The sequence below is a fragment of the Colletotrichum chrysophilum genome (assembly GCF_026319265.1).
Source record: "Colletotrichum chrysophilum strain AFK26 chromosome Unknown scaffold_30, whole genome shotgun sequence".
Taxonomy (NCBI): Eukaryota; Fungi; Ascomycota; class Sordariomycetes; order Glomerellales; family Glomerellaceae; genus Colletotrichum; species Colletotrichum chrysophilum.
Window position 1 is genome coordinate 1 of NW_026517317.1, and position 272,486 is coordinate 272,486.

Consider the following 272,486-nt stretch of genomic DNA (forward strand, 5'->3'; position numbering starts at 1 on the left):
CCTAGTGAGGCCGAAAGCTGCATAGTGGTTGCAACTTTACCTCGTTGATAGTTAATTGAAATTGGTGGTGTTGTTGCGATAGCATTATTTTTTGGTGTTTCGCATGGGGGGGTGTTTCGGAAGTGGGTACGTTGACTTATAACCAACACCAAGACACACATACACAATGCACTTAGCCGCCCTGTTGCTTTTTCTGCTCCCTTATTGCTTTTATGTTGTTGCAGCGCAAACTAGCGCAACTACAGAAAGCGAAGAGAATCGTTATGAGAAAGAGATCAAATGCTATGGACTCCCCTACGGGGTTACAGGCTTCATCTCGCACCTTTTGACATATTACACCGCCATCATGGTGGCCTGTGGGAAAACTCCGCTTCTGCCATGGCGCGAACTAGATCAAGGGCCGCAAAACATCTTTCTTGGTATCGCCAAATTGATTCTGACAACAGTGACATCGATCGCCAGCATTGCTACCTGCGTTCATACTTGGTTCGTACCATCAATATTCAAATCTGCCTATTATTCAGTACACGATGTAACTGACGCTTCATCAACACAGGGAGTTTGCCGCGCTGGCATCTATGAAGCTGTCTCTATCCCTGACCTACGGCCTCATCAGCATTTTCCACGCCAAACAGATATCTCTACTTTACCTACCTGGTGCGATCGCAGGCCTCACAGGATCGTTTTCTATCGCAGCATCGACAATGTCCGAGCCAGCTATGAAGCTTGTCACTGGTCTCTTTTGGGGCTTGGCCGGCATGACTTCCGCCACCATCATCCTCGCCGGCTGCACATGGGGGCGAGGGCAATATACTCCAGCGGCAGTCTTAGTGTGTGTAATGGCCTATGGGGCGTTGTACTCTGACTGGGTGCTGGTGATTGTTGCAAACGCTGGGGAGTCTGGTTATCCGCATCGATCGCCAACGTGGGAGAAGGTCTTATGGGTCTTTTACTTCATTGGAAAGAGACTGGCGCTCTTCATGACTTGAGCAGATGGGCAAAACGACCTACTTTTCAAGTCTTCAACGGAGATAGCATTAAGTTGCATCGCATTTAGAGGCGAATAGACGAATCTAATGTTCAATGGACTCTTTGCCCCTTAGCCTGAAAACCAATAGGTTAACAACGAAAGATAGCACGACTAGTTATGAGGCACCTACTGCTTTTGTAGTGGTGTGTGTTGCACATTATTCTTGTACTTCTTACCACTTCTGGTTCTTCGTTTCTACATGATTATGCGTCTCAAACTCTTCATTAGATCATGATTTGAATACCATTTACGTGAAACTAAGCAGTCCCATCTCGGTTAAGCAATGGGTGTTTCTGGCTTAGAGAATAGGTATGTAATAATTCCATTTTCATGTCTGTACAAGCTATGCGTTCTGCCGATCTCCGCCGTTTACCCCTCGTACCTTAGCCTTGGCTCGGATACGCCGCACGCGCGGAGTAACCCGGCCTCCTTGAGTCGTCTTGCCCAATCGGCAACAAAACCAAATGGTGTCTACACCATGTTGAGATGGAATTCTCCATGGACGCTGTATATCAGTGGGCGATCCTCCGAAATCCCGATAAATGTTCTCCGAATCGGGCCAAATGATCGCGAACAAAACCTACATACTCGTTTAGCCGGTCCTTTCCCGTAAGTGACTGGTGGGAAAACAGTTGGAAGAATGGCCATAAAAAGAACTTCTTTCATATACCCATTGAGGTAAAGCCGAGGTCGGGGAAATGTCCACGAGAAGCGTCGTCATGAGCACTTGCCGCACCAATGGTAGTCGCATGATACAATTGACACCGTTACCTATGTAAGGAACTCCGCATTGCTCGGAAGAGACGATACGTAGTGCCTTGCTTAGATTTTGAGCGATGAAGATCAATACTTAAGACCCCATCCCCATCTGACAGCATAGGCAGAATGATACATCGAAGCATCGCCAGATGTGGACTTATGTATGTGTGTACTCGGACTGTTTCCAGGAGACGCATGTTCTTCGAAGCTGAAAACTCACACCGCATTTCTTGCTTCGTTACTAGCTTTTTTAATGTCAGGTTGTAATGCTGTCATTCCAAGTCATCAGAGTCTCAATACCACTTTCAATAATCCTGTCTTTCCAGGATGGCACGCTGATCCTAGCTGTGTCTTCGTCCCTGAGCGAAACAACACCACATTTTGCGTCACCTCATCCTTCTTGAACTTCCCAGGTCTTCCTGTCTACGCTAGCAAAAATCTGCTTCACTGGGAGCATGTCAGCAACGCCTTTAACCGGGCAGGGCAGATCCAAGGCCACGCTTCCATGAATGGCAATCCGCGCGGCGGCATCTGGGCCCCGACCATTCGATACCAGGGTGGCAAATTTTACATCGTTGTCACTTACGCGACTTACCGGAGCCCAGAGAAAAGGTCCACAACCTCCTTTTCCACACCGAAGACCCCTACAGCGATGCGTCTTGGAGTATTCCCCTACTCATCACCAATCCAGGGGGAAGCAACCACATTGACCCGGATCTTTTCTGGGAGGATGGCACTGCCTACATGGCCACTGGCTGGGGCAGGATCTTCCTCTCCGTCATAGATGTCAATACTGGCAACGCGAGCGACAAGGTAGAAATATGGAAGGGCACTGGTGGCAACAATCCTGAGGCACCGCATATCTACAAGAAAGACGGCTTCTTTTACCTTCTTATCGCAGAAGGCGGTGCTGGTCTCGGCCACAGCGCTACCATCGCACGATCTCCAGACCTCTATGGGCCATATGAGAGCTATCTGGGAATCCCGTTCTCACCAATAGAGGATCGGGCGAGCTCTTTCAATCAGTCGGACATGCAGACCTGTTTCGAGATGTTGACGACAACTGGTGGGCTGTTGCGCTGGCAACACGGTCAGGTCCGGAGCTCGAGAACTATCCTATGGGTCGAGAAACCGTGCTTACGGCCGTGACTTGGGAGAATGACTCTTGGCCAGTATTCGATCCTGTGCGCGGCACCATGCATGGTCCTCTGCCAAGAACTACGGCATCACCTCACAAGAGACTTCTAATCGATACCGGAGACGAGGTCAACTTCAACCCAGGGACTTCTTTACCGCATCATTTCGTTCATTTTAGGTCTAAGGTCGAGGAAAAGTACACCATTATCAATAGCTCACTACGACTATTGCCATCTCGAAGCAATCTGACGGGGAGCACAGATCACTTCGATCCTGAAGATGGCGTAACGTTTGTCGGCCTAAAACAGACAGCCACCAAGTTCAGCTTTTCGGTCGATCTGTCATTCGTGCCCAAGAACTTTGGAGATGAGGCGGGAATCTCGATCTTCCACAGTCAACAACAGCACATTGACTTGAGTGTCGTGCTGCTTGAAGATTCCGATAACCCACAGCTTCGGATGGCGGCAACCACATATGGCCGGCCAAGCGCTCCAGTCCCTGAGACAGTACTGCAATCAGTGCCCAGGGCTTGGGTTACTTGTCCTATCCGACTATCAGTTGAGGCACTTGACACAAATGATTACAAGTTCGTGGCGTCTTCAACTTGCAACCGAGTAAATGCAAGCATAGACATGGGCATGGTCAGTTCGGACGTGACCAGTGGGGGATTTCTCGGTGCGTATTCATAATTGCTTCAAAATCTGTGGTGTAATCTGGGCGATTCCTTTGCTGATAGCAAAAATGTGACAGGCAGCTTGATCGGAGTAAGGTAGATGTGGACGAATATGTACCAGTCTAAAGATTCTACCTTAGCGTACTTGCCCTCGTAGCAAATTAATTCCAGGTCATATGCTTTCATCCTTCTCATCTGAAGTGGCTAGATAGAAACTTGGAGACCTCATCATTCTCCATGGCTTTAGCACAGTCTAACACCGATTCCCCGCTAGAGTTTCGTGACTCAAGACACTCTCTCTTTGAACGCACTGCTTGGATATGAGACAAGCATAGCTTTACCTGCTCGAGGGTTCCATTTCTAGCAACGGCGTGAAGCGGTGTCTCTCCATCATCATCGGCTAAATCGGGTAGCGCCCCATGATGTAGAAGGACTCGGAAAGCATCCGTTGACGCATGATGCTTGCGGCGATACATTCCCTCCCTTTGATTGAAGAGACAGTAAAGAGCTGTTCTACCTTGAGGCCCTGGGCGGTTCGGGTTTGCGCCTTTCTCCAGGAGTCCAATCACAGCACCGATGCAGTCCTTGTACGAGGCGGCGATGTTGATGAGGGGCTCATTGGAAAGGTAGTCTTCCGCATTCGGATTTCCACCGGCATCGATGAGTCGACAAACCAGTCGTTGCTGACAAAGATGTTCCTCGACGGTCGGGGGTCGCTTTGTTGGGTTCTCGGCCAGTATCATTCTTCTTGAAACCGACTTGCAAAGCGCATCTTGGACCACCCTAGGCTCGAATGAAGCCTTCGCCAGTAACAACGCCACGGTATCATCGCACCAAGCCGATGCTGCATCGAGTAGCGCCCGGTCCATCTCATCCTGCCAACCATCCCAGACTTCAAGAAAGTAAGCCATCACATCTGTTTGGCCGTTTCGAGCTGCTACGCGCAGACAAGTGAGCTGACCAGGCCTGAAATTTCTAGTCGGCAAGAATCGTCCCTTGGGACCAACTTGCTCCCAAAAGAAGCGGGCCATCGCAAGTGTACCGTACTGTGCCGCGGCAAATAGTGGTGTGAATCCAGGGTCTTGAGTCTGCCTCACCGTCACGCTGACGCCTGAATCGATCATCATCCGGAATGCCACATCATCTCTTTTCGAGATTGCATAATGCAAAGCCCAGCCTATGACATGATCTGGATCGACCTCAGGACTCCAGTTCTTTAGAATCTTTGCCAAGTACTCCCTGTCTCCTGGTTTGTTTCCATGGCTGAGATAGGGCTCCACGACATTATAATAATTGATTTGTCGAGAGCTCAGCGGGGTCTCCATGGCGATTGTTTGATTTTGGTAAAGTTCGAATCGGTTGGTGGAGGATGGAGAAAGGTACAAAAAACGGTGGCAGAAGCAGGATAAACAAGGCGACACCCCTGTCAGTCTTGTTAATAAGTTTGCCACCATGATTGAGGCCAAAATCGAGGTCAAATTCCAGTCTAAGAACATGAATCAATTGTTTCAATTGCATACAAATCCCGATAAATGCATCATTTTACCATCAAACTCGTAAATTGCCATGGATGTTTTAAGGGCAATCCCATGCTGTGTCGTCACACTCTTGCGGCTTAAATTGTCAAGTCTGTCGGAATATGCCTACGGAAGACTTCAACACTGTGCATTGTATTTGTGTTTTAGTGAATATGGTCCTATTAGCTCTGTTATAATAACTCATATGTTTCCCATCCTGACAAGGAGATCATCATGGTACTTGGGAGAGCTTTTACAACCGAGCTCGAGCGAGAACATGCTGAATTGGTGTGTCTTATTATTTGTGGCAGGTTTGAGCCACCGTCTGACGACTATTAGAGGGCCGGTGTGGATTTCTCAGGTCGAAACTTTCTTGACTGGTATCGAGAAGGTTCAATCTCAGTTATGGGATTGCGCGGCGCAGAATGAAGATACCAACTAAGGAGTCCTTCATTACATAGAAAGAATATTCCTCTGTAGAAGTTGGCCATATTTCGCGATGTCAGGAAGTCATATAGATGCCGTCTTTATTACTCGGAGACGAAGTCAGTTCACGTGAGCTAGCCTGTCAAGAGTTGTGGTGCAAGATTTGTCATGGATAGGTTCTTGTCATGCTTGATCAAACATCCACCCTAATTAAGTGTTAGGATTTCAGTCAGCTTATTACCAAAAATGCGAGTGCAATCTTCTGTGTGCAAACTACTATTTTCGGGTTTGAATGAGTCGTAAAGAGGCCTAGCATTGCTGAGCACTGCTGACGTAGATGCTGCACAAGATGGAATTCGTGAGCAAAAGCCGCTCCCGCTTCACCGGCTTCATCTGGTTTCGGACTTTCTAGTTGCACAAACTGCAGTTGTTCACCTGACGAGCTAGAAGCTTTTCCCGCATCTTCCGTAAAAAAGCAAACAGAGGCAGAGCAGACTCATCTGATGCTCGTTTGCTCCTTCGTTTTCACTCCTTGTTTGAGATGAGATGAAAAGGACAGTGAATCACAATTTGACAGAGATTTCAACGTAATTAATTGTCGTGATGCGGCTTCCGCCTTTAAAGCACTCAACTTGGCATTTATTAACCACTTTTACCTTTACCAAAATTCACATCCTGACTAGCTCATCGGCAACAACTACGGCAAAACAACTAAGATTTTCAGCACCAGCATCGAAGCACCACAGTAAGAACGCAAAATGCATTCTCATCGCCGCAATCGTCACCCTCAACTATCTTCTCCGACCTCAAATCCTTTCTTGACCTCAGCTCGTCGCTCGCCCTCTCCGTCTACCTTGTCTCCCCCTCTCAGATCCCCTCTGAGACCTCCTCGCCAGCTCAACCCTCTCTTTTCAGACGACATGCCAGAACTTGCCTTGTCTTACTCGCCGACACGCGAATCTCTGTTCCTCGTCGGCCACCCCCCATATGAGTCGTACTTTCCATCCCCGCAACATCACAACGGCTTTCGCGGTCTCTCCTCCCCGGACAGCGGCTCAACGACCCCAGTCTCTGACAGACAGGGGGAAAGATCTCACAGCACAGACGTACGACCAAGCACTGAAGACCGCCATACGCTTTCTTCTACTCCACAAGAAATTTTTGAGATGCAAGACAACTGGGTTCACATTCCTACTCCTCCCTCGACGACCCCGAGACAGTGTCGTCGCGATATCCAATCCTCCGAGACTCAAAGAATGCCTTGTCCTGACGGCCAGCATCGCTACGTGCCGCAGCTTGTGGGAATCTTCGACATCGACATCCCTGACCAACACGTCTCCGATTTGACAATCGCTGACATACAACAGCACATCTCACACCTGATCGCGGAAGAGCCGAGACCTCGCGCGTCCGCGCCATCCCCACCTGCCTCCGCTCCGCGTCCCTACCGCCGGCCGGGCAGTGCTAGTCTCCGCAGACAATACACGGACTTACCTGAGGGACAAGATGTCGAGATGCCTCGTCTTTCACGAATGCCTCCAAACGAAGCCTCCTTGAGGTGCAGGTGTGAGGAGTGCACGTGTCCTCGAGATGCCGACTTTTACGGGGACATGCTGACGGAGGAACAGAGGAGGTTCTGCGGGTACTGCCGAGCGTATCATGGTGGTCAGGCCTATCCTTTCTACTAACGGTCAAATTGGAATTGCCTCCAAATACATTCAAGCGTTAGATCATGTTTCCGTCCAGTGTCTTTCATAGAGTCGTGCTCGAAGTAGTTTAGAATTGCAGTTTGTTCTTACACCTAGTGATCGTCACATCATGGTGATGCATCTGTGTGAAATACTTGCGGTTCTATACATGTTTATCTTACATGGAGCCTATCTGTAGCTCTTTGGTATCTATACATATTAGTATCTTCCATTTTTCCTCTTGCCCGGCGCCTTAAAACTTTCTCGTCGACTCGTTCCTGGCATCATACCATTTCCCCTGTCCCCACCGCCGTTGACGTCAACCGTGAAATACGCATCCCCCCTCTCAAGACTATCCTCCGATCTATTATCCAGTTCTCTTCTGCTATCCCTCTTGGACTCTTCAATAGTAATCTCCACGTTCTTGCTGATCCCTCCAGATGTTGGCATTGGTGGGATATTCCGCGGCTGATTCAGATGCTCCTCACTCCCTGTTCCGGTGATCTCGGTGATTGGGTACTGGCTGAACGGCTGTCGTCCCTTTTTGCGGTTCTTGCTATCCGGTACGTCGTCGAGCTTGATGCTTCCGGGTTGAGGCAAATTGGGTCCTTTTGAGCCGTACTTGTTGTTCGTGTTGCTGAGAGGTAGGGTGCTGACGACTGTGCCAAAAATGGGGCTAAACCACCTGCGGATGAGGGGAAAGATCATGGGAACGTTGGTAGTGACAACCGCGACGAAAGTCTCGCGAACGGCCCACGATCCTGCTTGTGAAGCGCCATTGACGGGGTCCTGAGAAAGTATTAGGTTGGCCCAACCATGGAGAATGTAACTGTAGCCTACCGATATAATGAGGACGCAGCGCAAGATTCCTGCCATCGTCACAAAGATTCCTCCCGAAAATAGTACAATCAGTCCCAGCTTCTTCCTCAGGGGCAACTTTGAGAACCACAGCATCGGGATCGGGATGCTCATAAGATATAGATCGGTCAAAACGTTCAAGACGACGGTGACGAGAATGTTGACCTTGGAAATCGCAGGTTGACATGTATCTGGCGGCAAGTAAGCAAGTGCATCTCCTGACGTTACTTTCGTACTTACTCCCTGGGTCGGGGTAGATTTGCCAATTCTTGTGCGTCGGAAAGCAGCTGAAGATTATTGAGAAGAACACCGTGAGCCATGTAATCACAATCAGTGCGAAACCTCCGTAGATTCGCTTTTGGAAGTTGTGAAGTCCTTCCTGCACCTCTGTCAGCTTCGTGGCCGTAACCGCGTGTCTCGAGAGTTGAACGCACCGTAAGGCGAAGGAAAAAGGTGCACATTGCGGCTTTCGCGGGCCAGAGCACCAAACAGCTGTACGTGATCCATCCCGCAATTTGTGTTTTTGACCCGTTGACTCTTCACAGCTGTGTCAGCTAGAGATGCCATCTTCGAGGAGGCCCAGTATTCGTACCTTATCCTGTACTCTTCGCTATTGGGATCTAGATTTCTCCTCTGTTCGTCCGTCATGCCATTGTTGGCAAGCCCTTGCCAGTATGCTCCGACGCTATATGCGAGAGCAGTCTCGGCTGAATATGTGCACTACAGGCCATGAGTGTCAGTTGGACTAGCGTGCAGCTTTTGGGAAGAAACTCACTGCAACAAGAAGCATCAGGTAGTCATCCGCCTGCAGATGCTTTATGCCGACGGCGCTAATTCGCGCATACGTCCGCAAAGCGATGACTCCAAGCCCCACGCCCAGAAGCGCAAACGCCTCTGTAGCAAAGTCGTCGGACATGCTGTGTTCATGACACCAGAGACCTTTGGCGCACGAGGTTTGGGGTGAGCAGGTCCCCAATTTAGTCACATGGCAGCCCGAGCATGCCGGGTGTATATACCATTGAGCGAGCCCCTCGGAAGCCTGATAACAAAAGCGCGCACTGGCGCAGCCGTGCAGATCGATGTCACTTTGGGGTGTCAATGTGTGTCAGGGCGAGCGATCAGGGGTGCAGATACGTGAACTCCAGAAATACCACATCAGGGCCCCCGTGTTAATGTGCGGGACACTATGAACCAATGGCAGGGTGGACGGCAAGTGGGAATAGATAGGAAACGGGGTCCAATTTACTTCTGGTTCCTGGACCATGGTTACATGGCTTGAAAATTGCTTTATAACCGGCACAAGAATCTTCTTTTGCTCGTCGCTCGACGTTGGGGCTGACTGAAGCTTCCCAAAAGGTCGAGAAAGGGACCTTGGTCACCCGCTTCTGACACTTGCATATCCCCATCACCGATTGCGGCGCATTTCTTGCGTCAATGTCAGCGATGTGATGTGTTTTTCAGGCCACCGTAGGATTCGGCATTGGCCAGTCAGCCTCATATCCCGACATATGCCCAGCCGCCGACCAGGTCGCAAATTCTACGGATATGCTGTGCCATCGTTATGCCAGCAGGGTCGAAAAATGTGGCATATGGGGACGACTGGCACGGACGTTGACCTTGATATGCGCACATGCGGCTGTCACACGGCGCACAAGGCGAGGGGGATTCAATCTTGGCTTTTGTCAAGCCATCGCCTCGAGTACATGCAGTATTGCATAGACGGACATCCCATGTTCTAGAGCTAGCTAGCGGCTCGATGTAGGCTGGGGGGAGACAGAAGGCCTCCTGTTCGGGAAGCCCCGCAAACTGTCAGGAACAGGAAGACAATCCGTCATTGCGACATCCTAATAATAAGTCTCGGCCGAAGCGTTCATCCTCAGGGGAACGAAAATTTTCATCGGAGCTAGAGCCCGAAGGGCCACCTGCTAACTCACCTACACATGGCTGTTGTCTACACAAAAGGGGCATTGTGCCGCTCTCGGCTCTCCTCAAGCTTCAACAAGAAACTGAGGTGTTGACTTGGCATGTGGCTGTGAGCAAGAGGCGCGATCCGCGCTCAAAAGCGGATGAAACCTGAAGACAACGCGGAAGAAATGAGGAGTTGCTTCATGTTGCTCGGAGATGAGCATAAGTGTGTATACCAGTGTGGCTTGAAAACAATCTTTGCTCCAGCTCGAGGTCCCTTCTTCTCCATTCCAGGAGCATCTTGTATGTCGTTTTCATAATAGCGGAGAAGGCCATTGGGCCGTCTCTGAGGAGTTGTTGGTTGGGATTACGTGTGAATATCCTGCTTCGGTCACCGAGGTCCCATCCGCGCAGATGTACTGTCCATGTTCAGGCATGCCAGACGGTGCCCTGTCTTTGTGATGCTATGGAAGAGCCTATGAAAGAGCCATCGTTCAGGAGCTTCGGATATGTAGTTTCTCAGTTGTCGTTATTAAAATGGGGCCGTGGAGCTCAGTTACGGAAGTTCCGTTCCGTTTCGGCACGAGCACGCTGAAGGATTTGCGGGGACAAAATCTGCGTGCCGTTAAAGAACGCTGAAGAACGCCCCAACATGCGATCTGGGTTTCCGGGTTTTCTTGTGTAACCAACCACATTGTGAGAACATGAAAACGAATTCCTGAACTGAAATTCAGTAAGCAAGCGCCTATTTTCACGACCATCACGAAGACTCGACCAGAGACAGCGAGAGCCTGACGATTCTCTCGAGATCCTTCGCTCCACAGCAGCGAGTCAATGCCCCTGTAACCCCCCGGTTACCCACGGTTCTCGATCACTCTCCCCCGGGGAAGGGATCCGGACGTGATGGAAGCCCGTGCTCGTCTCCAAGCTCCACGAAACCCCTCTTGAACAACATTACGAGAGCAATTCATCTTCAGCTTCAGTCTCTGGCAGTTGGGGTCTTTCTTGGTCGTTCTGGAGCCCAACATGGTCACATTTCCTCATAAAGCACGAGGCCGCAAAGAATCTTAAGCCCAGGCCCGTCTAGGCCGGGAAAGTCTCCGCAGAGGCCCTGTCCTAGAGTGGACATGACTAGGGACTCGACATTGGCCCATCTGTCGACAAATCATTGTCCATCGCTCAACTTCGACCGTTGCAGTGTCGCAGCAGGCTGTACCAACACAATATGGATTGAGCTTTCAGGAAGGATGAGGTACCCTACCTAATTCTCTCATGGTTCCACAGCTTCAGGGCAGCCCTCGGTGCTCCGTCCCGATGTCTTTCTGCGCTTCTTTCTCTTCCGAGCTGAATCCAATTGCAGCCTTGAAGGCTCTGCTCATTTTTGCTCCGTGCTCGCCTCTCGATTGAGGAGGATCTGGAACGTTGGTACCGACAAGAAGCAGAAATACACGTCACCTTGACCCGTCAATCACAATGGAGACTCTCGACTTCGCGGTCATTGGAGCCGGTAGGTCAACCAAATTCATTTGCCAATGCTTGCGATCTGACCTAAAAAGGTTGGTACGGTCTGGCTGCGGCCAAGACTCACCATCAGCTTCACCCGCAAAACACGCTGGCCGTCTTTGACCAGTCTTTGACTGTCGGCGGCGTGTGGGCTGAGCACCGTCTCTACCCGGGTCTGAAGAGCAACAACATGCTCGGAACCTATGAGTACCCCGACTTCCCCATGGACCCGGAGACCTTCGGCGTTCTTCCGGGGCAGCACATCCCCGGAAAGGTCCTGCATGATTACCTCACCAAGTACGCGCAGAACTTCGGCATATTTGATAAGATCCGGTTCCAGCACAAGATCCTTTCAGCTGAGCACCAGGATACCGGCGGCTGGGTCTTGACAATCCTGAATGGGGAGGAGGGCAAGGAGTTCCAGGTCTTCGCAAAGAAACTCGTCGTCGCCACTGGCTTGACCTCACAAGCCTTTCTGCCCGACTTCGAGGGTCAAGAAACCTTTGGCGTACCAATCTTCCACGGCAAAGACTTCCTCCAGCATGCGGATACTCTCAAGACATCCAAGCGCGTCACAGTCTTTGGCGGTACCAAGTCAGCCTGGGATGCCGTTTACGCATACGCTAGCAAGGACATCGCCGTAAATTGGGTGATCAGAGGTAGTCTCTGCCCTTCTTGCTTACTTTGGATCCCATGACTGATGACTTATAGAATCTGGACACGGCCCCGTATGGATGGCGCCGCCCTATGTGACCCCTCTTAAGAAGTGGCTTGAGAAGCTTGTCCACACCCGCGCGTTGACCTGGTTCAGCCCCTGCGCCTGGGGTGAGGCTGACGGCTATGACAAGACGCGATACTTCTATCATAGCACTGCCATTGGCCGAGGTATCGTCAACAACTTCTGGAACGTCCTCGGCAACGACGTGATCACCCTTAACAAATACGACTCTCACCCAGAGTTGAAGAAGCTGAAACCCTGGTGTGAAGCCAAGCACGTCGCTTCAAGTCTGTCAATTCTCAACTATGAGACTGACTTCTTCGATCTCATCCGCGATGGCAAGGTCCAGATTCATATTGCCGACATCATCAAGCTGTCTCCGAGAGGCGTTCATCTGTCTAATGGTTTGGAGCTGGAGTCGGACGCACTCTGCTGCGCGACCGGCTGGAAGCAGTTCCAGCCCATCAAGTTCCTCCCAGCGGGCATTGAGAAGGACCTCGGAATCCCGCACGCCCCTACTCCCGACAGCTTCCCATCAGCTGAGATGCTACAAAAGGTCGACAAGGAGATTTTCAGCACATGGCCCGCTCTTCAGGACCAGCCGACCGGAAACAAGAAACTGAAGCCGCTGGTCGAAAATGGAGGCGTGTCAACCAAGGAGGCGGTCAACCCCTTCACGCGACTGACGCCATACGCTCTCTACCGCTTCGTGGCACCTCCTTCGAAGAAGTTTCTCCAGCATCGCGACATCGCATTTGCCGGTGTCCTGATGCACATCACTGCCGCCATCATCGCCAACACGCAAGCGCTCTGGATCGATGCCTTCTTCCACGACAAGCTCCCTGTCGTGCGCGAGGCCATCTCCGACCCTAAGGCAATGGAGAAGCTGCAGTATGAGACTGCGCTACACAACCGCTTCTGCAAGTGGAGGTATCCCGCCGGCCACGGCGACACGTTCCCAGACTTCGTCTTCGATGCGATACCTTATGTCGACAGACTCGTTACGGACTTGGAGCTGAATAAGTACAGAAAGAACGGCATGATAGCCGAAGCTTCAGAACCATATGGCCCGGAGGACTATAAGACTCTGGCTGCGGAGTGGGCGGAGAAGTCAGCTGCTTAAACTGAGAAAATAGAACGGAGCTCTAGAGAAGGCTCGAACATACCTGGAGACCTCGTATTAAGGGGTACGTTGAGGAAGTTTCGAGCCCACCCACCCAGTAGGGTGTTTCTCAGTAGGGGAAAAATAATAAGGGGTATAAATGGCATTTATACCCAAATGCTCGCTCGCCCTGAGATCAATAATGCCATTTTGATACTGTAATCGCTATTCTATGATGTCTCAACTCGTGTCCAAGGGGATGACCTAGTATGTGTTACCCAACTGCGTGTCTGCCCAGTCGTTCTCAAACCTCTGCCATCCACCATATTCCGGCTCGCTTCCCATGTACAGCTGGTGAACGACCATATCATAGTATCCATCTCTGGGTGTCTTTCCACCGCACACATTGCCTCCCATCGCCACATTCAACAAGATGGTCATGTCCCTCATAGGTCGCGTCCCTGGAGGGATATCCCCCTTCATCACCGGTCTTCCATCAATGTACCAAATCATCCTGCCCTGCCCAGGCTGCCCACCAGGCTGCACCCAAGCCAAGTCGTACCTCACGGGTCGGTACTGCATATCCGGGATCTTGGTTCCAAGAACACGGTGCTTATCCGGCTCGTGGTGCTGTCCCCAGTGAAGGCACGAGTGGTTCTCGCAGTCGCCGTTCCAGGTCTCTGCGATGTCAACCTCGCCATCCGTGGGCCATGCGAACGGCTCCTGCGGAAGAAGCCAGAAAGCAGGCCAGATGCCCTTAGCACATGGTGAAAGAATGACCGCAGTCAAGACACCCTGGTCCCGCGCCAGCGTCTGTCTGCTAACAAGGCGAGCAGACGTGTACTTCTGCTCGGGGTTAGGGCAGCTGTTGTTGGCGACGGCTCGGAGCACGAGTTTTCCATCCGGAGTGCTGTCAGATAATGTCAGTCAATCGAACTTCAGCTCAGATCGGGCGGTAGAACTCACTGGAAGGCGTTCTGCTGCTCGGCGGTGTAGTGCTGCAGCTCCTGATTACCCCAACCGTCCGGTCCATTGCCAATCTTCGCATCCCAATCCTGAGTCACGGGCACATCGGGTCTAAACTGGGGCTGCCAGTAAACATGTCCAGGCTGTCCTCCCATCGGCTGCTGCTGCGGTGGCGGCGCATATTGTTGTTGCTGTTGCTGCTGCTGTTGAGGGGGCGGGGCCTGAGATTGTTGAGAGTTTTGCGATCCCGGCTCCGCAATCAGCTGCTCGACCTCATTCTTGAGGCGTTTCAGATGATCTTTCCAGCCCATGGTTTCGAATCGAAAATTGCAACCTCAGTTGTCGCGATGAAAGCGAAAAGCGACTTTGGCGGTCAGGGGAAATTTTTGTATATCAGGAGAGGGGTCCTCAATGAGGCGATGCCGGCAACCGACTTGGTGTGACGTCACCTGACCGCGTGGGTCGTGGCTGAGCTGAATCGCCAAGCAGAATGTTTGGTGTTTGTATTTTCTTATCTACGCGTAGTACACGGAGTATTGGAGCCACGTCTTTCCATACGAGATTGCTGTTGGGTGAGTCACGGTAGCCAAACTTGAGCTGGCAATTTTGAGGAAATTTGGCTTGTCAAACGGCTTGCTTGGTATTGGTTGTGCGTTTAGGATGACCGACGCAAAGGTAACGGCAACCCCGTGAACCTGACTCGCTTGACTGCAACACTGGCGGTTATGGTCCAGAAGCTAAAACTCTCACAGGTCTTCCAAGCGCGCTCGTAAGGCGGCGACTGGCAATCCTCAGCTCACACTGAGTGTGAGTATTGGCGCTTGTGATTGAGATCAATCTTCTTATCGAGCGGAATGGGCACCAATAAGCGCCAAAAACACACATATTCCTAGCTAATGACGCAGTGACAAATTCATCCGCGTGATATGCTGTCTTGACAGCTTTGTCCATTAATCAACATCGTGAGGTGGCTCTCGCAGTGAGTGGGTCAACATTGTGAGCAGCGACATCGCCAAGCCCAAGACGTCGTGAGCAGGAATTGGCTTGTTCAAGTTGGAGGAGCTCCATGTAAGCATATGAATATCTCATGAATGAAAGACAGGCACGAGAATGTGTCGTGTTCATACATGATATGCGGATATAGTGGTGTTAATTCTTCACGACTTCATTCAATCAAGAAATAAGTCGCCAACCTTAAGTCCGTGCGCCATCGCCTCGGTCTCCAAGCAAATGAAAACGCGGGTTTCCTGGAACCATATCATGGCGATAACTCTTGGCTGTTGTCTGGCGTTCAACACGGAATTTTGCTATATGGGTTGAGAAACAAACGACATAAGCGACGGTTCAGACGACGACAGAGGCGATAATAAGATTAATGGTAAGGATCTGTTGGAATATAGGTACACGATTGTGCATTTACAAAGAAGTCGTGATAATGTAGTAGCCAGGCTCCGGGACTTTAGCCCCTGTAATCACGACATTGAGGACTTTGAGGTGACACTCGGCAAAATCGAAAAGAATTGACTAATACGCTATCGCTGATGATCATTTGTAAGTATAACCACCGTCAATGACGAATTGTTGGCCAGTCGCGAAAGAGCAACGCATGCTGAAAAGATACGCTTCGGCTGTTTGCTGTACTGTGCCCACCTCCTTAACCAGTTGGTTCTGGACAAAGCCGGCTATAGCTTCGTCGGGGAGCTTCTCCAGCATGGGAGTCCGAATGGCACCAGGAGAAACGTTGTTGACCCGAATCGGAGCAAGGTCTACTGCGAGCGCCCTCGTGAGTGTCTCAACTGCACCGCACCATCCGATGCTCTTAGACAGCCCGCGGAATGGCTTGCTTCCGTGTATGCCGGAGGTCAGGGTGATGGATGAGCTGGAAGCCCCTTTGAGATAAATGGCCGGGTTGACTGTCACCAGCTTTCCCACTAGCAGTGGGCCGAGGTAGAGCACCGTCCAAGAGGCATAGGCGTTCGCAGCCGTTACGGCGGAGAGGGGCTCGAAGTCAAACGCGTCTCCCGCCGTGTAAGCTATGTGTTCAAGGGGCCAGCCCAGTTCGGCGACGGCGGTCTTGAGCACCTACTCCAGGTTGGCCTCAATCGTGTCCACCTGGGCCAGGTCGGCCGCTATTCCAAACACGTTGGCGCCCGGGTACGTTAATTGGAACTCGGTCACGGTGGCGGATATTTTGGATGGATTCGAAGAAGAAACAAACACGTTTGCTCCGGCGGCCAATGCTGCAGACGCGACGCCCTTGCCTATGCCCGCTGATCCTCCAATGATAAGTACTCGGGCGCCCTTGATGGCGTCAACATGACACTGACCGCCGCTATTGTTGCCCTGAGACATGATGTGAAATGAGATAGTGTTGGTTCAGACGCAGGTTTCTGGTGCGGTGGAGATGATGGGAGACGAGGCATGAATGATGTGCTTACCGCTGTGATGCTGTAATATGGTGAATTGAGATCAGCTGCTACTTTATGCATTTCATTCGGAAATATCACCGCTATCATGAGTCACGCCGGGGAAGAGATGCGTCCGGGAACGGGGTTAGTGAGCTGTTGTTCGGATCACTTTGCAGACTGTTCAAGAAGACATGTGTCTTAACTCCGGTCACTAGGCTTTAAGGACTTGCTAACATCAGAGCCAATGAAGATGCAATTTCTGCGGCGCATACATGCGGACTGATCGATCGCTGGTGTTTTTATCCAGTATTTGTACTTGAGCGGCTTCTATTTACTATTGTAATCATCGATGCAGTTTGCTATTTACATCGATCGCTTGGCAGACATCGAAGTCATGGCTTGAAGCCTAGCTGACAAACGTAGTCGACATGAGAAACATGAGAAAAGCCAAACCGAATGATCTGCCCATTTTCTGAAGGTACTTCGACGAGTACTAACCCCCTACAATCTTACACACAGTACGCGTCAAAATGAGATACGGGGTTCTGTGTGGTAGTCGTTCCGTTGACCGTGACCTGCTTCCCATCCTGCTGGAGACCGCCACCAGGGATGTACACCCTGTCACCAACCGCAGCGGCCTGGGTTCCGTGGCGAGGAGTCTTTATAGGCTGCAGTTCTGCCCACTGCTGCGTCTCGACGTCGTAGACCTCGGTCTGGTTGAAGACGCCAGTGACAGAATCCACATTGCCCTCGCCACCAAAAGCGTAGAACTTGCCGCCCACCGCACCCCCATTCAGACCCCCACGGGCTGTCGGCATGTGTCCGAGACTCGTCTGCCAGCCGGAAGTCATGTTGCTCAAATCAAGGGAGAAGACGGTATCTCGGTGATTCAGCTGACCATAGCGTCTTCCGCCGACGACGTAGAACGTATCACCGATCACCGCGCCGGAGGAGTGCTGGCGGCTTTCTGGTAACTCGGCCGCGGCCATTGGGAGTCTTTGCCAGCTGTTGGAGGTGGTGTTGAAAGCGATCACACTGTTGACGGCGTCTTGGTAGCCTGTCATGAGCACAGTCATGCCTCCGGCGAGAATGATCAGGTCATCGTAAACCCCGACAACAGAGCTCCCCTTCTCGGTGCCGTTGGGCATCGGAGGAAGCTCACTCCAGACGTCGGTGGCAACATCGTAGACATAAGAAGACTTTGAAGCCACCCAGTTCATCGTCAAGCCAGGGGTGGTGGGTCCCACGACCAGCCCACCGAGAAGATAAACCTTGTCATCTACGGCTGCGATGTTGGGGTGGTTGACTTTGTAAGGTGCAGGCGATGCAGTTCGCCAGGTGTCGGAGGCGATGTCGTAGAGCTGGAAGAGGTCGGTTGTTTCGGTGCCGTTACTCGTAGGAACGATTCCGCCGAGAATGGCAATGGATGCGTTGCCGATAGCGGTCGTTCCGTGTTCCTGACGAGCCGACGGGGTGGAGGCTAGATTCACCCACTGTCCAGACTCGCATAATGGTTTAGCCGCGGCGACACTGGCCATGAAAACGACGACATTCTCAAGAACTCGGCGATACATGTTGGTGGTTGCAACTTGCAAGTAGAGAAAATTTAAAGAGTGTTGGTGAAAAGGAGCGTGATTGTATTCTCAAAACTGGCACTGCTGTCTCATTGAAAAAGAAGAGCTCAATATCAAGATTTGTTCCTCGTTTTTATACCACGAATATTTCCTTCCTACGGCCCAGAGATCTGCAGAGCACTCACGAACATGAGTCCATCTGCTCAATGCAACGGATAACGTTCAATGTCCCATTGATTTCATCATGACCCATCGCCTATAGTCGAGCTGCAAGTTTCAAGCTTTCGTTAGCCAGGACATTGACTGGGGAATGAAGTGTCGATCCTCTCTCTGCTTTGGCGGCGACTCCGCCTACCATGTCGCTACACAGCAATCCAACAGCGGTTCATCCATCTAGCATCTTGAAGGATCTATGAGTGATTAGATTATTTACCTGCCTAAAGTGTAAGCGGCGCCGCCTTATGGCGAGGCAAGCTCCTCTCTACTCGAAACCAATTAATCACGATACTGGCCTAATACGATGAAGATTATAGCGTGCCACCCGTGACGCGTCATGTCTCCTGACCGTGCGTGAACAAAGATACCATCCCCTGGCCCTTCAAGCCTCGGTACTGGTAGCCAGATGGGTCCATTCGGCTGCTACCGTCCCTTTTTGTGCTCGTCACTGGATCTTTACGGAGCTATCCTTCGGATGGCAGCGGAGAGCGTGTGGGTAGAATAAACATAAGCATTGACACATGGCATTGGGAATGGGGTCCTGTGGGTATTCTTTCAGGTGTGTCGTCCATGAGCGTTGGGACGGCCGCCACAAACATATCACAGTGGGCTCAAACGGAGCTGCCTTCCCGAATGAATCAGCGAAGTAGAGACTAGGACTTTCGCATTATACACAGAAGATTCGACACTGCGTACCTTGGTGTGAAAGGCGATTTGAGCACAAACGATTCCCAGTCTCTGTCATGCCTGGGGCAGCTACAGTATTTAAGACTGTGTGTTTAATGCAGACGAACGGCATTTTATGAAGCCGTATTTTGGCGTACCTAGGTAATGCTCGGAAGCTAAAAGAGGACCTTCCAACAGGCCTACAGGGGCACCGGAGATCATGGCTTTCGGCAGAGAATGGCTCGGATCCGACAGAAATGGGTAGTTACCAGACCCGCGTGGAGGCCGACCCCATCACGGCTAACGGTGACTGTAACGAAAAAGCTTAGCTCCAATAAGAGTTTTTTCCAACTCCGCCGACGGTACGCGGTACGCGGCTAGAGACTGTACGGGATTACAAGGATCTCTACAGGATACGCTAAAATTAGTCAACCTTAGTCAGTTGTCGACCGAGGCTTGAGCTGTTTAATGTTATCAGATCGAAACCTGGACCCGCATCGGTCTCCACGCCGCTCATATCCATGCTGCTGGCGGAATGAAGGCGGCGGGGTGGGGCCGCAGTGACGGACTTCTCCTTATCCTGTATCACCAAGATGACTGTCTAGACTAGGGATGCGTCTCGGTGATATCGGTCGGGATGGCTTTTTTGTAGCTCCTTGAAGCTTTGAGTCGGACGAAGAGAGTCTGATGTGGAGGGAAAGCGAGAGGGAACGGAGAAAATTAGACAAAAATATTCAGCCGTGAGTGTGACTGGTAAGGGAGGCAAGCATATAAAATGCTGAAAGAAAGCCTCAGACATTGAATTGTCGTACCACCCTCACGCCACTCTTCTCTCTTGGAATCGTTGTCATTCGTTACAAAAATCATGGCTCCTCCCTCTACTACGTTTCTGCTGCTCAGCTCTCTGGCTGCTTTGGCCACGGCGGCTTCGTTGCCTGCCTCCAATTCAAGCCTTACCAGAGGTGCTGTGAAGGAATTTCCAGAGTGTACCACTCTGCATGAGAGAAAGTCTTGGTATATTACTAGGCTCTTCAGATTGGCAAACCCCCAGCTAACACAGATGTTAGGACCGCCATGACCGATGTCGAGAAAAAGGCTTACATCGACGCTGAGCTTTGCCTCCAGAGCAAAGCCCCGAAGCTGGGCGTGGAGGGCTCTCAGAATCTTTGGGATGATCTGATGTACGCCCACATCTATCAAGCCAACGTCATCCACAACGACGGCCCCTTTTTGCCCTGGCACAGACTTTACAGTACGTAATTACATATTTTGTGAAGAATTTTTGACTAACGCCACTGCAGTGCGTGTTCACGAGGTCTACCTTCAGACTGAGTGTGGTTATGAGGGAGGCCAACCGTACTGGAACGAGCTCGAGGACGCCGAAGCTGGTTTCTTGAACCAGTCTACCGTCTTCGATGCGGAAACTGGATTTGGAAGCTTCAAGAATGGCGAAAATGGCTGCGTTGCCGACGGACCTTTCGTCAACCTGACGATGCACCTGAACCAGACGAGCAACAACGCCAACTTCTGCCTCACCCGCGACTTGGACCAGGACAGCTTCTACCAGGCCAACAGCACCTACGTCAACGAGTGCATGGCGATCGACACCTACGTCGACTCTTGGAACTGCTGGGGCACCGCCCCTCATCTTGCCGGCCACATGGGCGTCGGCGGCACGGTAAGTCCCACTCGACTACGCTCTGCTCATCCCACCGACAGAAACTGACTTTCTGGATTGTAGATGCTGGACGTTGTTTCCAGCCCTGGTGACCCGCTCTTCTTCCTCCACCACACGAACCTCGACCGTCTCTGGTGGGAGTGGCAGTCCGTCAACTTGACTGCGCGTCTCAACGAGATTGGCGGACCTGTCGTCGCTTCTGATGCATTCCTGGAGATGTCCAACCTTGAATATCCCGGTGCTGACCTCCTTGATTACAACGGCGAGAACGGCGGCAACGTGACCACCATGGCGCACAACCTTTGGACCGCGGGCCTGCTGCCCAACATCACCATTGCGGATCTCATGGATGTCCGTGGTCCCATCAGCTGCGCCATCTATGTTTAGATGCAGCAGTGAGTGCTTCTGAATCAATCACTTGATCGTTCGGTTTGACTTGGACGAGAATTGACAATAGTACGAGGCCGAATTTTATGGGAACAAGTGCCGAGAATCTACCATTTTCGCTGTAGTTGTCGTGATCTTGGTAATTTTGGATTCTTGGGGTCATTCGATTTCCATGTACATAGTTCAACACTGTAACAAATTCAACTTTACTTTTGGTGAGGAAAGTTCTGTATTCATTGAAGCTAGTGTGATCCATGTTGTTCTTTTGGCAGAACCCAGGCTGCATGATGAGTGGCCCTGATGTTGAAAATTAGGCAGCAGTGGCACGCTACCGTTTCAACCAGCGGCATCCATCCACCTCCTACTTCTTATCAAGACCCGAGATTCCATCTCAATACATCTGAGGTAAAATTTTACTGTTTTTATTTTTGAGCTTTTTCACATATCAACATGGAGCAATCTGCTGCGCGGCCTGGGGTGACTTCTCCGCGTCGAACGAGACAGAGGGCCAAGTTGGCAGCAGCGGCAGCATCCTCAAGCAACGCGGGGAACGAGACGAGACTTTCTATCTCAGCAACAGAAGAAAATTCAAAGTCAGGAAGCTCTGTTATTCGTACGCTTCCCGGAAACCTCGGCAGCGGCCTCAAACCCAAAGATCCCTCAAAACAAGACCTCCGACTTCTTCTGAAAAAGCGCCGGCTGCTGCTAGAAAATCAGATCGTGATTCCGGAAGACATGCAGATGAAGGGGTTGTCGTCTTCAGTGACTGCAACTCTCGTTTTCGCTCAAGAGGAAGCCGGTACCGCAGTCTGCATCTCCCCGGACGGCGTCCTCCTCACGTGCTCTCACTGCATAGCCGAAACCGCCGACGACTTTGATGCGACGCAGAGCCACTGGCTCCTCTTTGCCTCTGGCCGCGTAGTGGAAGCAAAGCCTCTGGCATGGAATGCCAAACGCGATTTGGCTCTCTTGAAAATCGTAGCGGCCCAGGAACCCCCATCAATCTCATCCGCATCTCCGGCTGCCAGTCAATTTCCCTTCATCACAACGGCCGTCTCCACTCCACCTCTGAAGTCCCGGCTCATATGCGTGGGACACCCAGGAATTGAAGATTTTGAAGCTTCAGAGCCGGGCGTCAAGACGGGATATGACGTCCTCCACCTCAGCACCGGGACTTTTAGGGGCTGCGCCGAGGGTCAGGATGTGCAGGATAATTCAGAGATTGGGGCGTTGATGCATACTTGCTGGACCTATTGGGGACATTCAGGGGCTCCTCTCATCGACAGAAAGTCTGGGAAGTTGATTGGTCTGCATTCCTCGTGGGACGATGAGACGGGCATGCGGAGGGGCGTTGCGTTGGAAGCTATTCAGGGGTTCTTGGCAGCGAACCAAAATCTGGCCGAAAGTCTCCAAAGAGATTGATTTCTCAAGGAATCACTATTTAGTCCCGAATTCAATCTCAACTCAGATCAAAACCTGGCGGCGACCCACTTCTTCCATCTGTTGTCTTTCAGAGGAAAGAGCGCAGGTGAGAGGGAAGCGACGTTCCTGCCTCAGATGAACGACTTCAACATCCCACCCACCCCTCCTGCCTGTTGTCAACAGTCTGCCCTCGCACCTTTTCTCTAGCCCAAAGATCGAGAGGAAAACTTCTTCCCGTTTTCAAAACTCCTTGCCCTCTCCACCACAACCCATATCCAACTCAACAACCAGGACAAGGGCCTCCATCTATAACAACACCAACTCGCGCCGAAGCTTCAAATACCTTCGTTATTCCAAAATCGTTCGTAACTATTTTTCTCACAGCAAGACAACACAGCCATTGTTCTTTGCCCAGTCTGAAGGAGATCCAGTGTGAATTGCTGTTTGAAAACCCAGCGCGCGCCTCTCACAACACCCACTCTCAAAGACCGACGCGTAAGTCATCAAAGCCGTCCTGGCAAACACAATGGGAGCGCGTTACTGACAGACATAGCTGCGCACTCATACTCATCCTCGTCCGGGTCTCAACCATCTGCCTACCCGGCCAACCGCTACGATGGCTCCCATCCCTCTCCCCACCTCCCATGTGGCTCCTCTCTCTGTCGAACCCTCCCACAAGTCAACCCCTCTCCTCGAAGCCTGGGTCCTATCCGACTCTAGCGCAATCGCAAGCATCGGCAAGGGCTTCCTCATCGGATCCCTCATCGGCTTCATCATAGCCTGTGCTCTCTGCTTCTGGTATCCCTGCATTCACTTCTACTACGCCCTACCCGGCGAAGACTACCACAGCTTCCACATGCCCGACTATCGCAACTTCCGCCTGCGCCTCCGGCCTCGCGGTGGCTTCCGCGACTTCGCCCGCCGCAGGCTGCGTCTCTTCTTCCTGGGCCGCGAGGAGCGGACCATCGGCTCGCGCACCGACGACGAGGAAATTGTTGACCTCGAAGCCGGTAACAATATCCCCCTTCAGCAGGGCGTGAACCAAGGCCTGCGCTCCGAGTCTACCGCCCAGCAGAACGACCGACCGGTGTTCCAGGGATTGTTCATGTTCAACCACCCGACCATCCCCGAGCCCATCTCTCCCCAGACCAGCGCCACTCCAGAGATCACCATCACCCCTCCTCCTCCCGTCGTTGCCGCCCGCCCCCGCGACATCGCCTATGAGAACGCCCAGAACGCCCGCGTGCGCCAGCAGACCATCGACAGCATCACCTGCCCCCGCGAGCGCGCCCTCCAGCAGGAGTTCGAGAGCAACCTCCGCGAGATCGAGCGCCGCACCGAACAGTCCCCGGCCACGATGCCGCCCATCGGCCCCAACGGCCACTTCACGCCTCGCCATAGCATGGACGCCATCCATCCTCAGCAGAGCGAGGAGACCAGCGGCGGCGCCCCCTTCTGGGGTTGGCTCCGCTTCCCCCGCGTCCGCTCTGAGTGAACCCTGCCCGGAAGAGGCCACAAGAACGACGGCGAGTGAGAATGCATGCGATCATATGATTTACGAGATCAACGACGAGACGACGCCCCACCTCAAGGGTACGATACCGACGGCAAGAAAGCACAGGATGAAAATCGGGGATGGAAAGGATTGGATGGAGACTTGGGTTCCGGATGGCGGGGATATGGGACCAACATTGCGTGTAGGAATAGAGGAAACCCCACATCCAGACGAAGGAGACGGCGCATTTTGTTCTTGGGACAAGACGAGAGATGGATACAAAGGCCACGGATCTGGGATTGCCGCGCAAAAAGCTGCAGGAATCAAGCAGTATCATGTCAGATAAAAACTCGATACTCGAGAAAGTTTGCTTTTCCTAGGACACTCACCTGCTTCGTCGAGGTGCCCAAACTTCTCTATCTCCGCACATTACATTATCGGCAGGAGCCAAGAACAGTAAAAAGGGGGACATGTACTTTCCAAAAACAGAAAGAAATCTGTTTAAAACCTAATAAACCGTCCAACTCGAGCAAGCACCCCGGGAAAAACTCCGCGTGCTTCGTTTGACAATCGAGTGCTGAAAAGGGTATCTAAATCCATACATCTTGCCGCCAATCTCATAAGGTAAGGAACGAAAACTCGTACCAAAACAAAACCAAAAAAACCCTTCGTGACGAAGACTTGCGTCTGAGACGGCAAACTACTTAGAGCTGAGCAATAAAAATAATAAGAAAGCCAATACTGATGTCCGTATCCCATACTCAATCATCACCCCAAGTTTTCCAAACGAGAAGTTGCTGTTTTCCGACGAAGACGCGTCGTGCCCTTTTGCCAAAGTGCAATTTTTGAACCCCGCTTTTGCTTTTTTGTCTTCCGTTGCCCAATTTTGTGTAGTGTATATCGTCATCCCTCCTTGGGGGGGGGGGGGGGGGGGGGGTCATCAATACTTTTGTAGCCCTGTCTGGGTTCAGGGGTATGACGGCGCGCCGTTCGTGCCGTCCATGACGTTGAAGTTATCCATGGCCATGTACTCAAGGAGGTCGAGGCCTCCGACGTTGACGCCCTCGGCCGTCATGGCCACGGCGGTGTTGTCCATGTTCTGGAAAAAGGCAGGGCCCGTGGGCAGGTACCACATCTCGTTGCTGGGGTTGCTCCAGTCTGTCGAGTCGAAGAGGTTGTCCATGCCGGTCGTGGAGCCTGCTGTGTTGTTGGTGTTGTTCGTATTCGTGTTGTTGCTGGTGTTTTCGGGGTGAGGCGCCGGTGTGGAGGGACCCAGAACAGAGGCGGCGCCAGACGGGTAGGGAAAGTTGCCTGTGGTGAGGTCGAAGGGTGTTGCGGATATGGCATTCGGGTCTTCTGCTTGTCTATTAGTCAATGAAGTCAACTGGGAAGCGTGCCAATTCTTACCGTGCGGGTTGAGTCCATTCCGTAGTTTCGTTGCGTGGTTGGACCAAGTCTGGCCATTGACACCGTTAGCCACCTGCCCATCCGCAGCGCCGGTACCATCAGTGATGCCATGGGGATCCGGGCTTCTTCCATCCGCGGATGCATGACCTAGAGTAGGCGCCTGGATGAACCGGTTGCGAAGACGACGGGTTAAAGACTCGAGCAAGTCGGCAAAGCGAATGCCTAAATGGACATCGTCGACGACGCAGTTCCGGAGAGCTTCGACGGTCTGGTCCATCAAATCAATACTCATCTTGACATCCGACCGCGGCGCACCGAGGGCAAAGGTCTTGAGCAAGAACATGGCGCCGCTGATGATGCGGAAGTACGTCCGCACGGGAGCGTGCTTGAGGTACTCTCCTGGGAGAAGCCCCTCCACCACGGTTCTGAGAAGGTTGCGACTACCGCTGATGACTTCTTTGATGTATTCCTGGTCAGTCGCACCAAAGCCACCCAATTGGCCCAGAGGCAGCTTTCCAAAGTAGTTCTGAGTCTGAGGCGATAGTTGCGCGGCGCTCCCTGCGTTATGATTGCCGTGCGCGCCGTGTCCGGCGTGCGCAGTATTTCCAGCATTATTGGTGCACCGCTCAACGACTGCCTGCAAAGACAGCGAGTTGACATAGATGCGTACATACTCGTACTCGATGGTTAGGATGTGTCTGATGTACGGCGGCAGCCTGTACCGCTCAAACTCCTTCCACCAATCCTGCAGGAGAGGCTGGAAATCCTTCAGAAGCTCGGTATACTTGCCGCTCTGGATGATGTCGGTCGTGTGCTTCCTTGACCTGAAGAACTTTTCATTGCCGATGTGCATGGCATTGCTGATACCGGCCCAGCAGTGGATGATCTGATCGTCAAGCTCCAGGTCCGGAATGTAGTTGAAGGCATTGGACAGGGAGGACGGGTTGGTACCGGGTGTTGTGCCTTCAGTCGATGTCGGCCGTCGACGGGTCACGGCGGGATCGCTCTTGCGGAGGACCTCTGGAACCATGCTCGTCCAGCCGAGGCGGCCGGCCAATTGAGTCAAGTAGATCAACAGCAGCCGCTTAATGCGGTTTGCGCGCTGCCTATAGGTTTCCTCCTCATATTCAGGGCGGGTGATTGCGCCGTCACGAAGCAGCTCATCAATGTCGTCAAACACTCCGAGCTCATATGCGAGACCCATCGCGGTGCTGAGAAGCATCCAGCACATTCTGTCACTCCTCCACGCAGGTTCGAGCCAGCTGTCAAGCCTCCGGCCGCCAATATTGGCCGAAGGCCGCTGGTTTCCGTTCTCATCGGTGCTGATCAAATCACTACCCTCATATGATGGGAGCATGAGCTCGTCGATGGCCTCGGCAGGAGGAAAGTGGAGCGCGCGGGGGTGCCACTCCGTCAAGATCATAAGAGATTCGACAGTTCCCAGCGTCCGTAGACTTCCCTTCCTCATTCCACGCCAAGGTGCCGTGCTGCTGGTTTGATCCTCTATGACGGATGAAGCTCCAGCCATCGCCGCCGTAAATCCACCGCCGAAAGCCTCCTGGCCCCAAAGACACCTCTCAATCATCCCTCGCAGATAGGTCCAGAGCTGTTCATGGATTGCATGAGACCGGCAATGTCCACCAGTTCCCGGGATCTTTCGATATCTCGACGAAATGGTAAGCAGGGTGATTGTGAGAATCGGCTCCTCCGTGAGAAGAGTAAGATGCGACGCAGGGTTTCGGAATGTCGGCGGCGAGATGGGTGTCAGCGGGGAAAGATATTCGTAATAGCTGCTGTGGTCAGTACCATGTCACGTCTTAGGTAACATGGGGACGTACTAGTCAATGTAATCAATGGCCTCCTGCGCAGAGAACCAGCCAGCCCTGACGAATCTAAACCTTCCCCAAGCCTTGATGGCATCTTGGTATCCAGGTTCCCCAGAGAGATCCCGCTTCGTCAGCTCGGGATCGATGATTGGTGGCTCCGGCTTGTTCGACACAGAGGGACGGCCGGCGCTCGCAGGCTTCATGGTCGCGCCCGGGGTCACAATCATGGGCTGCGGGGGCAAGGCCGGTATAGATGCGACACTCTCGTGGCGCTTGTGGTTCGTCACAGGGCTGTGAGCCGGGAGAGGGTAAGCAGCCGCGTCTTGGGACTGGCGGAGCTGGACTGACCTATCCGTGGCCGCCTTATACAGCAGGTCCAAAGCATCGTGGGGTCCGTATACACCGGGGCGCATGAGGTCCTGGGCCTCCGCGTTCTCGAGATGGGCGTTGGGCTCGTCCTCGAAGGTGCCAAACTCTGCGCGGCGCGTGCTATCGGCCTGGCTGACGGTGCTCGGGGTTACAGCGCCGCGCGAACCGGAGGGGATACCGGGGTCGGTCGGTCGACGGAGGGGTTGGTTTCGGCCGATGGAACCGCCGGGGGTCAAGGGAACTTCGCTATAGAGTCGGCGGTCGATGGCGACAGGGGGACTGTCTTCGACGTGGAGACGCTTACGGCCATTGCGGATGGTGTATTCGTCGATGTCTTCAGGTTCGTCGGCACCATCTTCCGTCTTGCGCTTTCGTCGGGTCGCGCTGAAGTAGCATTCTTTGCTCTCGCGTCGGCATCGCACGCAAGGCGGATCGTGGGGGTTGTCGACGCTTCCCAAGTCGCAACGGACCTTTCTACGGCGACACGGGATACAGGCCTGGTAAACGCGTTTGTGTTGGGGTGCAGCAGGCTGGGAGGCAGCGGTTGCTGTCGGCGCGGATGGGGCAGCAGCGGCGGCGTTTGTTGAAGGAGCAGAAGATACAGTCGGGCTCAGGCTGGATGCTGTCTGGGCTGGGTATTGGGCCATGATGGGCCGAACAGCGGTGCTGCACTCGTGGGTCGATGGCACGACTGGATTGTCTGCTTGAGGATTGACTCGGTCGGTTTGCAACGGGATTATGGAGGGGGGAATAAACACTGAAGCGGCTTGGGGTGGGAAGCCGCAAAAAAACGGCGGGCCCTGGGTTTTGTCGGCAACCTTTGGCTGGGAGGTGGGACCTCTGCGACCTCAACGTCGGCCTGTGACTGGTGCTTTGCCTTAGCTCTCAGAAAGTGGGTGCGGGGTTGGCAAGGTGGAAAATACGTACAGATGTAGGGTACTTTGCAGGCCCGGTATCCGTACTGGAAAAGAAGGTTCCTTGAAGCTCTCCTCCCAGCTAAAATAAGCTGGGCAGGTGGAATTCTCGGCGTTGATTGCTAACCTACCTGATAAGGCAGCCGGTACGTACCGTCAGGCCCTCTGCCTTACCTTAAACACCGACACCGACGGGAGACGGGGACACCACAGACTCTCGACATCGAGAGGTGGTAGGCTGCGATCCCTCGTCTGGTATTCGCGGAGACGATTTCCCAAACACGGGGCGTATGGGTACTCGTGCGCTGCACCTCACGCACTGCTGGGACAAGATCCCGCAACGAGAGCGAGGGTGATGATTGAGGTTTGTTGGACTTCAGAGGCCCCCCAAGAACCCCCAGGGATGTTTGCCCGGCTGGCTGCTGACTCCGTGGGCGACTTGTTGCTTGGGGTTTGATTCAGGGTAAGACAACACGGTATCGAAAAGATAACGGCCGTCGTCAACGAAGGCGGAATAAGTAACGTTTGCTGCGCTCTGATTGGTGGACGCCGAGGATACCCAATTCAAAGATTGGCAATAAATGGCAGGTGTAACAACAAACGGGCAGAAGACCACGGGAGAAATCAAAGGCGCAATCTACAGATTACGATGCAATTGAGATGTAGGAAGAGAGATTTGCATCACCAGACACCAACGGCTTGGCTGATAGCCCCGGGGGTCGATGATGCATTGGCCACAGCAGCTGGGGAACACACGAGACACGCAACAGCCTCTAACGTTCAATTCAATACATAATGGCTTACCGTCTAGACGACGCGTTATGTAAAAGGTTCCCCAAAGTACCCGGGCCCTTGTGTGCGGCATCGTATTCCTGCCTTCCCGATCTTGCCTGGCTGGCGCCCGTTTCCCCCGCCTCAAGGACCAACCCCAGCAGCACCGTAACACGACGCCCGGCGCCGCGCCAAAGAGGTAGGTCGGGTTCCAGACTCTAGTCCTTCTCGTCTCGGCCCCCTCGGTGTAAGGTAAGGCAAAGGTGAGGTCACCTGAATCACTTGCCATGCGCAAAGCAAAGGCAAGGTATGGTAACAAACTGCATACGAATGGAATATTGATATAGAGTAGTTAGGAAGGAATCGGAAACCACAAAAGGTATGGTAACAAAGCAAACTTGCCCAGCCATCCGCCGCCCGCCCCGCCTCAGATCGGAGAACCTGGAGTAACAAACCTGGAGAGAAATCCTGGGGATTTGGAGAAGCCCAGGGGAGCCCGGGCCAACCGGCAAACAGTACACCCAGCGTACAGATGGCATACCTCACATACAATTACGAATCACCTGCACTCCTAACAAAAATTCCGTCCTCTTGAGGCACTTGAGAAACTTAAAACCCCCAATCCCTTCAAGTTGCGCCCATCCTCCTGTTCGCTCTGGATGCTCCGGGTGCTCTGGCCGCCATCCCTGCATCGCACCAGTGCGAGCTTCTGCTGTGTTGTCAACCCGCCCAAGCTTCACCCCGCGCCGCCACCTGCGGCAGCTCGAGGTCACGTTGACCACTGGGCGCAGCTGGTCACGTTCACCGTCCAAAAGAGATCCGAGCTTTGGATGCTGCCTTTTACTTTACCTGCCAGTCCTCTTAGTGCCGACAAGTCGTTGCAGATCTGAACATGCCTAGCTCGTCCCAAATCGAACCCCCGTATCGGAGATCTGGGCAATGACACATGGGACTTGGGATATTGCCAAGATAGTGACCGACGTAGCCCCAAAGAAAGATGAATATTCTGCCCTTCATCTCTACACTCGAGCTGGTTACGGGGCGAATGAAACTCCATGCAGGTACCGGCAAGCCGTTTTATCTGCCCCGTGGTTTGCTTTCGGAACGCCAGCTTGTCTCTCGGCGCCAAAGGAGACTCTGGTGACGACACATTGACGTCCTCACTCTAGGATGTATATAATAGATCGTGGCTGACCACTAACTTCTCGAATGGCCTTGCTGATTTACTTCTTGAATATGCAATTGCATCATGTCATTATAGGGACAGCTCAGCTTTGCTGGACAAGACATGTCAGCCTCCGACAGGCCATGTCAATGTTCAACGACGAGTCAGAGTACGATGGTTGTAGTCCTTAGCTGACAATGAGACGTCAGTGCAACTAACACGGGGAGGGCTCACAGCAAGCACCAAGATCGCAGGTAAAGCCATTTGATAGCTAGATGTACAGATAACCTACAATAAGCACCCTTCCCTATTGGGCCGGCTCATTGCCTTATGCTTGCTAACCCCTGTTTCTGAACTCCTGATAACCTCTGCCTAGAGACATCTTGCAATGCCGCCCCGTGTATGAGCCATCGACACAATCGCAAGTCGCTCACTTTGAGACAGTTGAAGTAGCCAAGCTTATTATCAACTGCGTCACCGTACCTAGGCCTTCTTTGCCTTGGCGGCCGTGTCAGTCTGCTCCACCTCCGTAGGTAAAGGTGCAGGAGGAGCATCGCGGGCGATCTCCGGAGACTCAGTTTTTTCTTCAATGGGTCCGGGCTCTTCCTCGAGCGTCCCATCTAACGTCGTGGGCTTGAAGTCCCCATTGTCAATGGACGCCGGATCATGTCCGCGTCCACTGTTGCTCGCCGACACGCCAATGGCAGGCGTTCCACCATCCGCAATCTTCTTCTTCGTCTCTGAAACGATCTTCTCGGCCTCGCTGACCTTGGCCGCAGTCGTCGGAGGTCGCTCCACGCCAATGGAGCTTTCCTTGTCGTTTTGGCTCTCTAACAGCGCAGCCTTGTCCAAACGTACAATCATACAAGACAAATTATCGGTACTAAAACGATTCAACGCATGGTCGACGAGAAGCTTCGAAGCCTCAACCGGGTCCTCTATATTGCGAACGAGATCAACCGCTTCTTGGTCAGAGCAAACATCCCAAAGCTATTGGTGCGTCAGTAATGTCCAGAAAGCATGGCGTTAAGGAGGAACTTACTCCATCACATGCTATTATGATAAACTCGTCACTCTCAGGCTGAATAACGGTCTCGGTTGTGTACGGGTGCCCGGTGACAAGATCCTTCATATAGGTGTCGCCAAGGGCTCTCGTGACAGCCAGCACGCCATTGACGCGGTTGTTGAGTATCAGACCGCCAGCGTTAGCTATACGTTTACCCTCATTCTCATCACTACCCTTGTGATCGTATGACAAACGCAAGGCTTTGCCAGAGCGGCAGAGGATGATGCGCGCGTCTCCGACGTTGGCCGTGTAAAGAACGCGCTGGCGGCTAGCTGAGCTCTTCAACTTGGCGTGTGCAGCCTCCGGGCTGTTTGCAGAGGCGGCCTTATCGCCGGTGGGCTCCTCTGAGTTTGACTTGACAGCCTTGGTGGCCGCTGCGGTGGCCGGCGCAATGGCCTGAGAACCAGTCGCAGATCGATCACTTGGTACTCTGTCCTCCCAACGCAACACAGCGACAGCAGCGGTGCATCCACTGTTCTTAAGAGGGAGCTTTTCCAACTGCGCATCGACTGAAGTGAAGGTTTGGTCGAGTAGCTCTGGGATGGGGCCGTTGGGGTTCTTCCGGATGGTGTCTTCCAAGATGATGTGCAACTTCTTTCCACACCAGTCTGCCGCAAAAGTTCCTGCGTGACCATCGAAGATGGCAAAGTATCCGTTATCCGTCTCGACCATGTCCTGAGAAGCATCCTTGTCATCGGCAGCATCACTCTTTTTACTGTCGAGAACAGGAGCCGGGGTGTAGAGGAAGTTGTACAGGAAAGCGTGGGTATCCTCCATCGTCCGGCGGCACTTCTTGTTCCTATCTTCCCAGACGCCGACACGGAAGGTGGAGCGCGGTCCGGGAATAGACTCTCCGGCCGAGTTGTTGTGCTGACCCTGGGGGACGACGAGTGCGGGGTCCTGCTTGCCCAGCTTCTGCAAAGGAGTCTGCGTGCTCACATCCGAGTTGGATCGGCCAACCTGAGAGAAATTCAATGTGTTCTTGGCGTGAGCCAGCAGACCGGCAGCCTTGCTCGAGACGCCGCTAGCCCGGCGTTTCTTATCGGCGGCTCCATCGGTCTGACGTCCCGGGGGACTGCTGTTACCACTCCTCTTGTCTCCGCTAACAACCTGATCGGTAGCCTTGGGCTGAGCCTTCTCGGAGTCGGGCGAGGGCGACTTGCGATCTTCCTTGGAGTCGCTCTCCGCCTTGGGCGCTGAACTTGAGCCGCCGCCGAACATTCTAGTCAGCAGACCACTCCCCTGGTTGGAGAGGCTGCGACGCTTGCTTCCTGCCAGTTTAAAAAGCCTTAAAAGGATTCAAGGGTACCGTCCCGGGCGCGCGATCAGTTGAGTACAATAGGATGGCAGGGAGTTTGTACGTTCGTCGTCGGTGTATATTGTCGCCGGGAAAAGCGTCGTGAGGCCAGGATATCTGCGAGAGGGACAGGCGGTGTTAGCTTTAGAGTTGTGAGCAAGCAATGTTCGTCGGATTCATGGAGGGGCAAAGTGGTCCGAGGCCGACCGGGAGCTAGGAAGTAAGTCGGGTCCGAGCTAGATGCAGATGAAGCGTCGGGTAGGAGAAGCAAGGGAAGAGCAATGTAGAGGAGCTAGATCTTTAAGCAGCAAAGCGATATCGCCACACAAGCGCCGGCTGGCCGCAATAGAGTGGGATATCAAGACAGAAGATGGACGGGGTAGGGCTGCGAAAGGCTTCTTGAAGAGTGCGCGCAAAAGGACGATGCGGGATAGAGAGGCGGGAACATGCAGAATGCCAATGTCAGGAGCGTGATGTCTCTGTGTATAGATGGTGCTCCAGGGTTGATAGGTGACGTAGGCTCATTGATATTCGGAAGGGGGGGGGATCAAGATGGGAAGCACCAGTACTCACAAAAGTGACGTACCCACCGAGACGGAAGAGCGGGAGGACGTCGTTGGTAGGTGGTAGAAGAGCGAGAAAGAGACGGCTCGGGGGAGATCTGGAGGCGCAGTTTGCCAGCGGGATGGCAAAGGCTGCGATGTCGTCTGGGAGAAGAGCGGGTTGGTCAGGTTTGAAGTGAGATGAGGTGAAGGGAAGTTCGGAGACAAGGTTGTGGTGAGGCAGCAAATGCGGATGCGAATGTTGCGGCGCTGGGCTGGGCCGGACTTGGGCGGGCGCTGCGTTACGCTGTGGCTCTCCGCAGTGGGCAGCAGTGGCAGAGGAGGGGGAGGGGATGTTTGGTTGGAGGGGAAAGGGCCAGGAAGAGCGACGTGGACCGGGTAAGGTACGAATATCCGTACCTAGGTACCTTACCACCTTACGCAGGTGTGGTCGTGGACGTCCACCTGAGAAAGAGAAAGGCGGGAACCACGATTCGCAGGGTCGCTTTATTAGCGGCGCTTACCTTGACTCCGTTACGGGGAGGGGCCCTTCCAATCCCTGCGACTTAACACCTGGATTGCTGGACCGACTGCTGGGTCGTTGTCGGGGTCAAAGGTGTTTCTGCAATGCGCTGCTGAGATACCTTTACGCTCTGTCGTGGATTCGACCCAAACGAAGGGGCTTAGGCGGGCGGCATCTAAATCTCGGCCAAGAAACGTACGGGCACACGGGGGCGTTTAAACTGTCGTGGAGTGTCTGATGTCCGGTACGCGGTTTGGGACTCCCGGGACGAGGAAGGGAACCTTGGAGGGGGAATGGATGGGATGAGATGGATTAAGAGAAACCACACTAGCCCGTCCGCCCTTTCTTCTGCCCTCGCGTCTTTCCTTCTTTTTGCTTAGGTAAAACCAGTGGAAGACCACCCGTGCGTGGGCTGGACCTGCCCTGACGCCCTGACGGGTCTGGAAGGGAAGCGCGAGATGGCCGAGTGATCTCACTCTGAGACCCAATGCTGCAAACCGGCTAGTCGAGCTGGGCCTTTCCTATGCCGATCACCAGCCCCAGAGTCCCGGGCCCGATCTCTTTCTTTCTCACGATGGAGGCTACCGGCCGCTACCCAACGTTTCTTTTTGTTGTTGCCCATCATGGACCCGCCAAAGAGCTTGAGGTTGAAAAGTCGGCGAACCTAGGTATTCTACGACGAACGCATGGATGGGTTTCTCACATTGCATGAACCGTTCAAGAACACCTCAAACTCGATTTCCCCTTCTGGCACCGCCCGTCAGTCGGGATCCTGCCGTGTAAGAGACTCAAAGCACCTTCCTACGCCGAACCGGATTTCCTTGCCTGCTCCCACGAACCCGTCGCTTTCATCCATTGCTGCTAAGGCCACGATGAGGCCCCTCTTGTGAAGCTTAGATTGGGTTGCTAAGCAGCTTGGGCCTTGTCTGCCTCTGGGCTGACAGAGTGGTGTTGAGTTTTTGGTCAAAGGAAAACTAAATTAGCACGTTTACCCAACAGCCGCCCACAGCGTCGGTTACTAAGGCAAGGGACAGCTGCAGTGGAGGCTATTCCCATGACACCGCATACGCTCTTCAGCACATCGCCTTTCGCGTCGTCTGCTGGACGTCTATACTCAGCTCCCACGGCAGTGTTGGCATGACAGCTCAGCTTCGGAACCCTGGACAGGAGCGGGGAAGGTTCAGGTACGTTAGGCAGGTACCCTACCCTACCTTGCCCTGTTGTTGATATTCTTGCCATTTTTACCCTCACGGACGCCAGCAAACAACCTGCCCGAGAATTTGGGGTCCAAGTTGGGGTCCGGTTCGCTGGGTCGTTCTGGGCTGAGAGATCCGACAAAAGAAGCCAGGCCCACATTTGCGAAAGCGACAGCGTCATGCTGACTCGGGGGAATCCTGCCGACATGGCATTCTGCAAATCGTGTCTGTTGTCTGTTCATCATGTGTGCCTGGACCATCTGGCTTGGTGTCCACTTGGGATTTGTTTATTGTCGTGGCATCCAACTGCCACCGGATGCCCTTGAGGTCCCCGGCATAAACTTTCAGCGTGGATGGCTCAAGTGTCACACATCACGGAGAGGAGGCACGATGACAGAGTATCTTCGATTATGGCAGATCTACTTCAAAATAGTAGGTAGTGAGTGCGGTGGCAACGCATGTCCACCCCAGGCAGAACTGCATGGTGTGGTCTAATCCCCAAAGCAGCAGCTCGGTTTACTCGCCCCGATGGCAGGTATTCGTGGGAAACGCAGTCATCTTGGCGGGGCACCTGAATTGCTGTGGACAAATGACGCAATGTTCCGATGCAACCTGCCGAATGCCAGCGCAGAGCATGCCCACCGACACAATTTCATGGTTGCTGCATGAAAAAAGAGACGCCGCTTAATGGAAAAGAAAATAAGTGCGCCTCCCCTTATCCTAGGGACTCCGTACCGTATGTGACAAAACAAACTAGCTGCCCAGGATCCCTCATCGTCCGTCGTTGCTGTCCGCAAAATATCGTGACCGCTTCATTGATTGTTACTATGGCTACCGCCTGAGGCTGTCGAGACGGGCCTGGAGGTCGTCGTCGCCGGGATCCGCACCTCCACCTCCTCCGCCGACTGCTTGAGCAATCCTGCTCTCCGGCACCGCCGCGGTTTGCATCCCGGACGGTGTTTCGCCGAGCTGCAAGGGCCGTTGTTAGCCTACCGTAGTCCGTCCCGAAGTCGGCATCCATGCTTACCGCTGATGTCAAGTCAACCCCGATCTCTTCCAGAACTTGCTCCACAACCTCCTCGCCCTCCTCCTCGGCGCCGACGTCCATGGCATCATCAATGGCGTCGTCCATCATCTCCTGTCTTTGGTCCATAATGTCGTTCTCGCGCTCAAATTCCATGGCGATGCGCTGGAGGGCGGGGAGGTTCATCGATCGGTTCATGCTGCCCAGGGCCACGGTTGCGCCCTTCATGGCTTGCATCATCTGCTCGTTGGTGCGATAGGTCTGTCGCGAGTTTACAGTCAGTCAATCGTCCTGAGAAGCCCATCTGGGTATCGTACCTGCAGCCTAAGCGAGATCTTTTGCAGCTGGCTGCGCATTCCATAGAACTTCTCGATGTACCTGTTGATGGCATCCGTCAGCACTCTTGTCAATTGTCAAGTTGATGCGTAACCGACCTCCTTGTGCGGACAAGATCCTTCGCCTGGATCTTGCAAGCACCCATCTGTCCCTTCTGAGCGCTTTGCTTGATCTGGGTGATCAACTGCTTTTCTTGCTTCTCAAGCTTGACTCGAATCTGGTCCAGCTCGCGGATAGCCTTGTCCAGCATGCGTTGGTTCTTGCGCAGACGCTCCGCGGGCGTCATGCGCTTGCCGAACATGTACTCCAGAATCTGTTGTCGCACGATTAGCACCTGGGCCGTGGCGGGGAAGAGGCACACGACATACGTTCATGGTGGAGGTTGGGAACCGTTTCAGCCAAACGAAGAGTAACTGTGTCGAAGGTGCACCTACGCAGCCGTCCGATAGACGATGGATCGGTCGCTTGTTTCGTTTGGAGGTTGTCGTCGGGAAAGTTGATAGAGATTCAGGTTGCCTGGCAGGCACTCACGTAACGGGCAACGGAACGAGGTCAAGTCAGAGGCAGGTAAGGCAGGTACGTACAATAGCTTGGCACGGCGTAACGTAGGCGAGCCCATGTGCCAGCCTTCCAGGGATTCCAAGAAACATGGGTGATTACGCTGTGACAGGCGCCCAGCCAGTCCAAGGGCGCCACACAGGTGCCCGCGTTCTGGAGAGGCCGTTGATTAGATAAGGCTGTTTTTGTCGGCCGCGGTATTTTCCCGGGTGGCTCGACTGGACTGGACGTGACGGGACGGAACAAGAACTCGAGCCAATGGGTGGTGCGCCGCGACCAACAGGGTGGAGGAAATTTGCCGCTCCGCCCAAAATCATGCGCTGGGAATTCTTCGTCGGTGACGAGCTTCCCTAAAAACAATTCGCGGGTGGTAAAACTTCCACCGCCACTTTCCACACATACTCGATCCTTTCCACCCCTCACATATACCACGCCCTCGACCATGCTCTTACCACCCTCAACCGACCGAAAATGAGCCAAGATTATTTCTCGAAGAAGGGCAAGGCCCCTATGGACCAAGAGGTCGACAGAGACGATTCCGACAGCACGCCGCAGCATCCGTCATCCGGCAGACATCACTACATGACTGTAGGCTCTGGCTCCACTTCTGTCCACGCCGCCCAACTCCAAAACCTCCTCGACAACGATTCCGGCTATGGAGGCAGCATCGCTAATGGCGAGGCTCTGTCCGCCGCGGACCGTCATATCCCAACTGCCGCCAATGGTCACCTTTCTGAAGCTGACCGCCGTTCTCAGGCCGGTGCCATTCACCAGCTGTGGTATAACGCCCACCGGGTGACACTCGGCCGCTCGATCAATAAGGTTATCGAGCTGTTGAAGGAGCTGCAGGAGATGAACGTCTCATGGCCCGCACATTACCCCTCCGTCACCCGGGCGGAGAAGTCTTCTCGGCCGGCCATGGGCCACGCATTCTCGACTGCCGGCGACGTCCATGGATCTGCTTCCTCGGTTCCCACCTCTCCGAGGTCGCCTCCCTCAATTCGACGATCTCTGACCTCGGTCGAAAGCGCTGAATCGAGCCGGGCACAGGACACGCGGCCCGCGGAGGAACCCCGCCTCGTTACACCGCAGATCGCCCAAGATTTCTCGGTTTTGAAGCTGGATCTGAAGTTGGGGTCTCTTCACCAAGCGGAGCTCGTGCATTCTCTGGAGAAGGGCTCCATTGCCTCGCTCTTGGACGGCAAGATCAGCTCGAGCATTCGACACCTCCTCAACCTACGCGAACGAATCGAAGATACGTCAAGTAAGGTCCTGGTCACGGGAGATCTCAACGCTGGAAAGTCAACATTTTGCAACGCACTTCTGCGGAGGAAGATTTTGCCCGAGGACCAGCAGCCGTGCACAGCCATCTTTTGCGAGGTATTGGACGCTAGGGAGAACGGCGGTCTCGAGGAGGTTCATGCTGTCCATAAGGATGCGACGTACGATCGACACGACGAGAGCTCATACGACGTCTACAAATTGTCACAGTTGGAGGACATTGTCATCGAGAACGACAAGTACACTCAGTGCAAGGTCTACGTCAAGGATGCGCGGACTATTGACGAGTCGCTGCTCAACAACGGCGTGGTGGATATTGCGCTGATCGATGCTCCTGGACTGAACTCGGACACAACCAAGACAACCGCTGTTTTTGCCCGGCAGGAGGAGATTGACGTCGTCGTGTTCGTGGTTTCTGCAGCAAACCACTTCACGATGACTGCCAAGGAGTTCATCTGGGCCGCCGCCGCAGAGAAGGCGTATCTCTTCATTGTGGTGAATGGCTACGACAATATCAGAGACAAGAATAGGTGCCAGAAGATGATTCTGGACCAGGTCCACGGACTCAGCCCGAGGACGCACAAGGAGTCTTCGGAACTGGTTCACTTTGTGTCCAGTAACGCTGTGCCTACAGCTGGTCCCTCCGGGAGTGGAGGCGGGGGCGGAGGCGGTGATGACCCCGGCGACGACCCCAAGGGTAAGGGCAAGGATCTTGACAAGATCCGCGACTTTGAGAATTTGGAACAGTCGCTTCGCAGATTCGTTCTGGAGAAGCGTGCCAGGTCGAAGCTGGCACCTGCGAAGACGTACTTGCTGAACATTCTGAACGATGTCAACGTTTTGGCGAACGTCAACACGGAGGTCGCCCAGTCTGAGCTGGACCGTGTTACCAACGAACTCAGAGAGCTCGAGCCTCAGCTGGAGTCCAGCAGGAAGGCAAAGGCCCAGGTTGGCGACCAGATTGAGAAAATCACCGAGGACACATGCAAGGCCGTCTACGACTACACGAGGTTGACGCTCAACTCTGCTATTGAACATTCTGGGGACAACAACCACGGTGTTCCGTATCGGGGCCTGTTCAGCGCCTTCGACTATGCCGAAGAACTGAAGGATGCCATGATGTCCTACATCCAGGAGGCCGTCGCCCACTGCGAGGAGCACGCCAAAGCCAAGACTGTCGGCGGCGTCAATGCCATCAAGCAGCTTGGTATCATGCACCTGGGCGATGACTACCAAAACCTGGTTTTCCGCCCCGACGTCATGTTCAAGCGGAAGAGAGACTCCATGGCGCGCCAGGTCGATGTACCGACGGAGCTATTGGACTTTGTCGACTGGAACACCATCATTCAGAAGCAGGAGAAGGTCGCAGGTACCGGCATGGCCCTCACCATTGCAGGAGCGTTGGTTCCTCGCATGATTGGCGGCAACGGATGGTTGGACCACGCCTTGAGTGCGGCGAAGATCCTCGGCAACGACAACTTGCGAAAGCTCATCATCCCGGGCATCATCGCAGCTGGTAAGTTGACACGATATTTGAACACCCACAGACGGACAGCTAACAAGTCTAATAGCCTTCGCCGCCGCGTACTACATCCTCAACCAAATTCCCAACTCCCTGCCCCATCGTCTTGCGACCAAGATCGCTGCTCAGCTGGAGGCCGTGGACTACGTCCACAGCAACTCCAACCGTATTTCGTCCTCGGTCCGCAAGGTCTTGCGCTACCCCGCCGACAACCTCCGCGTCGGTCTCGAGCAGTCCGTCAAGGATCTCGGGCAGCGCCGCGAGGAGACTCTGAAGGTGCGACAGGAGAGCGAGGTTGCGCTCAAGTACTTTGGCAACCTCTACCGCAACAGCGGGCAGCAGAGAGCAGTGGTGCAGGGCGTCGACCTCGACGCTCCTCCCCCGGGCGCTGCTGCGGCTGGCCTTCACTGAAAACGATTCGTTGAAATCTCTCAACTCATCCCTTGATTGTGGCTCGATACCTAACGACAGCATGGAACGGCGTTCATATTTTCGGTGGTTGATGAACTGGGGCTCTCCTCGATCGAACCCCCCCTACCCAGGGGGTTCTTGTACGCACCTATACCTGACTTATTCCCCCTTTTGTGTTTTGATGAAATCGGTGTGTTGGAGAGTGGATGGAGCTGATGGGCAAAAGATATATCACATACGTAGAGGCCTGAGAAAAGAAAAAAAATCCGACCCTAATCCGCTCAATCATCATGTTGAAAACCTGAGTTTATATCACCTGTTTGACGCTTGTATTGAGCCTCACCACCAACATCATACATTCGTGTCCAGGCCCACCTCCCTTTCGGCCGCGAAGCCGAACGTGGTTCACAGGAAACGTCCAAAGCACAGGACGACAGTTCCGAGAGCGAGGTTGCGAACAGCGCCCAGCCAGGCCCGAGCTCAAGGACGCAATCTCGGAGAGAGCCCAGGGCTTACGTATCCCGTTAGCTACCGAGAGCCGGACTGGACGGACCCCATCGACCGGAGGAGGGAAGCTCACATTAGCGCGGGTCCGGGCCCCTCCCCGCCCCCTATCTGTCTTGCCTCTCGCTTCGGTCTCTCTCTCTCGTTCTCCTACTCACGTCTCTGCGAATCTTTCCTAGCTCGGCGTGCGACGTCCTCAGATTCGCAGCCCAATCTTTCGAAACATTTGAAGGCGGTTTCCACCGTCAGTGTGGGTGTCACATCTAGTGATACTGGGAGTGTTCTAGATAATCCCGCTTTCCCGGTGTGGGTTCCTGTCGATTTTGATTGATTTGATGGGGCACGCCGGCGCCCCGCCCGTTGAAGAATTTAGATGAACCTCTTTCTCTTTTGTCTTCCATCTATTTGCCGCATGCCTGCTCGTAGGGTTTTTCGGGGGAGTTTCTCATTATGCAAGTAATATGCTGCGGATAAGCCGCGCTAGGTTTTATGATGGGACCTTGTGGTGGTGACATGTTGTGTTCCTTGTTTCCTGTGTGTGTTGCTTGTTTCTACCGTCTGGAGATGTTGGTGGCGGCAAGCTTCCTGGACTTCTTGGACATGAAGGTCCGCTTGGACCTCCTTCTTCCTCTCTTCGTTCTTTGCGTGAACAGAAGGAATCTGAATAACTCTTTTTTGGAGGTTGAGCTTCCTGATATGCGGCTACTGCAAGCTGCACGAAGGGAACAAGGGAAGGACCGATTTAGTGGGTTTTTGTATGCAATGCATGCAAGCTGCAGAACACTTTATCTGAGCTCTTGCTTGTGGAAACATGCGGTTGGGATTGGGACGACCTTCCTGCTCAGGCCGTTTGATACAAGCACTGCATTGCTTGCTTTCCGGCCGAAGAACAGGCTTCAGTTCCTGACGGGCGACCGACCGACCGTACAAGGCATACTGCGATGCCGATCCGTATTTGATTAGGGGGGGATTGCACTGCAGCAAACATCAGATCCAACCCAAGACATTGTTCGAGACACGCGATGTCCGTCTACCGGTTTCTGGGCTGTGGGGAAAGATGCTAGCTAGTATTGGGATTGAACGAATTATTTCGGAAGGGCAATCTGGGCTAGGGAGATCGGTGGACACGGAGCACGTGCGGGCTATGGATAGTGTATTTTACGAAGCGTGGCATTTTTGTCTTTTTGATTTGTTTGGCGGAGTTCAGAACGGCCTTGCCTGGATATCATTCGTGTTGGTATGAAAGAGGAGACGGCCGACAGATGAGGGGTCAAAGCGTCGGGGAGGGGGAGGATGGGTGGTGTGAGAGGAGGGAGGGAAACAATGATTGCGGGCAGAGGGTTCAGGTTTTTTTGGCGCTGCGCGGTCATTACGATGATTAAGGAGAACGACGCTTCATCCTGAACTGACGTGACGCCTTGTGTTGGTTCTTAGGCATGAGGATGATGACAAGAGTTTAGTTAGGTGGCGGTTGGTTGGTTGGTTGGTTGGTTGTGGCTTTCCTGTCAAACACCGTCCCCCTCCACGGACGGAACCGGCAGGGTGGTATTCGTTCATGACGACGATGACCAACACCACCACCACCACCACCACCACCACCACCACCACCCTGTCAGTGTCAAGCAAACTCAGAGTTTCTGGCAAAAAGAAGGAAAAAAGTTCAAGGGTCGATAGTTCCCGGGTTCCCACGCAACGGGAGCGACACGGAGATCAGCCCGCTGGGATGAACTCTGCCAATCCCCTATTTTTGTGATGTCCTGCGGGGTGCTATTTCTGACATGAGTTCTGGTCTTGCACTGCGATTTTCCTTGGGGAAGTTCAATCTTAAGTAATGTGTGTAAACGACGAACAATCTCCTGCGCGCGCCCAACGGGGATTGCAAGAGAGGTAGAAAGAGTCATGCACCTGGCGACGAATTGTCATTAATGCGATTGAAAGTCGAATCGTCGATTGGGCTCCTGGTTCTAGCAAGACCCGGGCTGGATGATGGCAGCAGAAACCCATTCGTCGCATGTTGGTGGGAGGATGCGTCGAAAGCAGTTTCATTAAGCACTTCTTTTAATATAGACGGCGACGTTATTATTGTCTTTGCCCCCATTGAAAGGCAGGCAGGCCGGGACTCCGGCGCGTGCAGGATTGGGACGTTTCAAGCTTTCCCGTCCCCCTGGATCGTTTTGCCAGGTTGTGCTCGTCAACCCGTCACCGACGAGTTGTGTTGCCTTTTGCTCCCTGACTCTCGCGGCCTCTCGAAGATGGGATTCCACTGACAAATGGCGTCGTCGAATGTGCCCTTTGAGGCATGGTAGCGTCTCGCAAGCCTTTTCGTTAGCGGGAACGGTGGCGTTGCCAACGGGAAAGGGGGCAGACGGGTGGCATGCAGGAGAGGAGAATGCTGCTGGAGCTAAGAAGAAACGGCTTCGTCCATCGGTCGTGGTCTTTTTCGAGCTTGCATCTCTGAATGGCCGGTTCAGGATGGAATTGGATGTTCTTAGGAGGAGAAGACTGGAAGTAGTGCACCGGAGTCTGGCCCCATGGAAGGCGAGGTGCCCCGTGCTCTTTTCCTACCTGCCCTGGCCTGTAAGGTAGCCCAGGGCAGGTACCTATGGGATGATGGTCCGTCCTCCGGGGAGGTGCAGCGCAGTAAGGTACGAATAGGTAGGTAGGCAGGCACTTGCAGGTAGAAAGCACCGTCCACCATCCACTACGGCCCCCGGCGGAGGACGGTTGACGAGCTCAGGAATGATTACAAGCCAATAGCGACCCTCCACTGGCCTCGCCTCCGGGGGCGCCACCCTTGAATTGCTCTCCCTAACCCCCGAAAGGGAGAAGACCCAGGGGGGAGCGGGCAGCAAGAGGACCACCCGCCGAGGACCAACACGGCGAGGTGGGCGTCGATGGGCGGACATGAAATTGGAGAGTGACATTTTGCCATCTTTTTCGTCTCCCTCAGTGTCACTCACCACTAATCCTTAATCGCTAACTGTGCGCGTTGCTACCTTGCCGTGTTGGAGCTATCCCAACCTGTGTCCGTTGACAGCTCTTTTTCCCCCTCGCTCTTTCTCTCTTTTTTTTTCTCTCCTGCCACTGCCCAACTCTGCGTCGCGAGGTACAGCAGCAGCCACCTCATTCCCTCGTCTCATCCTGTCTGCGTTGGACAACGCCCCCTTGACATTACTACATTGACGTACCTTACCTCACCATACCGTCCTTCTTTATTCTCTTCTCTCCCCTTCGTTTTGGGCCCTTGATGGCTCTCTTCCCCCTTCAGAGTACCTTTTGCCTAGTTTAGTCGCTGACGGATCCAATTTCTTCTTTACTCTTTGCTTCCTTAGTGCTCTGTCGCAGCCCTGTCTGTCATTGGAGCCGTAATTTACCATTCACTTCTCTCTTCTCTTCCTACCCATCTTACCTGGGCCTAGCTGTGTACATCCAATTGTGTTATCCGCTCTCCAGCAGCACTATTCATAGCTGCGCGGATAGACAGACAGATACATACACTAGCCGTCTGGAGGATATCTCGTTCTATCCCTCCCGTTCTCTTCTCTGTCCAGCACAGCACAGCACCCGCAGCACGCGCTCCAACCCTGCGTGCGTGCCATCTGCGCAACGCAGGTCCATCACATCCCCATCCCGCGCGTCAACCGCACTCTTCCTGCCACACCCCCCGAGGTCCGGCATTGACAAACACGACCAGCCTCTCCCACACCCAGCACGGCATTCCAGCTAGACCGGTCCAAGATCAGACCCCCCTTCCCTCCAAGTCGGATTCGGCCTCCACACCGGCTCTCTGTCTGTCTGCCGCAACCCTCTCCTACCCCCCGAAAAAAAAGAGACCGACCAAATCCCTCTTCTCAACCCCTCGTCGCCAAAAAAGAAACGACCAGGCCAGGACCACACAAACACCTCTCTGTGTCTTCACATTTTGTGCTTCACAGAGCTCAGGTTTGTGCCCATGTGCGGCTCGCCCATGCTCCTTGGCCTGTCCTACATGTTGCCGCCGCCTTTGCCGCTGCTTCTGCCGCGCCTGCAATCGCCCTCCTTCTCAGCCTTACCCCTGAAAATCGCAACCGCCATCGGTCAGGTCTGCCTTTGCTAAGCGACGACGACCCCCTTCCGAACCACTTTTTTGTTCTTCCTCCCAGCAGAGAAGTCCAGAATCCAGAATCCACACCCCGAGCTCGCCCTGCGTTGCGCTGCGCTCTCGTCCCCTGGGGTTCACCGGCCCAGCTCCCTCAGCTCCTCACTTCCGGTCGCGAAACCCTTCACCGGCCGCGCAATCCACCGCCGACTGCCCACGAACGAACCCCTCCGATCCGAAGCCCACCGCGCATTACCGTAGGCCGGCGAGGCCACCGAAGGGAGGATGTCACTCAATGGCCTGGACGACCCCAAGGTCAAGGAGGCCCACGACGCCGCCGTTGCGGAACCCGGAGGATGGTATGATGATCCCCTCCCCTCCCTTTCCAGTCTTTCCTCCCGCCTTCCCCACCATCATAGACAGAACCACAAGTTGAAATCTCCCTTCGTATGCTGGGGAACACCGCGACTTGGCGCATCGCGCAACGTGCTGCGCGCCGATGGTGCCTCTCCTCGTGGATAACCGTGGTCCCGTGTCTTTCCTCCGTCCCATTGTCACGCGCGCGTAGTTCTACGTAGGCTAAAACTGTTGCGCCAAACATAGGTTTCTCCTCAAGTATGCGAGTCGCGATGATGTCGAACTACTCGGTCGCGGGAACGGTGGCATCGTGGAGATCCGGAACAACATAGCTCAGTACGAAGACGAGAACGAGGACCACTCACCCTTGTTTGGCTTTCTGAGGTACAGGCGTCGGAACGTAATCATTAAATATCTTCCCGAAGATTGCTCTCGACTTGTTCAAGGTAGGTTCTGCCTCTTGTCTCTGAGCGTCTGCACAGCGGCGCATTACGTTGCCGGATGGCGCCTTCTATTTTCTAGGGAGAGGAAGCTGACTCGGCCTGTCTTCTGACTACTTGTAGCGCGTGTGACTGTTCACTTCAACGCCGTATGCGAGCGTTTTGCACCGTATAACACGACCTTTTCGATTGCTACCGCGAAGGAGCTCAAGGACACCAAGCTATCCGCCGCGTGCTCCCTGCACGCTGCATCTGGCTCGACTTCGTCCTCTACAAGCTCCCTGCGACGGAGACGGTTGATGGAAATCGCGGAGGAAGAAGAGGAAGAACAGAGAGCTAGCAAAAGAAGATCAGTCGGTGACGGTCTGCCGGAAACCCCCGGAGAAGAGACCGCCGAGGCACCGAAGTCACCAATCCCAGAAGATTCGCCGGTGAAGTTGAATACGGACCTGGCAAACTTGCCCGAGGAAAGCAAGTTCTCCGAGACCCTGGAGCCGCCAGAATTTGTCGGAGCCAGACCGTCCTCCCCCACAAAATCAATCGACGAAGGCCGGCGCATGTCATCACAGTCCTCACGGCCCGAACTGTACAGCTCGTCCTCGTACACCAGCACATTCGGCAAACCCAGAGTTAAGCTTGCACCGCGGCCTTCACTCGACGTCGCCGGCCATCCGCGCACCGCAGCTGTGGGGGCAGCTTTTAGACCAATTTCGCAATTACCGTCCGGCTTCAAGTTATTCTCCAAGGGCGCCAAAAAGGGAAAGACCAAGGAAAATACTCTGGACCCTTCCGAAGCAACCCACCTTGACGAAACAACCGAAATCTCCTTGGCCGCCACCGCAACACCCCTACCCGACGGGGATCCCATTTCCCAGGTTGACGAACCCGTTAGACCACACACGAGCTCGGGACCAGGAGCCCGACCCACCACAAGCTCGGGCGCCTCAATTAAATCAGCCATGCCGGCCCTCACCACCGCCGCCGCTGCTACCAAGCAGACTATGACGCCCGAAAAGGCGCGTCTGATGAAGGCTATGAAACTGCGGGAAAAGAAGAAGAAACTCAGCATCCAACCCACTTCTGTTCCTGTCGCCGACGTCGATGTCGACGTCGACTCTGCCCCGACCGAGGAAAACGTCACTGAAGAAGACAAGGCGGAGCCTACTGAACACGTCGAGGAGCTAGCCGAGCAGACCCTTGCTACCGAGGCCGACGGCGGCGAGGGCGAAGGAGAGAGACGACTCTCAGTTTCCAAGGCGGACTCCGGCATCGTTGTCGACGCGTCCTCCGTATCTGTTCACACCGACGTCGCTTCTGAAATCACCCAGAGCGACTCGCATCCTGCCTCTCCCATCATTGCTTCCTCCGAGCCTGACCACTCGACCAAGGCGTCATCGCTATCCGAGTCTACTGACGAGACGGTGAAGGAGACGGAGGAGGATCTCCAAGAGCCTGAAGCAGAGCCGGTTGATGACGAAGCCGTCGCGGACGAGACCCCCAAACCAATCGAGCCCCTGCCCGAGCTGGTTGAAGAACCCGAGACCGCCGCCATCGAAGATACCCAGCCCGAGACCGATGTCCCTGAATCAAGGGAGCCTGAGCGATCACTCCCGACCGATAACGAAGTGAAGCCTGTCGAGCAGGTGGAGGCGGCCGAGCCCGAGAAACAAGATACGCCCGTTGTTGAGCAGACCCCGGAGGTCGCCCAGGTTGAGGAGCAGCTTCCCGAGGAGGTGCCAGAGACTGAGAAGTCCGAGGTCCAGCCTGCATCTGAGCAGGTTGAAGCTGAACTTCAGCCCGAACCAAAGAAGATCGAGGTCGAGGTGCCCAAGGCTCCCCTCACGTTGCCCGTCTCCAAGTTCTCCACGAGCCCAACGCAAGAGAAGGCTTCCTCGCCGAAGCAATCGCCCAAGGAGGACGTGAAGCAGGAGATTCAGACCGCCTCTCCGCCAAAGGAAGAGACGCCAAAGTCACCGCTGTCACCTCAATCCCCGAGCCTGAGGGTTCCCAGATCCAAGTTCTCGACACAAGACCTAAGAGCTGCTGCGACCGAGGTTCCCATGATCGTGTCACCGGAAGAGGTTCCTGAGGAGCCTCTTCAGGCCACTGCGGAGGAGCATGGCGAGAATGACGTCCAGTCAGCCGAGGCTGAGAAGCGGCACTCTCTCGTCGACCCCATCCGCACTGATCTCGACGAGTCTGAGAAGAAGGATGACGGCAACATCTCCGACGACGAGGATCTCATGAATGAACTCGACTCTGCTACCGTCGAGCACGCCCAGCCGGTAACCGTCTCGAAGTCACCCATCACACCAGTTTTCCCCAGTCCTCCACAGCCCGCCAGCAGGCCCACCTCTCGTGGTGTCGTACGCACCATCTCGAACCCCATACGCGGCAACCTTCTCACCCCTGCTGATGTGGCGGCCCAGGACCAGAACAGGAGATCCATCTCTTCTGGCGCCGCTTTTCTGCACAAGATCACGCAGCAGCAAAATCAGAACCTCGCTCCCAAGCAACCTGGCAAGATTGGGTCTAGCATCTCTCAGCGGATCAAGGCCTTGGAGAAGCTCTCTGCGAACGCACCTGGCGTCGTGGAGACCGCCGACTCAAAGTCACCGAGACCGTCTTCTGCATTCTTCTCCGTCAAGAGGGGAAGCGTCAGAGAGCCTCCTTCTCGATCACCATCGGTCATGGAACGCACAAACTCTCTCAGGGTGCCCAGTCCAGCGCCTTCATCAATTATGGAGGACACAAGAGATTCATCCCCCGAAAGTGCCAAAACCCGTGGGAGATCCGGATCTATGGCCAACAGGCTTTCAATGTTCGAGGTCCCCGGCGCACAGCCGCCCAGAGGACGGCCTGAATCTATCTCTGTCACGGCACGGATCATCCGCGATCCCAGCCAAGTAGGCAGGGTCCCGGAGCCGCCTAAGGATCCTTCTGAGTTCGGCCGCCTTGAGCTTAGGGAGTCTCCGTTGGTCGTCGATCACCAGAAGGCCGAGCCCGAGCCTCCTATGCCCCCGCCCGAGCTGGCGAAGGTTGAGGTTTCCAAGGAGACGATTCAGGAGAGGAGACTTTCTAAGGAAAAGCGCCGCTCCCAGTCCATCGACCCCGCAGAGTTGGATGAGCCCCCTCGCCGTTCCTCCCTCAGCATCATGAAGGATTTCATCAAGGACCGCCGCAAATCCGTTACTTCGCCGTCCGCCGAGGTCCTCAGCGCTCCTCCTCCCATGTCTCCGTCCAAGTCCCCTACGAGGCCCCCTTCCACTCACCAGAACTCCGGAGGTTTCACCCGTCGTCTGTCTATCAGCAGCCGTCGCTCCTCCATTAGCAAGGAGAACCTCGCCAGCGGAGCCATGTCGCCTTCCATGTTCACCGAGGGCAGCGGCTCCGGCGACGACAGCAAGTCTACTACCAGCGACAAGAAGAAGAGCCGTGCCAGCCGATTCATGCGCCGCCTGTCCTCCTCGCTCAGCAGCGCGGGTCGTAGTAAGACAATGACTCCCACTGCCATCTCCCCCACCGTGCAGGAGGAGGACACGCTTGAGGTCACCCGCCTCCAGCAGCCCACCCTTGAGGCCTTCATGGGCGATGTCAACGTCCAGTTCCCCGACAACCTGCTCTGGAAGCGTCGCAGCCTTTGCCTAGACTCCCAGGGCTTTCTGATCCTTAACGCCGTCGCTGGCTCTGCTTCCACCGCCGCCAAGGACAGGCCTTCTACTGGTGTCGGCATCAAGAGATACCATCTCTCCGAGTTCCGCACGCCTTATATCCCCGATGTCGAGCTGCAAGAGCTGCCCAACAGTGTTGTCCTTGACTTCGTTGAGGGCTCCGGCCTGCAGGTTGCGTGCGAAGATCGCGCCGGACAGTTGAATGTCCTGCACAGTAAGTTGCCATCACTCCCATGTCGAAGATAATGAGCTGACCCTTCCCAGTTCTCCAGGACGCGCATCAGAGCCACAGCTCCTTTGGCCAGTAAGCTGCCATGACTTGGGATCTTTCCTACAGACACCAACTTCTTCATCAACCCATTCTACTATACCCACACACTTCCATTCTCACCAAAATCACCAATCACGCCAACCCGCCGCTTTTCTTTGTCCACATCCCTTCTTCACCCTCTCGCCTTACGACGACCTCAGGCTCGACATGCATTGCTCTCGCCTCGTCACTTATTACCGACACCACCATGCCAGCCAGCACCCAAGACCGTGCTGGCAGCTGGACTACCCGACTACGCCTCCGACACACCTCTTCCCTAACTTACAGGGCACTAATTGCATGTCGCATGGCCCGACGCCCACTACACGTATTACTTGCGTTTTTTTCTTCCTTTTCTTCAGTATCGCACTTTTTTGCACTTCGTTTCAGTCAGGAAATGATACCACCCCGCAAGGGGACCGTTCAGGTTGGAGAGAGAGAAGCATTTGGAGACGCGCTTTGGCTTGTTTGGAAATGCCTATCCAACAGAGCTCAAATCCGGCTTTTCATATGCGAGAGAGATATGGCTTCTTGCTTTTTTCCTTCTTTTCTTTAAGAGATGTAGAAAAAATTGGGGGAGGCGATGCAGATACAGACCGGAGGGGAAAGAGAAAGACGGCCTCATTTTTTCGGCGCGTTAATACCCACAGATTACGCACGCCTGTGTTGGAGAATTCTGAAATGTACATACTAGAAGATACTACCATGTTTCCCCGTCAAAGGGGGAGGATGGGACTTGGAACAGGCTGGCCTCCGTGGGGGCTATCAAGATGCTTATATCTGACTTGGCTTTCGATCTTGATGTGATGCCATGTAATGTGATTTGGAGCTAGCACGTTTGCTTGTGGGTAGCGAGATATTGCTTTCAGTGATGACGCGGAAGCTGGACACACCATGGCCATAACGGTCAAGCTGATACTGGATTTGGGCGTCATCGGTGGCGGCGGAAGGGAAGGTTGGTTCATCAGGCATGTAAAAGCATGTTGTTGTATGTCTGTCGTTACTATAAATGCAAGCCAGTACACGCCCAGTTCCGTCTTGTTCACCAAACAATACCGGGGTCTTCCCATGCCTATTGGGCTCCGCGGTCTAGGAGCAGCAAACAATGGTAGCCAACTCCCATGACCTACCTGCCCTTTCACCCGAGATCCCTGAGATTCGTTCCTGAGCAGTCTGAAGCGAAATACGTGTCGAATACTCCAAGTTGAATACATCGCAGACTGAAGAGGAAAACAGAAATGACGGCGGGCATTTGGGGGTTCATGGTTGGGACTAAACAACTCGATGGAGCACATAAATCGAAGCAGCTGGACTGGAGCGAAGTCTTCCCAGCCTGAGGGCATTCTCCTGGCTCTAAGAACGACACCCGGGTGCAGACAAGTCTATTTTTGCAGAATTTTCTCTTGACGGGAAACAAAGCCGTTTTGATAGACCTCGGACATGGGCGTCCTTCAGAGAACCTGTCGTTAGTAAAAAAGCAGGAGGGGATGTCGAAGACCAAACCAGCAATAAAACTTCAGGCTTGATTGTCGTCGAGACTTGGTGTCAATGGCAAAGAGGATAGGACGTGCTCTGTTCCCAACACTACAAAGTTATGACCTTTTCGGACATGGACGAAATGCATTTATGCTCTCCGGATACGCTGGAGATAGAGATGGTGGAGAGTGGCGGCTGAGGTGATGCCAAGTCAATCACTGCGATTGTCGCCCTTGAGTTATTATCGTTCCAAGGAATGAACGGATCGCTAGTTCAGATAGCAAGCTTGGAACGCAAGTGGTCTATGCGCGTCCGAATTGCTTACGCTGATCTGGTGAGATAGCTTGGTAGCACTTATGTTCTTTGACTCCAACCGTAGGAGATGAGCATGGATACGGTCGAAGAGTGTTGCCATCATCCATGGACTGCACATTCGCCTCGGACATTCGAAAAGACCTTGATTTTATACATTATCTTGACTTTGTATAATGTCCCAGCGGAACGTGAGTGCTCCCAAGTACTCGGTTGAATATCTGACCATGTAAGGCGAGACGCAATTCCACATGACGCTTCCAGTGTTTGGGCATCACCGGCAGTCAACGACAGTCGAAGCATATGTGGAAACACCGTTGTATAATCTTTCTTCGTAAGCAGGATACAACGGAGGCGAGAGACGGCGATGGACCCGTAGATATTGGGGCGGCTGTCAGGACGACTGCGGGAGGCGTTGGTATTCTGGACAGCTGGACGCGATTGGGGGGTTCTCTGAGGGTTTGAGACCTCCGGAGACAGCGTTTCGTTCATTGTGCTGAGGGTTTCGTTTGACTGGGAGCCTGTCGCCTTTTTATTTGGACCGCTTCGGATTGGCATAAGAGTTTATGCGTGGGCAATGGGTGTCTCTTGTCTTGACGGTTCTGCCCACTTTCTATGCATTGAGATTGCGATTCTCAGACCATGTCACAGTCAATGCTGCATTTCGCAAATATAAATACTGCGCCGGCACTGACGATCAAACAGGACCTTTTCTTCAATAGAAGCCGACTTCCTCGTTATACTTTCCCCCGCGCCAGAGGCCGAGTACGGAGAGAAACACTTGTGATGTCAGAAACTGTCCATACGCGCGCATACCCATACTAGTTCAGTTTTTAATCAAGCTGAAACTCATTTCTTCGGACAAATACTTGGAAAGTAACAGAGGGACGAGACAAAAGCACAGGTCGAGACAGGTTGTCCATGTTATCAGTGTTGTTCCGAGTTGCGGCGTCGTCGCAAAGCCGACTCTCTTATAGAAATCCAAAAGCGAACAAAATAGGAGAGTATTATTTGAAGAGTTCAGAAATATGCCACAACACGTAAAGTTATAAGTACCAGCTGCTTCTGAAGATGCCCACTCTGATGGCAACAGCCCAATGATGACTGCCAGTCTATTCTAGACAAACTAGACACTTCCGAAGAGACAAATGGCAGGATATGTTCATGGGTTGAAACCGTAGATCGTGCAGCACTTACAAGTGTGCAGCGCTAGTATACACAGGCGAGAACGACGATGACGATTGACAGCGTCCTGTCGCGAGATCGCACGAGCTTGTTCTTCCAACTATCTCAAGCTGAGATTCGAGTGTGAAGAAGACATTGTTTGACAATTTCACGCGACGAAGTCACAAGTTGCACATCATTGTTTCTGATGCCCCTCTTCTAGCCGAGGGGAAATGCTCTTATACCTGGGGGACACAGTGACAAAATTGATTGTCAATCCTGAAATCGACAGATCTTGAGCACTATAAACATCACCTTGAAGAAACGCGAGCTCATTCGACTGCCAGATGGGATATGTGCGCGACTTCAGTCTGTCGTTTTCGCAGACAGACGTTACCATCAGGGAGCGTTCCAACACTACCAAGGAGGTATGTTGATTATTTCAGCAACTTCGAGTCATACTTTCCATGATAATGATGAGAAAATCAGAAAATAAACCGAACACTTTCAGGAAAGACTAGAAGAATGGTGGACGGCGAAGACCGGTTGAAGGTGTGACTTTGTTCAATGCCTCAATACAACCGACACGTTTCACCCGTCTCAAACATGGGCAAGAGAAACTGCAGCTCATCACAGCCCTTGAGTCTCTTTCTAATTCTTGGACAGATTTTCTAGTTGAGGAGTCCGATTTCAATCTATACCAGATATCATGGGGGTGATGGTCGGGTTCCGAAAACAGACATGTGGTCGAAGCTAACTCAGACTATGTTGCTGCCTTGGAGTTATAAAAACTTCACCAAAGGTCTCGGACATAACATCCCAAGCACACAATAGGAAAGAACTGGTGTCGCAATGAGCCTGGTCATTCATTTCTAGGTTCTCGCCCATCAAGAGGAGAGGCGCTCGTATAATTATGTAGGATGCCACCGCTGTCAAACCAGGCATTTCGCTCGTTCTCAGAGCTCTATTCAAGTGTAAAAAAAAACACCCAAGAGATCTTAGGTTGAATAAGCGTCTGGCAATTACCAAGGATGGTGAGGGTTCTAGGGTTCTGAGACTCACGACACAGCGAATTTCGACTTATGTTACATGGAAGAGACTGTCACTGGTAGGCCGACTTTGCGAAGATCCTTCGCTCCCCAATCTACACACAGAACCATCTTGTCCTCGTATCCTCCAACCTTGGTCTCTCCTGGACTTTCACTTTAAACCCGCCTGATGAAAGCAGGGCCCTCGAAGTACGTCTGACTTACCGTGCAGCTGCGGGAAGGGTTTACGGGGCGCTTGAGCTCACCGGTTCATGGATCGTAGCAAGACTAACCATTCTATATTAATCGTACTTGTCGTTATCTTAGGACTAGCCAATGGTCTGGGGACGGTGCGTTCGAACTTCATTAACATTCCTGACGTAGATGGTCGGTTCTACCACCAGCAGTTGGAAGACTCCAGAGTTCATCTGGACTGTGTCCTATCGCGCCGAATACACGTAGACAATACTGCCAAGGAAACGACGAAGAAGCGCTCCAGAAGTGAGCAAATTCAACTTTTGGAACTACGTGTACCAGTGCCAGAGAGTCTGTTTCTCTGATGCAAGATAGCATCGGAGCACCCAATCTCGCGACATTTGTTGGGAGCGGTACCACTCTAGACATGGCGATCTAATTTCCTGAATGAAGAAGCGCAGCTGCTAATGCATTAAATAGTCTAGTTCCCCTAGAGCTGTGAATGCCTGAAGGACGACCCAGGTCTTCCTACCGGGACCACGAATTGGTTGACGCTGTGGCTTCTGCTTCGCAGAGCTCTCGACTTGACATTGCGCCAAGTGCCGATCAACCCACACACGATCGAGCTCCTTCATCATCTACCAGATATAAATACACCGATACCTGAGATTAACTTAATCTCCATGAGACAAAATCATCTCCAATACATCCATTCTGAGATCTGGCGCATGCCATTAGATCATGCTTCGGGACCATGCGCGGGCATGTTTCGGCCTTGCTGGCCGTGTCAACTAACCATTTCTTGATTGAGACGCATGCCGTCCTTTGACAATATGAAAGAGGAAAGAATACACTGGAACGAGCAGAGACGCCTAACAGAGATAAGTGGGGTACGCAATTCTAATGGTCTACCAGATGAGCAGCAGCTCCCTCAACACCGTCGTACGAAGCTTCGCGCTGGCTATCACGCAAAGAAGATTCCGACTGCCACCCGACTTATCGCGTTGCCGTATGTATTAAACCAAAGACGTCCCTTATCTATCCTTGAAGCCTCGTTCGGCGCGAAGCCCACAGCGTCAATACCGAGGAACCGCAAAACGGTATGGCGCGAAAGTGTCTCAAGCAGCCAGTCGATCCGTAGCGCTGGAATCGTCACACGAGGAAACAGCCCCATCCGAAGAACGAGTGGCTCAGCGTGTCACAAGGAACAGGCAGATATCAACGGTCAACGACTGGTTACGAGAGCACGCGGCAACAACTCAATATGATTACACTGAGGACAGGCTGGATCCTCCATCGACTAGGGGAAATCACGAACAAATCTAGCCCATAGACCATCGTTGCTCACGTTCGTAGCTTCGTCTCCCTTTCCCACCAAATACAAGAGCAATACCATTTTTCGCATGCAACTCGAGACCCGCGGATACTTTTTAGGGGTGGGCATACACACAAACAAAACAGAAGATCAGGCGCGGAGAAAAACAAAAGCAGACCAACAGAAGCATTGAAAAGCCGAAAACGCCCAGCCAAATGCCATTGGGATAGCGTGAGGGGAAAGAGAAGGAGAAAAAATGACAAAAAAGGCTATTGCCCACATCCACACCATCTCTTCCCATCGCCCGAATCGATCGACTCATACGCCTTCGATTAATCGGTGAACTGAGCCCGCGTGGGTAGGAAATCGGTGAGTGACGGCGAGCGGGGTATCTAGCTGACGAGGCCCTTCTTGCTCTGTGTTACGGGCACAACGTCGCGGTCAGCGGCCAGTTCTTCTTTACCCATCACAATTTTTTCTTCCTCCTTGTCCAATCACTTGCCGCAAGCGCGGTGTCGCATGCCACCAAGACCATCCATACACTCGAGGAATCATTCCAACAAAAGCCTGAATCCCGTCTAAGGTATGCGGACGAGTGAGCGACGTACCAGGTAATCCCAAAGCTGCTTGGTCATCGAGTCCGACATGGTGTACAAGTCAATCGAAAACTCGCCCGCTAGAATCAACGTCAGTCCACGGGTCTCGCGTCACACTATGTAGAAAAAGCCGAATCCGCGGCACGCCCAATCTCCAACGCAAGGAAAACTGACCAGCCATGAGATTCGTAGTAGGGGAAGCAGGCATAAGCTCACCATCAACATCGCTCTTGATGTATGTGTCCGCGGTCTTGTTGTCGTTAATAATCTGGATGACGCGGAGCAAGTCGTCCTCCTCAAGCTTCTCGAGAGCCTGTGCGATCTTCTCGTAGTCGTACTTCTGGCTGCCCTTCTTGCCAGCACCGCCCTTCTTCTTCAGGCGATCGTCGTCCGACGGGAGAGGACCCGTCTCGCGCAGGATCTGCTGAAGCGCCTGAGATGGGTTCTTGAAGGAGACGGTGTGTACGGCCTCGTAGCGGTTCTTGGCGAAGTTCAGGTCGTGCTGGATGGACTGCTTGGACTTCTCCGTGATGTAACAATCGATCGTCATGTCGAATTCACCCCATCCTTCGTTCTCGCACTTGAAAGGGGCCTTGTTGAAGGCTGGAAGAAAGCAGGGTCAGCGAGATTGCTGAGATGTAGGGAACGCGCAAACGCGTCGGGTTGCCACGTACTCTGTGTTGGGTTCTCGAACGAAGGGTGAAGGTTGTAGACGACCTTCTGGAAGCAGTCGGCCGGGTGGTCCTCGCCGTCCTCGCCGATGACGTACAGAACGATATTCCATTTTCGCATGGGGAAATCCTCGACCGGAGAGGGCTTGTCGCTATAGGGCAAACTCGATGTTAGCTTTCCAACTCGTACCGGCAAGGAAGGAGCTTCTCGGGCGCGACTTACATGATGTTTTGCTCGGTGACGAGCTTGACTTTTCGCTGTGTCATCGAGTTAGTCGTGAGAATCGGGCTTTCGGCGGCCTTGGAAGGCGCCTTCTTCCTGCCATTAAGCTTCTTCTGGGCCATGGCAGCGGTTGTGATGCTGCCCAGATGGAGGCAGAGTTTGTGGCGACAGAAGAGAAGGAATTGGCGATGGAAGAGTACAGGATCGACTACGGGACTATTATAGTAGAGGAAGGAAGGACTAGGAGGAGGAACATCGTGGGGGTGGCAGGGAGCGCAAGCTGTCGAGTGCCGCGCAGTGAATAGGGATTGATCATGATGCTGTCGGGCCTACTCGCGACAAGACGCGCCAACAGGGCAAAGCTAGAAGAACAGCTGTTCTTACCTCTACAATCATTATGGGCAACTGGCGAAGCGCTAATCGTACTTGTAGCTGTATGTGGTGTTTGAGCGGGGTTTGAACGTGCGGCGGGAGGCAGAGTTGGGTGTGTGAAGTTCACCAGATTGGGATTTGGAGGTTTGGGAACTGGAAGGCTGAGAGCCGACGCTCGGGCCACACATGCACCCCCCAGGGTGTGTGGCTGGCTGGAATCCTCACCGCGCAACGTGAACCGTGACCGTGAACCGTGTTGCGGGGAAGCAAGGACTTTAATTGAATGCTCATACAACATCCTTTTTGAATGCCATCAAAGACAAAGCAGCTGTAGCACAGATGATTTCTATGTTGCACAATGTCATCCGCTTCAGGAGGGTTGCTTTGCCCAGGTGCTCAGATCATCACCACACACGCAAGCACAAAGCTCTCTCAAAAATGGGGTGAAGGGGGTATGATTTTGCCTGTCTATTTACTGCCAGCGCATCTAATCAAATGGGGAGGGACTTGATTCTTTGTTGATTTGTGCTGTGTAATGTCTTCTTCCTAAGCCTTGATGCTATTCTTCCACCGCTCGACTGCTTGAAAACAAACACCACTCGGTGCAGGTTTTGTTGCACTCTCCAACTATTCATGATCCTGCCTGCCTCTTATCGCATGGGGTGTGTAAAAACAATGGTGCGGGGATCGTGATTCTTTTTGTGGTGGGCAGTTCGCTCCCCTTGGGCTCATGGCCCAAACAGACCGACTCTCCATCCTCGTCTTCATGCAGGCATCATGGGGATATCAGTAAGTCTCTTTAAGACTCCTCGACGGCAGGGGCAGGGGCATCAGAGCCCTCAGCAGCCTTGTTGAAAAGCTCCTCGTTGTCCTTCTGGGCCTTGAGGAAGGCGTCCTTGAAAAGGTTGGCGTCTTTTCGTGGTCAGCATCCCGTATCAAAACCTGGCGGAAAATCATAGACGTACTCTCAGAGTTGGCAAAGCGAATGGCCAGGGTGACGGCCTCGGCCTCACCCTCGCTGACATCGGCGGCGGCGTTCCAGACCCAGCTGCGGTCAGAGCCGACGTTGGGGGAAAGCTTCATCTCAGGGACGACTGCTAAGGGTCAGCGGCTGCGATCGAAGAAAAAGGTAGTTGATGAAACGCACTGTAGTGGTTGGCGCAGACCTTGAGAGTCTTGTCACGGCGCATGACGAGACGGGTCTTGCCGTTCTCCTTGTGCTTCAACAGACGAACATCACCAGTACCACGCTCCTTCCACTCAGTCGTCTCCTTGACGAACTTGAACAACTTGGCGCGCATCTTGAAGAGCTGCTCCTCAGCCTCCTCGTTGGTGGCAGTCTCAACCTTCTCGGTCAGCTTGATGACGGGCTCGAAGTGGACATCCTCGGACTCAGGAGCCTCCTCCTCCTACGAAGAAAGGTCAGTATGAGGTTGTTTCGAGCAGCGAATGAAAGCCATAGATGGGGTTCAGGTGTACCTCGCCCTTCCCAGCAGCGGCGGCATCGCGCTGAGCCTTGGCGCTGCCGGAGTTGTCGCCGCGGTCCTCATCCTCCTTCTTCTCCTTCTTGGCGCCACCTCCGAACATGGAAAAGACGGAAGAGGAGGTAACGGGCTTCTCAGCCTCACCAGTGGTCTGCGACGCGAACCGAGTGTTAGCCATCCGGAGTATTCAAGTGTTATCGCAGGTCGACGGCGAACGACTGGGAGCAATCGCATCGCATGTTGGGGTAAGGGGGGCGGTGAGCTTTAGCTCTTGTAGCAGAGACGAGCGATCATCGGCGCGCATGCGACAAAGGGGCGTCGTACCTCGGTGGGCTTGGTCTCCTCGGTCTTGGGCTCGGTAGCTTCGGCGGCAGACATTCTGGCGGTTCGTGGAGAAATAATGTGCGGGAGAGGTGACGATGTTTGGGCCTGTAGACGGGGGTGGAAACATTAGCATATGAAAACTTCACCTGCGCCGGTCTGCCCCTCCTTGACTCAGAGCGGGAGCATCGCAGGCTCGTCATCAAGCCCAAGGGATACAAACTGCAGGGGATCAGGGCTAAGGGCATCAAACTTACCAGGGCTAGTAGCGGTATGTTCTGCAGCAAGCAAAGCGGTAAAGGGGGGAAGCAAAAAGATGAATTTGTTTCTTCAGTGGTATGGTGAAGTTGGGTGGGTTGAACAAAATGAGGAAAGACAGCCCCTCATTCAAAAGTCAACAACAAGAGGGGTGTCGGGCGGGCCTGCCCTTGCTGTTTAGGTGCCCAGGCGCCTGTCATCCTGCTGCTTCAAGGTACCCCACCAGCAAAATCATCGCGGGGTGTACTTCCCGGTGCTGACCTACGTAGTGGGGTCCTACCTAAGCCAAAGCCCAAAGCTGCTACTGCGCGTCCAATCAGCAAGCCCGCTTTCTTCGCCACCGGGGACTCCTTGAATTCGACGAGAGAATGTCGACGCTATCTCGACCGTCGGCCGGGCCTATCCGCACTATTGAATGGAATAATCTGCCTGTTGATTACTACGGTTTCTGCCTGCCATTGTTCTTATGGAATCCTTTCCTTGTTCCAGTCACGGATAAACAGAAATCATGACACTTGTGCTGCCATTCTGCGACCAACCAAGCGAAAACCGATTTCTACGCGAGCTTTTCAACTGATCGACACATGGGACAAAGTTGAGACGACAGGAAACTTCACAAACTTCACTCCTCTTGCCATTCTGAAACTTTTTCAACTGTTCCATTTCGCAGAAGCCTGCTAGTACACTACTCTATCGACCTCACTCTTCTCATGAATCCCAGCAACCGCCTGCCTACCTACCTGCGCTTCAGACACATTGGCGATGGATATTTGGAGGTAAGAGCGGAAAGTGATAATAAACATTTCAGGCCGAATAAAGCAAAGATAATCCAGGCCCTGAGGTAATAACATGCCAATAACTCCGGTTCAGTCCGTTCCGTCCCGTGTCCTGTCCTTAGCCGGCGTTCCTAGGTATCCCATGTTCATGCTCATAACCATCAATTAGATCTGCTGTTTGCATTGCTGCGTCCAACGGGAGAAGCCTGATTGACATCTAGCCTCGAGACGCTCCCTCTTCCGACGCGCTCGCATTTCCAAATTCTCTCTTTCCAAGCGCTCTTTGCTGGCAGTCTCAGCTGCAGCCTTCTTGTCAGACATGTACTTCTTGGCTTTGGCGAGATAGGTGTTGTGCTTGTCCGTCTGGTGAGTAATCTTGAGCCAAAGGAGCCATGACTGGATTTGGGCATGTTTGTGCTTGATGTCTACCCAATCCAGGGTGTCCTGCGCTTGGCGAGACTCCCGAACTTGCTGCCAGCTCTCAGTCAAGTATGCAGGGTTCCATGAGGTCTTGAGGTAGTTTGCAGTCTTTGAGGCATCCTCGCCAATTCGGGCGGACACTTCTCTAAGGTCCTCCACAACCGAGTTCTTCAGGGATGCCAGTGTGGCAGCCTGCTCTGCGCCGCGCTGAGCAGCGCTGTAAATGCCGGCAGCGACGGACTTTCCAAAGCCAAGGCACTCCTCGAATGCTGACTTGCCAAAGTCAACGAAGAAGGTCTCGTTGACCTTGGGCTTCCGTGTGGTATTGACGGCGACGGTCACTACGCCATATGCTTCCTTCCTTGGGATCTCGATGATGATGCCCTCATCGGTGGATGAGAACTTGGTCTTAACGGATCTTTCGCCCTTGAGAACATCGATGCTGATGGAATCCTTGGCAAGCCATGAAGTCTTGGTACCCGAGGGAATCCTGACCAGAATCTCGTTGCGGCTGTGCTTGTCTGCTGAACAGACATAGTTCTTTGGAGACTCGGGGAACTTGTCAGCGAAGAAGTCGGCAAGCTCAGCAAATGGTGCAATAGCCGTGCTCCCCTGCGAAGTCTTTGCCTGCGGAACTCTGATCGTTGTTGTTGAGGTGAGGTTGATGGTAATGGTGGAAGTGGATACCGACACTGGAGTAGGAGACACGACAGGGGTAGGGACAGCAGAAGTCGAAACTGCCGGTACGGTTGCGGACGAGCCGGACAGGTGCCAGTTGCCAAGGAGCAGGGCCGTGATGAGGATGACAGAAAGGCCGGAATACTGCGCAACTGACCAGAGGTCGAGGTCTTCTGACTTTGAGACCACATACTGGCGAGCACGGCGGAGCTGCTTCAGTGATTGCGCGTAGAGCTCGGAGCATGCTCCTGTCTGACGCTCATCCTCGGTCTTGTAGAGGCCAGTCAGATAGGCAAGGTTGCGGTTCATCTGACGGGCATCAATCTCTTTGAAAGACTTGAGGTCAATTGGCAGCCTGACAGGGGTAATATCTCGATCAGAGAACTCCACACATCGATGGGGGCCGTGTTGGTTGATCTTGTCGCTCCAGTCCTCGGTGGGCTGCTCCTCAAAAAGCTCGGTGCTCGAAATGAACACATGAGGAATTGCATGTCGCTGCACAAACCCCCAAGTTACCGCGCGAGCCTGGCGAACAGCCTCATCGTCGTTCTCCGTGACAAAGAAGACGGCCAGATGGGGAACGGTCCAGTGCGGTGTGATGACGGCACCGCCAGAGGCAAACTCTGAATGGAACGTCCGGTTATTGTCGACAGTGATTGAGTAAACTTGCTCTCCCTGATAGACCGTTTCCATGGCGGCCGTGCAGGTCTTCACCTGCAGGTCCTTGGAGGAAGGATCACATGTATCGCCGGTGATATCATCCTCTTGCGGCGAGGGAGAAGCCGCTAAGGCCGAGGTGAGCTTGTCAGTGATGTCGTTCTTAGCCGAAGGGTCGCCCTGATATAAGATCCGAAGAGGGCCCTTGTTGAGCAGATATGACTGAGCCATGACCTGAATAACAGAAACAGAGCAAAGAGGGTTCGGCTCTTGGAAATAGTGTGTGACATGGTTGTGGGTGATGTTCTCTGTGTTGGGGGCGCTGGAAATACTCTGACGCTCCAGGGGAGGCGTAGGCACCCGAGAAGACGGATTCATGAGGCTCTGCTCCGCGTACTGAATCGAGGAAGCTCTTGATCGATCCTCGGCAGCATCGTCCTCATTATCCGAATCCATGTCAGAGCGACTGGCAGTGTCATCGGTACGCTCGATGCCGTCGAGACTATGGACATCATCAGGTCGAGCGTAGTCGAAGGAGCTCAGAGACTCAGCCTCAGTCTCAACCTCAGTTCCTCTATCATCCTGGCTCTCAAGATCGTCGTCTGTATTGATGAACTCGAAGGAAGACTCGGCCAAGTGGTCGTCGTCGGTTGCGTCGGAGGGGTTCATGATGTCGGGCTCGCTAGAAGAGATCCAGCTAGCTAGATGGCGGTTGCCTTGTGGGCGGGGGAAGCGCAGAGTCAACTCGGAGGAGGACAGCGTCGTAGAGCTTGCAGGATCGGATGTGGTGTCGACGTCTCGGAGGGGATCGCCGGCGTGCTGCTCTTCCATAACGAAGATGCAAAGAGTCAGTTTTACTGGTATCCCGTCATGCCTCGAAAAGTCGAGCGTTCGTTCGTAATAGTGAGGTCTGGAAGTCGGCGAGAGTGCGCGGTGGGAGTTGTGTGGTAGGGGTGGTGGAGGATGGAGGGGTAAATGCGGGAGAGATGTGGATGGTGTCAAGTGACGGACGGGCTGACGCAGCACGAATGTCGGGGGCGTTTCTAGACGAAAAGGACGTCTGGAAAGCTGAAAACTTTGACGAGCGTCGTTGAGTATGTGTAGAGAAGGAAAAGAAGAGAAATTAACTAACTCTGGGGTGGCTTTGGAGAAGTGAAGTTGTCCTAGGTTTAACGTGTGAATGGGTTGTCGTCAATCAAGGTAGGTGCTGCCTGCCTTACCGAGATTCTGAGGGGCGGCGCTGCGTGTTGCCTGCCTTACGGTACCTAGTTAGCCCAGCCAGCCAGTAGACCATCAGGTCGCTTTAGGTAGGTAGGCGGGGTGGGGATTTGGGAGGAAGGGATAGGGATGGGATGAGATGTGAGAGCGGTCGGTTTATCGGAGCGCAGGTGTCGGTGACTTCCAAACGTCACGCGGATGCCGCTATCTGGACGTAGGAGCATAGATAAGAGGTGAGGTATTCGATACTAACCAGGGCAGGGGTTGGCGCCGTCAAAGCGTCCTGGGCCGGGCTGGGCTGCTTGTCTTGCGGTGAAAAGTGGTCGCTAGAACCTATTATTTTTCAGGAAGGAGAGGATGCGTTGTGGAAGGAAGAAGAGAGGCAAGAGCAGACGGAGAAGCTGAAAATGTATGTGTGGAAAGAAGGTGCAGTGGTCGGCGCCTGCAAAGGTGGATGTGGACATGGATAGGTAGGTAGGTGGCAGATGCGCAATTACTGGAAGGGACGGGAAGGTGTGGAGAGAAATAGGCATGGAGAGACATGTAGGCGCACCATCAAAGACCAGGGAAAGGCGACCAGTAGGGCGGCACGATCAGGCAAAAGGGAAGGAAAGAGGCAGGCTATGGCGGAATACGCGGGCAGGTGCTACCACAAGGAAATGGAACTGTCTGCCTTCCATTTCTTTGCTTGCCGTGGTCGCTTCTTTTCATCTGGAGATGTATGCGAATGCACACTTGACACTCGAGATAATGCACCGACCAGCATCGCTGACTTGCGCCTACCTTTTGGTGCCCCTTCCTGCCTCGAAATGAGTCTTACATCTGCCCGCCGCCTACCATGTGGTTTGGGTGGTGGGGGCGGGGTTCTTTTGCCAAAAGTCAAGTCGCCAGATATGCTCCTTCATTCCGCTCTGCAGGACATGCCCATGGGTATTTGAGCCCTTTTGACGCGGAGAACCTGCACCGCTACGTCTCTCATGTTCAAATGGAATGTCACTGTCAACTGGGCCGCCCACTTGGCCGGCATCATCGCGCCTCTTATCGATAACGGACAGGGGCATTTGGAGGGGAAAGCCAGCTCCAAATGCACCATTACGACCCGATATAGTGGGGCCATCCACCATCACCCCGCCTGGAACCGCTCATTAGCACCAACCTACCTTACCAATCTGAGGCAAATAGGTATCGTGACCCGGAGAGGGATCCGCACCTCTCCCGACATCACCTCTTGGCCGTGAACGAGGCACGCCAGATGTCGTGATTGCTCTGTTCTTCGCGAAGGAGCTTTCGCACGAGAGAGGAGTCACTTGTTGAGCTGCGAAAGCAGACAACGCCCGTTTTCGCCCGTCCACAGACCCGCCTGTCAGCCATCGTCGTCTGCCGCTTCAGGCTCAAAATCCCGCCGACCCCTCGAGCTGAGGCAAGGTACCAACCTAAAGTTCAGGTCATCCAATGTGAACGGCGCAAGTCACCATGGGCCGCCAATGCTCGGCCACCCAGCTCGCCACGTAAGGCATTACGGATCCCTCAAATGTGCAGAATAAGCAAACGAGCCGATACAAAAGGTGCAAGAGTCAGTGCCATTCGCCGGTCTGCAAGCTGGTAAGCACAGAGCGGCTTCCAATTCAATATTTCAAATGTCTCACCTGCCGCCGTCATCCTGTTTCTGATCGAGGCTACGAGTCCTGCGACATGTCTGGGGTTCAGGGCCGAGGTCTTGACTCATGTGGCTTGACCACATCGGCGTGTGGCGGTGCGCCTCCGACTTCTTCCCGCATGTAAGTGGAGCTCATACACGAACTTCACAAGCAAGGTCGTTGTCATTGTTACTAACATGAACTTGAATATATGGCCGGCCGATGTGTTCACAAACAGAGTAGTCTCGTGCTTGGAAATTTCCGACAAATCTTCGTACCGCTACCTTGCACGTGTTTACCCACTGACGATGGCAACATTTGACTTCGACCTCCACTCTTCCAAATGATGTGGTCAAACAGAGAGCTTACAGCGTTGGGTGCGTAGCATTTGAAAGCTGCAGGAACAACCTCCAGAATGTGGAAAAGCCAGCTGCGGCGCAACGTACGAACTGAAGCGAGAGGTCTTCTGCAGTTCCACCGTCCATGGCTGTTGTGTATGAGAGTCGAAGGAAGTTTCTTTTGAGCATATGATGGCAGCGCATCACATTGCGCCTGAAGCCCTGAAACTTATAGACCAACTACGGAGAATACTCCGAGCGCGAATAACTGACGATATGGGACAGTGCAGAAGGGCGGCGGCATGACAACCCAGAACGCGAGGACGAAAGCAAGGACGATTGCCATCAAGGCGTATCGTGCCCACGTGGTCGACCTGCTCGTGCAGAGTTCGGATTGCAACACGGTCTGTAACTTCCCTATCCGAGCCTGTCCCCAAAGCTCACATTCTGACAACACGAGATAGTCCGCGCGACACCTCGATGTTCGAGATGCCCAACTAGAAGAAGCTCGATAAGTGCCGCTTGCCAATCAGCCATTCCTGGCATCATCAAAGAGCCAACACGACCACGCTGAGATCAGTCAACGCGTTGCCGTGCTCCAGCCTTCAAAGACCGAGATGCTCGACGACAAGAGTCCAAGAGTTGTGCGCTCCATCCCCAATCGCGGCTAGTCGTTGGGAAAAGAATCGTCCCCGGGCTTCCAGAATCAAACGGGCCGACGAAAAGGTACGCGAAAAAGCCAGAACGCGCCATCACGAGAGCACCGCGGAGTGGCCTGATGGAGGGTCTCTACTGCTGCACTAAACCACACAGACCGTGCCATCAATACGACGATGGGGTACAATCGCACACAAAATACCAACCCCGATTGAAGGTGAGCGGAGCCTTGCAACACCCGAGACGCTCGCAAACAACGGGGTAAGTGATCTCAAGATCTCGCCCCCTCCGTGCGGCCGGAACAGCTACCCGAGATCAAAAGAAAACGAGTGAATCAATCCTGCTATTTCCGTAGCCAGAAACTCGAACCGAGTGGGCAACTGGTAAGCTTGCGTGTGATTCACCCTGATGGTGGAACACTCAGACCCTCCCTGGCTCGGCAGATCATACAGACTAGTTCCATCTTTAGCCCCCAAAAAGACAAGGGGCCAAAAAAGATCAAACAATTAAACCAGATAAAAAAGAATCTCTCCATCTCCAATCTGGGTAATCTCCAATTTGCTGGCTCTAAAAAGAAACCGAGTTCCCTGTCCTTGCCCGGCGCGCGGAAAAGCCCTTGCTAGCTCCCAGCCTTGCCAAACGGCCGACCTCTTTTGCTCAAATTTCACCGAGGCTGTCGTGAGATTACACGTCCGAATGGGGGCAAGTTGATCAGAGAACGACCTGACCCCAGTGGACGAAACTTTCTGAAAAGAGAGGATAGAAAAGATTTGACTCAGGCGGCACGCGCTCCCAGCCGAACAGGCACACGGATCTCCAAAGACATGGTCCCAAAGAGAGCATATCATCCGCGCCCTTCATTTGCCGTAATGACCAGAATAAGTCAATATGCCACATCAAGCCCCCCAAAAACAAAATCACCGCTGCGGTTCCTAGCCCGCGCTAGCTTGTGATACGAAACGTCAGTTTGCCTTGCTAGACTCTCAAGTCAGCGCCTCTGTGAACCTAATCCTTCCGTCGCCTTACCTGGGCCGAAAGTGGCATAGAACTCGCTCTGGCAGGATCAGAGACGTGAGCAATGCTGGAGCAATGGGAGCGAAGATGAAGAAATGAAGTCGCCGTGGGACTTGTATTCTACAAAGTATCGTCTCGAATCCAAATGTACAATGCTGCGCGGAGATGATGCATGTCCTCTTCGTTTTTTCTTCCCAAATTCCCCAAAGTCCCACCCGCCAAAAGAAACCGTGTCCCAGCCGAGGTATTTCCCGTACGGTTACCACAGAAAACTTTTTTTCCTCCGCCTCTGATATTAGAACGTGCAGGGGGCATGGTCCGTCACCGAGAGACATCTCTCCCAAAAACTCCGTTTTTGCTCTCTGCCACAATGGAAAAAATGATGAAGCAGTGGAGAGAGAAGCAACCGCCTAGAAAAGCAATGAAGAAATGGACATAAAAGGGGACCGTGATGCTCGCGAATATGTGGGCGCGCTGCAAAAATGGGGGGTATCGTAGCATAGAGAGAAGACGTGAAGATGTTGTGAGTTGTTGCCTCGTTATGTGCCTCGTTGGCCAGCCACCGCAGGGGGAGAGCTCATAGGATGCTGTGCTTTTCAAAGAGCCGTGCCAGGGTGTCAGTGCCGAACGCCTCATCATCAGGGATCATCTCAATGATGCCCGTCAGGTTGGCAAACATGTCACCCTGGTTGCGGTAGGCCAGGATGGAGGGCACAGCAGCGTTGTCGAACTCGATGTCGAGGTAGTGAACCTTGACGAAGTGTATTGTTGAGTGCTGGGAGACAAGGGGCATCATTGCGTGCTCTATCGTTGCTGATACATCGCACTAGGCTGGGTGTTAGAACCTGTCTGAACATGCTCAGGAATACTTTGAAGCTTACCTCGGGGTCGTATACAAAGACGACAACCACGGTGTCCCGCGCAACCTTCTCAATAGCGTCCAGGTAACCCAGAGCGTCGACCTCGTCCATGCGGCCATAGATGCGGACACTGGGACTTGTCCTCCGGTTTCTGACAACCTTGCTGGACTCGCTCTCAAGTTCTCTCCTTCTGCTCTCGCGCCATTGCGCCAAGAAGCTCTCCTCATCTTCCGAGTTGCTGTTGTTTCCATCGTCGGTGCCGCTCTCGCTCTTGCGCGAAGACTGGGATTGCGAAATGCCATCGAGGCCAAAGATGGAGCGGCGCACAGTGGTGCGAGCACGGCTCATGAAGGAGGTCTTGCGGGCGTTCTCGTAGTTGCGGGCATCGGCGATGACGCCCTTGACTCCGGTGGTACGGCCGGCATCGAAGCTGGCGGGAGGCAGCTTCAGGTCGGAGCCGGTCTGGCCTAGGGTTGGAATGCGCATGGCGGCGTCGATCTGGGAGTTGCGGAAGACGTCCTCTTCGTCGAGGTCAAGGCTGTCGCGGTCGTTGCTGCGGTCCTCTGGGTGTACTCTGCTGGTATCGCGAGACTGGGCAGCTAGCAGGGCGTTGAATTCTTCTTGGGCTGGGGTAGGGTTCGACATCGTGGACTTTTGAAAGGGTCGTGGCCGGGTGAGGAAGCTCGGTTTATGTATGGGATGACGGACGGACGAGCGGGCGGGCGTGTGGTAAGAGAAGAGGAGGTGGTAGGGGGTGGTTGTCAAGGTCCAAGGAGGAGTAAACAAGCAAGCAGGCAAGCAGGTAGTGTGAAGGTGCCAATCGTGCGACCTTGGAGCTTGGAAGGGTGTGCCCGGTTGCTTCTGTCAGGGCGGCTAGTAGAGGGCAAAGCCGGAAGAGAGGTAGAGCCAGGAATGTGAATGGACGGTAGGGTAGGGTGAAGGGTGGTTGAGCTTTGGTTTTGGAGGGGGAAGAGCGAGGAGGGAGGGCTGCGAGAGGCGTGGTTTCTGGATTCTTGTGGGAGAGAAGTGGGCGTGGGAGCATGAGGAGACGAAGGACGGATCGGAAGGATGGTGGTCCTTCGATGGTTTTTCTCGAAGCAGTGGAGACGCGACCAGGGGTCAACCCTTGCAGTTGGCCACGATGCGGTGAAAGCCGGGCTCCAACGACGGGCTGTCGTGGTGACTGATGCTGGTGCAGCGAGTGGTGCAGCGGTGCAATGGTGGTGGTGGACTGGTGGTGGTGCTGCTGGCTGGCTGGGCTGGATTTGGACAGGGGCCCGAGTGTCGAGGATCGAGGGTCGAGGGCGAAGCCCCTGGGGTGCGTCAGGCTGTTTCAGAAGGGGTGGAGGCGCGTGGTCGCGAACAGGGGAGACTGGGCGGGAATTGTGGAATGGTGGATGAATCGTTGGGCGAGAGTGGTGAGATGTTAGATGTGGTCGCGGAAAGGAAATCTAGTCCGTCCTGTTAAGACGAGGATGTCTGGCTCTCGTGGTGCATCTCGTCGTTTGCGGGCGCAATTGTCGACGCTGGAACGAGCACCGCAACGCACCACAGCACAGCGGCACGACCGGCTAGTTTCTTCCACCTGGCAGTTACTCAACCAAGACACTCAACCCAGACAGACACATGAAATGCCGAGCGAGATGTGCAGGTGACGGGTCTCGCGCATAAGTGATCGGAGCAAGATAGATTTCGGGACGAGGAGATAAAAAACGGGGGAGGGCTGAGAGAAATGTCCGGGCCCGGGCCCAGGACAGGGAAACCACGGAACGGCGATGACCGTTATTTTGCTGCTGAATCTGATGGAACCTGACCTGCCCTGTTGTCGTCGTCGAATCCGTTTTCCCTTTTGCATCGCCTCGCTCTCTGGCAAGGGCAAAGACGAACTCGGAAGGAGGGCAAATTGCATACGACAGCCAACGGTCATGCACGCGTCTACCTGTGGATCTTGCCCTTTTCCCCCTCTCCTTTCTTTCGTCCTTCGTGATGCACAACAGTGAGTGGTTGAAGGAGTAGGTGCCTGACCGCGCAGGACGCCAACGCAGGAATCAGATCAGAATCAGACTCTTGTCATCATATCGTGCTGATGCTTCTCGTTGGCGAGGCAGGTTGCAAAGTGAAGTGACAGGGCCTGCAGAATCAGCAGCTGCACACCCTCTCGGGCCTTAGTCGTGGTTTCGCCTCTTCCGCTCGCGTGGCCCTGCCGGGATCACAGGGCTTGTCTTGGCTTCTCCCGTCGTCAGGGGCTGCTGGTCTGGGGCCAACCGACCGCTGTCTGCCGATTTCCCCTCCGCCCTTTTCTTCTTCATCCCCTACCCAGGCCCAGGCAAAACCTCGTGCATGTCCAATCACTGCAGCCAGATACCCGTAGGGTCAAGTGCCGTACAGATTCCAAGGCCCGGGACCTTGCAGATGGGCACCGCATTCTGCATGCTTGCTGAGGAGCCGCCTTTGATGCAGAGTATCGTTTTTCTTCTTTTTTCCCCCAAGATACCAAACGGCAAGCAACTTACATGAACCAACTCGTTGCCTTGAGGTCGTTTGGCCAGGATACACAAAGGGTCGTCGTCGCCACAAGAGCAACAGACGCCGACAGCTCCTGTTTGCCCGTGTGTTGGCCTGATGTTCGTATAACCCGACCAACCAGGGCAGAATAAGCTGAAGGTAGGCTCAATTGACTTTGAGCTTTTCTCCTTTTGCTTTTGGGGTGGCAGCTGCGTCAGTTTCTACCATCTTACGTGCTTATGTCTGTTTCGTATTACGGCGTACTTGCTTCCAACTGATTTCACCTCACCTTCTGCCTTTCCATTGTTTACTTTACCTTCCATGTTACTTCAATTCCTTCCTGCCTTCCGTCTGTTTAGAGGTTCCTTCCACAACCCGAAATGCTACCTTACGTATGCATATTGTCCAGTATACATCACCCATAACCATACCTGGAAGGTTGGTCCTGCTGCGTCACCTCTCCTTTCCTCACATAAAGCATTTAATTTACATTCGCACTTGCACTTTGCACTTGCATTTGCGCATCCCCTGCCTCTGGCCTAGTGTCCTATTTCGGTTAGTGACTCACGAGGCGCCCTCCTCCCTCCCTCCGCCTCTCCGTTGGGCCCGGCCATGGCATCCACGCCAGTGCGGGAGGACCCTGCATCATTCGCTGGTGTCTCCCCAAATGGCAACAACAATAGGCCGTTACTATTGTTCTTTCCCAGCAGGCCGCTGCGACATCTGTGGCTGCCCGGCAGTGACGTCCGCACCTTCCGTTTGTGTACCAAACTCCAGATTGCCCTGGAGGGACCTGTCCCTGTTCGCGGCGCTGGGCCAAGACGACGCCTCGGGTGCTTGCACAAGGTGTTGCAAGTCTAAACAACGACACTTCAGGTCTAGGTCTCGGGTTACACCACAATCGTGCATTCGAATCTGAGAACACAAATTCATGTTTCCCAGCTCGATATCCCGTGACACCTGCATCGAATCTTCTACGCATCATGGAAGTCCCGGCCTTATTGCTGGAGCGAGAGCGAAAGCTGGGGCTGGAACACCAACGGCTTCTGTTGCGTCCCCATCTGGCCTCATGCCTTTCGTCAGACAACAACACACGGATGGCCGAATCACCGACTACATCCCTCAATGGAACCACTTCATCGATCGATCCTGGGGAACTCACGACATTCTCCGACCCCACGATGTCCTCCCCTGCTGCACCTCAAGTCGCGGATCGCCCGAGCCGCAACGCTTCACATCGACTGGGAAGATGCTTTACCGCTGCCGGGTGTCAGATCACGACACCAAGTCTCGTGGCGTACCGGCATCATCGATCCTCCACCACCCTGTTTGCCAAACAACAAGGCCCCCGAAACATGGCACAGCGGTCTCATCATCAGCTCCAGAAATCTCTGACAATGACATGCGCTTACCGTCATAATTAGCCCGGTTTGATCATCCGAAAGTCACCGTTGGTGTGTTTGCTTCTCCAGCCATGGCTATGGAGGACACGGCCAAGCCGTCGTGTGACCGCCTTAGTCGGTGCTCTGTCAATGCGGCCAAGTGTGTAAAGACGACAGGCAGACATTTTGCCCATCGTCCATCGCCAATCCGGGGTATGATCGTAACGCGCCCGCCTGCTTCAAGTAATTCCTCAACTGCCTAACTGCTTCCTCAAGTGCAGAAGCCGACTGTGTCAGCTGTCGTCCAAAGCGTTCCTTGAGCGTCGTTCGCCGTTGTAAGGCGGCACTCTCAGACGTACCACTATCTCGGTTTTCGATCGGCGTCCTCACCAAAACCTTTCTGGCATCGTTCGCGAAGTTCTCATGACTATCATCGAATTTTGACACGAGATTTACACAAACATGGCCACCGTCATGCGACGTATTCTCGTGCAAAGTTGTCTCCCAACCATTCGCATGGACAAACGACGTCGTCTACTCCACGGGCATTCACAATGCGAGTCACTCTCTCCACCCCCGGGTACGCCCTTTCATGCCCCCTTACGATTATTCACCGTCGGTAGACGCAGCCGGTGCCGAGAGCCACAACACAACACATCACCGCTTCACGTGGGGCTGAGTCATCGTCTGAACACGAAGAGAAGCACGACTCGCTCACTGCAGGCCTCCACAACTCATACTTTCCAGAGTCGTATCTAGCAGTCCCGACTAAAGGCTGCCAAGTCCAGATGCGCACTCGAAACGGACCTTGGACGAAGTATCCGCCAGCTCCATAGGCGGGGGCTCGTGTGAATAGTTACCGACTACATTTTGGGATACACCATCCCACGGTTCATGACTCCGTTTCACTCCCACGAACCCACCATGACAGAAACGATGTAAACGAAACTTTCAAGGACGAAGGACAAAATAGAGAAAGAAAGCTACGTGGAACAAGTCATGGGAAACCTTGGCCGGACTACGGACTACTCAAATTCCCTTGGCAAATATGCATCGTCGCGATTTGATCGGTTGCTATCGTGAGAAGCAATCGAATGCAAACACACCGCCATCACAACTCTCTTTGCCGTTCATTCGTGTGGCACGTCCGTCCGTCTACGGGATGTGCTTAGTGCGCTCTCGCACGACTGCAGTCTGCATATCGTGATTTGCGTCGGCACTATGCCGCTGCACTCTCATATCCCAAGTCCAACCGCAGAGTCTATAATACCGCTCGAGGAGCCCTGCATGCCCCCGAACGTCTTGATCCATCCAACATTGAGAGGCGGTAAAGATCATGTTCGCATTCCACGCGCCACGTGTGTTGGCAAGATACATACTTCTGTCAAGCACGTTTCTATATCACCATCGCTATGCGGCATACCGGATCGAAGGAAGATTTATGCTGCTCTGCGTCCGCTATGCAAGATGACAGCACAAACTGACGATAATACGTCGCGCAACGTCTCAGCCAACCTATCATCCAACGAAGCCTCGTGGCTGCCAGGGTCAGTGCAGTGGTAGGTGCATCAAGCTTCACAACCGTAACCCAAACCTGCGGCGCCAGCCACGAAGTCTTCCCCCCCTTTTAGCTGTGCTAACTTGCTTAGGTCTTGAACCGCGTCAAAGCTTAGCCAGACAACATGCAACAACCTGCAACCACACGGCCGATCCCTTGCGATCCATTAGAGCGCCGCTACTTAAATAGCACTGGGACCTGATTATCGATTGCCTGCGTCTGGCTGCCGTTGTCTGTGATCCGGAGAAAACCTTCCTAACCCATCATAGCAACCTTCGAGAAGGTGCAAGACTGGGGGTTCGAGCCGCATGGAAGAAGTCAATCATCACATCGCCGCATCGCACGCGAAGCCATACCACCAAGCCGAGCCTCATTGCCGTTTCCCAATTGGACCACCCAGCGAGGAACGAGCCTGACTCAAGAACCCCGTCTTCCTTCCCACCCTCACCCATCTTCTCAGGCCACAATGCACGCTTCCCTCCCCTCCTGCCGACGGAATCGGGAAAACCAAACGCAGAGCGGCAACCCTAAGACGAACGGTAACGCGCAAACCAAAGTCCAAATGGCCTGTTCTTCACGTGGTCTGTGAATTTCGGTTGGCTTCACGTGGCAAAGGCGGCAGGAAGAGACGAACCTCACGCCATGGCCCGTCCACCCTCCTCTGGCCATGCATACAAATCGCACAATCTTCAATGGGGTTTGGAAAAGAAGATTTTGGATTTACCGTTTCCTTACTGCCGCTGGCATCTCCGCCGTCCAACCACCAACCACGTCAGCCGTTCCTAGCCCTTACCCTCGTGGCGGGCACACCAGCCCGGCTGGACTTTCCGGATCATTTTTCCCTCCCATCGTATCCTTTCCCCCGGTTCATTCATGATTTGACGACTCTTCCCCAGCCATCGCCAATGAAAGCATTCGACTAACAAGGTGGGATCAAGACCAAAAGTCATCCTCTTCTGCGTCTGAAGGTTGGCAACAACCCCAAAGATCGCCTTTTGGGAAAATCTTCCCGACCAGACACTACCGCGAACTTAGAGAAGCACCGGCGAGACGTACACTCATGCGACCACTATCAACTTCAGACGCTGCGTTGGCTTTTTTTTCTTTTCTTTTCACTCTTCCCTCTGCCCGTTCTAGCCCTCCTTCACAACTAGCAATTGGTTCGCTACTTGTCCATCATCCTCTTGCCCGTGCTGCTGCTTATCTGCGTTCGTTTATTGATTCATGTGCCGGCTCTATGCATCCGATGTAATTGTTGGCTGGAAATCGCCAGCCAGCTCTCAAGGACAGGGGGCGTGTGCCGCGCGTTAAGCCGAAAAGTCCAAGTCGCGTGCTCGCATGCTTTTTTGGGGCCGTCTTTGGAGTACCGTCTTTGGTGAAGGTTGAGTGTGACATCCGGCCTTCGATGGTCATCCTGGATGCAGCAAGACGCCGCACCGATGCCGGAATCCATCTCTTCGTGGTTCCCACCCCACACCGGCCTGCTTTGACGATCCGAATCTCACGCTGTGGTGATGTTGACGATTAAATCGACTGGCCCGTAGCTTCCAGCACCAGTCGAGAATTGGTTGTGATAGTTGTGGCGGTCTCGTGGTCCTCGTCTCGCCGGCTCCTGTGTCTGATTAGCTGGGATTGGATGACAGATCAACTGCCAGGCGCAGTACACCATGTCACATCAAAAACAATGTAGCCGTCAATAGGCTTGAACAGAGGATGAACGAGCATTGAGCGCGAACTATAGTACAGGCAGTAAGTAGGTATAAGAGGGAAGGCTTGAGGCAGGCGTCCACGCAGGAAAACAACTTCATCACCTCCATCCTCCGTTCCACGCATTTCTCGTTCCGTAAGCGGCCGTCGTCCCTTCTCTCTCCTTTTCGGTTTTCTCCGTGTTTTCGCCCATCCAAACAAGCAAGCCCCCTCGGTAGGGAAGCTCCAAAAGGGATCGACATCCGTTTACACACGAAACCAACTCCCCTTCCCTTCCGACGTGTATAGGAAAATGACAGCTCGCCGCCACAAACAAACCACCCAGCCGTCTCCCTCAAAGCCTGTTTTCACTCCTTTCTTCTACGAGGCGGACCAGCTCCACCTCTACTAAGCTTCGGCTTCGCGTCGCGTGGCGGTTACACTTGGCGCTTTCGTCTATCAGACCAATACCACCGGAGAATCGAGGAAATATGACGAAAGGAAAGGCGGGATCGAGAGATGCGACGCGTATTTTTGTGGGTGAACGCAACGGCGACGAGAGAATTATCGGACTGGAGAAAATCCTGTTGTCGGTGGTATAGAAAACTCCTGCTGCAACAAAAAAGAAGAGTGCAGCCCTATCCGCCATGAGCCGTCGTGGGAGAAAGGTCGATGTCGGAATCGTGTGCTTTGCTTGTCTATGCGTGTAGGGTTGGATTTTGGTGGGGGTATCAAAATGCCTCGATTCCGTTCCCTCCTTGGCGATCCTGTCGTATCCGGATCCGGTAGCAGACGTTGTGGGAGATGTGAAGCATACATGACTCGGGAAAGGCCACATGTGGGAGAACCAACAATGTGTTACAACCGCCCAATCTAACAATCAGGTGCTAGAATGAGGCCAAAAAAAACTATGGTGCAAAAGAATCGAGGACGATGGGTGATGGCTGGCGCATGGCAAAGGAAAAAAAAAGAGACCCTGTATAGTTCCTACAGCCGCCCATGCCGGTAAACGGGCGGCTCCAGCTGGATTTGGTAGACGATGAAAAGTGAGCTTTGGTATGAGCAGGTGTTTCGTGACTTCGTCCTGAATGCGCCAGTACTCGCGGATTAGAAAAAGGCGGCATCAGGGTTTCGAAAATTAAGTAGGCCAAATAACCACTCGACAGAAGATTAAAATGGTTTCGCGCGTACTGGAACCGGTATATCCAGACAGGACTTCGTCATTGTCGGGTTCGGGTGGTTGATTTAGTATGCCCAGATTTTCAGCTAGGGAAAACAGTCAGTACGGTCGTGTCGATAGGCGTGTAGGGAACAACATACGAGAGAATCCCAGGATCCTGTGCACAGGCTGATGCCGTCGTTGCTAACGCCCAAGCAGCTGACTCTGTTCTCGTGGCCGACGAGCGAGCCAACCTTTTCACCGCGTGTTACGTCCCAAACCTGCCCAAAAATTAGTAATCGGTCCTTGATGCTGAAAGTGCGTTCGGAATTCAGGAGCATACCTTGCACTCAAAGTCGTCATAGCCAGCAAACAACAACCGCCCAGAAACCGAGGTCGCCACGGAGGTGATGCCGCACAGGATAGATTCCGACTGTCAATCGAGTTAGCGGTCTGTAGTGCCAATCAGACGAGATGCTGCTGGCGGTACTTACGCCGTAAAGGTTCAATTCTCGGTCGGCACGAATGTCGAAAAGTCGGCAGGTCGCGTCGTCGGAGCCGGTAACGAAGGAGTGGCCGTCGGGGAAGAACTGGATGGCGTTGATGTCGGACTCGTGGCCAGCGAATGTCTGGACGGCCTTGCCGGCACGGATATCCCACAGCTTAGCAAAGGCGTCGCAAGCACCGGAAATGAATGTGTTGGAGTTGGTCGGGTTGAGGCTGATGCTCATGACATCGCCGAGATGGTCGGCGAATTCGATGACCTTTTGACCCGTTTCGATATCCCACTTCATGCAAGTCATATCACCTGATGAGGTAAGGATACTCCGATCGTTGATGAATCGACAGCAAGATAGGTATCCGGCATGGCCAGACAACTCCCTCGCGACGCGCGTAGGACCCTCTCTCTGTTGGTTGAGGTTGTAGATGGAGCAAATGTTGTCGAGACCACCGCAAGCCACGTAGTTACCGCTGGGGGCGTAGGCGCAGGTCATGACCCAGGAGGAGCGTAGGGGAATCGCGTGGACCTTGTTCGTCGTGTAGGCATCCCAGATGATGAGCTTTCCGTCTTGCGAAGCGGAGACGAGATGTCTTCTGTCGGTCGACCAGTGCATGGCGTAAATCTTGGCCAAGTGACCCTTGAGCGTGCGCTTTGCCTTCATCAGCTGGTTCTTGGGGATCGGCTCGTGGGCCTGCTGGGCAACGGTGCGGACTGTTATTCAGAGGACGAATTGTCAGCATCTTCACGACGGGTGGTCGGGGGGCAATTAAGACGACGGGGAGGGGGCTTTGTGATCGGTGGTCGTCGCCGCCGTCGTCGATTGAATGAATGATTGATTGAACTCACGAGTTGTGTCGGCGAGCTCATCCTTCTTCCGCTTGATCCTATCCTTGAGTGTCTCAGCCTCGCGTCGCGCTTGCTGGATGCGCGCCTGCATCGCCTCGGGCGACACATCGTTTTGGCTTTGAGAGTTCATCGTCGTGGACTATCGGCCTCGATCAATGGGATGGCGGGAGAGAGGGACGGCTGCTGATGAGAGGAGAGGGCGACGGTGATGTCGGAGGGTGGTGTGGTGGTTGGTGGACGAGGAGGACGGACGGGTCGGAAAGGAGGAGGTGGTGTCGGTCGACTGTCGTTGGATGAGGGTTGAGGGTTGGAATTGAAATTGAGCGGGAGCCGGTGGAGAGGGAGGAAAGAGAGGTGTGTGGTGGTTGTCCAGTTCCAGATGGAAGGGGAATGCAAGCTCCAGGGGGGGTTGCTTTGCGCGGACCAGTAAAACAGCAGGGTCGAAAGGAAATGATGGCCGTCTGGGGGGTGTTGAATTAAGAGCGAGCAGCAGGAGAGAGCGAGAGTGGTCGCAGGTACCTGCCGTGTCTGCGAGAAGGTGGCCTGGTGGGTGGTACCTGGCTGGGGAGGGGCCTTATGCAGAAAACCCAGTAGTCGGGTGGACAAGACAGGGCAGGAGTAGTGTGCAGGAGGCAGGAACAGGAACAGGAGAGAGATGGGCAGCAGAGCTGGATGGATGGATGGATGGATGCTGGGCCGGGTGCTGGGTGCTGGGTGCTGCTTGGTTACCTTACGTGGTAGCGTAAGGTGGGCGTGGGCAGCAGTAGCAGTAGCAGCGGCAGCGGCAGTGGCAGCAGGAGCAGCAGCAGTCGGGTAAGGTGAGGGAAGGAAGGGGAAGCGGCAGTGGCAGGCTGGCAGCAGTCGCAGTCGCAGTTGCAGTCGGAAGGAGCAACGCAACACTAACAGCAAAGGTGGTGGCACTAACGAGAACAGCGCAATCGGAAAGGCGCGAGGTGCTAAGGAAAAGGCAAGGAAGGCACGGCTGGACTGGGCTGGGCTGGCTGACTGATGGGACACCGACTGACTGCTGGGCTGGGGGAGAAGAAGGATTGGTTGGTTGGCCGAAGGGGAGAGAGAGAAAGAATGGAGTCGACGGGACAGAATAGACAGGGAATGAGGGACAGGGCAGGGTAGGGAAGAAAGGATGGAGCCAGGACCAGAGGGGGGGAGAGACCAAGGGCCGGGGCGGACGCCGTGTCGAGCGAGCGAGGTGGGTCCCTTCTTTCCTTCACTCGGGCGCGCTGCAGCTTCTTTCTCTCTTTCCTTCAGAGCTCTCGCTTGATCGTCTTCTTTTCTTCTGTCCTATTCCCCTTCCCCTGGCGTATATCTTCGTTGCGCTTGCTGGGTAAGGTGGTATGGACCTGAACCCGGACAAGGCTGTGATTGGGGGTGACCTGATTTCGTGGCCGGGGCACAATGGGCGGGGGAGGAAAGGAGGTCGCCTGGTGCCCTTCTTCTCTCGGGCTGCTCTTGGTGATGCTAGGTGGAGAGAACCCGTACGCAGCGATCGGTCGACCCTGGAGCAGGTATCTATCCTACAAACGGGGACGGCAGCTGGAGCAGCTGCAGACTGTAGTAGGTATTCGTACCTAAGGTACCTAGTGCAGTCGTTCTGATAGTGGGTGGGCGGGAGGCCTGCTAAGAGAATCTGGCTGCTAGCGACTGGGAAGCGTCTCCCGGGTGTGCTAGGTAAGTCAAGGTAGTGAGCCCTGGCGTTGGGAGGTCAGATGAAGTTGCTACACCTGCATGGAAAGTGTGTGGAACGCAGCGATGGCGCAGCAAGAACAATTCGAAGACGCCCAAGAGGAGGACTGTGAGAGGGACTGAGCGCGATTGACGACACTGCTGCGAGACTGGCGCAGACGCAAATGCAAGTGCAGATGGAGGCAATCGCCGGCTTGGACAATGGAAGCAGCGCAGCCCCCAAGACAGGCGGACCAGGTACGAAGTCAAGTACATACGAGACGGATATGTAATTAGCGGGCTGCAAGGCCCGAATGACGGCGAAGGGGCCGACGGTGTGTGACCACGCGGTCAAGACAGACAGACAGGCAGGCAGGCAGGCAGGCGGCAAAAGGGCATCAAATGAACTGGCAGAACACTCTTGGGGCTCAGAGACTCAGGAACCCAAGAGACTCTCAGGGACAGCAGACGGACAAGTCGGTGACGGCAGCTAACAGAGAGCCCCGTCACCAGTCCCAGTTCTTTGTCCCGAGGATATGACGAGACGCGGCCAAGTACCGGGGGAAGCAACCCAAAAAGGGGAGAGTGGACGCGGGATCGACTTACCTAGCAATAATAAGAGTTACGGTACCGCCGTAATCATAGGTATCTGAGCGGACAAGACCGCGCGCCCAAAGGAGGCGATGTCGCAAACTTGCCGAATGCCAGCTGCGTCGTCTTTGATCAAAGGGTCCTATTTGTCTTTTCCGCCTCTTTTCCAGGGTCCTCTTCTTGTGTTTCCCACAAAGTCCGCAGCGCGCCGAGGACGTCCCACGAGGGAAACGGACGCGGTAATTCAATGGGCGGCCGGTCAGGATCTGGACTGGGCTGGGCTGGGTTTTGGCTGGCGGGATTGCGTTGCGTTGCGTTCTCTCTTCAAAGAAGAGCCGACCCGAGTTGGACGCTGGTCGGCCGGGAAGGGTTTCCAGTCCGCTGTAGACGGGGGAGCCACAGCCAGGGCAGCTCACGTCGACCAATTGGTGGCACAGCAGCCGTAGCTTGAGCAGCAAGAGCAGAATGGACGACGCCGCCGCGGGCAGTAGAGTCGGACCTGGCTTGGTACGGTACACGGCAGCGCCAGGTTCCTCGAACTAGCCCGAGGTACGCTATGTGCGCCGCCAGGTTTGAGTGTGTGAGTGTGAGTGTGGGTGTGTGTGGGAGGAGCGTGTGGGTGTGCCAGTGGTGTTGGACCTGGTACAGGTAAGGTAGTGTTGGCGTAATATCCGTGGTGTAGTCCAGCCTTCGAGTCCAAGGCCAGAACGCAACAGTATTGGACGTAGCCCGCGAGAGCGGCTTCGTAAGTGGTAAATTGGAGTAACGTATTTGGCCGCCGTTGTAATATAGCTGATGGCAGTGTCCTGCGAATCCGAGCTTCTGTTCACGAGCAACTGTGCCCGAGTCTGCGTTCAATATCGGGGTGAGGCCTGGGAGAGTGAGCGTGAGAGCGTCTGTGAATTGAATGTCGTTCTGAGGTGAGGGTCGGACCGGGTGCAGGCGAGGAAACAGCTTGGAGGTGGGGCTTGGGCTGCAGTATTATTTTATTTCCCTGCACCTGCGCTGCTTGAGCGGTATCCGTCGAGTGTCCTGTCCTGGTGGGAAAAAAGGTGGGAAACTGTGGATTCTGGAACCAGACGTGCGTGCGCGCGGCCAGAAACTGAGCAGGACCCCGGGCCTGGGGGAGGCAGGTGCCAGGAACCGTCAGGTACAAGCAATCTCGAAATTAACACCATGGTACGTACCTAATATCTCGTCTTCTTCAAGAGAAAGAGACTCCCCAGTCCAGTCTCCCATTCGCACTCGCCCACACTGAAATGGCGGAAGGAAAGGGGCCCTTCCTCCGGAGAGAAGAGCCACTTTGGAGACTAACGCCAGGGCCGATTGCGACTTTGTGTCCGCCGCCTTTACTGCGTAAGGTAGTCGCCTGTTCGCCAACCGGGGAACAAAAAAACCACCACCACCACCTTCTCAAAGTCTACCTTGGTTGGAGTTCCGCCGGCCTCGAAAAATAGAGGTCCCTCGTAAAATGATTTAACCCACCTCCATCTGCCTCCAACCCGACGCTCAAGCTCTTACTTCATGACAGCATTTTGCCCGCCAACAAGAGAGAGACATCCAAGGTTGGTCTCGCACTCCGCCTCGTCCCATCTTTCTGCCTTCCTATGCACTGCTACCTTATGTCGGAGATGGTGGGAGGAGGGGGCGGGCGAAAAGCAAAAGAACGAGGACCAGCAACTTGAGCCAGCAAGGGCAGCTTTTGCCTTTCTTTGCTGGACGTGTGATCAATTAGGCGATCTCGCGTCAGGATCGGAAATTTAGCATACGACATGTCCTGCGCAACCAGCACCACCCACCTGCAATGATTCGTCGCCTGCAGTCCACATTGCTACCTATCCGTATCTGTGCTCTGCTCCTATCCGTTTAGAGCCACGGCTGGTGGAGAGCCAGATCGCGACGCCCGCATCCGCATCTTCACCTTGTCTTCCGGTGCGGTGCGATGCGATGCAATGCGATTCGAGGCGAGACATGCGATGTGATGCTGTCGCCTTTACAAATACAGCCTCAGATGGCAGGACAACCTGAACCAGGTGGGTTCTTCGCTAGACGCGGACAAGGTCATGGAGGGAAGCGCTTGTCGGGCGACGAAGAAGCAGGGTCCAGTCCGGTACGCTGAGGAACCTCGAAACTGAAGCGGAGCCCAAGACCACCATCGTCAGTTGCTTGCTTGCTTGCTGTGCCTGCTGCCGGCAGAGCACCTGTATCAATGGTTGGAGAGGAGAGGAGAGGGAGTGCAATACCTCTACCTCTAGCAGGGAAAGGGTTTGGGACATCTGAGGCTCGGACTTGGGGTCGGCTGAAATGATAAATATCTGACCTATCCCGTCCTGCTTCACAACAGATGCACATACAGGACACCAGAAGCGATGACCACGACGCTGTCACCGACTGACACTGCGCCTCATCTTTCAGTTTGCGCCTGGGGCGAAGTTGGAAGAAGCTCCCGTCCCCGTTGGTGCCTGTCCATGGCCTAGCTACAGCGCACAGGGACTCTGACAGAGATATTGAGTTTTCCAAGTCTCCCTCACCCTGTCTTGTGATGTGTCTGTTGGCTGTATGTGATGCATCATTGCCAGGAGCAGACCAAGATACGCCTTTCAGATTCAAGTTTGACAGAACTCTTGGTGCGGATGCCAGTCTTAACCTAGGAGGCGTCCTAGGGAGAGGCGGACGGTTTTGGACCGCAGACAGGGTACTTGTACATGAGTCCGAACCAACATGGGAAGGCGGCACAGTGCAACATCTCGCATGCACTCCGAGAGAGTGGTGAGGATGAAGCATCATTGGCCTGTCCGCAAAACATTACCTCTAACTGATATCCGTCCTTACCTGCACTAGCATCGCAGGGGCCCAGGTAAGGCAGGAGCCGCCGCACCGGCACCCTCCTCCATCTTCAAGGCTTGCTTGGCAAAAGGCAAGAACAAGGACTGGTTGGAGGAGACGTAAACTGTCACACGGAACACTCTCCATCTCCCGATGAGAAAGCGGCACGGGAAAGACGGATAGATGGTGATGTCTATCGGGTCTTGAAAAGGCTCAGCGAGAGGAGAAGCTCCTTTTTTGGCTTTTATCTGTACGAGTAGACCGCACCCTGATACTCAGATACCGTTAAACGATAATTCGCAGCTTCATCGTGGACTTTGTAAGGAAGCGTTGCACGAATGGTGCTCCGTGAGGTACCGTCAGGTACCTCACTCTGGAGTGTACGAATAGACGTGGTGGATGCCTTCAGTGCACAGACCATCCTTTAGAGAGAACTGAAATTTTCAGAGGGACAACTCTGCACATTGCGGGTCCCCTTTTCTGCATTACAGCAGTGAGTGGCATAAAGTAGATTGGATGCATGCACTAGTCCCTGTGGAGTGCCTCTCAGGTACCGACCCGACCTCACCTCAGTTGTGTGCGCCGAACCATGTCCCCCTCTCCCCTCCCGCCCCTCAATGCTCAGTGCAAGTGTGTCGGGTCCCGTTCTTGCCTTCCCCCGGCCAGCTCCACTTGAGCACTCGCTGCTTCATGGTCTGTGCTTCAGTGGTCCCGTCTCCAGGTCTGTCTCTCAAGACCGCCTTTGCCTCATTTTCGTTGATCAGACTTCCAGCCGGGACTTCATCATCAGAATGTGCCTGCGTCCTGGCTTGGCAGCCAGCCAGACGACACCTCCGCCGTCTTCACGTCGCATATTGCGGTCATGTCATCCGCACCTCCAGGCCGCGGAGCTGAAAACCGACAAAAAGAAACTTTTGGAATCCAAATTCCACCATCATTCTTGCTACGCATACGTCTCACCTCATGTTGCTTGCGTGCGAATGGCCCGGCACTGGCAATCCGATAGAACAGAACATCCCATCAACCTGGACCTCGATGCGACGCCCGCTCTGCTGCCCTTGACTTCCCATCGAAAAGGATCAGCAATCACAAACCCAACGTTTCTGCGAATACCAGCCTGTCGTCCACACGCAGCAAGCAGTCGGGTTGCTAGATAAGCACGCCAAACCCAAGACTGAAGCCTCCCACGCCATGCTACCTAATTCATGGCCATCCTGTGGACGGTGGCCAAAAGAGAGCAGCCAACAACAACTGGCATGACGTCTCGTCTTCGTCTTGATGGTGTTGATGCCAACGTCCGTCTGGTTGCCAAACTTTTCGGCGGACCAACCGAGAAACCTTGGCCAAAAATGGTGACCTGGGCGATCAAATCCCCCTGCCTAGCAAGGACGAGGGCGATGGCCAGGACGAGCTCATGGCCCAAGTGCAAACCAAGTTCGACTTGACGGCCGCCTAGCAAATAAGCAAGCAGGCAAACATATGGGCAAACAAAAAAGAGTTCTCGAGTAGTGACATCCACGAGCTTCACTGCCGCTGCACAAGGACGGGAAACGACCAGGACGAGACTGGACACGCGCCCCCGCTAGCCAATGTCAGCCAGGGTCCGGCATCGAGCCACTGGTCATTGGGCGAACTACCCATCTCGATACACATTCAGAACACCCACCTCAGACCATCCAACCCTACATCTTGTTTGCCTTTCCGCCATACGCAGCTTTCATCATCCCATTTGCCCGATTTCATCTCAAGCCTTGCCCTATCCCACTATCTGCGGAGATGGCCCCCGAAGTATCCAAACATCTTGAATCCAACCACACAGTCATCCGCCAAACACTTTCACAGTACAAATAAAGTCCGACGGCTCAATTTACAACGCCGAAGGCTTTGTGTGCCAGGATCGAGGTTGTCAGTCTGATGTCTCATGTCAGGTCAGGCTTGCTTCTTTCACGAATGTGTACGCAGACATGATGTGGCGGACGGTCCAAGCTCTTTAGCTCCCTCCCCAGCCGGTGCCCTCACAAGCCCCAAGCTTCCATCATTGCTTCTTCCTCCAGTCTACAAGTCAGACTTGCATGCGTCGGGCTTCGCTGGGCTCACTACCCATGCCGATGATGGCATCTTTGTCGAGAGGCCAGCCACGAAAGGAACTGTATTCGGCGCTGGCGGCTTCACGACCCTTTCTTCCACTTCGCCACCTAGACGATTAACCCACCGACATGCATGACGGTTGGACAGCCCTTAGCTTCGGCGAGCGGCAGCGGCAGCGGCAGCGGCAGAAGCTACGATATCAATGGCAAAAGAGCATGCCTATGCCCCCGCGGCCACCCGAAACTTGTCCTCGTCACGGCGTAATCGGCACTCGCATCTTGAAAGGCACATACAGAGGCATTCCCAGAATACTCGGCGTCGGCGCCCGTCGGCAGCGAAATGGCTGCATCAATTGGAGGAGTATCACATCTACAATTCGTCTGAAGAGAGCGCACAATGACACAAAGAGACCTTGCCACACGCCAATACTTCAGACAAAATGATATGTGTCGATGCAATCATGCGACATGGACCTCCCCTTCCCTTCCCAAGATATCGGTCATTCGGTGCCCGACCTTGCCATTCGGTGCCGTTCCGCGCCCAGAGTTCCATGGGAACACCGTCGCTGTCGCTTCCCGTTGCCCTTCAACTTTGGACAATGGCTACACCAGTACCTCTCACGAACTTGCGTGTAAGCTTGTGGCATGCCACGGCTCCTTGTGTCGCATAGGAAACCTCTGGCTCCCGATGTTTGTTCGCGTCACTCAAGGGCGTTGTTCCGACAGTTCGAGCAAGACTACGCCGTCCCAATGAAGACGCAGACGACAGTATCACTACCACGAAGCAATATTATGCGACATGGCGAATCCAGGGATCAACACCCTGGTCCGGCCATATCTACTTCGTACCAGCTAGCAAGCGGAACAAACCTGCCTGCTGGGGCAAGGCCTGCGAGAGCCTGATGGAGGATGGCGCAGGCCGTACGCTAATACAACTACATGCCTCTGCCGACGAAGGACGAGGTCCAAATCAACGAGCGGCGATTAGTCAAGCCCACACTGTGTCGCAAGCCGGCAGCCCAATGTGCAGCTAAAAGTAATCCCAGGCCGAAAATGGGTTGGCTAGTCCCCGTCAATGCACAATGGCGCTTGCTGGCATGGCGTCTGGATCTCGGTACATCTTGCTTACTCCCGACGCAGGGGGGGGAAGAGGACGAAAAAGGGATATCTGTTGTGCACTTGCGTCTGCCACTGCCACGACTGCAGTGTGAATCTTTCATCCACCGGTAGCGAATAACGTCACTGCCGAACAAGTCAGTTGTCCTTCAACTATATCTCAACCATGTTCATCAGCTCCGAGTCGGAGATTTCACCCCAAACTCCGCACTCTCCTTGGGGCGAGAACTTACGTGATGACAGACCTGTTGGTCATTGCGTAATGCCCGATGGGAGAAAGCAGACGGAAATTTTGCCCGGTGACTGGGCAGACAATCCAAGTAGATTGCAAACTACTTGGCTGTCAACCGTCATCAACAACGACGCATATCTGTATCCCGCCTACCTTGCGGGAAGCGCACGGTCTCCAGAGATTATTGTCCACACGGGATTGCGGATTTGAATCCGCTCGCTGCTTGGTTTATGTCGTCTACCAACTACTGCATTGATTGATAGCACTCACCATCGTCATTGCCCCTTCACTTCCTCCAACCCAACCCCCTCTTTACTACTCGGGATGCTTTTGACTACCGCTCGCCTCATGTTTATCGTTTCACATTCTGATATGGGAACATCCCTTGAGGATCGAGGTCTTGGTAGCCTCTCGGGAGACACATTGACCATCACGGACCTCGTTTGGGTGCGTGTGTCGTCTCAACGACGGAACGGAGACGAATATCATCACAACCCCATTACCATTAAGATAATGTCGGCACACTTCAATGTTCCCTGCAGGACGTCGGCGGCTTGCGCCAAATCAACGCGCCAGCCCGTTGCCATGTTGCTATGCCTCGACCAACCCCTCTTTCACAGGGCCGAGGCAGTATTAAGACGATACACACTCCCGCCAAGGGAGCACACACGAAGCCTCAAGGCTGCAGCAGGCGAGACACCTGCCCGTTTCTTAGCCCTACCGCCAGATCAGTCAAGGTCTGGGGCACGTCTGCAGCAAGAGTACAGGGCGAGGGACCCTCCTGGCAGCTTGGCACGTCCTTGTCTGTTGGGCAAACGCTTGATCCAACTTAGCGGGAACCATCTACCGTTCGCCATCAACCAGATCTCCCAACCAGAGTTTTTGGGATACGCTAACTAGCCCAAACCCTCTGCAACCCTTCTGCAGAAAGGGTGGCGACTGTCCCCAATGTGGATGTTGTATCCGGAAAAGCCGCGTTTCCTGTATACGTGCCATATCACAGCCAGCGTCCGCGACCTCGAGACCGGAGAAGCATGTCACTATCACAATAATGCTCCTAGGAAAAGTCAACCTCTCGGCATCAGAGGATCGGGTGTCCTTGTTTATTTTTAGTGACTTGCCCGATTCGGCGATACGATCTCGCTTTGACTTGCAGCGATATACCCTCGAAAGCCATTCAGTTAGCATCCAGTCGTGGTGCACGTTTACATAGGCAGACATCTGCACAAGGATATCTTTGAAATCAATCCAAAATCCTCGGCTGAACTCGCACAACCGTACACGCAAGACGGCTAATCGGCACATTATCTCAAAGCAACGTGCCATTGATCTATTGCGACGACTGGGCCAGATACATACAATGTCTGTTTGTGTTAATCACTTGATCACTGTCAGCTAGCCTCCAAAAGCAGCGGGGAAATTCAATCGCCAGTCATCTGCTACTTTGCCCGTCACCTCCTCCTTCGACAGATGTTTGGGATCTTCGCTCGTTGACTTTTTCTTGTTACTTCGACGCCACGAGCTTTCTGCCTGAGCAGCGCCGAATCTAATCTCTCCAAAGACGAGACGGTTCTAAGTACGTATAAGCCAGTTTAGCGGGAACCCCCGATATGGGACACGGCCGAGGCCCCGACCCCGCTCGCGTGGGGCCGTAAAGTCTCCCCGCCGGACTCGGGACCGGAGTGTTCGACGTTCCCGCTATTTTCCCGGGAACGAGGAGTCCAAACGATAACTCAAAAGTCTCCACGTTGAAGTTACGTGGCCGAAGAGGTAGTCTGTATGTGCAGATCAACCGCCGGAGGAAGCCGACTTGAATCTTGATCTTATCTTCTATTTGACAATTGTATAGGCATGCTTTCGTCATCAATCGTTCACCACATGACGTCTTGAAGGCGCTGCTTCTCAGCGTCTCCGCCAAAGATGGAGTCAATGCCCCGTCGGGCGAGTGCGCAAACCTCATCTCGAGACAGGTTGAAATGCTCAGCCACCAGCCTGTACTCGTTCGATAACGGGCTGCCAAAAACACCCACATCATCTGTCTGTTTACAACGTTAGCAAAAACATTTCTTTTCATCCACACACACGAGCCCCGTCTTTGCGAGCCCGCATTCAGGGTAAAAGAACAGCAGCAGGAACTTACGCCCAGCGAAATCACGCTCCTCTCGACACCCCACCACTCCCCGAAATGGTGCCCCTCAAAGCCGCCCGTGACCATCCCGGCGTGGACGTTACAGCTGAGGCACAGCTCCAGCCCAATCTTCTTCGCCGTGATCTCCTTCTTCACGTCCTCCCCGAGGTGTATAACATGCCCCAACCTTCCGGGCTCCCACGACAGGATCTCCGCCAGCTCGTCGGGGTGTCCGGAGCACTCCGCCTCGCCGAAGTGGATCGTGAGCCCCAAGCCCAGCCGCTTGGCCTCCGCGAAGGCGCCGCGGAAGATTGAGATGTTGTCCTGCCCGTCCACGCCGTGGCACCGCGCCGCGGGGTCGCCGCAGAGGTCTACGCCGACGACGCCCTGATCGCGAAACTGCGCCGCGAGACGCACCGTCTCGTCCGCCTGCGCGGGCGTGTGCCGTCTGTCGACGGAGAGGATCAGACGCGTGCGCATGGTCTCCGGGCCGGGGTGCGCCGCCTCGAACTCGGCTATCGCTGAGAGGATCGTGGAGACGTAGACTGACGGCGGCTGCGGCGTTGGGGACGGGAGGGAGCGGGGCGTGGTTCGCAGCTCTAAGTACGTCACACCGTCTGCGTGAAAATCCTTCAATACAGAGAGAGTTGCCGTGCGGAGGGTTTCTGGGGTTGTGATGAGGTTGTAGATGTATGATGAGAAGAGGGGAAAGAACCTAGATACACAGTCAGTGAGGCTCATCGACGGAGGACCGGTTGGGTAAGTTACGTTGTCAGGTTGTAGTCGTGTTTATCCTCCGGCATGACAACGAGGGGATCTTCCAGGTCGGTCTCCCCGGCCGCCTTCTTCACGGCCCATATCTCGTGGAGCGTGTGACGGCTTACACTGCCCGTCAGATGGGCATGGAGCTGGGTAAGTACGTGTTAGTCCGCATCGCCAAGATGAACGGGGTAGGGTAAGCTTGATGTTACTACCTCGATCTTGGGAAGTGCTCTAAAGTCCATATCTGCTGCAGTCTTGGAGCTCGGCATGTTTACGTTCACGGCGCGTCGTCGTAAATGCGCGCGACTTATCCGCAACGCAGCGAACGCCTCCGGTGTAGAAGATTGTCTGTGCGACTTCCGACTATGCCCCACTGGTCACACACAACCCTGCTGTCCGATAAGAGTCTGAGCACCGGCTACTAGATCAGAACCAGGCGGCGTCGCTGACGGTCTTGTCTTTTTTCCTCTTGTATGAAAAGAATTGGCGTATGGCGTGAGGTGTGAGAATTGTGAGGGCTTTTTCTTACTTGGGATCCGGAGAAGTTGAAGATTGTGGATCATGGTGGTTCCGAGGCGAAAGAGTCACGGAGCGGGCCGATGGGGCCGATCCCGGAGGTTTTGCATGGGATGTTCGGAAAAGGGTAGGTAGGCGGACCGGGGTCCTGGTGGTTGTCTGTGCTTCGTCGAGTCTTGAGTTAATGCCGTTGCTGACAACTCGTTGGGCGAATTTTGATGCGAGTACGTGTGTAGTACGATATTTGCATATCATCCCTGCATCATTGAGCCTCAAGTGAGAGATTGGTAGGCCAAAGACGTCTCGTATCTAGATCGCTTGAAGGAAATGATTGGACGTCGTGACGGCCGCTATATTTGATATAAATACATCGCCTTGGTGAAGTTTCCGACTTTTCTTCTGCACAATTCGGAACTTGTCGATGTGTATTGGTTCTAAATCATGGCTTCGTCTTGGTCTGCAAAGCGAAGCAGGTAGGACCAACGAGGCGTGCGCAGTAGGAAAGCTGCAAGATAGCGAATCGTATCTGTTCGTCGGTGGTAGTTTGCCTCGTTATCCAAGTATAACTAACGTATCCTTCGGCGACGAACACCTCACGTGGAAGATTGCAGTTCCTGATGTGGTCCCGATCTCTGGCCACCGCGTAACTCGAAGAATGACGTCGAAGTAGTTTGATAACAGTGAAACCAGCTGGCGAAGCTAATCAAAGATTCGCCTTACCAGAAGCGTTTCAGTGTTTCATGAAAAGGTGATTATATATAGTTGGGACCTTCCTCCACGAGACAACCTTTCACGATCTTGATGCCCACCGTTAACCAGCCCAAGATCAATGCTCGCCTTGCGTGGGTATAAAGTTGATCCCACAGCTCAAGACTTGGTCTCGGCAATCCAAGTGAGGCCTGGAATATGGCGAAGGATATCTTCGAGTTCCGTCTTCCGTTATTCTGCAATACTCACGCGGGCGGCCAAAGACTGCGAAGTGTTCGACGGGATCCTCAACGCTGGCCACAGGTGCCCAATGCCCCCATCACCTCGCTGTCCTTCTCCGTCTACGGCGTATTGGGGGTGTTTACCCTTGTCTTGACTGTCACAGGTTTCGACTCAGAAATTAGGCAGAATCCCCTGCCACCATTGGGACTTGCAAAAGGACGCTTCTTCGAACGGTTCCTAGACTAGTTATATTGTGCTGTTCAACCGGCTCGTCGCCATCCATGTCTGAGGAGTTTATAAGCAAGGCAACTTAACAAGTCCCCGCTTACGAAGTCATCAACAGCAGCTACTGACCAGGATGGCACAACAGTTTAATAACGTCACATCATCAGGGAACCATGTGGGTATTAGAATTGGTCATGATTGCAATCGGCCTTTTCCCCAAATCGTGGCCCTTCATGAACGTCCTATAGTACACGCAAAAGGGCAGGGAAAAACCCCTTCCTGCCACCCCATCCATGACCGCAATGCATGCAAAAGTTCTGTTGGGTGTTGAGAGTGTGTGTTGTTGGTGTGAGAGAGTTTTCGGTGTCTGATGTACAGTGTTTGTGTTGTTCGACAGGCGCAGAGATTAAAAATGAAAATCCGCGAGTTCGTGTCCGAGTAGGAGCGGGTGGTAATCGTAAAGATCCCGGCGTAGCGCAGTCGTTCCTCTCGTTTTCCCCAGCCAGCCAGACCCTTCCGTGTGGAAGTATCAGGCCCGGGAAATTCTCTTTTCCTTCCCGTAAGGTATTCGTAACAGCGTCCCTTCCTTTTTTTTATTGTTGGTTTTCTGTTTTTTTACAGCGCAGGCTTCGCCTCGGCGCGGTCAAGGTGGGCACCAAGCATGTCAGCGGTGCTTTGCTCGCCGTCCTTGCCGTCGCCGCCGGCGGTCAGGAGCTCGCCGCCAGCCTCGCGCATGCGAAACTCGCGCTCCATGCCCTCAATCTGCTGGTCCTCAGCCCAGCAGGTGGCCAGAGGAACACCGATCATGAGGGCGGTGGCGCAGACGACCCAGACGGTACGGGAGCCGTAGTACCACGTGTTCTGGACGGCGCTGACGCCGAAGTTGACCTTGCTCTGCACCCAGCCGCGGGTGGTCGGGGGGATCATGTCCTTGAGAGCGTACAGGCGCTCGGCGAGGCTCTCGTCGGTAGGGTCGAAGTCGCTGTCGGCGGAGATTTCGGAGTCTAGCGGGGTGGGTTAGCGGGATTGTGACGTAGTGGGCAGGCCGACTCGAGGGCGAAAAAAAAAAGTGTCCCGCAAAGTCAGCATCTACGGACGGCGCAAAACATACCGGTGTCAGTGAAGTCGGCATCGTCCTCGATGGGCCCGGCCTGGGCGCCCTGGAAGTGCTCGTCCTCGACCTCGGTGAGTTGGACCATTTTGGCGGTTGCTGTGTGTTTCTGCGACGAAAAATTGGATGCGCTAGAGTCGGCCGCGCGGATCTCGAGGATGCGATCGCGGATGTGTCCCGGGGGCGTATGGAGACGAAAGTCGAAGCCGACGGGGTAGGAAGCGAGGAGACCGAGCTTCTGGAGTCGTACTAGGTTCGCTTGCTGCTGGTGACCTTGGCGGAGGGCCTTTTTCCAACCGAGGATCGAGAGCAGACGCTGGGTGTCGCAATCGAATTCGTTGGCGAGGAAGTAGTCGTCGAGGGAGCGGAGGAGGTCGGCGTCGTTGGGTGGGTGAGCTTGAAGTTGGCCAAGTAGAGGTTCAGCAAAGCTGCTAGAGATAGCATTGGTTGGACCCATCATGAGAATTTTTGGTAGCTAGCGTAATTGGGGATGGTCCGTGCGTGGTACACAGGAAGAAGGTTTCGCCGGGTATGACGTTGGTTTTTTGGTGATACTGCGCACAGACCACCTTTGTCCAGGTGCCTTCCTCTAGTGTGGTCCATCACTTCCTTCCCTTTTCTCCCTCGTATTCATCACATCAAAGTCATGGTTAACAGTCAGCTCATTTGAGTAGGCAGAAAGAACACTTATTGAATAACGTGTCAACATTTGACGAAGTACTCAAGCAATCTGATTCCTCACTGCGAGACCATCATTTGGCCGATGTAAGTCAAGAAAGACAGGCGAGTGGCCCTATATAAGCGGTCGAGGGAAGAGGCAGGCGCTGCAGTAAGTTGCCCGTCGGCTCTCTCACGATGAACGTCGTTCGAGGTTACAAGTTCTTGATACTTAAACATCCCATGTTCACACTGTCCTCCAAAAATGCCAACGAACAGTGATCCGCTTTGCTCGTGTGTAGTTGAAATCCCAGTTGATCACGGTTTCGAGGCTCCTTCACAGCGTCCATGGCTACGAAACGCTTTTTCTCAGGACAAGGTAGATAATGGCTTTCTGGCTCATCTCCAGCATCCTGCGAGTAATACCAAAGAACACGCCTGGCTGGTGATACCCATCTCGCTGACTTCACGACCGCTGCATGCCATGGAGGAGTTCATAGTCGAGACGTGAGACTTTCTCAAAATTCTACCCACAGACAACATTGAGGAACATTGTCTAGAGTCTTCTGCGCCATCTTTTATAGACGCGGTGATGTCGGACTCATGAGCGTCAGAACGTGATAGGCGAGGTGGCGTAAGGGTTGTAGGTCATCGGCATATAAATACTTCCTAATACCATCAGCGGAACAACAAAAGGGCAGCGAGACAACAGTCTTCCGCCAGTCGTTGAGCAACTTCTCTTTCCCCGACTGATGCCATTCATAGCAGTTCGTCCATAGGCAAGTTCCCCTGTCGAAGCAACGAGGCTCGCCTTAGAGACTTTCCCGTCCACCATCTCCAGTCATGTTGAAGTATTCCACATGAATATGAACCCGGTACATGACATGGATCATGTTACAGTCACTCTGGCTTCCTTTGGACACCTCGACTGGATTATAGAGGTAGGTGTGATTAGAATACCAATGCCACAAGAGCAGAATTCAGGGCAACATTTTGCTCTAGTAAGAAGTGGTATAGTGGCGTGACGGACCTGACTTAAATACACAGACGGAACTATCCTACGCGACGATGCAGTTTGCTTGCAGACATCGACGTTCTCTACTGGCCAAGTATCTCAGCAAGTTGACGTCCATCTTTACCTGCGTGACACGCCAGATCGGAGAAGCATGTCACCAGCCCCATTCGCACACAACGGCACAGTTTCTTCAGCTGATTGCAAATGCTCATCATGAATTCGTAACTCTATGCATCCAGCTAAGCCCATGGTATATCCCTCCAAAGAAACCCAGAAATGCCTACGCGTGACAATGAGACCCCCTTCAAACGCCTTACATACACATGAAATGCCATATGCTATCTCCCCACGTGCCACCACGCTTTAGAAATGCACACTCCGCTTCTTAGCAATCTTCGACTTCCTCTCCTCCTCGGCCCGGTCCCGATGGAAGAAGTTGCTGACGCTAGCAGCCGTGTTCCCGTACGGACCCTGGAGCAGGCCCGAAACCAGGTTCGGCAGTTTACCCCGGCCGCCCTGCTGCTGCTGCGGTGGTGCCTGCTGCTGCTGTTGTTGTTGGGGCGGCGCCGCCGACGACATTGCCGGTGTCGGCGCAAAGTGCACCTGCGGAGGCCGGTAAGCGCTCGTCCCCGGCTGACCCTGGTTATATGGCCCCGCGCTGGACGGCCTCGGCGGCTGCGCGGGCGATACGTGCCACGAGCCCCCTGAGCTTCCCGGGGGAGGCTGGTGCCGCGGCGACAGGCCTGGCCCTGGGCCCGGGGCGGCGGGCGGGACGCCGTACAGTCTCCTCAGCCGCTCCGTCTCCCTCTCGATCTCGGCCTCCTTGCGCCGGCGCTCCTTGTCCTCTTTCTCGAGCATCTTGGTGATGCGCTTCGCTTCTTCCGCGTCTCGGCGCTCGCGCTCGCGGGCCTGGCGCTGCTCCTCGGCCACCATGGCTTGCAGGCGCTTCGTCTCGTTATCGATCTCCCACTGCTGGCGGGCGTTTGCACGCGGGGGCCCGTTGTTCATGGGCCGTGCTGCCGGCGGTGAGGCGGGCTTGTTGCCGATCGCACCGGACATGGAGGCCACGGGGGCCATAGGGGCGGGCTGCGGTGGCGGGGGTTTGGAGTTCTTTCTGCGGCCTGAGATTGGAGGCGGGACTGCGGTGAGGTTGAAGACGTTTTGCCTGGGGTTGAGAAAGAGGTCGCGCAGGACCTCGGCGCCAAGCAGGAGGACGACGTCCAGACCCTTGCGATCCTCGACGTCTACCCGCTGGAGGTTGGGCTCGTAGATTGTCACGGCGCTCTCGTTCTTCTTGTCCTTGTACATGGCGACGGTGATGTCCGGCTCCTTGCTCTTCTTGCCGGCCACGCTCTTGCCGACCATGTAGCACGTCATGTCCTTACTCAACCTCCCGTCGCGCTTCCAGCGGAAGACGACCTTGGGCACGGTGTCGCTGACGGGAGGGTCGTCGGAGGAGCGGTCGATCATGCTCGCGCTGGGCTCGCGGAATGTTTGCTCGGGCATCTCAAACTCCCAGCTGTCGCTCTTGCCCCAACTGCCGGCCTTCGTCTTGATAACCACCTGCGAGTCCGGGTTATACAGCTGTAGGGTGACCTGGTCTGGGAGGATGGGCTGCGGCGGTGCGGGCTGGCCGCCCTGGGCGCGGACCTCCGCTGTGGAGAGTGTTGGCTGTGTCCATTCCGGCTCGACGAGGACCTCGGCGTAGATGATCTGCTGGGAGGCGATGTCGGTAAGGGCAGAGGCGTACTTGTTGCGAGCAACGGGGTTTGCAGGGTCGGCGCGCTTGAGCAGGTAGTGCGGCGTGAGTTCAGATCCCTGGTGGGTGAAGTAGAGGACTGTGTTGGAGGGGTTGTCCGAGGAGGGGCGAAAGTGGAAGGTCGGGAGGTTTTCGTCGAGCATGGTTGCGGGATTGACAGCCGACGGCTCGCGAAAAATCAAAACAGGTTGGCTCGATGCTGGATTTGTAACGCTTGCCAAAAAAGAAAGCTTCTTTCCCGTGGGTTTGAACGTTCGAGAAGGGTGGGTTGGCTAGATAAAGAGACGGCCAGGCCTCGGATCAGGCTGCCGTTGACTAGGGCGGCGAGGGTAGGGTGTGCGAGGTCAAGTGGGCTGAGTCTCAGTCCTTGTCCCGTCACCCGTCCGCCTTGGCTATATGATGAATCAAAGACACTGTCACCGCCCAGAGAAACACCGGTCAAGGAAACGGAGCTAAGCGCCCACCCACGTGAATCGAGGCAGAGGGAGCGCAACCTTCCGGAAGGATCGCGGCAAGCTGTAGGAACGAGCTGATGGAATGGCTTTCAGACGAGATGCTTGGGAAAGGTGAGTAAAAAGAGAGAGGCTGAAGAGTATATACGCAAGACAGGGTCCCGCCGTCGAGAGAAAGGTTGAAGCCTGGTTAGTGTTGATTAGAAAAGGGAGCGTCTGCAGGATTGGCGGTTCAACCTTGCCTAGGTAGTAAGGTAGGACTTGAGCCTGCGCACAGCGCCCCTCATTCAGCAAGCACGTCGTAGCAAGTAGAGCGGCGTGCAGTGCATGCTGTGTTACGTACGTCAACATGCCCCGCCCTTGCCCGTCCAGCAGTCTCCAGTGTCTTTACATCCAGCTGCAAGCCTCAGTGGTGACCCCACATATTCTCCGGCTCCGCCACAGCCGTCCAGGTGCCCCTTCTATCTCACTGGCGCTGCCCAATCCCCCGTGGAAAAATTCCCCTGCTCGGAGTCCTTCGGCCTGTGATTCGTCCGCTCGCCGGCAGCGGGAACAGCACTGCAATTCGTGCTGTGCGGCTGTGCAGTCGAGTGGGAACGTGAAGAATGGAAGCCAGAAGGCCCGAGTACCCACAAACTGTTTTGGAACTGCGAAGGAACCATCGTTCCCGAAACGCGTGGCCAATGGCCGTCCATCGGTTCCGTACTCTTCCAGCGCCTGTCTCTGTATATCCCGCGGATGAGCTTAGCTGACAGGGCGGCGGCCCGCGGGTGTGAACGATGAGCGGCGGTGGGCTGTGTACTTGGTGATGCGTAAGCTGCTGCAATTTAGAGGATCATGGGCTGGGCGGAATCCGCCTTGGCGGTCGTCGCCGCGTCATTGGCGCCTTTGCCCATTTTGAGTATTGATTAGGAGGAATCAAGCTTGATCCGACTGCTTGCCCTGTGGCTTTCTTTTTGGTTTAAGCACCGGCAATGCGGCGTGAAGTCTGCAGCAGTGTAAGTCGACGGATTTGAGGCTAGTAAATAATCGTGGCTGAAGACTGAGCATTGTAAATGAGGCCGGAAAGCCATCTCACACGTCGAGCAAATATCTGCCGATGCAGAAGCCCGGCCACGATGGCGAAGAAACTTCATCATCCCCGAGCCTGGCCATTCTTGGCTGCATATTCAATTACGACGTTGAAAGAATCAGTGTTTCCATAAAAAGAAACAAACCAAGTCGTTCGTCGACCTGATCGCCCAACAAATCAGCATCGCAGGTGCCTGACGATCTCAGTCCGCGAACGAAATCGTCTACGCCTCCAACCCGTCAACAATATTCGCACTAACAGTCAACAACGCAAGGCCAATCATGTTCAAGTATTGTTAACATTGTTGTACTTTTTGGATTACTCTCACCGCTCCTCTCCGTGCGTATCTCTTCTGCTCTCGACTATCTGTACATGTGCAGCTGAAAGCCACGGGTTGTCGTACGTCAAACTCCGCAAGGCCCCCCAAGCGCCAGGCTTGAAGAGGAGGCAGTGCAGCGAGTCTTCTGAATACAGTTCATGTTTGAATTTATACTACCGCCTCTTTCGGTGGCCTGTTCATGTGTGATACGATGATGATGATAAATGTTATTACAACACCCCCTCGCTTGCCTTCTCATTTTGACATCCTGCCGCGCTGCGCCGTCCTTGGGTATGAAAACAAAGAAAAGTGACTGTTGGTCCTGTGTCACGTCTGGCTACGACGCATTGGAATTCAGATCGGGCCGTCGGGGTACTTCTCCGTCAGGCATCATCATGGTAAATTGAGGTTCGGGGGGCAGGCCGTTCTGTCCCGTCCCGGCCGGAAGTCCGGGTACGGGAGGAACATCTTCGTCGGTTTCTGGCCGTGCCTGCGCTCTCTTGATGCGACCTGTTTGCTGGTTGACCCAGCTGTTAACAGATCGGAATCTTGGTGGCAAGTCTTCGCTCGTCTCGGTGTATACAGTGTCACGGTTGCTCTTACTCATCCACGAGAACCGACCGGTTTGACTCTGCCTGATTGGGGGTGGTGGTTGCAGTGCCATGCCAGGTACCACAATATCCCCGTCACCAAAACCGGACGAAATCGAAGACAGCTCACTCGCCCGGTTGACTTGTCGTCTGTTGGGATCATAAGCGTCTGATGGTTGACGAGCCAATTCTGATTGATTGAAGAAGGCTCCAGCTCCCATACCCGAGCGAAGGGTCATGTTAGGATCGGTGGGGGTGCCGTATTGTCCAATGATGTGTGTCAAGGACTGGCTGGGCGCGTGACTGATGAGCGTGCCCGTTTGTGTGTTGTATGTGCCAACGCCGGTGTTGAAAGTGTCGACCTGGCTGGTGTAGGTGCCCGTTTGGCTGTTGAAGGTGCCTTGTCCGTTCATAATGGGTTGGTTGGCCCGCATCTGAATCGTGCCTGACGGGCTCATGGTCATCGGGCTGCCCCTGTTATCGGCCGGTGACATGTACTGGCCACCATATGCAGACGCTGAGCCGGGGCCAAAGTTGCCGATCGGCTTTCCAGAGTAGACGTCCGTGTTCAATCGCAGGGTTCCTCTAGGCCCAACTCCCTTCTCGTACTGAGGCGGCTGGCTCCGGCCGTCCAGGTTTTCCCATCCGCCACCCACTGAACGATTCCTGAAGAAGGGAATCTTGGATCCGAAACCGGGGGTGTCGCCACGGTAGGCAGACTCTCTGTCCCTCTTCCTTCGTGCTGCCCTCTTAAATGTCCTCCACACGATCCAGCAGAGGAAACTCGCAAAAATGAAAGACCCTACTCAAGTTAGCGACCAACGGCCTTATTTGGCACCAAAGAACATACCGATAGAACCGACCGCGATCAAAGCGTGCTCGGTTTCCGGGTTCATACGTGGCGGTCTGCCGTCGTCCTTATCCCGGCTTCCAGTCTGCCCAGGAAGAGCTGAGATGGTCTCCGCCGGAATCACTGCTGATGCTAATGTGGCAGTAACTGTGGGCGTTGGATGTCCATCAATACCCTTCCTGGGCGCAGACGGTTCGAGGGATGGCAGAGGCGGCAGACCAGTAGTCGGGGGCGGAGCAGAAGGTGTTGGGGCTGAAGGCGTGGGATACTTTGGCTTCTTGGGCGTAGGCTATCATGGTCAGTCATGTTCTCACATCTGAATGCTGGAGTGAACCACTCACAGGATCCATGGATGGCATCATGGTCGAGATCAACGTGACAGTACGTGCTGGGGCCGTGACTGTCATCGTCGCTGGGGGTGGTCCTGGCTGAGGCTCCTCAGGAGGCGGTGGTGGCGGCGGGTCGGGCTCTGCTGGTGCCAAAACAGGCGGTGGTAGTGGTGATTGTGGTGGTGGTGGTGGAGGCTCTTCAGGCTCGGGGGGACGCTGTACAGGAATCTCAGGGTGAGCTGCTGGAGTTTCGAAGGCGGGAGGGACTGATGCCGCTGGAGCCGCTCGGGGAGGAGGGTTGGGTACCGTGGACGCAGGCGGCAGAGATGAAGGTGTAGCCTTGGGAGGCGCTGATACTCGCAATGGAGGCGCTGATACCTGGGGCAACTGAATAGCCGGAGGAAATGAAGCCACTGGACGGGCTGATACTGCCGGTGCGGGCCGGAGAGTTGCCACGGGCAGTGGCGTGCCGTTCTGAAGGTTATTCGATGGCCTGAGACTCGCCTTTGGTGTATCCGGGCTTGACGGTTGCTCCTGTTGTTGTTGGGGAGGAGGGTTCTTGAGTTTCTGTTTCCTCTTCGGATTATCGCTGTCGCTGTCTGATCGTGCCTCTACCCTGTCGGCGAATTCGTGCCCAGGGCCAACTGCCCTCTTCCAAATACCACCTGCGGCCCGTCGGACTTGCGTTGCGTACTCATCGTCGGATTCCTCGTCGCGTTCCGTAAACAGAGAGGGTATCTTGATGTTGGCGGGGCGGGCGGCTCTCCGGGAAGGCTTCGAGCCCTGCTGGACTGCGTGGGGAGCCATGCCCTTCTCCTCGATCATCCTATCCTTCCAATCCGGACCGAAGAAAGTCGCCGAAATGTTCCCTTTTGTCAATCGGTTCCGACCATGGCCCTCAGTTTACGAAATTCGGTGTTGATATTCGGCGATAAAAGTTGGATGATGGTTCGAGACGGTGCGGTGAAGAACTATCGTTGCGAGTGAGACGTCGAGTCGAGTGCGAGATGAAAACACGGATAGTAAAAAAGATACAAAGACGAAGTAGACAATTGCCAGCAAAGGGGTCTAGAAGAATCGAAAGGAATAAGGCCGGCCTTGGTATGTGAAGAATGGAAAAAGTGATGAACACTAAACAAGTGGCGGAGGTATTGGCAGTAGAGGGAGAAGAGGGAGAAGGGAGGGAAGAAGAGAAGCCAGCCGAGAGAGAGGCGACAGTATGTATCAGATTGGGTCGATCATCTATCCACCATTCGCGGGGAGACCCATGCTGCATGACAGATGCCCCCCGAGATGCTTCAGGGATAGATCCAGACACCCCGGGCGGGCACCAGCACTGACTAGGACTGGCGCAGGAACTGGCACGCGAAAGCCGATGGGTGCGGCGCCCTAGTGGGTGGTCCGTGGATCGTAAGTCAGCGGTCACTCGCGTGGTGGTTTTGTCATGCCGTACACCTGTTGCGTTGCTGGTGCTGCTGCACCGCAGTGCGGTATTCGTAGGGGGCCTGCTGAGAAGGAGATGCGACCAGACGGTCATTCGTCACTCATTGGTGCTTTGCTCTGCGGGTTCCTGGATTCCTTCTCCCCGTACGTGTCCAGGCGTGAGGTTAAAGCCTCCTTGATTCTGCTCGCTCAGACTGGTCTTGGTCTGGTTGTTCTTGGCAGGCCGAACACGATTGCGCAGCTTCTGTGTGTAGTGAGCGAGTGCATTGTGCGCAAGACCAGATGATGGCATCTCGAGTAACAAAAATCTCGCACCAGACGTGCGCGAAAGGCAGGTATTGCAGCAGCAGCGGCACAGAGCCCCAAGCAGAAGCAGAACCGGCTTGAGGAGGTCGAGGAAGGTCCACCCCTCCCCCTTCTGCCCCTGCCTCCTGCGGTAGCCGGACAGGCCTTTTCGTCTAACCCGTATCCATTCCCCTGGCGTCTCTGGACAGGGACCCCGGAGATGGAGGCTCCAGAGCATGGCACGTAGCATGGATGGTGGAAGGTGTCTGGAATGGGAGATGGTGGTTTCCTGTAGCGAGTTGGACCAGTGCGCAACGAGGACAGACGAGCAGCAGAAGCTTGTAAGGGTCAATCATTGCCTGCTTGAGGCTTCAGCAGGCCACTGAAGCTGGGCCGGCGGTGGACGGAGACGCAGAACGCTGAGGGCCAGGGGCGAGGACGAGACGGTATGGGGGTAGCTTCATCCTCATACCGGTGGGGGAGAACGGGCGGCGGGCGAAGAGGAGGCGAGAATACGGCAGTCGGGATGCTGGTGTCAAGGACACCCCCAGTGAGCGCAGTGTGACCGTGGTGAAGATCGCGGCGGGGGGTCCATTTCTTCAGTATCTTCCGTAGCAGACGGCAGCAGAGATTCCCTCGCTGAGAGCCTGAGAGAGGGCGAGAGAGAGACAGAGAACGAGAGAAGTTTGTGTGTGCGAGCGCGTGTGTGTGCCGTGTGAGGTGTGGTGTGGTGGAGAGGTGAGACATCGAGTCGGCCAGTCTGGTGTCGATGCTGCGGTTTCGAAGAACCGAATCGGGACGAAGTGGGAACAACGGCATGTGTGGCCGCTAGCAGGTGGCGGCATGAACATTGCGGAGAGCATGTTAGTGCAGACAGCGGCGGCCGGCATTTGAGGGGTCTTTTGGGTGCAGTGCTGCGACGACACTTGCAGGGGGCCATGCGTCTCAGCGTGGGAAAGAGCGGGTTTCAGGACAGGGGAGGGCCTGTTGCCTTTGCCCTTGCAGAGTGACAGTTTGGGACTAGCCTCTTTCGGGAGAGACACAGCTAACAACGGTTAGGTTCCTGCTCCTAACTTCCTGTTCCTCTTCCTGTTCCTGGTGCGGTGGCTGCCGGGAGAGCGTCCGACGGCGGCGGCACGCCCTGACGCCCAGGGCACTGACGGTCCAGTGTCTCTCGCTTGCCCCCCACTGCGCTGCGGGCTGCGCATCCAGTGCTGGAACACCGCTGAGGCGTTGCGCCCAAAGTGCTGCAGCTGCAGCCCGCGGACACGTCGATGGCCTTCTAGATGCCGTTTCCTTTCTCAGTAAGGTAAGGTACGGATATCATCTATCTCATGTTTGGTGACAACATCTGGCCCCGTCACGTTAACGACAACAAGTCAGGCCGGGAGTCTAGACACGATAATACTGGAGCCTCAAGCCAGGGGCTGTTGGATAGCAGCAGCAACAGCCCCATACGCAGTGGGATATCCGAAAAGCACCTCACCCTCAAGTCCAGGTGCATCTCAGACACCTCGAGCACGGTGCTCTCGTCCGGTATGGGCAGTCCATACACCCTCTTAACCCGTCCTGGCATCTCATTCGTGACTTTCGGCAGCGTTGGGGGCATCAAGGTACGTTCCGACGGCTGAAGCTCAAAGTCACGTTGACGAGCACGTCAGAAGTCAGGTCGTCCCTCACCTCGTTAGGCACCGACATGGTTGACATGGGCAGCCAGAGCATCATACAATTCAACCGAAAGGCATCTACCTGTCCTGCAGTCACGAGGCATGGTGGTAAGGCATACTCGAACGAGAAGGAGAAGGAGCTGCTGCAAGACATCACGTCTGGGTCCCTGTCGCCTGACTGCAGGAGCTGAACTGAAAACTCGCCCTCCACCCTTCCGACTGCCGTCATGCCGAAATCGACGGTTGGTTCCATCCTCCAATCCAGTCGAACCGTTCTGCCCTCTTACCCCTGAGAAAGAAAGCTAGAAACCCTGAACTGCCAGCTTGAACGCTATCGTCATCCGTATTATCCTAAAGATGGTGGTGGTTGTCGGATTCACATCACATTCGCCAGCTTGCCTCCCCGTCCAGGGTCGTCGACGAGGAGAGGCGGGTGAGGCTCTTCAACGTTCATGCTAACGCAGTAGCAACTGCCGCTATTGGCTTGGGCCCCCCTGTCATTCCTCCGAGCTGCCAGATCTGGCCGACGGAAACGTCCATCGCTGGGCAAAACGCCCAGATTTTAGTTTGGTCGCTGTGTCCCCCCTTTCAATTCAATTTCTCCTAGCCGCGAGCTAGTTGGACATCCAATTCCTTCTGGAATTAGAGTAACCGCAGAAAGCAAACAAACACAAAAGCATGGTGCTTTCCGAATTGTTCGCTTTTCCCATCGATACTTTCGATAATTAGCCGCTGCTCGTTCCCGCTTTGCGACTTGTCAGTCAGTCGTACCAAGTCAGTTAGAATACGGAATACACTCAGTTCAAACCTGCTCGCCTCGTTCCAGCCCCTGAAAGACTAGCGGCCCCGGTCAATGGTCAACCGGCCTCCGACTAACGACGGGCGAGCGACTGACGAGCAACTCACAAACTCGACCGAACCCAAACCTCCAGGCTCCTGTCCCCAATACCACTGCTACGCGGCCGAGTCGGCCACTTTCGCTATTGGTCTCGGCCTATGCTATACCCCCTCTCTCGCGCGCCAGACAAGCAAGGCCCTGAGCCGCACGGCCTCCTCCAAGTCTCCAACCCCCAAAACCTGACTCTCGTCACACTCTTCGCACACTTTTGCCGTCCTAACCGGCGGGCTCCCAAGACCCGTCATCGCCCCGTGTTCATGTGTCCCACGCTCTTTCTCTCTCTCACACGTTGTCTTCATCTCATCCTCGACCTCAACCATCACAAATTCTCCACACCCCTCCCATTCCCCCTTCCCTTCCTGGCTGCAACATCTCGCAAAAGTTGTCGCACCCAAGGAGGCAAATAAGCTCCCATCTTGGCATCTGGAAACCTGCACAGGCGATCTGAGCAACCCGCAACTCCGCCGCTCATTGGCTACTGTCTCCCTTCGTTCAGGACTTCAGACAGAAGCTTGATCACCGCGCCAGCCTTGGCCGTCATAGCCGGAAGTGTTGGAGAACAAAGTTCCGTTCAACGTGAGCTTCTCGGCGAGTGAAGCGAAAGCAGTAAGAGAGAGGGGAACTCAGTCCTGTTCCTGCTCTGTGCCCTCACAGTTATCTATGTCTAATTCTCTGAACCATCTTGCTGGGTGCTTTAACCGACATTCTACAGCCTGCATATCTGCAGCGTAATTGCATCGTGAAGCCATGGCGGCGGGCTTGGCGATATATATGAACCCGTACCAAGAGACCGGAAAACTTTGATGCGCCCAGGAAAGCCTTCCAATATATTGAATCAATATGCTCTGTTTGGGCCACTGTCGCGATGCCTTTTCCCGCGGCCGCATGCGCAGCGATGCGTCCCAAGCCGGGATCAACGCTCGCTTGACAAATCTTCCGCGGCTTGGCTACCAACCAGCACAGTACATCATCCGCCAAGCTCACGATCAACTACCAAGAACGCGGGAGGGCATCTTCCCACCCACCGCATGGGTGCAGATAGGCGAAATGGATGATGGAATGCGTGCACAACAAAGAATGGTCGTAATGCCACGAAACACCGGTGTTCTGGACTTTTCGGACGTGGACTTTTCGGACCCACGACCCGCGAGGCCGCCTGCGTTGACGTCCAGTCCCTCCCACCCCCGATGCGTGATCCCGGGAACTTATGAGGGGCCTTTTAAGAGACACATTCAACTTGACGAACTAGTTGGATTCACCATCGACATTTAGAGTGGCTCTTGACAGCGGGCGGGCTGGATGGGAAAGAGCTTCCCATGTGGGCACCATGTTTCCGCCACGACGCTCCCGTCGTCGCCGCCCGCGCGCGCCCATCTGCCGGCATAATCAAATTGCGGGCATAGCTTCTTTCTCGAGCAGCCGCACTGGGGCACTATCATGCAGCGTAAAGCAATGTGAATGACGGATGAGCTGAGAATTGGCCCATTCTCGCCTTCGGAATTCTGAGGCAAGCGGGTAATTCTGAGGATGTCTGGCGATTGGGGGAAGAGGGGTTCGACATGATCAAGGTGAAGCCTGGACGGAAGTCGGCACTGCTGGATGACGAAAAAACGTTTGATGCCCTTCGTAAACTTCTCACCTCTTCCTCCTCTGCCCCCTTCTTCACACCGGCCGCGGGCTGCGATCAAACGCGGCGGTTGGCTGGCCGCTTCATCTGCTTTGCTCCGTCTGGATGGGATTCTGTTGCTTGCTTAGGGGAGGCGGCCTTTCTGGGATGGATGGAAGGTCTTGGCTCCACTTTCTCTCCTGCGTGAGAGGCTCGTAGTCAGACACGACCCTGTTTCACATTTTCCACAACATCTCCCTCTACGGTCTACGGGCGTCGGTGGGGGTGTTACCCTCCATCCACTGCGGCTACTGCTGGGCTCTCTCTGGCCGGGTTGAGTTTGCTGCGTTTCACAGTCTACTCGGAGGCCCGGCTTCGGGGGTGGGCGAAAGAGTGTAGGCACAAGTGTTGAACACGAGAAATCTCGCGGCCCCGTTTCGTTTACAAGGCCACGCTAGTACGCCCAGCTTCTTCGATCTCTTGGTACTGCGGGAGTAGGAGGGGACCTGCAGTTCGCGACAGTGAGGCTTGGCCCAAGGAAACTTTTCCCAAAAGGCGCCTGTTGCCGATGGAGCTGGTGTTGAGCCTCTGCCGCACCAGACCCGTGTGGTCGGGTTTACCCCGAGCATGTGCTTGGGTTTCCTCCTCATCGGGGGAAACCCGTGATGGCATCGGTAAGTCAATGATGATGCCTATATTCCTGTCCTTCTTTTCCAGTCTGATCTCCGGATGACGGGCGGCGTCATGATGCCTTCAGAAGACACACGGATGCGAGTTTCGCCAAGTGTGCGTGCCAAGCAGGTTGCTTCGCACGACTGAAGGTTGGGTTTTAGTGCGCGCGAGGAAGGGAGGGTGTGAAAGGGAAATCGCGCGACGGCGCGATGGGAAGCCGAGGCAGCTGCAAGGTCGAAAACATCAGACCGAGGCCACCCACTGCGCAGCCACATGTCTGGAGTTATGGTGAACCGGTCTGAGGGTGCTTGTTGCTGCTGCTGATGATGAGATTTGGCCCTGGGACGGACGTAGAGACCGTGACTGGGCAGTTGACGCAGTTTGATGACGGCCATGAATTGAGGGAAGGCCAGGGCTGTCTTTTGTACGAAAATGCGAGCCGGGCAGGGAAGCCAAAGTTTAATTGATGATTTGTGTCTCGCAAACTCCGAATTCGTTATCACCGACGGTGCCGACGGCCTCGGCGACGCTTTCGGGGAGAAGGAGGAATGTGGAACCCTACGGCCCGCTCAGGGCAGGTAACACCCCGGAGGCGGTGCCTCGAGACGAGGCACCGGACTGGGGCAGCCAGAGGTGGCAGCGGTGCGAGACGCGGCGGAGGGAGACATCGAAGGAGGGGCAATTTCGGCCGGAGGGGAATGCACGTCTGCTCCATCCTCGGGGCATCGGCAAGTCATCGGAATATGGGAGGGGCCCCAAATTCGGGCAAGTGACTCCAAGCCCTGCCCAAAGTATCCGTAGCGCCGTAGGGTCATCTTCATCTCCAAGAGCTGCGAGCCAAGGCGAGATCCATGATTCCACAAGCCCGAGATATGGTGGTCGCCTTTCGGAGGTGTTCGGAGAAGCGGCATAGGCCAGCGTTCTCTAGTCGCATATCTGGCCGGCTAAAGTGGCAGGCGGCTAGGTTATCTCATGGGAGTTTGCGGGATCTGAGGTGTCTTCACAAGCCATTGAGTTTCCGGAGGGAGGGAATGGCAGGTGATATTCATATGATTGATGTTTTGGCGTTGCATGTGCGCAAATGAAAGTCTCGAAAGTAAATCAGCAGCAGCAGCAGCGACGGGCGGCTCTGCAATGGAGTGGCTGGCGACAGAGATGAGGGTGGGGCCGCGTGAGCGGTATTAGTGACGATTGTGTGTAACGTAAAGTAATGATTACCTTAGGTATGTGTCGTGACAACAGCAGGGCCGCCGGGCGAGCATATGCGCGGAAAAAGAGCGCAATGGAGATTCTGGGTCATCTGGGGTTAGTGTGTTCTATCACGACATCAGTCTTATTTTAGATTCCCGGTGAATGGCCCATTTGTACTCTGTGGAATTGCAGAGGATGCGGCGGACAGAGCGGCCCGTAGAAAGAAAAAAGTCAGTCGGACAAAACGCCGGGTTTCGGCCGGGGCTGGCGGCGGCGTCCGCTGGCGAATTGCTTTGCGCGGGGCTTCCTCTCTTAGACTCACTCACCTCAGCGTCGCTGCGTCCTTGGCAGTGAATGGAATTGCTGATGCTGGATCAGGGTGAGTGAACCCCGATGGCCCACCGAAAAAAAACCACTATCCACATCGCGATGACTCTGATAGAGGAAAAAACAAGCGCTCCATTGGGGGAAGAGAGAGACGTCTGGGACGCGGCTGCAGTGTGCTGTGCGCGGGAATACTCCCCGCCAACGACGGGATCCAAGGTGCCTGAGGTGCCCTGTATCCACGCAGTGGTTCCCCTGTAATTCGGCCAAGACCTTCCTTCTTGTCAGCGACAGCGCAGTCGGCCACAGACTTCCGCGCCCAGTCGGCCCAATCAGAGCCCCTCGTTTGCGTCCAAGCTTCCGTCGATACCAGCAGCGGAGCGCGCTATCTCTGACCTCACCCCCGTAGCATCTGAAATTTTCTGCAAGCTGCGAAAAAAATACCGCCGACTTGGGAGGGTCCAGCCGCCAGCTAAATCTCTCTTGCCAGGTGCGTCACACACACCAACGCACACAACCTGGGAAGCCGGTCATCCTTATCGTTGCCCTTCCCCTCCGGCATCGTTCTGTTTTTCTTTCCTTCCCTTCCCTTCCCCTTCTCTTCCATTGCATCGTCGCCTTCCTCACCCACTCCTCATTCCCCAAACGGTCACCGGGGACCTCCCTCCCATCGACAATTGAAGCAATGGCTTCGTCCGCCAGAGCCATGAGCTCCCTTCGCGCGGCCGCCCAGCTCGCCCCGAGAGCTCCGCGCAATGCTGCCAGCGCCGGTCGCAGAACCCTCACCACCGCCACGAGAACGGGCCTGCGCACCGTCGCCGCGAGGCCAGCTGCTGCAGCTGTTTCCAGGACCGTCGCGCGCCAGTTCCGCAGAGAGTACGCCGATGCCGCTCCTAAGAGGCCCGGCAAGATTCGCAAGACCTTCAGATGGGTCTGGCGCCTGACCTACCTCTCGACTCTCGGTCTCTTCGCCTACGTCGGATATGAAGTCTACGAGGACAGGCACTTTGAGGACCAGGTCGAGTTTGACCCCACAAAGAAGACTCTGGTTATCCTGGGTACATTCACTCGGCCCGCTCCTGTTATTGCGACATTTTGATATTGACTCTGCTCGCCAGGCACTGGCTGGGGATCTGTCTCCATGCTCAAGAAGCTCGACACGGAAAACTACAACGTCGTTGTCATCTCGCCCAGAAACTACTTCCTCTTCACTCCTCTGCTCCCCTCATGCACGACCGGCACCATTGAGCACCGCTCCATCATGGAGCCTATCCGAACCATCCTCCGCCATAAGAAGGCCGCCGTCAAGTTCTACGAAGCCGAGGCCACCTCTATCGACCCCGTCAAGAAGGTTGTCAAGGTCGTGGATAACTCGGAAATTAAGGGCTCCATGTCCGAGACCCAGGTCTCCTACGACATGCTGGTTGTCGGTGTCGGAGCTGAGAACGCCACTTTCGGTATCCCGGGTGTGCGCGAGAACTCTTGCTTCCTGAAGGAGATTGGTGACGCCCAGGCTATTCGCAAGAAGATCATGGACTGTGTCGAGACCGCCGCCTTCAAGGACCAGTCCGCCGAGGACATCAGCCGTCTCATGCACATGGTTGTTGTCGGTGGTGGACCCACCGGTGTCGAGTTCGCCGGTGAGCTTCAAGACTTCTTCGAGGAGGACATCAAGCGTCTGGTCCCCGAGATCGCCGACCGCTTCAAGGTCACCCTGATCGAGGCCCTCCCCAACGTCCTGCCGTCTTTCTCCAAGCAGCTTATTGAGTACACGGAGAAGACCTTTGAGGAGGAGAAGATCGACATCCTGACCAAGACCATGGTCAAGAAGGTCACCAACGAGACCGTTGAGGCCGTGGCCACTGGCCCTGACGGAAAGCAGCAGACTCTCACCATCCCCTACGGTCTCCTCGTCTGGGCTACTGGTAACGCTGTCCGCCCCATCGTCCGCGACCTCATTTCCAAGATCCCCGCTCAGAAGGACTCCCGCCGCGGTCTGGCCGTGAACGAGTACCTCGTTGTCCAGGGCGCCCGTGACATCTGGGCCATTGGTGACTGTGCCGTTGCTGGCTACGCCCCTACTGCCCAGGTCGCTGCTCAGGAGGGCAACTTCCTGGCCAAGCTCTTCAACAACATGGCCAGGACAGAGTCTCTGGAGGCCCGCGTTCAGGAGCTCAGCGCGAACCTGAACGTTAAGCCCGGCAACGCTGCCGAGGTCGCCAAGGAGATTGAGGCCCACGAGCGCCAGCTCCGTCGCATCAAGGACATCAAGCCCTTCCACTACTCTCACCAGGGTTCTCTGGCCTACATCGGCAGCGAGAAGGCTGTTGCCGATGTCAGCTGGTGGAACGGCAACATTGCTAGCGGTGGTAGCATGACCTACCTCTTCTGGCGCTCCGCTTACCTTTCCATGTGCTTCAGCAGTAAGTTCCCATCATAACTTCCCTGGTCGAGATTGAAAAAGACTAACAACGCTCAGCTCGCAACCGTCTCCTGGTCATCAACGACTGGCTGAAGTCCAAGGTCTTTGGCCGTGACATTTCCCGAGAATAAGTACGAGGATCAGTTAGGTCGTTCTAGGCGTTTACGATTGTTTACTGCCTCATTTGGCACTGGGACTTGAAACTTATTCATTTTCTTTGTTTTCTGTGTAACTGTCTCTCTTCGCTTCTTTTGTGTATGGTGCCGGAGCGAAACGATAGATCGATCGGCTTAATGGCTGGCGCGGAACGATAGACTGGGTAGACTGGACACACACGATCATCCCCCCAAGAAGGGGGGGAAACATATGACTACCCTGTATGAGTTGTCGCAATAACACCTGTACAATGCTGCCCCCAAGAGTTCTCGGTAACGCTCGATGAGTGCGAATTGAATAATGACCACACAAACATGGATCTAGCTCGTGAGCTCGACGTCAATTCGGAAACTGGCGGCGCCTCAACTCCACCGTGGTCCTGTAAGTGAGTAAGAGCCTCGGCATGTTGCCAGCGTAGACGCCGAGGTATCTCCAGCCCGTTGTCGCCTCGGCCCCTACGGAGCTTCTCGGAATCCCAAAATGCAATCCGCAGCACAGCATCAGGATGGACGTCCCGCTGCTGTGCCTTGGCATATATATGACGAGCAGGGACACTCGTACTTTCGACGGCCGGGCATCTGGTCCACTGACGCACTTGCCGGGTAAGGTGCCGTTGAGCAGCGGGACGGCCCGAAGCTCATGCAGTGCCGAAGACTGTTGAGACGGGACGCCGGAAGGAGCCCTCTGCTCTGGGACGGATCCCTGCCTTAGAGAACTTGCTCGATCCGAGAGCTCGGGTCAGTGATGACTGGGGTTAGTGGTAGCATCAGGCGCAGCATGATTTGGTCGGGCTCGCATGTGGCAGCTACCGGAGGGGGATGATTGACACGATGGGGGGCCCTTGCGTGGGCTGCCTTCGTTTCTGGGTTTTCATTCTGGTGGGTTGGTTAACTTAAGACACTTTGATGCTCTGAATCTGCTTTTGTAATACCTATGTCGTGCCATCCTCGAGACAAGGTTGTAATTATCTGCATGCGGTTGTTACTCAGAGATGCGGACCAAGTTTGGTACGAGCAGCGATATAAAGAAGTGGTTCCTCTTGGTCCTCCCGTATTGATGCAATTACGTTAGTTGTTATTGGCTCTCGGCCCTGCCTTCGTCGTTTACTCTCTCTCATGTCCTGCCTCTGTGCTTTCTTCACGGTCACTATCACACTCGGTGTTCTCGCCGCCCAATTCCGGCGCGCAGCAGGCAAGGCAAGACATGACGAGCATGCCAACATGAGAAAGAAAAAGAAAATAGATGATATATTTCTATGAGAACAGTTTTAAACTGTCTAGAACTAAAACCACACCGGCTTGAAAGATATGAAGAGCCCGTTGAAGAATCTCTTTACGGGTGCATGGCTGATAATTTCCGAGAATGGCATATGTAGTAGGCCAGCATTTTTGGTGAGAGACTACAAGCCTGAAGAGACGACGAGGGCCCAGAATTTTTGCCGTAGGACTGAAGGTGATATTCTGTCGTCGTATGACTTGATTTTTGGACCATTGGCCATCAACGTAGAAATCATTCGAGCCTCTTCTGTTTTGTTGCCATCCTTTTTTTGTTGTTCTTTCAAATTGACGATTACGTATGAACTTGATCGCAAACTTAATGGACCCTTCAAAATCCTCTCAAAACTTGGCAAAAGTTTGAATCTTCCGCTCATTATATGTCATGTCACATCCAAAGATCGTCTCGGCCTGTCGGTCAACCCGGGTCGCCTAAACCTCGTGGGCAAACGGCGAGCCACCGACAAAACAAACCGGCGCGGAATGTCGTTCGCAACGGGCGGGGCAGCGGAGCCTAGCGGAGCTGCCCACCGCCGGACGTGCCCACGCACTCGCACTGGGGGGGCAGTTGGCAGATGCTCCCAATCCGGATACAGATCCCCCAATTGCCCAAGCGGGATTTGGCTTCCGGTTCTCTGGGGCCAGGAAGCCCCGCAAAAGTTCAGACCCGGAGATTTGCCGGCCAAATGAGAGGGCGTCAACACCGCGCCGGTGACTCGGCCCAGCTCAACCGCCTGCATAAATCTTCTGCCGCTCACACGGTTTACCGGCGGATCGACCTACCTAAAGTTGACCTCGTGGTTTTTCTTTGCTTTTCGTTCTTGGGTCGGTCGGGCGCGCGATCCGTTTGACTCATGTCAGCTACCCGAGTTGCATCACCGCTCCGCCTACAGAGAAATGTATTCCGTGCTAGGGGTGTGAGAAATCCCAGCTGGTGACTCCCGTAAGCTGGGGAAACCGGGGTGCAGGAGGAGGAGCTTTTCGCAGAGCCGCCTGGACATAGCCCACATGCTCGCATGTTTTACATACACCCGTTCAGATAGATCCAATTGCGTACATGGTTTGCTAGATTTTCTCCCCCCTGTCGGTCCTACGTCAACTTATCATATAAAATCTGCCTCCCCCCTCGCTTCCCCCATTCCTTCCAGGAGGAGCTTGGTCCAGTCTCAACCTATTGACGCAAGAATCCGAGCCAGACTCTTGGCCAACTTCCCATTGAACTCAGTTCCCCTCGACCGTGCCCCCGTGCCATCGTCGGCATTGAAAAAATGGCGGCCACATCGTCAACCTCGACCGTCCAGCTGCAACAGCTGAACCGTCCTCCCACCCCCAAGAACGCCACGCTACTCAACTCCGAAGGCCACAGCCTGGGCTCGAATGAGGACGTCACCGGCGGTCTCCCGGCGCCGACGACAACGGCCACCGTCACCCAGAAATGGAACTATCCCAGGGCCAACGCGAACAGGGTGCTCTCGTGCTTCTGGAGTCTCTTCGTCTCGGGCGCAAATGACGCCGCCTACGGTGTAAGTCACCTCTCGTCTCTCATCTCACAGCTCAAACCACTGACACACACTCCCAGGCCTTGATCCCCTACGTGAGTGCTCACTCTAATCTCATCTTCATCTCACTAAGCTCAGCCTAACCTCCGCCAACAGCTCGAATCATACTACAACCTCTCCTACGTCGTCGTCTCGCTGGTCTTCCTCTCCCCCTTTGTGGGCTACGTCCTCTCCGCCCTGCTCAACAACTGGATCCACCTCAAGGTCGGCCAGCGCGGCATCGCCGTCATCGCTTCCTCATGCCACATCGCCGCCTACGTCGTCATCTCCCAGCACCCGCCCTACCCGGCCCTCGTCGTCGTCTACATCCTCGCGGGCTTCGGCAACGGCATCTCCGACGCCGCCTGGAACGCCTACATCGGCAACATGGACCGCGCCAACGAGGTCCTCGGCTTCCTGCACGCCTTCTACGGCGCCGGCGGCGTCCTGAGCCCGCTCATCGCCACGACCATGATCGACAAGGGGAAGCTCGGCTGGTGGACGTTCTACTACGTCCTGGTACGTGTCACTCTCTCTGTCTCTGTCCCCCCCAACGCTAATAATCGCACACAGCTCGGCATGGCCGTCATCGAGCTCGTCTGGTGCACCTCCGCCTTCTGGACCCAAACCGGCGCCGTCTACCGCGAGACCATCGCCCAGGCAAACGCCGCCTCCCCGACCGGCAGCGGCAACAGCACCATGCGCGCCGCCCTCTTCAAGCGCCCCTACGCCCGCGTCTCCTGGCTCTGCGCCGTCTTTCTCCTCGCCTACGTCGGCGTCGAGGTCTCCCTCGGCGGCTGGATCGTGCAGTTCATGATCCAGGTCCGCAAGGCCAACCCCTTCGACTCGGGCATGACCTCCGTCGGCTTCTGGCTCGGCATCACCCTCGGCCGCGCCCTGCTCGGCTTCGTCACCCCCAAGCTCGGCGTCAAGCTCGCCGTCGCCATCTACATCCCCGTCGCCATGGGGCTGGAGCTGCTCTTCTGGCTCGTCCCGCAGTTTTACGTGTCCGCCGTCGCGGTCGCGCTGCAGGGCTTCTTCCTGGGTCCGTTCTTCCCGGCTGTCGTGGTCGCGGCGACGAAACTGCTGCCGCGGCACCTGCATGTGAGCACCATCGGGTTCGCGGCGGCGTTTGGCGGGAGCGGCGCGGCGATTCTGCCGTTTGCGGTCGGTGTGTTGGCGCAGGCGAAGGGTGTGCAGGTCTTGCAGCCCATTATCCTAGCGTGTTTGGGGGTCATGCTTGGGCTGTGGCTTTGCCTGCCTAGGATTGGGCATAAGGAGGAATAAGAGAGAAGGAGATGATGGAGGAGAGGTGGTGCAGTATGTTGGACTAGTGTCACGATGTGTCCGGTCTAACAACAATTTCACATCAAACAGAGAATTTTAGCAATACCAAATCATCTCGATTGACTTGTTCGGACGAGGACCGTCTTGCTACACCAATGTGCTATTTACGTCCTTCCGTGCCTGTCCATTGTTCATCATTACCAACCTGCAACATGCCTGCTCAAAGCCAAAACCCCAAGCCAGAGAATTTCATCCTTCTCGATCAAATCTGGAACACCTGGTTCAGGTCGCGACGCGGCTCCTCGGCCGAGTTCTTCTCCGTCGCATCGGCAGTGCGGCGAAGAGCACGGGTGCGCATCTCCTCCGAGTCCTTCATGATGTTGTCAGTCGCACTGCGAACGCTGAGGCGGCTGTTCTTCTTGGCTCGGTAGACATCCTTTGCAACCTCCCATCGGTCCACGTCGGCTTTCTTCTCATTAGCTTGCTTGAGGGCGGCCTCGAGGGCGGCGATCTGAACGTCCTTGGCGGCGTTCTTGTCCTGGAGCTCCTTGACCTTGAGCGTACCGTTGGCGTCGTCCTCGACCGCAGACCGGTTCGCGGCTTCCTGCAGCTGGTGGAGTTGAGAAGCGTAATCAGCGGCACGAGCTGTCTCGGCCTCAAGCTTGTTCTCGACAGTGCGGACGTGCTCCTCAACGCCCTTCTTCGCATTGGCGACCTTCTCGAGCATCTTCTCAATAATGCGCACGTACTCCACAGTCTCCTTCTGCTCGGCGACCTCGTTCTTGAGGTTCTGGGCCTCCTCTTTAGCCTCCTGCAGCTCGGATAGAGCAGTTTCGAGATGCTGCAGAGCTTCGTTCTTGTCGGACTCGAGACGACGGTACTCATCTTGGAGATCATCCATCTGGTCTCGGACTTCGCGGACCTCTGCCTCTGCCTGCTCAATCTGGCATTCGAATCCTCCCTCATTTACGTCATGGTGTAGGTTTCCAAGAAAGTACTCCCATTCCTGGCTCTGGCCCTCGAAGTCCTCCTTGAGAGTCGTGTGCTGCTCTTGAAGGGTCTCATACTCGTTCTTCAGAGCCTGATTGTCATTCTTGAGAGTAGCGTGCTCTCCCTTGAGCTTCTGGTATTCACGATCGTTGGTGAGCAGAACCTGAACGTTGGCCTGAGAGGCGGCAAGCTCGGTCTTCAACTGAGCATTCTGACCCAGGAGGGCTTCATGCTGGGTGCGCAGGTTGTTGTGCGACGCCTGGAGTCTGATGTTCGTATTGGTGACGGTGACGAGCTCGATATAGTACCGGTCGCGCTGCTTCTTCAAGTCGTCACACTGCTGCTGCAAGTTGTCGCGGGCACCAGCAAAGTTGGTAAGCTGGGCCTGGAGCTGGTCGCGCTCGGTGATGGTGTTGGCCAGCTGTCTCTCAGACTCGGCAGCGGCAGACTTGAAGTCGAAGGCCACGTCGGATCCGAGCTTTAGGACAGTGACGCGATGCTTCTCAATCTCCACGTGGACGCGGCGTCTCTTGTGGTCGTTTCCCTCGTCGTTGGCTCCATTACCATTGTCTCCAGCATTGGCATTACCGTCGATGTTCTGGTGGACAATGGCCTGGTTACCGGCAGGGTTGTTGTTGACGTTATCGTTCTTGCCAGGGGCAGTCCAAGTAAGGGTCAGAGAGTCTGCGCCCAGGTTGTTTCTAAAGGCGAACTCGCTGTCGCCGCAGCGGAAGGAGAAGGGATGGTTCACACCGTCCATCTTGATGATCTCCAAGGCGTTCTTTCCAAGAAGATCCAAGAAGCAGGTGGGATGTGTGTTTTGTGCAAAACAAAAAGAAACTGCCAAGAGTTTTCTTTTCACGGGGAAGGCGATGACTTTGAGGGAACAATCAGACAGTGAAAGGGGGGAGAAGGTGTGTTTGAGAGCGTACCTTGTGTCTGTGAAGATGTGTTGCGGAAGGAAGAAAGAGGTTTGTTTTTCTCCCAGGTGAGGTGTTGTGAAGGGAAGGGAAGGTGGTAAACAGAAAGGTGAGAGAGGACCACGTTCAAAAAAGATTTTGTGGGAAGGCGGTTGAGGGAGGAGGCAGGTGTAAGAGGAAGGCGCACCTATGGGTTGTTCTTTCCCTCGAGGTAGGTTGAGATTGTCTGTCTCCCAGTGATTCACTCACCCGTTGGCCTGGATCATGTCAGTGTTTTCCTACCCAAGGAAGGAAGTTGCGATTGTTGCGACGCGGCTACCCTTCGAAGACCTTTTACCTACCCCTGAACTTGCTAATCCCTTTACCACCAAGTAGAAGTAACCCGGAAGCTTTTCCCGTAGACAATAATCATGCAGAGATTGAAACCACTCAGGTGAAATCATTCATACCTACTTGCTAAGTAAGAAAAGACGACCATCTTTACATTGATCAATCAAGATAACTTACTGCTATGAAATGCGCCCCCATCATGAACTAGCAACACCATGTTGGCAATCCGTGATATCATGACACCAAGTTGCAAATGGCTGCTAAGATACCTGCCTTGGAGACAAGATGATAGCCGAAACTTGAAATGTTATCCAAGCAATTGTACTGGCAGCACAGTACCTTCCATTTGAGACGGGTGTGGCAAATGCAATGCTCCCCTTTCCCTCATCTTGTCACTCGAGCTAAGCTCTCAACCCGGTTTCTCACGATGGGACACACAATCACAGCATCGCAACTTTGGACTAAGTCTTTTTATACGCACATACGGGACGACAATCCCATTGATTGTCCAGTCATCTATGTCTAGTCTTGCACCAGACACATCTCCGTGAGCGTTAGGCATACGATCACAGCAAAGTTGCGTGCCGGTTCAAAAATGTGGACAGTATCACAGCAGTACCACGTCGTCGACAACATCACTAAGCTGACAAAAATTGCCCGCGAAGGCCCGTTTCCGACAACGGCCTCCGATACACAGTCCAGCTTCACGGATACGTTGATTACACTCACGCTCAAAGACAGCACTCGCCAGGCGCCTACCGAAGTCGACGTCTGCGTCCTTTCCCGACTTCAGACGCCGGGCCCGAGCACCAGGACAGCTGTCAGCCCCAAGGCCCAGACCGTACCTACCCCGCGCGCGGGAAGAAAGTAGATGGAACATCCGGGTCGGAGGCACACACGCGCACACACAATGACGAAGTCTGAGGATACGCGGATGGGCGTCTAGAACAAGTTTTCGTCCAGAAAATCACCACACTGCTCCGAAGCGCGGACGACGATGACGATGGCGGTGCTACCCAAGATCGTAAGGCGAACTAGAACGGGACAACGTTCCGGGAGCTCGGATGAAGCCAATGATTCCGGCGAGGATCGTCCGCATTTTGGGTTCGTCCGCCTCTCTGCTGCCTTCCTAGATAAAGGCACACATTCCATACCTTTAAGTTGGCGGTTTGGAGGGCCAGATGGCTCCATAAGCATGGCAAGTTCCGGCTTCACGACCTTCCTGCAGAACCCAGCCCAATGTTTGCAGAAGTTTTCGGCGAAAGATCGGATTGCTGATGACTGATAATGAAGAATCACGGTGTAGGGGGGGGGGGGGGGGGTGCATCTTATGATTTTGGGTTGTCAAGCTGATCTTTGTGCCTCCAAACTCACCAGGAGCCTAGGCAATTACTCTCGGGAAGTATCCCTCGTTCCATGGATGGGGAGAAAAGGGAGCGTGATTCCAGAGGATTGAAGGATGATGTGGAGGCGCCACGCAGCCCTCTTCTCGGCCGAGCGAACTGTAGTTCGAATCCTAATGTGAGTCTGGCGTAAGACGGAGGACGGGCGTCAGATCGGAAGGACTCTCTAGCGTGGAAGTTTATCTAGGTCTTGGGGATTGGGGGTGAGGAAGGAAGGATTTTGTCTACTTTTCACGCAAGTGACGGACACACGACGGACAGCGACGGTTAGGTCGAGTCTTTGCCCGTTGCGGAAAGAGTCGGCGAAGTTAAGCAGCGCCGATTTAGGTTCGGCTGGGAGACGGCGTGACGTTGGCGAACCAGTGTGAGAGGATCGTGCGCTTGTTGGCCGGCGGGAGAGGAACGGCGATCGGGGTTTCGGGCTTTTTTCACTTGGGAAATGAAGATGGGATCTTTTGGAGGAAGCAGGAAGGGGGCGGCCGGCCAGTCAGCAAGCGTCTCGGAGGCAATTCCGGCTCGACACAGAGTGGAATGCTGTACTACGGGGAGAGAGAACCTCTGGATGGTGGTTTACGGCGCACGGGGGTTCAAAGTTTGAGATGAACATTGAGATCTGGTGGGTTTGATCGCGAAATTTCCCTTTGCCTCGTCTGGAGGTTGAGAATCATGAGACAGATAAGGTTGCGTTTCGTGCTGTGGTCCCTGGCAGGAATTGGAAATGCAGTGAGACGTCGTGCGATTCCCCAGGACGAAGTCGCATGGGCCAGGTGAAATGGTAACATGGACGCTGGGGATGACAGGAGGTAGGTCGCTTCCTTCGGGACCCGACTCTCCGAGAAGACGTCCAGATACGAAATGGTCTGAGAAACGAGGGCGCTCGCCGGAATCATACGACGAAGATGGCTTCCCCCCCTCCTCGGGTCTTAGTTGGTGGTTGACACCCGGGAGACTGGATACTAGGCCCAACGTTTTTTTCTCTCCTTCGTCCCACTGCTGGCGGATGGCTGTCTTCCTATGCACGCGCGAACATCCGCGCGTGAGCTTGTCTTTGGCTGGAAGTTGGTTCGGGTGAGCCAGGTGAGGAACGGCTTAGCCCTGGCGTGTGAGACGTTCGTGAAAGGGCCTACTTGGACATTTTTGGGAACGTCTCATCCGGATGGGTCGGCATGGGGCCTGAAACCCAGACAACGAGTTGGGGAACATCATCTTGAAGGCGGGTTTGATTATCCTTCACGGGTGTCTTTGGCCTCGCCTTCAATTAATTTGATTTCCTGAAGAAAATCTGGCGATGCAGGGCATCACGGGCAGCGTCTACACTTTCCCCCTTCCTTTTCGGCCGTTACAGCCGAGGAAGGAGGTTCAGCTGGGAGAAAGTCCAGACGAGACGAAAAGAAACAAGAAAGTGGCTGTGCCGCGGCAAAAAAAAAAAAAAAAAAAAAGGGGTTGCGATGAACAACAACCTTGGTCAAGTAGAGACGATGGCAATGTCTGTTTTGAGTCGGACACATTGAGTCGACACCGCGGCAGCTGGGAAAAGAGACACCAAGAAAGCCGAGGATGATCGACGCAGGGTCAACAAGGGTGTTGTTGCTATCACTGTCATTCTCGAGGCTGGCGACCGCTTATCAGACCTTGACAGACTCAGCAGCCTTGTAGGGTTTCTGTTTTTAAAATTGGGGGTCCAGCGGGTTGCAGGTGGTAGCTTGATGTGATTGTCGCGAGTTTGCCATAGAGTGCCAAGACGGCGGCGTCGTTGACAAGCTTGGTCAAGCTGCAGCGGCGGGGTGGATGCCGATCCATAATGTGAAATGATGGACGGCGTCGACTTGACAAAGTCGCTCACGTCGTCGAGAGGTGTAATATGAGAGATTGCATTCTCAGTGACTTGGAATAAATGCCTCATTTGCGTTTTGGCTTTGGTTCCGATCTTGATGTTAGATGGAGCAGCTGGGGAATTGTGGGAAGAGCTGGAGGTGAGAGCGTGGGCGATGGTGGTCTAGAATGCGTTCTAGAATGCGTGGGACGACGGAACCCCGTTGAAGGCGCGTTCGAAACGTAACTGTGGGATTCGTTCCGTTTGGTCAGAGGGAGGGCCGCGTACCCGAAGGCTTCGCGGTTCTGTCATTGTGCGTCTCTGGAGCAGTCGAGGCCAGCCAGTTGGGAGGAGAGCTGGAGCTTTCGTGGGCGGTGCTGATGCTGCTGGGGGGCCAGTCGGGAGTTTTCTTTTTCCCATTGGGGGAGCATCCCAAGAACGAAGCTATGAATGGAGCAATGGGTGTTACTCTTTGTCAACTAAGCAGCGGGCTTGCAAGGTGATGAGGTAGCTGGCGTGTTTCTGGGAAAGGGTTTGCATATGGAAGGCAACCAGTATCAACCCTGGAGGCGCCGTTTTGGGCAGAGGAGGTGCGGAGGCCACCGTCGGGACTCTTGCCGGGCGACACAAAGGGCACCCTGCGGCGGTACTTTCTTTCAGGGCGACGGGTGAGGCAGAGACGAGGTACCTGGGAAAGCAAGTCAGTCAGGTTGGGCCCTTTGGATGGAGAGGTAATCCATACCTTGACTTGGCAGCATTTGCAAATTGAGAGACGTGGTTGGTTAGGGTGCGAGTGCTTGGACGGTAAAGCAAAAAGGAAAACGGCAAAAGCATCTGATAATGACTTCACTGCATGGCTCTTTCAAGCGGGTTCCCGAGTCTGTTTCTTTGGGTTGTTCCCCCCTTTGTTAGGAGTCGTCCGTCCAGTCTCCAGTCTGTGTTCTGTGTGTGGGGTCGAATTGTCGAAGATTGAAGCCGGAAGTTATGGGAGAATCGTCATTAAACACGAACGGGAGGGAGACGACACATCACTTTCTCTTCACAAGAGTGGAAGGAAGGCCAAGGCACGGAAGGTAAGGCGGGATGGTGCAAGGTACGGATATCGACTGTCGAGAGGTGCACAGAGTGGACCCGGAGGACGGAAAGCGATTGGCAACTGCTGGGCAGTTCGGTCCCAATTACCGAGTGACCAGGCCGTTTTTCATTTTGGATGCCGTCAAAATCTCTTGTTTCTCTGGTTCAGAGATTCCCCTTATTTTCTTATTCCGTTGTTTACTTGATTACTGTGGCACATGCAGGATCCAATAGGATGGAGGCGACGGCGGCTGGGTTGCCTTCTGGAACATGCCAACGACGTCTCTTCCCACAAAAGCCCATACTACGCAGCAGATGGTGGTGGTACGCGTGTTTGGGATGGATGCCAGTGTCTCTGAGGTCAATGTATGTCTCTGAGCGAGAAGCAAAGACAGCTGTCCGTGTCTTGTCTGTCTTGTCTTTGTTGCCGGGGAGGGTTTTCCCCTACATCCATGGCATAGCAATATGAAGCATATATATCTGTATGTGCCTACCTTGCCTTGGGTGGTTTTTGCCTCTTGATGGCTGAGGCCTGTGTAAGAGTTTCTCAGGCTGGAGGAGCATGTCAAGCAAGCAATTGGATCGCGTCGTGGGCGCAGGGATGACCCCCTTGGGCGCTAACACAGGCGTTGGGGCCGCGGTAATGGGCCGGGCTGGGTGGTGCATGGCTCGCTGGCATGGCTGTGATGATATTGGGGACGAATATTGTTTTGTTTTGCAAGTTTCCCCCCCTCTCTTCAGCTCGGTAAGGGATGGGTAACGTAATTAGGCCGATGAGGTTTTTATATGTTTATGGAAAAGTGAGCGATATTGACATGATGCCTGCCTTAAGGTAAGGTAGATACGTAGATGGAAGAAGAGACTTGCCTCCCTGAGCATGGGACGCAGCAAGGCACAGCATCATGGCACGGCAGCATCGCAACACCACAGCTTCACGACGCATGGAGTGCTTCTGGCCCAGCGGCTACTTCGAGACAAGCACGGGAGCAGACAAATGGGTCCCCTCCAAGCTCTCACCTCAGAGGGAGAGGGTGATGGGTGGTGAGGAGGGCCCTCCGTTGTCGTGTGCGTGAGAGAGTCCGGTCCACTGCAGACAGCAGAGCATGGAAGGTACTTGGGTACTGCATATTAGAGCCCCCAAAGCCTGAAGTGTGAGTGAATGTGAGGGTGGCATCCCAGTCGTGGGCCGGTCCTGGTCGTGGCCGTAGTGGTCCTGTCCTGGGCATGGTCGTGGTCTTGGCCCTGGCTCGGCCAAGGTCTCTGCTAAGGTACCCATCCATATCTATTACGCTACCGCTGCTGCTACCGGGCTGGCACAGGCACCAGGGCGCTCTTGTCACTGGATGGCGGGCAGAAGTACTGCTGGGGCCCTAACCGGATCCCTTCCACGCCACGCCTGCCCTGCACCTGAGGTGGGCAGCAGCAGGTGGAGGGGCGGAGGTGAGGGAGCTGTTCGTTCAGCGAGCGCCATTGCTGGCAGGAGCAGGAGCAGCGCGCTGCAAGCAATTCCTAGGTAGCAGCAGCGGCGGCATTGGAACCCCTCAAAGCAGCAGACCACCATTAGAAGGTCTGAATCCCAGATCGTACCTTACGTAGGTACCCTACCTTACCTACCAGTGCCTTGCTTGCCTCTTGGGTACCTTCGCATACTCGGTACCTCCACCAAGTACTTCCTGAGGTACCTCGCTCCGTGCGCCGTCCAACACCACCCGCCGTGTACCTGCCCGCCAACTCGTCCTCCCAAGCCGATTCAATCCAATCCCGTGGCTGCTTCTGCCAGTCCTTTCCTCCACCTTTTTTCGCCTCAGCCCGAACCCGAACGACGATCCCATCTTCGACCTGACCTGTCCTCCTACTTCTGCAGTCTAGTCTACCTAGCGTGCCTTCCATCGAGCCTCGCGACATCTCCCCCAACGCTGTCTCTCTCGACTGCACGCCGATGAGGACGACTTGACGCCGAGGTTTCTGATTTCGATGCTCATGATTCCTCCTCTGCCAACCCGACGCCTCCAACGTGTGCTGCTCCCACACTTCCAATCTCTTCTGCAACGGGCCCCCGCAGCCGCCGCCACGACCGACTCCTCACGCTGAGGGCACCGTCGGCGCTTCTCGACACCACCCCGATTCGTCATCCAGCCTTTCTCCTCCTTTCCATTGTCTCTTCTCCTGTAGCCTCTCGCTGCCTCTCTAACCGCCAATCTCCTTTTGCATTGTCCATCTGCACACCAACTAGCATTGTTCCCCATCGCTGCCGACCACGACGACCACGACGGCGACAACGACGAGGAGGACCACGACGGCCACACCAGCCATGAATTTCGATTCAGGCACCGCCTACGCGGAGTCGGACGCCGACGACGAATACGAGCGCAGCCTTGGGCCCAACTCTCCAGTCACCAACAGCGAAGCATCGCCAATCGATTCCGAGCTGCCCTCCTCAAACGAACATACCCCTACTACCTACGGCCATCGCAGCAGCGCCGACCGCTTGCCCGAGACCATCATCTCCGAGTGGACCGCTGACGAGTGCGCCGACTTCATTAGCACAATTGGCCTGCCACAATACGCCGATCGCTTTGTTGGTGAGTCCATCCTGTCCCGTCGCCATCCGAGGGTGACGTGACAATTGACTGACCTTTGTGACAGAAAACGAAATCGTCGGCGAGGCTCTGGTCGCTCTGCAGCATGATGACCTCAAGTCTATGGGCATTGCCAGTGTTGGCCATCGCCTCACCATTTTAAAGAGCGTCTACGACGTAAAAAAGGCTCAGGACATTCCCATAGAAAGCGACCACTACGTGCCGTTGTGTAGGTGGTGCTGTGCTCCGTTCTCAAACCCGATTAGCTGACCTTGGGATCTTTTCAGCCGCCGATGCCGAGGCGCAATACGCGACAGCAACCCTCAAAGATATCAAGCACTTGGTTGAGCAGCTCCGTCTGCGCGACGAACGGATGAGCTTGGTCGAGCAGGATCTGCGTCGATTGACAGACGATTTCAGACGCTTGCGGGAGGACATGCTGCCGGCTCTGAGGCTGGCAAAGGACTCGTCACAGCCACTTCCGAATGTGTCAACCAACAACAATCAGAGTTACGGATACGAGACCGTTTCGCCGCCAGCCCCGACACCTTCCTCCACCCAATCCATGAGTCTCAAGAGGCAGTACTCCACAAAGAGAATCATGCTGGGAACGACGCCGAAGAACACATCGCCGTCGCATTTGCAGACAACTCACGAAAGGATGGAGCAGTCTCTGGACCCTTCCAACGCAGCAGAAAGAGCTGTGTTGTCCTCGTCGCATCTGGCTGCCATGAATGGCTCGGCCACAGCTACTTCCCCTGGTTACCCGTCTCCGAACATGCCCTCTCCAACGTCCCCTCCGACCCTTGGCGGCGCGACTCTCGGTTCTCGATCTTACCGTTCCGACGTGCCGACCCCGTCAACAAGGTCTACTTTCGCCGAAAACGATCAAGGCTACAGAGGCCGCGAACAGCCCGTGGCTCCGAAACGTGGGCCGACGCCCGCCCCCGACACCCCGAGCACGAGCAACGCATCCGTCGAAATCTTCAAGTCCTTCCGAGTCAGCATGGACGATCCGTGCTATAAAGTGCTGCCCGCCGCGCTCAAGAAATACCAGATCAACGCGCCTTGGGATCAGTACGCCCTTTACATTGTCTACGGAGATCAAGAGCGCTGTCTAGGATTGGAAGAGAAGCCCCTCATCTTGTTCAAGCAGCTGGACAAAGAGGGCAAGAAGCCCATGTTTATGTTACGGAAGACGAATAACGCTCAAGTCGATGTATCATCAGAACAACCAGGGAGTGCCGGGCTTTCGGCAAGGGGAGCGGCATCTGGCTACGATCCGCCAGGTGGTATCATCTAGGGGGCGATACCACTGCTGATCACCATCGACGCGTACCCTTACCCTTCAATGATTTAACTTATTTCCCATCCGAATTATCTTAAGTGGAAAAGCAGCCGTATGGGATGCGGGGCTGCAAGCTCAAAAGGACCAGAGCATACCGGAGTTGGGGTTTACCTGCATAGCGCTGCGCAAGGGGAAGACACGACTGCTTTGGAATACCTGTCGCGGAAACATTGTGTGGGTTCGACTGGGCGGGGTCTCTCCACGGTGTTTCGTCTCGCAACTGTTCCTGGGCTGTCCGAACTCGAAACGTGGATCCGAGCAATATTGTTTTTTTATGTAGGAGCTCCCAAGACCATGGACGAACGAGACACTGTACCGGGAACCGTCTTACCGGAGCTATCCTTTTTTCGAAGCTGTTGAAATATTTTTGTCCATTTGGTAGGCGGAAGAGGAGGAGGGGCAGGAGGAAGGGGACCTAGGGTATGGATGGGGCTTACGCTGGGTGTAAGCGGGGATAGATGTACGGTGTCAACACTGGCTTGGGAGGTGGTCTGATGAGCTGTAGAGCGAACGTGTAACCAACAGCACTACTTGACGGGATTGGATACAAGAGGAGGATGGCAGCTGCTACGTGTGACAAGAGACATGTTGCGAAAGCTATCAAAGGGAGCTCTTTATTTCTGATTCTTGGCATTATTTTATTCACCATTCATTGGAAATGCGCGGCATCCAGACCTTGTGTGAACAACAGATGCGTTTTACTGCAGTGTAAAGAGGGGAAGCCAGAACGAGCCCCCCCTGGAGGATGGTCGATGGGTGAGGATGGTAATCCGATACACGCGCCGGCTCCGCCCAGGTGCTGTGTGCCCATGGGAGGAAGTAGGGACGATCTCTCCAGAAGAGATGCGCCGGTTCTTACGCGTTTGCATGCTGCCAAGGAGGTTGATCGCGTCAAGGTTTCTTCCTTCTAGAAGCACGGGGGATCCGCCCCGTTCGAGGTTGGGGAAGGGGGATGGGATGACGAACGGTGAGATGTGCGTGAGTGTGTCAATCAGTGCCGGAGATTGTGCAACTCTGGTTCGGGGGAGTTGAGTAGCGTAGCGTAGCTGAGGAGGAGGCTGTGCTGGGGGAGGACGGTCGGGACGTCGTGTGTGAGTGGGTTTGGGGGGGGGGGGGGGTTGTGATACGAATGACATGTGCCTTTCTTGATGTATGTACGTTTGACACGTTTTTTTTCCCTGGGTGAGATGCGCAAAGCAGGGGGTTTGGGGCGTTGAAGTTCGGATTGTTCTGATGCTGAGGGTTTGGCACGACCGCGACGTCGTGCCCGTCACCTCGGCGCCACACACCGTACGAGAAACCTCGGCGCCACACACCGTACGAGAAGATCGTCGTCGTTCGTCGTCGTTGAGGCGGCGGCGGCGGCGACGACGGCCTACCGGGAGGGTGGTATTCGGGTGCGGCGGGGAGGTGCGGGTTTAGGCTTGTCTCAGTCTGGTGGGCTCTCTCTCTCTCACACTCTCCCGTCTCTCGCTAGGTAGCCTCTCGTCTTTGTCACCTACATTGTGCAGTAGCCATGGCTAAAATTCCTGTTTTGGAGGATGGATGGGGTGTTTGAGAGCCCCGGGGTTGAATGATTTGGGGGCTGAAGGGTTAGGTGGGATTTTTTTGCAGTGTGGATATCGCGGGAAGGCTGTGTGGCATGTTGAATGTGGTGAGCTGGTTTGGTTCGTGGCCCGGGGGGGATAGGGGAGTGGTGATTCGCGCCGGAGACGGCGCGGAGGGCCGAGTGGTAAGGGGGCCTGCCTACCTCCGGGACGGCACAGGCGCGTGGGGCATCTGGGTTTGGGATACAGAGCTTTCCCGGCGGCCTTTCACACAATACGAGGTTTCTTGGGACGGGCTGGATGTGGTTTAGTCTGGTTCACAGGTTCTGGAAAAGGGTTTGGGATGTCTCATTTTGGATGTGTATTTGGGTTTTGGATTTGGATTCGGACCGGGGCGGGGAGAGAGACAGACAGAGAGACAGACAGACATATTTGTGGATCTAGTACCAAGCAGTGATGGCATATGCAGATGGATGTCTTGAATGTCTGTCTTGCCCTGACTGCTTCAGCCCAGAAACCGGCGCCGCGCCGGAGGTGGCGGGCGGGTGTTGATGGCAAATTACAGGCCCGGCGTTGAACCTGCGCGTGTGTGCCGTGTTGGTGTTCGCCCGCAGCGCAGGGCCAAGACGTCGCAGATGCGCGGGATGGGATGAGGTAACCGGTTTTTTGTTTTCTCCGTCTATGGATGCTGTCAGTGATGGTGAGACTCGATATTCTGGAAGTTACACACGCACACTAAGGTAATAGACGAGGTGAGAACCACCACTACGACCATCACCCCCACATGTTCGATTCATTCACCTCTTTCCCATCTGTCGCCCAAGAGTTCGTTTTGCAGTGCAGTCCGTGTGCAGCAAGGGCAACACATAGCTCTTGCGTGATGCTCTTCTCCACGTCCCGTGGGGCCATGCAAGTCAGTTGTGTTGATGCCCATGAATTAAGCTTTCAGCTGGGTCTGACCCTTTGCTGTCTGAGGTAGATTGGCCGATATACAAGACGTTGGCTCGTAGGAGAATTGGTCGCGTTGATCTCTGCTGTATCTATCCTATTCCAGAGTCACAGAAGGATGAAAAGAAGCTGGACTGCTACCGTAAGAGTCAAGGCCGTGGTTTACCTTCTCGTGTCTTGAAACTCGTCGTCTGAATCGTGTAAGTCGTGCACATACAATCAACACATACCTTAACTGAGGGGACGGATTGATGTTGACGGGTGGATTCGATCTACTCCGGCTTTACCACGGTTGACGTACAAACGGGCCGCATTGAAGCATCAATCCCAGAATCAAAAGTCGAAATTGCTCGGTCTATCTATCATTGGTGGAAGCTTCAGCTCCAGCTCCAGCTTCTCAGCTTCAATCATCAAGACGAGGACCAAATTCAAGGGTCCCTCTCTTTTGGGGGCCAGTTTCTGGAAGTGTTCCATGCAAATCATCCATCCCCCTCCCCCCAAATAAAACCACCCAACAACCCAAAAACAGCACCACAGCAACCCGGTCAAATTAACATAAGCACGGCTTTTATCTGTATTAAGGTTTGATATGGGCTGATCGGACTTCAGCCCGTTACTTGACTCGCAGTTGGATCCTCCCCTCCCGTCCTCTCCCACATACCTCTGCTCGGATCCGAACGAAGACCCGCTCCAGGTTGTTCGAATTTGAGTTGCCTATCCGGGCGTCGTCTCCTTCTATCTGCAATCTTCCGCCCCGCTTGATTTCTCGAGTCAACCAACCCACACGCCTCCACGACTTAGGTCTCCCTGCCCCGGTCCACACCCACAACAATGATAGTCCACTTTGCTTCTAATCCCCATCACACAGGTAAAGCCCGAGTGGCTCAGTGGTAAAGCGTCTCACTAGTATCCGGTTCTCCGGCCCGAAATGAGAAGATCGTCAGTTCGATTCTGGCCTTGGGCACTGTGTAATCTTTTTGGTGCACTTGATGATGCGAGACTCACTTTTTGTCTGTTTCTCGTCCTCATAGGCGTGCGTGTACACACAGGGTGCTGAAGACTCAAATCATATAATCTGGAAAGGCGACGCTTAAAAGTGAGACGGTATGCTCTCTACGCTCAGGACTTGCGATGTTCGTGGAGTAGAGAGTGATTGCTATCATGAATGCCTATGGGGACTCTTGTTCAGAACTATGTTCTCCAACCCTGGTCTTCGCCAGTACACCGACAAGGGGTAAAAAATCTTCTTCTTCCATGCTTCAACGTTTCCAACAATCGTTCCAATCCGTATCCGTACACGACCACGCAATGGGTTGATCCAACATGTTCAACTCCAGTCACTTCATGATTTCAGTTCCTCTCGTTTCCAACATGTCTTTGCCGCAACTTGTCAGTGCCAAGTAAAATGTCAGCCGTGGCGTATGCGACACGTTCATTGCGACTGCTTTCATACTTACCAGCTGCCGGAGCATCTGAACCAACTCACTTCTCTGCCGGAGAAGACACAATGGGGAGTTTCTTCTCTTTCTTAGCTTCACGCTGGTTCTGCAGTTGGGCGATGCCGCTTCTTCGTTTCTTTTCCATCGGGCCCATGGGTCGATGTTGAGTCTTAACATGATCGGAAGCGTTGTGAGTGTAACCTCTGGGGCTTTCGTCATCCTCTCCGTTGCTATCCTGGTCGCTTGCGGCAACTGCCTCGTTGCCATCCAACCTGTTGGCAATGTTGACAATATGCTGAACCATGGTTGACTGCGCGTTTTGACCCACCACTGTATCTCTGCCTTTGGCCCGCTGATTCTGATTTCCGCTTCGGGACTTCTGTTCGGTTCTCTTCACCGATCGCTTTCTCTCGGGTCCCTTGTTGTATGATAGGGGGCTCAACACCCTCTCGGCAATTCGTTTGGGGGCGCGACGCCAACCATCAGGTGACCTGAACCCCTCGACAATCTTCGTCTCAGACACTGGCTGTAGGTTTCCAGTGAATACGCGGGCTCTACCCTTCCTTATGGGAGTGTGAGGATCTTCTAATTGCCGAAAGGTAGATCGGCGGTGGGCTGATCCTTCGTCGTCGGACAATGTTCGAGATACGACGACCGGTGACGCTCGGTTCTGAATGTCGATGCTCTGATGAAGGCCAGGTGTCGACGGGCAAAAGTCAGCGCAGGATTCTACATCATCTCGTTAGCCAAAGCTTGGGCGCAAGTCTGAGGCCACTCTTACCATCAAACTGCGAATCGCCATGATCGAGCTCATTGACGGTGGGTGGATTGGGCAGCGTGTTGCTTCGACGTCTGCTACCAGCCGCTCTCGTTGGAGTCGAGTGACTGTTGGTGAGCGGAGAATTATCATGCGGGAATCCTGCGTAGCTTCCTCTATCTGGGACCCTAGCCACTGGAAAGTTAGGCTCGTAGAGAGGGCCTGGCAGGGTGTTGATGGGTATTAAGCCCAGAGTGTTGGGGTCCACGCTACGCTGATTCAACACCTGAGGCTTGTTGCCACGTCGTCTTCGAAAAGATGGAACAAATCTGGTACGAGGCGATAAACGTACACTAGTCGTAGAGGGAACCGAGGAGCTCGGGGGCTCTCTGGCTGCGCGATGCGCCTCGCGCCTCAAAGGGGCTTCCGTAGCAGGACCGGCATTTGAAGTTGTTGAACTGCGCAGGTCAACCCTGCGAGAAGTGCCCCCTTGCTGTGGGTTTGGAGCCTGTGCTCTCGTCGATGAGGTTTCCCTGGGCAAAGCATTCTAGGCGTTTGAAGTGGGTTGGTCTTGACGTGCATCCTGGGCTCTCTGTTCCGAAGCGGTCCTCTGCACTGTGACGACTCGGATTTGAGGCTTGGTTGCTCTTATAGCCATTCTTGTCGTCACGCTGAGTCCCATTGAGCTTCCAGGGTTTCCTGAACGCGATTGACTCGTCTGAGTGGTAGCGTGTGTGGACGGAGCGGGACGCGTGCTCGGTCGACTCGCCTGGTCGATGCTTCTCGTGTCTCCGCCAGTTTGAGTGCGGGTAGAGGAAGCAGATGCATTTGGATCTACCGAAGGTCGAAGACTGAACGTATTGTTCTTCTTGGCAGTTGACTTTGGAGCTGACTTTGCTCGACGGTTGCTGCGGCTCACTGTTCCAGCTGCTGCCGTATTTTTGCTGTTAGACGTTGTTCCTTCCGAAGCCGTCCCTTTCGATATGACATCGAGTTGAAGTCTGACACGATCGTCTTCATCTTCGGACTCGTCATCTTCGACAGCAAAGCCCGATACTCCTCGCGCCGAGCATCTCTTGACGGATTTATCTTCATCGTCGGGGAACAGAAGATCGCGGAGATCTTTCTGAGGCAATAGGCTGTCTTCAACGAGGTGACCCCGGGGTCCTCTCCGCATTGGATGTTTGTCGTCAGAATCGCGGTAGAGAGATGATGGGATTCTGAAAGGGGACGAATCTGGGAAGCGTCCATGACGAACCGGCGGGTTGTTAACCAGAGGATGCGAGCCATGTTGTTCAACAAAGAGGCCTTGATCGCCAAATTCGACTTGAGACTTGTTCCCCTTAGAAGGGCGAGAGGGTCTTGCAACATCTTGAGATGATGATCCCGCGACTGCACTGCTGGAGGTTGTATCACGTATCATTTGGCTGCGCGGCACCTTAGAAAGAGACAGTCCATCAACTTGTGACGAAATCTCCAGCTGAGAACTCTTGGGAGGAGTGCCAACAGTCGGGAAGTTAGCTGATGATGAGATGGCTCGGGTTTTATGGCCTGCATAAGGGGCAACCTGCCGGCGACCACCACCACCTGTGCTGGCCGAGCGAGAATGCTGAGCAGCGACATGGGCGTACGAGCCGCCCTGGCGACCCATGATCTCAAAGTATGCAGAATTGTAAGTGTGTTTATCACCGGAGGAGGAAGGCCGCAGGGGCGGGAGGATGTGATCACCGGAACCGTCCCGGTGTCGTGAAGCCTCTCGAGCACTGCCAATCCGCCGAGGGTGCAGAAGTCGAGCCGGCTCAGGGCCGTGCCGGAGGTAGTCGTCCGCCATAGGGACTGACCGATCAAGAACCGTGCAGCTCGATTGTCTGTAGTTCGGCTGTTAGTTGTTTTGAGACGGCTTCGTGCTGGAGGAAGGCGCCAAAGCTGCGGCCGAAAGTGCCGATGTCGACGAAGAGACGAGTGGTAAGAAAACAAGACCAAAAATTCCACACACGGCACAAAACAAGAATACCGGATGTTCAAGGTAGAGATGAAGAGGGCAAAGATTTGTTCCTGGGTGTGATCGGGGCTGGTGATGTTTGGGGTGGATGGAGGGTGGTGAACAATCGACGATGAGGTGGTGAGGTGGAAGGAATCAAAACAGAGACGCGGGTTGACGTGGAGACAGGTCGAATTCTAGGTACTTGAGCCATCGCAATAATAAGTACGTACTCCCAGGTTTGTTCTGGACAGAAGGAAGGAGCAACTTCATCCAAGTTCACCTTGGCAGGAGCAACCTGCCCTGGGGACAAGAGGGATGGGGCAAGAGCAGAGTGGGATGGCCTGGTCGTAGCATCCCTTTTGGCCAGGAACAGAAGGAACGGGGAGCTGCGAGCCAGAGCAGCTGGCGTGAAAGCATGAGTAGGATTCTTCAAGAGGAAAGCTCCCGTCAGAGAACTGTTGCCGTGTAGGAGGCTTGTTCATGTGGTGTCGTTGCCATGCTGGTTGTACTTAGCATCTCTTCAACGGCGGAATGGACCGGCTTTCCACCTCCCACCCCATTAATGTTTTCAGCTCGAGGATGTGTAGAACACCAGTGGCTTCGTCTACTGATGTTATAATTGGGGTGACTATCCAAGAAATAGCTTTGTCGAGATGGACGTTGCAAGTTATCCCACGACCAAGAAGATCAAGCCTCGTGGCATTACCAACATCGTCGAGACGCAGTGCAAAATATCCTTAGCCAACATGACCAGGACAAGTTTGGTGTTACTCTTACCGGAGCATCAGACTGCGGTCCCCTCCCCAAAGTAAACTTCCCTCTTCCCCCAGGGTATTGATTTCACAGCCAAGATGTAGCAGAACTTTCAATGATTCAAGAATTGTGTGTACATTATTCTAAGGTGCCTTAGTTGTCTAAATTTCTCAGCTCCGAGGAGCCTAATACTAATATTTATATAGTTTCGGTGCCGTGGCACATGAATTCGTTCGCTAATCCAACCATCACTCCCGTAACGCCATTTCCATGCAGGCATCCCAGTCAAGGAATAAGAGACACACGACACTCGATATCATAGGTATCATGCAAACAAGCCGATGCCAACAGAAGTGAATACAGTGCACCGAACTCCCTCTCCCCCCGCCATCAAAGGACTTTGCTTCATTTCCCCGTCCAGTCCGCACCTCGTCAGCGTCTGACCAAATAGTCAAAGCAGTCGTGAAATGTGTACTCGTCACCAAACATTTTTGAACATGAAAAGGGCGGATGCTTTATCGCAGAATGGTCTTGCAGTCCTGGACACCGCGGGCAATGACGTCCTCGAGCTTCCAGCGGGGAGGCTTGTAGACGCCCTCGAGACCGTTCGCCTTGCGCCACTCCTTCTCCGTCTCGGGTGTGACACCCTCGGGGAGAGGCTCGGCGCCACCAGCAACACCAGTGGAAAATCTGATCTGGAGCTGGTCGGCAATCTCGTCGCAAGCCTGGAGCAATCTGTCGAGATCCTCCTTGTTGTGGGCCGAAGAGACACAGAAACGAGCGCGGGAGCTGATGAGAGGCGTAGCGGGGTAGCCGACAATAACGACAGAGATCTTGCGCTTAAGCATCGCGTGGCTGAATGCGGGCATCTTTCCAGGGTTGTAAAGCATGACGGGGATAATGGGGGAGTCGTCGTGGCCGTAGACGATGAAGCCAAGACGCTTAAGACCCAGGCGGAGGTAGCGAGAGTTGAAAGCAATACGCTCCAGGCGCTCGGCACCTTGACCAGGGCAAAGCTCGCCAGTGATGAGACGGAGGGAAGCCAGAATCTGCATGAGAACCGAGGGGGCGGGCGACTCGCCGTAGATAGTAGCGGCGTTGGTGCTCCTCAGCTTGTCGATAATGGACTTCTCAGCAGCGACGTATCCACCGTTGGCACCGAAAGACTTGGTGAGGGTACCCATGAGGATGTCAACACGGCTAGGGTCAATGCCGAAGTAGTCGCAAACACCACGTCCGCGGGGACCGATGGCACCAATGGAGTGAGCCTCGTCGATGAAGAGATAGAACTTGTACTTGTCCTTCAGAGACATGATACCGGGCAAGTCGCACATGGTTCCCTCCATGGAGTAGAGACCCTCGACGGCAACCAAAATCTTCTTCCACGGGCGGTGCGTGCGGGGCTGTCCTTGAGAGATGGCCTCGCGGAGCTTGCGCTCGAGATCAATCATGTCGTTGTGCTTGAAGGAGGAGATGACGGCACCGGACAGACGAGCACCGACTCTGATGGAGGCGTGGTTGAGCTCATCGGAGAGAATCAGGCAACCCTTGGAGACGAGAGCAGGGAAGGACGAGGCGTTGGTGACGAAACCCATGGAGAAGACCATAGAAGCGGGCTTTCCGACGAAACTGGCGATTTCCTTCTCGACCTCGAGAGCCAGGTCGGATGTACCAACATCGGCGCGAGGGCTGCAAGTGCTGAGAGCGTACTTCTTGACGCACTCCTCGACGGCATCGGCACAGGGACCTTCGGATTGGGCAAAGCCAAGGTAGTTGTAAGAGCTCATGTTGAGGGTCTCAGTGTGGGTTCCGGTGTAGTTGTAAGTTCGGTTGTAGTCACTGGACTCGCGGTCCATGAGGGTGATGTAGCGGCCGGGAACACCGGTGATGGGTCGGGCAAAGCAGTCGTCAATGCGCATCTTGAGTCGGCGGACGTAGAAGTTGTCAAAGTCCTCGTTCAAGGGCGCATAGCCGTTCTGAGGCTTGAGAGCCTGGTAGTGCTTCTTGTCGCCGAACCTCTTGCCGAAGAAGTCGCGAGCATGGCCGAAGAGAATGAGGAGCAGGTAGCTGATGTAGGTGGTGAGGATGTAGTAGTAAGGCGGCTCATCAATGATGGGCGGGTCGAGAGGCTTTCCATCGTTGGACTTGCTCACGTAGCGGTGGCTAGGGTGCAAGAGGGGACCGAATTGAGCATCGTAGCGGCGCTTCTTCTCCGTCTCGAAGGCGGAGGGAGGCGAAAAAAGGGTCGTCGGGGGCTCGCTGTTGTCGGGCTCGTTCGCATTGGCGGTCGAGAGAGAGATGGTAGGCAGGGAGATGGTGGAGGGAGTGATTTGGGTGGAAGAAATATTTTGCTGCTGCATGGCCAAGAGAGCCTGATGGGCAGTCTGGTGGTCCTTATCCTTGGCGCCCTTTGGTGAAGTGAAGAAGTTGGTGATCCGGTTGCCGGAACGAGAAGGTCTCCTTTCCTTCTCAGTCTGCGGCATTGCGGGGGAATGGGAGGTCGAGAAGGGATTCGCAATTCTCCGGGGCATTGCTCTGAGATGCGCTTTGGCAGTCTGTGTGGGACAGGTGCTTTGGATTTGCGAAAAGCGAAAAAGGGGGGTATCGGGAGTCTAGAGGACCAGACGCGCTCGTTGGAATTGAGGTGAATAGAAGCAGAAGCGATGCAGTTCTATGATGAGGGCGGAATTGAAGTTGCTAGAGGAGAAGAAGTCGGTCAGCAAACGGAGCCAGTTGCAATGGAGTCGCCGGAAGTGCTGGAAGAGGCACAGAAGATGCAGGTCTGAGGAAAAAGGGAATTGTCGGTCAGAGTGTCAGTGGCGCACACGCGGTCGCGGAGCAGGCGACCACTGAGAGGGCGAGCCGACAGGGCAGGGCGTTGGGGGCAGGCCATGTACGGCAAGGCCCAACCAAGGCTCCGGCATCCACCAGCTGCGCCTGCACCTGCGTCTCTCTCCAGTTGTCTCCAAGGCGCGAGTGCTGTGCGCCCGACACTTTTGAGCCGAGGGTTTGATGGGAAGCACGACCAGCCCAGGGAGGCGCTAAATTGGACGCTTGACAAGCCACTGGAGCTATCGAGGTGCCGGAACCACGAATTTGGGCTGGCCTGCGACGATTGTGATGAGAAATAACGGTCATTACTCACCAGGACTTTGGAGACTGCTGTTGTAAGCAGAATTCTACCCTCGGGAAGGCTGGAAAGGTTGTGTCGGGTCGTAGTTTGGAGAACGAGGTGGTGTAGGTCGGCTGCACGGGCGGGCTGCAGAGATGACACTCTTTCGTCAGTGACTTCTAGCTGCGCGACGGCTTCGATTTCGCTGCTTGCAATTGAATGCTTGAGAAAAGCAGGAATTGTTGAATGGCCTTGATGAGAGTGGCGGGGAGAGAAGGTGCGAATCTCTGGTGGCTCTGCAATGGCGCAGAAATATTGTTGTCGGGCAGAAAGTATTGCCTTGGGGACTGCCGCGTGGAAAGATCTCAAGGTGAAGATCGGTGTCGGGACGGGGAGACGGGAAAGGGGGGGAAAAGAAGGTGGGAGCTGGCTGCTCTTTCGCAAGTTTTGTAACACTGGCCAGGGGCGAGTGAGGAAAAAAAAGACGAAAGACGGATTGTCGATTTCGGTTGGTCGCGCGATGGGATTGGGCCGCCCCGTGATTTTAAAATTGGTGCGGGTGGGCGCTGCGAGAGAGAGGGAGAGACAGAGGCCTGGGTCTCTTCCAATGTTGCTGCTTGCTTGCTGTTGCTGCACCGAGAATGAGGTGAGGGTGAGGTACCTTAGCCCGGCGGCGAAGAGTGGGTGTCGAGGTAGGTGCCTTACGCGGGTAGGTACGCGGGCGGGTTCTTTTTGTTCGTGGACGGTCCAGAAGGGTGCCTGAGCTTTTTGAGCTTTTTACAGTGCGGCGCCGCCCTGCGATTGGCTGTCCGTCGGGCTGTTCGGGAGGTAGCGCTCCGCCAGCAGCAGTACCTAGCAAACGGCCAGAAGCCTATTTGCTACGTCACTCCTTGCTAATGAGATGCTAATAAGCTGTTGTTGTTCCTTTGTGTGTTTGAATCCCGGAGATATGGGAAACAAAGAACACTGTGGATGGGAGTCCAGTCTCTCCAGGGCGAGGAGGGGATTCGCTGAAGGAGGGGGACGGGTAGAGACCGAGGGGGAGGAGGATGAGGAGAGGAAGAGAAGAAGAAGAAGAAGAAGAAGAAGAAGAGGCTTGAGCAGAGGGGAAATGGATGAGAGAGGGAAGGGCCGAGAATTAAGATGAAGATGACGGCCGATGAGGGAAAAAAAAAAAAAATAATAACGAGAAAGGTCCACGATGAAGGAAAATTACCGCGCTGGCGGGCTTTGCTTTGAGGCCGCAACAAGAAAGGGTACTCTGCAAGTACATTTTCTATGTGCGCAACACCAAAGTGGTACTTCCTGATTTACCTTAAGGCAAGATCAAGTCATGATTAATGGGGACTGCTACCTCTGGCTGCTGTCCCTCTAGCGCGTTCGATCAATTTTGATGATCGACTTCGACACGACTGATTCCTTCCCACCCCTGCTGGTCTCCCGAGAGGTCCGGGTTGGCCGCTGCTCGACTTGCACGGACTGGCCCTGTAACTGCGTGCTGCTCTTTGCTGCAAGCAGCCCTCGCTTCAGCTGCAGTCTGCCTCTTCTCTGATCCATGTCGGCGTTGAAGGCATTCATTCCTCCTGTCTCAATCGTCCTCTTAGCCTCCGGTCTGGGCCCCATCCAGTCTCTTGCTTGCCAATTCATCCATGCAACTCTGGACGACCAGCAACCTCAAAGTCCAACCACACGCACCACCCCGCGAGCTCCCCTGTCCAACCAGCAGAGCCCAATTTGCCCCCCGTCCGTCAAGCATCAAGCAAAGCTGGCAAGCCTGGCAAATCTGTTTCCTCCCCTTGAAAGACGAATAGCAAAAGAAGAAAAGGAATAGTTGGTCGGCCTCATGTTGCTCTCGCCCAAAATCAGGACCCTCTGTGGGACTCAATGCAACGGCGGGAATCCTTGTCGGGCAAAACTCATGACCTGAGCACACAACAAGCGGCCCTGTTCTGCCCGTAGCTTAATCCACTGCCGCCTCTCCGACCCAGCAGAGGGCCAGCAGAGGTGATCTCGGCTGTTGGGCAAATCCCGTCTGTCCCCGGCGCGTTACTGCTCTCGGCAGCCATGTCACCGTATCACGCGCGGGAAATAGGGGGAGGGGCGGCCAACTACCACCCACGCCTTGCTCTGATCTGACAGGCTGCCCGGACGACACGGCCGAGACGGACGCAGCGGATCAAAGACTGCTGACTGAGACCGACCGACACCCCCGGACAAAACCAACCAACCCATGGACAAACATGACGGACTTCGGGCCCCGTTGCTCCTTCTTTCCTGTCGCTCCCGCTTCTGTCTAGGTTGTAATAAAGCAAGGTAGACATCATCGTCGGCATCAACGAGCACTAGTCCCTCCCGGATATCATGGCAAGACCCAATCGTCAGCGGCATCGGCGCAATCTGTAAATGCTTGCTTGCAACCAACATCTCACATGGTGCCGGCCCTAATGCAGCCTCGCAGAACAATCAGCTCCCTTGCCTACTACCTATGGTGTGTGCATGACGGGAAGAAAGCTGAGCTAACGAGAGCTTCCACCACTCTGAAGTCAGACCACTCGTCGCGAACCACACAGCAAGACCCCGTTCTTCCGCTCTGTTCTGCAGCCTCGAACGGCCCGCAAGTAGACTAAACGTCCGAGTTCGCGATTCCCTTTCCGTGGCCGCCCTATCCATGGCTGCGACTTCAGCAGCGCCAACCAGCCTTGCTTGGCCAGCATGGCAAGTTCGTCATGGGACCTCCCTGCTCGTCTCTGCCGCCAAACCGCCCTCTCTTATTCAACACGCCGTCCGATGCCTCCGCGGGAAGGAGAGGTGCGGACGCAAGTGATGTTTTCTGGTCACCAAAATAATTCACACTCGTCGTGTGTTTGCTCAGCAATGCGCCCAGCGTAGTGTTACACTACTAGTGTTCTCTACTCTGTGCCGTCTCTGCCCAACTCAATGCTGTTCGTCAGTCTCTCCACCACCAAGTGCCCTTGTACGCATCGTCTGCCCTGCCTCGCCAGGCCTCACCGACCACAAGAGAGCAGAGTTGATCCTGGTATTTGAGGGCTGTTAGATGAACGACGCGCGAGCCACGATCCACGTCTTTACACGCAGCACCAAGGATGTGTCGTGTTGTTTGTGCGCAGGTACGTCGAGAGAGTGTAAAGCAAAGTCAGGGCGCGCGCAAACTTGACGATGGGGACAGCAAGCCATTGCAGGTAATCGAACGAGCGACAATGGAGTGAGGGCCGCTCGGATCGTCAGCTGATGAATTGTCGAACGAACGCGGGCCCGAAGGACTGTCTCAACATCGTCGCATGGCATCAACTCGACCGTTGAGAGTTTTTTTTCCTCCCGGGTTCGCACGAGGTTGCAGTTAGACCTGCAAATGACATTGCTTTCTGCAATGTTATTCTGCAATGTCCTTTCTTCTTCGAGGACCCCTTCAATCTCTTGCTCATCTTACACAGCACATGAGAGAAACACCACTACTACTGTATTGTACCACCACCCTCGGCCCCTCATCTCCAAATCTCGATTGCCCCTCGATGCGATGCTGCCCGCCTCGCCACAGATGAGAGAGATCATGATACTGCCCCGGAACCCTCGGCGCAGCCAATGACAAAAGCCCAGTTTGCAGTGTTGTTCGTGTTTACTTTGTCAAGCTGTGGGTAGGTGTGTGTGTGAGCTGTCACTGCAACCCCGGATTACAGGCTTCTACCCAGCAGCATGGGGCATACTGAGACGTTTCCCAGGGCCGCTTTGGCGCCGTTATCGATAGGGGCCGCCTGGAATTCGATCGCAGCTATCGGGCATCGAGCCCGTTGAGACGAATCGAGGCGGGGGAGGGGAGGACGCATGGCAATGCCATAGAGCGCACCAGCCACAGGGCGGGATGAGCGTGGCTTTGCTTCTTGCTAGTCTGCAATGCCATGAACGCCTCACTCGACCTGTGCCAGCCGAGGTCTTGGGCGAGGCGTGCCTTGCATTTGCATGGGCTAGCATGCCTCTCCAATTATGTGCGTAGGTGAATGTGTGTCGTGTGCTTGTCAAACTGGACTGCGCAGTAGCTCAGGTGCCTTACCTAAGACAGCACTAACACGAGCATCTCACTGAGCACTGTTCATCACGGTCCCCCTCCGATGTCCACCGCGGAATTGACGCACCCAAGTACCTTGCCTCCAGAGGCAGAGAGGTTCATGAACCGGAGCAAAAGCCACCGCCCGAGCTCCAATGCGAAACAGCATTCCAGCCAGCTGGACAGACTTCTCTGCTCTGCACTGTATCCCCTTTCTTAGATGAGGAACAGGAACGCGGGCTCTTTGGTGGTGGACGATCCCTCAGATTTCCCCCCACCCCCGGACTCCGGCGTGCTCTTTCTTTCTGGGGGTTGCGTGCCTGCCTCAACCCTTTTTTCGGAATCGTCCCTCGGAATCTGACCCGTCGGATTGCGACGGCACAATTTCCATTCTCTCTCACTCCCCGTCTGCCGTCCTGCTGCTCCCTCCACCTCCGGAATCGCAGATCAACACTTTTTTCTTTTTTTTCCCACCGCAGACCTTCTTTACCCAACGACCCGTTGTAGGTGATACGGACAGTCCAGGACCTTCGTCGTCTCGAAGCACGTCCAGCCAAGCGAGTCAATTAATCACCCAATTCATCCCATATCTCACCGGCTACGATAACCGCCCATCATGACCATCACCAGCGTCACACGCAACGAGCTCTGGAGGCACCCGGACCCCACCTCGACTCCCATGTGGGCGTTCCTGCTCAAGGTCAACTCAAAGTACGGCCTCCAGCTGAACGACTATCCCGGTCTCTACAAGTGGTCCATTGAGAATGTTGCCGAGTTCTGGGAGGAGGTCTGGCACTTCGTCGGCATCACTGCCTCAACCCCCTTCGACAAGGTACGCCGGACCACTCGCTCCGTCCATCACACATTATCCAAAACCAAAAAGAGCCCAGCTTCAACCTCCTATTGCCCATTGCTTCACCCTGCTTGGTACGCCATGACATATCCCAATACCAACGAAATCAATGGGAGACCGTCCATCGTGTGAGATGTGGTGTGAGAGCACCATGAAGATCCAAACTCTACTCTCTCGCCCCGATGCGTGCAAGTGCCAGCAAGAGGAGCAACAGCGGAGATGAGGACGCCGAATCGTCGATGTCAAACCCTCGCCACCAGTGTCTTGAACCCTCGTCAGAAGCTCCCCTCATCAACAAACCTTGGATGCAAGCTCTAGCAAAAGCAGAAAGCTCTGCGTTTTCCAGCACTCCCCCTCATCTGCATAACGAACATCCCATCCTTCTCGAGTCATGCCATAGTCTCAGTCTCGCCCAAGCTTTTCGCCGCCCAAGATGATCAAATCATCATGGGAAATTGCCGAAATCCCATTCCAGACGCTGATCTTGTCCACAGGTCCTCCCTCCCAATGCGCCCATGTACCCCCGACCGGACTTCTTCTCCGGCTCCCGTCTCAACTTCGCCGAGAACCTCCTCTTCCCCGCAAACACCCCGATCGACCCCACCGCCGTCGCAACAATCACAACCACCGAACTCGGCCCCTCAGTCTCCACAACCTGGGCCGACCTCCGCGACTCCGTCCGCCGCTGCTCCGCCGCCCTCCGCGCCCACGGCCTCGGCCCCAACGACATCGTCGCCGGCTTCGTCTCCAACCACCACCAGGCCCTCGTAGCCTCCCTCTCAGCAGCAGCCATCGGCGCCATCTGGACCGGCATCAGCCCGGACAACGGCGTCAGCGCCGTCCTCGACCGCCTCGCCCAGATCTCCCCCAAGGTCCTGTTCGCTGACAATGGCACCGTCTACAACGGCAAGGAGTGGAGCAGCACCGACAAGACGGAAGAGATCGTCAGGGCCCTCGCGCCCAAGGGCCTCGAGTACGTCGTCGTCATCAACAACGTCGCTTGCGACCTCGGCATGGACGGCCTCAAGACGACCGGCGTCGCCGCCGAGGAGTACACCTCCTTCCTCGCATCCGCGCCCAACGTCCCGCTCCACTTCGAGCAGCTGCCGCCTTCCCACCCCCTCTACATCCTCTACTCCTCCGGCACCACCGGCCTGCCCAAGGCCATCGTCCACACCGCCCTCGGCACCCTCATCCAGCACAAGAAGGAGCACCTTCTCCAGGGCTCCCTCACCTCCCGCTCCCGCATGCTCTACTACACCACCACCTCCTGGATGATGTGGCACTGGTCCGTCTCCGCCCTCGCCGTCGGCGCCACCCTCGTCCTCTACTCCGGCTCCCCCTTCAAGCCCGACGGCCACCTCTCCCTCCCGCGCCTCCTCTCCTCCCTCCGCGTCACCCACTTCGGCACCTCCGCCGCCTACCTCACCGCCCTCGAGGCCGCCCAGGTCTACCCCGTCAACGAGCCCGGCATCGACCTCTCCGCCCTCGAGGCCATCTACTCCACCGCCTCCCCCTTGCCCCCGTCCACCTTCTCCTTCGTCTACAAAGCCTTCCCCGCCACCGTCAACCTCGCCAGCATCACCGGCGGCACCGACATCATCTCCCTCTTCGGCGCCCCCTGCCCGCTCCTCCCCGTCCGCGTCGGCGAGATCCAGTGCGCCGGTCTCGGCATGGCCATCCGCGCCGTCGACTCCCTCTCCGGCGGCGCCCTCCCGGACCCCTCCCACCCAGGCGACCTCGTCTGCGTCCGCCCCTTCCCCTGCCAGCCGCTCACCTTCTTCGGCCCCGGCGGCGACGAGAAGTACCGCGCCGCCTACTTCGACCGCTTCGCCGACATCTGCGACGTCCAGGGCGCCGTCTGGCACCACGGCGACTTCGTCAAGATCCCCAACCCGGCCACGGGCTCGCTCGTCATGCTCGGCCGCTCCGACGGCGTCCTCAAGCCCGCGGGCGTGCGTTTTGGGTCTGCCGAGATCTACAACATCCTCACCCGCTTCTTCCCCGCCGAGGTCGAGGACGCCGTCTGCGTCGGCCGCCGCCGAGCCACCGACTCGGACGAGACCGTCTGCCTGTTCGTGGTGCCCGCGGCCGGGCAGACGTTCGACGACGAGCTGAGGGCAAAGATCAAGAGCGTCATCCGCAGGGAGCTGAGCCCCAGACACGTCCCCGGCGTCGTGGAGGAGTGCGGCGGTGGCATCCCCAAGACGGGCAACGGGAAGAAGTAAGTATCTCTGCTCTGTCTTTCTCACTTACATGAGTTTGGTTGTGGCTAACACACCGCGTAGGATCGAAGTCGCCGTCAAGCAGATCCTGTCCGGCATGAACATCAAGACCAACGCCTCCGTCGCGAACCCCGAGGCGCTGGAGTGGTTCCGCGCGTGGGCCGCGGCGAACTAAGTCACCTAATATTGTGTTTTCGTTGTTGCTCCTTCTGGGCCGGTTTGTGGTGACGAAGTCTCTCATACATGCGGCCATGTGGAGAGAGAGAAGGGGGGAAGAGAGATTTGTCGCGTGATCGCCGCCTTGCTGCATCCCCCATCCATCTTCCGCGTGGGGGTTTACTTGCCAAAATGAGGGTGGGTGGGCCGAGGCGCGGCGACCCCCACGCGCCGCCTGGCCCTGTCTGCCCATCTCCTCCAGCCTGTCTCTGTCTTTTTGCACTTTTCGGAACGGACCGAGGACGGGGGGCGGGGGGGGGGGGGGGGGAGATATACATGCGTGCGCCCACTAGTAGTGTTGACCCGATCGTTCGGGTTGCAACGTGGAGGAGGATGGACGATAAGCCAGTCGGAGGAGGGGAGGGTGTGAGTTTAGAGTCCGCCTTGGGTCTTGTCCTTTTTATTTTCGACTACATCTCTTCATGTTGCGGCCTTGCCTTGGGAATCTAGATGGCATTTCTTATGGTTACTGATGATAGAATGTGTCGGCCCAGACTTGGGACTGGGGACACTGTAATACATGATAGAGGCTGTTGAGTGATTGGGGTCTTGGTCACATAAAATTGAACGCCATGATATCAGGATATTTGACGGATTTCGTGATGCCATCGTGAACAGCCAGACTTTGCTCAAGATCATCACAGATTCGGAAAATGACTGCTATCACGAAAGACGAAGAACGTGACGTCGAAAGGTAGAGTAAACATAGAAATATTGATATTGATAAAAAGGTCGGCCATCTCTGTGACCAGGCTAGTCATGACGATAATCATACCCATTAACTCCTATTATGATGCATTCGTCCATGCAGGGGGGACAGTGCCCTCTCTTGCTTTTTGTCTTCCTTCTCTTCCCATGCTTTGTTTTCTTTTCTCTTCGCACCACCCATGCGTGTATCCCAGCCATTAACAAACCCCCAATAATTCCAATATCCTATATCATGCAAACAGAAAAACAGAGTTGCGCCGATTCTAGAGTCCCAAAAGGGAGCCTCTATTGCATCTTGGACATACGCTTGGCCATGCTGTGAAGGAGTTAGTCAACTGTCTCGTGTTTCGTGTTTCATGGGGGTAACTTACAAGTCGTAGAAAGCAAACTGGCTAGGCTGGCTGCCAAACTGGTAGACAAACCTCGAGGCGAGGTAGCTGCCGAAGATGGCGCGCAGGTAAGAGTCGGGGACGCGCTCGATGATGGTGTCGAGACCAATCTTCTCGATGAGAAGGTTGGGCAGGGCGTCCTGGAGAACGGAGCGGCGGATCTGCTCGTTCTTCCAGAGGTCGGAGTGCTGAAGCTCCTCGTCCAGGGTGGTGATGGCGTTGGACAGGTTGTCGGACAGGATGCTGCGGGGAGTACCAGTCTCCTCGTGCTCGCGCCAGATGGCCTCGAACTCGAGACGGGCGTTCTCGCAGATCTTCTCCTGGACGGACTTGACGTAGTCCTGGTAGAATTGAGGAGCCTGGCCCTTGGCGTCGTGGCACATGTGCTTGAGGAAGTTCTCGTCGTCGAAAGCCAACGAGGCGAGAACCTCAAGGGAGGAAGAGGTGACACCTCCCTTATTAGCACTGGCGTCCTTGTACAATATGCAGCCGGCCTCCTCGAGGCGGAGCTTAGCGTCCTGAGTGATGAACAGGTTGGCGCCCTCGACCAGGTAGGGGATCGTGGACTTGCCATCCTTGATGATCTTGTTAACGGAAATCAGGTCAATCGACTCGGGGCGACCACCGCAGGGAACGAAGCAGTCGGTGAGACCAGTGTCGCGCAGGTGGTAGGTGTTGCGGAAGGTAGTGCCGTTGGAGATGAACTCGCCAGTGGGCAGGTTGATGTTGCTGTCATCACAGAGAATGCGGTATCCGTCCTTGGAAAGCTTGGACATGTCAAAGTTGTTGATCATGGCACGAGCTTTGGCCAGGCGCAGAAGCTCCTCCTTGTCGAGTCCGTTGGGGTCAACGAGGACACCGGATCCGTCAACAATGGAAGTGTACTTCTCGTTGCTGAGGAGGATCTCGTTGCTACCCAGGTCACCGTCGGGGCCACCGGTCTGCATCTTCCTGACCGTTGAGGGGTCAAGGTTGAGCTTGCGGTAGATGCCCTTGACGTACTCACGGACGGACAGGGTGGTCATGCCGTAAGTGTCGTGGGGAATACCACCGAGCTTGGGCGACTTGCCGGTGAAGAACGACTTCCACCAGGGTGCGCCGCGAGAGCGGGCGTGGTGAGTAGCCCAGTTGACAAGCTCTGCCGTGTTCTCATCAGGACCCATGAAGAGGATCTCCTCCTTGCCGTACAAGTCCACAATGGGGTTCTTAATGCCGGGGGAAGAGGCAGGCAGCAGGAGATCGAGGATACTGTCAATGTACTTCTCGAAAGCCTCCTCAGCGCGGTCCTGCATCTTGGGGTCGAGCAGGATGACACCCTTGGAACCACCCTCGGGAATGTCCTTGTTCTTGCGCTGCTGAGTGCTGGCAAGACCGTAGTTCTCGTCGAAGAGGTTGCGGGCGTTGATGCTGTAGGCCTCCTTGCTGCGAGACTTGACGATACGGATACCACCACGAGCGATGTCCTTAAACCGGAGGTGGAACCCACGGGACTCGGCGCCAATGACCAGGAACATGCCGTAGAGACGCTTGGGGTACTCGATCTCGGGCAGGAAAGAGGGGTCCAGGCGGAAGCTCAAGGCGACCTTGGTGGGAGTGAAGTAGTTGGTCTTCAGGATGGCATTGTTGAAGACGCGGAAGGCAGTCATGACCATCTCCTCGTGCTCGTTGGAGACATCACGAGTGATGCGCTCCTTGAGCTTAGCATCGGACAGAACCTCGATGGCGGGGGTGGGGGCGATGAAGTGACGGTCGAAGTCGGGGCCGACGGCAAGGTGCACCGAGGCGAAGGAAGCGTACAGAATGCGGACGAGGCCAGGGTAGGACTGAATGATCTCCAGGATGTAGTCGGGAGTGAAGGTTTCCGTCCTCAGGCGGCGCTTCAACTTGGACAGGAGAGCGGTCTGGGTCGGGTTGTTCTGGTCCAGAATCTGGGACAGAGAAACGTACTCGGAACCCAGACGGTTCAGGAAGTGCTGGATAAAGACCCAGACGCAGTGTCCGTAGACAGTCTCCTGGAGGGAGAGCTCGCCAGTGCTGAAGAGCGAGTGCAGCTTGTTCTGAGGCAAGCAGTACAGGAGAGAAATCTCCTTGGTGATCTGGTGGATGGACTGGTCCAGAGGAGGGAAGTTGCCCTCGATGTTCATAGCAGGTCGAAGGTAAATACTCATAACGGTGATACCGTTCGCGAACTGCTCGACGTACTTTCTGGAGCTGGTGACACCGTAGTAGTGGTACAGGTCAGAAAGGGCAGAGAACAGGCCACGGGCGGTGCGAGAACGGAAGGCAATAACAAGGCGCTTCTCGGCAGAGCCCTCAATGTCGAAGACCTCGATGACAGGGCCGGTTCTGTTGACAGCAAGCTCGATGATCTCCTGGTAGATCTGCTTGGTGTTGTTGGTGGCCTTCTGGAGGAAACCGTGGTCGGCAATGACCTCGAGACGGGTCTCGTGAGGGTCGGTCGTCTCGGGGCTCTGCTTGAAGAGGCACTGGTAGACGAAGTAGCAGCGAAGGGTGGCCTTGGATGCGGGCGATGCGCCCAAAACACCAGGAGAGCGGAAGGTCTCGACGCGGAACTTGGTCTTGCCAACGTGGTCCAGGTACTTGGCCTCGAGTCTCTGCTCGTATCGCGGGCCGCCGACCGAAGTCTTGCCGGGCTCGCTCGTGTCGATGTAGATGGCGTGGTCTGGGGCCTCCATGTCGAGTCTGATCTCCTCGCGCTTGTCCTCGCGCGCGAACGCGGCGACCTTTGCGGCGTATAGGGAGGTGATCTGGCTCGCAATGACCTCGGGGCTCTCGATCTTAAAGTAGACATCGTCGATGCCAAGCTCGTCGTAGAACCACGTTACTTGCTCGTCGACGAGGACCTCGGGAATCCAGCCGTTAGTCTTGAGAAGTCCACGGACTAACACGCAAGTCAGCATCACTCAATAGCCATAGTTTTGAAGCTCGGGACTTACCCTGGTCCATCTGCTCGAGCTTGCCGACGAAGGTGGGCGCAACGTAACCGACTGTCGCGGAGCGCAGGACTCTGTGTCCGTTGCCGTTGGCGCGAGCAGCCATGGGAACGCTGAAATGTGTGGGTTGGGGAGAGGGGCCGCGGCTGCTCTCTGCTGAGTCGGCCTGGACCTGACCCAGCATCTTGTTGCGAGGGGGGGCGGCGGTCGCCATGATGTCGCCTATTTCCTCGGTGGGAGAGATATCCTCGTAATTAGGAAACCTGTCCATGGTAGGAAGGTCAGTATTGACGTTTAAGGCCAACATTGTGTGTGTAGGCGTAGTATCAAAGCAGCATGGGATCGGGAGGTGGTGGGAGAGGATTGGGTTTGACGGGATGACGAGAGGGAAGCTGAGCAGAAGGGGCGGCGCCCCAAAGGTCTAAGTACCCGGCCCAACAACGACCCAACGAAGCATCGCAGCAACCAGGAGAGTTACATGATGAGAGTGAGTCAGCCTCGGACTGGCTGGCAGCACAGAACAGCTCAGCTCTTGGAGCGCCCGTAGCAAAAACCGGGATCGGTAGTGGCTCGTGTGATCTAGAGCAGGCTTTCTTCTCTAGAAGGCGGCTGGGAATGGAACCGAGCTGTCTAGGTGCAGGTACAGGCGCAGGCGCAGGTGTAGGTGAAGGTGCAAGGTGCTATCTCTCAGGGAAACGCAGGAATCGAGAGAGCAACGGGAAGAGCATTGAAGCCTCACCGCTGGACGCTCGTACATGGACAAACATGATGTACTGATAAGGCAAATAAAGAAGGGCAAGGGGGTGGGGAATGGGCGATGCGATCAGGAAGAATCCGTGAACGTGGACGGACGTACCTTGCGTCTCGGGAGGCTAGTGCAATGCTGATCCGATTCAAATATACGGGACCAGGTGACAAGCAGGCGCAGAGCTAAGCAATGGGCTCGGATACCTGCTTTTTGCGGTATGTCTGGTTGGTTGGGGGTCGAGAGAAGAATGGGCGAGGAACAGAGACAAAAAGTCGGTTCCGGGGAGGAGTGTAAATATCGCGTAGGGGGTGGTTGTTGGGGATGGTGCACCCGACGACGACTGATGTCAAAGTCTCGGAGAGGCGATCCGGCGGGGCAATTTGCTTGGTCCAGGCAACTTGTTGTCGCTGGATTTTTGCGATGATAAAGAACCAAGAATGTCTCGTTTCCGGGAGCCAATGCAATTGCAGCTCTTAGAAGGGGGCACCCGACGAACGCGAAGACGGGACGAAGGATGAGGTCAGGGGTGAGAGGTGTCGTAGGAAGTACCGAATCTCCAGGCGGCAGAAAAAGCTAGCTTGGAGGGGACGATATATACGTTTTCCGCGTCGGCGAGGGAAAGCTACCGCGAGCAAAAGCGCGAGGGAGTTTCCTTGTAAGTCGTAGGTGACGGGTGGTCAGCAGGACCTGATTACTCCTGAGAGAGAATCGCAAATTGGGCGAGGGCGATTAAAGTGCGTCAATTGACGTAGGTAATGGGGATCCCGGACAACACAGCCATCCGACCGGCTAGAAGCTGATGTTGATGGATATTGTTGTTGCTGTGGTGGTGCTGATGGTGACTTCTTTTGATGTGGCGACGCCGAGGGGCACGCGGTGGAGAGATAAGGACCCTTGAAGCTAGGTTCTTGGGTTGGCCAGGACCAGTCTGCGTTCAGCTGAAAATAGCAGCAGCGGGCGGACACTCGCGGTAGGTACGGCCACAGGGCTGTGAACGCCTTGGGTGTGGACGGACGGAGGCACGGAGAGGCAAGGCAAGGCGAGGGAAGGGGAAACCGAGCTAGGCCGGCGTATGTAAGATGGATGGCGATAAGCGTCGGGGAGGGCTGAAGACGCTGGTGAGAGGTCAGGGACCGTATGTCGGTATGTAAGGTAACGTATGTAAGAGGAAGAGATAGAGATAGATGGATAGCCCAAGGAGGGAACCTGCTGGTGAGGCTTTGAGCTCAAGAAGGAGGAGGGGGGAGATGATGAGGAAAAACAAAGTCGATCAGGAACCAGAGACTCACGATCCAACAGGGCCGGTAGTAGCCTTTATACTCGGGACCTGTTTGAAGACTGACAGAGTGACCTGAGTTACGTATCGTCTGTTTTGCAATGCTATGCCATGCTTTGCTAACCCCAGCAAGCCGGACCAGACCAGCAAAGCCAGGTGACTCTCCAAAAAATTGGAGGACAGGAGCAGAAAAAATTGCAATGATTCCCGTGCATTTCTGCCCCCTCAAGGGAAGCACGTTGACTGCATCCTTGCAGCTTCGTGAGCTCCCACGACTCCTTTGGGGACAGAATTCGATCACGATGATGACTTCACCTGCAGCACAAATGCCCAACTATTACCAAATAATTATGGTCTAAGCCGTTTCGAGTAGGCATCAGCCTCAATTAGCGTTTCTGATTGGCTTGGGGCGTGATGTACCTTTTGTAGGTAAGTGAGGTATTCCAGACAGACATCGATAGGTACGGCGAGGGGCAGGTAGGTGAGGTACCTACCTCCAGCTGAGGCACCCTCACCCTCACCCTCACCGTCGTCCACAGGGCCACAGGGCAGGCCGCCCGCTGCGAACCGGGGCTGGACTGGCCTGCTGCTGGTACCTGAGCCTCTGCTGAAGCAAATGAGGCCTGGGAGCTGCCACATGGGGCACATCACATGCGCCAATGGAGGGGCACCAAGGAACTACCAAGGGCCCAAACCTCCACTGGGGAGCCCACGATGCCACCGGCCGGTAGGTAAGCACCGTAAGGTATGGAGTACGTACTCGGTACCTTGTTTTTCTCGGTGACGACGACCAAGTCTCCAAGTACCTCGCCTCACCTTGCTCTGTAGACATACCTGTCTACCTAGCAAGACACAGCGGTTTTTCACCTCACGTCAATGTATTCTTCCAGGCACGGATATACGTATCTACCAACACTCATCTTGGCCGGCTATTCGAGGCTCTTCTCTCCACACAGTTCGTTTTTGATTCCTGTTGCAATTTTTTCGTCCGGTTTCTCTTTCGTTCCCTTGCGTCTGCCACTGTGTGTTTCGTTCGTCCGTCGATGAAGCGTCGGAGCAAGCATCCGACGTTTTTCTTGTGAATCCCATGCTCTTGCTCCCGTCACTGCCCAGGTACGTACGTGTACTTACTTCGTTCTCTGCGGGCATACGCAGTAAGTGGGAGGGAGGTGGTGGCTAGGGGGTAAGCGCCGCCCGTAACAGAGTTGCAGGCCACTCGCCAACCCGGCCTGCCTTAGCCGGGCCGGTGGGAAAGGGAGACAGAGGTTAATCGTAGATCTTGATGTCAGAAGGCAGATCCCGCCGACACCCAGCCCCAACCCGCTTACACGCCGCCTTTCAACCCGCCTTTTTCAACACGACAACTCACTCTCAGAGCAATTCACACACCAGGACAACTCAAGGCATGGCCAGCCTAACTCGGTTCTGCTCGCAGCATCGTTTCCCTATCAACCCGTTAGAGTCAGCTCGTAATTGTCTCTGAAAAAGTCAACAGCAACAAAACCCGGGCAGCCCCAGCCGGCCTCTCCGCCCCGGCGTTCAGTCTTTTGACAGCCAACCCCGTGTACCAAGAAGAAAATTTAATATCTGGTTCCTGTGCGTACCCGGTTATCCGCCCGCTGGGCCCCTCTTCGTAGTCATCATCCCTTATCAGCGTCCGCCCCGAACATCTTCGGCACTGGGTAGCCCGCCGTCCGGTGTTCCCTTACATCCCAATGCGCAATGAAAAAACCTGTATTTTAGAGAATGGTACGTACAGCATAAATGTACCCTGTATGGAAACATCCAAAAATTGCGTCTTTTCAAAATTTCATCCAGTTTGCCAACCGTCTCGATGCAACGCAACGCACCAGGGCCATGTCGCGAACACGACAACTAAAGATGTAGGAAACAGTGACAAGACGCGGCGGTACCTCTGTACCTGCTTTCCGACATCCCAACTCAGGAACCTTGGGTTACGCAGCCTTGAAGGGCGTCAAACAGCGTCGCGTAACGGGATCCGGGTCCAGAATCCGCAAGTCTCGAGTACCTCCGCCCCGAGTCGGGTTCGGCTGGGCCCTTTTACCGCCTCTTTCGTGTTGCAGCTCAAAACGCCCGCTGGTCAGCGCCGGCCCAGTCTTGACATCCACTGTAGTCTGTTCGTGGCCCCCCAAGATGGACTGCCATCCCGGCATGTAGTTGCACGTTGCAAGAGTTGGACCGTCTCCATTGTAAGAGAATCGAGCAATTTAAAAGTAGAAACGTATAGATAACAGAGAAAAAAAGATGTATCCGAAAAAGTACACTTGAATCACACAAGTTAAAGTACACATTAAAATGTAGGTACATACCTTTTGACCCGTTACGACTCGAGTCGCGGGTTGGACATGGCAACTCCCCTGTCAAACCAAACCAGCCCAATGACCTCTACAACAAGTCCACAACCAGCGAAGCAAGCCATGTTCGTCCCTAATGTTGTTTCCATTAGTGTACGCCTGGATCCGGAATCCCCAGTTTCCCCAAAAACAACGGAGAGGCGAAGACCAGACCACCTCACAGCAATCAAATCCGAGACCCCTTTTGCGCCCACCTTACCTCAGGTTGTGGGCATCGGACTAACCCCCCAACAAGCTAGGGCCCTTGGGTACGCAGCAGACGGGACGGGGGAAGAGAGAGTAAGGGCAACAACTACACATACAAACACGGTCAAGATCCAGAAAAAGACGAAAGGATCACGAGATGGCATATGTTGGGGATGGCCCTGGCCGCTCTGCCACGCCGAATGGCCCGGGAGCGCGGCGGCTGACCCCACAAACCTCGCCTAACCATGGCGGCGTTGGTCTCTCCTAGAGGCGTACACTTGTTGATGAAGCGTATGCGTAGGATGCCAGTTTCCATTACCCCCAGATTACTTGATCGTGCAGCATTCGAGGGGCCACGGGACAGACCGACTTGGCCCCATTGGGGGACGACGACCCTGGGATGACAAGCCCCTACCTAGGTAAGGCAGGCATTGATACCAAGTTGACCCAGGCTCTCTTTCTTGAAGTCCCGAAATCCCCTTTTTCCCTTCCCCAGTTTCTTGGCCCCGTGGTACTAGTAACTAGGTACCGCGAAGGCGCGATGAATGGGAGATATTTGCACCGGCACCAATGGAAGTCTGGCCCAGCCGGCCGGGGCCCCGACCATCGAGGTCCCCGCGAACCCGCATCGCCATTACCAAATGGAAAAGCCATTGTAAAACACTGCCGGTGTCTGACCCCTCGTCACACGCTCCGGCAAGGCCTTTTGTTTCGTCCAAAAAAGAATGAAAAATTTACTGTCCACGAACATGCTCGGGGTTGTGTCGCCGCCGCCGCCGCCGCCGCCGCCGCCGTCACCTGCGGGCTTGCGTAGTAATCACCGATGGTGGATGTTGTTATGGGAGTTTGGATGTCGTCTTCGGCGAGCTGGTGTTCGCATTCCATTGAACACAGCCAACGCAACACACAAAACAATGGGGTACGCGGCGTTGGTGGCTTGCTCCCCCCCTACCTTTGACAACTCTCGTTGTTTCTGTCCCGCATAATCCACAAGTTACTTGAAATGGAAGAGACAACGTCGGCTTGATCTCCCGTTTGGAAAAGCTCAAGGCCAACCACGAATGGGTGTCTAGTCTTAGGTAGGTGCAATATGCAAGCACCTGTTTCTGCCAGGCTCTTCACCGTACCTGATTGACAAACACGGGATCTACATACATCCCCTACCGAGCACAAGCCTGGGCTCGCTCCAGGTTCTAGAATACTTCACCTTGAGCTGAGCTGAGCTGTGGACAGCTCCCGTGATGTAACTTCGTACATTGCTTCCCCCGTTGCTGCCGTCGCCGCCGCCACTGGCTTGGTGCTGCTAATTTTACCCCAACCGCCGTTCCGAAAGCAGACAACGGGCTGGCGCTGGCTGATGACCCCCCCTGCACCGCCACAAGGGGGGGCCGGGAAAAACTCAGATCGTCACTTGTGCATTCTACTCTCCCCCAGGTTTTTTCTCTGCTCAGTTTCTTGTCGTTCCCCTTGATGCTGGAGCATATTTTGATGGAAACGAGGTCACGATGCCTCAAAGTAATTTCCTACCGTCAGGGTTGTTGGGCCATGGCATCATTCCAGCTCCAGGTCACGATGGAGAGACACTGGGCATGGGAGTTCCGGTCCCCGGGGTTCCACGCACACCGTCTTTGTCCAGAGTGACTCAAAGCATCCCTACGGGAAACAGAAAGAAAAATAAAAACTCACGATACTTTGGGCCGTGGTCACAACATACGTGTCCTCTCCCAGTCGCCCCCTGCGGTGAGTTCGGTTGAGGAGTTGCAATGCCGTTGCAGGAATTGCGGCATCGTAGTCCGCATTACTGCCGGCCGCCGGATTACGTATCCATGCAGCAATCGCTCCCAACCATTGCCTTCCATCTTCCATTGCCTTCTCGTTTTCAAGACGGGAAAGTGAGGCCTCCTCCTTCTTCTCTTCTGCATCCCAACGGGCGTTCTCTGCCGCATCAGTTCCGATGAGGAATGGTCTTCTGTGATCCATCACTTACCTATGCTTACCTTTGCGGGAGCAACAAGTTTCCTGGGAGAAGAAACCACTCACTCGCCCGGCAGTTGCAACTTGATAAAGGGCCAAAATGGCTCGTCCAAATCGAGTAACCCAATAGGCCATTTACGCCGTTCACGCCTGTTGTCCAAATGTCCCCCGAGGAGGCCTCTGCAAACTCAATCGACATCCAACTTGACTGACGAGCCCAGCTGCTCGACTCGCCTTACTTCGCACATCATCTTGGAACTGTCCGATCCAATGCATTCAAACGTCGTCAACCCCGGAAAATATCAAGTAATCAACACAGGCAGAGCCTCCATGTCCCACGGCTAGTTCCCCACTTGAGACTGTCCCAACGTCAAGTACCAAAAGTCCGCTGCTGCCTCCAAACGTGGTCCCCAACAACTGAGGTGGTCCCGAAATTCTTACACACTCTGCTTTCTTTAGCACATCTCGGGACCAAAATCGATGATGCAAGACCCAAACCGCCAAGCCAGCTCCGTCCGACGGACCACACGTTTGGTCATCCCATTGTGACAGTGAGCGTGCGAAGAAACGCCTTGGCTGGTGGGTAGCATCTCACACCCAACCCCCCGGGAGGTGCATGAGACTAGAAAGAAACCCCCCAAGTGCGCAGATCATCCGGGCTCGGGAAAGCCTTCCAAGTTGCGGCCCACCACCCATCACCCGTCACCTCTCCGAGGTTGCAGAAACACGGGACGCAAAAAAAGACGTGATCCTGTCTCCCCGAGACCTGCGACGGGCGAAGAACACAATGACAGAGACCTGCATTGCTTGGGGAAACACAAGGCATGGACTGCCTTATCCCATGGTTCAAATTGATTGATGATACTGGGTGTGAAAGGTTCCCTCACTCCCCGGCGCGGCCCAATCTCGAAACGGCACGTTACGGGCTGGTAGCTAGCTTTGCTTCAGGATCTGCAGGTCAGCCCGGCCGATGCGGGCGAGATACCGTGCCCGTCCCCGGAAGGGCAGCTCGGTCGGGAGTGTGTGAGGGATCCAGCGTCCAGTCTTCCCCAGAATCTCCTTGCCGGCAGGCCGTGATCGCCCGAACATTCGACGGGAGCGGGCTCCTCTTCGTCCGGCCATCCCATCCATCCCGTCCCACCCCGTCACCTTCCCTTTCCCCCTCCCTCCCACCAATCCTCCTCCTGCAGGTCACATCCCCATTCCCCCCCCTCCTCTTCAAATGGCATTCAACTATAATCTAAGTACCTTCACCTAGAGGCATCCCCGGCATCAGCACTACCAAGCAACGCCCTCGTACCTGACGTTTATTACCCCTCCACACTCCTCCACTCGCTTCCCCGTGCCCCAGACTCGCGGACCGTCCAGCCAAGAGACGAGTCAAGCAACCCCGCATGTGGCCAGTTTATGGGGTAATGAGGGGGTAATACTGGGGTTTTGAAGGGGTAATGAAAACGCCCATATTTCGTAATTCGAGACTTTTAGCTCAAGCACGTTATTTGGAGATGAGGAAAAAAAGTTTTTCTTGCTGTCACGATGCCGATTGAGAAATATACAAAAATAATAATCAGGGCAGCGTTTTGAAAGTTGTTTCCAAAGCCAGGTACATGAGGTACAAAGCCCCAAAGTACCGAGTGACAAACCTCGAAGTACCAACAACGACAAGCAACAACAGGTACAAAGACAAAAACACTTCGACCTGGACCGTGGCTGTTGGGGAGACTTTGCCAACCCAAACCCACTCTGCAAGATTTTTTTTTGGAGAAAAAGAGGGCCTGGAAGATTCACAGGACTTCCATCTCCAACTCTCCCCAAACCCGTCATGTCGTCTCCCGGTGGAACAGCTGATGGGTCTTGGTCGCTTACTGGTCAGCGTCAGCATCAGCATCAGCATCAGCACCAGCATTTCCCTCCTCATGCCCTCTCAGATTTGACGCCTGATGGCCAGGCAAAGCGCGCCGCCCGCTTGGCGCAGCCCGTTGTTGTGACCGTCGCGGACAATGCCCTCCTCCTTCACGCCTATCGCGGCTGTAGGTCGGCGTTCTCGCCCTGCGGTCATTCTCCTGCGGGAGCAATCAAGGAGAAGTCTTTGCTGAGGGAAGGGTGAAGTCACCCATCATCTCGAGGTCGCGTCGCGAAGCTCTGATGCTGGCACCCGTGGTCTGTGTCCCTCGAAGGCGTTCTAATTCAAAACCGTCAACATTTGCAAAGACGCGGAGGAACGCATGATATTTGTCTGACAGCGTCTTTCCGAATGAACCAGCAGTTCCCCGAGCCGTGGCCGTCACACTTCCCCCGCCGAGAGTTCCTTCGTACAATCATGATGGAGATTTGGATCAGCGCGACATTGACGAGAGAATGGATGGCGCGAGATCGAGAAGTTTCTCCTCCCAAGAGCATCGCTTCTGACGAGGTGCGAAACTGGCAAAGACTAGGAACGATGGAGAAGTCAACTCCAAGCCGCGCTCAAAACAACCGAACTGAACTTCTCTCATATTAGTGAGCCGCATTCCAAAGGCAGCACCAAGTGTGGCTGCTCCAGAGCCTTAGCTACCCCCACGTGGATGACAGACGAAGACCGGAGATATTCAACATCAAGTCTCAAGCTGGGATACAGCAGTTCGGGTGAAAATTGTCTTGCGACCTAGTGGTCGGTTCTCGGGGCAGGCACCTGAATGGAAAGAAGAATAGCCCAAGTTGGTGGCATGCTCGACTTGTTGAGGATTGGAGATCATGAGGGGATGAGGTTTACCAGAGCCGGGATATGAACCAAAGCTCTCTATTAAAGAGAGAACGTATTCATTGCTTCCGTCTACATAAGAAGCAAATGTAGATCCAAGAACACCAATGAGCCATGCATGCTCTCAAAAATCAGAGCATCGTGTGGTTGTGCCAAGACCAGCTGAACGTGCCAAGCTCGATAGTGAGTTGTGGCGTTCGCCAACCCTCAGCTCACGCCACGCAGGCCTCGAACCTCAAAGACCTCTTTCTTATCGACGAGTCAAACGTCGTGGATATCAACGTGCTCAAAAACCCTCTTTATCCTGTGTTGATCTGATTTATTTTGGCTCTTGTTGATTATTTCTCTCTGGAGTCTACTCTTGCCCCGTTAGACTCTTGTTCTTGCACCATTCAGGAGTGAATGGGTCTGGCCTCACTCGTATCTGTGAGCTTTTACACATCCTCAGAATGGAATACTTCAAAAAGGCCAAAAGCCAAGTCAAGGGTGCGGTCAAGGAGGCCCAGGTCCTGGCACAACAGCTTCAGAGTCAGCATCAGTATTCCCAGCCACAATATCAGCAACAGCAGCCGCAGCAAACTAGCTATTCGACGACAACAGCACAATACCCCAACCATCAACAGCAACCACCATATCCGTACTCCAACGGTCATTATGGCAACCCCGGAAACGGTGTGAGCCAACCTGGACTACCGCAGTATCATTACGGAGGGCCGCAACATTCATACCATCATGGACAGCCTACAAATCAGGCACAGCCAGCGATGTCTCCTGGACACTATCCGCAATACATGGCAGCTCCTCCACCACAACAGAATGCCACTTACCGAGCACCACCACCACCACCATCAACCGCTCGGCCGCAGCCGCAACCAGATCTCGGGTATCAGGGGTATCAGGGGCATCAGGGATATCAGGGATATCAGGGATACCACGCTGCTCCTGCTCCTCCGCCTCCGCTGAACTACAATGGTCACGCAGCGCTCCAGCAGCCAGAGGCAGAGTACGCGCCCCAGGAGCCTGGGCGTGGTCAGATACAGAGTTCTTCTCCAGGTCAGACGTTTGATATGACTGCAATGTCTCAAGCCCTAGGTCCCGGTCCAGGTCAGAGCCGCGATGCTACACAAGCACAACCCCAGAATCAGCAGCGCCAAGCTTATCTCCAGCAAGATCTGCCATCGCCGGCAGCCCCTCCGTCCAACGCAACCGCTCTTGTACCATGTCCCAAGTACGAGATGGCGTCTTTGGAAGTCGTGTCGTTCTACGTTCTTAGGGACGAGGTTTTGAATGCACATCAGTCATCCCCAGGGAAGAAACGGACGGATCCTGACGCCTTTGCTATTTGCAGCGCTTGCTTTGCTAGCGCAGTTGCATCAACAGGAAATGCGCAGCTCTCTGCATGTTTTCGTCAACGAGAGAAAGCAATACCAAAAAACCCCGAGACACCGAGGCAGTCCTTTGAGCAGCTCGAGTGTCGATACGCCACCGTGCCGCGCCTGCGAGCGGTCATCTCTCAGTTTGGCGGGCAGCAGAAACCACCACACCAAAGCTCGGCGATGATAGACTCTCTGGTACATCTCGCCAAATCCATTTGCGAACTCGGACCCTGTGCCGGGGCAGGGCCGGTCACCGAGGAGACGCCATACTACACTTCCAGGGCGCTCGACCAGCTCGCCGTATGCAGCCCCTGCTTCGAGCAATTCTTCCGTGGCACTCCCTTTGAGCGGGAGTTACACCGCTCTACGCCCATGTCTGGATGGGGATGCGATGTCCGCGGAATTCGCGGACACGTCTTCAAGATGCTTGCGCGGGAGCTGGACGCGGGCCCGCAGCGCATGTCGTTCGGCCGTTTCGCAGAAGCCACGCGATCCCGGCTTGCCATCGGCTGTGCAGGAGAGAACAATCCCATCTGGCCCGTGGAGTCCTCTGCGCCGCACTACAGTTACGAGCCGCACGACCCGAGCAAGGCGGGTGTGTTCTGCGAGGCGTGCTACTGGGACTTTGTCCACGGCACAGCTGTGGACCGGTTCTTTAACAACCGCGTCCGGCTCGACGAGGAATTTCGGGGCACCATCTCTTGTGACCTTGGGGGTGTGGCTTCGCGGTTTGCTATGCAGTGTGCCGTCAGGTGCGGCGACGACGAGGTCTGGCGCCGTTGCATCTCGAAAAGGGGAACGCTGCCACCTTGTGTTGGACTCAGGGGTGTCGACGAGGAAGATTTGCTGGGAAAGAATGCAGACGACGACTCCTTATGGTATTGCTTGGCAGAGCATCCCTCGATCGAGGTCTGCCCTTTCTGTTACAACTCGACGGTAGAGCTGCTCGGAGCCAGCCACCTCTTCGCACCAATCACCCGTTCTCTTTCCCCCGGCGTTATACGGTTCTGCTTTCTCTCGAACCCATCAGATCACGACGCCGACACATCAGACAACGCCAATTTCGAGAACACGCTGGTCTGGCGCGGGCTCATTCTGCGGCGATGGCTACACCAAGGCTTCGACTCGCACAGAATCGACGACTTTGCGGGTTTCCGGAGCGCGGCGGGACTCGTAGCTTCGTGGCCGCCCCCGTGCGGCGGCTCCGAGCGGGCATTCAAGTCGGGCAGCGGCCGCAAGTGGTTCGGCAACGCCTTCTATCTCATTGGCGACAACGAGCAACATATTAGCCTCAACATGTGCGAGGAGTGCCACGACGACGTGGTCAAGGGCACAGCGCTCGAGTACGACCTGTCCCACGACAAGACGGCGCGGGCGTACGAGATCTTCCCGGACGGGCTGATGTGCAACCTCGGAACGTCCCGACGTCTGCGGGACGAGCTTGCCGCGTCGCTGAAGAAGGGCACCTTCGTAGACTTTGCGCATTACTTCTACAGGCGCAAGGATGTCTCCGAGCGCAAGAGGGCGATTGACAAGCTCTGCCAGGAGCAGACCGTTCGTCAGCAGCAGATGCTTGACGCGGTCAATCTTCAGGGCCAGACCGCCGCGCTCAATCTCATGCAGCAGCTCAACGCGAACACGAACGCTGTCATCATGGGTGTCGGCGGGTCCGTGTCGGCCGCCGCGGCGACGGACTACGGCCAGCGCTTCGGCAACGCGACTGTTGGGTATGGACACTTGACTCACGGGTCGGCGGCGGCTGCGCAGGCACATCATGATGCGCAAAACATGGCAGCAAGACAGCGTCAGGGTGTGAGCGCTGCGGACTTTAAGCCTTGCGGTGATACCTGGGCTGATACGCAGCAGTTATTGGCCTTGGCCAATGCTGTTGAGGAGGAGTGGAAGGCTGTCAACTAAGTAGAGCGTTACCAACTAATATTTCCCAAGTGTTTTGAAATGAGTTGACCAGGAGCTCTTCAAAGAGCAGGATGAGCTATTACTGATGGGTGGTCGCCGAATACTCAACTATCTATCGATTACGTTGAGGAAGTTTCATAGCCCACTCTGTACAGATTATTCTATCGATAATACCTTCTTTCTTTTAGTAATATAATATTTTATTGAAAAAGGACTAGTTACTAAGATTTAACTTGATATCAACTCGCGTGAGACGAGTTCATTACTCTGTGTTATTTATGGAACTTTGTTTTCTGCTTTATAAAGGACGAAGCTATCTGAAGTTGAGTACATTGTGATATTGGAATAAGTTAGCACCTCGAAATTCAGAGCTATTTGTTTTTGGTAATTACAAACCTTCAGTGTTCAAAAATACTTTGATCGAGCAAGCTTGATGTCTCATCTCATAAGGTACCTCACTGCTTCACAGTGTTAGGTAGGTAGGTAGGTTGTGTTGCTGAGAGCCCCGCAGCAGCTACAGCGCAACCTCTCATTGGACTGTGCGGCGCCCCGGCGCGCGAATATTCATTCTTTTCGGGGTTCTCTGGCGCATCATGACTTCACTCCTCAAATCCAACTCAACACCAGAACTAAAGATTGAAATTACGTGCCTGAGCTGGAGATCAGGCTTCGTTTTCTTGCGATTCGCGATCTTCATACAAACTAGGACACATTCCTTCTGCCTCACCCAACTTTTTCGTCAACTCAACTCGCATTTTGCGGCTTCACCCCTCTGCTTCTGAGTTCACGCACCCCGCCTCCTCACACTTACTCAACACCAAGCCAGGAAGCTGTTAGTCAGTGGCCGGTACAAATTAGTGTCACTCCGAAAATGGATACCTCCAGCAGAGCATACGCAGAATCTCTGGATCAGAAGGACGCCCTGCGGCACACGCGGGACGAGTTTGTCATCCCGACCAAGCAAGAGGTCACCAGCAAGACCCTGGCAAAGAAAGGTCTCTCCCAACCCAAATCAGACGACACTCTCCACCCTCACTCTCCCAGCTTCATAAATTACCAACAATGAGGCTAACATCCTGTCTCCTGTAGATGAGGGCTCCGAGCAGAAGCAGCAGAAATGCACCTACCTCTGCGGCAACTCTCTCGGTCTGCAACCCAAGCGCACGTCTGAGAGGATACAGCAGTACCTCGCAACATGGGCGACACAGGGCGTCCAGGGCCATTTCAAGCCGTTGGACGACTCGCCCCTTCCGACATGGCTCGACGTTGACGCCAAGGCATCCAAGATGATGGCTCCCATCGTCGGCGCCGACCCTTCTGAGGTCGCTGTAATGCAGACGCTCACGGCCAACCTCCACCTGCTGATGTCGGCCTTTTACAAGCCTCAAAAGGACGGCCGGCACAAGATCATCCTGGAGAGCAAGGCTTTTCCCAGCGATCACGTAAGATCCTGTCGCTATGAGCAAGTTCCATTCCTAACAAACAGAGACAGTTCGTCGTCGAGACGCAGATCAGACACCACGGCCTCTCCCCGGAAACCTCCATGGTCTGCATCGAGCCCAAGGACGCCGCAAAGGACAGCACGCTCAGCACCGAGCACATCCTCTCTGTAATCGCGGAGCACGCCTCCGAGACCGCCCTGCTCCTCCTGCCGGGCATCCAGTACTACACCGGCCAGCTCCTCGACATCCCGACCATCACGGCCTTCGCGCGCAAGCACTCCGTCTTCGTCATCTGGGACCTCGCCCACACCGTCGGCAACGCGCCCCTGCGGCTGCACGACTGGGACGTCGACGCCGCGGCGTGGTGCACGTACAAGTACCTCAACGGCGGGCCGGGCTGCATCGGCGGCGCCTTCGTCCACGAGCGCCACTCCCGCGTGACGACGGCCGTCTCGGACCCGGACGCCGCGTCGGGGTACACGAACCGCTTCGCCGGGTGGTGGGGCAACGACAAGTCGTCGCGCTTCGTCATGGCGACCAAGTTCCACCCGGCGCCCGGCGCGGCGGGGTTTCAGCTGAGCAACCCCAGCGTGCTGGATATCACCAGCCTCTGCGCGTCGCTCGAGGTGTTTGAGCTGGCCGGCGGGGTAGTGCCGCTGAGGGAGAAGTCGCTGCGGCTGACGGCATATCTGGAGGGCTTGCTCGATGGGCTGCCGGAGGATGTGCAGGCGTTGTTCAGGATCATCACCCCGCGGGAGCCCGAGGCGAGGGGTGCGCAGCTGAGTCTGATGCTTGCGGATGGACTGCTGGACGGGGTGATGGAGTACTTCGAGGAAGAGGGGGTCATCATTGACGAGAGGAAGCCGAATGTCGTGCGGGTTGCACCGGCGCCTTTGTATAATAACTTTGTGGACTGCTTCGATTTTGTCGAGCAGTTTGCAAAGGCTCTGAGGAAGGCAAGCAAGAGTTCGTAGAGTTGGAAAGTGAATCAAAGAGTAATGTAAACGATTGCGTTGCAATTTTAACTCCGTTTTGACTCTGTCTAGCTGGCGTTGATTTCTATTTCCCAGTGAATGGCAAAACTGACATTATCAGGAGGGTAATCAATGCAGCGAGGAGCGTACCATGAGCTGGACTAAGTACAAGGTCGACATCTGATCGATGGTCTTGAATATCACATTCGGTTCTCGAGATAGCCTAGCTCACCTGGAGCGATCCAAAGTCTGGAGCTTGAATCTTAATCATCACTCTCTGTCTATAGCGGAATCTTCGATAAAGGAGACGTCACGTCGAGTATGTTGTTCAGACCGGAGAAGGTTGGTTCAAGCATCAAGATGGATACATACCAGCAGCAGAAAGAGGAACTGAAATCAAGTCGCTTTGCACTCGATACCACCAGGATTACCAAAAGCTCAGCTAAACATGATTACCTTTATCATCGTCGTTATCTTCGTCGTCGTCGTCACCGTCGTCACCGTTGTTGTCGTCGTTACTACTCTTCTGCTTACTATTATTTTCGTTGTTATTCTCATCATTATTGTCATCTTCACACTTTTTTATACCAATATACCATCATTACTATCCGCGCAAATAGCAAAAGTCTATGCGAAAATTGATGATAAAACCGAGTGTAGAGGCCAAATCCAGGACTCTGTCTTAATTGAGACTCAACACAGGCCCAAATTCTGGTCTTGTGAGAGCCAAATGCTTCTCCATCTGCACCGCGCCAAGATAGGTCCTCCCGAGGACCCTTGATCTGAAGATCGCTCTTGGCTCGCGGCATCGGCATCCGAACATTGCAGGATGTATGCAGGTCGGACTGATGTTCGGCAACATCACTTACGTCGTCGCAAGACGTGTGTCACAGAAATGCGGGAATGAAGCCTGCGGCGCAGGAGATGCTGCAGAGTCGTTTGAGCGACGTCTTCTATGACAACAGGATGCAGAAGAACAATAAGCTGAGATGTTTGGGGTGATGGATGGGGATGTATCTCTCGACACGGTGGTTTCCGTCACTGTTTGATATGCGCAGGAGTTTACGGAACAAGTTATGTCTGGGGCAAGTTCGTCGTCACAATATGTCGTCAGTCTATAATTGAGACCTGGGAATATGACGATGACTTGGGACGGGGCGGTTCGTCCAGACTATCCGGATGGTTCATCGTGAAGTGCATCTTCAAGGCTCGGCTTTGTCATTTTCTTCTCTTGAACGCCATCATGATGTTGGTCTCAGTTGCTCGTCATTACTTCAAATACCTGGAGATCATTGAAGGGTTCAAGAGCGAATCTGTGGCAAGGCTCAAGCTGTCATATCAAATGCTTCTCGTTCTCCAGGCCAGGGAGTTGCGCTTCTGCTTTGAACCGTACGTGTTTAAGACCGGTTTGACATCGTTCTCAAGCCTCGAAGAACCGCCTGTAGCGCTATCTTATCATTCCATCCAGCATCATGACAGGTCCATGGGCAGCTCGCATGGAGTTAAACACGTTTGCTCTTCAACAATAAATCGCATGTTACGGGACCGACAATTTCGAAGTAGGGTTTTTTCTCCCTGCTACAATACAGGCAATTCGCCGCAAGGCTGCAAGGAGCTGTCTCGGCACCGAGAGACAGGTCCCAGGGAGAAACATGACACCATTCCTGCGCCCTAAGAGGCAGAACCAGAACCCTACCCCCAAACGTGCTGACTGACCACCCCCGGTAAGACAACACATGCATAAATGAGTCGAGTCTTATCGCGAACTTGGCACTCCCGCAAGGGCATCAAAAACACCCGCAACAGCCCTTTCGGATGATCTGTCTCGAGCATCCGAAGATGGAAAAGCTGTCTTGAGCCTCTCTCAGATCGTGATGACCCTCAAAGCTGGACACAGCTCGGTTGTGCGGGCGGATTATCTGCATTTTCGATGAATCATGGCGGCCTCGATCATCGCATCTACAAAGACCGAGTATCAGATGGCCGATTGCCTCTTGCCCTCCAATGTTTTTACCTTGCTGCACGGGGGCCGTGGGGGTTTGGAAGTTTGGGGAGAAGGGGAACGAGCGTGAGAGAGTTGCGATTTCCGGGTCCTCGGTCCCGAGAGAGCTGGGTTTCAGATGATGAGGCTCTTGGGGAAGGTTTGGGGTCCGCTGCCGCGGTAGGGCAATTGACTTTCGCCTGCGAATCGAGAAAAAAACAACATTTGGGAGCTTTGGGCTTGAGCCTTTTTTTTTTTTTTTTTTTTTTTTTTCTTTTTTCTTCTCTCCCTGATTTTCCTTCGCGCTCCCTGCCATAGGAAGCTTCCGGGCGATGGCAAGGACATGTCCCTGCGTGGGGTCATCAGCAGTTCAAGCACAGCGCCTCCTGGAGTTGGGGGCAGAAGTCTGTTTGGCCACTCGGTCGTAGTAATCGTAGTAAGCTGACTGGGTTTAGCCGCGCGGCCGCCAAATGACGTTTTGAAGTCTTTGTGTGCGGTTGAGAGGCAACGACACGGTCTGGGAACAAAATCTGAAAACAGCATTGCGTGGAATGCGGGTGTGATTCTGGAATGGGTTCCTGCGAAAGAGGATGGCACGTTGTGGTCATTACCGAGGATTCTTTTCCGTCAGGGAAATCATCCCGACGATTGTTTTGCTTGGCAGGAGAAGGGGGGATACGCGAGCTGATAGGATGAGGAAGCCATGGTAAGCGCCATCGACGCCATCAAGTCGGGCTTGTTGTTGCTGGAAGCGACGGCGTCGTTTGCAGCTTGTGGTGGGGCAAGGAGTCAGAAGCTTGGGGAGCTTGCACCTGGGGAGAGCTGGGAGCTGGAGCGTTTTGGCTTGAGCCCAGACGTAACGGGCCAGCCGCTCTGACGCGAGGTCTGGACACATTGGTGATGGCGCAACTTGATCGTTGCTGGGGGTGGCTGCGTTGGTGTTGTGTTGTCGAAGCACATCACAAACACACGGAAGGGTCTATTCTCCATGCGAAAAAGAAGAAGCAAAGGGTTCAAACGTGGGAGGAGGCAACCGAGGAGACATCTCGATGACCGCAAACGTCGACGGGATGAGGCCGTGGCAGAGGATCTGCGTCAGGGTCGATACTCGATCCGTGTGTTCCAGAGGAGGTTTTCCCATTGCAGGTTTGCAGGTGTCCATTTGGTCTCCAGTATTGAGAGTTCCAGTGGGGGCCGGCATTGGTCCCCGGAGCCAGTCCAGTGGGAGAATGGCGATGGGTGGCATGACGGAGGATCGTGATGTCTCCGTCATGCATATGAATTGTTTAGATGAATCCGGATGATAATATATGATGGGCTATGCGTGTGCGGAAGTGGGAGGACGGAAGTTGCGACGAAGGTGGGCGGGAGATGTTTAGTCACCGGAATAGGGGGATACTCGTCAACACACACGGCCCTTTGCGAGATGGGAAGTATCCCGTTATAACACTCCTCTAACGAAGGACGGGAGCTTTTCCATCTTCAGGTAGTGAATCTTTCTTCCCTTCTAACTTTTCTTCTTCGCAGTTTGCCGCCTAGAGGCACACCTTATTAACTACTATGTAACTCTAATAGGGAAATATATAGAGGGTTATAGCGTAACCTCTATAACTAGCCTATAGGGTATATAAAAAGAATTTTTAAACTACTTAGCTAAATAGAAGTAGCTCCTTATTATACTATAGCTTAAATTTAAAACCTTCTAAAATAAATCTTATATATACCTCTTACTTAATTAATATAGCTTTTACTACTAGTAATATTAAATATCTAAAAAAAACTAATTTACTATATATTTAATAATAGCTTAGTTATATCTTTACAGCTAAGAATAATAATATAGTATCTCTATACTTCTTCATAATATATATTAAGTTCTTAAAAAACCCTTAGAACTAAGTTCTTTATTAAGTTAAATAGAGATTTAAAGAAATTACTAAAAACTTGAAAAATAAGAATAATATAAAGGAGATTAATAGGATATTTAATAAGAAATATAGCGAATAGTTCTAAGAACTGATTACTATTATTACCCTTATTTAAGGATATAGTAGTTAAAGAGACTAGCCTAGGTTAGGGTAGAGGAAAAAAGGGTTCTTATATTCCCTTTAGTTATATAAAAATTCACAAAAGAATTCTTCACAAAATGCTTCAGGTAGTGAAAGCCCAGGCTGGCCAATGCAAGAAGCCGTTTTTCCAAGTGGACAGGGCCGGGCCCGAGAGCTTAATGCCCCTCCCAACCAACCCAACCAAGGAACCAAAGGCCAGAACTCAACAGGCCCCCTTCTTTTTAACATTAGGAGGTATGACGCAGGCCAGGGAATATGACTAAAGACCCGGACCCCGATAACGGTGCTACATTAAGACATTGCGGACGGGCAGCGCAACATCTAGGAGAAGGGGGGACAGGAGGGGCACCAGAAGAAAAGAAGAAGAAGAAAAAAAAAAAAAGGAGAGGGTACGATGGGGAGGGGCTCGGAGACAGCTCCTGAATGCTTGTCCAAGTCATGATACCTCATAGAGTAGCATCTGGCTAGAAGACTATGGTATCCTGCGAAATGACTGGCTGAGGGCCCAAACTGCACATGCTGAGGAACTGCGGTATGATATTGGTATGTAACTGGTAACTGGACACTGGACATCAGCAGAAAAAGCCGGCAGGCCCCTTGTCGAAGCCCAGTTGTTTCAAGTCCATCCCCCCTGGCCAAACATCGTGCAGGGAATCTCCAAAGACCAATTTGATCATCATCCACTTCGCTGGGCTTGGGCCGAGAGCGAGCGAGCGAGCGAGTGAGCCTGAGAGCCAAGGAGAAGACGATGAGGAAGGCAGAAACAAGAACGAGAGATGCAGTTACGAATACTCTGTCCGGGATGAGATGCTCAGTGCTGGAAAAGGCGAGAGAGACACGCAGTTGGGCTGACGCATCATTCCCCTGAAAAGTGACATGCCAAACAACACCACACACACCACACGACACAGCATTTTGGGGGCTGCATGTGTGCCTGAAATTGGGTATGCACAGCGTCTGCACCTTCGTACTCCTGCTGCAATAACTGCATCTGCTTCTGCAACTACGACCAAGGAAAAAGCAAGCACGTTTCCTTGCCTAGGTAATGACTGAGAGTTGAGTACGGAGGATACCTGACGCTGCTTCTGACCACCTACGGCTGTTGTATCCGAACCTTGGTCCAATCTCTCCCGTCTCCTGCAGTAGCTCTTTCTTTCACATTATTAGGTAGATTGGATTTTTTGTTCGTCTTGACATCGGGAGCATAGCAAAGGGGTCCTGGCCAAATTTTTTTTTTCCTCCTTCGTGCCGCCTTCGTCATATTATTCACCAGGCGCACAAACACACAACTTTTTGGGCAGATCCCTCCTACAAACAACTACCTCACTCCAAACCCGCCTCCACGTCTACCTCTCGCCTGTCCTTCCGTTTCCTTCCTCCTTCTCATTTTTTCGCCAATACCTTACCCGGACCAACTCTTGGGCCATCCTTGATGAGAGCCTCATAATTTTCTGTCGCAATTGACGATCCCAACCACTCTCCCCCGCCCTTGTTCGTCGCTCTTTACCAACTTCATCCCGCTACTTTTCTTCTCTGCCACCGTTACCGTACCGCACCGTACGCTACGGATACCCAACCTTCTTCGCCTTACTCGCCGGGCTCGCCTCACCTCGCCTCAGCGCCTCCTTCACCAGTGCGCCGTTCCCTGTTCTATTCATAGCCCGGCTCTTTACCAGCCCAGCCTGGCGAGCCATTCAAACCAACCCCCTCCTCTGTCGACACCAAGCATCGCCGTCCTGGACTGACCTGACAACGGTCTGGCTGCAACCGACGCACCACGCGACACACGGCCACCAACAACTGCATCTGCTACTCCTCCGCGCATCTGCGTTTTCCCTCGCCTGATTACGGATCCTGTACTTGACAACAAACACCTCGCGCAATTGATCGAATCCGTACCCAATTTATCCAGACAAGCGACATCCCTCCCCGAGTCTCTTCAATCGCAACGCCGACGCCCGGCCTAATCAACCACCACCCACCCGGGACGACACACCCTGGCCGCCCCGACGACAATCTCGCGCCGCTAGAACCAGAACCTGGCCGCCCTTTTTTTCAGCCGACGAAACAGCGGAGTCGCAATTTCACCCCCCGTCGACGCCCACCAAGCACCAAACAGCCAGCTCCAAGCCTCTGGTCGTCTCCAGTTCAGCGCAGCGACATTCTCTCCCATCGTTGGTCGCTGCTGCGTCTCCCTCTCCGTCTCCGTCTCCAGACCACCCTCGCCCGTGTCTTGGCATTCTGTCCAACGCCCCGGCTTTTCCTCACCCTCGCTCCATGATAGTAGTACTATCCGTACCGCCCCTACGTCGTCTACCAGGGTCTCATTCTGCCATTCTGACGGGCCCAAGGGGGTTGGCGGCCAAGCGCTGAGAAAAATACGGATAATCCAGAGGAAACTGTGACGACGCACGCCTGCACGACACGAATATTCTCTGTACCACCAATACTACGACACGAACCCCCAAGTCCCTGACGCTCAGGAGACATCTCGTCACAACAGCCACAATTCGAACATCTCCGACCCTCTCGGCTGGCTCCTCTGCTGGCCCACGACCTTAATCCAACATGACAAGACCTCACATTATTCGCGCTGGTAAGTTTATGCGACCCAAAACACCCGCGCCTACTCCCATTCCTCCTGGCGCATCACACTATTCTCCCCCCAAAACACAAACTTCTTCCCCTTTCCCAATTGGCCCTGGGCTTCTCTGTGTCTGAGCTTAGCCTGAACCCGTCTTGGTCTAACGGCTGGAACCGCGGCCGATCAATCTCACAGAATTCCTTCCCCCCCCCCCCCTCTGACCAGGAAAAAAAACAACCCCTAATTGCCTGCTCCGTTGCTGGCATGTCACGCTGACCTCTTGCCTCTTTTGTCGCAAAATTAGACACGATCGACCTCCAAGATCACGACGCACCCTCAGCAAAAGATCATCCCCGAGGCCCACACGGCTCGCTTGGTCCGCATCAGGCTGCGACTCTCCAAGAGATCGCCCAAGAATCCGCCGAAATACAAGCGCGCAGCCCGAGACTCTCCTTCACAGACGGCGACGACGACGACGTATCGGATTCAGACGATCTCGCGGACGAGGTCTCCAAACGGCTCAACGGCGGCGCGATGGACGATGCAAGCAAGAAACACCAAGATGCGCTGGCCATCGCGCAAAATGGAGGCACATCGGGCAACTCCGACGACGGAGACATGGACGACACGGACGAGAGCTTGGACGACGACATGATGGACAAGATCTCTAGTTCGCCTTCGATTGAAGATGGTGGGTGCAATTCGATTACAATTCCACATTCCTGGCCACGGAGAGTCGATTCTCTGCAAGCCATGAGAGATCGCGCTTCTCCTGTCTCCCCTGCTTTCAGCGAGGCCATGTCCTCTTCTCCTTACACCGAAACTCCTGAATATCCACCTACACAACACTCCTGGCAGCACAGCAAGGCTTCTGCGTCAGCAACCAGTCATCATCATCTTCGCGGTGAGTATAACGAATAGGACCGATATACCGACGACGACGATCGATACGATCAGTTCTTCGACGAGCTTTACGAGGAGTTATGCGACGATGCTGGCGGTAGTCTCTTTTACGGAAAAGATTGGGTGGAGGAGCGGAGCGACAAGTTTGAGGATAAGTTTGGACTGGAGAGTGTAGCACAGCATGGGCCGATAGTGGTTCGTCCACTTCGACTCCGCGGATCTAGCTCCGAGGATTTCGCGCAGCGTCGCGCTGAGATGGAGCGGGCAGAATGGGACGAGGCGGCCGAAGCAAACCTTGACGACGAACACGACGAACACGACAGCGATTTTTCGCTCATGATACCCTACGAACCCTCGATCGAAGATGATGATGATGACGAATTTTCCTTCTCTGATGACTCTAGGTTCATTGCTGGTGGCTGGGGCAACGAGTGCTTACACGAAGCAGAGGACATCGATTTCGAATTTGTCTACGCCCTCCACACCTTTGTCGCGACCGTCGAAGGCCAAGCGAATGCCACGAAGGGAGATACCATGGTGCTACTAGATGACAGCAACAGCTATTGGTGGCTGGTGCGAGTGGTGAAGGACAGCAGCATCGGTACGACCCCCGCGTCCCTTGCGTCAGCATTTCTAACAAAGGTCTAGGTTATCTCCCGGCAGAGCATATTGAGACGCCAACCGAGAGACTGGCGCGCTTGAACAAGCACAGGAATATTGACGTAGTCGCTCCCTCCCAGGAAGAGATGAACCTATCTGACTTAGATCAGCTTTCCGCTACAATGCTTGGAGACCAGGCTGGAGAGAAGTCCAAGAGCACGTTCAAGACGGCTCTGAGGAAGAAGAAGAAGACCGTCGCGTTTGCACCACCGACGTTTGTCGACTACTCGGACATTGACTATTCTTCGGATGAAGAGGATATGGAGGAGATGTTCTCTCAGCAGCAGGGACAGCAGCAACAGCAACAGCAGCAACAGGCTGCCACCCAGCAGTCAACTGAGGAGGCGGAAGATGAGACGGCGAAGGTCGAGCCACTGAAGCCCAGGACGATCAAGGAAGTCAAGGTTGCGGAGCCGGCCAAGAAAGAGGAGGTTGCAGAAGACGACGGGAAGCGTGACAGCGGAGAGATATTTGAGAAGCCAGAGGGCCCGAGTCGATCGAGGAACGGCACTGTCAGGAACACCGACTCTTTCTTTAAGGACGAAACGGTCGAGACCAAGAAGATCACGCTTACGCCTAACTTGCTTCGCGATGACAACAGCTCACGACCCTCGACGACGGAAAGTGTTAAGCAACGACCCAGTCTGGACAAGTTGGACAAGGAGCTGCAACCCGACAAGAAGGATGACAAGAAGAAGAAGGATAAGGATAAGAAGGAGAAGGACAAGAAGCCCAGCGCCATCCGGAGCTTCTTCTCGCGTAAGGACAAGAAGAAGGTTGTGGACGATGACGACGAGTCCTTTGGCAAGAGGTCGATGGATATTGTTACCGAATCACAAGACCGGGAGTCTGAGGAGCAGCCGTCGTCGCCGAGAACAAGCGGCGGATCTTCAGGCGGGCCCGAACGGACAGCAAGCAAGCTCACGAAGCAACAGCCTAGGGTGGAGCCATCACTGTCGAGGAAGGGGGCAACAACGCCACAAAAGTCTGCTACCCGTGAACTTAGCGAGTTCATCTCTTCTGAAGGCCGACCCAACAACGTGTCGAATGTGCCGCCAGCCTCTATGCGTATCGTCGAGGACGATTCTTCCGATGCCGACGCCGAACCGAAGAAGGCCGAGACCAAGCACTCGCAAAAGTCGTCCTTGTCCAAGATCATGCCTTCGAGAAGCAGCGAGCCCAAGGAGCCGAAACCCCAAAAGGTTACGAAGGCTAAGTCGCGTGTGGAACTCGACGATTTCGACTCATCTGGCGAAGAGATTGACCCCAGTGGTCCCTCTGTGCAACAACCAGTTGAGGAGGAGCCGAAGGACGAGAAGCTGGTCCGCCCGGTGCCAGGTGCTTTCCCCGATAGCTACATGAGCGGTCAAAGCGCCCAGACCGACAGGACAATCACTCCTTCGCAGCCTATGCCCCAACCCCAGCCCACCGCTGCGGATCGGGAGAAGGATCGCCTCTCCGAGTCGCCGGTTCAAGTCTCTCCAGTTACGACGAGCAACCCGCCTGCGCTCATGGTCGACACCTCCAGTCAGGATGGCCACTCCTCATCGCCATCGCCAGAGCTCATCGATGCCGATGAGGTGGGCAGACATCGCGCTCAGGATTCGATGACTGCCAGCTCAACCTCAACAGGAGGGAGCACCACGGGCAGTAGCTGGAACGACGCGAAGCTCCGAGCATTCTTCGACTCCAGCTCAGACATCCGTGACATGCTGGTCGTTGTGTACGACAAGAGCGATGTTGCTCCCGCAGGACCGGATCATCCCGTCGCAGGAAGCTTGTTCCGCGAACAGAACGCCAAGTTGGCAGAAATCACTACAGTAAGTGCATCTATCCATTTTTGGTGATGCGTCACGACTAACCAGGCCCAGCAACTTGACAACATGCTTGGCGACTGGCTAGCACGCAAGCAAAGACTTCGAGGCACGGTCTAAGGCGTGCCTCCCTTTACGAACATCAACTTTGTTTTTGGGGACAGCGAAATGTGTACAGTACCTTTCTTGACTTTGTTGGCGTCCTGGAACGAAACGGATGGAGGGTTTACGGATTGATGGACGACATTGAAAAACGTGGTCGCTGATATGAACCTTAGCACCATGGATACTTGTGCGCGGATTTGCAGTTTTCTGTTTTTTCTTTTTTTCGACATGCGTGGACATACCAGTCTGCACGGTTTGTTCCTACCTCGTTCTTTTTTATTCTCTTTTGTTTAGAAACGCTTCGCTTCCACAGCGTCGCGACATAAGCATCAGCTTTGCATAAGTGTCTTCAGCCCGCTGGTGTGGGCTCCGAGAGACAGATTAGGCGCAACGCCGTCTAATACCACTTGGTTCCATCTGCAGATCCGATGACTTGCATGCTGTGCTGAACCGCTTCATGTGACTTTCGCTGCTGATCGGCACAACTTATTGTTGGAGATGAATCACCAGACGCATGTCGAGTTCCATTCCGAGTAAAACATGCAGTTGCGTGTGGTGGAACCCGACAGCAATATCCGCAGGTGATCTGCGGGATGCCGGGTTGGTGGAGTTAGCCTCCGCCCAACTGCCGGCGCGCAAATCGTCCGATCTGGGGAAGCCGGGACCCCTCATTCCCGCCCTTGCCGTTTCCCTCTCCTCTCCCCTCCGTCGCCTTTAAATACCGCCCATCCACCGGTAAGTGAGTCTGTGTACTGATCTGAGTACCTTAATTTTAGTGCCTGATTCTGACCAACGACGATACTCTTGGACCTGCGTCAGTGAGATCCAATGGCCAGCCTCCTCACGAACATCCTCGCCTTCATCACTGGCCAATGGAGCCTCATCTCCCCGGACTGGAGGGACCCCGCCTCCCACGATCCCAGCTGGTACCGGTACGTCCGCGCCAGTAAGTCCAAGACGATCTTCCCGGCGCGGGTTCTGCCAGATCTCACGCGCGGGGACGTCGCGAACCCCTCGGGGCTGGTCACCGGCGAAGGCGGGCCGACGATCCTCACCCGGCTCTCCGAGTCTGATGAGATTCCGTCCGTGACGGTGGACTTTGGACAGAACACCGTCGGCATCGTCTCCATCTCCTTTGCCGGGTCTGAAACGCCGGACGGGGCGGGTGACGCCGCAAGGCCCGGGATCCGGCTGGCGTTCTCCGAGACACTGCAGTTCCTCAGCAACGTGAGCGACTTCTCGCGGTCGTATAACGGGGACACGATCACGCCCGGCAGCGAGCAGATTGCAGTCCGCAGCGAGCCGTACGTCTGGACCGCGCAGCACGGGTGCCAGTACCCGGGCGACGGCGGCGGCAAGGGCAAGGTCTGCGTGGACGGGCTGCACGGGTTCCGGTACCTGCGGATCTACCTGGACGCGCTGCCGTCGGACGCGCCGTACACGGCGCCGCGCGGGCAGGTGAAGATCGCGTCGGTGAGCCTGGCGCTGTCGGCGTTCCACGGGACGCCGGAGACGTTCCGGGGGTGGTTCGAGTGCAGCGACCGCGAGCTGACACGGTGGTGGTTCGACGGGGTGTACACGAACGACCTGTGCATCGACACGTTCCGGGCGGAGGACATTGAGCCGCGGGACGCGGACAGCGAGTTCCTGGAGGGCCGGCTGGTGATCCACGACGCGCCGAAGCGGGACCGGGACCCGTATGTTGGGGACCTGGCTGTGGCGGCGCTGACTGCGTTTCTGTCGCACGGGGGCCTGGTGGCGGAGGCGAGCGGGAATGTGTTGGCGGATCTGGCGAGGCGGCAGAGGGCGGATGGGTGGATTCCGCCGGCGAGCATGTGAGTTTGGGGGTTGTGTTTGACGTGGAGGAGAGGGTTTGCTGACGGTTTGCAGAAACAATTACACGCTTCCGCTGTTTGATTACCCCCTTTGGTGGGTTGTCTGCAGCCACGACTATGTGTGGTACACCGGCGATATGGGCTATCTCGAGACGTACTACCAGAATCTGCTGGCTGTGATGGACCAGTGGTATCCCTCCATTACGAACCCGGAGACGGGTCTGGTCACGAAAGGGCTGAACGGGACGGGCGGGTACGGCGACTACGCTTTCCTCCCAAGGCAGGGGCCGGTAACGTATTACAATGCTCTGTACGTGCTTGCCCTGCGGCGGGCGGCGGAGATGGCGGCGCAGCTTGGGAAGACGGCGGACCAAGAGAGGTGGAACTCGCGCGGGGACGACGTTGCCAAAGCGCTGGCCCAGAGGAACTTTGACCAGAGCGTCGGCGCATTCTACGACGGCACGACGGGGGCGGACTCGGACTCGTACGTGGCCGCGCACGCGCAGGACGGCAACAGCATCGCCATCCTCGCCGACGTCGTGTCCGGGGACAAGGCCAAGGGCGTGCTGGCGTACTACGCCAGCGCGGCGTCGCGGGCGTACGGCAACGCGTTCTACGACTCGGACGCCGTGGGCCAGGGGTTCAGCCAGCGGGTGTACGCGTTCGTCTCCTACTTTGAGCTCGCGGCGCGGCTGAAGGTCGACGACGGGGACGGCACGGCGGAGGGCGCGGTGGAGGAGATGAAGCGGCTGTACGGGTGGATGGGCGGGCAGGACCCCGGGGTGACGTTCTGGGAGGGCATCGGGCCGGGCGGCAGGCCGTATGAGGACGGGTACACGAGCATGGCGCACGGGTGGAGCACGGGGATCGTGCCGCTGATGAGCTCGTATGTGCTCGGGGTGAGACCGACGAGTCCCGGGTTCAAGACGTGGAGTGTGATGCCGGTGAGGGCTGGGTTGAGGTGGGCGAGGGGTGTTGTGCCGACGCCTGAGGGGCAGGGGGTTGGGGTCGAGTGGGTTGATGAGGGCGGAGGAAGGTTCAATATTGCTGTTCTTGCGGAGAGGGGGACCAAGGGGGTTGTTGGTGTGCCGTTTGAGGAGGGGATGGTGGTTGAGGTTGATGAGCGGGTTGTGTTTAGTGGGAGAGTGAAGGAGGGGAGAGTTGAGGGCAAGAGGGTGGTGGTTGACGTCGAGGGGAAGGGATGGGAGACCAGGACGGTCGTGACAGTAACAGCACTTTCAGAGGGGCTTTAGGTAGTAATTTCCTTACGGGTGCAAACTACCTCAGTGTCTATAGCTTCGACTGTCTAGTAAGGTTTACATGAATGGCTTTAATGTTTGAATAGGCAGCAAGACCGGCCTCGCCCAATTCCCTGCCGATTCCGCTTTGCTTCACACCACCAAACGGAATGCGCCAGTCGCTGTCGTTGCTTGAATTGATCCACACCATGCCAGCCTCGATTCTCTTGGCCACGGCATGGGCACGGGTCAGATCTGTGGTGAATAAGGCGCTTCCGAGGCCGTACTGCGTATCGTTGGCGAGAGCGATGGCATCATCCTCCGACTTGAATCGGCAGATGACGACAAACGGGCCGAAGACCTCCTCTTTGAAGACTCTCATATTAGGTGATACCCCGGTGAATACCGTGGGTTCGATGAAGTACCCGCTACCATCAGGCTTGGACGGCCGGCCTCCCAGCTCAAGCTTCGCACCCTCTTGCTTGCCGATGTCGACGTAGGAGAGGATCCTGTCGAATTGTGCCTTTGTGACTTGGGGTCCTTGGAAAGTGCTTTCTTCGAAGGGATCGCCGACTCTGGAGACCTTTTTCACTTGTTCTCTGAACGCTGCCAGGAATTTGTCGTACACGGCGTCCTGAACCAAGATCCTCGACGTTGCGGTGCAAATTTGACCCTGGTTGGACATAATACCGGCGTGGGCCCAGTGGACGGCGACGTCCAAGTCAGCGTCATCAAACACGATGAGAGGGCTCTTTCCGCCCGTCTCGAGCGTAATGTTCTTCAGGTTGTGGCTTGCCATCTTCATGATTTCCTTGGCTATGTTGGTAGAACCGGTGAATGCGATCTTGTCGACGTCCAAATGGGACGCGAGAGCTGCGCCTGCGACGGCTCCGAGGCCATTTACGATATTGACCACGCCCGGCGGGAAGCCTGCCTCGATCACGAGGTTGGCAAAGTACAAGATGGAGAGAGGGGTCTGCTCTGCCGGCTTGAGGACGACCGTGTTGCCGCAGGCCAGGGCTGGGCCCAACTTCCATGCGGCCATCGCGAGGGGGTAGTTCCAGCTGTGGGGAATAGTCATCAGCCATTTGCTTTTAGGATGATCCCTTGAAATATCTTAGGGTCAGAAAGGGGAGAGAGGAGTTCTTACGGAATGATTTGGCCACAAACTCCAATAGGCTCGCGGACAGTGTAGGCGAACTTCTCGGGCGTCGTCTCAATCACCTGCCCAAACACCTTGTCGGCAAAGCCGCTGTAGTATCTCAGCGTCTCGATGGCCTCGGTGAGATCCTCGTTGAGCGAGACCAGGTACGGCTTGCCGTTGTCCCACGTCTCGATCGTGGCCAGCGTCTCGCGGTGCTGCTCCATCAGATCGGCGAGGCGCGCCATGAGCTTGCCGCGATCTGAGGCGGGCAGGTCTCGCCAGCTCGGGTGGTTGAGCGCTTTCCGCGCTGCTTGCACGGCTCTATCGACATCTTGGCTCGTTGCGGCGTGGACGGATGTGATTTCTCGCTCGTTTCTGTGCCGAATGTGTTAGTCGAAAGGATGAAAGGGCTTCTTGGTGGCTGAGAGCATCTTACGTAGGGTTGATACTGGCTATCTTTCCGCCGTCAGAAGACTCAACCCATTGGTTGTTGATGAACAGTCCTGTTGGTTGGAGGTAGGTTCTCCCATTGGGGGCAGTGAGCTTAACGGAAGCCATAATGTGTGTGGTGGTAGATGCGATACAAGAGATCCGAGTAAGTCTGTCCCCAAGAAATAAACGAGCTGCCTCGGGACCGTGCAATTGACTTTGATACTGCTCACAACACAATGCACAGCTTTCAATGCCGGCTCCCTGGACTCTAGATTGGCGCTGTTGGTCACCCACAAAGTCACACATTGCATGTCACAACCTCATCCACGAGGAGGGGCAGCCCGGCCCGGTATCTATCCCACCGGCGCGGAGGGTAATGAGTTTGGCGCCTGCAGAAAGCTCTGAAATAGAGTATCAAGACACATTTCGGTCTATCGTACTCGGAGCGAAGAACGTATTTTGGTGCAGGTACTTCTCGATGGTTAGTGGTGCCCGGTGAATTAGCGTTTATCATGATGAAATAGGAAAGAAATTTGGCCAGACTGTAACCTTGAAACCTGCCGTCCTTCACGACTCCACCTTCCAGGGTTCTAGCTCTAGCTCACCGAAGCTCGGCCGACGTGGGCAAGGATTCTGCTGCCGCACAACCGCTTTGACAAGCAGACGGCGCGATGCTGAAAAGGGAAAGAATTTGGGCCAAACTCGAGTTGCGTCCAATGTCCCCAATCTCTCCGCACGAGATCGACTTTTCCCACTTTCCGGCTAACATCCCGCGGCAAACGACTTATCCACCCCCAACTGCGAACCAACAGTGCAGCTGTGAGGAGTCCCATCCAGCTCTCAGGAGCTTCCACAGTGCTGATACAAGCTTTTCTGGTGGAGACCGCCCAATTTTCCTGTATCTGCGCGGCTATATTTCCTGTGTACTTGCTTACTCTTGTTACAGATAATAGTAGCGACGACGACGAAGACGACGATAACGATAGAAGCGACAATAACAGAAGCGACGACGATAGAAGTAACGACGACGACGGTAAAGTAGAGCATAGCCACAGGAAAACTAGCCGGCCGCTTCGTGAATACGAAAGAGGAGTTTGGGTAAAGGATCTGGTGGAGACGTAGTTTTGATCTGTGAATACCCTCGAGGCACAATATGCCCAAGGCTTTTTGCAAGATAACAAAGACAGAACATCCAGAGTACAGCGAGCAAAATGATCCTGAGCTTCACAGATGATGCTTCCTTACAAACCACAAGCTCAATATCAGGGGTCAAATCAATATTCGGTGTCAGAAAGACTGCTTCAGTCCAATCACACATACAATGCGAGCAGCTTCGGTTTCATTCTCTCTTAATTCCAGTGATCTATCCGTATTCTTGTATCATGGTTTTCCATTAATATTTCAGCGTGAAAACTACAGCTCTTCTGCCTTATCGGGTCACCCATGCAAAGCGGAGCTGCCATGTGGGTACAAAGGGGAAATCACTATCAGTTCGTCCAACTAACTCACTTGGCTCTGGTGTGGTTAGGCTGAACTGCCTGTTGTAGTCGACGTCCGGGCCGGGCTAATAACGTAACTGACTCGACACGACTGGCTCTCCCAAATCCGCGGTTCTACCCCACGATTTGAAACTGTCAACTCTTCCAACTCGTACGTAATGAGATCCAGCCCATGCTATCTGCAAAATCCGGGGTACCAACGTCATCTTGTGATGCAGTTTTCACGACGGGAGGACTACCGACGCAGTAACGGAAATGCAGGAATGAATATCTTAGGCAGGTATCGACGAGCAAAGACAGCATACCCCGCCGACCGCCGACCGGGCCGTGACCATGATGTGTGGGAGATGATGCCCAATGACTCGTCTCGACACATGATCAGCAGGGACAGAACGAGACTTGACAATATGAGCAACAGTTCCGATACATCCTGAGTAAACCGCATCGAGTTTTAGGAGCTACGACACCAGCGAGCAAAAGCTGAAGAATACATGCGGCTTTTAATGAAATTGGAACCAGCTTCTTGATACGTTGCCACACTGAGCGGCTTATCAGTGAATGCCACGCCCCGGGGGGAACATCGGTCATTGCGCATCCATTCCTTGTTCCCGTCCCATCCTTGCAGTTGATATAAAAACTATTGAACACCAACACGCACCCTCCCATCTCAGAATCATCAACCAGCATACCTCTCTCGTTGCAGAACACAGTTGCGAATGTTATCCCACAAACGTTTTCCAATCACCCCGAAAATCCCCCCTATCGAAAGAAGTTATGGATAACGACCCCGAATCGAACCCGCCGCTGAAGCACCTACACACCACAGACCAGGCCGCCCAAGATGCGCAGGACCTCGCCTACCTCGGCCACGACCAGGCCCTCTCGCGGAAATTCAGCACCATGAGCATGCTCTTCCTCGCCATGTCCGTCCTCGGCACCTGGTCGACCTTTGCCCAGGGACTCTCGAGCGGTCTCACGAGCGGCGGGCCCATCGCCATCCTCTGGGGCCTCGTTCTCGTCACCTTCTGCAACATATGCGTCGCCGTGTCGCTGGGCGAGCTCTGTAGCAGCATGCCGACGGCCTTGGGACAGGCGTACTGGATTTTCCGCCTCTCGCCTGGCCCGATGGGCCGGTTCATGTCCTACCTCTGCGCCTGGATCAATACCTTTGGATGGTGGACACTGTCCGCCTCGCAGCTTGCCTTCATGACTAACTTTATTCTGAGCATGAAGGTCCTCTTCGTCAACGACTGGGCCGGAGCTGGTGTCGGATGGATCAATTTCCTGCTTTATATCGCCGTCACTCTGGTGGTAACGGTCGTCAACCTCATCGCTTGCCGGAGAGATGCCATCCTACCCGCCTTCAACAACTTCATTGGAATTTGCTTCATCGGGCTCTTTTTCGTTTTCAGTCTGGCGCTCCTAATTTCCGTGGGCGTGAAGCCGGATCTGCATTTTCAGCCTGCTTCGTTCGTTTTTGGACAATGGATCAACCAGACTGGCTGGGGAGACGGCGTTACCTGGTTCACCGGCCTCGTCCAGGCTGCATATGGGCTCACTGCCTTCGACTCAGCTGTCCATCTTGCCGAGGAAATCCCCGCACCTCGCAAGAACATTCCCCGCGTTATCTGGCTCTCGGTCGTCCTTGGAGCTATTACTGGGTTCATTTTCATGGTATGCTGTCTATTCAGCATCCAAGACCTTGATACCGTCTTGAATCCCGTCACCGGTCTGCCCTTCATGGACCTTTTGAATGAGGCTGTCGGGCTTCAAGGGGCTACAGTGCTTCTGTCTCTGTTCATCTTCAACGGCATGGGTCAGGCTGTCAGCATTGTTACGACCGCTTCCCGTCTGACTTGGGGCTTCGCCAGAGACGGCGGGATCCCATGGAGCCCCTATTTCTCCAAGGTCAACGAGGCCTGGAGGGTACCAGCACGCGCCTTGTGGCTACAGGGTGCCATCATCGGGCTCGTCGGCGTCCTCTATACGTTTGCCTCCACGGTGCTCGAGGCGATCCTGAGTGTCAGTACGATCGCCCTGACGGTCTCGTACGCGATGCCCATTATAACCGTTCTTCTCGTCGGCCGCGATAAGCTCCCGCCTGGAGAGTTCAGGCTGGGGCGGCTTGGCCCCGTCATCAACTGGATCTCGGTCATCTACTGCGCGATTACTACCGTCTTCTTCTTCTTTCCTTCAGAGCCTAGTCCAGCGCCGGCCGATATGAATTACGCGATCGCCGTGTTCGGAGTTATGATGGTGGTGACACTGGGTTTCTGGGTGGTCAAGGGGCGGTATACGTATCTGCAAACTGCGGATGCCGAGGTGCGGATCATTGAGGCGCAGAATGCCGAAGTTGCGACTTCTTCTGTTCCTCGTAAGAACTGATGGATCTTAGAGATACACGATCCTTCTTTAATTTTAGTCTTCACTCAATCAAATTCACCCGTGGTACCAATTCTGCTTGAATTCATCTGACCGATTGCCTACCATGGACGTGATGAAGTTCTAGATCTTGTAATCATTGCTGAACATGAAGATGTGAAAGATCTCAACTGAACAAATATCCCAATAGTCAAGCTACTCCATCCATGTCTAGAAGACATTGGCAACTCGGTTCCTCTCGACAGCAGGGGGCGGGCGCCCGTCCCGATGCCGCTCCGATGAAGGTGGGGACGTCGCCTGCGGGCTTGGCTCGGGGGCCCCCACCGTTCCGTTAGCGTGTCAGACTAAGATAAATACCCTGCCGAATCAGCCGCTTCTTCAGGGGATCTGCATGGTCGATTTTCTTTCCCAATGCAGCAGGTGCACCCGCCAATGAGCTTACACGACGAGACCGCCCTGTATCACTTCGCTCTTGTCTCGTGTCGTATCGCCCTTGATTGCATTCGCATTTTGGGCTGAAAAGCGGCCGGCAACACTGCCGGTTGACTCTCCGGTCCGGTTCTAGACTCCGAGCGCCGCTGCGCCGCTGCGTCGCTGCGCGGAGGCGCTGCAGCGCGAAGCCTGCAGGCACTAGATATCTCTTCTGAGGCGCGCTCCACCAGCAGAATGGAGCGGGGAGGGGCGGACAGCGCCGACCTCAGGTTTCCGTTCCGAGTGTTCGAGGTGTTGGTTCCGATGAGGAAACACGAGTCTGTCAAGACAATACGCTCTCATTTGGGGGCATTCGGGTTTCTAAACGCTCTCAACTTATTCCACTCATAAACAAGTCAATATTGCATACGTTTTAAAAGTCTTTTTCATGGCAGAAAGTCCTCGGACGCGGTGCGAATGTCACTCGGTGTGCCTGTGTGGGGGAAGTTGTACATGAGTCGCAGGGGTGGAGGCCGATGGGAGGCGGATGAGGGACCAGGGTTGATGGAGGAATAGAGCCAATGACGACTGGATCGCGGTGTAACAAGCGGTGATTCTAAGCTGAGATTGCCCAGTCGAGTTTATCTTACGTTTGATGTCAGAATAATCTCGACAGCTGCTGAGGCTAACCCTTGTACGATTGTTACCTATCCCCCGATATGCCGGCGTCACTTCCTGTCTATAAGTACAAGGTGCCCGCGATCGATCTTTCACGAACTCTCTTTATTCTCCCCAAGAATTCAAACAGACAAGTCGTTTGCCTTCTATACTCACCAACATTTTGTCTTACACTTAGACAGCTTCGAGCCTTCAGGCCTCACCTCATCTTATACCAACTATCCATCATCGACCTTAGGTCGAATTGCAAAGACCACCGTATGGCCGAGTACCTCAGCCCAGACAGCCCCCAATATGTTTGCAGACACCTCTTCGATAGCCGGCTACACGATCTTCCGGGAAGATCCCAACGACGCCGCTCCAGACGTATCCTCTCAGTCTTCATCACATCCTCTGGGTAGGTCTCCTAGCAATGAACCACGGTGTCAGACACTCGTTCGTCGTTCCCGAGCTAATTGTTGTCTTCATACAGATCAGCTATCGATTGAAGAGATTCAGCGCGCTGCTAAACTCATCAAAATCCATGCTGGCACCAAGGCCCTCAAGTTCAACTGTCTGACTCTGCGCGAACCCAAGAAGAATGAGTACGCTGCCTTCAAGTCCGGCAACGGTCCTCGTCCGGACCGCCGCGCCTTCGCCATCGTCATCGAAAAGGGCACTTCGCAGGTCTCCGAGGTCGTCGTCAACCTGAAGACCTCCAAGGTCGAGCTCTGGAAGGATATCTTCGACGCCGCCCCCACCCTCACCTTGGAGGACCTCGACATCTGCGAGTCCGTCACCCGACAGGATCCTCGCGTCATCCAGGCTTGCCGCGAAATCGGTATCTACGATATGTCGAAGGTCTTCATTGACGCGTGGGCCATTGGATTCGATCACCGCTGGGGCACTGATCGCCGTCTTCAGCAGGGAATCGTTTACTATCGCAATTCCCCTGATGATAACCAGTACGCCCACCCGCTTGACTTCTCAGTCGTCGTCGATACCGAAAAGGCTGAAGTCCTGGCTGTCGATATCCGACTCGTGAATGGCCAGCGGACCAAGGTCCCTCTGGAGGAGCATAACTATTTGCCCGAATTCATCGGCAAGGGTTACCAGAACAAGCTCAAGCCCATCGATATCACTCAGCCCCAGGGTGTCTCGTTCCAAGTTCATGGCAGCGAGCTGTTCTGGGCGGGACTGAAGATGCATGTTGGCTTCAACTACCGCGAGGGTATTGTTCTTTCTGACGTCCGCATTGACGACGAAGGGCGTGAGCGGAACCTGTTCAACCGCATCAGCGTGGTCGAGATGGTCGTTCCCTACGGAAACCCTGACCCTCCACACCACCGCAAGCACGCCTTCGACGTGGGCGAGTATGGTACGGGCTTCATGACCAACTCCCTTAAGCTTGGTTGTGATTGCAAGGGCGTCATCCACTACATGGACGCCATTATGGCTGTGGGTACGGGAGAGGCAGCTATCGTGAAGAATGCCATCTGTATCCATGAAGAAGACAACGGGCTTCTGTACAAGCATACCGACTACCGTGACGGTACCGTTATTTCCGCCCGCGACCGCAAGCTCATCATTTCCCAAATCATCACCGCTGCGAACTATGAGTACTGCTTCTACCACACGTTCCTCCTGGACGGTACCTACAAGCTGGAAATCAAACTTACGGGCATGCTCAATACCTATTGCATGCACCCCAGCGAGACCGCGGCACCGTTCGGCACGGAGGTGGCCCCGGCCATCAACGCTCACAACCATCAGCACATCTTTTCCCTCCGCGTCGATCCCGAGATTGATGGTCCGGGCAATACTGTTGTGCAGAATGACGCTGTCACCGCGGATGATCCCCTCGGCTCTTCTGGAAATCTGTACGGCAACGGCTTCTACTGCAAGAAGACGCCCATCCAGACTGCCTCTGGCCATGAGTACAAGCACGAGACAGGCCGCTCTTGGGACATCATCAACCCCAGCATCATGAACCCCGTGGCGAAGAAGCCAGTCGCCTACAAGATCCTCAACAACAATTGCCCTGCCCTCCTCGCCAAGCCGGGAAGCATGATCTGGAAGCGTGCCGCCTTCGCCCGCAAGGCGCTGTGGGTTACCCCGTACAAGGACTATGAACTGTTCCCCGCGGGTGACTATGTGTGTCAGTCGAGCGGCGAAGAGGGGCACCCCTACAACGAGACCGTCGTCGACTGGGTGAACAGGAACGAGTCGGTTGAGAACACCGATGTCGTCTGCTATGTGCAGTTCGGCCTGACGCACTTCCCGCGCACTGAGGATTTCCCCGTGATGCCGGCCGAGCCCGTCGGCGTCATGATCAGGGCGTCCAACTTCTTCAAGAAGAACCCGGCGCTTTGGGTGCCTCCTTCGGTTGTGGCTGTCGACAAGACTTCCAAGAATGCGTTCGCGAAGTCTGAGGCCGCTGAGTCTTGCTGCGGCAGCAGGGACAGCAAACTGTAGAGGATTTGAGTTGGGAGACCAGAGTTGGTAGTCTCGTGCCGTTGCCTTCGTTCGATTTGGTAGTTCAGCAGTCTTTTCCGAAATTCAAAATCAGTGCCACTTATCATCATCAGTATCGTGCTTCGAATGCTGCTCTTGGTGCTTGTGTTATGGCAAGTACACCGTAGGCCATATAGGGCTGATTTGCTTCATGATGCTTCGAATAACTCAAGTAGTTTGCGATTACGTGATTTCATCAGATAAAAAAAGAGTGTCATTGGACCAAGATCTCGGGGTCGTCATTGCTTGTTGGCTAATTAATGTGCCGAGAATCCGCCCGTGAATCTCTACTCCACTATCCGCCTGATAAGCTGTTTGGGCGTCCAATCTTCCCTTCTTCCAGGGGGTTTCGGTGCCTGCCAACCCAACCCAACGCCCACCCTGCTACCGGAATCTGGGGTAGGTGCTCCCGCCTAGAGCCGTTCTAGAACCAGGTTCCTCTTTCTCTCATCCTCCCATCTTCACAACCTCAGTCGAACGGAAGACATTTGGTTTTTCGCTTTTCGACGCAGCTACGTCAGGGAATTTTGAGGGAAGAATCTGCCTCTCACTTCAAAACGCCGGCGTCGCTTTGATACACCCTTCGGTCAAGTAATCCGCATTGTCGCTGCCGCATGCGAAGGGAATCGCCGATTGAACAGTCAACTTTGTCGTCGACCTCGAAAGAGAGCTCGATGGTTATGGAGCATGTGAGTTCGACTCAACAGACCTACTGACAAACCATCTGTTTCAATATGTCCGCATGCTAAACAAGATCACTTCCATAGACTTTGCTACTCGTCAACGCCAGCCGCAACGTTCGAATGCACAGAGAACCCAACATCTCGTTCCACTTCGGTATCAAACGCAAGTGCATGACCAATTGCCAAGAAGAAATCGGTGCGTACCATGCCGGTTAAACGGGTCAGGATCGTCAAGGGCTCTTGCTGGCCCTGCAAGAAGCGCCGCATCAAATGCGACCTCTCCAAGCCAGCCTGTCTACGCTGCGTTTCTTCCGGCGCCACGTGTGACTACAACAGCCGTCTGATACGATGGAGTTCCCGGCCGAGTCCTCATATGCTGTCTCCGTGTAGCATTCCGCGGAACGACCTGCATCTGACCGTGTCGATCGACGTATGCGAGCGGCGTGCTCTCGACTACTTTCACTGTCGCGTCTGGCCCCTCCTTTCTGCTTCAGAGGAACCTTGCGTCCCCCCAACCCAGGTCGCCTTGGAATACCGAGTCGTGTTACTTGCCACTTGCGTGCTGTCCGAATCTCACCGGCTGTTACAAGACGGCAAGCATACCCGCGATGTGCTTTGCAAGAAGCGGCTCGAATGCCTCTCTGCCGTGCGGGCCGAGATAGAAGGTTGCTGTGCCGACGCGCAGGGAAATGGGCCTATGATCGGGCTTCTGTTCGCAGTCATGCTGCTGTACTTCGACGACGGATATATGAGCTGTATACTCAACTCAGCATCGACCTATAGCCATTACAGTGGTATCCTGGCTATTCTCGAGCGTCTAGGTGGCGTCGACGCTGTGATACAGACGGCTGCCGAGCCGCTGCACATGCTGATCTCGGAATTTGCGACAACAGATCTCACAACATCCATGATTCAAGGAAGGCCTCCTTGTTTTGCCCCCGAAGTGTGGGATCTTCTTGATCGGGTCCCGGTTTGGTGGGGCCGTGACCCTTTGGGTAGATGCTCTCTCGCGTCCGTTTTTCGCGAGATCGCTAGTATGAGCCAGTACCTGCAGGCAACGGCTGAGATGACTGAAGAGTTGTCGATGGAGCGCATCCACAAATTCGAAGCTGCCCTCCGCCCCGTATACGCGCCCCCGTCCCTCGAGGAATCTGATGGCCGTAGCCCTTCAGAGTTATCCGAGTCCTCTTCCGTCATTGAGGCGGAAGCTACACACGCGTTTACCCTTGTCCGCATATTCCAGCACGCCGCCTTGCTGTACCTGTACAGAGCCATATGTGGTCTTCCAACTCTGCACCCACTTGTCCAGCAACATGTCAAGTCCTGCCTTGCCTGTATCTTCGAAATCCCCAAGGAGGCGAAGGTCCGCAACTGCATTATTTTCCCGTTGTTCGTTGCAGGAGCCCATGTCAAATGTCCAGAGGAGCAGAGGTCCGTTCTAGGCATGGCTGATGTGGTTTACGACGGAATGCGCTTTGCTTCGATTGAGGCCGTTAAGTCCGTCTTCAAAGCGGTCTGGTCGTCCAACTCTGATACGTCCTGGTTAGAGATGTTCAGATATCTAAGTCCGAACGCTTTAGTGCTCTAAAACGTCGATGAAACTTACTACGTTCCTTAGAAGGGTGGAGGAGGTCAGTCTTGAAGAAATAAGGATGGTGGTTGATGTCGAGGGAAAAGGACAGCAGACTAGGACCGTCGTGACAGTTGGAGTACTCTGGCCGTAGACTTATTCCCGGGTGTGTCAATGCTGCTTTCAAGGAGTATTATCACAATTTGAGCCATATTTGGATAAAATTGCGAGTTCGCGGTGTCAGTTGGCTATCCGGGCAGTGTCTACACACGCATGTACTTCCGTATATCTTGCCAGACCACCAACGCTAAAGCGACTATATTTCCTATATACTTGCTTCCTTCATCATTATCGTCGTCGCCATCGTCGTCCTCGTCGTTTTCCATACTGCTATCTTCCTTATAGAAGTATTATATCTAGTATAGTGGAAACTGCTCGGATATCCAACTGACACTGCCTGGCTAGCGAGACTTGGAAATGGACCTGGAAGATTCCAAGCTGCTGAAAAGGGCGACATCTCCCATCCAGTTGCGAAATGCGGCAAGCTCTTCAGATCTTGTTGGGCATTTGCTCATCATTGCTGTGGGAATGCGTAAGCTATTCCTTCCGCCCCTTCCCCCAATCCTTCCACTCGTAGTTCGGTGCGCGGCGCGGATCATGATGCATTGCAAGCCACGGGGCCAAGACCACGAATGCTAGCGATATCCCGAACATCCACTCCATGAGTTCTGTCTGGCGCTTGTGCACATACTTCAACGTGTAAAGAGTGTAGCCGTACAAGGCCGTCAAGAGGACTACGAGAAACAAACAGAAGCTCATGGCGGCGCCTTGGCGGCACTGGAGTCGAGGCGAGCCAGGGGTGAACCAGCCGTATCGATCGGGGATGTGGAGAACCGAGGATTGGATGTGGTATCCTCGGGGAGCGACGGCTAGGTAGGTCGGATTGAGCTGGCCATGGATGATTTCTTTGAAGGGTGCGTTTCTGAGTTTGTCCCTGAGAAGGCGATCCATTTTGGGAGTTGGTGGATTGTGCGAAGATATCGATGTGGAGATCACAATACAAGACCATGTGTGTATGTGGTTGATGTCTTGTGACAAAATGGGACTTTAAGATGGCGAAGAGATGATCTGCCTCAAAGCTTACGATTGAAGTGATTATCAAGGTTACGTCTGGGCTGCCTTCAGTTCTTCGCCGTGGCCAAAAGGGTGTAAGTTGAGGGGACACTCAACATGACTTTCGCAGGAGCCAACTACCTCTTAAGCTGGGAGTCCAAGTCCGCAGACTTAGCAACATTTGAAACTAATTTCAGAGTCTCTGCAATAGTTCCAACGCTTTGAAGAGATTTCTGCTAACATTTTGAGTTGGTTGTGGTTCATGATGGGAGCCATCGTGGTGGGGGCAAAAAGGTGGGCAAAAGAGGAGAAACACCGAAAACATACAACACCGGGCATTCGCCAGTCGTCACCGACCTGACTACTACTCCGGCCCTCATTAGCTTATCTATGGGAGAGCGGACGGGATCCCGAGTTTTCCAATGGGTATGGTCGTATGTGGTGGACTCGGGAGGTCAAGTTGCCCATGGACTTAGGCGAAGATGCGCACGGTTTGAGATAAAACACGATGAAAACCCGAGGAACCTTCGCCTCAGGCTAAACAGCACTGGCATAGGTGGCTTATTTTGCATCGGGCATCTGATCTGTTGAGGGCAGCATACCTAAAGCGAGTCTCGTTACAGATGTTTAGGCTGTCGCAACCGTAAGCTAGGATCTTTTGATCACAGTTGGAACCTAGTCATGTTAGATTCGGATTTCCAATCAGACTTGAGAATTAAGTGTTCATATATTGGTTACAATACATAACTTAACGCGCTTAGTTCTTGCCTTCCAAGCCAAGTTCCTCTCAGAGGTTCGCTGTTTCCCACTTTCTCCGCAAAGTGTTATATCGAATCCAAACCTCGCTTCTCATGGTAAGAGTTTCAGTGGTTGAAGAAAACGTAGAAGCAAGTTCAGCTCGAGAAACCATTGTTGAGTCCGAATCTTCTGTCCCAAACCACATTTTGACCCTATGATCCAACTCGTATCGTCTACCTCCTCCTTTCGCGAGCTCCGATTTGTCGATGAAAATCTACATAATTCCCGGTAAGAATACACATGCAAAGTATTGAGACTGAGTATACTCACCGGAACCCAAGTGGTTTTCCCGCTATGCTCAGATCTCTGCAGACCCACGACAACATGAACACTTCCATGATCGTTGCCGGAGACTTCGATCGTATCATGAATTCGCAGGCCTCTTTTCGGGGAAGCCTTATCCCAGCACCCAGTCTTGTGCAGAGAGTAAGACTCCCCGGGCCGCCATGGTTGCCAATTTCCGTTGAAGTTTTCCAACCGGGTCCCGTCAGCCGGTATGTGAGAGATCCAGTTGTGAGCATATTGGCCAGTCCAGCACAAGTGCATGTTGGGAGATAAGGGAACAGACTGATACACAACGTTGAAGTTTGAAGGATTGGCACCTGTGTAATTAGCCTGAACAGAAATTGCGACCTTCAAACGATGTTTCTGCGCCAGTAGAGTCTCTAGGTCGTTTCGATCCTCGTGAACATGGATAGCATAGCTAGGCATAGCGATGATCATTTGGACTATTTGAGAATTTCTCTGTCAGATATAGAAGAAATTCTTCCCAAGACTTCTATTGAGGCTCTATGTTGGCTAAAGAGGGGGTTTGAGTTGGGCAAGCTTTCGGGATGCAGCACATGATATTGCTCGTGAACCAGACTCGCCCACATGTGACGATCCGCACTATCAAAACGACGAAACTTATGTCTGATTTACGTGGAAACATGATCTCGACTTGAATCAATGCAGATGGCCTGCTCTGCAACCATGTCATGCATGATAGCCTGCTTTTGGCCGGCTGGAGGATGCTTCTGAAGAATTGACATTGCTCTCGATTCCCGTCTTCACCACGTAATACCTTTGGAACAAATCGAATACTGCCACCCCAACCTCCGGGGATAATTGGCGACCAATCGGCAACGGCCAGCAAAGGGACAGAATCGGTTCGAATAACCTTAACTTGGTATCATGATCGTCCCCAAATCCCCAACCACTCAAGACGACATCCGACCCTGCTGTCCAGCGGACCTCCCGCAGCCACGACGCCCCACATCGTCACTCGCTCATCTGAGCTTTTGGCGATCTCTGATTGGCTGACGATGCCGCACCGCGACCAACCTTCGTCACGCAGCCACAGCCACCTTCACGCTCAGCCACTCTACGTCACCTATCACTTAGAAGCTCTTGGCAATACCACCACCACCAGGTTTTGGACGAGGGAGAGGCAGCTCATTGTGCCACCACAACCAAGGACGCAAGCGAGCTTGTCATTCTGTCAGTTTCTACCCTTTGGCTCCCTCGTCACACGCTACGAAGGACAGGAAGAAGGTATATATCCCGCCCGTTCCTTCTTGGCTCCTCCATCGACTGACACTTTCCAAGCCAAGTCTGGACTACCTCACTTCACCACAACAAGCTTTCCTGCAAACCAACCGTCTACCAGCAAATCCAAAAACGTACGTTCCTCACCTGCGAACGCTTGAGCCCCCTCCCAGAAGCTCGGACTGACATACTCTCTACCAGAGAACCCACCAACACACCTTCAACATGCCTTTCTTCTACTCCAAGCCCATCGGTGGCAAGAACTTCGGCACGAGCGTGCACGCAGACCGCCACGGCATCCGCCGCGGACCCTGGCGCTTCCGCATCGGCCGCTTCAACTGCTTCAGGTAGAGGCGACGCAGCTATGAAGTGTGCGTGTCGTTGCCCTGAAAGTGCGACCGCTACCGCGACCAGGCCTGGGACCTGCCTACCTACTTCTTGCGTTCTGTTTTCCCCAGACGACAGTCTTGGGACGATGGACGAACGACTTTACCTTTTATGAGATCATGGATACCGGCGTTTTGCTTTATGAGCCCTTTGGGTTGGTAGTGCGAGCGTTTCCTGACTTGTCTGTCCTTATTGGGTTACCGCCGTTGCGACTGGATTGGCCGCGACGGCTTTGGGCGGAACGACGAGAGTCGTGCCCAGGTAGATAATGAATACTTTTCTTCATTGATAACACAATGGTTGGGCGATGGCTTGAATTGGTAGGCCCCCCTGGCCATGAGATGGGACCGGAATTTGGGGATGGCATGATTTGACAACCAACCTCAATAATGACACTACCTTCCAGCTCACGAGGTGACACCCTGGTGGGAAGCACGCCTCAATATAGTTCGCAGAAGTTGGAGTACGTGTAGCCAACTGGTATCGAGCTCGGAACTCTTCTATCTTATGGCCCCAGCTCGACTGTCGATGCTTGACGAGGAAGTCAATGACAGACATGCTCAGAGGAAACACAGGGCATTCAGCTAAACGTGAGTGTCATCTCGCGAAATGCCAGAGGTACGAAGACATGGCGTTGGAAGACACCCATCTGGAAGACACCCCAGATGTCTTCTCAGCCGAAAGGCCGACTTGTCACTGCGCATGGAAGCTGGCAAACATGATTCTCGTAGAACAACCAACCAACTGGGAAGGTGGTGACATTTTCGAATTGAGCGTAAGAATCTTGTTTTCCATGCCGTCTAACGCCATTATGAAGTACCAAGATGTCCCGAACCACCCTCGAAGCCGGAGGACACGCCAGGCAATGCATCAAGGTCTTTTGGCTCTGTTTGACAAAGTTGCTGCGTTTTTTTCTTTTGTATTCATTCCTAGCACAACGGTAAACCGATTTGCCATGCCAGGCCTCGCAGCAGAACCCTCCTGAATCATCGCAGTGTTGTAGACCGTTATCCGATGCAAAGTTCTTTTGTTTTATTCCTCTTTTTGTTCCCCGTTATCCCTGGAGAAGAAAAAGAAAAGAATACCGAGAGGGGTAGAGAGCACACCAACGCAAAGTGTAAACCGTAAACCCTTTCCCCCTCGTCGCCCCACGCGCCCCTTTCCCCCAGAATGGATTTGCTATGTTCCACAGAAAAGACAGGACCCCATCCGAACGACCAAAACGGAGTATTCTTCCGCTTAGACCTCGGTGGTGACCTTGGCCTTGGGGTTGGTGACCTTGACGCCGAGCTGCTTGGCGCGGGAGATAATGTCGATGCGCTTTCTCGAGGAGACGTTGTGGGCGATCCTGAAAAAATGTGTTAGAAGTCACTACTCGTGACGAAACACAGAGTCGGTTATCGTTGGGGGTTGGGTGGTACGCACTCGGCAGCGTAGGTGCGGTTGTGCATCAGCAGGAGGTTGACGTCGTTGACGTTGCTGACGAGGAAAGCCTTGTGGCCGGAGGGCATCATGTACTTGGTCTTCTTGTTGGAGCCGAAACCGATCTGAAGGGCGAGGGAGTCTTGGTCAGCGATTGTCCTCGAGGAAAGGGCCCCTCCAATGTCTCCCAAGTTGGAGCATCCAACATTCTCCCTCTTCCAAAAGTTCTGTCTTCCTCCGCGGGTTTGGGTGCTGAACGTACCGAGGGCATGGTCATGTTGCCACGGAAGCGACGGCGAACACGGTTGTCAATACCCTTGGGCTTGCGCCATGATCGGTCAACGCGCATAAAGCGGTCGCTCTGGTGGCGGTTGAAGAGCTTCGTGCCTGTAAACACATATCCGTCAATCGTCTCGTTCTAATCCAAAGGTCTCGCATGTGTCTCGCGTAATGACTTTCATCGTCGCGTTGTGTTCTCGGAGCGGGGTGTATCGGGTGGGCTTTTGGCGTTGTGGGAGGAAGGACATACGCTTCTTCACGATAGGGACGTGCTTCTTTGCGGCGACCATCTTGAACGAGAAAAAATGTCAGTATGCAATTACGACGGCGACAATTATTGCAATTGTCGATAGTAGAGCAGGGCGACTCGATTCTCACCTTGACGGTTGTTCCTGGCTGTGGTTAGTCGGGGTGGTGTTGGACGTCGAGACTCGGAACTGGCGAAAAAATTGGTTCAATCGGGTGGCTCTGCACGACGAACCCACGACTTGAATTAGGGCTCGCACACGTGTGGGAGGTACGTACCGGCGCTCGCCTGTCTTGGAAGGCGCTAGCAGCAGGGGAGGCCATCTGCAGTTCAGGAGCCCCACCAAGCCGCTCACCTTGACCCCGCTACGTTCACCGAAAGTGCCGCACTAAAAATGGTGCTCTGCTGCGAAGCCAGTTCATCTCAACTCGCCGCATCATAGACATTGGGCAATGTCGAGGCAAAACAGACCCCCTGTTTTTCCTGTGCTAAAGCGACCAATCTCATGCGTGCTCGCTATCGTCGTTGCCGAGAAAGTCGCTATTATTGTTGCTGCTGTTGTTGCTACTGTCATTAGTACTGTCGTTGCTGCTGTTGTTACTGATGTCTTCACTGCTGTTTTGTTACTATTATTGTCGCTATCTATCATTGCCGTCTATCGTCGTCGTCTGTCGCCGTCCTCCTCACTAAAACCACCCACCCAGTATGCGGGAATGTAGTCGCCCACACAGACAGGTAAGTCAGAGGTTCTCAAGGCCAAAAAGGTTGGCGAAGGGCAAAAATGAAGTTCCCACTACGAGGTTCGAACTCGTGTCTCCTCGGTGATTCATATAGAATGAAAGCGAGGTATGCTAACCACTACACTAAATGGGACGAGGAACTAAACTCGGCCGCATGCAGCTCTGGAGCGTTGGTTGCGAAAGGTGGAAGCCAAGATGCCTATACCCCTTTGATGTGAGCTTTGGTAAAGAGTGGCAACGGGGCACGTCCATCGTTTGTTTGAATCACCGCCGGCATACATGGCAGATGGACGCCATCAAGGTTGAGAAAAGACATGGTACCCGTGATCCGTGGGGCACCGTTCATTCATGAAGGGGGATGATGCCCAAGCTAACAACAAGCTACAAAACTCCTCTCCAGATCCCGTGTCTATGCTTCACCCTTCACCATCCAGGGTTGTCATCATGTCTGTCATGAAACGTAGGGCATCGTGCCCCAAGACTCTGTCCTCTAAAAGTCTCTATATGTTGCCGTCTTACTGCGGCTGGCACTGGGGCTGGCCATCCTCCTCGTCCTCGTCCTCCCACTCGCCTCCGAATCCTGGTCCGCCGGCGTTTCCGCCCATCTACAAACACTTTGTTAGCGCGTGTTGCCAGTATCGCAGGAGCGATTCAAACTTACTTGGTCCAGGCTGTCAACCTCTTCGTATTCGACCTCGTCGACTTCGTCCGCCTTGATCTCGGGAGGAGGGGGCGGCAGAAGCTTGTTCAGAGCATCGTACTCCTTGTCCTCCTTCAACCAGCCGTCCTCGGGGAACTCGACATTGACAATCAGGTACAGGTCGCCCCTAGCGTCACCTCTCTTGTGCGGCATACCCTCTCCGGGCACCTTCAGAATGTCGCCAGGGCGAAGGATGTTACCGCGCTCCCGCTCGAGGTGGATGCCACGGCCATCCAAGTGCGTCAGCACAGTCCTGGAGAAGCCGCCGAGGGCCTCGGCCAGGGTGACGGTCAGTTCAGCAGACAAGTCGTTGCCGATGCGGGTGAAGTCGTCGTGGGGCTCCTCCTGCAGGTGGAACACAATGTCTCCAGGAGTCTGGTCGGGGTGCTGGTCGGCCTCTCCCTCTAGCACGATCCTCTCGCCGTTCTGGGAACCTCTGGGAATGTAGATCTCGAGCACCTTGGTCTCAGATGTCGTCCGCTTGCCCTTGCACTTCTTGCAACGATCCTTCTCCTTGCAGAAGTTGCCAGAGCCCTCGCAGCGGTCGCAGATAACCGTCTCCTTGCGCACCAGGCCGGGTCCGATCTGACGGAAGGCCTCGGCCATACCGGCGCCTCTGCACTTGTCGCACTGTTGGGGCTTAACGTTCGCCTTGGCGCCGGATCCTTTGCAGGTGCCGCAGACGACCTGCTTGTTGGCAGAGAACTTGACTGTCTTGCCCTTGTAGAGCTCCTCGAGCGTGACCTTGTACGGCTGGTCCTCGTCGGGACCGCGACGAGGCCGCCTGGGGCCAGCGCCGCCGGGACCGCCAGGACCGCCCATACCGAAACCGAACATTTGTGACAAGATATCGTTCAGGTCGACCTCGACGCCGCCGGGACCGCCGCCGCCGCGGGAGGGGTCGAAGGCGGCCATGCCGTGGGTATCGTAGAGATGGCGCTTCTCCTCATCCTTCAAGATCTCGTAGGCCTGGCTGACGGCCTTGAACTTGGCTTCGGACTCTTCTCTGCGATCCTCAGGGACCTTGTCGGGGTGATGTTGCAGGGCAGCCTGATGGGAGCGGCTAAGTTAGTTCAACGTTGGGTGTGATCGCGAGACTGGGAGTGGCCACGAACCTTTCGGTATGCCTTCTTGATCTGGTCCTGGGACGCATCCTTATCGATTTCGAGCAGCTCTGGTAAAATGCGTCAGAAGTGATCCACCGCGACCAAAAAAAGGTACCCCCCAAAGGGCTCCATAGACAATTCAGATGCTTACCGTAGAGATCGATCTCCTCCGCCCCGGCGTCAGCACCGGCATTTGGTCCACCACTGTCCATGATGGAGAATTTTCTGAAGGTGTACTCGGCAAATGTTTCGCTCGAGATGTTCAACCTTCGGCGGTTTGGTTTGGTGATGTGGAAAAGGTGGGATGTGGAGTCGACCTGAAAAATATTTGTCTAGAGTACCTGTTTGCAGCTGGTGGTTTGGCGGGGTACTTTGCCAGCATCCAGTGCCTTACGGGGCGCGCGGTCCCTAGGTACCTACAGCCTGTCCAGCGAGTGCGCGGCAGATGATATCAGGTAAGCTGGGCGCGGCCTGGTATCCGTAGCCTTCAGGTACCTACCTAGTGCGACCAGTCTCCAACCCAGGGCACCCCGCCTGCACTGCAGCTGCTCATCATTCATCCAGGCGGTGTCCGAATTCCCTATTTCCCAACCATCAGTTCCCATGCACTTTTTGTAATGGACGAATCACGATACCGATGTTGAAAACGAGTGAGCAAGAAAATGGAGTAGTAGACTGCTGCCCCATTAGCAATTGCAGGCGTACCGAGTTGAGGCAAAGCACCGAGCAGCACGCCTGTACGGAGGTCCGCTGTACAGACGAATCTGTGCAACGCATCTTCGACTTTCACAGGCAACCGAACGTAGTCATCAGACCAACCCCGAGGATACCGAGAAAGAATCTGGAAGACAAAACTGGACAACTGCCAGAAGGTCGTCGAAACCTTGGCCAGCTTGAAGTGAGAGGTCAGGGTTTGACATTCGTATGACTAGTGTCATCTGAATCTTGGGAAACCCAAAACGTTTAAGAATCTGGTTGGCTTGGATAGATCAAGGAATTGCCGTACGGCCACCATTTCAATTCGGGCATTGCGTTGTATCGCTCTGATTGTGCCAGTGTGCAGGGTTGTTGGTGATTTGGGACGCCGCCAGCGACCTGCTGTGTTGTGTAAGTCGGTACCTCGCTTTGTACATATCTGCTTTTTGCGCCACATGTGGCTGAAGCTCATCGTCAAATTTCACCCAAGGTCAGCTCACTCATGAAGGATATTGGTGAATCTCAGGACGGCGCCATTCTCATGTTTTCAACATGTCAACAATAGCCCTGCGGCCGCATAGCAGGTCAATACTCCAACGATCAGCATACACCTGCCAACAGTGTCGCGCAAGCTCACCGAGATGGCACTCTTCTGCTAAGAAGACGGGCGGATTTGAGGCCCTGAGGAAGAAGCTTCCGTCCCTGGCCGATGGAAAGCTGAGAGACCTACCGACCAAGCCTGCTAGGACACGCTTTGCTCCTTCACCAACCGGATACCTCCATCTAGGCTCATTAAGAACCGCCTTGTTCAATTGGCTCATTGCGCGGGCCACGGGAGGACAGTTCATCATCCGTGTTGAAGATACGGATCGGGTGAGGACGGCTCATGCGCATGTCATTATTCATAGGAGGGCCTAGGACTCACAACTTACCAGACACGAATCGTCGAGGATGCCACATCTCGTCTTCTTGCAGATCTGAAATGGGCAGAGCTCGACTGGGATGAAGGTCCTGACGTCGGCGGCAAGTTCGGTCCTTACCAACAAGTAAGCCTCACCCCTTCATCCTCCTCCTGTACACGTCTAACATCTCGCAGTCACTACGGCTGGACCACTACAAACACAACATCTCCCAGCTTCTCGAAAACGGCCACGCGTACCGCTGCTTCTGCTCGTCCCACGATCTCGAGCGCCACAAGCAACAGTCCCTCGAGGGCGGCGGCACCGCCCACTACCCAGGAACCTGCCGCACCATCCCCGTCCCCGAGGCCGAACGCCGCGCCGCCGCCGGCGAACCCCACGTCGTCCGCTTCAACGCCCAGGGCCGCCGCCCCTCCTTCGTCGACAGCGTCTACGGCAACTACCAGAAGAGCGAGGACGAGGACGACTTCATCCTCATCAAGACGGACGGCTACCCGACCTACCACTTCGCCAACGTCGTCGACGACCACCTCATGAACATCACCCACGTCATCCGCGGCGCCGAGTGGCTCATATCCACGCCCAAGCACATCGCCCTTTACGACGCCTTCAACTGGACCCCGCCCACCTTCGCCCACGCCGGCCTCCTCTGCGCCCAGAACGGCGAGAAGCTGAGCAAGCGCAACCACGACATCGACATCTCCTCCTACCGCGACAGGGGCGTCCTCCCCTCCGCCCTCAACAACTGGCTCGCCCTCCTGGGCTGGAGCATGAGCGAGAAGGACCTGGCCAAGAAGGACGGCGAGGTCATCTACACCACCCAGGCCCTCGCCGAGAAGTTCTCCCTCCGCTTCACAAAGGGCAACATCAAGACGAACCCGGACAAGCTCGCCGTCATCCAGCGCAAGCACCTCACCCACCGCCTGCGCGAGGACCCGGCCGACGAGGCCCTCCTCCGCCGCACCATCGTCCCCGTCTCGACCAGGCTCCTCGCCTCCATCTCCGACCTCCTCGCCGCCAAGAAGGAGGAGTACCTCACCAACCCAGCCAACCACCGCCACGCCTTCTCGACAACGGACTTCTCCGGCCTGACCCCCGTCCTCGCCGACCCGGCCACAGCGCCCGCCCACATCCTGCGCGTCAACCGCGCCCTCGCCGCCGACTCCCCCGTTGACCCGCTCGACCTCATCTACGAGCACCCCTCGCTCTTCTTCCGCCCCAGCGCGACCGCCTACGCGCGGCACACCTTCTCGCGCTCCCTCTCCAAGCTGGACGACCTCAAGGACTACGCCGGCGCTGCCGGCCCTGAGGCGCTGCTCGCGGACCTGCGCGCGTCGTTTGAGGCCGTGCCGGTCGCCGAGTGGGGCGCCGCGAAGCTGCAGCAGGTCATCAACGATTTCAGCGAGCGGCATGCCACCGAGGTGACCAAGGACGACGGGACGACGAAGAGGGTCAAGGCGACAAAGGCGGCGTATACGTTACTGAGGCTGGTCCTGACTGGCGATCCCCTGAGGGGGGCCAAGCCGGCCAAGCTGCAGCTCGCGCTGCTCGGGAAAGAGGAGACCCTGCTGAGATTTGACATGTGTGCTGCTTAGGGGTCAGGAAGCAGATAAGAGGGAGGACAGAAAAGTTCGGGGGATAGTTACACGTCTGGTGCCTCCCTCCAGCGTGGTCTGGACTCGCCTCCCTGTCTGGTGCCCAGATGGCGGCAGTGAGACCTTTCGAGTGGAGTATTGTACGATATTATGTTCGTTACAGCCGAATGAAAACATGCACAGTATGGGGCAATGAAGATCTTGGGCACCCACCAACATATTGTCAAGAAATCGGGTCACTCGGTCTTCCTTCAATTGGGCTTGCTGCTCCGCAATGTTCGTAGTTGTCTTGGTCCTGACTGCTCGGCCGTGTCATTGGGTAAACAGCCGACTTGTTGCATTGCGTCTTCATTCACGGCAGTCACATACATACGTTTACCATGAGATACAGCACAAGTACACATGCGGTTGAATCTCCGTTCTCAATTTCTGTAGACACATCTACCTCATCAGATCATGTGCAAGCCTCCCCACCAAACTTCACAGAAGTTCCTTTCGATACACACATACGTACACACGTAGGGGAGACGATATTAAAAGGTAGACGTAGTAAGCACGGGTAGCTCGATCATTAAATTTGATGTGCGGGACTTTCAAAACCAACTCGTGAGAGTAATAAGAGGAAAAGAGATAGTTGGTAAGAGATTATATCGAGACAAGGAGAGAAAATCTTGGGTTCGTGGGAATAAGTAGTTAAGGGGAGAAGAGAAGAAAAATAACAACTGTCCTCCACCATCTCGTGATGGTATAAAACCCGGTCGCCCCTCATCCCTGGAAGCAGTTCCGTTTCTAAAACAATGCAACGCTATGATCATATCGTTCGCGGCCGTCGGGGGTTGTGCCATCGAGCCAGCTCTGTGTGGCTCTCACGCTCTCTCTCTCACTTGCAATCCAATTCAGCTTCGTGTCTTCTTTTGCCTCGAAGTGTGGTCTCATTCCCGTTTTGTACGCCCGTGTCTACAACCGAATTCCATCTCCTGAAAATGCAGCTAAAGATGATGATATAAAAAGGTGTTACTAATAGAAGAAGGAAATGGTTGTAGAGGCTCGGGCGAGCAAATTTGTTCATTACGTCGTCATGTGGCTTGGTTGGGGGTATAATTCGTCTAAATTTCCTGAACCCAGATCTGTTGATTCGAATTAGCAACATGGTCGAGTGATGAAGAAAAGCGTTTTGATTATGACTTACCTCCATCTTGCCGATATCCTGCCTTGCTTTCCTCGCTTGGCTCTTCGCAGTCATGATCGCCATGTCGAGGTCATCTTGGTCGCCCATGGTGATCATGTCACCGTTGGGCATGTCCTCGTCGCGAATCTTAATCTTGAACCGCCTGCGAAGGCCAAACTTCTCACGGATGCGGTCGATGAAGTCGGGGAACTCGACCGCCGCACCAACCATGATGTATCTCACGTCCTCGGCGTGCACCTTGACGCGAATCTTGCGAATCTCTGGCCTCCTTGAGCCGCCACGAGACGACATTGAGTTGGTACCAGGGCGTCTGTTGGAAACCATCTCAAAGTCACCCTCATCAAAGGACCCGTAGTCGGAGCCGTCCTCCTCATCCTCCATGTACCGCTGGGGCACACGACGGGAGGTCTGGCGACTAGTTCTGGAGCTGCCGGGGCCGCCACCTTGGTACATGTCGTAAAGCTCGTCGGGGTACGCATCTTCGGCGTCCTCGTCCTGACGGCCACGCATCTGCATATCGCGTCTGGAGTAGCCTCGGCTTGGGGTAGCCGATCGAGACTCGGATCTCATGCTGGGCGGCGCTGCCCGACGGTCGTTCGGGCTGCTCGTCTTCTGGTACCGGTCGTTTCCTCTAGCATTGTCGATGTTGAGCTTCGCGAGCATTGGCTTCGGTCCGTTGCGAACGGATTGTCCGCGTGTCATACCGCCAGCACCACCGTTGGCCTCGACTTGGTCGGGAGGAGGTGTAGGCGGGAAGACGCCGCGACCGTTAGGCGGTTCGGACTGTTGTCTTCTTGATGCCAGACCGGGCTTGACCAGGTTGGTAGCAGCGAAGGAGATGTTATCAGCGGGCCTGTCGTCTTTGTTGTCATTCTTGCCAGCCTGTAAACCAAGAAGTCTCTGATTAGCAAATTGATTCCCATAGAAGCTGATGGTTGTGGGAACCGATCTGCCTACATTCTTGATCTCAGATCCAGCGAAACCAGTGAAGGCATTTGCTCGATCGGAGGCGGCGACCAGCCGTGCCTTTCCGAGGTAGTCCTTAGTCTTGAGGTTGCGAACCTTGGCCTCATTTGGTCGGTAGACGACGCCGACGGGAATCGAGAAGACGGTGTACCCCTGCGCATGTTAGTTCGGTTCCTGAATAGAGGGCAACCTTCATACCTCGGCCTCTTCACGGATCGCCTCATCAATTACGTTGTGATCCTCGACGACCTTCTCCTTCACGGCGTAGGACAGGTCTTGTAGACCTGCATCCTTTTGTTGCAAGTAAATGTAGCACAGTCCTCGGTTGAAGAGAACCTCGCATGAGTAAAGCTTGAAAAGCAGGCCCAATTGGGCGTAGTCAATCATGGTGTTGCCTCTCAGGTAGAGGAGGGTGTCGTTGAAGTTGGCCAGTGCCTCTTCGAAGTCACCAAGCAGGAAATTCGATACGCCTTGTTGGAAGTAGGCGACAGCGAGGTACTGGTCTAATCTGATTGCTCGTTGGTAACATTCAACCTGTTTGTGAAGTCAGTCGCGGTGCTCGGAGGTAGGCTCGGGCGGGGATCACGCACAGCCTTCTCGTGTTCTCCCAGAGTGGCGTGAATGACACCCATGTTGAAGAGAATTTTTGAGGTGTCCGAGATCTTCTCGAAGTCCTTGAGGGCCTCGTCGAACTCATTGTTGTCGTATCGGGCCAGGGCCGACACCCACGACTCTATTTCCTATGAGGCAAGCATGGTTAGTCGTTTGTGCTTTGGACTTCCCCTCTGCCGATCGTCGGGTTTTCGTATCGCGGTGGTTGGGCTCCGTCGGATGGCTGAACTCACTTGTTTCAACGACATGTTGTCGCCAGAGAAGAATGATCAAATGCGGATGACGGAAAAATCAGTTTCGAATGATTGCTGCGCAGGCAGACCGTCGCTGCTGCTGCTGCTGTTCGCAAGAAAGTTGCGGGAGATGTTCGCGGAGAGGGTATCGTGGGGAAACTGCGCGGACTTGCGAGAAGGAAAAGCCAAAGCGATGATCCAAACCGGGCCAGATTGGCAGTAAAGTGTGCCGCGGGCGGCTAGAGGAGGGTCCCAGGGCTATTTAGGGAATGAGTAACAGGCGGTGGTGACCGTGCGGTGTGCCCGGCGCCACTGAAAAGACGGTTGGAGTCGTATCCCCGCTTCCACCTGTAAATGGCTGCAATTCGGAGCTGGGCGATGAAAGCGAGAGCAGAAGAGGAGCTGAAGATCTTGGCGCGTGGCGGGTATACCAGGGATCGATAGCTAGCCCCAGTCTTAACGGTGCCGAAAGCTTCTGCAAGAAACGCCGATGCGATACAGGCAAAAAAGAGGGTTTTCGCTACCTCTTAACGGTGCCTGGTGCCTTTCGAATTGGCTGGGTTGATGCTGTGTTGCTGCAGCTGCAGGTGTGCTAGGTGCTTGCGCAGAGGTGCAGGTGCAGGCGGAGGATGGCGAGGTGCGTCCTGTCTTCCTGGCTGGCTGGCTGCCCGTCTGTCTGTCTCGCTGCCGTGCTTGGTCTGGAGGTGCGTTGCTTCTTTTTTAGAGTTACTGCTGTTTCTTTCCTGTCCAGCAGAAGCAGATGCCAAAAGTAGGACAGTGTTTCGGGTTTGTGTACGTTGTGCGTCGAGAGACGGATTAAGTTGTCGGGGAGGATGGGATGGCCCTTTACGGGTGGAGGGTGGGATATGTATGTAAGTCGGACAACGCGCTAAAAGGGAGGGGGGTCCGAAGGCCAGTTCAGTCCGTCCTAGTCCTCGTCCTTCTTCTTTTCCCTGATACGCGGTAGTCTAGCTCCAGGGACTTGCGTAAACTTGTCTTTGCCCGCCTGCGACAAGAATGAAAGCGACCGGGAGGATGGATGACTGATAGTGGGTGACCAAGATAGACCGTCCTGCCCACACTAGCTCTGCGTCGTTCGGCGTCGCTGCCTCTCTCGGATTGTATCGTGCGTTAATTAGAGTCGAACCTCGGACGGTCGTTCGACTATGAAAGCTTGCTTGTTGCGGGTCTGCAAGACTGAAAAGACTGGCTCGTGGTCGGCTTGGGTCTTGGGGGTCTTGTGATATCGAATTCCCGACTCGTCCCAATGTGTGATGGGCAACAAGAACAAAAAGTGATGGAATGGCCAGACGTGCAGCTGGGCTTGGGCAAAAGAATGGGAATGAATGGATGCAGGACGAAAAGCCAGCGCCTACAGAATGGAAGGGAGGGTAGGGTAGAGAAAATAGAGTCGAGTCGATGCAGCGAGGGACCAAGGGGAACTTGACTGGTCGGGTTGTGGGCCGCGAGTCTGGGTGTATATCATGCAAGCCGCTCACAAGTGATTGATATTCCTTCCCACTGGACACTGGATTGTCAGTCAAAAAACGCTTAGGATGCCTGTGCTCCGGTGCTCGTCCAGTTGCGAGTTGCAGGGGCATCCAAGGGGTGGTTTCTTGCTGTCGACTCGAAGGGGGTGCTTGGAGCGAACAGCCCGGAACAAGTGGCTTGGGCTCTGCGGTGGATGAGAGAGAGGGAGGGGTGTGTGTCTTGTCTCTCCCCTTGATTTTGACACGCCCTCTTGAGACTTGGTATGGAAGAGACCAAGTTGTGCAACCGACCGATCTCTTGCTATCACAGGATCTGCCTCGGGAATCAGTGCACAGAGGTGGTCAGAAGAGCGTCTTCTGATAGCTGTGAGAGACACATGGAGAGAACTTCTCCGCGCCGTCTGGCGACATTCCCCAACTCGTCGCCGTTGTCACTATAAGTTGCCGCGCAGATCCCTCTTTTGGCTTCCAACAAGGTAGCTCATTCGGCAGAGAAACAAACTTGTCTAAATTGAGGGACAGAATCAAGTGTTTTCTCTCGAAATCGGACCACTTTGCATATCTCGTCGCCAGATGCTGGGTTGTGAAAGTGCTTGACATCGAACGTTGGGATTCCCTCGGGCCTCTGTGCCTCTCTTGCCCCCCTGGGCCTGGAGGTGGCCACCCTGGTCTGTCTGGGCATCCCATCCGACGTCCGTCCCGGGGGTGTGTGAGACGCGCCTGGGCACCACACCTTCATGTTAGAGTGATGGGCTCGCGAGAAGTCAGAGTCCATGTCAGGGCGGGGCGGGTCAGATCGCGCATCTTGCGGTGGCCAAACCAGGGGAGTGGCTGTCTCCGCCTCTCATTCTCCTGATGGCCCAGGGACGGACGCTGTCGACCTTTCCTGTCCTGTCCCGCCGTGTGCCCCCTCCAGCCGGGTAAGACGCAGCAATCCCTTAACGGCAATGCACTATTGTCGGGTGTCGCAGGCATCTTGCAACCACTGCGAATCAGGGCCTGTCGGTTCCCATGCACGAAGCGTTCCAGTGATTGCGAGGCGTGCCTGATTGGCCGCCAGTAATACGGGACTTGGATCGGACCTGTGAAGCCTCCAGCGCCTACAGCCAAGGGCGCGTAGGCGAGAGGCTAACGCCGCCTTGATCACACTGCCAACTCTGCTTCGGTAGTAATTGAGATGCAGCTTGCAGCACAGTTGTGATGGCCCTCGTGGCTTGAGTGCCAAAGGAGGGGGGGTTCTGCCGGTGATGATGAGCTGCTGCTGCAAGAACAAGTGCAACTGCAACTAAGGCTGCAGGCCATTCCGTCCCATCTTGCCAGTTGCCGGGCTATTTGCTTTTTTCCCCCCAGGTGATGGAGATCAGGAAGCGACCGGTGTAAGTGCTTGCAGACTGCCGCCATTCATCGCATCACAGTGAGTGATTAAGTGGTCCGCATTTCCAGCCCGCTGGAGGTGGTCCATGACGTTTGGCAGAGAGATGTTTAAAATAGCATACCCGACAGTGCCGTGTTCCCAGCACTGCAGTCTGCAGATGGGAGAGGTTAAGCGCCGGGAATCATCTCGTGATTGGGTTGTCCCGGCCAACTGTCACTTCGGCCGCCTCGGCGGTGAAGGAGTGTTGGTGTGTCCGAAGGAGGTTGACAGGTTGTTAGTTGGACAGGCCGAATCGTCCAGGCCTTTGCAACAAGGTTATCCATCATCCAACCGACGGGAGATGTGCTTCACCATGGCCGCCAAACTCTGCCTGATGGGATTGGCGTTCTATGTCGGTGACGGGCTGAGGTCGAATGAGAGTGTCACGATGAGAGTGCATCAAGTCATATATCTGAGCACAGGGCGAATGCGGCGACACGACACCGGCCGGTTGGTTGGCATCAGGGCTGGTGACAGCGGGGAAGGAGATGGTGTAGTGTCGTTGGTCGATGATGATCTGCGAGGAAACCGAGGGCTCGTCACACAAGACCCGCCGTCAGCAGCTCTGCGGCACAGATTCGGTAGTCCATGCTGCTCGTACTGAGGACCAACGTTCCTGCATTTGGGGTATTGAGCCGTTCAACCATGCCACATTCCACCTAAACGGGGTATGCAGGAGTTGAAGGAAGATGAGGTGAGATGGTGCTCGGTCGACGCTGCCGTGTGATGAAGCCATCGTGGTGCGACCCGGACAGACATGCGTCCAGATGGCGGGGACAGTTCGTCGGCGGTGGTGTGCAGAGCCCTTGGTGGACGAAGAGAGTAGCAGAGGCCGCCAAGAAGTTGACAGATTCCTCACCATTCCCCTTTGTGGCGTCAAGTCCGGCACAAGACATCTCGTCCAGTCTTTGTCAGAATTTGGACAACCTTATCTGCAGCGGGTCCAGCGTCCCAGACGACCCATGTCCAGCCCAAGAAGCGGAGGCATCGGATAGGCAGACAGACCGTGCTTCAGTCTGGAGGCAAGTGCTGACTTGGCTTGGTGAAGCCGAAGATGTGGTTAGCCGTTAAAGATGTCGGATAAGGTGCGATATCACGAAATGCTGATGGGGCTAAGGTACCAGCCAGCAGGGTCCGGGATCTGGATCAGGAGTCTTGGCTGTGAAAGAAGCTCAGCCACACCTTGTTGACGTTTCCCTTAGGCTCGATTTGCTAACGCCTGGGACAATTAAGCTATGCGTAGCGCGCATTGTGGAGGCAGAAGGGGCAGGCAGGCAAGGCAAGAGCAGGCAGGAGCGACCTGAACGGGGAAAGGGAGGAACGGAACAACTTCCACTGACCAGCCTCCTACCTATGCCGTGCTAAGGTATTGAGCATCGAGCATCGAGCATCCCAGGTCCTTGTTTCTGCCTCGCAAATCTTTTTCGTTTTTCCCCCTTCATCTTTCTTCTCCCGTATCGATTCGGCCTCGCTGAGTAACGCCGATTGACGCCGAGTACTACATTGTGGTGTTCGAGAATGCCGTCGAAGCGTGGAAATTGAAAGGAGATCTCTCTTCCATTCCTCATCAGGAAGCCGATGATGTAAGTCAGACAGGGGACTGAAGCAGAACAAACGGCACAAGCCCGAGGAGGGTCCCGGCTTCCGAGAGAAGGAGCAAAGAACAATGACTTGCATTCCAATCTTTGTGGAAAGAAGCTCCTTCCACGAAGAGTTCCATAGGGCACAGGGCAATCGCACCCCCGTACCGTACCTACCTTACGAATGCCGTGGGCAAGTGCCTACCTTAGGTACACAGCGATTGCCCTCCTGGCTCCAATTCGGCTGTTTCCCTGCTTGTCTCTCCGTCTCTATGGAACACCTTGAACGCTCCTGCCTGCGCAAGCCAACAGATCATCGACGATATCAGGGGCTGGCCAAGATGAGTCACAAGCACTAACAATCCTTGGGCAATGCTTAGATTCCCTACCTTACTGGCAGCCACCAGCACCGTCAACTCTAATTATCCCTGTCGCTGGAGGTCTCAAAAATCCTGCGAAACTCGCTTCTCCTTCAGGCTGTTTTGAAAGTCCCGTGCTGGGGTCTCCACTGACGTTCCGTCCAGCAGGGGAGCCACGCTCTTTTGGCCCCCATTGACGCCTTGGCCTGGGAAGGCAGCTTCCGCTGTAACGCTAGCGGCAGTGGAGCCAACACCTCTGAAAGTCACTCTCCTCCTGCTCTCGGTGCAGCAGTACCTCATCCATCCTGCCCAGACCAACAGCCACACTTTGCCGCATGAACTAGACGTCAAGCCAACGAACTTCACCATGTTTTACTACGCAGCATCCGGTCGAGGAGCATCCAGCCGCATGCCTTGCACCGCTGCGACTTGAACTGCGACTGCAACTGCACGCCTGCCACCTACCTTACCTTGCCTTACTACGGATGCCTCCCGGTCCTGACCCAAGGTGACTCTGTACGACGACCCTACAGAGCCACACAGACGGGAACGCGCACCGCAGACGCCATCAATCAGTCAGTCAGCACCACAGCGCTCCGCTCCGAGTTGCTCCTCGTTGGTGTTCTCTATGACTCCTTTTTTCCGATCAAATGTCACAAGTCTGGGCATCCCTTCGAACGGATGAATCCACCCGTGACGCGGCGATCTCGTCGCTGTGCGCTTTCAATGCAAACTGAGCCGAACTCAACGGTCCGTTGCCCGCATTGCAAATCACCAACGGGGCCACCGGCCGGATCCTCAGATCCCCAAACCAAACGATTGCCTTCCTTGAATCAGCTGTAACCCAAATACTGTTTCTTGAATCGTTCAAGTCAAACAAGTTTACATCGCAGCCCTCGATTCAGTTCAGCGCAATGGCGCCTCAGTGCCACTTTGATCCTTAGGGTTCTGTCAACGATGCCTTGACATGCCGTCAACGAACACCCTCCTTTGCCAAAAAAAAAATGCACCGCATTACCTCATGTTGGCTGCCTTAGCTAACCTGTGCTCCCAGGCCACCTCATCCCGCATCCGATATCGAGTCTTGGTTTCAAACCTGGCCAACCTCTCCACAATCTAACCCCTTTACACGTATGTATGTCGTCTACTTCCACGTCCACCTCCACGCCCTCGCCTCGCCCTCGCCCACCCGTATCAGCCACTCCCGCATCGCCCATCTGTGTTCACTCCTCCCTCGGTGGGTCTCTTGACGGCAGGCCCGCCTCGACCCCCTTGCGATCCAGAGAAATAAGGTAGCGCCTCTGGTCCCTGTTCAACCACACACGCGTATTCGTCTCATCTACCACCTGTCACTCGCGCTCCGCCTCCTTCCGGTCTTCGATCGGTGGGGGGAATCTCCCGGAACCGTCATCAGTGTTTCCTCTAACATGATCTGCATCAAGCCGACGCTGGAGCCACGCCTTCTCTGCCTGGCTGGCTGGCTGCCCTAACCCGGGCCTCTTCGCAGGGCTTTACAGCATTGCCTTCAGCCTGGGCCAAAGATTCACGACGGGGCTGCCCTATGCTCCCCCGCCCGTCCCACAGCACGGAGACAATCAAGAACTCGGCAGAAAAATCTGGCTGAGACAGGCCTTGTAAAGCTTGGCACATATCAAGGTTAACTGGATGGGCCAGGGAGAATGGACGGCGCCAACAACCTTACCGAAACCCCAGACTCCATCACCCTGTGACGCTGCCTCAGGGCCAGTAAGCCAGACACACGGTAGCCGCGAATCATCCAAGCCCGATAGTCGCTCGAACCTTACCTTATGCTGTCCCGAACGAGTGACAAGATGCCAAGGTCTTGAGAAACTCAGCCTCAATGTTGAATCCACCTGTGGTGTGGTTCTTTGCATTTCTCACACCACAAGCCTGAGGACCCCTGCCGTCTGGCTTGTCAGTCTCATGGGAAGCCTTGGCCGCCGACCTTATTCGACCCGGTCGGCGTTGGTCGACGTCAACGTTCATCGCAAAAATCGTACGATGTTGTTTACAGCAGCTACCATCCCCACGTGCTATCACTGGCGATCTACTCGAGCTCATTCGGCTTGTTCAACCGAGCGCCAAACAACTGGAAAAGCTGTTGTTCATTCTCGTGATCCATCTCATACATCATTCGAGGGGTTCCCACGAACATTCAACGTGGCACCTACAACATGCCCTTCTGGACCTCATCCTTTCTCTCCTCCCACAGCGTCTTGCCCGTGCATGAGCAGACTGTCTTATCATTGTCCCACACGCCTGCACTCCTGGCAATCACGCCGACGACCGTGTCCGGGTCATTCTTCAGGATCCCCGCAGACTCATCCTGTCTCGAGACGACCATAGCGTGGCCAATGATTTCCCAGATCTGGAAGGGCTTGTCGAGGTAGGCGCTGCCTCTTCCATCCTTGCCGACTTCAAAGGTGCCCAAGAATCCCTTGGCAGCGGTGCCTTCGCTGCCTCCCGACCAGACAGGGCCCGTCGATGAGGCGCCCGTCTCCAAGTTACCGTACTCACGGATTGTTGCTCGGTAGGAGCCGGGGGCTACGCCGCGAAGAGTCAAGTCAATCAGGGTGGTGGTGGGAGACACCTGCACCATTCTAGCCAGTCCCCTGACATCTCGGGTTCGCTCATCATCCCACTTTGATGCACCGCCAATGCCGTCTGCCTGATAGAAAGACTCGAGAATGCTGACAGCAGCACCTAATTGGTGAGTAAGCATTTGCGCTCGTGTGTCAAGTTGTCAAGATGAGCAAGTTTAAGAGTGAATACCCCATCTGCCGATGCCAATGCCGGTGCGGCGGTATCTACAAGACGGGATGGGTGATATCAAGAAACAACTTAATATTCGCCAAGGGGTTACAGGAAATGCAGAATGTGTACTTGGGCAACGCCAAAAGCCAGCGCTGGATAGGCAGAAAATTCCTCGCCCAGGGTTGTACGGGAGTGGCGGAGAAGAAAAGAGAGATTTGGTTCAACCTACTGTTTGATACTCCCGAACCTCGCAGGATAGCGTCCCTCCCCGTGGCTTGGATGGCGTCAACGATGGCGGATGGTGCGGCTGCAAAACGTTGCCAAGGGGTTAGTAACGATTGTCAACGAGACGCCAATCTTGCCTCTATCGGGTTGAAGGGTGAGAGGCATTCCCTCCAAGCCAAAACAGACTCAAGCCTTGGAAGCCTCAAAGCATAGCTTTGCCCTACTACCGCCCGCAAGAGCCTACCTCCCCCCAGCATCGTGACGAGAGGAAGAGTACTTTCATCAAGCACTTGACGTTGCAGTGCGACGCAGGTAGTTGGGGAAAAGGTGACCGGCGGGCAAAAGATCGTATGGGAGTCCGCCCGTGGGGAAAAGGGAAAAATGGTGGTGGGACAGAATTTTGGCCCAACCTCTAAGCCCGCAACATTTTGGCTTGAGAGTTTGCAGCAGAAGGGAGCGTACCTGTGCCCTCGACGGAGAGTAATTGGTCCTTGAGATCGGCCTCGACCTTGGTGATGCCCCCCAGCTTGTACAACGAGTCTGAAACGTCCTTGACGCAGCTGTCACATGTCATGGGCACCGCGAAAACGGTCTAGTGTCGCGTTTCATTAGCAATCCCTTTGGTAAGGAACGGCCAACATCGCCTGGGTTGGGCAGCAGATCGAGAAAGAGTAGACTTGGGAGAGTGTGCAAGGTGAAGAATAAGGGAAGATGTCAAGGTCCGTCTCGCCGCGCTGTCTTTGCAGGTCGGCTTGGCATAAAGCATGCTGGTCTTTTTTTCTTCTTTTCCATTTTGTCTGGAAACAAGACGAGTTGAAGAGAGGACGGCATATTCTGGTGCTGCGGGCGGGCGGGCGAGCGGAGGAGGGGGCAAAGGGGAAAGGATAGACGAACCTGAAAAGGATATGAGACGGTCATTGTGAAGGGTCTCGTCGGTCTTGCGCTTGGCTGTTGCGGGCTTCGTAGCAGAGAGCGGTAGTTGTGAAGGAAGTCGGGGAGGCAGTAGAGTATGCTCTGCCCTGCTGGCAACTGTGTGTAAGGTAGTGGTTATGGACGACCAACAGTCGGGTTTTAATCGTTGTCTTCCGAAAAGCCTAGGAAATCTTCTATTCACTGAAAGGGAGATTGGCTGTATGGTGGTGATGGAAGTTTTGCGAGGTTCTGCTTCTATCCCCTTCCAAGGTGGTATGCCCGCCCAATGGGAGAACCGGATACGCGCCTTTTAATACCTGCATCGTGGGATCCGACAGTGGTGCCTTTGCTGAGAAATCGCCTTACCGGCGAGCCCCTCAGCAGTTCCGGAGCAGCAGGCGCAATAGCAGAGCGATTACGGCTCGCTGTGACGAGCTCAAAGATGCCCCGCCATGACGCCCGGGCCATCTGGTGCCCCTCAACTGTGACATTTCGTAATCGGGGGTTGTTCGGCGCTCGGTCGCCGCAGCTGCCGGTGGGTGGGATCCAGATCGATAAGTGCTTATCGGATAAGATCACGGGTACAGTCACGTGCATCCGTGTCTCCAAATTTTTGGAAGAGCTCAGGTCATGCGAATTGAAGGTATCGATATCCAACGGGCAGCGCAAACGATCGCCGCGTACAATCAAAGACGAACTTCGGAGCGCGACTGCTGGCCCGCTGCCGATCGACTGTCCCTGAATCCATTGGGGCGGAAAAATCCATCAAACAAGCGGCAGGACGGAAACCCAGCTGAGGCGGCTGGCCTAGGAGGTTCTCAAGATGTCGCAAACCCTCGGCCTCGTAAGTCCTTCTCCCCCCGGTCACCGATTGCACTCTCCCCAGCAGCAACCTACAGACCGCTGACCATTCCCCCGCGTGGATGACAGACCCGCCTCTCTTACTCAAGAGTATGGCACCAGATCTCGGCCGCGGCGCCGCACGAGACGCTCTCGACGCAGCCGGGCGTGACGCCGCCCTCGCTGGGCCGGCTGGCGTCCCGCATCGCGACGCTGCTGATGGGCAAGCACAAGCCGACGTGGGACCCGTCGACGGACTGCGGCGACTACGTGGTGGTGACGGACTGCGCGGCGCTGCACGTGACGGGGCGCAAGAAGTGGCAGAAGACGTACTACCGGCACAACACGCGGCCGGGATCGCTGCGGCAGGTGACGATGGACGTGCTGATGGAGAAGCACGGTGGCGCGGAGGTGCTGCGCAAGGCGGTCAGCGGGATGCTGCCCAAGAACCGGCTGCGGGACAAGAGGCTGGCGCGGCTCAAGGCGTTCGAGGGCGCGGCGCACCCGTACAAGCAGAACGTGATCCGGTTCGGGGACGTGCCTGTGGGCCAGACGGGGTGGGAGGAGCAGGTTAAGGCTATTCGCGAGGCTGACTCGAAGAGGATATAAGATGATGGGAGAGGGAGGGGGAGTGTGGAAGGGTCTTGGCCGTACGGCGTGTATATTCTGTATGAATATGGGCATCTCAATTGAAGTCTAATGAGTCTCACGCAACTGCGTTGTTGTCAATGGACTTGCGAGGTTGGACGGTTGCTACCTCGGGTAGTGAAGAGCATGATGTTTGGTGCGTCTGGTATGAGCGGCAGCGAAGATCTGCTGAGATCTTGAAGTAAGATGGCACAGGAGAAGAGGAGGAGGGCTGCGGATTGTCACTGCACGCCTGTGGTGGCTCAAGGCTCGGTCTGTTTCTCTTGGTTGTGTTTTAATTTGCTTCTTGCTACGTCCTGATGCTCTTCGTTTCTCAGGAGTGATCATGCCATGTCCTAAAGCCTTCATTGAATCCGACCCGTGGAATTGGTGAAGTGCAGAAAGATGTCGGCCCAGACTTCATGTGTGAGTTCACTTAATAACTGGCAAATATGTCTGTTGCTATACTCTATATCCGTTTCATTCAGGTACTTAAGGCAAGGACGGGAAATGATAATGTCCTACCCGGAGTGAGCTGATGCTCAGTGACCGTTCATATGCCAGGGTGTTGACGTTGTTGCCTCACATGACTTGAGCCATGAGAAAACCATCTACTTGAGTTCGGTAATCAACACTGAGAGAAACCTAGGCTTCTGATCGGATCTGACGGTGGCAATATCCCACGGGGACGGACGACGACGTCCGATTAATAGGTGTAATTTCACCGGCAAGTTGTTCGTTCACCATGGCCGTCAGTTCCGGCCAAATTCACGTTTTTCAGCTCATGATGACGATGAGACGATCATGACTGGTTCTCATGTTAAGATGCATATCTCTTATCGTGTTCGCAATGAGACGAGGTGCTAAAATTGGGCGCCATGTTATTACACACGAACTCACGATAATCTTTACGTCACTCATTTGAACCGAGACGTTGCAATTTAGCACTTGATATCATTGCTCTAAGTCATTGCTCGTTATTACAGTAAAAAAATACCCAGCCAGATGCGGGTAGAAAATGCATAGACGCCGGGATAAATGCAGCGCAGGCTTCAAATCCTCTCCATCTCATTCCCTCTCAGCGACGCCCCAACCCTTACAACTTGGCCGTCTCGTTCTTGGCAGAGCGCGCGACCTCGCACCTGATGAGACCGTTCGGGCCGGACTGCGGCGCGTACACCTCGGCGTCCTTGCCTGTGTTCTTCAGGCCGTTGTGCCAGCTGAGGTCGATCTCAAAGTAGTGCTTGTTGGGGAGCGTGTAGGTGACGGTCAGAACCTCTGGCACGGCGGCGAGGATCTGCTCGCACATCTTGTACATTGTGTTCTGCACGCTGGCGCTCTCGTCCTCAGCAAAGGTCTTCATGGTGATGTCGCGGGCGGCCTGCCAGGCCGGGTCGAACTTGGGGACGGCGGCCCTGACGGCGGCGACGTTGGGGAACTTCCAGGACCACTGGGCGTCGACGTCGGTGGAGAGGATGCGGTCCCAGGTCTCGGGGAGGGTGGTGTACTCGTCGCGGACGAAGCCGTGGAAGGCGGAGCCGGTGCTCTTGAGGACGGTGAGCTTCTGGATGGCGGAGGTGAGGGCGATGCCGTCCTTGCGGGAGATGCGGGCCTCGACGTTGCGGGTCTCCTCGCCGTCGCGGAAGAAGGAGTGCGGGTGCGGCTTGCCGTCGACGGTCATGCGGGTCCAGCGGTGCTGGACGATCTTGATGTTGGCGGCGTGGATGTGCTTGTAGGTGTCGAGGAAGTGGGTGCCGAGGATGGAGGCGTAGAGCTCGGGCGGGTTGATGGGGTTCTCCTTCGCCTTGATGTAGATTGTGTTCTTGATGGAGTCGGTGGCGACGACGACGCTGTTGTCGGCGACGGTGTAGGATGTCTCGATCTCGCCCTCGAGCAGGCAGCAGACGGTCATCTCGGTGACGGTCTGGGAGTCGCCGTGGCGCTCGACCTTGTAGACGCGGACATTGTCCTTGCCGTAGCGGGCGGAGGCGAGAGCGGGCATGTTGGCGGTTGTTGTTGTAGGTTTGAGAGAGGGTATCACAGGGAGAGGTGGTATGAGACTTATCACGGGGTATGAGATGGGTGTGAGATAAGGACCGCTGTTGGAAAGAACTGTGTGGAAGCAAGATGTGATGGCTTGAATGTGAGAGGAGTGGTTGTTGTTGAGGTTGGGGATGAGATGAGGTCGCACGGAGGACAGACTAGAGGGAGAGGAGATAGTCGTCGAGGGGCCCGATAAGTGTTTATATATTAAGACGGCAAGGTTGAGAGCTCTTTGCTTGCCTCTCGCTTGCCTCTCAAGCTCACCTTAGCCTCGTTCAACGTCACCCAGTACACACAAAGCTGCCAGGCCCCCGGAGATAGATAGCGTAGTCGCGTCTTGAGTCGGCACGTTTTTTTGCCCTGGCCCGCGGGACGCCATCAGGGGACCCAATGAGCCTGGCCGAACTGACCCGGTTTGCTTGATAGGGCCCGGCAGCCGTGAGGTAAGATGGTCTCATTGGCGTGGAGTGGAGCCCCCGGAGCCCGCCGATGTCCCTTGGGGGCAGCCCGCCGCACTCAGCCGCTTCAGTGGGAGCTTGACTACGGCTCTCTGCGCCAGGCGGGACGGCGGGGAACGCTGGGTAATTTGTCTACTTCAGAAATGAAAAAGCAAACGCCTTTCGGTCAATGATGGACTAGTGTAGGGTTTCTGCAGGGTCCGCATTGAGGATATTGACACGGGACTCGGGGTCTGTTGGTTCATCTTTCGTGTAATTGTTACTCCCACGCTGGTGATCACTGGCTGAAGCACTGACTTACCACCACAGCATCATGGAGACATGTATCCGAGTCTGGCAAAGTTCACTTGGATATCCGTCTAATGGGAAGGCACCCAACAGAGGAAGAGTTTGCGCCGTTGCGCAGTCAGAATGATACTGAATGTTTGCATGTACCGTGTAGTGCAACAACTCTCCTAGAGGCTCACTGAACCCCACATCGTCATGCAGGTCCTCCTCAGCAATCCCAAGGGCCCGGCCGACCATCTGCCGCCCCTCCCCGAGCCTGAGGTGAGAAGGAGGCCAAGTGAGGCGAGGTGACGACCGATAGGATCCGAGACCCCCGCTTCTTCGGTGGTGTGTGGGTAAGTATGAGGCCGAAGGGCCGAAGATCAAAAGCCGGTTCATGATCCTGACAGAAATAATTCTGTTCATGTTCACGCTAGTAGTAGCACTCGATCGCTCGCGCTCAGCGGCGGGGAGCCTTATCGCACGCACAGATGGACGTCTCCGAGGGCATCGAACGACTTGTGGAAGGGAGCCGGCCGCGTTTCAGCATTGGCAGTGACAGTCTGCGCTGTGGCACGAGCAGCTTCAGACGGCAAGGGCTTTCCTCGGGAGGATAAAGTAGGATGGTCCATGGTTCGTGGTCCGTGGTGCATGGTTGCGAGCATGATGAAGGTCTCTGGAAGCAGTTGGCAGTCGTGTGCCAAGATCTGTGTCTGGTCTTCTAGTGGCTTTATCCGGATCTCTGGCCGTGTGTTGCAATGCGCTTCATGCCAATGGTACTGGTTAACCGAAGGCGAGCTGGTTGGCATCTTTGGCTTTCTTGGTTGTTCGGATCAACGGCCATTCTAGACTGCCGTTTCGATCCCATGTGCTGCTGGTGATGTGTTGCGATGGAAGTACGGTCGAATCGTGTGCCACTATGTCGTTGACGGGACGGCAGACGTAGATGGTGGATGGGTCATCAGATCGCACGGCAAAGGCACTCATGAATGTGTGCATGTGGCTATCTCGTCTTGCAAGGTGAGCGGTGTAGGTTGGCCTGCATGTCGGTCAAATCTTCGATGTTCCAGGTGCTTTTCTCAGCTGTACCTTCCATTCGATTTTGGTTGGCCTTAGGTAAGGCAGTGCAGCAGTTGAGCGCACCTTGGGCACGCACTGGACGCCCACTTCTCCACCACGTTAGTGCTGCCGTAGCACTGACTGGACTGACCGACGCGCTGTGCTGCACCTCCCGTAGCTGGCCCGGGTCGAACTGGAACGGACCTGACGTTGTGACACAGCACCACTTCGACAGCGACCTCCCTCCCCCCCCCCAAAACAGCGCAACGGCGGCTCCCCCACTCCCAAAGTCGGCACCAGGCTGTGGATGACAGGCTGCACACTGCACAGAGGTTGGAATGTCCGTGGCAGAGGTGTGGCACAACACAACGCAACGCCCCAGTGACCACCACCACAACGACCGCTTCCACCACGACCAACTACCCCATCTCGACACGAACTTGGAACTTGAACAACTTTCCGATCGAACGAGCTCCCATCTCTTCCCGCGAGACGGTCCGACGTCGAGAACCCGCCCGGATACTGCCCGCCGACCGGCACCCCTTTGCGCATATCCCGTCCTCAGCTTTGAACTCCATCGCATCTCCACCAGCACCGCCAACCTGCCTTTGTATTGGTTTCTTCAAGCTGCCGACCAACTTCACACGCCTGCCCAACGCATCGCGACCCGAATTACAACCTTCCAGAAACCCAGCTCGAGCCTTCCTTCATCAACTGTTTTCCCCCGACCGGTCCAACGTCGCACCTCTCCGACCCACGATTGAAACTCCATCCTCCTATCGCGAAACCCACCCCGATCGGCGAAGGTCCCAAATCTGTCGCGCGAACCCAATCGATCAGTCTGCCCCCAGTCTTGGACTTCTACAACAATATCTTAGACTTTCCGCAATAAAAGTTGCCCGAATGCAAGGACTTTGGGAGCGGCCCCGGAAAAAGGTGGTATCATAGAGAGGTATACCCGCCATGCTGGGCGCATCCGCAACCCAGTCCCAAAAGGCATTGTCGCCTCAGTCGTCCACTCCCAGCGTCAACACGCTCAATCCCAGGCCCAGTTTCGAGCGCGAACCTAGCAGCAGTGGTCTCCAACCGCCCCTCAGCTCTACAAATGGCCCAAGAAGCCTGGGCGCCTCGGGCGTCAGCTTCGCCCCGCGAGGCTCTTCCCTCAACCCCTCCATCGCCCCGGGAAGCTTCAGCTCCGAGCTGCGCAGCCAGATGATGCCCTCGCGCTCCGGTTCTCGCGGCGACATCTATGCCATGGACAAGGTCGACGAGGTCGACGGCATCTCTGCTGCCGAGCAGGCCCTCGCCAATCTGCGGGAACAGCTGAACCGCGAGATGAAGATCAAGGATGGTAGCGAGAACATGCTTGAGGCCCTGAATGCCAAGAAGGCTAAGCAGACGAAAGAGCAAAGGGCCAAGGTGGAGGCCGAGCTCAAGGCATCCAACTCGCGTATCCAGCTCTTACGACAGAAGATTGCCGACGCCCAGAGATTGAAAACGACGCCCACTACGCCTACGAGGCAAAGAACCGACGGCTTCTTTCCGCCCAACAACGGCTTGCGATCGCCCCCCAGTGCTTCCCGCAGTGGTGCAGGATCTGACGCCGAGGATGTGGCCGAGCAGTCGCCGACCTTCCTCTTGGCTGAGCTGCTTCAGGCACTGGAGCAGGAGGGTATGCCTCCTGAATACTATGTCAGCCGCGGCAATAGCCTTGTAGATCTCTTCAGAAGGCACCCGACTCTAAAGTACGACCTAGTCTGGTCTGTTTTTGGTCTACGAATGCAAGTCATGCTGCTCAGCGAGGCCAGGGAAGTGGTAGCAGCCGGTTACAGGATGATTCGATACGCCATATCAGATGTGTCATCTTTGAGGAAGATTCGCAGCTTAAACACTGATATCATTGTCGTGACGTGAGTTATTCCATCTCATCTCTTTGGCAAGGACATGTAGCTAACTTTTGGACAGATCTTTGATCAAGGATCGAAAAGCTGATCTAGAGCGCGAGCAAGCACTTAAGTTTGTCCGAGCCTTTTTGGATGTCAAGGACGGCGTCAAGGAGATTTCGAGGGCCGTCGTTCGCACCGTTGCAGCTGTTGCAGAGCAAGCTGAGGACCGCCTCAGGTCGATCTGCCTGGAAACCCTAGCCGAAATCATGCTCCGCGACCCCGCGTTGGCTGTAGCCTCTGGAGGTCTGTCGCCACTTTCAGAGGCGCTCATTGAGGGCACATACAAGTCACCAGAAACCCTTACTGCCTCTTACATGCAGATTCTGGACAACCCACAGAAGAGGATTTATTTGCGCTCTGGTTATGATCTGGAGGTTCTCTTCACGGCGTTTACAGACATAATTCTCGCCAACGAGAGCCTGCTAAAGCAAAACTCTAAAGCCATCACCAAAATCTTGAAGAGCTGGCCAGGTCTCATGATGCTAACAATGCATGACTCCCGAGCCATCAAGTCGTTGCTCACCAGCATGGTGCTCCCCCAGGCGGCCATCCGAGAGACCGTCATTGACCTCATCTACCTGCTACTTCGGATCAAATCTCCCTCGTGGGCCTCCTCGTTCCTTGCCGGCCGTAGGTTGACGACATACGGACGAGTGGCAAGCCTTAAATCAATGCCCAATCAGCAAGCACCACTGGCCATCAGCATGCCTCATGAAGATGACGGCGGGGAGCAGAACTTCATGGATCATTATACAGCCTTGCTCCTGGCGACATTTGTCAAAGCTGGTTTATTGGAAAATCTGCTCCAAGTTGCCAGAACAAGCGAGCCGGCTTTGACGAGAAAAACTTGCCTTCTTATCGGTGAGGTACTCAAATTGTCCAGCAGACTGCTTCCCGCCTCTTGGAGCAATGACTTGCCATTACTTCCCGATCTCTTTGCTGCCGCCACCCAATTCAAGGATGACAATAGATTCGTTGCGTCAGGTATAGTGTACCAGATAAGTTCTGTGAGCAAGACGTTGTATAGGAGTTCCTCGTCATCCGCCACTGCTGGCGCTCTGCCCTCGAGTGACAGTATGGGAAACCTCGCAGACATGCACCGCAAAGGCAACGCAGGAGTTGTGGTTCAAGAGGGCGCAATCCGGCAGTTGCTAGTCGAGTCCAACGTCTTGAACAGCTCAAATTACATGAAGTGGAACTGGGATGTCATCTCCCGCATCATCGATGGGCCGCTTCAAGATGGCAAACGACTGGACGAAGTCAACAGGGTTTCCAAGTTCATGAACAGGATCATGAGTTTCTACAGGCCGTTTAAGCACCGGTTCTCAGACCTGTCGACCAACAAGAACACCCAAAAGTACGTCAGAGTTGGCTGTGCGTTGATGCACACCTTGCTGCAATCACCGGAGGGTGTCGACTACCTGCAAGATCATAAGCTGCTGAGACAAATAGCGGAATGCCTCGCTCAGTGTGATCCAGTAAGTTCTATGGCAACAGCGCCATCCAGACAAAGACTAACATACAAAACAGAGCAGTGGACTCACTTCTGCCGATCCAATGTTCTCGCCCGGTCGCCTGCAGAGCACTCTTTGTGCCGGCTACTTCCCAATGTTGGGGGTTCTTAGCGGCGATCCCAAAGGTTTAGAGCTTCTTCAGCGATGGAGAATGTTCAACATGATGTATCACATCCTTGGACACAAGCAACGTCCCGATCTGATCAAACTTCTCCTCGCCAATTTCGACTACAGCGTCCCAGGCCACCCTCGAGTGCTAATCGAACAGGCACTTACGTCTGGGACAAGGGAGATTCGAATCATTGCCACAAACGTCCTGCGGAAATATGCCACTCGACCTTTTGACGCGTCGCAGCCGTCTCACGGCAAGGTGGATTGGAAGTGGGCGATAGAGAAGTTGGTCGACCAGCTATATGACCCCGAGGTAGAGGTCTGCCGGACCGCGGTTAAGATCCTCGAGAAGGCGTGCAATAAGAAGGCATATCTGGAGTACGTCGTCCAATGTCGTCCAACAATGGACCATCTTGGAGAAATCGGCGCCCCTCTCCTCCTTCGGTTCTTGTCCTCCTCGATCGGCTACCACTACCTCGACGGTGTTGACTATATCAGCAACGAGATGGATGATTGGTTCCTCGGCCGGAACGACTCGTACGTTGGTGTTATTGAGACCAGTCTGGCGAAGGCGTTCCTCGAGAACCCGGAAGAACACCAAAACCGGATGAACATGGTGGACGAAGCTCAAGCAGAAGCTGAGCCAGAGAACCACATTCCGCCACACTTTTACCGCGAGCTTGCACGCACACAAGAGGGCTGCAAACTGCTGAGTGACAAGGGGCATTTTGCAGAGTTTGCCAGCACTATCAAGGAATACGGGATGCAGTCGGAGGACCCTGAGCTCATGCTCAAAGTCAAAGCATCTATGTGGGCTGTTGGCAACGTAGGCTCAATGGAGCTGGGAGCTCCCTTCATTGAGTCTTGTGATGTCGTGGAGGACATTGTCAAGATTGCCGAAGAGCATGAGGTGATGAGCTTGCGAGGTACAGCCTTCTTCGTGCTGGGACTGATCTCAAGATCGGCGCACGGTCTTGAGATTCTCTCGGAATGCGGCTGGGACTCCAACTTGTCACCTAGGGGGGAATCGTTGGGCTTCTGCATCCCGAACGACCTGACCAAGTTCTTCTCTTTCAAGCCTTGGAAGCATGCCATTGCGTCCAAGATCGCGCTCCCCAACACGCAGAAGACTTACTTGGTTCCGCCACCTCCCACCGAAGCTCGCCCGCCCCTGGAAAAGGAGGAATTACCAGCCTTCACCGACGAGGTTGCCACTAACCAGCGAATCCTCGACTTGGTTGTTGACCTCGGCAACATGGTTCTCTACAAGCGCGCTATGGGCGAGCTGATGCAGATCCGGCAGCACAAGGTAGCGGGCTTTAGGTCACCAAAGATGTTCAAGCGGATCATGACGATGCTTGAATACAATCACTATCGCCTACCAATCAGGCGGATGGTGATAGAAATGTTCGACAAGAACGTTCTTCGAAGAATCGTGTTCGATGAGGACAGCGACAGCGACGATGATGACGACGAAGATGAGGAAGCAGAGGAAGAAGACAATGGGTCTTCTTCTGGGGATGAGAACCGCACTGAGAGGCAGAGGAGCATATCAGACCCGTCCGAATTGGAGAAGGACAACCATCAGCCGCGGGCAGAGCGATCGGACAGTCTGAGTTCGGATCAGACGGATGACTTTGCGGAGACGGCGTGAAGCTACGTCGTTGTACTATAGAGCCGCACAGTTTCACGGGGCATCTCGCATGTGGAGGGAAATGAGGTGGATTTCAAGATGCGTTGGTGGCACCCATGATGAGGCGTTTTGTTACTATTGGTCTTTTTTGTACTATATCTCGGGATCTGGGGAGATGGATACGTCGATCAATTGGCCGAGTTTCAGGCCAAGCACAGAGAAACTCTACGAGAAATCACGAAATGTCCATTTGGGAGCGAGCAATGGATAGGATGGAGTCGGGCGGCCATCTGCGTATCGATTCCCGGGGAGTAGGGTGTCGGCAGGAAGGCAATTCAAAAGTCACTGGTTCACTCATCTCGTTATTTTTTTGCATTTGACATCGAGGACTTGATTGACATCCAAAGTATCGTGAGGAGGCGTGATTGATGGATATGGGGGTGGGAAGGGAACGCGTGCTCTGGAGTACTCAGGAGTACTATACCTTACCTCATGAAAACTTGGTGACTGCCCCGCCCCCACCTTGAGTGACATCTACGAACCACCACGGCCTCCGACGCCAACCGACCCGGGCGGGTGCCTGCTTCGGAGCTTCAAGTAACATCGTCTGCCGTAGCGGTCCTCGACCACAACCTCAGATTTCCCCAGGATTTTTATAAACGGTTTCCGCGAAGCAAGCATGGTCTCTGGGCGAGTACTGGTCATCGCCGGCTCGGATAGCTCCGGTGGAGCGTGAGTAATCACCCAAGATTTTTCCCGTCCTTGAAGCAAAGTTCACTGACGTGATGCCTTCTGTTTCGCAGCGGGCTAGAGGCAGACCAGAAGGTCATCGCGGCTCATGGGTGCTATGCCATGACGGCCACGACCGCTCTCACTGCGCAAGACACCACGGGAGTGCACGACATTCATCATGTGCCGCAGGACTTCCTGGTCAAGCAAATTGATGCCTGCGTAAACGACATCGGCGTCGACGTCGTCAAGACTGGCAAGTTGCGCCTTTCCACCCTTCGCTTCTCGATGTCTGGGTCTTTTTTCTCATGGAGCTGCATTGGCTGACGAGGGCGGGATTCTAGGTATGCTAGCTTCGCCTGCCACGATTGGGACCGTCGTCGAGGCTCTGAAGAGGCATCGCGTGCCGAAGATTGTTGTTGACCCCGTCATGATTGCGACCAGCGGCGCGGAGCTTCTCCCGAGAGATGCCGTTGCTGAGCTGCTTGAGGGCTTGTTGAAGGTTACGACGGTTCTTACGCCAAACATCCCTGAGGCCAAGTTGCTTCTGCAGGATGCTGGGTTTGAGGGCGCCGAGGTTGCTTCCGTGGCGGATCTGGAGGAGATGGCGCGGAAGGTGAAGGGTCTTGGACCCGAGTGGGTGCTTGTCAAGGGCGGGCATGCGCCGTTCAAGGCGGACTTCACCGTTGCGAAGACGGAGGAAGAGAAGGAGGTTGTTGTGGATGTGTTGTATGGCGAGGGAGGCTTCGTGAGGATCGAGAGCCCGTATCAAGCGTCGAAAGACACGCATGGTACTGGCTGTTCGCTTGCATGTGAGTTTCCTTTTGACACGTTGTCTGAAGAGTGATACTGATGGGTTGCAGCTGCTATTGCGTCGGGCCTCGCAAAGGGGTTGAGCGTACCCGAAGCTGCGAGGGCTGGGGTGAGGTATATCGAGGCTGCGATCCGGACAGCGCCTGGGTACGGAAAGGGGCATGGGCCTTTAAATCACTTTCACTCCATTCAGACCCTGCCTTTTGCGCCGTGGGTTGCCTCTTCCGTCTCGGCGGTGACTTCAACTGACAGTATCTAGGGGACGGTTCATCGAGTACATGCTGGCAAGGCCTGATGTCAAGGACGTATGGTCAGAGTTTGTGTACCATCCCTTCGTTATGGCTATGGGCGATGGGACGCTACCTTTGGAGTCATTCAAGAAGTATCTTATCCAGGATTACCTCTATCTGGTTTGTGATGTTTTCCCTCCTCATTGAATCCTTGCTGACTTGGGCAGGTTCATTTCGCCAGAGCCAACTCCTTGGCATCTTACAAGGCGAAGAACATTGCGGACATCTCAGCAGGTGCCAGCATTGTCAGCCATATCGCCCGCGAGATGTCTCTGCACATCGATTACTGCAAGGGCTTCGGAATCACAGTGCCCGAAATTGAGGCCACCGAAGAGCACCAAGCATGCACGGCTTACACCCGCTACGTCCTCGATGTCGGACAAAGCGAGGACTGGATCGCCCTACAGATGGCCCTGGCTCCTTGTCTATTGGGCTACGGTGCCGTGGCTAAACAGCTACACGGCGATGTCAAGACAAAACGGGACGACAACACGTACTGGAAGTGGATCGAGAACTATGTGGCCGATGACTACGTCCAGGCCGTGAAGACGGGCTCTGAGTTGATTGAGAGACATGCCGTTTTGCAAAGTCCTTCCAGCATAGAACGTCTGATCAAGATATTTATTCATGGAACCAAGGTAAGCCCTGCAGAAGTTGAGGCTTCCGGCCCGTAGCTGACCCACGAACAGATGGAAATCGGCTTCTGGGAAATGTTCCCTTACCGATGATATGCTAAAAAACCCGGACACGTTGGTCCATGGGTTCCATAGAGTACACAGAGAGAGGGGCCGTTCAACAAAGACTAGACTAGAATTCAAAACGTCGGCAAGAATCTCTCCGACGGCATTGTTCAAACAGCTCGTATTGATGTGGAGGATGTTGAGGTCCGGCTGCTGGCGTCATTCGCAGTCTCAAACGGCCTCATACACTGCGCCCTGCTAGAAAAGAAGGTAGTCCAGGCGGGTCAGCTGGGACTCGGGCCAGAAAGCCAAGCACCGTTGTGCTCTTCAGGTATCTGTCGTCCGATGGAATACCGCATATTCTCTTTCCTTGACAGCCCAGCTCGGGTATGCATGCCGCAGCATTACGGACGCCAAACACTGAGAGAAGAAAGAGCTTCCCTGCTTGGCATATGTAACTCGAAATGAGGCCAGATGGTTTCCAATCACTCGCAGCTGTTCCCGCAGACAGCGCGCAAATTCTGAGGGAATGGATACGTCGTCCAAACCTCCCAGGTGAGAGAGAGTCATGGGTCATGTTGCAAAGCACGAAGGTGCCTTATCGCGAGTCAGATCCACCGTTACCTAATCATACCGATAAGAAGGAAGCGGGTCCCACGTGCAGCAGTTCTGCAGGGTTGCATCCACCCCGAAAGGCAGTCTCAGTCCGGCGGTAGGGGGTACGTATTCTTTTGCCTTACCTTAGCAAGCAAAATTGCAAGGTCCCTACTGGCAGCGCCTGCCTGTCGCCGCTGAAAAGTTTTGGCAGCGAGGAAAAAAATTCCTACCCCAGCAAAACGCCTTGCGCACCCAAAACCTTCCATCCATCCATCCTGCTCTTTTTTTTTCTTCCTTCCCTTCTGCATCCCTCTCCCTCTCCCATCACAAACTCCCATCTCACGCAACCAACTCTCTTTTCGGTTCGGTCCAGAAAAGAGCTCTACTTGCGTGCTCTTCCCATCCACGGTCTTTCTTTCTGCCATTTGACATCGCTTCATACGCGAAACCATCGACAAACAAGCTTCTTGCGCGTTCACTGCCTCTTTAGCACAAACATGTCCTACGGCGGCGGATACGGTGGTGGTGGCCAGGGCGGCTACGGAGGAGGTCGTGGAGGCGGTTACGGCGGTGGTCGTGATCGCGGCGACAGAGGTGATCGCGGTGGCTACGGCGGCGGTGGCTACTCCAACGGGTAAGTTTTGATTGATTTCTCTCCTCCCCTTTTGTTCCGACAAAGTCGTTTCGCGAGGCTAGGCTACTGGGGGCTTGGCGCAACACAACACGATTTGACGACCGCCTGTAACCAACCTGAAGCAATCTCGATACGACAGCACGCGGACGTCGGCATTTCGCGTCGTCTCAAGCACATTATCAGAATCATTTTGCTGATCTTTTCCTATCAGAAACGGCTACGGTGGCGGCGGTGGTGGTTACGGCGGCGGCGGCGGTGACCGCATGAACAACCTTGGCGCCGGTCTTCGCCAGCAAGAATGGGGTCAGTATGCATCATCACAGAATGCCACAGAACGATTTACTAACCCTTGCCGAACAGATTTTAACTCTCTCCCGAAATTCGAGAAGTCCTTCTACAAGGAGCACGAGGAGGTTGCCACCCGCAGCCCGGCCGAGGTCGACTCTTTCCGCCGCAAGCACCAGATGACCATTGCTGGCAACGATGTTCCCAAGCCCGTCGAAACCTTTGACGAGGCCGGTTTCCCCAGATACGTGATGGACGAGGTCAAGGCCCAGGGCTTCCCCGCGCCTACCGCCATTCAGTCTCAGGGCTGGCCTATGGCTCTGTCCGGTCGCGACGTCGTCGGTATTGCCGAGACGGGTTCCGGAAAGACCCTCACCTACTGCTTGCCCGCTATCGTCCACATCAACGCCCAGCCCCTGTTGGCCCCCGGCGATGGTCCTATCGTCCTCATTCTTGCTCCTACTCGTGAGCTTGCTGTCCAGATTCAGCAGGAGATTTCCAAGTTCGGAAAGTCTTCCCGCATTCGCAACACCTGCGTCTACGGTGGTGTCCCCAAGGGACCTCAGATCCGCGATCTCTCCAGAGGTGTTGAGGTCTGCATTGCCACCCCCGGTCGTCTGATTGATATGCTTGAGGCTGGCAAGACCAACCTGCGTCGCGTTACTTACCTGGTTCTCGACGAGGCTGATCGCATGCTGGACATGGGTTTCGAGCCCCAGATTCGCAAGATCATCGGCCAGATTCGCCCTGACCGTCAGACCCTCATGTGGTCCGCTACTTGGCCCAAGGAGGTCCGCGCCCTTGCCTCCGACTTCCTTACCGACTTCATCCAGGTCAACATCGGCTCCATGGAGCTCGCGGCCAACCACCGCATTACCCAGATCGTCGAGGTCGTTTCTGAGAGCGAGAAGCGCGACCGCATGATCAAGCACCTGGAGAAGGTCATGGATAACAAGGAGAACAAGATCCTCATCTTCGTCGGCACCAAACGTGTAGCTGACGACATCACTCGCTTCCTTCGCCAGGACGGATGGCCTGCTTTGTGTACGTCTCCACCTTTGCCTTTGCCTGATCAACAGCTAACAACTTTGCAGCTATTCACGGTGACAAGCAGCAGAACGAGCGTGACTGGGTCCTTGACCAGTTCAAGACGGGCAAGAGCCCTATCATGGTGGCTACGGACGTCGCGTCGCGTGGTATTGGTGAGTATCAGAACCCCCCAACCCTCATGGCAACTTCCAGCAGCCTTGCGCTGTACTTTACTCTTATGTCTAGGGGCTCTCTTGATTGCGCAATTTTGCCTGATGCATTCGTGTCTCCATGGTTCTCTCTGCCTCTGAGCGGAGTCTTGGTCTGGTGTGTAGCCTTTGGCTTGCTATACTCGCTTTCCCACTCTTGTGCCTGCCTTTTGCCAATGGTACAAGCGTGGATACGGCATATCTTGATTCCATCAAGCTGTCCCCAAGATTCCCCAAGCCCGAGGACCCGGTACACTGAACTTTCCAGGATGGCATTTGACGCATACAGACTGCCCCGTCTCCGACGGAGTGAAAGACAGCCTGATATAATTATCAAACATGTCTGGTTCCATGCTGGAACGTTGCTATACCCACCGTGAGGCGTCTGCTAACCCTTCTAATAAGATGTTCGCAACATTACTCACGTGCTGAACTACGACTACCCCAACAACTCGGAGGACTACATCCACCGTATCGGTCGTACGGGTCGTGCCGGTGCCAAGGGTACCGCCATTACCCTCTTCACCACTGACAGTCAGTATCTTCCTTGTCTGGTATCTTGATCCAATCATGCTAACAACTTTGCAGACTCCAAGCAGGCTCGTGACCTTGTTAACGTGCTGAGAGAAGCGCGCCAAGAGATCGACCCTCGTCTCGCAGAGATGACCCGCTTCGGAGGTGGTGGTGGCGGTCGCTACGGCGGCTGGGGCCGTGGACGTGGTGGCGGCGGCGGTGGTAGAAGTATGTTTTTCACTCCTCGCCTTCGACACATATGCTAACAGTACGTTCGCAGACAACAATGCCAACAACGCTCCCCTTGGTGGCGCCCGACGCTGGTAAGGACTTCGCCCGACAGCGAGGTGATTGTTTACATGCGGCGGCATCCTGCGCTTTCCATCGCAATATCGGCGTTCACGTAGACGGATTTTAGACTCGAGGTACCCCGGACACGCCCATGTGTCCACGCAGTCGGTATCTTTTTCAAGGCTGTTCATTTCCTTAGTGTTTCTTTTATTTGGGCCCATATCGGCTTTGGGTTTGTTTGCGATTATTTCATGGCCAAAACGTGGATCAGGTTGAACAAAATTAGAGAGGGAACGAGGACGACCACAACGAAGAATGCCGAGAGAGGAACAGCATTAGAGACCCCCTCCGTTGGGTCCAGTGACTTTTGACGCTCTTTCCACGAGCAAAAGATTGGGTTGGCTCTGAAGTCGAGCATTATTGATAGATGACTGTATGCCAGGCAAAGCTCGCCGTGAGGGCGGTATCCTGCTAGGTAGTAATAGGACAATCATCCAACGACGTTTACGCGACAATGGTGTGATGCTGGCTGGTCTCTCCCTTCTGTGAAGATGTTTGCGCGATACGTGAGGCTACCGAAGCCCCGGTCGTCAAGACGTGTGTTAACGTGTGTTAGCTTGGTGTTGTCCGTCTTCGTTTCCGATTATGTCTGGGGCAGATACGTCGACGGAGATTGAGGTAAAATAAGCTCCCGCGGGCCAAGGCTAGAACCTTTCCTTACTATTGCTTGGGAGCTTGTACTCCTTGTGGTTTTTCCTATTCTTGTTTCTTCTTGAACTGTCTGTCATCACGTCCTGACAAATCTGCGCTCATCCAACAGGTTTCCCAGCCTTTCGACCGTCCGCGAACGAAGAGAAGGTTTAATTCAAGGCAGTCCTATTACCGCCATGTCTACCCTTTTTCTCTGACAGCGGGAAAGTCTTGATTTGGGTCCTGTCCTGTCAGTGGTGCGTCCAGTGGCCTTGGTCATCGAGACCTTCACGTCACAAATCCTTCTTGACTGTCTGCCCAGATCCGCCTTCCTGCCCGCCCTATCGAAGCCTGGTAATTGCATCCTGATTAAATGAGTGTGAAGCGCTTGTCTTGGAGTATATCCACGAAGTCAAGGCTCAAACTGAAGCAGAGCGTCCAGGCCATCGGCACTCTTGCCGTGGCGGATCAGTTCCTCTCCACGGCCGTATACAGTTCAAGCCCAGATACATACTATAAAGGAGATACCTTTTGGTTTTCAGACAGTATTAGAACAGGAACCAATGTAACCAGGGTTCTTTGGATGGAACTGGGCGGTGAGATTTGCTAACGTGCCATGGCGCAAGTCATGATCGTTGCTGGACGATGCCACATCAAACCTGAGCGGTCCTTCGTCAAGTGGAACTGTCTTACCAGTTTCTTAAGTGTATCCCATGTGTATAATCTCGCAATGGTGCAGTCGAGGGAGGCCCTCAGATGAAAGCTAAACAGGCCGCCCTTGATCTCGCAGTCGAGCAACTACCACAGGCATGTCGGAGAGGGCCGAGTAAACTCAACCATGATCATGTGGAACCACCGACAAGATTGGCTCGTTCCAGGCAAAATCTGGCGTAATGGGAGGGAGAACAATAGTATATATACCAAGTCGTTGTAATAGTAAGAAGCGACGTTCTTTTGGATGTTCCATCGTAGAGATCACCAATCCCTTCATGTGATTGAAACAAATACTCATCCAATGACAGCAACGCCGGGAAACAGCTGAGATGTCTCCAAGATAATAAAGATCATTTTAAGAGTCTGAATCTACTAATTCGGTCTGCAAACTGCTTCAGTACTTGACTCTCTCGGAACACTTGCTGTCTACGACGACGATCTCGGCTTGTTCTTTCTAGTAAAACAATAGACGCTATAATATACACTTCGGAGGCCAGGCCCCTCTGAGGTAAGTTGGGATACTAGGTCAGTGCTGCTGTCAAGCCAGAGAGAGGTAGCTCAGCTGTGTCGGCAAGGAACAAGACGCCCATAACAAGGCTTTCGGCGGTGCCTTAAATAACCCATGTGCACATTGACATCCGAGAATCAGCAAGAATCGCCGTCAAATAAATCCCCATATTCAGGATTTAAAATTGGTGATTTGAACGTGATACAGTGGCAGGATGGAAGGCCACGAAGTAGGGCCGTAGACGCAGCCGAAGAGCGAGAGAGACAGGCGCTGCTTCTCACCGTCTCTGGCGTATTGCCATACTAGTCTCCAGATATGCGTGAAATCCGTGGTGTGTAACAAGCAAAGACGAGAGGGCAACGGCCAGTCAGCTCTGAGACACAGACATGATCTCAAGCTCGTCTTTCCGCATCCACAAACGTAAAGTCGAATACCGAGTTGTCAACCCTGCTTCTGCGCCCATATAAAACCACAACAGCTCTCTCACACCCGTAACAATTGGACAATGGGTGGGTTGCATATTTGTCTCCCTAGCTCTCGATATACAATATTCATGGATATCACCCCTCCACAGCACCATGAAAGCCACAGCAGGATAACTTCAGGCTCCAGAGCCATGAACTCTAGTCTTCCGCCATCTTCTTCGTCAACCTCATGTACACGCAGAATACGCTGTTGTCAGGCCCCAAAGCAGAAGCTGGGCAAACTGCGGGCTGCTAGGACCCAGTCTATAGACTTGGTCCGGGAAGATATGCCTCACACATCTGGTTTTTCTTCTACGTCATGACCTCCACGTCACTGCCTGGTTTGTCACAGCTTCAGGTCAGCTCACGCTTTATAAAGAAGTAATGGAATCTTCTTACACGAGGTCAAGGGTACCTATACATCACCGCACTACGTCAAAACCGAGACATCATTGTGCAGAGTTATGATTATTATCAAAGACACAGGGACACCATCCTCCCATCATTACAAAGAGCCACGCGCGCCCTCACCAATTCCTCCCCGCCAACAAAGCAACGGCCAAGACGACTCCCATGCTGAAATGCCAAATGCCAAAAAAAAAGTCCCTGATCCAACCAAACTCCTTGCCTTCCCAAACTCCACTTTCCATGCATGGTGCGCGCGTGTGAACTCAAATCCATTCTCATGCACGTCACTCCAACTTCAAAACTCAACATGCAACACAGCAGAGTTCCTCGACGATCGAGGCCGCAGTGTATCAATGATTGATGTTCTCCGAGATGAGAATCGACGCTGCCTTGCTTCAACAGGCAGCACTGGCTCAGCATCCGCCAGCATCTTGGCTGCCTGCTGGGCCTGGGACTTGCGACGACGTCTCTCCTTTGCTTCCAACAAGCGCCTCCTGACCCCGGAGCTCTAATCCCACGAGACAAGATCTTTCTGCTTTCCGCTTTCGTCCAGCTCAACCATCTCGGGCGCGAACTCGCCCCGCTCGTCCTCCGCCTCGAGGTCGTCCAGCTCCACCTCAACCTCCTCGCCGTCCTCGAGCCTCATCTTGCCCTTGCGAAGGTAGTCGCTCCGGATGTCCCAGCCAAACTTCCAGACCCAAGCTTCGAGGTCTGAGAAAGCCTGGCCGACGAGGGCCTGCTCGGGCGTGGCGAGTGAGTTGAGCGCTAGAAGCAATTCGTTGAGCCGGCGCTTGTAAACGATCAAAGCCATCCTCAAATCCCGAGCGTAGGCTGGACCGTAGTCGAGGACGGAGCCGTCGAGATAACGCTCGTTGTACACGAGCTGGGCAGTAATAGTCTGTAAGAGGGACCGAGCGAGCTCAGGGCGCTTGAGGGGTAACGTGTAGGCCTTGAGGACGAGAGCCACCAGCATGTGCCACCATTGCTGGATACAGGCTTCGTTGCCCAGGTGCATGCCGACGAGAAAGGCAAACTGTAACTCGCCCACAATATCGTCGTCGCTGATGCCCGCCGTAAGGAGGTGTGCAGTCGCATCAACTGCCTGCTCCGTCCGCGCCGAGCCGATACTTTCCACGTCGTACGTTTTCGCGGCCTGGCTGAAGGTAAAGTTGAGCTCGGTGCTCGCCACGACGTTAGGAATTCTCTTCTCGAGCTCAACTTCGGCGGGCAGCATCAGTGCGCCCTTCACGCGGTCGGAGGTGTGCACCGCCCAGTCGCCGGCCTGGCGCGCCGTGATCCTGCTGAGCAGACTCGGAGAAATGGCATTAGTGAGCTGCTGCCAGATGTTGGTGCTCCTTGCGAACTCGGGGTCCGGGCTCTGTGACTGCGGCTGCGAGGCGGACGCGGCGGGCTTGACGTTGGCGTTGAGGGCGCGGAACTGGTAGGGCGCTAGTTTGGGGTAGACGTCGCGGATGTTATCCTTTTGGAAGCGGGCCTCGACCTGGCTGGCGGGCTCGCCGACGACCTCATTGAACTTGTCCCACTGCATGACGTGAATTTTCTCCGTGGCCGAGCTCACGATCCAGAAGCCGCAACGGGTGGTGCTGGCTTCGGTCTCTGAGACCCAGAAGAAGTGCGGGCCGGGCGGGATGTCTCTGACGCCGAAAAACTCGCGGGCAGTAAAGGAAACTGAGTCGTAGCCGATGGTGAAAGCGGCGGGCAAGTCCATGATGAGGACGATGTCGCCGCCACCGAGTGCGTGCTCATGCTGCAGGTGTTCCTGTGGGACGAGGTCCATCGTATCCTCATTTTCAATGTCGGCCAGAGGGGGCGGCTCGTCGTCGTCGGGTGTGATGTTGGGGTTCATGGCGGCGACTTCTTGGGACAGCGGGGAATCGAGAGGTTGGTGGACGTGAAGGCTACCGAGCGGATGAGCGCCGGTGACGCGGATGGATCTGCAGGATAGTGCGGTGGTGGAGACGGAGGAGTCGGACTTGTGCAGACCCGAAGGTCTGAACAGAGCGGGCCGAACATTGGAGTCGATCGAGGCGGCGGCGGTCATTTTGGAGGCGTTGGGTCGGTCCCACTACCGTCCAATGATGACACAAGAAGAGGCGCGAAGGGGTACGCGGAAGTCTGCTGAATGTCTGCCGATTAAGCCTGCTGGATATCGATCGTGTCGTAGCAAAAATATTGCAGAGTGAATGCGTAATTGGATTCCAGGTAGAAATTAGGGTGAATCCGTTGGAGTCGGTTGTGAAGCTGTGATTGTGTTGCAGAGGTAAGTTTTGCGCGAAGGAAACGAGGGTGGAAACGGGCGATAGAAATCAGGTTTGTGTCTGCTTGCGACTTTCCAAACAGCGCAGGATTGGGCGGCGAAGTGTTTTCTTTTTCTCCCCGCGCGAGGTGGAAGGCGAGACAAATAAAATACACCCAGCAACGGAGGAGATGCTGTCGAGGCGGGTTCAAGGCAGTCGGCCGTAAACAGTCGGAAACCGCAAGAGCGGCAGAGCTGCGAACGACGGGCGTTGTCGAGCGAAGGTGCCGAACAATAGAAACGAGAGTTGCACGGGAAAAACTCAAAGGGTGGAGGGAAGGAGCGAGAAAGAAGATCGTGGAATGTGACGCTGCAGAGGAGGCAACCAAGATTTATTCCAGTCTGGCACGGCACGGCACTCACTCCCAATCGCGGCCATCAGCGTCGCTTCCTGCAGTCATGCGGTGGTTAGGCGACGGACAGTCTGCTCCTTCTCTCGCCTCCCTCCTGGATTTTGCATGCGAGACACATCTGACCGCAGGCAAATTTCAATTTCCCCAGAGGACCAGCGCCTTCCTTCGTTCCAGACCCCCCTTCTCGTTTCTGTGTAAGACAGCAGCACGGCACGGCAAACTGGCACAGCAGCCCAGAGGAACTCGCCGTTGCCGTTGGGCGTGGCCCTCCTGTTCCAGGCCTGACGTCGCTGGACTGCAGACTACGTCATCGGTAGCACACACTAGATGCACTGCTGAGATTGCGGGTGCTCACTCTCTCCCAAGGCCTTCACTGCAACAACATTGGAGGCATTAATGTCGCTCGCTGGAGGGGTAGGTTAGGTTGGTTTGCAGCGTCGCGACGATAGCCACAGCGATAAGCGAGCCTCAGCATCGCCACTCACACAATGGACCCTTCCAGATGTCTCGCAACTTGACAACAGACCATGCAAAGCGTCTCCACACAGGGATTGAATAAACCGCGTTTCAATTGAAAACAACGCGCCACCAATTGCAAAGAAAAGATGACTCATCATCTTAGACTTGAAAAATCAGACCTTAGTTGATCGTCACATCTACAGTACATTACATTAGGTATGCTGTCAGCATACCAAGTTGAAGAGTCCCAAACGCAACTAGCAACTCTGTCAACCAACTACCTACCTATTGAACCGTTACGCTCAACGCCAACCGAAACTGACATGGAAAAATGGGTACCCACAACACCGTCTCCCAAACGGCAACCTCGCAGGAAAAAACCAAGAAACGCCCGCCACAATCCGAAGCGTCGCCTTGGGGGCCAAAAATCCAAAAAGGAACCCACGCCCAAAATAAAAAATAAAAAAACACCACACAGGGCCACCACCCCCTTCTTCGGGTCGGTATGTACAGTACATCGGCGCCAGTTCGTCAAGGTACGTGAGTAAGTCATTACCACGCAACATCCCGAACAGCCTAATAAAGTCGACGCTAAAGAGGCAGAGACCCTCGCAACTCGCATGGGAATATATTCTTAAAAGAAGCCAACCCACGAGGACTAACCCAAGCCCAAGCAACGTGCTAAATACGCGCGGCACCGCCCGTCAATAATAATCTGGGGTTTCCCACGAACCGAGAAAAAAAAAGTTTACCCACCGCGTCCGCAACCCATGACGCTTAACTTGCCGCTTGCCGCTGCCGCTAGCTACCGCGCGCGCGCGCGCAAAGACGCTTCGAGGAACAAGGCACACGACACTCGTTGCATCCAACTCCACCGCGATCTGTGTTTGTCACCCTTCCTTTTCGTTTCTTCTTTCAATTGCGGCCCCCAATACTACGGCGCCGCTGCAGCCAGCACGCACCAAGCAAACACTAAACAAACACCTTTTTCTCCGATCGCGATCGGTTGCCTTTTACTTTTTCTCCCCCGCCATGCGCCCAGAATTCCGATGATATGGTTGCACTGAGGTAGGAAATCCCTGAGCGGCATGCACAAACGCCCAACTACTTCGACAACCCAACGCACGCGAAGAGTACATGTTTGTGGCGACACAGAAAAAAAGTAACACAATCCAGTCGCCCCCCAAAAATAAGAACAAGAATAGAAAAAAGAATAAGCGGCAGAAGGTAACCTCACACAAAAAGACAAAAAAAAATAAAAATGTAAGGCTCTCAAATGGAACCAACGCACCGGTGTCACGGCAACTCGGGTACACCGACCGCCGCACCGCGGAGCGGAGCGAAACGTCAGCTCAACTCAACCTAAACCTCGACCTCACCCGTCACCCGCACACAAAAACAAGCCTTTTTGTTCCCAGCGGCCTGGCTGGCCTTTCCTCATGTCAACCCCTCATTAACGAACAGCAAAATCGTAGCCAAAAAAACTCAATCCTGATATGCACACTCAAAATCCTTCGGTCCCTCTCCCATCCATCCCCTTGTTAATCTACACACACCCTCTCGCCACCCCAAGAACCAATGCAAAAACACAATTCGGAAGGGAAGGAGAAAGCATATTCATATCCCTCCTCTGAACCATCCATCACATATATCCCACACCATTCCACCTCTAACCTTCCTGCCCCCTTCATGCAATGCAGCCGCCACAGAACAATAAATTCCAATAAAAAAATGATGTCCCCTTTGAAAAAGAAAATCCCACGCTACCCATCTGCACCTACCCGCGCGTACAAGGCAAACAAGGCCCCGGGGGAAGTAGAGAAGCCCTCGGCACTAACGTAGACCGCAAACCAACCCTTGCCCGCATCCCACTCCCGTAGCGCCAGTTACACAAGATCTTTTCTTTCCGAACCAACGAAAAAAACCAAATCAATCCCCATCCAACACTAGCTCAAGTCCTCCCCAAGGCTCGGGTCTAGAGACAAGGGAAGAAAAAAAAAAAAAAAACCGAGGACTCGGCAAAGCAGTGAACCCTGTCTCTCTTCTCCAGGTTATGCACGTAAGAAAAAGACTACCAAGACGCAGAACCTAAACTCGCAACGGAATGGTGTCACCACCACCAACAAACACACCACCACCACCACCATCATCCATATCCATGCCTCTCAGCCCGCGCGTCTGCGTCATCCAACACCCCCAGAACCAACAGACAGCATCGAGCATCCCTGGTCCCGCCAAAAAAGTTCTTCAGCGGCTTCAGCCTCAGCCTCACTATCCCCCCCGCCCGCCCTACCTCCCACACGGTGTTCGTCCTAAACTCGTCTACGCTGAAAGACAGCTTGGGGCCGGCGGGATGCATGGGGGGATCTTCTTTACCAACCACTCTCGTGGGTCGCAAGGTTTTTTTCGCATCTCGGTTTATACAGCACGCTGTCCTGTCGCGTTGATCACCGAATGAATTCACCATCAAGTTGTGGAGCTTAGTGAACAGGGTATGTCTTTTGTTGCCAAAAAAAGAAGTCTTATACATTTCCCTTTTTTCCGCAACTACCAAAAAATCAATCTCGACTCCCTCGCGCGCCCTTGACCCGTTCGTGTACTGGTATCTCGCCACTCCAAAGGCCCATCCTTGCCAACCCTGTGCTTTCGCCTTCTCCCGAGAAAAAGGGACCCTTTTCCGAAAATCCTGATCGCCGTTCCCGAAGAGCAGGACCGCCTCAAGGGACTAAAGTCCAAAAAGGAAAGGAAAACGTATACTTGAGGGATGGGGCCGCTATCAGAAAGTTGCGTTCTGGGCGCTCGCCGAAACAATGTTTCCCATCAGGCCTCCGTCTGGTGAAGCAGGTGCCGCAGAAGACATATTCGTGGCGCTGAAGAGAAACTTCGATATCGCAAACGCCCCTCCCAAATGCGCAGAGTGAGCCTCCACTCGGTTCGTCAAATCATCGCCCTCGAAACCCTCATAAATGCAGAAACCAGGTCCAAAGAAAAGCCATTTCCCAATGCATCATGTTATGTGAAGAAGTAAAATTGAAAAGAAACGCATTCCGGTGGGTGATGATGCGCATGTAGAAGCGACTCAGGCGGGTGGGGGTATGTATGCCCGAGTCGGTGAGAATTGGTGACGCGTCGACACCATGCTGTGCGTCTACTCCGTCAAATGTGAAAGTCCCAAGCCCAAGACGGATAGGATATCGCTTCGTGAACCAGAATTTTGCCGCGCGTCTAAAAACCGAACGAGAGGAAAGTCGTATGGACAGATGCCGTTGAGCTGCAATCGTCGCGCGAAAGGAAACCCGTTAATGTACAAGCTCTCTCCCCCCTCTATCATTATATTGGGTCATTTCCGATGGCGTCCCCAAGCAAGTCAACGCGCCTCAGTGGCTCGTTGTCTGACCACCGTTATCTTGCTGTGCAGTTAGCCTCCTGTGCTCGGTGAACGCAGGGGGTCTGAACTAACGTGAGCTGTACATGCTCTGGTTTGGCTGGCCGTAGGGTGACTGAGGTTGGTAGTTGGCCGAGTACATGTGAGATCCGTTGTACTCGGGGAGAGGTTGCTGGGCCACGGCTCCTGCGGAAGGGGGTGCCGGGTACTGCGAGGGCTGATAGCCGATGGGTGGAAGCTGAACCTGACGGCTGGTGCCGTAGGCGGATGCCGACGATGCTCCATCAGCGCCGGATTGGGGGTCAGCGGAACCATTCTGAGCAGCTGCTGCGGCAGCGGCGGCGGCTTGACGCTGACGCTCCTCCTCGGCCTTTCGCTGGGCCTCCTCCTCCTTCTTGCGCTGTTTCCATTCCTTGCGAATCTCCTTGAACTCTGTAAAGCATCGTTAGCCTTATATCGATTGGACGGTGGTAGTCATCCCAGTCGAAGTCGGCCTGTAGCAACAGGCTAGCTCATAGCCACTAGCACGCAAGGCGACGCGCTTCAACGCGCTCACATATCTTGAAGCGATGCTTTGTCCGGAAACATGTCAACAATCCAATTCACGTACCTTCTGGGGTTCTCTTTTGTCCATGGGACTGCATTGTGACGTGCGCGTTCAGGTGGTTCAAGGTACCATAGGCCTTCTCACAGCCATTCCAGCCACACTTGTACATGCGCTCAATCTCTTCGTATCGTCGGCGGGGTCGCTTGTGCTGCTGGGCACCGGGAATCGGAACGAAAGAATAGACCTGATGTCCAAACTGTTACGTCAGTACACTGTATCTCATGCTGAAGGTGAAAAACATGCGCGCGTGCCAGCCTCAGATCCCACATCAATGGCGAGCTGCTGCAATGCCTGAGACCCCTCATCCTGAGATTTTCGCTAAATTTCCAAACAAACTGGGTAATTCTCGCGAAAATTGCCAAATCAGGGACCCAATTGACATCGCAACATCTGCCTACCGCGCGGGGCCATTTTGGCTCGACACACTTCGCTGCTCAACTTACCTGGTTAGGTCGTCCCTGGGGAGGAGCTGAGCTCGGCGTCGGGGGGAAAACGTGGTTCGCGGGTGTCAAGGGACCGGCGCTGTGCTGACCGTAGCCGGTCCAGTCGGGACGGGGTTGCGCGTAAGGGTGCTGGTATGAGTGCGACATGTCTCCCGGCGGAGGGCCGTACGGAGAGTGCTGTCCGTACGCGTAGGTAGGACTCGGCGCCGCTATCGACGGATCTATGGGTACATCGTGGTCAGACTTGGCCAGAGGGACCTGATGGTGACGGCCATCTTGCTGGGGCAAAGACGGACTGCTTGCTTGTTGCGCCATGCCTCCGCTGCTACCGTTGTGGTTGCTAGCTGGATGATATGATCGCTGAATATGTTCAGGGAAGGATCCTGACCGCGCAGACGGCGGGTAGACGCTGTACTCGGAGGTGGGAGTGGCCGAGGTAGAGTAGTTGCTGGGGCGAACCTCTTGCTGGGTCGCGTATTGCGCAGCAGATGCGTGATCTGCAGAAGAACCTTCAGAACGGGTGTCGCCGCAGTTGCTTGGGTAAGGCGAAGGCAAACCTGACTGCGAGTACTCGGTAGCACTGCGTTCCATAGAGGTGCTGATGGACGACAGAAGCGAACTGATGGCAGCGGCTTCTGAGCGAGAACCTCCAAGCTGGGGAGAGCCTGAAGAGAGCAGTGAAGCTTGGTTGTCAACGAACTGATGTTGCGTTGGAACCAAGAACATGCTACAGTTCAGTGGAACGTCTTGGTCGCAAAGTATGGCCGGAGAGTCCTTAGTTCTCGAGCCAACGGCAGGTTCGTAGGTTGGTGGTGACAGGCCGTGTCTTTTTTTTTTTCGAGGTCAAGAGCGGTAGGTGAATTGGTCCAAGGCGCGACGAGTTCAAGTAGCGGCGGTTGGCTTGTACTTGAAGAATGGAAAGAAGGATGATGGAAGAATGGTAACAAGCGAATGATACCAGAGTGAAGTGAGACTTGAGGCGGCGCGGCGATGGTGTATAAAGATGGCGGCCAAGATAGCGCGGACCACCCAAGGGCTCGGGTTTATGGTTAAATGGGGATGTGATGACAACAAAGTCGACTAGCCACGGCCCTGAGCGAGGATCTCTCAAAGTGGCAAGGATAGCGTTGTCTTTGCCAGATCACGGAAAGGACGCCTCTTTTTTTTCCTCTTTCCTGGCTGAGAGGAGGTCGACGGTAATGCCTGGGGAGAGCGGCACTAAAATAGTGCGCTAGAGAGGTAAAGGAAGGGCTGGGCTCCTCCGCTTGAGTTCAGGCCGAGCAGCTTAGCGTCTGGATCGGAGATAGAGCAGGGGGAGGCCCACGAGCTGATGGAGCCCGGGAACCAGAGGCGGCGAGGAGTGCCGTAGGTACACGCTCAGTGAGGAGTCGCTATAGCGGCAGTGGCAGCTGCGAAAGCTGGAGGTAGGGAGGGCGTTGGTAGAGTGGGGATGGGATGTCGAATTGTTCCTCTTTGCGTATAGCGCAGGGTGTGTGCTGTCTTTGATCGGGAAGGCGTATGTCTGGATTTGGCGTGGTCTAGGCTAGGACCTGACTTGCGGTATGCGAAAGATTTGTGAATGGAAGATGGGAGTCCCGAGAAAGCGAATGACTCTTGTCTGATCTGGCTTGCGGATGCAGGAGAACTCAAGATGCAGATGCAACAGAGGAAAAGAAGCAGCAGAAGCGAGGGCGCAGTGCAGACGGAAAAAGTGTGAGTTGAATGCGCGTTAAGCGTGTCAAGGTCTGCGTCTCCAGGTGTGATTGACGGGAGCTTGTGCGTGTGTGTGATTTGCAGTACACAGCGCAGGGCAGCACAGCTCAGCAGGGCAGCCCGGGTAGCGTAGCGTGGGTGTGAACTTGGGAGCAGCGTGGGTAGGCCGGGGGGGAGGTTGAGGCAGCTAGGTGTGTGGTGGTGGTGGTGCTCGGTGCTTGCGGTGGTGGTAGGGGGGCGTGGTGGCCTTCGCCTTGGCCTTGGTACCAATGGTGGGTTGGGTGGGTGAAGGGTGGTGCTGGTGGGCTGGTCTGTTGGTGGAGGGTGTGTGTTGCTCCTTCTTTGTTCCCGAGTCTTGCTCGAGTCGAGTTGACGTGACGAACGTATCGGCAGCGGGAAAGACGTAGTCAGACGCGCTGGTTGTGCAGTAGCAGCAGGTATGAGCGTCGTGCGCGTGCGTTGGTAGTGCGATTCGATTCCCCCGTTGGTACTAAGGGAAAGTAGTCGACGTCGTAGTAGCGCTGGAGGCGTACGGAGAAGGTACGGATGTTGCGCGTGAGATGAAAGTGGAAGTGTGGATGTGGACGGCAATGAAAGAGAGAAAGCTATCTCTCTGTCTGTTGGTCTGTGTCTGTGTTTCTGGTGTCTGTTCTCTGACTCTCGCCCGGTACGGTACGGCAAGTGAGGTCAAGGAAAGAAGGAGAAGGGGCAGAGACGAGCTAGCGGATGGGGGTGAAGGGGGTAAACCCAATGAAGGCTATGACGAGGGGAGGGAGTTCTCGATCTTAGCGCCGTTCCCGGGAGAAAGAACGAATTTAATACTCCTCGGACGGAAGAGGGAAAGGGAAAAACCCAAACAATGGGGTAACGCAGGCAATTATGGGACGCCTGGGTAGGTACGGATACAGGTTGGGAGGTTAGCGAACGAGGGCTGGCTCGCGGTGGAGACGCGCAACGACAGCCTGCGCGAGGGGAAAGGGAGTCGCCAGAGATGGAGGGGACTCGGGAGAGGAGGGGTGGTAGGCAGGTGCGAATGTGAAAAAGCAGCAGGATGAACCTGGACTCCTGGAGTCGTGACCTGTACGTGGAGAGGAGGGTCAAGGAATGCCTTAGCCCACGGACGAGGAGAGTGTGCGGGAAGGAAGAGGGGATGTTGAGAAAGACCCAGCCTCGAAGTGGGTGAGGGATGAGAATTAGAGTAGTGTACGGGATAGTCGAAAAAAAAAAACCACGGAAGAGGAGGAGCTTGCCCTGTGGTCCTCTTGTCTGCCTGTATTTCTTAGGTGAAGGCGGAACTACGAACGTGCAAATGGGAAGGCAGGAAGGGTGATGGCCGTTGCTGCCGTGCCTAAGTGGTCTGGTGCGTCGTATGCCTCTCTCTCACTCTCCCTCTCTTTTCCCCCTGTCACTTTCTGCGAGATGAGATACTCGAGAGCAGGGAAGGGGCTACGATGATGGCCGCCGAGTCTGCGCAGCGAGCCCCCCGTCTTGCTGTCTCCGTCTGATGGGTGGCAGATGGAAGACGACGACGACTACGCGGACCGGCCCAGGGGGAGGAGTGAAAGCAGGAAGCCCGTGGGTGTTTTTTTTTTTTTTATGGCCCCTCCTGCCCTGCTTTTCTCTACCTCTACCGCAAAACGTCCTCACTCTCAGTTTGAATTCTCGCTGCTATTTGCGCTTTCCTTTCATAAAGTGTGAGGCGTGTAAAGAAGCGAGGGGGGAGAGAAAGTGCCTCAGCTCAAGGGAGGTACGTATCGGATGATGGCTCACGTAGGCATGGGATGTACCGCAGGTGTCGTTCTCGAGGCAATTGATCTGAGAGGTGACGAGGACATGTAGAAAAGATGAGCACCCTGTGAAGTGCGCGTGAAGGAAGATTGAATTGAATGTACCTGAGGCAGAGGTACGGACGAAATGTTGATATGAGTAGATACGTACCGATTCCCACGCAAAGCTTGGGCGGCAGGAGGCGCTCCCCGATGCAGCCAGGCGGCGGGTGTGAATTTACTCCCCTCGTGCGTGCGAGTCCAGAGCCTACCTGAGCACAGAGCTCTGCTCCGGCAGCTGCTGGCTGGATGGGTTGGATGCTGCTTGCCAGGATCTGCTGGCCGGGGGGGTCTCCAAGGATCCAAGAGGAGGGGGGTGCGTCTTGTGGCTGATGGTTGATGGCAGGTTGAGCGAGAGAGGAAAAAAAAAAAAAAAAAAAAGGACCTCCTCAGGTACCAACTTTTCCTTGGCGTGGAGGGAGTTCCTTCCATGCCAATCGGAAATACGTACCGACTTCCTGCGGCAGCTAGCAATCAGCGCGGCAGGGGGCATCACCCATATTCTGCGAGAGGTGGCAGGCAGGTGGCAGGCGGCAGCTGGTGCTTCCTTCCCTTTGAGTCGTCCGGCTCTGTGCACTGCATGGCAGTCGCGGGCTGTTGACGCCGCTACGCTAAGGAGCCTGCGATGATGATGGTGACGATGATGTGTTACTGCTATGGTCCACGGAACCGCGAGGTGTCCATGCTTGGCGGGCGTCGATGCCGGCGCTAGACCGAATGGAATTCCCAGTGGCTGGTGCCTCAACCACGCCATCCAACATGAAAAGCCAAGGTATCAAACCACCCAAGAATGCCCTTTGAACGATTGTTGAAAAAGCCATGATGAGGTCTACTCGTCTTTTTCGGTCATGGCTTTCTCATCGTGTCCGAGCCGGATATCTACCACAGCTGCGAGTGAAATGAAATGGAATGACCTGGTTCAACGGATGAATCAATAAAATGACCACAAGAACCCAAAGCTACTTCCAAGGAATACCTTCTCTTTCTTGGTCATTTCCTGACAAAGCGAAGAAATTGGTTGCCGCGTCGCGTGTCAGATTTATTTTTCCCGATGGGGACTTGGGGCCTTAGAAGTTGGAGCAAAATCTGTCTTGTCTTTGAATTCTGCCCAATTTGTTTTGTTTTTCCACTTGAATATTACATATTGCATACCTCTTACACCTGGCCTCCCAGGATGCTCGTAGATACTGGGAGATTTGCTATGCTCTGCGTCCTGCCGCTGGTAATGCTTATCGACTGCAACTGCCGTAGTAATATCATTACTCACCTACAATTGTCGAGTCTCCAAAGGCCGCACGGCAAGGGGCGTGGTCGAGCAAAGGGGTGGGCTGTACTCAACTTATCTGACTTGACTCTGACGACCTTTGTCCAATGGCATGTTCTTGGAAATCTTCAAGTCAGGTCGAGTCATCAAGTCGATGACAATAGGTGAAGAAGGAATTGTACGCGGCGGTGGCAGGCCCCGTTATTCCCGCTGTCCGACGGCGGCCAACGCCGACGGCACGGGAATTGCGAGAAATCCACACCTGCTGGAAGCACAAGAAAAAATAAAAGCTTCTTTTTCGCATCCCTCCCTCACCTCCGCCTTTGGAGCTGAAGATCGGAATTCCGTAGAGCTGTAGGAACCGCCCGATTCCGGATCCGCCGTCTTGACTCGTGGGTTGGTGACATGACGAAACAAAGAAGAGGCAGATTATCCGTGGGTGCAACACCTTTGGTAAAAGTCCCGTACCTGGTGGATTATAAGTGATCGATGATGTTTCCAGGATATCACCATGGTGTGGATTAGATCGATGGCTGTACATAATTGGGCGGCCGGTGTGGATTTGTGGTATTTGGATTTCCCATTCTCAATCGAGGAATGATGGTTGAGACCGCCCCTCCACTTTGTTCCTCTGCCCCTCTTCTTGAGACCGTAACCAGGCAAAGAGAGGAGAGGAAAAGATTGGTGATGAATTGTCCATGGATGCCGAGGATAGATGGCGGATCGGGGCTGATCCTGGTTCTCGTTATTTTGGCACAAATATGATGGCAAGGAGGTGCAGGTGAGCGAGCAAAAGCCGCGCAGCGGGCCGTCGACCAGTGCAGTCCAATGCGAAAGATGAGCAATCGCGGCAGAACAGCAACATAAGCTGCCCCAGGGACAGACCCCTGCCCCCTGCGGCACAACCTTTGGGATTTCTACGGTCGAGGTCCCCAGCGGTGGGAATCACCAAATTGTGGCGGCGAGGGGTGTGGGTGACGGATGGAGGACGTGGCAAGCCTTCTGAGTGGCCGACACGACATTCGCACACACACCCAAGACATGTGCCCGCGGTTCAGATAGCCAGACACGACATGCCGAACTGGATGCTGCACGACCTAATGCTGGGTCTGTTGGCAGTGTCGCTGCACCTCCGAATGCGTGTCATTCCCTAAAGACGGCGAACTCCAGGTCTTGGTCGAGGTCTTGGCCTTGCTTTTAAGAGACTACGTCTCTGTCTTCTTGCTGGTTGTACGAGGCGCAGGCCGCATGGCAGGTTGTACGTACAGGCGGAGGTGAGTGAAGCGGACCGTCATGGTGTCGATACTTTGGCATGTACCCCGTACACCGAATGTCTACCGAAGTTCTGGGAGGGATCAATTATGCGTAGCGCCAAGGAAGCGAGGTAAGGGACCAGCACACGGCCGCCGCAGCGTCTTGCATAGGAAACCTGGAGTCTGGAGAATGAGATGGACGGGTAAGGCCATCCTCGCTGCAATGCAAGGTAGGGCTCGTTGCGAGAAAAGGAGTTAGATCCCAAATAGGAGATGGTTGGCCGCGCCGCGGAACGGGAGCGTGGGCTCAGGGAAACGGAGGGTAGCGTGTGCCTCGGTACCGAGCGAGGAGGGAGAAGAGAACGGGAGAGGGTTGGGAGCTGGAAGGCCGGAGATGTTGGAGCCCAGAGCTGAGGGCCGGAGCCTGGAGGTTAGGACAAGCAAGCGCAGACAAGGTCCAGGGCCAGATAACCGCGGCCGCGGAGCTGAGGGAAAGCGCACCGCAAGTGGATTCCTGTGTTTTTTTTTGTGCCCTTCCCGCCTTCCCTCTGGCCCCTCTCTGTCGACATTTGGTGACATTGTGGTGGTACGCCGTGCAGATAGGGAGGTCTGGGAGTATGGCGGTACGGCGGTACAACGGGACGGCGGACGGCGCAAATACGTGCTGTTGGTATAGGGTTCCCTGACTTTGGGTTTCCATGGGAGTTGCCGCTCCTCGTGGAACAGCACCCCAAACCACCAGCCGGCCCAGCGGTAGGCAGGCCTGAGGACGTTGTTGCCAATCCTGCTGAACGCAAGGGAAAGGAATAGCCATGGTCGATTGCCAATGGTCTGGTGGGCGGTGTGGGACTGCACTGCGACCGTATGAGCTGAGTCCGGCGAGCAGCGAGATGTGATGTGAGATTCAATCCACTTTGACCTGCATCTCATGGGTGGTCACGTCTCATGGAAGAAACAGAGAAGAATTGGCAATGGAAGCACTGGAGCGCTCAACTGGAGCGGAGCACTGCTGCTGGAACCCCCCCTGGCACAGCTAGGCAAGTGTGAATGTCGGATCTGGTGTGTATTGGTTGGGTCGTGCTCTGGCTGGGCGGGCACCGCACCTGCCTGCAAAGTACCACGTACCTACCCAGGATGGAGAGAGAAAGATGGAGATGCGCGCAGAACCACACTGATGCGGCACTGTGCGTGTTCGTTGGGATACCCATCAGCAGGTGTCAGTGAAGTGGTGGTGGAAGGCAGCTAGCTGCCTTCATCCTGTCTCTCTGAGTCTGCCCCTCGGTCTCTCTCTCTCTCCCCTCGAATGGAAGGCGCTCGACCAGGGAGGTACGAAATGGGCCCTTGTTCTTTCCCTTGAGCGTCTCCATCCAGTCGTGGGTGTTGCTGGGATGTGAAAGTGGGGCGGGAGAGCCCAGGCCCCAGAGAACAGAGATCTGCGTCTTTTTTGGCGCTAGCCTGTTCAATGATGAGGTGGGATGCCTGTCGCCGACCCACTCTCTTTTTTCTCATTGCATCGGCGAACCAGCTCTAGCAATGCAAGGTGAAGACTGATGATCCCCTGCACCTTGCCTCGTCTTGGCTTCGAGTCTTGGGAGGGGGGTTTGATGTGCCGATTCTTCCATCCGTCACTGGCCACGGAGAGCAGAAGCCCATGTCGATCGTCGAGATGCTCGGTTGCCATTGCATTGGCAGTTGCAGTTGCAGGACCAGGAGTACTGCGTAGCAGCTTCAAGCCCCCAAACTTCAAGCATCGACGCACTATCACCACCAATCACCACTTGCACGCCCAACCTGTCTGTCTGCAAGGCCGACAACGACAAGCCGAGGAGCCCCAGGGCTAGGGAAACTAGGTCCCAGGTTGCAGGTGAGGCCTGTCTTGCGCGCGTGGGGTGTACCTTATCCGTACGTGCATGCTGCTGACTACTTACAACTCTTCCCTAGGCCAGCAAGCCGACTAGTTCCTCGCCTTCTGCAAGTCCCAAATACCGTCGTGCAGCTGTCAGTGATCACCATCATTCAGTCGGAACAGTCAACGCGAACATCGGGACCGTCTCGGCGCGGCAGTCAAGGAATGCCAATTGCCATTGGCACTTCCGGATTACGGTACCTGCCCATCCAAAAGCACTGCCCCGTGTCTCGAAACCCCCGTCGATCCCGAGTCCTCTTCCGACGACAGACACAACAATGTCAAGAGACAAGAAACAAAGAAGCAAATCCCGCCTCTTCTCATGGCGCCGGCCAAGGGGGGTAACACAGCAAAGAGGGACTTGCCGTGTGGTGCCCGCGATCTAGACTCCCCGAGTGTGGGACCCTGACTCGGGCGGAGTCGAAGGAATGCTTGCGCTGGAGTCGATCCCAGTGGACCAAAAGAGCATAGGCTCCTCGGGGACTTCTGAGCCCGCGCGTTGAGCACAACACTAGCCCCGACGGGCGTGACGAACGGGGCTCTGCTACCAAAATATTCTCCGCCCGCGACAGAGATTGTACGACGCGATACAACGAGTGGGTTCCAGTGGGCTATGGTCTGTGTTTTGTGCTGTGGGCTTTGACCTTTTGTCCATGTCCTTTGGACCGCGACAGACACTCCGACCCGTGTCTCCTTGTCTGCTTTGTACGAATGCTATGGCATCATACTTGGGGGCTTGTCATCGCCTTGAGACGACATCTACCAGACAACTGAAGCGGTGCCGCCGATTGCGATACGAGGACCACGCAAAACACGAGATGCCCTACTACGACTCGACGCAGGGGCGTTTATCAAGCCTTTGGGGATCTTGCTGGCGTCTCGAAGGTTAATTTGGCCCAGGGCTTGGGATCAAACGGTGGTCTAAACTCTCTGACCTTGAGATCGCCCTGCCACTACGATGTTTAGGGGTTCGCCGGTTTCCTAACCACATACACTTGTTCTGTTCTGTCTCTAGGTGGACCTAAAACATTCGTTTCCTGAGCTGCGACGACAGACGGAGTCAAGACAAGAATAGCCACTCATGGGACGAAAGCCCTCTCCTCCTCTAACCGTCTTTGCTTCCCGTCCCCCTCGACAATTATCGGATGGTTCAACGCCCGTGTGGCGGAGTGTTCGATGTCAAGACAACCGGGAGGCCACAGGAAGAGAACAGAAGCTGGCCGTTCATCGCCAACAGTCCTAGGTGCAGACTTACCTACGAATACCCATACTACGACCCCTCCCTTTCTGAGAGCACATATTGCGCTGTCACATCTCCGAGATGAAGATGAGGATGGGTAAGGACAGACCTGAGCAGACCACACATCGTTGGGGACTCCTACGCGACTTGAGTCTTGTCGAAGGCTGCTTTTCCCCTGAAAGTGTAGGGAACCAAGATGTCTCTGCACGTGTCTCCTGACACTGTCTGATGTTGTGCTTGTCCCTGTCACCCATAAGAGGTTCGGGGCCTACCTTAGCGTTTCCCCCGCAAGTTCGACTTGTCAAACGAATACTCGAGCTAGGGGCGGGCGCGAGCGCAGACAGGGACACTGACGCCGGCTCGTCTTATCTTGTCTCGAGTTTGTCATTGCCGCTTACCACCACTATCAACGTCGAGACGCGACGCGCCGCTCTCTCTGACGCACAGGCTACTGGGACATCACAAATAACTAGATATGAAGGACCGCCGTTGCCTGAGCTCGCAATTAAGAGAGGAGTTGCGTGTCCAGCAGTAGTGGCAAGGGGGTGGTCAAGTTGCCTTACCCTGCCTCGCACAGGACCGAACGTTACCGTGCCTCTAATGATTACAGAGATCTTAGAGTGTCGATCTTGTAGGGAACGACTGCAGTTGCGAGCGCGTAATTGCAATCGATTTGCCGAAAGCCGTGGAGTGCTCGCTTCGAATCTCGATGGGAGCTGCTGCGGCGTACCGACCTGGAAGAAATCGTATCTCAACAAGATACATAGGTGCACACCGGGATTCGAAGGCGCTGAGCATCTGTGCTGTACCGTCTGTACCAACCACAGGTAGAAATCTTGACGGCGGAATGCCAGGAGGTTGACACCCTGTTGTCTCCAATTTGGTTGACGGTGGGTTTCCTGGAGAGCATCAGAATTCAGAAAATAGCCTCGGGGATGAGAAATGGGCGGGACTAACTGGAAGAGGCTGTAGCGGCATCCGCTCCTTCGATTTTTAAATGGGATTTCCTCCTGTTCCCTGTCGTCGGGCACCTCGACTACGGCGGACGGGCCACACCTCCACGTCGACATGTCGCAGCTGAGATCTGCCGGGGGCGGATTTACTAGGAATACCGAGCCAGACGCGAGGCCGGGGGCCGGGGGCCGGGGACCCAAGATCAAACCCGAAGGTCGAAGGTGTGGCTCAGGGTGGCCCAAGGTGATGGTGAGAATGGTAGGGGTAGGGCCCAAAGTTCTAGGCAGCTTCACCTGGGTTCCTTGCAACTTAAGTCGAGGTCGAAGCTAGGAAGATGCTCCAGCGCCCAGCTCTGCCCTGCGTTACCAACGTCCCCTTCTCCTACTGGCGTGCTGGCCCAGGTGCTCAGGTCCAATGCTGTGCCGCCCGGATCCGCTAAGGATAGCACTTCTCTTGCAAGTGTCTCTCTTTGTATTTGTCGCAACCATATTTCCCAAGCCTGATCAGCGAACACCTAGCAATTTGCTATTCACTGGTGCTTCAGAGAAATTCCAGAGGGCTGGAGCGCTGCGATGGCCAGGGGGGGGAGGAGGGGAGGTGTTCTTTCTTTTGCGTACCCCTCGCTTAATTGTGACAGCCTGCAACCCTGCCCGACGATGGCTGCTCCCCTCAGGCTAATTTGCCCTGCGAGGGTGGGCTGCGGGCACTTCTGGGTTCCGCAATGCAGATGCATGCGGAGTTGCGAATCGACACGGGTATTCAATGGCGGGCTCTCTCGCTCAGTCATATCAGACACGCGCGCGCACTGGGTCCCGCGAAAATTTGGATTGCGCTCGAGAGCCGAGGCAAACAGGGAGGGAGTGTCCGAGAGTGATGAGGGACGATCGAACACCTTGCCTGGTAAATGACATTGGAATCGGCGGCCGTCGGCGACGGCGACGCGATAGCGACGTTGACGGTGACGGTGACGGTGAAGGTGGACGAAGCGAAGACAAGGCAGTGGCACGACCGCCGGAAAGGGCCGCTGAGCATCTGCGAGCCACCTAGGCCAGCTCTCAGCCGACCAGCAACCAACCTTGGGGATTGTATCGAGAGCGAAGTACTGTACTCCGTGCTCTGGTTCAAAAGTACCTGCGGCAGCACCGGGGCAAAAGTCCTGGCACATGGCCAGGCCGCCGTCTAACGATGTCGTCCGCGCCCTTTGCTTCGCAATGCGTCTGTACCACTACCTGAGTACAAGTACTGCAGAAGCAGGCAGTGGCGTACGGAGTACCTTTCATCCTCCCTTGGGTGGGCTGCGGCGCGGTGTCCCCTCCTCAGCTGGACATTGTCGGAGAAGGTGCAAGCACGGAGCACGATGCGGACTTGTACGGCCGCTTCCGCCTGCTATGCTGGACTGTCGATGCCGATGGGAAGCATGTCTTTTCTCTCTCGGCGTTCAAATGGCAGGACCTCGGTGAAATTCCGCCACGACGACTGCAATTTTTTTCTCTCCTCTGTTCAATCCCGCACTGGTTGCCACATTAGAACATGGAGCCTCAATCCGCCACCTGCCATCGCGCAGCCCGCATGCGTGTCAATGTGGCCTGTCGAGCCGTGTCGAGCCGAGTCTGACTGATATTGCAAATGTGTCGGCCGTGTTGGACAACTCCCTGCTTGATGGGACCGTACCCTGTTCTCACCGCTCAAGTTCACGGCCGAGTCGGTCGGTGTCCGACAGCTTACGATGCGATTCCCCCGGGGCCCTGCAAGCATTTGCATGCGTCACATCTACGCTCCACGGCCCGCAGTCCACGGCCAACGGGCACGCTGATGCCCAGATGGCGGCGGCCGCCGCCGCTGCTCCTCTCCTACTGCTCCCACCTTCCGACACCCCTCACAGTCTACAGGCGACAGCCTCGTCGAAGCAGTGTGGTCGGTCGTCCGAGTACCGACAACGACGGCTTTCTAGCCTGGTTCAGGCCTCAGCACGAGGTACTGCATATGAGCCAAAGCCAATGCCAGGAACCGCCTCCAACGTGCCTTAGGGCTATCCGAATAGTTCAGGACCAATCTACGGCTATTCTCGAACAAACTAAGCAAGTCCCGACACCCTGGTTTGGGGGTTCACCAAGAAACGCAGCCCGCTGCTAGAGTGATCTGTCGCGAAGGTTAGGGCGTCGACAGATCTCAAGCGACCCAAGCCGCTGGGAATCGACTAAACAAGCGTTAATGCCCCGGAGGGGCACAGTGTCTGGTCTTGTCTTTCAGTTGGCCGCCTCCGAGGAACCCAAACCAACACACGCACACACAGAAGAGCAGTGCCGTGCAAACGGGCGAACACCTTATCCCGACTTGACCTCGCACCTACAGGCCTGGCTGGATGGCTGTTCATCTACCGCCGGTCCATCCTTGAGACGAGTAGCGCCGCCATCGCCAATTGTTTGTTCCAACGACAGCCCTCCATACCCAACACCTTGGGCAGTCGCACCACCACACATCAAACCCTGAATGACAAGGACGCTAGTCCGTTCAGTCACTCATCCTGAAGGATTTGGGGGCAGACAAGCCACGAGAAGCATGCCTTGGCATGGCCGGCGGCTAGCATCCCGACAACACACGAACATCAAGCTCAACACCGTCATGCTACAGGCTACTCCGTCCTCGACGAAGACGTGCCACACCGACCTGCAAACCCGCGCTGCTGTCGGTAACGACTCGCCTGGTCGGCTTCAGCCACCTACAACACTGCAACACCAACGACTGGCCAAACAAAATGTCTTGTACTAGTACACACGCACCTTTACGGGCACCCGTGCGAGCACACCACAAACGACAGTGATTGTCAATGAGCAGCAGGCCCCCGCCAATCTTGCTTCCCGCTTCCAGCCGTCACCATTTCAACGGTCACTGGTATCACATCACCCTCACGTCGTCCCATGTTCATGTCATTCTCATTAATCCTCCCTCAGTTGGTGGTGCCGCCATCGACTAGGGCGAAGCAACTTTCGGCCAATGCACACTCCCAACGACCTGCTGCAGCCGGCCATGAACCTCATGTCCCTCCAAATTCCGCCGATTTCATCTTCTTGCATCGGTCACCCATCCATGAATTCGAAAAATCGAGTTGTCGCTCCGAATGCGGCACTGCATTGCCGTCATTGGCCGAGCGGCCCAGCATTGGCAAATATTGTGACTCCCTCTTGTTGCCCGTGTACATTGCACACCGATACGAATGGCGGCGGCAACACACAAAATTTTGACAGGATAGGACCGCATTAGGCCACGAATCCCAGGGAACGAGGAACACGAGAAAGGATTGAGATTGCGCGGATACCTCGGAACGACAAGCAAGACACGGTCATCAGACCCAAAGTTTCTGACCGCATTACCCATGCGATGATTCCATTGCCTGAAGCCTGCAGCAGTTGAGCAGCGACGACGGCAGCCTTTCTGCCCTTTGCCTACGGGTACTATCCATGCCATTGAGTGCTGGTTGGCCACCTTCATTGCCGCCCTTTTGTCACTCGCCATGTCGTCGCCTCCGTCGCCGGCGGCCTGCCAGACACCCCTGCTGCGTGTCTTGGCCTTGACATGCTGGCTCGTACTCTACGCACCGCCCAGCACAAAGTACCGGCCAGACCAGCGCTGAAAAATGCAGTCGTGGCCCTCCTCTCCGGCCCAGTGGATGACCGAGCGCTGTCACTGACAGGCTCAGGCTTGACCTGACCTGACCAGACTAGACCAGGTCGCGAGACACCATTTTATCGAAGTCCTCTGGGGCCTGTCTACCCCTCCTCACATCACCTAGGATTTTGTTCGCACGTCCCTTTTCGAGTTCGAAATGCTACCTCACCACAACATTCCACGTGCAGGCTAAAACTTTGTGCGCCCGATGTCTGCAGTCCGGCCATACTGCCTCACGTGGAGTATCCACTGATGTGCAGACCATGCCGTTCAGCGCAACGGACCACGGTCCAATCCACGCACCAAGGACAGTGGCTTGACCCTGTGCAACAATCGTATGAGCACGGCGAACCGTCTAGCCGTCAAGCCAGCCGTGGCAGCTGGGCGAAGTGGCCGAGGAAGATACAGACCGAATCGGAACTTGGATCGTCAATGAGGCGGTCTGTTGGAATCGTCCAAACGTTGCACAAGGACCGACGACGCATCTCGCGAATCGACCACAACACTCATCAAAAACAGCCGGCTCAGGGCAGACGCTAGCACGGCCTGCCATGCCGAGTTCGTTGCAGCGGAAGTTGGAGTTGCTTGGTGTCTATCAGACAGGGTCATGCTCGCTCTTGGTTTCGCAGCCGCAGGGTAAGATTTTATGCTTCCCTGCTCTTTCAATCACTTGCCATCGCACACTGGACTGTCAATGTCAACCATCTGACATCTGTCTACAAGTACACCCTTTAACCTTTAATATGTTATCAATGCTTCACCTTTCCTCAGCTGCTCTCGCGTCTGCCGTACCCTGCCACGTCGCCGTGCCCCTCACTTTCGCGACATGGCTGTCCCTCTTCTAATTCTTCGTCGCAGGACTTCCCAGCCAATATCGCAAGACTTCTTCGGTAGCAAGGATTTTTGCACATCTTCTGGGCCCACCATAAGATGAAAACCGGGGTCACTTTCGGCTGCTCTCTGCATTTCGGGAGGTCTCTCGCCTCTTGTCATTTGATGCCCAAGGGAAAGGGTGGGATTTTGAGTTTTTCGTGAGGCTGGAACCAATCTTGCAGGACGCACCATCATCCGCACAGGTCACGTTTTCCTCTCACACCAGGTTTCTCGCTGGTTCCAGGCCGGGCCTTCTAAGGAAGGCACGACAACGCTATTCGACCGATTACGACCTTGATTTCAGACTCTCGTTTTCTAGCCATGGCCGTCGCCGTGTTTGGCTTTCAGCATCAAGTTGCGTGTCGTTCAACCGCTTCCTCACGGCAAAGCAGGAAAGAGCATTTGCACTGACTCGTCCAACGGCATGGCAGCGCAAGCTTCATGCACATTGACAGCCATGCAACAGCCAAGGTCGTCTGCCATGTATCTTGCTGCTCCTTCGAAAAAGACATTCCTTTAGGCTGGGCAACTGAATCATCTTGAGGATCGCCGCCGTAATGAGCAGGTGCCGACAACCACTTTCGGGAAGGCTAGAAAGCAAGTTTCAAGGCTTGTCTGAGACATATGTTCCTGACTATTCCCAATACCTCGAGGCGTATGTGCGGCTAAGACGAAGGGGATGCTTCAGGCGCCGCTAATGCCCATGGAATCATTTGCCAAGCTCCAGGAACCAAACCGGAAAGACGTCTTTATCGAGGTATTCGACCGTCAACAAGTGATCCCCCGCTGGTAAGATGCTCTAGCCGACGCGTCTCACATGTCTCTGGGAATTTTACAAGACAAGGCAAGCCCGGCCCATCAGGGACATTATGCAACTATGGCATATGGTACCCCTGGTGGATGAAGTCATGAGGCCATCAGGCGGTCAGTCCTGCTGCTGTGGTCCTCGATGAACAAGCATCCTTCAGGGGGGTCTGGCGAGCCCAGCAAGTGTCAAGCAAAGTACGGCCAATTTTAAGCCCCCAACGGACAAGAGCAACGATACCCCTGCTCCCGCTAGCGTGAGCTGATGCAGTCGCAGCGGCAGACAGTGTTCACATTGTTGGGCTTCGCACTGTAATTGAAATGGGACAGAGGTGCATGCCCTTATGTAACGGACATGGGCGAGGAGCCACGGAAAGCGGCTTATTTTCACTCATCGCCAGTTGGCTAGAGGTTGCGCACACCACTGCGGCAACAGACGACCGCGAAAAGCGGCACCTGCACCCAAGCCAAGCAGAAACGCGTAGGCGGTATCCGTACGGAATTGCAGCGGGCGATGGACTGTTCAACATCGTTCTCGGATCTTCCTCCTGTGGATGACAACAGTTGGCGGTGAGCAAGACGACACAGAAAAATAACAATGGCGTTCGTACCTGCAAGAGATGACTTACAACTGGACCACCATGAGGCCTGGCTAGCTGCATGCTCCAGGCTGCAGCGCGCGCTGCAAAGCCGGTGCACCTATCACGATTGCTTCGCTGATTGATCCGGGTCGGCAACGACGGACGGCCAATATCGGAGATGCCACACTCCGAGAGCCACGGCAGCGGAGTACCCAAGTGGAGGTACGAGGAGGCAAAGAGCAAAGTTGAGCGACGGGAGTGGGAAAGTCGATTTCCCATGTCCCCCAACTACGAATACAGCGGCGTGGGCCAATTTTGCTGCTGACGCCGGCTCATGAAGATCGTCCTCTGCCTGGGGCCCACCGCTCAGCTGTGCCCTCCATCAACCTGCTATGTCGCATACAGCCTGATCTCCCGCATGATGGGATACAGACAGGGCCATCGCGATACCATACAACCCCTCTGCCCCGACGGTCTGACCCCTCGAACCCCCAGAAGGTGATCGATAGTGGCTCAGGTAAGGCGGTCTTTCTAACCCTCGGCTACCCGCTTTTGGATCATCCGCCTCGTCCTACGCAGTACGTACGGACACAACCTTCACATTCACACTGCATTCCTAGGTATCATCGCGCAAACTCCAAGAGAGGAGCCAACTCCTTTCCGCTATCCGGTCGACTCTGGGCAAGCGGGCCACTAACAACCGCACCCCCACAAACTCACTATTCCCTGCATAGCCCTTTCGCTTCGCTGCTAGCGCGGTGTGCAAAGTGTACGCAAGAACGATTACAAACTACAGAGTACAGGACTAGGCGCTCTGACTGCCAAACGATGCGTGCGGCAAAGAAAGAACACCACCTAGGACTCCCGACAGCTGGGAAGCTGACGAAAGCCGACTAGCTTGATGATCCGCCGCGATGGTAGACCCTATCTGGCGATCATTCGGTCTGCAGGAGACTTGAGCAGAAGAATTCTAGGGCTTCACAGAAACAGCCTCAATTGCTTCTTCGAAAGGCTTGAGTCAACGACAGTTGAAGCTCATCCAGTAGACCATATGGACCATTCGCCTCGCCACTGTTGCAACGCAAATCGCTGCAACCGCGCAATCCTCTCAACGCCTCCGGTGAGGTGTTGAAGGTTGAAAATCAAGAGAAAATGACTCGTGTCTGTTCATCGATGATTTGGAGGAGCGCATGCGCTTCCGTATTTTCAGGGATATTTTGCCCTGTCGATCGCCTTGCTTGCTTGTCATTGATCGACCTCGGCGCTCCACACATCCACCCTTGAGCGCGAGAGGCCGAGCGGTGGGCAATGTTGATCTCTGAAGAAACTTGCAGCTCGGTTGAAAGCCCCAAAAAGCACAATGATTGTCATGTGTGATCGAGCATCGATTTCTGCTGCTGCCAAGTCCAGCAACAGGTGGACGATTACCCGCAACATTTCGGTTCATGACGGCCAGTCTTCGTCCAGAGGATGGTTGGCACACCGAACGCAATCGGGTAGCGGCAAACTGACTTCATCCAATCAGCGTCATCAATCATCGAGCGACTCGAGTTGGTGCACATGACAAACTCCTGCTGCGGGCGACTTATCATCCCAGAGAATGTCAGCCTTAGCCTTATTATTCGTACTACTCTAGAAATCCAACGCCTGCAGAGCCACTTGTCTAAGCTGACGGGCTGGTCAATCACATCTGAGCTCACAAGGCTATTGGGCCCCAGGCTGCTTGTCACCTATCTTAAGGACAATGGATCTAGTTATAGGTTCGGCCTTTTGTCTCTCTGTGTGTGAGGCACTTGGCCTGCGGCTACCGCTGAGATGTCTTCAACGGTGGTTATCAATTGGCAGCGACGCTCGCGAGTTTGCATCATGGTCCAGCCATCATAGCCCGAGACACCTTGAGGGAAGAAGTTTTCATGGTGAGGGGCTTGCACATTGAAACTTGCTCATTAAGCATGCAGGAATATCTTCATCTCGAGTGCAGTGGTTGGCAATTGCAGACTCCTGGCAAGGTTCTCCCCGTCCTTTCGTCTCCCCGCTTCCCGTGGCTGCTGTCGCGACTGCTCATCGCGGCCAACGATCACCATGCAAGGCAACGCAAATCATAGTTCTTGCCCGAGGCCACCAACCCCGGAGTATCTGCTTATTATGACATCGATCATGCCTGTGCACAAAGCTCGAACAAGTCTGTTCTATGCCAAACCGCGCGTACGGCGTCGTGGTGCAAAGAACTGCGACACTGTCGGCAGGATTCATATCGGATGAAGGTTCCATCCCCACAGCACTCCCCCTTTTCAGTCGCATTTTCTTCTCTCCTCTATGCTGCGGTCAAGTCTCATGTCATGGATGTGTGCGTCTGCACATTGATCATCCCCCTCAGGGCGACGCAAGCACCATCCATCTTGGACCTACCCCTGAGTGGTTGGCATCCAAGCACGATCGAGACGCAGTCACAATCACATACGAGCATCATGTTTGCATCCAGTGAAACTGCTTGGATGTTTTTGAAGCTACCAAGGAGAGTCATTCGTCCCAACAGGGACCCAAACTAAGCAGCGAACATTGTCCGTGCTGATGAAAGCCTCAGCTTCATCCCTGTTTCCATCTGCCTTGCGTCGCACACAGTCTTTGTCTTCACCGCCGTTGGGACCAAAGTCCGCACGACTAAGAGCTCTGCAGAACAGACTTTGCCTCGAACAGGAAAGCGCCTACCAGATATCAGAAGAGATTGGTACGGAGCAGTCTCATGGCCTGCGCGCGGTCATGAGAGCTAGTCGCTGCTCCATGGGCTGACCAACTACACCCATCCGACGATGCGGCGAGATCAGAAAAGTCACTGAGGTGGCATCCGGCCGTTCTAGCTGTCGCTCCCGTACCTAGATGTGTATCCATTGAAAGCTCCCGTCAACCATGGGTAGGCCGTCCCACATGGTCAAGCTCGATGCGAAGCCTCTCAACATAGCCGGCTTCTTTGTCTGTAGCGTCTCCAACGAGGAATAGCGGCGGATCGTTCTTAGGGCAGGGTTGCAGTTGCAACCAAGTGCTTCCGTTAGTCTCTGCACAAGAGATGCACCTCTGGTGCAACTAATCACCAGCCTACGCTAAAGATGCATCGGTCAGGTCGTGAGCCGAACTGACGATGCCATGGAGACGCCAGCGCATGAGAGAACCCTAACCCCGTCAAGGCACTAGCGGCTCCTGGTGACCACGGCATCACCACTTCGTGGCCTTCTAATTGAACCCCTTTTTTCGCTCCCGATGACGGTGTTGACGCCGTCGGAAAATCACGCGCGCAAAGGCCAAGCAAGTTCTGGCCCGCCTGGTTCGACAGGGTTGAGGCAACGCCAACTACGAATTTCTCCGATCAGCCGGCGTCTTTTAGTTCCTGTCGACAAGTGGGCAGGGCGCCATCGTGGCCTAGCTTTCAATCGCGGGCGTCTGCGTATCGGTCAGCAAATGCAATGAAGCGGGAACACGTTTGCGTTGGAAATGGCCTTAGTCGCCATATGGCTAAAACACTGAGCCATGTTATCCGCCGTTGGACAGCTGTTTGTTCTGTGGCTCGTGAAACCTGGGGGGACTGCGACTAGCCCACGTTTCCTCGAGAGAAGGCCGAGACCCTGAACCAGCCGTATCCTTAGCAGGTTGCGGACAGGAATTGGGGAGTCGACTTCAGCAATTGGGCTTGCTATCGGCATGGCTGCCGCGTTACATGTCGCGTTAATTGGCCTCTGATATGCCAGCACGCGGTAGTCGCGAACAGAGCATTACCGAACGGCACGTCAACCAACCTACTGGTGCTAGAACCATGGCCTCCCTCCAGCTTTGCGTGCCTGAACAACAGGGGACTGCCCGGTACGCGCAGTCATTTCAATTATATTACGCCGGGCCAGAACACGAGAGGGGTTTCGACAAGAAAGAAAAACCGAGCGTTGAAAGAGATTGAGTCTGTCGCAAGGTGCGCCTGGTTCGACGCAAGAATCAATCAATTCGCAAAACACGTATGATGTCGTCAAAAAAAGGGGATTTGGCTGCATATCCCCGGGTGGGCTATTGTGGGCCGTGGCCGTCTCGACCAACCGGGATTGTGCAGATCCTTGTGAACATCATCCGTCGACCGGGACACCACGTTGTCGGTTCTGTCTCGCCCTCGACGCCGCTCCCTTCGCTGCTCCAGGAACCTGGGTCTGGGTTACACACCTGATGCAATCCTTTCTTTTCCTCCTCTTGGCCTTCGTGCGTACCAAAGTTGCACAAAGACAACGCCAAAGAGTGTAACATGGCGCCTCAGTAGCTCGTCCTGCCACTTGGGACGGCATTTTGGGGGGTTCGACGAGAGGAGGAGGGGCGGGGGCTAAGCCTCGAGAGGAGGGGAACCAGAATGCTTCTCCTCCTTTGACTTCGGCATGCCCTGCTACGAGAGGGGCTCAAACTGTAAACATCGGATTACGGCAAAAAGTGCCTGTACTAGCAAGCCAACGAGGACGCATCACGTCCCAGGCGGTCGGTCGCGGTGCTGCTCTGGAGAATCGGGGAAGTTCCATGCCATGTCTTCAAAAAGGTAAAAATAAAAGATAAACCGGACGATACAGGCACATATTGGTCGATGCCACCCGATATCACTCGATACAATCCGTGCCCAAGAGGCTATCAGCTCTCCTGATATCACATCTTAGCACTCTCTTTCGCCTGATAATCGGGCATACTACGGTTGTACGTCAACTCGAGTCGCGATTCCTACCCTGCACTTTGCCACTCTGCACCCTGCTTACGCGCCAAGTTACGAACTCTACCCGACTTCCAAAGCATTATCTCCCAGCTCCCCGACATAGTTTTGCTCACGCCGCCACAGACGTAAACATGCCTTCATCAAGTTAGGGATTCTTCAACATAGGTCAAAGACTTGCCCTCACTCGCGCTGGCGGCCCACGGCAGCACTAACCAGCGCACTAAGCCGCTTGCTTACAAGCCCGCCTGCTGAGGTCCCCGATGTCACGTTAATTACACACTCAAGGTGATGATGAGCTTGGCCATACTGTATCGGGACTACTGGCGGGTCTCTTCCAAAATCTCGTCAATGTTCATCCAGCGGCTCTTCCAGGCCGGGACGGGAAGACCAACGCAAGCAATTGAACCAGAGACACAACGAGCCGGAATGCTTTGTGAGAGGTGTCAAGATGCGGTCACTACTCGCGAATTCATCCCTACCGTAATTGGGACAGTCACGGGTATGCGCAATCTGTCAGCGAGGTCTGAGGCCGCGCCCACCTCATCTCCCTTCAAGCATACGCGTCCAATCATTGCAGATATTCCAAGACAAAGACTCGAATAAAGTTTCCCACCCGTAGGCCTTTTGCACTTCCACCGCACCCAACGTCCGTACCGCTCCCAATTTGGACGAAACTGGGGACGATTCTCACAGGATGGCAGTCGAGAGGAAAATCTCAAATCCCACACCCATCGTTGCTTGCTATCCGAAGTTACTCTCTGCCTTCCTCCCGCTTGTCCGCCAACGAACCTGCCAGCGGAAAGTCCGAGCTCAAGAGTCCGAGTGTGGCTCCAAGATGGCGCCCTCGCTTCTCACGTTTGGTGCTCGGGAAAGGGTGTCTCTTTGTTCTCGACCTTCCCCGGCTTCAATTCTCAAACGACTTCCACAACAGAGAGAGCGCGCCACAAGGCGCTTCTTCAACAGCTCAAGCAATTCTGCAAGCCATCGGGGTTAACTGACTCGTGGGGGGAGAAACGGCATGCCGTCGTCTCTCGCTCCCGTTCTACTCAGCACAGGATCCTAGAGATATCGTGTCTGTTCTCCTTGGGAACTGATCCATGCCGTTTCTGAGACGGCACAGCCGTTCATCCAAACGCGGCAACGGCGGAGAGGAGGAGCAAGTCACTATGTCAATGCAATAGCACCGAGGAAATATGGCCCCCAGAGTACTGTACACGCGGAGAGGAGCCACACCACGCATGTTGAGCCGCGTCTAGGCCCTCTACCCACTCGGCCTAATTCACACAACCAAGGATAATTAACCCGAAAACTTGTCAATTTCCCCCAGCGTCGCAGGTGGCGCATATCAATGATTCGTGACCTGCTGCATCCGCATCTCCGTGTACGGTGTGGGTCATTTCAATTATGAAGACCTACCGCGTCTTGTTGGAGGATAGATTGAGTCCGGCGGCGGGAGAGAGGTGGACAAGGTAAGGGGGCCACGGAAGCATCAGCGAAGAGAGATGGTATCCGTGGGCAGGGTCCTTTCTCGGCCCCCTACTCCTGTTGCCATCGCGCTCTCTCATGGATGGATGGCCCACTACCTACTCTTCCCCGCCCCGCTACCTTAGGCCGAAGATCTTTGCTCACTTGGCCGGAGGCTATCCGAGGGCACCCGGTGGCAGTGCGAACGAACGCTGATCACCCTCGAGGGGAACTGCTCTCCTCCGCGCAATTCCCTCTGCTCTCACCCATGGCTTCCCCTCCTCATCTGATACGCTCTGCATGCGCTGCCGCATACGATACGACAATTGGCTGGAATAGACTACCTACCACCCGCCATAATTTTGCCTCCCCCGTGACATGGGCGTGTGTCAAAGGGACCTTTGGAATCATTGCCGTTGCGGGAGGGAAGGAAGGAGGCCAGGTGTGGCGGCAACGCGGATGCGAAGAGGCGTTCGCGCGCGGACGGGCGTTGAAGCAAGCCTCATTCTTCATCTACTTGACCAATTTGAAAGAATAGAGGGTACAGAGGGGAAGAGGATCTTTTGCAACGAAGATCAATGACAAATAACCTCCAACCTCATCTTAGTCCTGCCTCTCTTCCGAGTGTCTACGGATAGCCGGCCACAACGGGGAGGCTTGTTTTCGCCCTCGTTCGCTGGAGTTCTCCGGAGTCGACTCCGTAGTCAACGGATCGTAGCAGAAAGGACCCCAACGCTATCGTGAACCCCTCCGTCAAGCGGGTTTGGCTTGCTTCGAGGTTCTCTTGTCCGCCGGCGGCATCGTCGTCTCAATTATTCTCCTTCCTTGTCCGTTCTTTTCGGACACGCTGCCAACGCTCGCACACCCGTCGACGGTGTTGCTGCCGGCGCTGATGATTGTCAAACTGGCGCTGGTTGGCGTCTTTGCGTGCCGATGCCCGGGGCTTGTGGCTAATCCTTTCGACCCTTTGCTTGTCCTCCTTTCAGAAACGCGACTTCCTAGCGGCGCTTGGTGGCGGCCAAGGTAGACGTGTCTAGCGGGCGATTGTAGTGTTCTCCTTTTCGTGGTTTTCCTCTTGAAGAGAGCAAGCCATGCTTCCTCAGCGATGAGGGAAGCAAGAGAAACGAGACGGCGTGACGGTTTAGTGAGCGCCCCTATTTCGAGACGGCGCCGCGTTTACTTCGCTCTTTCACTCCTTCACCCCCTTTTTTTTTCTCCTCCCCCCGCCGCCGACGACGGACACTAGAGGATAGAGGAGTGTGTGTGGAAGTGTAAGAAAGTCGGAAACTCTGTTTTTGCCATCTTTTTTAGTCTATGGGGTGAGGAAATCACGTACAGCACGTCGCGTGCTGGACCAAGAGGATGCCCGTGGAGGAAAACACGACGGCGTCATGCGGTAAGACTGGCGGAGAGACAGAAACACACACCCACGGCATGGCTATCGTGAATTGGCACAGGATGCGGCTAGGCGCGCCATGGGCTTCTCTCCGGGGCGCCAAGGGGGCGTGTATTTTTCAAGGCAGAGAGAAAGAGAGAGAGAGAGAGAAAGGCTGGATGAAGTGTGTGGATGGGACACGACACGAAACGACACGATACACAATAACACACGATACACGCACGACGCGCGTAGGATTCATGCCGCCCCCGTCTGTTCAATATTCGCGCTCTGGCGTTGCAGTTCGTGTCATCTGGTGTTCTTTTCCCTCGAAGGGGGTCGGGAGAGGCGGGAAGAGCGGCGGCCTCTAGACCTGATCACACTTTCTTCCCACATTATCGCATTTGCGCATCACGGACGCGAGAGTCCGAGGGGCGCGGGTGAGGGGGGAAAAAAGAGATGGAGGAGGTGTCACGGGCTAATTTTTTTACTGGCGGCGGCGGTACACGTAGCTTGCTGCCTTCCTGCCGTGCCTTAGCCACTGAGTTGTGCCCGGACTGGTGATCCGCTGGCTGTCGTCTTGAGTAGGGTGATCACACTGCTGCAGAGGCAGACGTTTAGGTGCAGATGTCCGCGGGGCGGGCACCACGTCGGACGGCTGGGGCTGGGCTGGGTGCTCGTGCTGTGCATACGGCGGCCTCGAGCAGAATGTGACGGGTGATCCGGGCCCCTTTCGTCCAGTTGTGTGAGGGAGGATCGTCCAGTGCAAGTCGTTGTCGCGGCCTGCGCAGAGAGGGAGGAACTCTCTCAGGCCAAACGTGCTGCTGTTGCTGGATTGCAGACTGGGAATGGTTGGGTAGCTTGAGCGCATCGTGCTTGCCGTTGCATGGGGATTTTGAACGCAATTGGCGATGAATTGGTTGGCGCAGCCAGCCCCCCCCGTGAATTGCAGTCGAGCAACAGCAAAGCAGCCCCTTCCAGCCTTCGTAATTGTGATGTTGAACTTTGAAGCCAAAGAGATACGGATGCAGACAGACACAGTGACAGAGACAGAATAGATCTCACGTCAAGAACCTGTGGTGGAGGAGGACCCTGATTGACGCCGTCAACGACCCAGGCGAGGGAGTGGCGTTCGACCGTCTTGGTGGTCGATGAAGCCCGCTCGAACCTGGTGTTGGACAGGTTCTTCGTTCAGTGTCCGGTCTTTGGTGCCGTCGCTGAGCTACGGACGGCGTAGTTTGGGGGCAGGTTTGACAGGTTTGACGGGCATCTTGAGGCTTGTGGGTATCGTGGCAGATATTCTACCGAACGCGTCGATGGAGGTGAAATGGGCGCGTGAGGATTATCTTTTGGTAGCAAAAAAACGTAGCATCTTAGAATACATTCAATTGAGTTGATGCAATGGATGATTTGGATGATTGTGTGTTCAAGAAGGGGTTCAGGGGTGAGGGCCGGGCTGGATCTGGAGGACGCAGGTCGCGCTGTGAGGCTTTTTGGTGATGTGAGGCCTGCTTGGCGTGTATCGCTACGCTCTGGTTCATGGGGAGACTGAGATTTGGGTTCGCAACAACGAAGGTATGACGCGCAATCATTCATGTCTTCTTTTTGCATACGTGATAGTTGAGATACGGTCAGGGGTTGGGCAGAGGACGACGATGATGGGCCTTGACGGCGAACCCAGTGCTCGCGCGTTCTGAAGATATAGATGCTGCCTGCCCTTTTTTGAAGTGTCTTTCGACCTCATCTGGCTGTTTTTCTGATCGGAAGAAGATGAGAAGGCGACGAATAGTTCGCTCAGGGGCGCGTGGACGAGGACGGGCGTGACTGACCGTCTTCGCAAACACAATGACCTCACACAATGACTCTTTTCCCCCCTGTCGAATGATTATTGAGTGTGCTGTGTCAGGTTCACTTCCCATGATGGCCTTCACGAAGAACAGAGCCTTCGTAGGATCAAGAGAAGTCTCGGCGATGATAGCTTGATGTTCTAAGAGACAGTAACATGCGTCAGTCTCGGCTGCTGTGGGATCTATTGTTACTTCGTCGATACAAACTGTTCTGGGTTTACGTCTTACCAAGATGCATGGGAGAGGAGAGACATGAGAGTGACGTAACTAGAGTGGAAGACGGAGAGTTCACGACCAAGTCTGGCATTTTGTGAAGACGGCAGCAGTATCAGGACTACTGGCCAGGAGGTTTCGGAAACGAATAGGATGAACACTTCCCGAGATTGGGTAAATATCATGATGATGTCGATAACAACGCGAAGAAGACGCGTTCAGTCTAGCATTCAAAGTTGGCGAGTGAAACCAGTCAATAAGAGCCCAGCAGTCGAGGACAACACTCGATGTCGATCACAAGCATTCAGTAACTTTTGGAAAGCGTTTCGTCGATACATCATGGGTTTCGAAGAAAACTGCTTAGAAGACGATCTAATAGACATGCTATGGTCTGCAGAGTGTTGCTGCTTCACCGTAGAGTCAAAGAACATTTACCCGTTCACGAGGGTTCTTGATACCGGGTAAAGGCAAGAGAACATCCGCAAGCGCTTGAGGGACATTGCTGTCCAGGCATAGCTTGTACAAAAGACTAATGATGCATCTAGAGGAGAGGGTTGATGCCGGTAAGTACTCGCCTTGGATATATGACGTCGGGGCACCATCACAAGGTCTGCTGTGGATTCGCCGTTCGTCTCTTTACGCAGCGTTTCTCGGCATAATGATGCCTGTTTGTGGGCTGTAGGTCTGTCTGATTCAAGCCATAGTTTGGTTTTGGGGATCTCGTCAGCTCCTCTGTCGCAAGATTATACTGCCACATAATGAAGAATACACATTGGTAGCACGCAGTCTTTAAAGAGAATTCTACGAGACTCTAAAACTACCCCAACTGCGTCTGAAATATTCCAGCCCTTAAGAATGAGAACTTGCGTTCGGTCCATTTTGCTTGCGGCCTCAGCTCCAGAATACCATCGAGGACTGTCTTAATATGTGAATCAGCAGGACATTGAATTGTGAAGGGATTTGAGCTGGCTATCGTTGGCGTCATCAACAGGGCCTAGGGTTGCTGCCGAATGCGAGGCCACCAAAGTATGTGGTACGAGAATCAGCTTGGGAAACTCCCAAGAGGATTCATTGCTTCTGCTGACCAGCGTCGTCTCGCTCGTATTCCCCCTGACGGGAGGAAATACTAGGGCTCATCCCTTGCCATCAAGCCACAATTAACTTCGACGAGGCGTGGAATACAAAGCTTAGGCCTCGAGAATGGTTGACGTAGGGTTTTCTTGAAAGCAACAGTTACTTTCAACTTCTTCTCATGATAGAGTCGTGTGGTCTATCGCCGAGGCTGGCCTCGATGAAGTATTGTTGCTGAATACGGGAGGGTTGAAATGTGTAGCGCAGCTCTCGCGACCCCGTCACAGCCCTTTCAACATCGCTGACAGGGACTCCTTGTGATGGCGACATTCAAGTTCGTCCAGACAGAGACAAGTACAACTGGATTTGCCGTGTGTGAACATTTCAAATGTTGTCTCCTACTCATTTAAATACGTATTGGGGGCAGTGCCTTTCTCAAACCACCCAGGACAGAGGTAAATCAAGGGTAGTCATAGCTAGGAAAGAAGATCCTCATGAATTGAACATCTGAATCTAAAATATGTATGCAAGCAATCGTAGTCATCCATCGGCCTTCTCGCCATTGCCGACTATGACGCCAAGGCCGATGTGCCAATGTCTCGATATTGAGGCTTAGACATGGCGCCCACCTTGCTTGTTCGTTTATATGTCTTGCAGTGTATTCCGACCACTTACACCTCAGATGAAGAAGCCAGCCGATACCCAGGATCCCGAAAGAAGTCGAAGGGAGTACTTTTGCTAGTAAGCGATAGCCGCGACAGCTGATAGTTGCGTTCTCTGGCGATTACTACGTACATGATCTTGCTCACTGACACTATCAGTTTCTGTTAAGTCAACTGAAACAATAGCAGTATCAGCTAGGAATACACGAGGCATGACTGATATGGTCGTGATGACGCGGTGAACCGTCTTTGACATTGCGGCTTATACGAGCCGGGTGATCTCCTCATCACCAGACGAAGGAATACAAGAGCATAGAATCCAGCCCACGGTTTGAAAATTTTGAATGCGTTGCAGTGACGGACTCTCATTTGTACGAGAAGTCTAGCCTTGATTGTATAAGTTCACCATCTAGGAATATATCAAAGGCCTGTTATGCTATTTACCCATTACTCCTGCTCAGTCAAAGTTCAGGCGTACTTCAGGTTTTTGGGAAGGATAAGATGTCTGATAACAAGCCAGAGAACGGACCAGAGCTTTCAAACATGTCAACTCTGTCCCCAATCAAACAGACTGATCGGTCCCATCGACTTATCCCCTGCACAACTTCGTGAGACGGAGGGATCGAAGACTGAAGACTATGCAATATTCTTATCGTAGCTGCCTTTGGCTCTTGACTGAGGTTTCAGTCGTTTCATAGACATGGGGCATCGTTCGCCCTCATAAGAAAGACGTGGTTTGTTCGCATGTCATGTAGCTTCGAGAACGCAATCTGTCGGTAGACAGACTAAGTCAACGTTGAAGCGGGAATCATATATATTTCCCCAGTGGCGCTTCAGTGCCCTTCAAAGTCAAATGCCAAGTTCTCGTGTTTAGAGTCTCTTCGCGCTCACGCAACGCATTCCACGAGGAACGGTTGCGTGGTGGTCTAGCCAGGATTGCGGTACGTAGTGTCCATGAACAACCCTTCGGTCACCATTGCTGTCCTTCGTTGTTTGGTGATTCGAGTCTTCCAAGTGGAATAGTCCTTCGGCTACCCGGTAACAAGATTTCATCACAGAGAGTCATTTGCGGATACGGTCGTCGAACATGTTTTTGGGCTCATTTTGAGCCACCCAAAAACCCAGAAGAAGGCCATTGCGTGTGCCCACCTTTTGTCATGAAACTTCATTGCCTTGAATATCCTTTAGTTGGTTTTGAAGATACGCCATTTCGACACTGATGTTTATCTCTAGCTTGAATCAAATTTGCCTTCACTCGCTTGCAGTGTGTTGCCACCATGTCTATTCATGTCATGCAGCGACCTGTGTGGGAGAGAGTCATTTCCGCCCCACATTGCTCCGTGGGTGCATCATAGGGCTCAATGCCGCCCACTCCCACATCAATATCTGAACAACTCAGTTCGGTCGGTTAGCTCAGTTGGTTAGAGCGTGGTACTAATATCTCATCTGAGATGTTAAGTAATGCCAAGGCCGGGAGTTCAAGCCTCCCACTGATCATATCTTTTTGCCTCTCTCGTCTACCTCCACAGTGGTGGCGGGGTAGATTCTGCTATTTTTAGTTTTTCTTTTTGACAATTCATTCACATCAACGCAGCTTACTGCCAGACGACGTTGTTACGCTACGTATCTGCTAAGTCCCTATTCGTGCAAGCATCGTCGTGTAAAGGAGTTTGTTCGAGGTCTTATGTGAGGTGGTGAAGTGAAGAGCGAATGGCTGGCGTGGGTTGAGATCGATGGGATCGCTAGAGACTGACTTGGTTCCGTCATTCAGTGACAGCGCGGGCAAGCGGCAAGACCAAGTGATGTGAAGCCTCGGGATGACCTGATTTCCCTGTGTCTGCGTGGCTATATTTTACTCGTGTTGAAGACAATAGTAACGACAGTGACGACGACGATGGTAGGCTAGAGTATATCCAAGGAAAACCAGCCGCTCCACCATAGGAAAAACAGGTGTTCTCCTCGGAATTTGCCAGGTCCATATCACGATGGTTTTGATTGGAATTACACGCATGGAGAGGAAGCTGGTTAGATGCTGCCCGGGCTTATTAATGGCTTGGTCTAGATTCAATGGCTGGCGCTGGAGGTGCGTGGGAGAGCGAGGCAAGGAGCGAGGCAACTGGATAGCTATGAGGGCGGGAGGACCTTCTCAAACAAGCTGGCAATCACAGGGAAAGCGAGTCCATGGACCTTGAAGGTTGAAAGTCATTCGTTTTCCCTTGCCCTCTACACCATAACTTTTATGCGGATCGTCGACTCTTGAAGGAAAAAGAAACACGGCACACGCATAGCTCGAGCCCAAACGCCGTGTCATGAAGTTTCAATGTTTCATTTGCCTGCCTGACCCTTTACAAACCCAAGCCAAGCAGCGATACCGCGAGGCATGCCATTTGCATTATGCGTCGATGAGGGCGGTGGACGAACCCGCACCGAGCATTACCGGAAACACGTCCCCCATCGAATCTCGTGTGAAAAGGACGCTACCAGATCATTTTTTGATCCACGTTTGACTCCTCCCGGTTTAAAAAGAAGAACGATGTGTCTTTTTTGCTGCGCGGGATAACACCAAAAGCTGACCGGGCCGGAAAACCCCCACTCTGCCCAAATTTCCATTTTTTCCCACACACTCACACCTTCCCCAGCTGCCTGCGCGAAACCAGGAGAGGTAGTTGTCCCATGGCCCGACAGACGAAATGGAGGAAAGAGCGACGCCAGCCAGAGAGAGATACCGTTTAACGGTAAGACTTCTGGAATCTGGAGCGGGCACCAACACCACCGAACTTCTTGGGCTCGCACCGGCGGTTGTCGGCGACGAGGAGGGTACGGTCGAACTGGACAAGAGCCTGCTTCAGCATGTTCTTGGAGTGCTCGTCGACGAACTTCTGGTAGTAGGCGACGACAGACTTGGCGATGGCCTGACGGATGGCGTAGATCTGGGAAGTGTGACCACCACCGGTGACGCGGACGCGGATGTCGATGTTGGCGAACTTGTCGAGGCCGAGGACGAGGAGGGGCTCGTAGACCTGTGGGTGAGTACGTTAGTATGTTTGTCGTTGCGAAATTCCGATGCATGTCCTTTTGCGGTCCCTCGGTCTTTGCGTTTCCCAATCCTCTTGCTCGTTGTGAAGAGCAGGACGCCGCGATGCTTCTCTTCCTCCCCCATTGAAGTGTTCCGTCATCCTGGCGCCTTGCTCTTCGCTTCCGAGTTTCGATCCACGTGGTGGTTTCCTCCTCTTGTCGACCGGTTCTGCATTGGGACTGTTTCGCGCGGGTTTGTTCGTACCTTGAAGCGGAGGATCTCAGGCTGGACAAGCGAGAGGGGCTTGCCGTTGACCTTGACGAGGCCCTTGCCAGCCTAAAGCAACATCAAAGTCAGCCTTCCAAAGTTCGATATCGAATTTTCGTTCACCACCCCAGTCGCTCTGGGACGGCATGTTCTTTTCTCGTTCGGCAGGGGGAGGCAGAAAAATTTCGGGATCGCACCTTGCACTGGGCAACCGCAGTGGCGGTCTTCTTCTTGCCGAAGCACTGGACGCTCTGGGTGGACGACATGGTTGCTGCGGGATGGAGGGGGGACTGTGAGGAAATTCGCAGCGATAATCGTGAGCGCGTACTTTGGTGATATCGAAACGGACGAGATTTGGATTTTTCGCGAGGGCTGTTGTGCGTGTGCCCTCCATGGGGCGCTAGTCGAAAGAAGGTTTAGCGTCTCCGGAGTTGAGCCGGCGGACCTCTTCACGTGATCTCTGCGGTCTGGGCTCCGTGGACCCGGAGAGCCATCCGGCTTGCCTTATGTCATCACCCGCGACATCGAAGCGGGAGACCCGCCGAGTCGGAACTGCTGTTGACGTCGGCGCCAACGAGGACCGACATGGCGGAGCGTCCACCAAGATATCCGCCCCTCTATTAACCTCCCTCTCTGCCCCTCTTCCCCCCAAAAAGACAGGCAACAGAGAGCTAGCTCACCAACCAAGACCCCCCTTTTTCCCGCTCCCGTCCTCCACATCCAAACTCCTCACGAAACCACCGACCGACCGAAAGCATGTCGCGAAAAGGCATCGGCATCGCGGCCTTTGACCGGTCCCGCCTGACCTCGGCGCAGTACGCCTCTCATGGCTCGAACCTGCGCAGCAGCAACGCCCAGGCCCTTGAGACGCAGCTCTCCGTCTTCCGCTCCCTCCTACAGCAGTTCGCGCAGACCCACGCCAAAGACATCCGTTCTGATCCCTCCTTCCGCGCGCAGTTCGCGCGCATGTGTTCCGCCATCGGCGTCGATCCCCTCGCGTCGTCATCCTCCTCGGGCAGCGGGGGCGGCTCGTCCTCGATATGGGCGCAGCTACTGGGCAGGTCGGTCAACGACTTCTACTTCGAGCTCGCGGTGCGGGTCGTCGAGGTGTGCGGTGCGACGCGGGACGAGAACGGCGGTCTGATCGGGGTTCGCGAGGTGCGGGAGCGCATCATGACGGGCCGGATGGAGGGCGCGAGCGAGGTGACGGAGGACGACGTGCTGAGGGCCGTCGGCACGCTGAAGCCGCTGGGCAGCTCGTTCAGCGTCATCAAGGTTGGAAGCAAGGACTACATCCGGAGCATACCCAAGGAGCTCAACACGGACCAGAGCGCCGTGCTCGAGGCTGTTCAAGTGCTGGGGTACGTCAGCATCTCCATGCTGATGGTCAACTTGAAGTGGCCGAAGGCGCGGGCGCAGACGGCGTTGGAGGACCTGTTGGGTGAGGGCATGTTGTGGGTTGACAAGCAATGTCCGGAATGGGAGTATTGGAGTCCCGGGTTTATGGTGGACACCGGAGAGGCCACGGCCGGGGAGTGAGAGCCGCGTGCGGAGACATCACGAGCCACATATCCACTTCTCCGTTCGACAGACCGGCGGAATCACGTCACACCGACGATTGACCAAGTCCAAAATTTGGACAAGGGGGCACATCGCGTCCATGACTAGGTCTACACCGGGCTGGTTGTTCAGAGACACAAAAGTCCTCCAGCTGTTGCCGAGACCATGAGAGTGCATGCTACACAAGAGCACCTAATAGTGCTAGGTAGATCGTTAGCATACGGCCATGACGAAGATATGAAAGATCTCAAGCCAGGCCAGCCTAGAACGCAGTCCACTCGATAGTTTGTCACAATAGACGCCGATGCAGCAAGTCGAACCATAAAACCAAGCGCATTGAACCTATCTACCGACACACAGGACATATAACATGACGCAACGTACGAAGCAAGCAAATTGTACAAAGATACTCAGCGGCCGGTTGCAGCGTTTCCAAGCCGCCAGCCTCTTGCTCGCGTATCATTCACACTGCCCCCCGCCCCTCAACTCCAGAATTCCGCCCCAAGGACGGAACTCGTTTTCGTATTAGATGTTACTAGATCTCATCAAGGGGGCGTAATCTTGCCGTCATCAAAGTCTCCTTTAGTAAGGAGGGTTGGGGCCACCCATGGGACCGGGGTGAGGGCCTCCGTGAGGCCCTCCGTGGGGTCCGTGAGGTCCGCCGTGAGGAGGGGGGTAGTCCTCCGGGCGACCTCCCATCGACGGGGAGCGACCGTCGGAGCGACCGTCACCGAAGTGCTTCTTGCGGAGAGCCGCGAGGCGCTTCTTCTTGGTGGTGGTGTTGATGTAGGTGCCGATGATGAAGGCAACCAGGTTGAAGAAGGGAACCCAGAGTTGATCCGGGAGGAACTTCTGGGCAAAGGCCAGGCACAGGGGAGAAGTAATCCAGCTGACCTTCATGACCTTCCAGAAGCCGACCTTCACAGTTGCGCGGACCTGGTGGTACGTCTTGGCGCCGGCAATCAGGGCCATGGCGACCAGGTAGACGGAGTTCTGAATGGGCGCAATCTACGGAAAGTCAGCCATCTCTTCTGTCGCGATATATTAGCAATCAGACCACGTACAATCAAGTTGCTGACAATGATCTGCAGGACCTTGGCGCGCAAGCTGGTGCGGCCGGCAAAGGTCTTCTGCAGGGCCCAGATGAGGAAGTGGCCGAGAGGCGCGCTGACGATGGCGCCGTAGGCGGCCATCTTGGGCACGCGCGAAGTGAAGTAGTTGCCATGCTTGTTGCGGTCCTTGGCGAGGAAGGACGCGAGCAGCTCCTGGGCGCCAGCTAGGGTTCCAGCCGTGAGCATCTTGGTTCGCAGCGGGTTCTCCTCGAGCTGCTTGATGTAGGCCTGGTTGCAACCGCGTCAGTGGTGTATTCTCGTGGGATGTGGCCGCGTCTTGGCGGCGATTTCGCAGGCATGACGGAATCGAGGGAGTGTAAGACGAACCGCGAGGTAGCCTTTGGAGCCTGCATTCTTCTTGCCTCCGGTGATGGCAGTGCCGATGGCCTCAGAGATGGGATGCTTTCCGCTGGTGCCGGGCAGAGGCTTCTCGGGGTGGAAGGTGTCTTGGACCTTGTCGACGGCCTTTTGCAGCGTCTCTTTCGTCTCCTTCTCGAACTTGACGGACATTTTGGGCTATGCGTCGGGGGGTATCGCTATCGAAATGGGAAACGCGGGGAAGACAAAACTGCGGTGAGGGATGAGCATTAGCTGAGAGGGTCTTCTCGATTGTGTTCGCGATGGATTTTCCGGGGGGGGGTGTTCGTCAATTGATTTGCGGCTCCAGCTTCCAGACCCCGGGGGCCAATGGTTTGTTTACCGCGTCGCTCAGCCGACCGACAAGGAGTGGGCAGTAAATTGCGCGGCGACAGCTTGGAGGATTCGGAAAACCGCAATTGCAACTTGACGATGGTCGGAAAAGTGCGCGACGAAAAATTAGGGCAACGTACTGAGTGTTTCTTGCAAGATGACAAGAAGGTGGGAGTCTGGCCGTCTCGGAGGGGAGGTTGGGCGGCAGCAGCAGCAGTAAGAGGCGGGTGGGTTGTTGATGTGTGGTAGAGTGGTCGAGGAGGTTGACACAATTGGGGCCCTCTGGGCTCCCCTTTGGTGCGTGCGGATCGGATCCTAGGTACGACACGGGAAACTAGAACCAGGCAAGCTGTGTGGGCTGGAAACTGGGTGACTGGTTGGATGTGAACCGGCTGGGGGGGAGGGGGGGCGAGGGACGCTGGACACTGGACTGGGCAACGCAACATGGGAAGAGAGGGACGGGACTGGGAGGAGATTGATTGCTTGCCTGAGATGGGGGTGGTGCCTCGACCTGGACTCTTCTCTTCCTGGACCTGCTGGACCTGCTGGACCTGGAGCTCGCTGCTGGGAGAAGCTCATTCGTCTTCGGCCGCTAGTCGACCGGGATGTTGCATGATGGGGCAGAGCTGGACGGAGCTGCAGGGGTGTGTCAACTGGGAGCTATGATTGGCTGCACATAGCCAATGGCCCGAGGTCTGTTTTCACCTCCCGAGGAGGGGACGACGGCCAGCAAGAAAAAGAAAAAAAATTAGGTGGTGGCAGCGGACGGACGCACGCCAGCTCATCCTGACAGACGCTGGAATCCTGCACTTGCCGGCAGTGATTGTCTATGCTGGGTTGACCCCTAGTGAACCCTTCCCAAAAAATGATGGTTTAATGATCAAGCTTCATGCTTTGGAGATACCGAATCGTCCGAAGGTCGTCTGAACTACTCATTCTCCTCCCGCTTTGCATCCCACCAGCTTGGCACCCTCGCAAAATTCCGCCAAACTTTTTTTCCTTCATCGAAACGAAGTTTTGTGTGTGCTGATGATGAGCTGGGTCAGAATGATAAGCGAGCCTGGGGTGTGACATCTGATATCAATTCAACATCAACGAGCCTCAGGTTTTAAAGCTCGAACCTGCTTTCCACGGAGAATACTTAAAGTGGTCCTGGGCTTGCGTTAGCATTGTTCGACATGCCAAGGCGATTGGAAGAAGCAGACTTCCTTACCTCGGCGAGCTATGCGATTGGTGACATGTTCTCGCCTATGGCGAAATCCGCACTCTACCTAGACGTATAACCTTGTCAACCATATGCAAAAGATTGTGGATGCCCTTGGTTCTTCAGCAAGAGTGGCATGTTGGTCGACAAATTCGTCCATCTGCCGGCCGGTGGAAACGAATAGCGGATATCATTGGCAACCAAGGTGTCACCATACGCGTCGAGGTGCAGCAAAATGATATCAGAGAGCTGGATAACATCGATGTAAGAGAACCTGAGCAAGTAGCGGTGGGAGAGTCGAGCCCAACGGCGATAACACCCAAAGTTTCGCAACGATCAACATGACTCACATCCTCGAGAGCTTTGCAGACGCCCAGAAGTAATGCGTAAGAGTATTGTTTCTTGCATTCAATGTCATTCATACCCGTCAGCCTGCCGACAGTTATGAAAAGTATGCAAGTGTTACTGCAGACCAATAATCGATTCTGAACGGCACCAGAAGCTTACACGGAGACGTCAACCCACCGACCGAGATAGCCTAATTGGAGTTTAGTCGCCTTGGTGCCTGCTTGGTCAATATATAATCAAGTGGTGTTGAAATCTGAGGGTTCGGGCAGTGCATCCCGGCAGGAAAATGTGCACTTCAAACAAAGAAGGCGGGTGGTGACAGGAATCGGGAGCTCCTGCACTTTAAGATGAAAGCACGATGTCATCGCATTTCGCTTCTAGTGAATGTGAAGTTGAAGCGGGTGCTCCTGCCCAGAAGTCTAGTTTTCACCTACCAAGGCCCGAGTATGCTCCTTCTCAACTCCTTAAGGATGTTGCCCCTTCGCCCCTCCCGGGACTTTTTGGGTGTGGAGTATCACCGAATGACAACCTGACCTACGGACCTCCTACAAACACCCGCCACTACCATCCGACGCCCATTTCCTCGAGATCGTGATGGCTGGCATCAAGATCAAGACGGGCCCGCAGGGTTCCTCCCGTCAGACGCGAACCTACGCGGCCTGCACTCACGTCACGTTGATCCGCGTCTATAGCTACCATCTCCGCTGCGATTCTTGTGGCAACCTCGGCCCCTTGGGCTGGCTGTACTGTTGTACTCAAGATCACGAGGAGTTGCTTCGCGAGGCCATTTGCCGCGGAGAAGAGGTAGGTGCTGAGGACTTGGTAAAAGCCACTTGACTGACGAGGAAAGTGCAATTTTGACGAGCTGGGCCGTGACATGGTCAATACCGTCAAACCCAGACTTCGCGGTCCAGAGCAGCGGGCCACAAACCCAGCCAACTTTCTCGAGGAAATGTCCCCTGAATTTATTGCCAAAACGTACACTAGCGAACAGCTTATGACCATCTTCAACCAACGTAAGCATGTCAGTGACTCTCACTTACTGGGGTATGTTCTGGGGACTGACATGATCCAGCTTGCCAAAGTTCTTCAGCAAGAGTCTGATCGCAAGACGGCAGCCACTGTCAAAGAATCCAATACGTCCGATTTGGCCGAGTTCTTGACCCAAAGCGCCAAACCCTGGGTTCCGAATCCGAGAGAGGGGTGCAAGTACAGAATTTGTCCTTGCTGTCGCCCTGGTGGCGCAGACAGAGCGTATCTCAGCCTTGACAGTATCGCTAACGGCGACGTTCCCGCGACGGCTGCGACGGGTTGGGGATTTCATCATTTCGGTCGCAGGCCGATCTGCAACCCTGAAGTAGTCGCCAACCTGGGTCTTCGCTCGCAGACTGCCGTGAGTACTATAAATGAAAATATGCGCAATATCTGACACATCTGCAGTCGACGGCTACTTCTCTTACATCCACGTCTCCGGCATTGACATCCAGCCGAGACACTTCGAGCACTGAAGATAACCTCGAGTCACTTCTTGCAAGTCTGAACATACAGATCGATCTACCTACCAGACTTCGCAACCCCGAAACATCCTCGCCATACCCAAGCCCGCAGCCTCCCTTGCCCCGATCTCCCGGTTCTCCAAACCTCGCTGCCCAAGCTGGACGCCGAGAGTCGTTGGATGGCGACTCGTCCATGCATGATAGCTCGACTGCGTCTGTCAGCTTGCCTTCTGGCGCGGGCAACAC

At 54.6% G+C, this 272,486-nt stretch overlaps 54 protein-coding genes and 3 non-coding genes across 57 annotated transcripts; 25 read left to right on the plus strand and 32 right to left on the minus strand.

Annotated features, from left to right (window-relative positions):
* Positions 1 to 7,520: 7,520 nt before the first annotated feature.
* COL26b_004761 (uncharacterized protein) lies at positions 7,521 to 9,004 on the minus strand (the record flags this gene model as incomplete). Its single annotated transcript, XM_053177628.1, has 6 exons — positions 7,521 to 8,019; positions 8,071 to 8,279; positions 8,329 to 8,467; positions 8,523 to 8,580; positions 8,681 to 8,808; positions 8,864 to 9,004. Coding segments are annotated over 6 exons (1,174 nt in total), but the record flags the coding sequence as incomplete, so codon positions are not given.
* Positions 9,005 to 11,466: 2,462 nt separating this feature from the next.
* Positions 11,467 to 13,337, plus strand: COL26b_004762 (uncharacterized protein; the record flags this gene model as incomplete). Its single annotated transcript, XM_053177629.1, has 3 exons — positions 11,467 to 11,500; positions 11,550 to 12,155; positions 12,208 to 13,337. The coding sequence occupies 3 exons, from the start codon at positions 11,467 to 11,469 to the stop codon at positions 13,335 to 13,337; spliced, it is 1,770 nt and encodes a 589-aa protein (XP_053038341.1).
* A 243-nt stretch (positions 13,338 to 13,580) lies between these two features.
* COL26b_004763 (uncharacterized protein) lies at positions 13,581 to 14,593 on the minus strand (the record flags this gene model as incomplete). Its single annotated transcript, XM_053177630.1, has 2 exons — positions 13,581 to 14,226; positions 14,283 to 14,593. 2 exons carry the CDS (start codon positions 14,591 to 14,593, stop codon positions 13,581 to 13,583), a joined length of 957 nt encoding a protein of 318 aa, XP_053038342.1.
* Positions 14,594 to 15,827: 1,234 nt separating this feature from the next.
* COL26b_004764 (uncharacterized protein) lies at positions 15,828 to 16,634 on the minus strand (the record flags this gene model as incomplete). Its single annotated transcript, XM_053177631.1, has 2 exons — positions 15,828 to 16,364; positions 16,395 to 16,634. The coding sequence occupies 2 exons, from the start codon at positions 16,632 to 16,634 to the stop codon at positions 15,828 to 15,830; spliced, it is 777 nt and encodes a 258-aa protein (XP_053038343.1).
* Positions 16,635 to 17,199: 565 nt separating this feature from the next.
* Positions 17,200 to 18,264, minus strand: COL26b_004765 (uncharacterized protein; the record flags this gene model as incomplete). The annotated part of the gene is made up of 1 exon (XM_053177632.1): positions 17,200 to 18,264. One exon carries the CDS (start codon positions 18,262 to 18,264, stop codon positions 17,200 to 17,202), a length of 1,065 nt encoding a protein of 354 aa, XP_053038344.1.
* Positions 18,265 to 20,220: 1,956 nt separating this feature from the next.
* Positions 20,221 to 21,211, plus strand: COL26b_004766 (uncharacterized protein; the record flags this gene model as incomplete). The annotated part of the gene is made up of 3 exons (XM_053177633.1): positions 20,221 to 20,398; positions 20,448 to 20,824; positions 20,888 to 21,211. 3 exons carry the CDS (start codon positions 20,221 to 20,223, stop codon positions 21,209 to 21,211), a joined length of 879 nt encoding a protein of 292 aa, XP_053038345.1.
* A 2,038-nt stretch (positions 21,212 to 23,249) lies between these two features.
* On the plus strand, positions 23,250 to 24,128 carry COL26b_004767 (uncharacterized protein; the record flags this gene model as incomplete). Its single annotated transcript, XM_053177634.1, has 1 exon — positions 23,250 to 24,128. One exon carries the CDS (start codon positions 23,250 to 23,252, stop codon positions 24,126 to 24,128), a length of 879 nt encoding a protein of 292 aa, XP_053038346.1.
* Positions 24,129 to 25,095: 967 nt separating this feature from the next.
* COL26b_004768 (uncharacterized protein) lies at positions 25,096 to 27,063 on the minus strand (the record flags this gene model as incomplete). The annotated part of the gene is made up of 2 exons (XM_053177635.1): positions 25,096 to 25,484; positions 25,536 to 27,063. The coding sequence occupies 2 exons, from the start codon at positions 27,061 to 27,063 to the stop codon at positions 25,096 to 25,098; spliced, it is 1,917 nt and encodes a 638-aa protein (XP_053038347.1).
* A 53-nt stretch (positions 27,064 to 27,116) lies between these two features.
* COL26b_004769 (uncharacterized protein) lies at positions 27,117 to 28,377 on the minus strand (the record flags this gene model as incomplete). Its single annotated transcript, XM_053177636.1, has 2 exons — positions 27,117 to 27,141; positions 27,374 to 28,377. The coding sequence occupies 2 exons, from the start codon at positions 28,375 to 28,377 to the stop codon at positions 27,117 to 27,119; spliced, it is 1,029 nt and encodes a 342-aa protein (XP_053038348.1).
* A 2,686-nt stretch (positions 28,378 to 31,063) lies between these two features.
* On the minus strand, positions 31,064 to 32,867 carry COL26b_004770 (uncharacterized protein; the record flags this gene model as incomplete). Its single annotated transcript, XM_053177637.1, has 2 exons — positions 31,064 to 31,570; positions 31,623 to 32,867. 2 exons carry the CDS (start codon positions 32,865 to 32,867, stop codon positions 31,064 to 31,066), a joined length of 1,752 nt encoding a protein of 583 aa, XP_053038349.1.
* A 3,168-nt stretch (positions 32,868 to 36,035) lies between these two features.
* On the minus strand, positions 36,036 to 36,938 carry COL26b_004771 (uncharacterized protein; the record flags this gene model as incomplete). Its single annotated transcript, XM_053177638.1, has 5 exons — positions 36,036 to 36,173; positions 36,232 to 36,489; positions 36,546 to 36,606; positions 36,663 to 36,877; positions 36,933 to 36,938. The coding sequence occupies 5 exons, from the start codon at positions 36,936 to 36,938 to the stop codon at positions 36,036 to 36,038; spliced, it is 678 nt and encodes a 225-aa protein (XP_053038350.1).
* A 655-nt stretch (positions 36,939 to 37,593) lies between these two features.
* Positions 37,594 to 40,336, plus strand: COL26b_004772 (uncharacterized protein; the record flags this gene model as incomplete). Its single annotated transcript, XM_053177639.1, has 2 exons — positions 37,594 to 39,919; positions 39,975 to 40,336. 2 exons carry the CDS (start codon positions 37,594 to 37,596, stop codon positions 40,334 to 40,336), a joined length of 2,688 nt encoding a protein of 895 aa, XP_053038351.1.
* A 4,867-nt stretch (positions 40,337 to 45,203) lies between these two features.
* Positions 45,204 to 49,694, plus strand: COL26b_004773 (uncharacterized protein; the record flags this gene model as incomplete). Its single annotated transcript, XM_053177640.1, has 4 exons — positions 45,204 to 45,277; positions 45,522 to 45,721; positions 45,839 to 49,600; positions 49,651 to 49,694. The coding sequence occupies 4 exons, from the start codon at positions 45,204 to 45,206 to the stop codon at positions 49,692 to 49,694; spliced, it is 4,080 nt and encodes a 1,359-aa protein (XP_053038352.1).
* A 5,884-nt stretch (positions 49,695 to 55,578) lies between these two features.
* On the minus strand, positions 55,579 to 56,798 carry COL26b_004774 (uncharacterized protein; the record flags this gene model as incomplete). Its single annotated transcript, XM_053177641.1, has 5 exons — positions 55,579 to 55,602; positions 55,795 to 55,862; positions 55,957 to 56,385; positions 56,457 to 56,605; positions 56,677 to 56,798. 5 exons carry the CDS (start codon positions 56,796 to 56,798, stop codon positions 55,579 to 55,581), a joined length of 792 nt encoding a protein of 263 aa, XP_053038353.1.
* Positions 56,799 to 57,847: 1,049 nt separating this feature from the next.
* On the minus strand, positions 57,848 to 58,910 carry SBP1 (single stranded nucleic acid binding protein; the record flags this gene model as incomplete). The annotated part of the gene is made up of 5 exons (XM_053177642.1): positions 57,848 to 57,960; positions 58,014 to 58,142; positions 58,196 to 58,457; positions 58,528 to 58,683; positions 58,857 to 58,910. The coding sequence occupies 5 exons, from the start codon at positions 58,908 to 58,910 to the stop codon at positions 57,848 to 57,850; spliced, it is 714 nt and encodes a 237-aa protein (XP_053038354.1).
* A 1,142-nt stretch (positions 58,911 to 60,052) lies between these two features.
* COL26b_004776 (uncharacterized protein) lies at positions 60,053 to 62,473 on the minus strand (the record flags this gene model as incomplete). The annotated part of the gene is made up of 1 exon (XM_053177643.1): positions 60,053 to 62,473. One exon carries the CDS (start codon positions 62,471 to 62,473, stop codon positions 60,053 to 60,055), a length of 2,421 nt encoding a protein of 806 aa, XP_053038355.1.
* A 4,610-nt stretch (positions 62,474 to 67,083) lies between these two features.
* Positions 67,084 to 68,011, minus strand: COL26b_004777 (uncharacterized protein; the record flags this gene model as incomplete). Its single annotated transcript, XM_053177644.1, has 2 exons — positions 67,084 to 67,332; positions 67,388 to 68,011. The coding sequence occupies 2 exons, from the start codon at positions 68,009 to 68,011 to the stop codon at positions 67,084 to 67,086; spliced, it is 873 nt and encodes a 290-aa protein (XP_053038356.1).
* Positions 68,012 to 75,742: 7,731 nt separating this feature from the next.
* On the minus strand, positions 75,743 to 77,134 carry GB1 (Guanine nucleotide-binding protein subunit beta; the record flags this gene model as incomplete). The annotated part of the gene is made up of 5 exons (XM_053177645.1): positions 75,743 to 75,763; positions 75,818 to 75,937; positions 76,000 to 76,089; positions 76,151 to 76,869; positions 77,005 to 77,134. 5 exons carry the CDS (start codon positions 77,132 to 77,134, stop codon positions 75,743 to 75,745), a joined length of 1,080 nt encoding a protein of 359 aa, XP_053038357.1.
* A 10,276-nt stretch (positions 77,135 to 87,410) lies between these two features.
* Positions 87,411 to 88,698, minus strand: COL26b_004779 (uncharacterized protein; the record flags this gene model as incomplete). Its single annotated transcript, XM_053177646.1, has 4 exons — positions 87,411 to 87,578; positions 87,680 to 88,382; positions 88,436 to 88,575; positions 88,642 to 88,698. 4 exons carry the CDS (start codon positions 88,696 to 88,698, stop codon positions 87,411 to 87,413), a joined length of 1,068 nt encoding a protein of 355 aa, XP_053038358.1.
* A 2,017-nt stretch (positions 88,699 to 90,715) lies between these two features.
* Positions 90,716 to 91,668, minus strand: COL26b_004780 (uncharacterized protein; the record flags this gene model as incomplete). The annotated part of the gene is made up of 2 exons (XM_053177647.1): positions 90,716 to 91,104; positions 91,212 to 91,668. The coding sequence occupies 2 exons, from the start codon at positions 91,666 to 91,668 to the stop codon at positions 90,716 to 90,718; spliced, it is 846 nt and encodes a 281-aa protein (XP_053038359.1).
* Positions 91,669 to 93,246: 1,578 nt separating this feature from the next.
* Positions 93,247 to 94,785, minus strand: COL26b_004781 (uncharacterized protein; the record flags this gene model as incomplete). The annotated part of the gene is made up of 1 exon (XM_053177648.1): positions 93,247 to 94,785. The coding sequence occupies one exon, from the start codon at positions 94,783 to 94,785 to the stop codon at positions 93,247 to 93,249; it is 1,539 nt and encodes a 512-aa protein (XP_053038360.1).
* A 2,037-nt stretch (positions 94,786 to 96,822) lies between these two features.
* COL26b_004782 (uncharacterized protein) lies at positions 96,823 to 99,079 on the minus strand (the record flags this gene model as incomplete). The annotated part of the gene is made up of 3 exons (XM_053177649.1): positions 96,823 to 97,877; positions 97,926 to 98,214; positions 98,267 to 99,079. The coding sequence occupies 3 exons, from the start codon at positions 99,077 to 99,079 to the stop codon at positions 96,823 to 96,825; spliced, it is 2,157 nt and encodes a 718-aa protein (XP_053038361.1).
* A 7,946-nt stretch (positions 99,080 to 107,025) lies between these two features.
* On the plus strand, positions 107,026 to 108,893 carry NDH2 (External alternative NADH-ubiquinone oxidoreductase mitochondrial; the record flags this gene model as incomplete). Its single annotated transcript, XM_053177650.1, has 3 exons — positions 107,026 to 107,398; positions 107,459 to 108,763; positions 108,820 to 108,893. The coding sequence occupies 3 exons, from the start codon at positions 107,026 to 107,028 to the stop codon at positions 108,891 to 108,893; spliced, it is 1,752 nt and encodes a 583-aa protein (XP_053038362.1).
* Positions 108,894 to 111,460: 2,567 nt separating this feature from the next.
* COL26b_004784 (uncharacterized protein) lies at positions 111,461 to 113,017 on the plus strand (the record flags this gene model as incomplete). Its single annotated transcript, XM_053177651.1, has 4 exons — positions 111,461 to 111,715; positions 111,772 to 111,786; positions 111,848 to 112,249; positions 112,304 to 113,017. 4 exons carry the CDS (start codon positions 111,461 to 111,463, stop codon positions 113,015 to 113,017), a joined length of 1,386 nt encoding a protein of 461 aa, XP_053038363.1.
* Positions 113,018 to 113,279: 262 nt separating this feature from the next.
* Positions 113,280 to 114,767, minus strand: COL26b_004785 (uncharacterized protein; the record flags this gene model as incomplete). The annotated part of the gene is made up of 1 exon (XM_053177652.1): positions 113,280 to 114,767. One exon carries the CDS (start codon positions 114,765 to 114,767, stop codon positions 113,280 to 113,282), a length of 1,488 nt encoding a protein of 495 aa, XP_053038364.1.
* A 7,091-nt stretch (positions 114,768 to 121,858) lies between these two features.
* COL26b_004786 (uncharacterized protein) lies at positions 121,859 to 123,429 on the plus strand (the record flags this gene model as incomplete). The annotated part of the gene is made up of 3 exons (XM_053177653.1): positions 121,859 to 122,129; positions 122,194 to 122,355; positions 122,414 to 123,429. 3 exons carry the CDS (start codon positions 121,859 to 121,861, stop codon positions 123,427 to 123,429), a joined length of 1,449 nt encoding a protein of 482 aa, XP_053038365.1.
* A 3,413-nt stretch (positions 123,430 to 126,842) lies between these two features.
* Positions 126,843 to 126,933, plus strand: COL26b_004787. The gene has a single exon. It is a non-coding gene; the product is annotated as a tRNA-Thr (tRNA).
* Positions 126,934 to 127,319: 386 nt separating this feature from the next.
* Positions 127,320 to 127,712, minus strand: COL26b_004788 (uncharacterized protein; the record flags this gene model as incomplete). Its single annotated transcript, XM_053177654.1, has 2 exons — positions 127,320 to 127,344; positions 127,456 to 127,712. 2 exons carry the CDS (start codon positions 127,710 to 127,712, stop codon positions 127,320 to 127,322), a joined length of 282 nt encoding a protein of 93 aa, XP_053038366.1.
* A 3,705-nt stretch (positions 127,713 to 131,417) lies between these two features.
* On the minus strand, positions 131,418 to 133,385 carry LCB2 (serine palmitoyltransferase component; the record flags this gene model as incomplete). The annotated part of the gene is made up of 1 exon (XM_053177655.1): positions 131,418 to 133,385. The coding sequence occupies one exon, from the start codon at positions 133,383 to 133,385 to the stop codon at positions 131,418 to 131,420; it is 1,968 nt and encodes a 655-aa protein (XP_053038367.1).
* A 5,305-nt stretch (positions 133,386 to 138,690) lies between these two features.
* On the plus strand, positions 138,691 to 141,327 carry COL26b_004790 (uncharacterized protein; the record flags this gene model as incomplete). Its single annotated transcript, XM_053177656.1, has 3 exons — positions 138,691 to 138,906; positions 139,422 to 141,151; positions 141,216 to 141,327. 3 exons carry the CDS (start codon positions 138,691 to 138,693, stop codon positions 141,325 to 141,327), a joined length of 2,058 nt encoding a protein of 685 aa, XP_053038368.1.
* Positions 141,328 to 142,361: 1,034 nt separating this feature from the next.
* Positions 142,362 to 145,726, minus strand: GDH1 (glutamate dehydrogenase (NADP(+)) gdh1; the record flags this gene model as incomplete). The annotated part of the gene is made up of 3 exons (XM_053177657.1): positions 142,362 to 142,392; positions 142,448 to 145,367; positions 145,423 to 145,726. 3 exons carry the CDS (start codon positions 145,724 to 145,726, stop codon positions 142,362 to 142,364), a joined length of 3,255 nt encoding a protein of 1,084 aa, XP_053038369.1.
* A 10,211-nt stretch (positions 145,727 to 155,937) lies between these two features.
* COL26b_004792 (uncharacterized protein) lies at positions 155,938 to 158,011 on the plus strand (the record flags this gene model as incomplete). Its single annotated transcript, XM_053177658.1, has 2 exons — positions 155,938 to 155,946; positions 156,173 to 158,011. 2 exons carry the CDS (start codon positions 155,938 to 155,940, stop codon positions 158,009 to 158,011), a joined length of 1,848 nt encoding a protein of 615 aa, XP_053038370.1.
* Positions 158,012 to 158,882: 871 nt separating this feature from the next.
* On the plus strand, positions 158,883 to 160,427 carry KYN2 (Kynureninase 2; the record flags this gene model as incomplete). Its single annotated transcript, XM_053177659.1, has 3 exons — positions 158,883 to 159,006; positions 159,101 to 159,453; positions 159,504 to 160,427. The coding sequence occupies 3 exons, from the start codon at positions 158,883 to 158,885 to the stop codon at positions 160,425 to 160,427; spliced, it is 1,401 nt and encodes a 466-aa protein (XP_053038371.1).
* Positions 160,428 to 167,045: 6,618 nt separating this feature from the next.
* On the plus strand, positions 167,046 to 170,558 carry COL26b_004794 (uncharacterized protein; the record flags this gene model as incomplete). Its single annotated transcript, XM_053177660.1, is given in 6 exon segments — positions 167,046 to 167,073; positions 167,522 to 167,752; positions 167,949 to 167,965; positions 167,983 to 168,565; positions 168,613 to 170,444; positions 170,496 to 170,558. The coding sequence occupies 6 exon segments, from the start codon at positions 167,046 to 167,048 to the stop codon at positions 170,556 to 170,558; spliced, it is 2,754 nt and encodes a 917-aa protein (XP_053038372.1).
* Positions 170,559 to 171,371: 813 nt separating this feature from the next.
* Positions 171,372 to 173,317, plus strand: COL26b_004795 (uncharacterized protein; the record flags this gene model as incomplete). The annotated part of the gene is made up of 3 exons (XM_053177661.1): positions 171,372 to 172,378; positions 172,488 to 173,264; positions 173,305 to 173,317. The coding sequence occupies 3 exons, from the start codon at positions 171,372 to 171,374 to the stop codon at positions 173,315 to 173,317; spliced, it is 1,797 nt and encodes a 598-aa protein (XP_053038373.1).
* A 351-nt stretch (positions 173,318 to 173,668) lies between these two features.
* On the minus strand, positions 173,669 to 175,318 carry COL26b_004796 (uncharacterized protein; the record flags this gene model as incomplete). The annotated part of the gene is made up of 3 exons (XM_053177662.1): positions 173,669 to 174,680; positions 174,767 to 175,135; positions 175,197 to 175,318. The coding sequence occupies 3 exons, from the start codon at positions 175,316 to 175,318 to the stop codon at positions 173,669 to 173,671; spliced, it is 1,503 nt and encodes a 500-aa protein (XP_053038374.1).
* Positions 175,319 to 177,465: 2,147 nt separating this feature from the next.
* Positions 177,466 to 179,076, plus strand: COL26b_004797 (uncharacterized protein; the record flags this gene model as incomplete). The annotated part of the gene is made up of 1 exon (XM_053177663.1): positions 177,466 to 179,076. One exon carries the CDS (start codon positions 177,466 to 177,468, stop codon positions 179,074 to 179,076), a length of 1,611 nt encoding a protein of 536 aa, XP_053038375.1.
* A 1,380-nt stretch (positions 179,077 to 180,456) lies between these two features.
* Positions 180,457 to 182,616, plus strand: COL26b_004798 (uncharacterized protein; the record flags this gene model as incomplete). Its single annotated transcript, XM_053177664.1, has 2 exons — positions 180,457 to 180,559; positions 180,635 to 182,616. The coding sequence occupies 2 exons, from the start codon at positions 180,457 to 180,459 to the stop codon at positions 182,614 to 182,616; spliced, it is 2,085 nt and encodes a 694-aa protein (XP_053038376.1).
* Positions 182,617 to 184,086: 1,470 nt separating this feature from the next.
* Positions 184,087 to 184,926, plus strand: COL26b_004799 (uncharacterized protein; the record flags this gene model as incomplete). The annotated part of the gene is made up of 1 exon (XM_053177665.1): positions 184,087 to 184,926. One exon carries the CDS (start codon positions 184,087 to 184,089, stop codon positions 184,924 to 184,926), a length of 840 nt encoding a protein of 279 aa, XP_053038377.1.
* A 5,046-nt stretch (positions 184,927 to 189,972) lies between these two features.
* Positions 189,973 to 190,724, minus strand: CRP63 (60S ribosomal protein L32; the record flags this gene model as incomplete). The annotated part of the gene is made up of 4 exons (XM_053177666.1): positions 189,973 to 190,081; positions 190,159 to 190,280; positions 190,418 to 190,542; positions 190,685 to 190,724. 4 exons carry the CDS (start codon positions 190,722 to 190,724, stop codon positions 189,973 to 189,975), a joined length of 396 nt encoding a protein of 131 aa, XP_053038378.1.
* A 744-nt stretch (positions 190,725 to 191,468) lies between these two features.
* On the minus strand, positions 191,469 to 191,554 carry COL26b_004801. Its single transcript has one exon. It is a non-coding gene; the product is annotated as a tRNA-Glu (tRNA).
* Positions 191,555 to 191,936: 382 nt separating this feature from the next.
* Positions 191,937 to 193,439, minus strand: COL26b_004802 (uncharacterized protein; the record flags this gene model as incomplete). Its single annotated transcript, XM_053177667.1, has 4 exons — positions 191,937 to 192,026; positions 192,083 to 193,171; positions 193,237 to 193,295; positions 193,379 to 193,439. The coding sequence occupies 4 exons, from the start codon at positions 193,437 to 193,439 to the stop codon at positions 191,937 to 191,939; spliced, it is 1,299 nt and encodes a 432-aa protein (XP_053038379.1).
* Positions 193,440 to 194,475: 1,036 nt separating this feature from the next.
* Positions 194,476 to 196,438, plus strand: COL26b_004803 (uncharacterized protein; the record flags this gene model as incomplete). The annotated part of the gene is made up of 3 exons (XM_053177668.1): positions 194,476 to 194,796; positions 194,859 to 194,969; positions 195,020 to 196,438. The coding sequence occupies 3 exons, from the start codon at positions 194,476 to 194,478 to the stop codon at positions 196,436 to 196,438; spliced, it is 1,851 nt and encodes a 616-aa protein (XP_053038380.1).
* Positions 196,439 to 197,544: 1,106 nt separating this feature from the next.
* On the minus strand, positions 197,545 to 199,453 carry COL26b_004804 (uncharacterized protein; the record flags this gene model as incomplete). Its single annotated transcript, XM_053177669.1, has 6 exons — positions 197,545 to 197,565; positions 197,628 to 198,509; positions 198,585 to 198,746; positions 198,792 to 199,127; positions 199,184 to 199,333; positions 199,439 to 199,453. 6 exons carry the CDS (start codon positions 199,451 to 199,453, stop codon positions 197,545 to 197,547), a joined length of 1,566 nt encoding a protein of 521 aa, XP_053038381.1.
* Positions 199,454 to 206,469: 7,016 nt separating this feature from the next.
* COL26b_004805 (uncharacterized protein) lies at positions 206,470 to 208,199 on the minus strand (the record flags this gene model as incomplete). Its single annotated transcript, XM_053177670.1, has 4 exons — positions 206,470 to 207,005; positions 207,286 to 207,363; positions 207,744 to 207,873; positions 208,176 to 208,199. 4 exons carry the CDS (start codon positions 208,197 to 208,199, stop codon positions 206,470 to 206,472), a joined length of 768 nt encoding a protein of 255 aa, XP_053038382.1.
* An 817-nt stretch (positions 208,200 to 209,016) lies between these two features.
* COL26b_004806 (uncharacterized protein) lies at positions 209,017 to 209,642 on the plus strand (the record flags this gene model as incomplete). Its single annotated transcript, XM_053177671.1, has 2 exons — positions 209,017 to 209,037; positions 209,157 to 209,642. The coding sequence occupies 2 exons, from the start codon at positions 209,017 to 209,019 to the stop codon at positions 209,640 to 209,642; spliced, it is 507 nt and encodes a 168-aa protein (XP_053038383.1).
* A 1,114-nt stretch (positions 209,643 to 210,756) lies between these two features.
* COL26b_004807 (uncharacterized protein) lies at positions 210,757 to 211,662 on the minus strand (the record flags this gene model as incomplete). Its single annotated transcript, XM_053177672.1, has 1 exon — positions 210,757 to 211,662. The coding sequence occupies one exon, from the start codon at positions 211,660 to 211,662 to the stop codon at positions 210,757 to 210,759; it is 906 nt and encodes a 301-aa protein (XP_053038384.1).
* A 2,788-nt stretch (positions 211,663 to 214,450) lies between these two features.
* On the plus strand, positions 214,451 to 218,712 carry COL26b_004808 (uncharacterized protein; the record flags this gene model as incomplete). The annotated part of the gene is made up of 3 exons (XM_053177673.1): positions 214,451 to 215,397; positions 215,453 to 216,911; positions 216,964 to 218,712. 3 exons carry the CDS (start codon positions 214,451 to 214,453, stop codon positions 218,710 to 218,712), a joined length of 4,155 nt encoding a protein of 1,384 aa, XP_053038385.1.
* A 1,054-nt stretch (positions 218,713 to 219,766) lies between these two features.
* COL26b_004809 (uncharacterized protein) lies at positions 219,767 to 221,251 on the plus strand (the record flags this gene model as incomplete). The annotated part of the gene is made up of 5 exons (XM_053177674.1): positions 219,767 to 220,232; positions 220,284 to 220,347; positions 220,493 to 220,643; positions 220,691 to 221,161; positions 221,213 to 221,251. 5 exons carry the CDS (start codon positions 219,767 to 219,769, stop codon positions 221,249 to 221,251), a joined length of 1,191 nt encoding a protein of 396 aa, XP_053038386.1.
* Positions 221,252 to 222,297: 1,046 nt separating this feature from the next.
* On the plus strand, positions 222,298 to 224,797 carry DBP2 (ATP-dependent RNA helicase dbp2; the record flags this gene model as incomplete). The annotated part of the gene is made up of 7 exons (XM_053177675.1): positions 222,298 to 222,434; positions 222,646 to 222,737; positions 222,795 to 223,763; positions 223,814 to 223,921; positions 224,363 to 224,491; positions 224,546 to 224,698; positions 224,751 to 224,797. 7 exons carry the CDS (start codon positions 222,298 to 222,300, stop codon positions 224,795 to 224,797), a joined length of 1,635 nt encoding a protein of 544 aa, XP_053038387.1.
* A 3,256-nt stretch (positions 224,798 to 228,053) lies between these two features.
* On the minus strand, positions 228,054 to 229,607 carry COL26b_004811 (uncharacterized protein; the record flags this gene model as incomplete). The annotated part of the gene is made up of 1 exon (XM_053177676.1): positions 228,054 to 229,607. The coding sequence occupies one exon, from the start codon at positions 229,605 to 229,607 to the stop codon at positions 228,054 to 228,056; it is 1,554 nt and encodes a 517-aa protein (XP_053038388.1).
* A 4,522-nt stretch (positions 229,608 to 234,129) lies between these two features.
* On the minus strand, positions 234,130 to 235,835 carry CON7 (C2H2 finger domain transcription factor con7; the record flags this gene model as incomplete). The annotated part of the gene is made up of 3 exons (XM_053177677.1): positions 234,130 to 234,491; positions 234,670 to 234,862; positions 235,110 to 235,835. The coding sequence occupies 3 exons, from the start codon at positions 235,833 to 235,835 to the stop codon at positions 234,130 to 234,132; spliced, it is 1,281 nt and encodes a 426-aa protein (XP_053038389.1).
* A 28,114-nt stretch (positions 235,836 to 263,949) lies between these two features.
* On the plus strand, positions 263,950 to 264,044 carry COL26b_004813. Its single transcript has one exon. It is a non-coding gene; the product is annotated as a tRNA-Ile (tRNA).
* A 1,232-nt stretch (positions 264,045 to 265,276) lies between these two features.
* RPS16 (40S ribosomal protein S16) lies at positions 265,277 to 266,096 on the minus strand (the record flags this gene model as incomplete). The annotated part of the gene is made up of 3 exons (XM_053177678.1): positions 265,277 to 265,567; positions 265,828 to 265,899; positions 266,028 to 266,096. 3 exons carry the CDS (start codon positions 266,094 to 266,096, stop codon positions 265,277 to 265,279), a joined length of 432 nt encoding a protein of 143 aa, XP_053038390.1.
* A 490-nt stretch (positions 266,097 to 266,586) lies between these two features.
* Positions 266,587 to 267,369, plus strand: COL26b_004815 (uncharacterized protein; the record flags this gene model as incomplete). Its single annotated transcript, XM_053177679.1, has 1 exon — positions 266,587 to 267,369. The coding sequence occupies one exon, from the start codon at positions 266,587 to 266,589 to the stop codon at positions 267,367 to 267,369; it is 783 nt and encodes a 260-aa protein (XP_053038391.1).
* A 603-nt stretch (positions 267,370 to 267,972) lies between these two features.
* COL26b_004816 (uncharacterized protein) lies at positions 267,973 to 269,012 on the minus strand (the record flags this gene model as incomplete). The annotated part of the gene is made up of 3 exons (XM_053177680.1): positions 267,973 to 268,398; positions 268,455 to 268,730; positions 268,830 to 269,012. 3 exons carry the CDS (start codon positions 269,010 to 269,012, stop codon positions 267,973 to 267,975), a joined length of 885 nt encoding a protein of 294 aa, XP_053038392.1.
* A 2,326-nt stretch (positions 269,013 to 271,338) lies between these two features.
* On the plus strand, positions 271,339 to 272,252 carry COL26b_004817 (uncharacterized protein; the record flags this gene model as incomplete). Its single annotated transcript, XM_053177681.1, has 3 exons — positions 271,339 to 271,548; positions 271,595 to 271,760; positions 272,185 to 272,252. The coding sequence occupies 3 exons, from the start codon at positions 271,339 to 271,341 to the stop codon at positions 272,250 to 272,252; spliced, it is 444 nt and encodes a 147-aa protein (XP_053038393.1).
* Between the last annotated feature and the right edge of the window lie 234 nt (positions 272,253 to 272,486).